Source organism: Ictidomys tridecemlineatus, unplaced genomic scaffold (genome assembly GCF_052094955.1).
Source record: "Ictidomys tridecemlineatus isolate mIctTri1 unplaced genomic scaffold, mIctTri1.hap1 Scaffold_82, whole genome shotgun sequence".
NCBI classification, from domain to species: domain Eukaryota; kingdom Metazoa; phylum Chordata; class Mammalia; order Rodentia; family Sciuridae; genus Ictidomys; species Ictidomys tridecemlineatus.
In genome coordinates, this window is record NW_027526077.1 from 703,081 (window position 1) to 991,438 (window position 288,358).

At 38.6% G+C, this 288,358-nt stretch overlaps 3 protein-coding genes, 1 non-coding gene and 1 pseudogene across 6 annotated transcripts; 3 read left to right on the plus strand and 2 right to left on the minus strand.

The window, feature by feature from the left end:
- The first annotated feature begins 3,857 nt into the window (after positions 1–3,857).
- Positions 3,858–237,793, plus strand: LOC144374684 (uncharacterized). 3 transcript variants are annotated; one of them, XM_078037442.1, is made up of 5 exons: positions 3,858–4,205; positions 6,258–6,380; positions 18,918–19,009; positions 53,719–53,833; positions 54,621–54,663. In XM_078037442.1, exons 1-2 carry the CDS (start codon positions 3,890–3,892, stop codon positions 6,290–6,292), a joined length of 351 nt encoding a protein of 116 aa, XP_077893568.1. In that variant the 5' UTR covers positions 3,858–3,889; the 3' UTR covers positions 6,293–6,380; positions 18,918–19,009; positions 53,719–53,833; positions 54,621–54,663. The 3 variants fall into 3 exon arrangements, with proteins under 3 accessions (XP_077893568.1, XP_077893569.1, XP_077893570.1); XM_078037443.1 differs by lacking the exons at positions 18,918–19,009; positions 53,719–53,833; positions 54,621–54,663 and adding an exon at positions 237,704–237,793; XM_078037444.1 differs by lacking the exons at positions 18,918–19,009; positions 53,719–53,833; positions 54,621–54,663 and adding an exon at positions 18,149–18,195.
- Positions 58,128–137,337, plus strand: LOC144374683 (transport and Golgi organization protein 1 homolog). The gene is made up of 26 exons (XM_078037441.1): positions 58,128–58,300; positions 89,058–89,191; positions 96,407–96,493; positions 98,230–98,944; positions 99,663–99,866; positions 102,017–102,162; positions 118,279–118,407; positions 120,736–120,757; positions 121,681–121,769; positions 122,010–122,087; positions 122,175–122,285; positions 123,350–123,421; positions 123,601–123,705; positions 124,349–124,471; positions 124,570–124,675; positions 125,686–125,741; positions 125,830–125,920; positions 126,092–126,230; positions 130,927–131,028; positions 131,889–131,949; positions 132,065–132,100; positions 132,177–132,244; positions 132,364–132,464; positions 133,716–133,792; positions 135,373–135,523; positions 136,532–137,337. Coding segments are annotated over exons 1-26 (3,282 nt in total). The 5' UTR covers positions 58,128–58,299; the 3' UTR covers positions 136,810–137,337.
- Positions 105,184–105,290, minus strand: LOC144374694 (U6 spliceosomal RNA). Its single transcript, XR_013434027.1, has one exon. It is a non-coding gene; the product is annotated as a U6 spliceosomal RNA (small nuclear RNA).
- On the minus strand, positions 141,362–159,704 carry LOC144374688 (axin interactor, dorsalization-associated protein-like). The gene is made up of 5 exons (XM_078037447.1): positions 159,616–159,704; positions 159,251–159,357; positions 144,054–144,176; positions 142,308–142,430; positions 141,362–141,498 (listed from the first exon to the last, which is right to left on the minus strand). Exons 1-5 carry the CDS (start codon positions 159,702–159,704, stop codon positions 141,377–141,379), a joined length of 564 nt encoding a protein of 187 aa, XP_077893573.1. The 3' UTR covers positions 141,362–141,376.
- On the plus strand, positions 209,283–220,132 carry LOC144374689 (serine/threonine/tyrosine-interacting-like protein 2; annotated as a pseudogene).
- Positions 237,794–288,358: the final 50,565 nt, after the last annotated feature.

The window sequence follows — 288,358 nt, forward strand, 5'->3', positions numbered from 1 at the left end:
TGCTGCTGCTCCTGGAGTTTGAACTGATAGTCTCTGCTCTGTGATGTTATCTTACTCCTGCATGTTTATGGATTATGCAATGGCTTCCTCAGGGCGTGGGCCTGGGACCTGCTGTAGGAGAGTCGGAAGGGGTGAGCAGGGCAAGGTGATACTTATGATTTTTACCTTTAGGCTGGATCCTTCTTTTTGTGTTTGGCTTGGGCTAACCTGCAGCTGGGCGGTTAGAAGCACAGGAGGCTCAACTATGCTCTCCTGAGATCTACTCAGGGGCCTCCCTTTCTTTAGGCCATTCCCCTGCTCCAGAACCTCCAAGGGCTCTGTACAGCTCACAGGAAACAGTGTAAGAACAGCAAGGCTCCCGTGGATTGAGCACTGTTACATGCCAGGAACTGGAGGGACTCTTTCCCGAATCCTCTTGGCAACTCTAAGGCAAGGAACTATAGGATCTCCATTTTATAGTTGTGCAAATGAAGGTCCAGGAGATGAAGCTGGTGTGAATGAAAGAGGAAGGCCAGGAGGAGGTAGGACCGGTTGATCACCAGATATGGCTGGCTCCAGGGGCCTGCTGAGCTCCAGGGTCAAGGTCTTCCAGTCTCAGTCCTCACCTTTTCCTGTTTCTTGCAGGAACCAGCTTCTGCAGCCAGCCAGGTGCCTCCGTCACTGCCCCTTGAGCAAATCTGTCTCATGTCCCTTCAAAGTCAGTCTAGAATTTCTCAGGTTGCCTTCCCTAAAGCCAGCTACAATGAGTCCTGCCTTCACCTCCTTGTCCCAGCTTGCTCACCTCCCTGTCATCCCACAGCAGGACTACAGGAACCTTCACTTAGTCATCTCTGCCCCTGTCAGGCCCAGCATGCGCTCAAAGCACATCTGGTGTCTTTCCAGCATTTGTTCAACAATTATTGAGCACCTACTGGCTTTGGACACTGTGTAACATGCAAGAATATGGCAGAAAATGAAACAAAATCCCTGTCCTTGGGGAATGTAGTTTCTGATCTGGGAGACAGAAAAACGAACAAGTGAATACATGCATGGACCATACGATGCCAGGGGATGAAAAATGCCACAGACGGGCCAGGGATGGACAGAGAGGCTGGGGACAGGGAAGCTCCCTTGGAGGAAAGTCTTGGGAGAGGTAACACTCGAGCAGGAAGCAGAATTCAAGTCTGTTTGACGGAGGGATTGAGCAGTCCAGGGAAGGAATGAATGAAAAACGAATACCCAGGTGAGCTGGAAACTTAACTTGGAGATGAAAAAGGAGCATGATGGGGGGAATTGAGACAGGGACCCCCAATATCTTTTTTCTCCCTTCTTCCATTAAAAAAAAAGTAACCTGTAATTCTAGCTACTCAGGAGATAGAGGCAGGAGGATTGCAAGTTTGAGGCCAGTCAGACCCTGGCTCAAAATAAAATAAAATAAGATAAAAAGAGCTAGGGATACAGTTCAGCTCCTGGATTAGTCCCCAGTACTGCCAAACAGGAAGAAAAAGAGGGAGAGATGTAACAGAGGTTGGTCATCAGTATTTAGTCTGGATGTAGCAAGGCCTCCTTGTCAAGGCCTCCAGAATAGACCAGAAATTATAAGGATATGATACGATTGCTAATTTACTTGTTCTTGCTGCCCCCCTTCCCCCACTGGAAATTGAACCCAGAGGCAGGCACTGTACCACCAAGCTTTATCCTTTTTATTTATTTATTTTTAAGTTTTGAGACAGGGTCTTGCTAAATTACCTAGGTTGGCCTCAAATTTGTGATCCTCCTGTCTCAGCCTCCAGACTTGCTGGGATTATAGGCATGTGCCATCGCAGCCAGCAAGGATAACAATTGTTGAATTCAGGTGGAGAGTGTCCAAATGTGTTGTATTGTTCTTTTTTTTTTCTTTTTTTTAAAGAGAGAGAGACACACACACACACACACAGAGAATTTTAATATTTATTTTTTAGTTTTCGGCGGACACATCTTTGTTTGTATGTGGTGCTGAGGATCGAACCCGGGCCGAACGCATGCCAGGCGAGCGCGCTACCGCTTGAGCCACATCCCCAGCCCTTGTATTCTTCTTAAAAGTTAAAACTTTTCTGTGCATCTAAAAATATTTCTTAGACATGGGTGTTAAAAAGGGTTATTATATTGGCTTAAGAAAAAGTATTCAAAATCAGATTAGTTTAGAAAGTTTGGTTCAGGGCCTTTCCACCCTAACCTCACCTAATCTACATCACATCCCTGTGGGGTAGGTGGCACGGGGTGGGGCGCATTTCACAAATGAACAGAAACTCAGAGAGATAAGAGGTTTGCTCAAGGTCACACAGTAAAGTTTAGGCCAAGCTGAGAGTTGAACCCACATCTATCCAAATCAAAATTCTCTGCTTCTCTTTTTAAAGCCTCTTCTCTCCCATCCCATTTCCCAGGGCTGTTGGATAAGGTGAGACCCATGTGCATTTACCATGTGTCAGGCATTGCATGTATCAGTCAAATCCTCACAACAATCTCATATGGTCATTACTAATGACATTCCCATTGTATTAAGGTACAGAGAGTTTAACTAACTTGCTTAAGGTCACAAGCTAAGAATGGAAGAGCTGGGAGTTAAAGAACCCCGGCAGTCTGGCTCTATAGCCTCCCCTTAAAAGGGTCAAGTTAACAGTGGAAAAAGTTCAAATTGCTTTAGAATTATAGAGTAGGATTAATTTTGGTTCTTACAGAATCCCTGAAAAGTTCCCCACTCCTGGCTTCTGACATATTCCAAGACAGGGCTCTAGTTTCAGATGTGCCCACATGGGGGACACTTGCCTCTTGGATTCATCTGGGAGCTTCTTGAAGATGGTGGGGTGCTACTGTCACTCCCCATGGGTCTCTAGCTATTGCTCACTGCCTTCTGAGGTGCTCTGGATCAAGGCTGGTCTTTAGTTATGGTCCCGTGCTAAAGTGATGGGATAGGGCACCAATTTGCCTACAGAATGAGCTGCAGGGTCCAGAGAGACCACTGAGGCAGTTTATGGCTCAGTAGTCAAGGGCCTGCCGTCAGAGTCAGGCCAGTTTTGCGTGGAAGGGCGTGACTTGCTTCTCCTTATAGCAATGTCAGTTTCCTCTTTGGTTCCCTGTTCCATGGGATGTGCACCTGTCTACAGGTCTCCTACTTCACTTGCTGGCTTTGGGTTCAACCTGGGGCCAGAGTGGGCTTTCTCCACCTCAGGGCCTTTGCCCTGCTGTTCCCCCTGGTGGCACTGTTCTGTCCTCACTTGTGGCTGGCTCTTTCTCACCCTTGGTCTCAGCTGATGTCAGCTGCTTAGGGAGGCCTTCCTTGTCTACTGTAGCCTGCTGCCAACACATCCTCCTGTTTTATTTTGCTCATATCTGTTATTAGTACCAGATAATTATTGATTGACTTGCGTTTATTCTCCTCCACATGAATATAAGTTCAAATAAGACAAGAGATTTAATCTGTTTTGTTCTCAGCACCAACAATTGCATCTGGCATCCAATAAATAAATAATGAATTGATTGAATGAATAAATAAACGAATGAATGAAAGCCGAGTCCCCCCAAGCATTACAATCCCAGTTCTTCTGCTGCAGTGGGCTATCAGACGGTCAGACTTTGCAGATGGCCCCTTGGCCCCCCTTCTTGAGGAGCCCAAGCTCGAAGCCGGCTGGCTCTTGAGAGACGCTCCCTGCAAGCCTGGGCGGTGGCCCTGCGGGGAGAGGGGCTGTCGTCATTTAGTGACGCTCCCTAAAGCCGCTGCCCGGCCTCGGGGGCAACTGGGGTCGGGTGGCGAGCGCGCGGGTCTTTTGCGACGGTGCCAGGCGGCGCTGGCCCCGCCCCTCCGCCCCTGTGCGACCGCCCGCCCCGCCCCCGTCGCTGCGCTTGCTCCAGGCCGCGCGGCCCTGCCCGCTTCATGTGGCCCGTCCCGCGGCGGCCGTTGGCTGGGATCCGCGAGGCGGCCGTAGGCTGGGATCCGCGAGGCGGCCGTTGGCTGGGATCCGCGAGGCGGCGGCGGCGGCGGCCTGCGAGGCTCCGGAGACGGCGGCTGAGGGCCGGGCAGCGGCGCATGGGAGCGGCAGGAGCAGGCCCGGCCCTCGAGCGGCCGCCCGGCTGCAGCATGTGTGCCCGCCGGGGGCTGCTGTGGCTGCCGCGCCGCTCGCTGCTCGCTGCGCTCTTCTTCTTGCTCTCGTCCTCGCTGCTCTACTCCGTCTACGTGGCGCCCGGCATAGGTAGGAGGGGGCCTCCCGGGACCCAACCCTGACCCGGGCCGGCGCGCCTGAGGCCGCTGCACCTTCCCGCCCGGCGCGCCCGGCCCCGGGGCCCCGCCCGCCGCCCCGCGGACCCCTCCCCCCCGCCCGCCGCCCCGCGGACCCCTCCCCCCCTCCCCCCCGCCCCGCGGACCCCTCCCCCCCTCCCCCCCGCCCCGCGGACCCCTCCCCCCCTCCCCCCCCCGCACCGCGGACCCCTCCCCCCCGCCGCCCCGCGGACCCCTCCCCCCCGCCGCCTCGCGGACCCCTCCCCCCCGCCCCGCCCCGCGGACCCCTCCCCCCCGCCCCGCCCCGCGGACCCCTCCCCCCCCGCCCCGCCCCGCGGACCCCTCCCCCCCCGCCCCGCGGACCCCTCCCCCCCCCGCCCCGCGGACCCCTCCCCCCCACCCCCCGCCGCCCCGTGAACCCCTTCCCCCCGCCCTGGCGCGGCTCCCAGCATTCCGCGCACCAACCTGGCGCGGGTGGCAGAGCCCCTCCGCCCGCGCATCCTCCCCCTGCGCTGGAGCCCCCTGCCCGCCCAAGCCGCGCTCCCGCGCCGGGTCTCCAGTCCCCGGGTCCCCGGGTCCCCGGGTCCCGCTGACCCCTGGCCCGCCCGCGCTGCCCACTCCCCTGCAGCATCCTGCAGCCTCTGGCCCCCCCGAGTCCGAACCATTTCATACAGAAAAGTAAAAACTGTAAAGGTCTCATAATACCAAGGTGCTGGTAAGCAACAGAAATTCTCATACCTGTGGGTAGGAATGCATATATTTTCCTCATAAAAGTCTTATGAATCTTTTATGAGATTTATTTCTATATATTTTTCTTATAAATGATATTTCAAAATCTTATATCATGTGTTCTCTGTGAGAATGAAATTGATTTTTTGGTGATTGTTGTACTTATGTTTAGCAACTTACCTGAACTGCTATAATACAACTAATGAATTATCTATAAATTCTTAGGATTTTCTTTATAGATAATTGTATCCCTAGTAGGTAATCCTAAGTTTGTTAGCTTTCTAATGCTTAGTCTTTTAAAAATTTTTATTTATCTTATTTTGCTGCTGGAACCTGTAGCACAATTTTGCTAGAAATAGAGAGAGCAGGCATCTTTATGTTGTTGTTATTTGTTGAAATTTTTAATCTGTCCTTTATCTGATTAAAAAAAAACAATTGTTGAGTGCTTTCCTGCATCATTTGAGATAAATACGTTTGGTTTTTCCCTAGAATTTTCAAATATCATGAATTACATGTTACTCTTTTTGTTGTAGTTTTCAATGCTGGGGATTGAAGGGCCTTGTACACGCTAGGCAATTGCTGTACCAGTGAACTACATTCCCAGCACTTATGCTGATTTTTAAATATAATATATTTGCATACTGAGAATGAACTCAACTTTGACATGTTTTTGTACATTATTAAATTTTCTTTAGAAAGGATATACATTTATGCTTCTCACTGGGTTCATAATTGAGATTGGCTTATGTTCTTCCTTTCTCATGCTGTCCCTGTCATATTTTATATGCATTTTTAGATTTAATTATAATATACAGTGTGCAAGTCATTACAGCTTCACAAAGTGATCACATTTGTGTAACAAGAAAGAAGCAGAACTTTTCTAGGACACCAAGGCCCCTTCATGTTCTCTTCTAATCAGCACTGTTTCCCTGACAGTAACCAAAATCCTAATTTCTAACACTTTAGTTTTACCTTTTACTTTAATGTTATAAAAATGAAATCCTATATTTGAGGCCATTTTAAAAAATAAATGTTCCTTGTTTGAGGCCGTTTTAAAGAATAAATGTTCCTTGAAAAGAATGTGTTTGTTAGATTCAGGATTCCTTATAGGTTCGTTGGATCAAATTTTTTTATTACATTGTTCTTACTAATGTCTAAAAATTATTTTTATCAATTATTATTTTATTAAATCTACTGTTTCATTTGCATATTATTACTTTCTTCTTGTAATTTTATATACAGATTTAGAATCACCATAGTTATTAACCCACAGCTAATTTTGAACTTCTTGTCCTAGGTTCATGCTTTGAATATCCTCAGAGCCTTGTTTAGAGATACACCTCTAGGAGAAAATATCATTCCGTATGTTGCCGATGGAGCTAAGGCTGCAATTCTGGGTTTTACCTCACCAGTCTGGGCAGTGAGTGCTTTTGCCATTTACTTTCATTGATTTAATTATACCTCTGATTAAGTTTTAATAAACCTTTCACTGGATGATAAAAAAATATATATTGCATTTTATCAAGGAATTTCTCTAGGGAATAAATTCTTGGATCAGACTATATTTTGATTCTTGATGTTTTATGGCTTCATTTTATCTCTTTTGTTGGTTTATTAGACTTAAGTCTTTTATTTTAGTGCAGTAAGCTATAAATTTAACTTATCACAGTCTACCCTTGAGTGATATTTTGCTGTGCCACTTATGATATAAGAACTTAATATTTTGCTTCCCTTTTCTTCTTCCTATCTTGATGCTGCTATTGTTATACATTTTACTTTTTTGTGTGTTGTAAGCCTACCCTAGGTTGTTATTACTTTTGTTTAAAGTCAGTTATCTTTTTTTTTTTAATTTGCCATTTTAACCATTTAACTTGGCATAAGTGTATACAATATTCATCACATTACACATTTTCAGAACCTTTTTGTCATCCCCAACAAAAGATCTATACTCATTAAGTTTTGACTTCCTGTATTTTCTTATCCCCGGTAACCTCTGTAATACCTTTGGATTCTATGAATTTACCTGACCTAATATCTCTTATAAGTGGAATCATAACAATATTTATTAATTTATATTTGGCTTATTTCGTTTAATATAATGTCTTTAAGTTTCAACCAAGTTGTAACGTGTCAGAATTTTATTCCTTTTTAAGTCTGCATAACATTTCATTGTATGTGTGTACTTTATTTTCTTTATCTACTCATCTGTTGATAGATTGTTTCCACATTTTACTTATTATGGTAATTCAGCAGTGAGCATTAGCATACAAGTTATCTGAGTCCCTGCTTTCAGTTAATTTGGGTGTATTATAGGGTAATTCTATGTTTAACTTTTTGAGGAACCATCAAACTCTTCCATAGAGACAGTATCATTTTACGTTCATATCAGCAATGCACAAGAGTTCCAATTTGTTTAAGTCTTCACTTAGGATTTTCATTTTTTAAAATGATAGTTCTTCCTGATGGGTGTGAAGTGGTATCCCTTTATGATTTTGCTTTGCATTTCCCTACTGATTAGTAATATTGATCTAGAAGCAGACCAACTCTTTCTTAGTATCTTAATGTATCTCTTTTTGGATGTTGTAGATTCTGTATATCATATGTTGAGTGAGTGGTACCAATATATTCTATCAAAAGTTGAAAAATCAAGCACAAAACATTAAATAGAAGTCTAAATATTGAATCACTTTTTTTTCAATATAACACTGTCCAGAAACCATTTGACTTAGAACTCTGTAAAGACTGTGAGCAGTACCTAGTGTACTTCTTATTAAGAAAGGAAACTTTCATGTGTCTTTTTTCATGATTCCTTGGAGAAACCCTTATTTTTTTCCTCCTATGTCATTGTGTCTTCTAGAGTAAAGGACAATAACCTATGATTCATAGGCGCTTGACATGTGGCTTTACAAAAATGCTTGGCAAAGGGGAGGGGAGGAGCAAAGAACCTAGGTCTTAAACCCACAGAGTGGTGGGGTGTGGTGGCGCATGCCTGTGATCCCAGCAGCTTCGGAGATCTGAGGCAGGAGGATTATGAGTTCAAAGCCAGCCTCAGCAACAGTGAGGCATAAGCATCTCAGTGAGACCCTGTCTCTAAATAAAATGCAAAGTAGGGCTGGGGATGTGGCTCAAGTGGTTAAGTCCCCCTGAGTTCAATCCTTTGTAACTCCCCACCCACAACTCCCACAAACAAAACAAAATCCACAGAGTGGAGTATTTACTAGACAGGCAGGCTTTCCAATTAGTAGGCTGCACAAACCATTCCGTACCAATATGATAAGCCTCTAATTGAGATTCAGTCTGTTGCAGTGGCTGCCAAAGGCACAGACTCCCAGTGTGAGGAACACTCCTCAAGGTTGCCAACATTTGCCTAGACAATTGGGCATCTTCTTGTAAGAGATGCAGACTTTTGGAATTCTGTCTAGGAGCATTGCATAACTGTCCTTGAAGGCACAGCGTTTACCTTTTACATTTATAGGAAGTAGAACAATACCCGTATACCATCAGTGTAATCAGAGATGTAGGAATGTGGCTTGATCATCAGGAAAATTAGAGATGGTAAAACTGATTGCCAACAATATTAATATTGTTTTCTTCAAGTCTAATCCAGATAATACAAGAAATATTTTCTGTGAAAGGGCTTTAGCCGTGTGAAATGTGGTGATTTTCCCAACTTTTTGCCAAAGCCAAAAGTGTCAGAAACAAATGATTCCTTTGTGGAAGTCCATTTGTGAGACCCAAAACAGTAATGCGTATGCCTGAAAAATTTTTTATTTTTTTTTATTTTTTTTTATTTTTTTTAAGAGAGAGTGAGAGAGAGAGGGGGACAGAGAGAGAGAGAGAGAATTTTAACATTTATTTATTTTTTCTTAGTTCTTGGCGGACACAACATCTTTGTTGGTATGTGGTGCTGCTGAGGATCGAACCCGGGCCGCACGCATGCTAGGGAGCGCGCTACCGCTTGAGCCACATCCCCAGCCCCCCCCCTGAAAAATTTTTTAAAATAAAGGAAAACATAAGAGAAACCTTTAAAATGAGTTACCTGTTAAGCCACCACAGAGTTATCATGATTCTGATGCATATTTTTTATCCTGTGAGTTTTATGCATGAATACTATCAATATCCATATATATATCCACAAAAGCTTGTAATAATATAAATGCTTATGATAATTTTATTAACTGGAATCTTCCTTTTTTTTTTAAAGAGAGAGTGAGAGAGGAGAGATAGAGAGAGAGAATTTTTTAATATTTATTTTTTTTTTAGTTCTCGGCGGACACAACATCTTTGTTGGTATGTGGTGCTGAGGATCGAACCCGGGCCACACGCATGCCAGGCGAGCGCGCTACCGCTTGAGCCACATCCCCAGCCCTGGAATCTTCCTTTTGAACACTGGTTTTATAGGAATATTTTGTTTCTATTTGCTGTTCTTGCTTTGTCAGACAAAGTAACATCATACCTGTGACAATCTATACTGTTGCCATAAATTTTTTTAACTTTATAACAACAGTTTCACAGACTCCAGGCATAGCATTGGCTGTGTTCAGTTCTGGTGATGATCTTCTTGCTTGTAGAGTCCTGAGCAAGCATGGGACTTCATGTGGGGTGGGAGGGAGCTCATGTTGCCATATGCTGATTGCTGTATTTCCTTTCTTATGAAAACCTAATGAAATTATAAGTCAACATAATCACCGGCTATGAAGAAACCTTCATTTTACAGTAACAGTTTACTATAGCATTATTTGTTGAAGTCATTTTAAAGGGTGTTTTTCCCCTAGTGCTTGTGAAATATGGTTTGATTTACAGATATTTGATTTGTGTGCATCCTCTCAGGAATATACTGTGCCTAAAGCTGGCGACATCTGTACTTTTGACTTAATTGTTTTTCGTGATAAGTTGGAGAGGCAAAAACCCAGGTAAAGTGAATTATTTGCAGTAAAGGGCCATTTTTCAGAGAGCATTCATGTATAGATTTAATGTGTTTTTACAGATTACTGGCTATTTGTATTGAGACCTTACAGGTCTTTCAATCTTTGCTACTTGGTTGGAATTTTTTAAATACAGAGAAAATGTACTATTGTAAACATTGTAGGCATTAGGCATACCTACAGTGTAGTAGATGACATATTAAGCACTGGAAATACTAATATAAATAATGTACCTGGCATCATTTATATTACATTGATTAATTTCAGTAAACTTTATTATACTTCATATTTTATATATAAATAAAATAAGGCTAAGAGACGTGAAATACCTTTGTCTAAGAATGTGCAAGTATTATCTGTCTGACTTCAGAATCTGAAGTGTGGTAAAGCAGTTTTGTGTGTGATAGGATTGCAGAAAAGGTCATTTTAGCTTTAGATTTGTAGGGCTTGGGCCCTGTGTCCTCAGAAAGCAACTGGAGGTAAGGTTTTATTGAGTGGTACAAACCCAGAGCAGCAAGAATGAAAGAAAACAATAAATAAGGCAAGAAAGGAGGAAAGATGCTACCAAGTAGGCCCTAACCTTGCAAGTAAACTGAGCTGGTTGTCTTGTCACATGGTACATCTTCTACTACGTGAAACTACCACCTCTTAGAAGAGTCCCATTGCTTGTTTCTTGTTGGTCAGAGTTTACCCCTTGGGGCATTAACCCAACTTGAACAAGTGTTGGCATAAACACTTGAAATGCAACTGTGATTCCTTCTGCTATTGAAAAGCCTATTGAAAAATCCTTCACAAGGGGGTTTTATAGCAGGGAATGATGGGTTTTTTATTAATCTAGATAAATGGAGACTTGATTCTAAGGTGGCAAGAAGGAAGGAGGAAGACCAATCAGGAAGCTATTATAATAGTTCTGCCAAAAGGTGATGATGGCCTAGAATAGAGAAATGTTAGTAAAGATGGTAAGAAATGATTATGTTTGACGTACATTTTGTAGATGAAGTTAGTTTAGTCAAAATTTAAGTTACATAAAATGACTTATAGATACATATGCATAGATCCTTAGAGTTTTCTGGGCAGTTGTTCTTTTAAAATAGCATCTGATTCTCTTTATTATGTTTAGTGACTGTTGGACACCTGATTGCCTTTCCCTAGGCAGCTCTCAGCCTTTCCAATAGAGCTTGCCAAGCAACCCAACTAGGGTCCTCCTATGACCCATCCTGAGGTTATATTTTCATCTAGAACAGTTTTATCTTGCTTCTCTCAAGTCAGTTCTGATTCACAGCATGCAGGGGATATCAGAGGAATATACAAAAAAGACACTTTCAGATCTTCCTGGCAGCACTGCCACGGTTACTTTGTGTCTTGTTGGCACCAATGACTCTGCCCTCTGGCAGTTGTGAAGTTGCCATGAAGGTTCCAGGCTTAGGGCTGTGTAGTCTTGAAATTCAGCTGTGCTCCACTCATCATGCTATGTGCCTTGGAATGGAGCTTCATTTACTCAGAGGAAGAGGTACATTTTTTCTAATTCACTTATAGATGCTGTATGGATTAGTGGAAACCCTTTCTTTACTTTTGACCTCTCATGGGAGAAGTATCTTACAGCTTTGGAAGACAGTTACCAAGAACTCAAGTATTGCTGGTCTTCTCCTTAGAAGCCCAGAAAATATGGCATGGTTTGTCTGGATTATAGGTGTAGGATTTCTTCAAAGTCACATGGCTTAGAACTCAAATCTCATTTAATTTTTTTCAAAAAATGTCTCTTTCTGCTCTAAACCTGTATCACATACCCTGGACAGAATATTAAAATGTTGTATCTTGACCCTATCCTTGACTGCCTACTAGGGGTGTATGGTGTGTCAGTGATCATGCTACATAGCAATTGCACAGGGTGGGCTCCCCTTTCATATTTTTTGAATATTTGTTAAGGGAGTTTATATGTTATGTAATTAAAAAATGAGTGTACATATGTGCTTGTACACACGCATACAACCTGGTGTAACCTAATTTTCTAATAAATTAGAGCTAATAAATTCTTCTATCTCTTATACAAGTCTATATATAGAAGCTTTCTTATGCCAAGAAAGAAAGAAAAAAATTATCTATTCAATGAATAGAAGAGAAATACTTTGGTAACAGTTGTCACTTTGCAGCTGACTACCAAGTCCCTGCCAACCATATGTTGGAGACTCAGTGAAGAAAGAGGTAGAGAGCAGGAAGTATTCTGGTTTTCCCTGATAAAAAGAATTGTTTATAGGTAGAATTACTTGACAGTTGTTCTAATCTCTGCATTTTCAACTTTACCACTAATTCTGTCTTTAATCTTTTTTTAACTTGCATACTCCTTCATTCATTTTTCCCCAAAGGAATTTGCTTTTATTGTATTATTGTTGCTATAGTTTGGATCTAAGAATTTCCCCAGAGGCCCATGTGTGAAAGGCTTGATCACCATCCTGTGGTACTATTGGGAAGTAATAGAACCTTTGGGAGGTGGGGCCTAGTGGGAGGAAGTTAGGTCATGGAGGCGTGCTCTCGAAAATCCTTTTGGGACCTACACCCCTCCTCTCTTTTCTTTTGCTTTCTGACTCCCATAAGGTAAACAGTTGTGCTCTACTACATGCTCCCTGCCATGATGTTTTGCCTTGCCACAGTCTCAAAAATAATGGGACCAACTGACCCTTTATAATAACTATTTAGTGGTCTGTTTTTTAACTTCTACAGTTTTAAAACAGTATACATATCAGCATAGGAAATCAGCTAATGTAACATGTAATGAATAAAGGGCAAAAATTAAATGATGTTTAAGCAGATGTAGAAAAAGCATTTGACAATAATCTAATTCCATTTCATGATTAAAAACACTCAATGAACTAGGAATGGAATTTTCTCAACCTGATCAAGAACAGCAGTGGAAAACATAGTATATACTTACTGGTGAAAAACTGAAAGCTCTCCCTTAAGATCAGTAAAAGGTCAAGGGTATACACTCTTGCCACTTATGTTCAGCATTACATTAGAACTCTAACTAGGGCAATCAGGCCAAAATAAGATGTAATAAAGGAAGGTGTAACTGTTTTTATTTTCTGATGCCATGATCTTTTATGTAGAAAATCCTAAGGAACACACTCACATAAATTAGAGCTAATAAACAAGTTCAATGAGGTGGCTGAATACAAGATAAAAGTATCAAAATCATTTTTACTTGAGCAATGAATAGTTCAAACATTAATTCAAAAAGAATTTTTAAAAAAGAATAAAAGAAGAGAAGAAAATGTATGGCATATGTACACTGCTGAGGGCCATTGCCAAGTAGGAATGATGATTCAAAATCCTTGCCAGCGTACCCCATGTTACATGGACTTCCTTTGAAATCCGCTGTGACCTTGCACGTGTGTTTGAGAAAGGTGACCCTGCTCAAGGTGAACGAGGGTGGATCCAGGTTTGAGGAAGTATCCTGCAGGTTTGAGGAAGTATCCGGGCTTAAGATAATTTGGGTTTAAGGCATTCCCACTTTAAGACAATAGGGGTTTTAGGGAAGTTGGAGGTTGAAGATTATTGCTGCTGGGATTAGGGTGTTCCTGCTGCATGTTCCCATTGAGATTCAAATTGGATTTGGAAAAAGCCTCTGTGGAGTAGGTGATTGGGGGCGGCCGGATATTGGAGATTGGAGATTGGAGCAGAACGTGTTAGCTGGAGGCTGGTGTGAGTTCTGGAATAAAGAATTGCTATTTGAATCTACAAAGCTGTGTAGTGGCTCATGATTCAGTGCCAGCCGAGACACTGGCAGTACACAATGGAGTTCTACTCAGCCATCAAGAAGAATGAAATTATATCATTTGCTGATAAATGGATAGAACTAGAGAACAACATGCTAAGTGAATAAGCCAGACTCAGGGAGACGAGGGTCAAATCTTTTCTCTCCTGTGTGGAAGTGAAGAGAAATAAGGAATAATAAAAGGGAATCTGATGAAAACAGAAGGGAGAATAGTATAATAGAAGAAAGTCATTGAGGGCAGGGTGGAGTGGAGGAAGACTAAATTATGCTATGTGCTGTATGCATATATCACAATGAGTCACAGTTTTATGTATAATTATAATGCACCTATTAAAAATTAAATAAATAAAGGTAATAAAATAAATAGAAGAAAGATCAGTAGAGAAAGGGGATTCAGGAAAGGAAGAAGGGAGGGAAAGGGGAAGTCTAGAGAATGAAATGGAGTAAATTACAATATATGCATGTAGGTACATGTCACAAAGAATACCACTATTATGTATAACTATAATGCACTAATAAAAATATAAAGAAGAATAAAATACTTTAGAAATAAATTTAACAGAAGATGAGGCTGGGGTTGTGGCTCAGTGGTAGAGTGCTTGCCCAGCATGTGTGAGAAACTGGTTCTATTCTCAGCACCACATATAAACAAATAAATAAAGGCCCATCAATAACTAATAAAAATATTTTTTAAAAGGAAATTAATTTAACAGAAAAAGTGCAACCTTTCACACTGAAAATCTGAAAACATTATTCAGAGAAATGCAAGAGGACCAGATATCCCATGTTCATTATTGGAAGATGTTCTATCATTAAGATGATAATATTCCCCAAATTGATCTACAGATTCAACATAATTTCTGTTAAAATTCCATCTGAATATTTTTTTGGCATAAATTAATATTTTGGTCCTAATATATGTTAAAAAAAATACAAGGGTCCCATACTAGACAAAACAATCTTGAAAAAAAGTCAAAGGGCTCATAGGCCCCAATTTCAAAAATTACTACTAAGCAGTAGTAAATTTTATTATGGATTTGACATCAGGATAGACATATAAATCATGGAATAGGATTGATTGTCCAGAAATAAATCTCCACAAAAAATTTAAAAAATAGTGCTCAAAGATCAATGGAGAAAGAATAGTTCTTTCAACCAATAGTACTAGTACCATTAGATAGCTGTAATGCAATGGAATGAATTTCATGTTTGAGGAACTAAAAATGGATCAAAAATCTAAATGTAAGAGCTATAAAAATTTTAGAAGAAAACTTGTGTAAGTTTTTGTACCTTGGAGTGGGTTAACGGTGTCTTAGATACAACACCTAAGGTACAAGCAACAGAAAATAACATAGGTAAATTAGACTTGATCAAAATTAAGAATATACAGAAAACTCTTAGAACTCAATAATAATAAAAAGACAACCCAATTAAAAAAATGGACAATTCATTTGAATATATTTCCCCCAAAAAGATATTCAGATGGTCAATAAGTACATAAAAAGATGTTTAGCATCATTAGGGAAATGGAAATCATAGCCACAATGAGATACCATTTTGTACTCACTAAGATTAAAAAGATGGACAATAAAAGTATTGAGGAAGATGTGCAGAATCACAGAATTGGTGAAATTGAAGCCCTAATATGTTGCTAATCAGAATATAAAATGGTACCACCATTTTGGCAGTTTCTACAAGCAGAGTTACTGTAATAATTTACCATACTACTTCTGGATGTATACCTAAGAGAAATGAAAACATGTTGTTACAAAAATTTGTGCACAGATGTTTTCAGTAGCATTATCCATAATAGCCAAAAAATGGGAAACAAGCCAAATGTCCCATCAAATGCTGAACAGATTTAAGAAATGTGATATATCTCTATTATGGGATATTACCATAAAAAGGAAGAACATATCAAAAAATGTTAGAATATGGGTGAATCTTGAGGATATTGTGCTGAGTGAAAGAAGGCTTACATAAAAAGCCATCTGTTTCATGATCCTATGTATATGAAATGTCTGGAATAGGCAAATATTTAGAGACAGAAATAGATCAGTGCTTTCCTACTATGGGTGGAGGGAAAATGATGACTAATGTGTGCAGGGTTTTATTTTGGGGCTGTGAAAATATTGTTGATTTAGTGGTGATAGTCTCCCACTTTAGAAATATAGTAAAAACCACTGACTTGTATACTTCAAAATGGTGAATTTTACAGTATGTGTATTGTATCTCAAAGAAGGGAAAGTCATTTTTAAAATATTAAAACCAAGTATTGGGGGCTGGGGATGTGGCTCAAGCGGTAGTGCGCTCACCTAGCGTGCGTGCGACCCGGGTTCGATCCTCAGCAGCACCCGGGTTCGATCCTTAGCAGCACCACATACCAACAAAGATGTTGTGTCCGCCGAGAACTAAGAAAAAATAAATAAATGTTAAAATTCTCTCTCTCTCTCTCTCTGTTCCTCCCCCCTCTCATTCTCTCTTAAAAAAATAAATAAAAACAAGTATCATCAATTGATTACTTTTGGAGGTTTGCTCTGCCCTGAATGGAAAATTGGTTAATACATGCAAATAATTCTGTATTGAGTGAACAGGGTAACCAAATAGATGATTAGGGAAAGTTTTTAAAATTTTTTCTGGGAATGTTAAGTAATTAATGCAGAAGTTCTGATAGAGTATCACCGTTTTGCTATATGTATCAGAATAGGTATTGATCATAATTGGCTACTAAATGGAGGAATTTTATAATGGATTTCTTGGTCTGTTTGAGCTGCTATAACAAAATGCCACAGAATGGGTGACTTATAAGCAGCAAAAATTTATTTCTCATAGTTCTGGAGGCTGGGAAATCCAAGATCGATGTGCCAGCAGATTCAGTGTCTCATGAGGGCCTGCTTTTTGGTTCATAGAAGGTGCCTTATCTTGTAAAAGGTTAAAAGGGGCAATGGATCTCTCTCTCTCTCTCTCTCTCTCTCTCTCTCTCTCTCTCTCTCTCTCTATCTCTCTCTCTCTCTCTCTGGTCTCTTTAATATGAGCATTTAATATCCCATTTATAAGGGTAAAGATTTCATAACCTAATCATATCCTAAGTACCCCACCTCCCAAAGCCATCACTTTGAAGGTTAGGATTTCTACATATGTATTTATGTATTTGGGGAAGGAGGCACAAACAATCAGCCTATGCAGGATGGATCAAGCTGATAGTATTGATACCCATTGGTTCATCTTTTTTTTTTTAATTTAGAGACAGGGTCTTACTAAGCTGTTCAGGCCTCAGTAAGTTGCTGAGGCTGGCTTTGAACTTGTGGTCCCCCTGCCTCAGCCTTTGAACTTGTGGTCCCCCTGCCTTTCTGGGATTACAGGCGTGTGTCACTGCACCCGGCTCCATTTGTCCATATTAATATTACTAAAATGCATTATCTGTCTCCTGCCCTCAGTCTATTGATTAAAAAAAAAAGAATTTTATTTCTGGGTTGTGCCTGTTTCACAAAGTGAAAAAAAAACCCTATGGTTTTGTTTAAAGTGTGTATTCTCAACATCTCCAGATGTTTAACTTTAGTGCATCTGGCAGCCTTTGTCAGAGAGTTTGGTTTAGGGCAAAATGGAATTTGTGTTTCTGTTGTGTTTTGTTTATTTTTTTGTTACTACTTGTGGTGCTGGGCAAGCACTCTATCACTGAGCCCTACTTTTAACCTTTCTTTTTGTGTTTTATCATTGTTATGATTTGAGGGAAGTAATGGTGTCCTAAATGTCCTTACCAAGCCTTCTGAGACTGGGTAAGGTAATCAAGACCTGTGCTAGGCAGAGGTGATACTGATATTGACAGGATGGATCTATTTGTTACAGTTTGGGCATATTAGGCAGGGCATGTAGTAGGGACTCCATTAATGTTTGCTGACTATTGAATGGACCTAAGTAGATCTGTCCAAGATTAGGGTTTCATTGCAATTTTGATATGAATTTTATTTGGACTCTATGGTCATTCTTCCACCACCCCTTTTCTTTAATTTGTTGCCAACATTTCAAAATAGTGAGATTTCACATAAAAATCATGTTTCTAGCTTCTGTTAAAAAAGCAGAAGATCTGGCAACATTAGGCTTGCATTCCTTCATGGCAGCTAGTCAGCTGAAGCTGAGCAGGGACTACATTAGACACAGTCCACTGCTGCCTCTGTTGCTCCCTGCTTCTACTGGGCGTTTGAGTTTGTGACCCTTATGCAATGGTTTCAGGAAGTGGTTTTCTAAATCTCAAGTTATTACTTTTTTAAAAAAATCTTTGTTTATTAATTTATTTTTGTGTGGTGCTGAGGATCAAACCCAGTGCCTCACATGTGCGAGGCAAGGGCTCTACCACTGAGCTATGGCTCCAGCCTGCATTATTACTTTTAATGACTTTTCTGATTATATTGCTACTTAACATACCATATGATCACTTACCTAATTAGAAAATAAGCTCTATGATGGCAGCAATTGTGTGTCTTCTATTTCTAGGTATTCTCTGTGGTGCTGGTATATTGCCTTGCACACCATAAGGAAGGCACTACATACTTAAACCTCTCTACTCTGATTTGGCAAGGTGATTGAGGAAGACCAATAATGCTAGAATATTCAAGACATTGTCGTGAAATTCCAAAGTATCTTGATGCATTGACTTGGAAAACATACTCTGTAGTGTCTTGGAGAAATGATCCAAGTTTATTAACATTATTCTTGCCTCTTGTTTTTATTAATCAGTTCTATCATATAATTTTAGGGTTAATATCCCTTGGCTATATTATTGGCATTGTGAAGTTAATGGCATTTGGAATATTAAGTATTTTCTTGACTATTTATTACATGGATTCTTTGAAATTAAGTCTTACAAGTATTTTCTCACAGGTAGGTAAGTACAGAAAAATAAGTGAAAAGAGTTGAGGTCTAGAATAATCATTGTCAGGAAGGATATGAAAAATAGTTTTTTTTTCTTAAAGTACTGTTTGATGATTCAATTCAAGGACAAAATGAAATCAATTGATAATATTAGAATAGGAAAAAACTATATTGTGTTTGGAGTTAGGGCTTAATTTAAGAGTTCATTGAGTCAATTACTATTAAGTTTTTTTTTTTAAAGTTGTCTCATTTTGTGAAAACAAACCATGTTTTCTTTAGTCCTACACTAGCCAATGGTATAATGATTGGAATACCTAGTTGACCATTATACATGTTGATTTCATGCCATAAATATTCCTTGACCCATATTGTGTGTTTATTTTTATAATAGGTGAGAAATTCATCCACTCTTCTCTTTAGTTCCTTGATCACAAGAATTTTTGGAGTTAAAAGGGGAAAGGACGAACTTTCCAAAACAAATAGGTAAGTAAGCTTCATCTAATGCTAACTTTTCTTTTTACACAAAATTGTCCTGGCCAAAAATAATTGTCGAAATTTTGCTTACTTTTACAGATTCATCTGTAGCATAAAACTATAAAAATGGTATAATGAATTAACCTGTGCTGCCAAATTCTAAATCCTTGGGCAAAAATATCAACTGATTACAAAGTTGACCTTTCAAATCAACAAATATAAAGCAAGGAAGCCAGGGCTGAAATATAGACTTGTTTCTCACTGCAGTAACTATTCTTTTTTCTTTGTGTCTTCTTCAAGTATTCCTGAAATGTCCTACATTCTTTTTTCCTGATGTGTTATCGAGTATTTACTATCTGTGCAGTATCATTAATCATATAGGCAAAAGTTTAAAAGATTGTGAAACTCTTATCAGAACACCTTCCAGACTACCTGTGCATTCATTACTCTCCTAAACGAAGGGAGAAAGTTGGAGATGTTGACTGTGTGAAATAAATAATGCATTTACTTTTTGGTCTTTAATTTACTCTGTTTTTTTCAGTAAGGCTTTTTAATGTCTGGAAGGAAATCTATGGAACCATTTTGGTTATTATTATTATTATTATTATTATTTAATATAATGCACAAGTTCTGTTTGTTCTTAAAGAGAAGCTTTGGATAGTTCTTCAGCATTTGAGGATTTAATAGTAGTGTAGTTGGCTTGCAGCTGTTAACACTAGATGTCACTGTCGCTGCATGTTTAATTACTCCCTTAAACTTTTAGAATCCAATTTGACATACAAGTCATTGTCTTAAGGACCTAAACATGAATTCAAGCCCAGCTTCTCTCTTCCCTAAACAAGTTACTATGCTTTTGCTTCAAATTTAGATTTTAAACTGGTATTTATTAAAATATGTCTTCTTGTGATGAAATTAAGTTTTAAGAACTAAAAGATATGATAAAATAATTTTTTGATATGCTTGTGGTAATTCTAGTGAAACCTGCTGTGGTGGTTCTGAAAATTGCTGCTTATCAGCCTGTAAAATTCACCAAATATTTCAAAGAAAGGTAACTGGCTCTAAGTTTGAATCCCCTGAGTAAATGCAGGAATACTAAGAGATTTTTTTTTCTCCCCTGAGTTGTATTTTTAAAATAAATATTACTACTTTAGTAGCATGATTATAATTTTTACTTTATAGCCTGTTATTTTTTTTAAATATTTTTAGTTGTAGATGGACACAATACCTTTATTTATTTATTTTTAGGTGGTGCTGAGGATTGAATTCAGTGTCTTACGCATGGTAGGCAACTGCTCTACCACCAAGCCATGACACCATCCCCTTTAGCTCATTCTTAAAGTAATTTTTCCTGTAATTAACTGAAAATTACTAGTATTTGTTTCTTTTTTAACTTTGTCTAATTTGTTAATAATTCTACAGTGTGCTTAAGTTTAAAATAGTTGTATCTTTTTATGAGACCATGATGATGTTTAGTAGTATGAATAAAATATGATATTAAGTAACAATTAAAGTTAATGTTAAAATTGCTCTTCTTGAATGTGTATATAAATTTTACTGTGCACCAGAGAAAAATGATCATTAATTTCATTTAGGTTGCAACTGAAAGAGGATAGAAGAATAAAAGGGCGATGAGATCACACAGTTTTACCCTTTTAGCTAAAGTCACACTGATGGAAATTCATTTCTTTTGAATAGAGAAGATTACAAAATTAATAACTTTCCTAGAAGAAGGGAAATGGAATATTTGTATAATTATTTTGACTAATGGTGGAAAGTGAAATGAAGGAATTAGGAAGTTGATATTTTACTTAAGTGTGGTGAACATTTTTTAGTAAGAGCCTGTATTTCAATAATCAGAAGACTGGCATGTGTCATCTCCTATACAGGCTTCTCTTTTCTATTTAACTCTTGAATTATCAGTTTCTTGGCAGGTCTTCTTAGAAGTTCTGCAAAACATTTAGTTTGTTAAATTTGCAATTGTTTGTGATTATTCTACTTTTGTAGTTTATTTAATTTTGTCACTTTTTGTTGAAATATTTATATACCCATTTTCTACATATTAATTCCCCGAAGGATAGGACCGTTTCCATCTATTCTTTGTATATATAAAGGGCACTTTAAGAATGCTACTTACAATGTCTTGTTGGGTGATTACTCAGTCATCAAATAACTAACCTCAGCTGATGACACCTCACAGCCAGTTAAATTTGCTTTCACAACCACAGGTTGTTCTGCATGCAGTCTTGCAAATGTGTGCTCTTGGTCAGAAAGGAACTGAACATAAAAAGAACATCTGCTTTTTTTCCATCTAGTGTGAAAAGAATGTCTACCTTGGAGTAAATAAACTTGGTTTCTAGGCATTTTGCTGCCACTGGAGATGACCTTAGTAGAGTCCCTTATTCACTCCATACTTCAGTTTCTCAATCTATATGACAGGAGTAGTAAGATCTAGATTTTATCTTCATGGGGTTATTAAGAGTCTACAACAAACTATTACAATTTTATTATTAATTTTTTTTAAAATTGAAGTCCTAAACAATTAGAGATATGGTTTGCTGTTTCTGTCTGTTGCCTTGCTGTTAGACTGTGCCTTTTGAGGACAGCACCAGGGTCAGAATCCTGTGTATCTGGTACCTTGTATACTGTCTGGTGTGTAGGAAGCATATAGAAATACTTGCTTAGTAGAAAAAGTAAATTTTATTACTGGGGAGGGGGGGATAAAAAGTTTGTTTTCTACTCCTGCCTTTGTTCTCATAAAGCCACAATAACCAATGAGGTTATCCTCTCTGTGCCTTGAGTTTCTTCTTGCTCAAATAAGAGGTTGGGCCAAGCCTGAGGTGTCTTCCCTCTAAAATATGAAGCTGAGACTTTATATAATGTTACTAGAATTGCATGTTTGATAAAGTGCCAATGCCTTAGACAGTACCTGACACATAGTAGGGACCAGAAGTTTTCATTTAATATGTGGAGAAAGGACCAGGGGTCTGCCTCTCTGTATGAGTGTGTGGAATGCACTTAAGATTGAGCTTTTGAGCCCATTGGTCTGATCTAGATGTGTTCTTTGGATTATGAACAGTGAGAAAATACAAGTTTTACAGTCATGTTATTACACTGTAATTTTCTAACACTCCTTTCCTTTCTGTTTGTTGTCATTTAACTGACTTAGTCTGACAGAATGAATAATGGATTCCATGTAAAATCGGAACATGCATAGCCCTGTTTTCTGGGGAAGGTGCTGTGCTTTCTGCTTTTCTATAGTAGCTGCCATCTGTATGTGAATGGACCGTCCTTGATAGCTGCTCATTCTTTATAGGGTAGCAGCTAAACCAATTGCATCTTTAACTCTGGGGCCCTTGTGTGTCTTAACCTTCAACTATGTTAGTTGCAGCTAAGTGGCAAGTGCCAATATATAGTAGTCTGAGAAGCTTTATTTTTGACTTTGTGGAGTGTCTGCTTTGCCAAAACTTCATACAGGTGCTCAGTGTGCAGAGTTAAATAGTATTGCTTTTACATTTTCCTTTTGCTTAAACTCAACCTGTGAGCCAATAAGAACTTAATGATGAATAAGTACTTACCTTGAATTCAGTTTAAACATGAGGGCTCCAAAACTTGGGCTTTTGAGCTTACAGTTCAGCTGGGGAGAAATAAACTGTTACTTGTGAATCAGATGAAAATAGAAGATATCATATACTAATCACCTGTGCAATGTGATTTGGGTAATGAATGCCTTGGACATCTGTAAATGGAAAAAATAGAGTGCTGTATTTTTGGGGAAATAGTATTTCTTATAAGGCTTTGGGGATGAGTAGATTTAAGGTCATGAAATAGACTGAAAAAGAGAAATGAATAAATAATTTTGTTTACTGTGTTAAGTGCAATTTCTATTCTGTATTATTAAGAAGAGCTCATATTCAAATTAAGAGCTTAGTACAGTTTACTATAATTTAAGAAGAAAATGGGTTTGTAAAAGCATCACTAGATCCAAATAAAATAATTTCCAATGACTGTATTGGGAGATGTTAGATTTATTTTATTTTCTTGGACATAAATGACAGAATTATTAGAATTATTTTCCTTAGTGGCGGAACCCTTCAAGGAGCATCTCTAACTCAGCCCAACTTCTTGCTTATCGGCAGATTTTGAAGCCATTTCCAGACTGACTGGCTTCTTTCCTGTTCTTTGTGTTTTCTAGGAAAAGAGATTCCACAAGTTTCTGTGGTTACCCACTCCATTGTTTAGGAAAGAATTGGTTTTTCAAAACTAAAATTGAGAGCTTTAGGGCAATTGAGTTTTTTATATTTTAGAGAATGTAATTATTAGAATTCAGAATAGCTTATTTGCTTTGAACCACATAGAAGCTTGTAGTAAACACTTACCTATTTGGCCAAACTGAAAATTGGAATTTTCTTTCACTGGGTCTGGGATAATATTAACATCCTCAGACCCAAAGAATTCTCATTTTCCCCACTGAATAACGTTCATTATGTTTTCAATCTGCTGGGTACTAGCATGCAGAGATGAATCAGAAATATTCTGTGCCTAAGGGGAACTGACAGCCCAGTGAAAAATATGGCAGCTATCTGTTGCATTGGATTCTGTTCAACTTACCTTGAGGGAAGGGAGAAGTTTTGTAAGGCAGATGGCATGTCTTTTAGTGTCTTTTGCCTATTCCATGGTTGGCTTGTGCCAGGCCATTTTTATGTGTCTAATTTAACTTTCACGAGATCCCTGCAAGGTGAACAATATCATCATCACCTTACAGTGGCGTAAAACCACAGGGAGTGAATTTTAGTTATTTGCCTGCTGTCGTATAGCCAGAAAGTGGCAGGACTGGAACACAAATTATTTTCATGTACAGGGCACTTATTTATCAATACATAGAGCCTGTCATGAGTAGTATATTACTTTTTTGGTGTATGTCTTTAGATTTTACATTGCCCTAACTGTGGGAGACAAGCCACTTCATTCGTTCATTCAAAGTCTGAATGTGGACCAATAATCACACATTTTTAATATGGTATGTTGATTTCAGTGGGGGTGGGGCGCAGGGGAGAAGTTTGCTTGAGTTGACTCTAAGACCCTTTCTGTGGGTGTTGGAAGACAATATGAATTATGTAGTTTTTTTCGTTCGTGGATTTTATGTTTTTGGTGGGGAAGTTATTAGAGCAGTTTATTGCAAGTAAGACAAAGGCAAGAGAAAATACAGTATACCCTATAGAGGAGCAGGCAGGTAGGCTATGGATGAGAATGCCCATAAGTATTCTTTTTTTGAGAGAGCCTCACTGTTTTCATGTATATAAGAGATGAGGCAAGAGTAGGCCTTAAAGTTTCTAACATTATGCTGTTAAACCAGAAAGGTAAAAATCATACTTTTCTGGTTGGCAAGTAGGGAATGAATTAAATTAGCCCAGGAGGTTATCAGTTTTACTAATAAGAAATTTACCTTTTTCATAGTTAACTCTGTAAAACTCAATTGTTTGGTGCTATCAAGAGGGGATTTGGGGTTTACAAAAATTCTTGGCTGTGGTTCAATTTCTTTTAGACTTAATGTTTTACGGAATCTTTGGTTACATTTTTCACATCTTTAATTAAAATGACATAAATGATAACAATTATTATTTGTCTTTATTTTCTAAAGGACCTAAAAAGTCACCCAATCCCATTTTCATTTAACAGATAAGAAAATTAAGGTGCAGAAAATTAAGTGATTTGCTCAAGATCACAAAGCTAGCATTAATATAATTTAATGGTTATTTTTAGCTTATAGCATGACTAGAACATTTGAAAAAATATTTAGAAATGAAGTTTCTATTAGCAACAATAATATTCATTTGAATTTAAATGATTCTAATGTGGAATATGAGGTTCATTCTCCCAAAGAGGCACTTTACTTGTCAGAGGATTTTAAATAATAATGATTTAAAGTTAAGAGCCCCATGATTTGATATAGTCTGGAGGTGTCATTCATGCATTTACCACAAATCTTTGTAGAACATTCAATCTGTTGCTTTAGCCAGGGTAGATAAATGAGTATTTTGGAGACTGAGAAGTACAGTACAAGTCTTGTGTAACCTTGTTGAGATGGTCTAGTCAGAATTAAGTCTGTACTGACATTTTTGTTTACTGGAGAGTTTCATGTTTCAACGTTTTGTTCATTCATAGGTTCATGGATTATAGGTAGGAAGACCACAAATGAAATTTGTAACCAAAAAGAAGTTCTTGAAAAGAAATATGTTCATGAACTTAAAGTGGGAATTACTCATTGTATGCTTAAATATTGACTTTTGCATGGACCAAGTAATCTTTGTTCCTTAGGACTGCTTCAGGCCATTGCCCTCTCTAATAACTGAGGCATTGTTGCTCTCGTTTGAGCTTGTTCTATGGAATCTTGGCAATGCATGCATCCTCTTTCTGCATGTAAAAGCATGAGTAAATATTTTTTCTTAGCTTTGATATTTTTGTAGCTTACATTTTATATGAGCCAGACTAATATAATGTAATACCAGGATTACATAATTTAAGACGTCAGGGTTGCTTCCAGGGCTATGCGATAAAGTATCCATTTATCAGGAAGTTTACAAGCTGTATTTGTTGCTCATTCACTACCTGTAGAGAAACACCACAGAGCTGTTTTCCAAATGAGAAAATGGAGTCAAAGAACTTAAGGCCAGAGGGAATGGTTTCCTTAGAACTTAAGATAACATTTATAATTTGTTCAGAATTCAGTCCTAGTAACTATTGATTTTAGTAACATATAGTTTTGAAATTCCAAAAATTTCCAACTATTGTTGTTACACAAAAAACTATTTTTGATAAAAATATGATCAATAAAATTTTTTATGTGTGTCTAATTTAACCTTCACGAGATCCTTGCAAGGTGAGTAATATCATCATCACCTCACAATGGAGTAAAACGACAGGGAGTGAATTTTAGTTATTTGCCTGCTGTCATATAGCTGGAAAGTGGCAGGACTGGAACACAAATTATTTTCATGTACAAAGCATATATTCACCAGTACACAGAGCCTGTCATGAGCAGTATATTACTTTTTTGGTGTTTGTCTTTACCGTTATTAGAAGAAGATACTTTCCATTTTCCTAAAGTCATGACATGGGGAAAGTAGCACCGCCAGTCTGGATGATGAACTGGTCAGCAGGCTGAGGACCTAATCTGTCAGACTGTGGTATGTGTACTTATATGTTTGCTTGTAAGTGGGGAAGGAGGGGAAGCAAGTAGTGAAGGGGGAATAGAGTAGTAAACACCTTTGAAATATAATAGACTTTAGGATTCACTAGAAGTACTGAGTTCTGTACCTTGGGCTAGATGTCCTAGTAAAAAATTAAGTAGCTATAGGTGGACACAATATCTTTATTTTATATTTGTGTGGTTAAAAAAATTAAGTAGCATACTCTTGTCATTGTCATTTTTCATCCCTCAAATAATAGCTCCATTTTTTAATATTTAAATGTAAGTTTGAAATAGTTCAACTTAATAGTAGTTAGAATGCTTTTGGATACAACTAATAAAAAACCCAAATCAGAATTTAAACAGGGAAAAGTTATTACATATGTAACCAGGATGTTTTAAGGGGGATTTATTTCTTTCAGGTTGAAGCATGTGTTTTCTCTGTGTTTCTACTGTGCCATCCTAAACGTGGAGGCATGGACCCAGAGGGCTTTCTGGATGGTTACAAGATGGCTGCTATTATGTAGATGTTGGAGCCATCCTCCAGATGTTAGAGTTGAAACACAATATTTAGAAGCCTTGTGTTTCTTATTTCTTTTTGAAAACAATGACACTTCCTCCTGTGTGTGTTTTTATGTCCCCACCTCCACATCCTACAGGTTTTTATTCACATATTATTGACCAATGTTAATTTTTAACATGTCCCAACTTAACCCGGGTGGGGGAAATAGATCTGCCATAATTAGCTTAGACAAATCAGGGTTCTTCAGTTGGGCCTGGAATATATGTTAGCTCTTCCTGAAGCACATGACTAGTCTGAGAATGGTAAATTCTAAAAGTCAAGTTCCATTAAAAGGAAGGACAAGGTTGGGGAAAGAGTGTGAATTAAGCAATGTGTGTTACTACATTGATGTCTGATGTTCAAGGTCATCTCAAAAGCAGTGAAAATGTTTTCATTAGGAACAGTGATTTAAATATAGGAAGATAATAAATATATTTTAGCCTAATATGAAAATTTATTTTCTTTACATATTTCCTACATGTAGTTGTAAAGAAATATGAAATAGTACAAGGGTCTAGATATACGGTTCTGTATAATTCATTCTTTTTAATTTTTTTAATTCTTTTTATATGACAGTAGAGTGTATTTTAACACTATACATACTTGGTGTATAGCTTATTCTAATTAGGATCCCATTCTTGTGGTTGTACATGATGTGGAATTATACTGGTCATGTATTCGCATATGAACATAGGAAAGTTATGTTCAGTTCATTGTACTGTCTTTCTTATTCTCCTCTCCACTCCCTTCTCTTCATTGTCCTTTATCTAATCCAATTGAACTTCTATTCTTCTCCTCTCCACTTTCCTTCACTGTGTGTTAGCATCCACGTATTAGAGATAACATTCAACCATTGGTTTTTTGGGGGACTGGCTTATTTCCCTTAGCACGACATTCTTCAGTTCCAACCATTTACCAGCCAATGCCATAATTTCACTCTTCTTTATGGCTTACTAACATTCCATTTTGTATATATACCACATTTTCTTTATCCATTCATCTGTGGAAAGGTACCTAGGTTGGTTCCATAGCTTAGCTATTTTGAATTGAGCGGATATAAACACTGATGTGGCTATAATTCATTCTTGTAAGTAGCTTGCATTTAAAAAAATTTTCATGTAATTCCTTAGTCCATTTCATGTTGCTATAACAGAACACGTGATGCTAGGTAGTGCATAAAGAAAAGAGATTTATTTGGCTCATGATTCTGGTGGTGGAAGGTGGTCCAAACAGCATGGTGCTAGTATTCTGGAAAAGTTCCCTCCCCCACACCCATGGCTATCACAACATGGTCAGGAAGTAGAAAGGAAACCAATGGACTGTGTAGAAGGGCCAATTGCATGGTGTGGCTTTGCTTTCCAGTAGCCCAGTTTATCAAGAACTAATTCAGTCCCATGAGGTTTGACCTATTCCAAGACATCATGAATCCATTCATGAGGGTATAAGTAACACTGTAACCTAGTTACCTTTCATGAGGCCCTACCCCTTAAAAGTTTGACTACTCCAACATCATTTTATTGGATACCAATCTTCCAGCATATGTCCTTTTGAGGGATAAACCATATCCAAAACCATAGCACCCAGGAACAAAGTATATGTATGTCTTCACACATGAACCAAGTTTTGTAAAACATTAAAATAGAGATTCTGAATCCAAGCTTGAAAATGCTCTTTGACATTATGAATTATCTTCCTGGTTCACAGCTAATCTCTAATAAGCTAACAGTGTTAACATGTTTGTTATCACAAACTCTGGTTTACTTTTGGAATTTGACCCATATATTGGTTTTCTTATCATAAGGCCAAATAGTGTGAAGTCAAATGATCTTTCTAAATTTATGGGAATTGGCATTTAATTATTTTTGTTTCTGTGTCAAAAATCCCTTTTCTATTTCAATTGAATGTGGTATTTTGATGTGACTTTTTTGGCCTCTGAACTCAAATTAGGCCAATTGTTCTGAATAATCTCTCTTTCTTTTTCTGCCAAGTTTCTTTCTTTTCTGTCCTCTGAACTCTAACTGCTTTGTTCTCTACAAACTGCCTCTATAGAATTGGAACATGAGGCTGTCTGGGTCAGGGCAAACCAGCTGGGCTTGACAGAAGTTAGGGTTAGATTAGCTTCATTTGACAAGGATCAGTACGTCTGATCCAGTTGCTAAATCTTGGAAGACTAGAATTTTCCATTCTATAAGCACAATTCCATGACATCTTGCCTTTCTTTTGCTCTTAAGACATCTTCATCTTAGTTGTATCTATTTCTACAACCTCTCAAATCTGAATAATTGTCTTAGATCCATCTAATGGTCAGCTACATACCCCTGTCCCGTAGTTCACTTGATCCCCTCTGTCACCCCTTTAATCAAAGCTTTCCTATGCCTGTGGTTCCATTTCTGTGTAACTGGTGTCCAGGTTAGGCATTCTGACATTTTTTTTCTTCATCATTCATTCAGCAAGTATATGAGGTAGGTTCAAGCACTGAGGGGATGAGGGGATGACACACATTTATAAAATAGGATGCAAATCTCTGAAGAACAATGGAAGAGGAGAGGCAAGACTTGGACTCAACTGTAAAGTTACCTATAAAGCAAGGTGGGAAGCTGAAGGTAACTGTGGACTTTGCTCTCCCTCATGGGAAGAGCCTCACTCCCGCTGCACTGTGCAGACGTGGCTGTAGCAGAGCTCTTGCTAATGTCTTCTATTTGTGATTGTAACACTGGAAACTCTCCTTCAAGATTGCACATCACATTTCTATCGGCCATATTCCCAGCATCCTTGTAGATAAATAAAGGACAAGGGTTTTTTTTTTTTTTTAACAGAGAAATAAAGAAGCAGAGTGGCTACAGCACTGCTGAGCTGGAAGTCAGAAAAGTCCTCATTTTCTGTCCATCTCAGCTCCGGATCACCTCCCCTCCTCTATAGCCTTTGTCATTAAACCTCTTTTCTTGCCATTCATCACAACTGTAATGTGCTATCATGCTCAGTCTCCCCAAGTAAATCTTAATCTCTTTGCACACAGAAATAGTTGTGGGGTTTCTGTGTTTTTTTGTGGGTTGTGGTACTTTTCTATAATTTGTTTGGATGCAGAGCTAGACAGAGTCACGTAAAAATGAATCAAATTTTGAAATTGTGACTTTTTGTCTGAGCAGTTGTGTATCTCTGAAGTACACAAGGGATTCCTAGTCCTACTATATTAGAGCCACATTTTGTATCCCACTGGTTACTAGTTATGTAGAAAAGAGGCCCTGATAAGTTTCATATTTTACCTAGCTTTTGAGGAGTATTATGTTCTAATATAAGCTCTGACATTTTGTTTATATTGTGACTTCCCCTCTTTGACCCTGTTTCCTTTTCTGTCAAATTAAGATATTGGCCTTGTTGTTACCTAGGTCTGCTCTGGCCTCATGAGCCTGTGACCTGAGACCTTCCTGAACTGTAAACTTCTCTCCCCTGATTGTTTTTTAGGGACTCCTGTGGAAGCCCATCTTTCTGTCCCCTGCTGCATGTTTTAGAGCCATATGAGAGAAGCCTGGATTGATAAGAGTAGGAGAGGGGGTATTTTTTCTGTTTAAAATCATAGAATTATAAGTAAGCCAAAACAGGTGGGAAAATCCTCTCAGATTAATGCAGCTTGAATGGAAGACTCATGCGGGAGAGCCCTGTGTGCTTCAGTGTGATGGGAATAAATAATTCTGCTTATGAAATAGTGCTCCTAAGTTTGCTTATTAAGAAAAATTTTAGAGAGAGGAAGGAGTTGGTAGTATAATGGAGAGAGAGGGCACTTCCTTAAATATATTTCTTCAATATTCAGTTGATAAATGTGTATATGTAATTTACGTAGGGCAACAATGTATCCTTTCAATACATGTATACATGTATACAGAGTTAATAATCAGATCAGGGTAAGTGGCGTATCCACCACCTTATGTTTCTTTGTGTTGGTAACATTCAAAATCTGAGAACAGACTTTTTCATCCTGCTTTGGCATGTCTCTGCTAATAAACTAGAAACTCCTGAGGCTAGAAAAGAGACATCGTGGCCTATGAGTGAGACCACATACCTGTACCCAGATAAATGATGTGCAAGTGAGCCCAGAATCATGTCAGTAATTTGAGGAAAGTGTAGGATGGGAATGTTATGCCTGGGGCCTACAGAAGGATTTTTCACTAGAAAGGAAAATATTTTATTAATGACCAAACCAGTTGTGTTGATATCAGACTGGATCATTAAATGTATCACTTGCTGAGAACTAGTAAGGATTCCCAAAGAGTAAGTCATGCCTGAGTCACCTCATTGTTAATGGGATTACTAGGATGGTGGATATAGACAGTGCAGCTTTATTTAATATTTGATTTACTTAAATGAAATCAGACTAGATTGCATGTTTATCAAATTTGTGTGTGAAGTAAACATTACAGGCAAGGGAATAGAAAAATCAAAATAGTTTTCAAGCATAGGCATGACAAACACAATTTCAGCCTTGTGGCCGTTACCTCTGTGTGGCTATTACTTCTGTGTGGCTGGAGGGGAAGGGTTCAGATGAAAGCCATATACTCTAGTTTCCATTTAATTTGTGATGTGTTGTTTTTGTTTGATTGTTTGTCTGATATAGTCCATAATTGAAAAGTAATATTCAAAATAGCTTTAGATTGATGGGCTGAGACTATCAAGATAACATTTAATAGAGATATGTATCATATTCTGATTTTTTCAATTAAAAATCATACACATGCAAAATGAGGGATATCTGGCTTCATGGAAGTTTTTATGAAAAGTAAACAACAAAAAAGTCTTGTGGAATGGGATTTCCTTGTGACCTGTGACAATTGTAGTGTGACAATTGCCACTTTTTGATAGCAGAGGCAATAATCCCCCTGAACTCTGTTGCTTAAACTAAACCCCACATTATTCTGTTTATTATTCTGCTCTGGGATCCCCATTTTAGAAGGGTCATTGATAAACTAATATTTATGCAGGGGAGGTGACCAACATAAGGAGGAAGCTAAACATCTGGAAATCATTAGAATGGAGAAGACTTAGAGGCAACGTGGTGATTGTCTTTACATACTTGATTGTCTTTACATACTTGAGGGCAGAAGGCACACAATTTCTTTCTTTCTTTCTCTTTTTCCTTCTCGATAAAATAGTTGGAGATTTCAGCTTTTAATATAAAAAAGAGTTCTGTGAAAGTCAGCCTTCTCCATCAAGGACATAAAAATTTTTCTAATGCTGAGCTGTCCATAGTGTTTGAGGAAAACTGATCATACGTTGAGAATATTTTGTGAAGGGTTTCTGCAGTGTGTCTGTATTTGGGTTAGATGACTATCCAAGGCATCTATTTGGGATGTCTTATTTCAAAACAGTGGAACCACTCGGAATTTAGTAGATTCTAAATGGGCAGTGAATTACATGATAGAATCTTCCTTTAATGGAAGTATATTTGATGCATATTTGCAGATTTTTAAATGGATCTTCAGTTTCCCAAAGAAAGGGGTGCAGTTTTTAACGTGGCCTGCAAGGTTATGGTGATCTGCTCCTAAATGGTGCCCTCCAGGAATTAATTCACCTAAATTTAGCTTCTAAATAACTTCTATAACTTCGTTCTGAAAACATTTTTTGGCCTATGTGATGTTATGTCTGAAAAGCATTCCTTATTAATTTAATTATCTTTTTTTGTGTGTGGTTGCTATATTTTTCTCTATTCCAGATGTTGGCTTAAGCCACATTTGTTTTCTGAGAAACATAAGAAACATCTGAGTCTTTGAGAAGTTAGAGATGCTTTTCTGAATTGATTGAAATAAATAACTCTTTGTGGTCCAAACTTACCAGAGGAACTTTTTGAACGGAGATCCCTGCAGAGAGAGTAGCAGAGTCCTCAAGCCTTGCCCATTACAAAAGTAGAAACACCCAAGAATAGGGCTTTCCCAGTACTGTTAATGTAGAATATCCTCTTCCCCCAGCATAGAATTCCCAGACTCCACCCTTCCTGTGGTTACCACTGATTTCCAGGAGGCTTAGGGAAACAGGGTACAGGAAATGAGTCTCCCTACACCATCCTCATTTGCTAAGAGTTGTTGGTGAAAGAAGGAACCTGCTACCTCATCAGTCTGGAAACCCTGACCTCTTGGTTTAAGTAGTGTGACTGTGTGACACCAGGCCAGGCTTTGGGCCAGATGTCAAGGTGAGATGTTCATTTCTGCTCAAGGGGTTTTCAGTTGCTCACTTTTCCTCTTTGCCTATAGACTAAATTGTGCCCACTCTTTTTTTTTTTTTTTCACAGACATGTCAATGACCCCAGTGTTAGTTTCTTTGAGGCTGATTGTATCACAGGGACATATATTTGAAATAAAGCCATGAGACTTTGGTGATGGCATTTTAGGATTTAAATAAAGAAGACATAGAAGCAGCGTTTGGAAGGTTCTTTCCCAGTGCTGGTGGAATCACACTGGGCAACTGCCTACTCTGCCTCCTTACTGTGGCTCTGCCTAGTTTTTATTTGGAGAGCTGTGCTTGTGGCCTTCCGAATTCTATGTAGCAGTAGCTGAGGTTCAGCATGTGAAATGAAATCATGTTTTTTGTATTCTATGGCTGTTTGCATAAAAATATACTCTGTTGTCTGACACCAATTTTTTTCCCCTCTCGGTTCCTAAAGAGGGCCCAGCCAATTTCATCTCTGATGACAGATCTCTTTAAGACCTTTTTCTAAGTATGTCTTTGAGCAAGAGGAATGAGGAGTTCACCTCTTATGGAATGCATTGACAAAGCAAGCTAGAAAAACAAAACTTGTAGGGAAGAGCTTTTCTTAAATGTTATCTGTTACTTTAACAGGCCAATTCAGGTCATGTTAGAACAACTTATTTGATCTGCAAACAATCTCATTCTTAGGTGAAATTTCTGACAATGATGATAATCTGTGGCCTATTGCTGCCATTCACTCTAAAACTTAGAATCCAATCAGTTGATTGTTGGCTAAACATTCCTTGTGTACTTAGTGGTGTTAGGTCTTGGGCAAAATGCTAAGTAAAGAAAAAGGTCTTCATCCTCAAAAAGAATATCCAGTCTAGCTGGTGAGATAGAAGAACAGCCTATAGGCCTGACCATGTATATTAACCACTTCCTTATAGGATATCTATCCTAAGGATAAGGCTTAGTGGGTTCCAGAAATTCCAGAAAGCTTCCTCAAGTAGCAGAGCAGGGGAAAAAAGGAAATTCAGCTTGCCATCTCGAGGACTTTTAGAAGTCACTCATGGTGATTTCATGTGAGAACAAAGTCAGGCCATGCACTCTGCAGACAGTGGGGCCCAACAAGGGGGAGATTGTGATAGAGCTTTATGATTCATAACTTGGAAGTCATCATAAAGAGCTTTGCTTCCACTTGAACCATGGGTGACCCAAGAAATTCACAAAAATAAATGACTTATTGTTTAACAGGAGAAACCATTGATATGGAATAAGAACAGTATTTGCCCCAAAGACGGCATTTTACTCTTGTGGGAATACTGAATAGTAATGGGGGAAAGTTTAAATTTAGTAATATTAAAATTTTTAAATGCTTTAGCAATATTTTTCCAAAAGGAACTGTCATTTTCTTGGCCATAAATATTTTCTCAAAAATAGTAGACAAGGTGCTCAGCAGGCATTTTAAATTCTAACTTAAGGATTTCACAGTACCAAGTTCCAAATGCTGACAATATGCAGTTTTTTTATCCTATGTAGTAGGGATCATTTTAAGTCCAGAAGTATATATGTATATTTTTCTTTTAAAACAGATATGAATTAGGGAATAAGTAGGCAGGCAAAGATTAATTATAGTAGGCTTCAAATGAAGACATGGAAAAATAACATTATAGTATGTTTTGGTTATCTTTCCCTGACTGGCATAGCTTTTTTCTACTCTGCTTCTGAGTCTTGACCCTTGCTAGACTATAGTACACCCTCCTGCCCAACCTCATTCTCAGGGGACAAGTTCAAAACCCCCACTGGTGCCTGAAACTATAAAGTACCAGATCCTACGTGTACTATGTTTGTTACTATAATACCACACACTATAGCTGTAACTTGAATTATGGCAGAAAAACTAGCATGAATTTCTTTTTTCTCTCTTTACAGTTTCACAGGGACTACTTCATTTGTTCTTATCATAAATCTTACCACCAACCTGATTATTCTCTTTCCTTATTAAGTTGAGAACTTCTACTTTTTAGGAATCATCTTATCTTGGGCATATCTGAATTTCAAGCATCACTGTTGTTATGACTTGAACACAAGCACTCATTACTGCCATGGTCAGTCTGATAAGTGAGGTGGCTGGCTGTTCACAGGTGGGTAGCATCTATATTGTGGATATGCTGCACAAAGGGCTGACTCACGTCTCTGGTGGAACAGAGCAGGGTCGCATGAGATTTGTTCATGCTATTCAAAATGGTACACAAACTAAAACGTATCAATTGTTTATTCCTGGAATTTTCCATGTGGTATTTTTGGGCCATGGGTAACTGAAATTGCAGAAAGCAAAACCTCAGCTAAGCAGGGACTCCTTCATTTATAATCTAGTTAAAACAAGCTTCATTAGTCACATTGGCTGGACTAGATGCATTGTGACCTGCATGTTTTGCTTGTTCCTCCTTAGCTTATTTTTCTCACTCACCTGGAACATTGAGACATTGCGCTGCTTGTCTCCCTCCAAGCCAGTTACAGACATCCTCTTTTTTATAATATATGTTCTCTTTTTTATGTTTATGATCAAGAAGTTTATTTGTTGGCATTGGAGAATGTTTGCACTATTGCATGACTACATGAATTGAAAATATGTAAAATATATATGAAATTGGATGGGCCCCTCTCATGAAAGAGAGAAAAGAGTAAATGGTCATAGGTCAGCATTAATAAGCATTTGTTTTACCATGTGTTCTCATATCACTTGAATTTGTGACCATTCTTCATCACCATTAAATATATTTACTGAGGGCCTGTTCTGTGCCCTTGTCTAACATCCTGGGTCTCATCTCTTGTTTGAAAGAGAAGAGAGGTCTGCAGTCCATCTTCTGTGGTCAGATGTTAGAAAAAGTTCTGTGTTCATAGGCTCCTACTTCCTCCCCTCCTAATCATTCCTCAGACTACTGCAGCCAACTCCTTCTACCACTGCGCTGAAACTGTATCTAGAAAGGTGAAATTGTAGTGACCTCCTAGTTAAAAAATCCATTGGATGCTTTGCAGTCATCTTTTTTGGTTTGTATCTGGAGTTGACACTATTGCAAACTTCCTTTCATATGATACTCTTTCCTCAGTGACCTTCTCTGGCCACTTCTTTCTGCTTCCTCCTGTTGCCTTTCAGACATTGATGCACCTCTTTGTCCTGCCCTCGGCCCACTTCTTTTTCGATCTTATGCACTCTGGAGTTGCCACACACCTACACTGATAAGTCAATTTTAGATCTGGAACTCATAGAATCAAATGAAGCTTGCCCACCCCCCTGCCCCCCACCAACTGGGAATTAAACCAGGGGTACTCTACCACTGAACCACATCCCCAGCCCTTTTATTTTATTTATTTATTTTTTTGAGACAGGATCTCACTGAGTTGCTTAGGATCTTACAAAGTTGCTGAGGCTGGCCTCAAACTTGAAATCCTATTACCTCAGTCTCCCAAATCACTGGGGTTATAGTGATGTACCACCTATTGGACAGCTTCTTCTGCCTGTGCCACAGGCACCCATAAGTTAGCAGTTTCAGTTACCTTGGCACACTGAGGGCTGAACATCCAGTCCTCTCCTCGTCACATGTAATGCCTGACATCACACTCCATCCACCTGGCAGAAGTTCCCTTCTCCAAAGAAAATGATGGAATCTGGACTCACAGAGGCTTCTCCACCGTAACTGACTGCTCATGCTTGCTTGGTTTTCTTTTTTTTTTATTCTCTTCCTTCTCTTCCTCCTCCTTCTTCTTTCTCTTCTTCATTTTTTGTCCCTCTAGTGCTGGGAATGGAACCCAGACCTGATGCCTGCTAGGCACTGTACCTCTCAGGGGAACTCCACCACTGAGCTACACGCCCAGCCCTCCTGCCTACTCAATAACAAAGGAACATTTGTCTTTAAAAATATATATATCACTTTCTTCCCAAAGCCCTTTAGGGAGTGTGAAATGATTTTTTTTTTCTTATATTGATTATCATCAGTTTGAGGTAGCAAGTGGCAGGCATTGGTAACTTTCTTTGGAGATAAAAAAAAAAAAGATGACACTCCAGAGTCCAGAAGGAATAAATCTAATGTGTCCACAGTGAAAAAATGACTGTGGAAGGAGTCAGGGACTATGAGTCACTCACTCAGCAGATATTTATTGGGAACATCAAAGTGTCAGGCACTAGAAAAATGCAGTGTTGAGTCAGACCCAGGGTTCTGTCATGATGTGCTGTGACACTTCTTGTCCCTATCTTTTGTACTCTGATTTTTTTTCATCCTAATTAGTGATTAATGATAACAATTAGCAAATGTTTACCATGGGCCAGGCACTGTTTTAGAACCTTACACATACTAACTCATTTAATCATCACAAAAGTCACTGTGAGCTTATTATCATTGTTATTATTACTGAGGGAGGGCAAAGGCTGGGCAGAAGAAAATTTAGAAATATGCCCTACCTCAGTCTGCTGGTAAGTGATAAGGCATGGATTTGAATCCAGGTGATCTGACTCCAGAACCCATCTGCCATTGTCTTGGCTATCCTAACTCCTCACCCCATAGCAAGTCCTTCCACTAGCTATCCATGATGCTCTGTGATGTAAGACAAGCTAGTTCTCCACGTGCCAGAGTTAACCTGTGGTTTTGAATAACAAATATTTAGACTTTTCTTTCTTGAAACGCTTGCCCCCTTGGGCATTGCATTGGCAGTGGTCTCTTTTTCTAATCTGAATTCCACAGAAAAAAAAGAAAAAGTTGCAGTTAGGTCCAAGTGGTTTTGACAGGTTGCTAAATAAAACTGGCTTAACTGAAGTTCTGAGAATTTCTTACAAAAGAAAATTTCCTTAGTATAGGAAATCATGGGTCATTGCAGTTATAAGTGTCTTAGTAAATAGAAAATGTGGCTTGAGGCTAAGAAGCATAAAATCTTAATGAGATTATTTGTGGGTTGCTATTTATGCATACCTTTTAAACCATTAAAAAATGTTTCCTATCTGTCTTCAGTGTGTCATGTTAAGTTTCCACTGTTGAAATCTTACATAATTTTTGAGAATCTCCAGAGTTGCTAAAAGGAAAGAAAAAAGCAATAGTAACAAAAATTTATGTAGAATTTGAAATTTACAAAGTACTTTCACATACAGTAACCTTTCTGATCATCCCTGTTTTTATTCTCTTAGAAAATAGAATCACAAGGCTTTCAATGAAAATTTATAAAATTACCTATGTTTTCTTATATGGTAATTCTGAACTGATTTGGAAAAACTCAAATCTGAATCAGTGATGTGTTTAAATTACTAATGTTACTCCAAATTGCAGGTAGTAACTTTGGGGAACTTCTCTGACAGATACATAACAGGAGCATTTGGCTGACCGTAAGGTCTATGAAGTGGTTAAAACCTCCTTTGGTTCCTTAGTTTTGAGTTTTCCTTGTGCTTAGTCCCACTTCCCTCCTTCACCAACTTGAGGTGAGGGCACACTGAGGGCGAGGTAGGCTCCTCTGAGGCTTTTGGCAGCAGGGAGAACACTTGGCTAGGCCATTTGTGCCCCGACTACCAGCTACAAGAAATCAAAGATTTCTCTCAGCTGTAGATGAAAACTCTTAGACACATAGGAAAACTTTATATTTCTATATAAATATCATGTGTGTGTGTGTGTGTGTGTGTGTGTGTGTGTGTGTATAGTTGTAGATGGAAACAATGCTTTTGTTTTTATGTGGTGCTGAGGATCAAACCCAGGGCCTCACACTAGGCAAGCACTCTACTACTGAGCCACTACCCCAGCCCCCATAGGGAAACTTTAGTTCAGTCTTAGAATGAAAATTAGGCATGACCCCAGTAGTGAGATTTTCCTGCTCAGTATATAAAGTGAGAGCATTAATAAAGTATATATTTGTATGAAAGGTGCTGCTCTACAAATAAATCTGCTCTTTTTTGATTATTAGAACTGTACAGGAAGAAGTCATCTGTTTTGGTATAAACTATGGAAATATATCTAGGTAGCCAAGGAAAAACTGAATTGTTACTGAAGGATGTGTCACACAGAAAAGAAATAATTTTCAAAGCAGTGGCTGGAAACTATTTTCAAACATGAATCTAGGGAGTCCCTTGAGCTGTCTGTGTGGGTGATGGGTGAGTAGTATTGGTTTGGTTCTTGCCGGGCTACTTGTTTATTTATTTTCCCACAAAGATTCCTTCTTTCCTGTGAAATGAGAGTTGAAGGTGCAGCTCCATTTCAGTGTAGATTAAACAAAAAGTAGAATTCATTTATACTTACTATAACTTGTATAAATCTAGTGAAGAGAAACAGGTTTTCTTGCTAAGCTTCAGTATTATATAATTAATATAATACAATTATTTTCTTTAACCTTTTTTTAAAAACTACATGATTTAAGATTTAAGAATTTAATTCATAAGAGATTGAAACTGGACATAGGAGAAAGACTAGAGAAGGATCAGCATTCTGCTACCTGGTTGAACACATCTCTAAAGTGGCTGCCTTAGAATACCATGTCCTGATAGAACTCCCTATTGAAAGCCAGCCAGCAGAGCCACTTCTTTATGCCCTACTCCTTACCTGAAGCACTGTGAATTGTCACCAGGGCCCTGAGTATGAACATAGGTGACTCCACAGGATTGCTACTCAGCCTGACAGAAGGGAACTAGTGTCACTGGGCAATCCACACTCTGATTTAGAAACCCCAGGCTGTGGGTTTGGAATTGGCCAGATACCCTGGCTCAACCTTGAATAAATATTCCCGAGGCCTAAATAGGATAGGGAATTCAAAGCCCTATTTTTCCCAAGTTCTTCCATAACCAATCCATGGCTGCTTCTTGTGAGATTTAAGTGGAGAGGCCATGTTTTGGAGGGGAAACAAGGCGTCATTCTTTACTATAAATTAATTCTCCCATAGCAGTTCCCTTTTCTCTTAGAAGTGAAACCATTAGAGGGGCCAGATCAAACCCACTCTAGTCATTGACCAGGGCCAGCTTTATCATACACCCTGCCCAATGTAGTAACAACCTGTGTGAAATGACTTGAGAAATCTTAGGCAGTGCCCTCTCCCCACCCAGATATCTCAAATGCAGCCTTCATCTTAAGCCAGGTCTTAAAGACTCAGGTAGACTTTTATTCTTTTAGTATTTGGATTTCATCCCTTCTAAGAAAATGGACATCACAGTGGGAGGTAAATGACTTTTATGTTATTATAGTCACTTATGCCATGATATAAATTAGTTTAAGTTTCTTTGGTTTTGAAAGAAAGATAATTAGATGACAATGGGGAGAAGGTGCAGAATTGGAACAAAGGTGGGAAGCACAGTCATCACTCTTGTGGCCTGGCTGAGGACTCTGTGACTTCTTTCCCATTAGAACTTGCTTCTATACTTTCAGGGAAACAGGGCATCCTATTTTCCATTTACTTCTCCCTTCTGTCAAACAAAGACTTAGAGGTCTTTTTACGGCTTTGACTCTTCCTTACCCCTTCTAGATGTAGTTCCATTTCCTTTCCAAGATGAAAGCATGTCTTTGTCCCCTCCCAGAATAGTTCCAGGCAGCAGAACATAGTGAATCCTTCCAGATAAAGAGGATGCTGATAAAATGCCAGATTGTTATCAGAGAAGCAAAGTGAGGGGAGTCAAGTCCCTACCATTAATTACCTCATTACAGCTTTGTTTATATCCTGTTCATTTGGGGCATGTTTTTCTTGGACAGTTTCTTATCTGTGTTCTGAACTGCAGTCTGAAGTTTGCAAAACTCCCAAAGGTCAGGAAATAGTGGGTTCCTTCTTTGCTTAATGGCAAGGAAGAGAAGATCAAAGTTTCTATCTTCATCTGGAAGGAAATAGACAAATGCTTGGTTTGGGCAGCCTATTCCTCACCTCAGTAGACAACTATACTGTGCTGATTGAGCTCTGGCTCTGAATATTGAGGAAGTTACCTGGAAATAGAATGGCATTTATCTCTGTGAAGCCATGAGCATCAAGCAGTGATTGTATATCCAGACATTGAGGCTGGAGTTCAGTTGAATCTAAAGTAATACTACTTGGTAGTTTTAGTAAATATACTTGATGCCACTGAACTGTATTCCTAAAAATGGCTAAAATGGTTGACAAAGTTATGTTTCTTTACTAAACAAGTTCATATCTGACCTCATGTTGTTTTATTCGGTTTGGTCTGCAGCCCAACCCATCTTTGCTAACAAGACTATGGACATAATTCAACCCACCCTCTCAGCTCACTGGTGATATGGGCTTCTGAAGACCAGAACATTGTGTTTTTCATAAGACAAAATCCTACAAGCATGTTATCTGGTAATATACCTGCAGTACGAATTTGAAGAATAAAAGAAAGAAAAAGCGAATAAGAGAATATACCTCATTCTAAATCATGAAACTTAGTTCTTATTAACTCCAAAAGCCCTCGCTCAGAGCTCCAATGTAAAGTGTCTTGTTTTTACCTTGTGTGCATGTCTCCTGGTTCATCGCTGTCATCACTTGAAGTTAGCTGATAAAGTCAATTTGATTTTTGCAGGCGCTTGCTCATATTTAAATTTAGTATTTCCTTAGAAGAGGCTAGAAAAATGAGGGACTTAGGGAAAAGTTAAGGTAAATCTTGAAATATATAAAAGCTCACTTTGAGTGAAAACTAATTAAAAACAAGCCCTGGCCTTTTCATAGGCAAGAAAAAATTGGAATGGCGACAGGGGATATATTCTTTAGGAAATAAAAACTTTGCCAGAAATAGCATGGGTGGTTAAAGGAGTCTGGTGTGAAAGTTGCATCGTTTAAAAAATAATATATCTTTACTTTCTTCTTGACTAATGGTTTTGTCAGAATAACTGTTTAGGTAATAAATGAAGTACTTTGAAGTGCATAGGGGAACAAACATTTCTGTGCCTTGTACTAACTGGTGATACAGATTATAAACTAAATGATGCCAAACTTCATCAGTTCATCCCAGATCTGCACACTAGCAAGCTTAGTCAAAGCCGTAGAAATCTACTGAGGAAATCATGAAAATGAATGGAATTGATCCAGAATGTGTTAATTTTCTTCTGAAATGTTATATTTATTAGACCTCAACACACAAAAGTTAAAACAGTATTGAATTTCACACATAGCACTTTATTTGTAATCTTAGGTTAAAGGTTATGGCTTTGGCATGACTGAAGAATAATGACTCATACATTTTACACTGACTTTATTTTATTTCTGATAGGCATAAAGGAGAGCTAGGGAGTAAAATGATAGTGCATTAAGGCTGAATTTATTAGTTGATTGGACACAAATGGAAATACAGAATGTCACTTAATGATTTTTTTGTTTCTGTTGATATTTGTATTTATACTTTGGGTGAAGACTGTGAAATGCTAACTTATACTTAAAATGCAATATAAAATATCTCTTGACTATTAAAATTAGGAGTGAGAATTAACAGTGATTTTTTTCTAATAAATGTCTCAAACTATACATAGCTAAAATCTTATCATGTGGACATTTTGGAGAATGTGACCAGTACTCTGCATTTAAATGTGCCCCATCTTAAAATGTAGTCATCATGAAATTAATACATTAAGGCATGGTCACAATCCAGGAAAAGACTTGAAGGTAATATGAGTCTCCCCATAATTAGTAACCTAATTAAATGCTAGATAGCTTCAGCTTTACAATAATGTACCATGCTTCTGAACAAAGATAACACCACCACTGAAACTGTATACTTGTAACACTAGTACATTTTTAATTAGTGGCAGGGTACGTGTGTGTGCTCATTTTTGTTTCATCTTTGGACTTTGCACAGCTGTTTCCATTGTGCATTCATTTGGACTATATCCAGTGAGGACAGTCACTGATTTGGCTTGGTTTTTTCAGAATTTGGGATGATTCAAACTGGTTTGAATCAAAGTTACCTTTTTGCTATGGAAAAGGCAACTTTGGGGGGTATTTAATATATAAAACTGGTTTAATCTACTCAAGAAGAAGAGAAAATCTGTTTTACCTTAATAGCTCACATGGAAAATTATACCACCAAATGCAGATGAGTTTATTGAAGACGGTCCATCAGATTTGGCATCTCTTGGTTGAATAATTTGAGTTGTATGTACACTTAAAAGTAATACAGCTGAATTTCTTTTAATATATATTATTGCTCAATTCTTTGATGGTAAAAATGCCTTAGAATTGGAGTGCATCAGTTTCAATATTAGTGTAGGCTTTTTTTCTTTCTTTCTTTCTTTAGTTGTACATAATACCTTTATTTTATTTATTTATTTTTGTGTGGTGCTAAGGATCGAAAACAGGGCCTCACATGTACTAGGCGGGAGCTCTACCGCTAAGCCACAACCCCAGCTCCTAGTGTAGGCTTTTGAGTTAGAGGCACCTGACTTTGAATCCAGCTTGTTCACTCACTTCCTTTATGAGCTTGGGCAAGTTACTTAATCTCTCTGAGATTGTCTAGAAGAGAGCATGTGGAAGCTTCAGAACATTGTCCTAAAAACATTTTTGGTTTTTAGTTCTTATGTGATTATTAGGACTTAAGTATTTATTGATTTGATTTTTTAAGAGAGCACAAGGAAAAGTTAATTCTGGTTGGAAAAGTTTAAAAGAAATAACTGGACTTGTTTAATCTGAGGGAGAGAAGACAGGATGTTCCAGAGATAGGGCTAGAGGAAGAGAAGAGAAAAGAAGACAGGATTATACCTCAACTTTTCTAGTGGATATGATAGGATTTTCTTTAAGAACAGTTTCAGTGAGGTCTGACATAAACTGCACATGTTTAAAATGTATAGTTTGATAAGTTTATATACAATCTAAAACCATCACCATCGTCAAGATAGTGAACATATCCTTCACCCTTTGTAGTCCTTACACAGCCACTCCATTGCTGGCATTGGCTGTTCCGGGTTCTGTCACTCTAAGTTAATTTGCACTTCTTTGTATTTCATGTAAATTAAATCATACAGTACGTGTTCTATTTTGTCTGACTTTTTCACTCAGCCTAATTATTTTGAGATTCAGCCATTTGTTACACGTACCCATGAATTTTTTTTCCTTTTTATCATCAAATAGAATTCCATCATATTGATCTACCATATATTTATTTATGTACGCAACTGTTTATTTATGTACTCAACCATTTTAGACATTTATCTTGTATCCAATTTGGGACCATTATAAATGAGTTGCTATGAAGATTTCATGTACAAGTCATATTCTAGACGTGCTTTCATTTCTCTAGAGTAAACATACAGAAGTGGAATGGGTGAACTATATGGTTGGTGTATGTTTAACTTTAAGAAATTGAACAATGTGTTTTCCAAGGTGATTGTATTATTTTACATTCCCACCAACAGAGTATGAGAGTTCCAGTTGTTCCATGTCCTAGCCAACACTTCGTGTGCTCGATGTTTTTCATTTTAGCCTTTCTAGTGAGAATGTAGTTATGTCTACTTGGGGTATTAATTTGAACTTCCCAAACAACTGGGGATCTTGAGCATCTTTTACATGTGTTTATGTGCCATCCATATATATTCTTTGTTGAAGTGTCTGTTCAGAGCTTTGACCCATTTTTTTTAAAGAGAGAGTGAGAGAGGAGAGAGAGAGAGAGAGAGAATTTTTACTATTTATTTTTCAGTTCTCGGTGGACACAACATCTTTGTTGGTATGTGGTGCTGAGGATTGAACCCGGGCCGCACGCATGCCAGGTGAGCATGCTACTGCTTGAACTACATCCCCAGCCCCTGACCCATTTTTTTTTAACTGGGTTGTTTGTTTTGTTATTTCGAGTGTATTCTGGGACCAAGTCTTTTAGGCATAGATTCATTTATTTCTCTGGCATGTAGAACCAGAAAAACAAAATTAAATTATAGCAAGAAGGAGTCTACTTACACAGAAGGAAGTACTTTTTGACTGTGGCAGTCTAAACATGGGCATGGGTCAACCAAAGGAGGATGTAAAACTTTCCCTGGACTTATTTTAAAAAGGGCTGGCTGTAGTCTATTTGGGATACTGTAGGCATGCAGAAGTATGACTCAGTTTACCTAACTGAAGTTTTCATTTGAGAGAAGATATCTTCCCTGGGATGGGTCTCTTGCTAACATCTTAGTATCCCTTGCTCTTTTGTGCTATTTTATCCAGGCAAAAAAAAAGTGCAATTTCTTGGGATTTTTCAAGGCTTTTCCTGTACTTTATAATTTTTAAAAAGTCATTCTTTCTGATTTTAGCTTGAAGTGTTGCTATGAAATATGAGGAAGGTCATTCGGGGCATTAATTAACTTCAGCAAAAACAGTTGCAATCTCTACAGAGCAATCATATTAAAAGAAATGCTCAAATTTCTCTCATCCAGCAGTAGCACCAATCATTGTTTTTGCTGATGGTATTGGACAGATTAATTCAACTCTCTGTAGAGGTAAAATAATTAACTAGATTCTAGAGAGGAGGTTTTCTGTGATTAAAGGACTTGGGTTGTTGTGGCCCTTGGATGGGAAGAGTCAGGGGTGCTTTAATGACAGGATTTCAGTAGAGCTAATGAAAGATTTTCCTGTATGTAGAAAACACTGGTCATTTGTTCTCCAACTCCACAGATTGCCCAAACTGGAGGATGTTGGCTCCAACTATAAGGAGATTGAGTATGGTTAGTGTTAGGCATAAAATTTTTATTATCAGCATCAATATTATTATGAGATTAAGCAATGGAAAAAGTCAAGAGAGACCATGAAGATATGTGAGAATAATAATAATAAAAAAGATAGCCATCTGCCTGGACTGTTTAAATGCCCATTGATTTATAGGATCTTGTTATTGAAGGAAACTGTAGAGATCACTTCTCCTAAAATAACCTTTTACAGAAGGGAATATGAGAGGACATTATGTAACTTGCCTCTGGCTACATTGTTAGATACTAATATTTTAATTTTAAGATGTTGCAAAAGTAATCTCACTTAAAAGAGACACAAAGGAAACCATGTGTTTCTGCTTCATGAGAAGGTTTCACATGACCAAAATAGTCCCTTAAAGCTGATGACTTATTATTTTTTCCTAAGCCCATGAAGATTCTGACCTATGTTTATCTTTGCTTGTCATTAAAAATATTAAAGATTTTTATTCAGGCATTTTGAACTTCTCTCTAAATAAATATGATACTTCAAGTGACTGAAGGGTAATTTGACCTGAAGTGATCAATGATGATAGAGGACAGCAGGGGACATTGCCAAATCCTTTGTGGAACCTAGCCCAGTATGATATGGGTTCTATATTTTGAAGAAAGATTACAATTTGATGGATGCCTTTGGCTCAAAGTCCTGTGACTGATTTGCCTTTTAAAAGGTAGTACTTTATAAAGCTGTAAGACTTTGTTTTGTTAAAGACTAATTGGATTGGTAGAAAACATATTTAGGCTGTCAATTCATTGTGAATGGGGTCTGCAAATACGAATTCTAACCATTGGAATTAGTGGGCTAAATTGCTTGTAAAGGATTCCACATCCACAGTCATGACAGAAAGAAATCAGTATAAGGCCTTTTATTTGGTTGTGGTTATGTTTTATTTGGACTCATCATTTTGTACATGTTCCCACTAAAGTGAAAAACCAACATATATTTATATAATGTTGTGTACTTGTTGTATAGGGTTTATCTGAGTATAAAAGTGGGATAAAATACTTAAAAGTATCACCCCATGATAACCAATGGATTTATTTTCAAAATTGCATTTGTTGTTGTCTAGGCAAAAAATGATGAAAAATTTAAATGAAACATAATTTTCATACTTCATCTCTGTTTTGATAAGAATAAGTAATAAGGGATTAATATACAGAAATTATGCATCCTTTCATTTATTTAAGAAATATTTGACACAGTGGGCATCATGCTAGGCACATGCCTATAATCTCAGGATCTCTGGAGGTTGAGGTGGGAAGTTCACAAGTACAAGGCCAACCTGGGCTATTTGGTGAGATCTTGTCTCAAAATATAAAGTAAAAAGGAGCAGGGGAGTAGCTCAGAGGTAAGACATACCTGGGTTCAATCTCCCTTACTGCAAAACAACAATAACAACACAACAAAAAGTGTTGGGGATGCAGCTCAGTGGTAGAGTGCCCCTGGGTTCAATTCCCAATTCTGCACAAAGAAAAAGGAAGAAGAAGGAGGAGAAGGAATGTTAGTAATTCCTATTTTCTGTGTGTGGGGTGGGTACTGGGGGTTGAAACCAGAGCCTTGGCATACTAGGCAAGTGCTCTTCCACTGAGCTTGAGACAGGTTTCTCTATGTTCCCTCAGCTGCTCTTGAATTTGCTAACCTCCTGCATAATTCTCCTGAATAGATAGGATTACAGGTATGTTTCACTATACCTGGTTGTAATTCTGTTTTGTGGCTTTTTATCCAGCCCCCATACTGGGGATTAAACCCATGGCCTTGCACATACTAGGCAAGTGCTCTACCTCCCGAGCTACACCCCCAGTCCCTGGCTGTAATTCTAAATAATTAAAACACATTCTTCCAAAAGCTTTTAAAAATAACTACCACACTGTAAACCTTTCCCTTTCTTTGGTGGAAAAATTCCCTTACTTTATTTTCTTGCACTAAAAGGAATGGCATGAATGCTAGCAGCCATTATCTCTGTGACCTTGTGTCCTTGCCACATTATGTGGCTGAGTGCTGTGCCCAGTTCTTGCTACATTATGTATAACCATTGAAATGTGAAGTTGTGTTGCAATTATGTACAATGAATCCAAATGCATTCTTCTGTCATATATATCCAATTAAAATAAATTAATTAATTTTTAAAAAAGAGAGAGATATCAAGGTGATGGAAACCACTCCCCAGCTCCTGGCAGCTCCCATTTTCATAGCCTAGAATTTATATTCTGTGGCAGATCAGCCTGGACAAAAGCCTTGGTAACTGAGAGCCAGAGTCAAGGTGGCCTCAAAATCATGCATCTGCTAAGGCCCAGGCTGCTGTTTAGCTTGTCCCGATTGGTCATGCACTGAAGTTTTAAAATATTCTATCATGGCTTATTATTGTCAGCATAAAATGTCACTGCCATAAAAGTATACTTTAGAAAGGTTTTAACATGATGAAGAGTCTTAATTTTTAAAGAGCAGTATTACTTTTGAGCTACTTGGTAGGTCCAGAGATTTACACTAAACATTCTACCTCAAAAGCATAATAGTTTTTTTTTTGTTTTGTTTTGTTTTTTAATATTTATTTTTTTAGGTGTAGATGGACACAACACAATGCCTTTATTTTTATGTGGTGCTGGGGATCGAACCCAGGTCCCGCCTGTGCTAGGCAAACGCTCTACCACTGAGACACAATCCCAGCCCCAAAAGCATAATAATTTTTGCTTTATTTTGTTTGTTAGATCTAGAAGGCTTTCCACCCAGGCTTCTGGAGATGTACAGTTTTTAGCTCAGTACTCTCTACTGTTCTTACTTTCCCCTTAATACCCAAATGAAGGACTTTAGAAAATCAAACTTGAAAAGTTCTGAACCCACTGCTTTTCTAAGAAATATATTTAAATAAAGAAATTCATGAGCTTTGCAGAGTGCACAATTACAGTAAATGCAACTTTTTTGAGTTACAGGAAAGGAGCAATTAGTTCAGGTGGTGGTAGATCTTTTGATGACTTGAAAATGGGTCTAGGAAGGACAAGTAGAGAATCTGGCAACCTTGACCATTGCTGTATTCTCCAAGAATGCAGAGAATGGTTTTAGGGATGCCTGGAATTGCAACATGGTTAATAGTACCAAAACACAGAGAATGACTGCCTTTTCACATTCACTAGATACAAACTTATTTTTTTTAGTATTTCTCTTTTTTATACATGTATATGTATATACACATGCTTTTAAAAGCACAGAGTTCTCTGAACCCAGAGAATAGTCAGTAGGTGCCAAAGAAACCCCAGCTTCCTGCCCCTTGTTGCAGCTCATTTGGTGAGGAGGGAGAAGGGTAGGTGTAGTAAGCATGAAGAGCCTCTTTGGTACAGGCAGGGCTGTTTCCTGGACAGTTGTTGATACAGAACACTGGAGAAAAATAGAGTGTATATATGTTAATGGAGGTTTTAAGTTTTCACATTATTCCACTTACTAGATTTGATAATAGCTACCACTTTTTGATCACTGTCTGATAGGCATTGTGTTTTACATGCTTTATCTCATTTAATTTTTACAAGGCCCTATGTGGTATATGAAGAATTTAGAAAGTTTACTCGCTTGTACAGGGTCACACAGTAGTAAGTGGTAGGACTTGGATTTAAACTTAGGTATGCTGGATTCCAGAACATGTTCTTGACTCCTGTCCTGTGTGCTCTATGAAGATCCTGTTTCTGCTCTCAAGATCATTTCATTCTAGTAGACATGATGGCCCGAGGGATACTGTGGGAAAGGTAGATGACTCCTCCCCTGCTCTGAAAGCCAACTGTTCAAGTGCAGTACCTGCACAGTGATTGACTCTGAGGTCATTCCTTAGCAGAGTTCAGATGAGATGTTTCCCAAGGATGCAAGGGTGAAAGGACATTCATTGCAAGTGTTCAGGGAATTACAGATTAAATGGTAGTTGGCTTGACAAAATAAATATAGGAAGAAAGTTTTTTTTTAAAAAACAAACAAAAACCAAAATGAGCAGTATGACCAGGAGGCTGCTTAGTCTTACCCTACCTTCAGCAAAAGGGTAATCCCAATTGTGGGTTGCCAGTGGGTGACCATTTTCCAAAACCAGGCAGCCATACCATATGAGAAATATTAATGGTCAGGCATTTGAATTCCCTCAGTAGGTATCGTGAGGATAGTCAGACACAGCTTATTTGAACTCAGCTCAGCTCCCAAAGTGCTAACTTTGATTAAGTCGGGGCTCCTGTCCATCATCATCTGAACTTTGGGGACCTCTACTATATAGAGAGTATAGCCTAAAAATCAAAGCTCAGCACTGGAGGTAGGGTCTTGGATTAAGGAGGAACCAGGGGAGCATTAATAATTATGTTAGTGAGGAAGAGTCGAAGAGGATATTGGCTAGAGCCTGAAACCAACTAAGACTTTCAAAGACTGAGGTTGCTGTGGGTACTTAGCGGATCTCCCTATAGGTTGGGTGGGCAGAAACACTTTTGGTGCTCTGCAGCCACTTAACCTTTGAATTCTTTAGGAAAGGAACAATTCAAAGGGTGAATGTACAAGGGGAAACACCTTATAAGTACTCCGCTGCGCCCTGTGAAAGGGGAAATTAGAATGGTATCGGCAGAATAGTTCTCCTGTGCTCAGAATACTGCATTCTAAACTTGCCTGGTATCTGAAGTGTTAGGTACAAAGGTTGGAAGGATGATATATACCTTGGTACTCTCTCCTCCAGAAAGCCATTCCAACTCTCTCTCCCACTTCCCTTTGTTATCCTTCTCCATAGCATGTGTGTCTCTGTGGGTACCACAGATTTGTGACCAGCATGTATTCCCTGAGCTAGTGGTTCCCCATGAGCAGTGTCCTAATTCCATTTTTATATCACATGAAATAGAGCACACACCTGACTGCCACACTGTGTGGCCATCCAGTGTGTGCCAAAGAATCTGGGGATTCTTGACCTGGATAAACTATATGGGAAAGTGTGTGTGTGTGTGTGTGTGTGTGTGTGTGTGTGTGTGTGTGTACATATACATGTTCATAAGTCTCTCTTTTGAGGAAGTCCATAGTTTATATTAGGCTCCAGTGTGTTTTCATAATCCTGAAAATGTTTATAAAAAAATGAACTTTTTTGGAGATTTTCCATATTCTTGTAAATGAATGTGTGTGTATGTGTTTGGGGAGGTGGATTGAACTCAGAGGCACTCGACCACTGAGTCACATCCCCAGCCCTATTTTGTATTTTATTTAGAGACAGGGTCTCACTGAGTTGCTTAGTCCCTTGCTGTTGATGAGGCTGGCTTTGAACTTGGATCCTCCTGCCTCAGCCTCCCAAGCTGCTGGGATTATAGATGAGTGCCACTGCCTCTGGCATGAGCGTGTGTTTTTATATCTGGTAGATACTTTTATGCTTCCTTAACTTCCTGTTGTGAACAACAGCTTAGGGTAGACAAGGAACTCTCCCTTGGAGCCATGGATCACAATTCTGTCCTGGGCACTGCTGCTTACACATCCTGGCAGGGGGTCTACCTAACCTTCCTGAGTTTTATTTTATTTTTCACCTGTTAATTCCCTCTTGTCCTACAGGAATGTTGCATAGTAAAGAGATTACAGGTATACAGGCATCTCATAAACTGCCAAGAACTATACAATTGCAGAATACAAGTATTGTAATTAAAAATACATCATTTTTCTTGTCACACAATGCCAGGATAACAAATATGTGATTAAAATGAACATTGGGCCAGGTGTGGTTGCACAGGCCTGTGTTCCCAGCTAGAGGCAAGAGGATCACTTGAGCCCAGAAGGTCAAGGCCAAACTGGGCAACATAGCAAAACCACATCTTAAATAAATACATAAAGTGAACATGGAATGAATTTATTGGAGTGAGAGACTAGAAGTTGAAAGGCATTAGTATCTGCATGTCTTGTAGGCTTTGTAGATGCCCAGAACAGTCTTAGAGTACACACAGGGCTATTGAGGAAATGATTTTCAGACAATGATAAAAGTTTATAAGACCTTCAAGACCTCAATTTGTTTGCTTTACTTTACAGAAGAAGTGGAGTCTGGGAGATGGAGGGTATTTTTTTCAGAAAGGCTGTAGATGGGCAGGAGATATAGTTCAGTGGTACTTGCCTGGCAGGTGTGAGGTCCTGAGTTCAACCCCCAGCAGTGCAGCACAAACAGAGGCTGGAAACTCTTCCTCATCATTGTTAATAGAGGACAAAGAAAGAACCTGTTTGTCTTCATGTCATCAGTTTATTATCATATCTTTTTAAAACAGTGTAGAATTACGCCATGATTTTAAATCTCTCTTTAGGGCTACCTAGAGGCCAGCAGTTCAGCAGTGTGAGCACTTGGCAAGCCATGGGCACAGTGCATCGAAACAATTTTGTGTTTCCAAAGCACCTTCTTGGAGCGCTTCCTGGAGAGCACATCAAAGGGCTGGATGTAGATTACTGCACGCCTCTCAACTGGACTGAGACTCAGAGGTTACTGGGACTTGCCAACTCAAAAAACTCAGTGTCCAAAGCAAGAGTGAAAACCCAGATGTTCCAATTTTTTATCCTGGTAGTCACTAGGTTCTAAATTTTCTCACTACTCCAGCTCCCTCCTCTCAATAGCTTGCAAAATGGTAACCTGGAAATGTGTTTTTGCTTAGTGTATATATATATGTAAATCCAACTATCATCTAACCTTCCATTTAAACAATTTGTACTAGAAGGAAATTTTAAATTACATTTAATCATTGCTTTATAATTAATGTCATTTAATTAAATATTACTTTAAAAATGGCTTCTTTCTTCTTTGGCAATTACATTACCTTTCGAGCAGTTCTGTTTTGCTTTTTAACCTGGTTATGGGGTTTAGAGAGTACCCTAGTATAGGGTATCTGAAAGCAGAAAGTTCTGGCACTTTTCCCACTTTCCATTCTTTCTCCTGTATGGATGCCAGATTCCTTTGGGAAATCATTTGCAAAAGGTCAGGAGCAAAAGGAGGGGCATTCTTGAGTGTAGGGTTACTGCTAATTGGAAACTAAACATCTGTAACCATGTCAGAGTTATTTGTATTTGAAAGGAAACATTTATATATAAGAGCCCTTTCGGTAACATAAAACACACTATAACACAGAGTGTGTGCATTGGAGGGGTGGCGATGGGGTGAGGAAGGACAGCCAGGGAAGCTTCTGACAAATGACTGTGCTGTGCTGAGTGAGGTCACTTGCTAATTAAATCTCAAAGCATTTTCAAAGTATTTTCTTTTCTTTGTCAAATGAAGTTTTCTTCCCTCATATGCCAAAGCAAACATTTTACTGTGTTTGCCATTTACAAATGAAACATTTCACCATTTTAATGGAAAAATAAGGAGAAAATGGGTGTGTGTTCAGAACCTAGTCAAAGACCAGTGGGAACTCTCTAGTTTCCTTCTAGAACCTTAGCTCTCAGCGTCTTCCCATGGTATGATGTGAGACTGGTTCTTCCCTTCCCTGAAACTGTGTGCCCATAGGCTTCCTGATACACCTACCCTTTCAGGAAAAAAAATCAAACTGTTTTCCACCTGTGCCTTTTTCTCCTTTCTTCCTAGTTTCTTCTTAGAATAAAATTTCTTGAGAATTCCTTTGAAGAAAGTCGAGAATCTACCCCTTTCCCCCGTAGAGTCTAACACCTTCTGTTTTTTCCCACCCTTGCCCTTGGCATCTAAGACATTTCTGTAATTTTTTTAAAATTGGATGAAAGATCACAAAGTCGAGAGAACTTACTTAAGCTAGGACCTATCATATTGTATGAGCTACAACTGCAGCCCCCAGACCTCTTATTTTTGGAGCTGTTTTCTGAAAGAACTTGTGTCCTTATTCACAGACTGTTTGAAGCAAAATCCAATCAAGGTTTTCAAACAAATATTAAATGTCTTCATGCAATTAACTTAAGCATCCTTTTCTTCTGCTTACCTCTCATTCTGTTATATTTGATAATTAAATTTTCCCAGTTCATGCAATGAAAGGTGAGGTAGCACTTTTGACCACTGTAGGGTGGTCAAAACCTGAAGTTTGGGGCAGAAATTTCAGTTTGAAGCATGAAACCAGTCAGTTGGACTGATTTCAGATTTTCAGTAGGACCCAGTCCTGCCTTGTGTGTTTTCTAGTTCCTTATTTGTGTGTTGCTGATCATGCTCCTTTTTTGTATGGTTTTCAGGTGGAGTTGGCATGAACTTAAAAGCAGCAGATACTGTTATTTTTTCTGACAGTGATTTTAATCCTCAAAATGACTTGCGGGCAGCTGCCAGAGCTCACTGAATTGGCCAGAACAAGTGAGTGAGTTAGTCATTGGCACCTTTCTGCTCTGTTGGCTTGCAGCTGTGGATTGGGGAGGAAGGTGGACCGTGTATTGCTGACAACATCGCCACGTTGGAGTTAGAGTCCACTAGGTTTGAACCCCGTTGTGCTGCTGGCTTGTAGAGCAATGTTGGGGGATCAGTGGTCCCATGATCAGTTCAGACTCACTTTGTTGAAAAGAACAGTTAAATTCTAAAATGATTAGAAGAAACTTAGAATTTATTTAGTTCATGTTTCTCACGTTAGATCCTAATTCAGTTTAAAAATGAAGTTAAAGCCAGTGGGTGCACATGCCTGTAATCATTATCAGCATGGGAGACTCAAGCAGGAAGATCAAGTTTAAAGCCAACCTTGCAACTTACCTAAACCCTGTCTCAAAACTTTTTTTTTAAGGCTAGGATTATAACTTCATGGTAAAGCTCTCCTGGGTTGGGTTCCCAGTATCACAAAGAGGAAACAAAGTTGTGTTCAGCTACCCTTTGACTTGAGGTAACATGCCTGCCACGGGTTATCCTGGCTACAGATGAAGGCCCAATAGTGGTCACTTCATCTTCCTTCCTCTTTCTATTTTGGGGAAAAGTTCAGGAAGAAGTTGAGGCCAGATTTCTCTAACAAATGCTCAGGTCCCAATGAGCAGTGTCCTTTTCATTGTTCCCTGAATGTGGCATTTGGTTTTGCTTCCTTTTGGGTGTATTTTCCTGGCATGCTTTTTTCCCCAGCTTTGCAGTCTTCTAACACTGCTCTCATTTGACTCCCGTACAGGGCTGTGAAAGTGATCCGGCTGATTGGCCGAGACACTGTGGAAGAAATAGTTTATAGGAAAGCAGCCTCCAAACTGCAGCTCACCAACACGATCATAGAAAGAGACCATTTTACTCTGGGAGCCCAGAAACCTTTGGCTGATCCTGACCTTCAGGTAAAATGTGTTCCTTTTAGAGTCTCATGATTTATAACCAGTACTATCTTTGGATGAGAATGCAAATAAAAAGGACCAGCATTAACCACCCATTGTTGCAAATTACACATTTTTTTCATTGGCCTAATTCTTACCCTCTCAGTACCTAACTACATGCAAGGTGCCATACAAGCTAAAAATGAGGGTGGCATTTAAAGGCAGAGAAAATAGAATAAAAAGAATGAGCTATGAACCATCTAACTTGGATTGAAATTCACATCTTATCCCTTACTGGATGTATGACTTTGAGCATGTAACTGAACATCAAGGATCTAATCTCTTTATGGCTTCTAAAGATGAGTGTGCCACGAGTTACCTCAGAGAGAATTTGTTTAAGTTCTTTTTTTTTCTTCCTTTTTTTTTAAATCAGTGATGATTAGTTCCATAGCTCCTCCTTAATCCCAGACGCTTTGAGTGGTGACTTACAGTACTCATTCCATACTCAGAGATGAGTGAACAAGATTAGGAATTCAAAATTATGCCATAGGATATAGGGATGAAAGCACTAGAGTTAATTTGTTGAAGAAGGAAAAATTAGATGGGAGTCAATTGCTGGCTTAGAATATCCTAGAGAGCTCTCTTTTGGTAGGAGGTTTAGAGTTATTCCTTAGCAGCAGCCTTTGAGATAAAATTGAACCTATATTATAATATACCCCAAGTCCTTCTGAGGGATTAGATGCAGAGAGATCAACCCCTAGTATCTAGTATGATTCAAGCATGAAGAGAGTAATAAATGTCTGAGAAAAGGTAGTAGCTGTGGGAAAGTCTGCTGTAGGAAACTGCAGAGAAATGACAGGAGTTGGCTATTGTTTTGAGGCAGGCAGTGAGAGAGAGCAAGTTCCAAGATGGCTTTAAGCCTTTAAGCCTGAAAGATGAGAGTAGAAAGTAGGAAGACAGGGATAGAAATTAGAAAGATGAAGATAATGTAGGCTTTAGTCAACAGAATTTGTAGTAAAAATCAATATACATTATTGTTAGAGGGAGACTCAGAAAAGAAAGGAATTAGAAAAATTTGCAAGAAAAACCAGGCTTTAAAAGGATCAGCTTATCAAACAAAAAATTCAAGAGGTATATGAAAGGGAAAAAATTACACAGTATTACAAGCAGAATCATCAAATTTACAACTAGCCCAAGCATGAGTTTAAAAATGGCAGTTTTCTCACATCTGTATCTTTACACATCAGCATTGCAGACAGGGAAGGTGCTGTTTTTGTTAGGGAGTCACTCACCTGCAGGAAAGGGTCACAGATTTGGGGGTACTAGAACCCGAAAGAAGAACCCTAGGTTTTGTTTGTTTGCTTCACTTTAGTTTATCTTAGAGAGTAACTGGAGTCTTTGGCCTTTTGTGTTTTGAGTCTTCTGCATGCTCATCTGTCATGGTGGCCGGGCAGGCTGTGCATTTTATTTTCACACTATTGAAGAGGCAATTTCAAATGGAAGGTGAAAGCTTGAGAGAGAGGTGCGTGTACACTGTAGGTTTCTAAATATACTTCTTCACAGGACCTTGGGAGAGGAGCTCATCATGGGCTGTTGTGAAGGCACAGGCATCAGGAGTTATAGGAGATGCTTCACCAGTGGAGGGAGCTCCAGGCATTCAGTCAGGGGTTTCCCTGTGGCATTGGCTGCTAGCACATCATTGTGAAATGCACAGGCAAAAGCTCTGCCATGGGACCAGATCCTGGGGCCAGTACAAACTATGGGCTGGTGGAGAGGACCTCGGTGGGACTTCCTGCCCAAGCCATGGCAAGAAATCACACTCTGGTTCTGTCTTGATTCTTTCCTCCCCACCAGACTGTGAGTTATTTATGGTTGCCAGGAACAAGGGTGATAACTCACTGCCTTGTCTCAAAATACAGCAGGACATTTTTTTAAGTTATTAAAAGAATCTAATAGTAAAAGACGTGGTTCTGGTTTGATAAATCTAAGCAGTATAGAGCAGTGAAGTCCTGAAAAAGGAAAGCAGGTTCCTTGTTTTAGAAGGAGAACACAACAGAAACAGAGAACAGATAAAGATGCGGTGAACACTTATTGAATGCGTACTGTGTGCTAAGCATTGTGTGACGTGCACTTTTTCCAGTTGTTTTAGAAGAAGAATAACAAAAAAATGAGATAGATGTTGTCTTTACCTCCATCTTAAGAAATTTTCCAAACATCAGATTCATGACTCTAATCCGAGCACTCTTTAACTTCCAACTACATGCTCTTAGTTACTATAATAAAGTGGTTTTCATTTAAAAAATGGGTAGTTCCTTAATGACATGTTGTGAGTGAGCAGTAGCGAGGGAAGCCAGGAGACATAGTCCAAGGAGTGGAAGAGGGAAGTGTCCCAGTATGGACTGAGCCTCATCATAAATACTTGGCTTTCTTCTGTTTTGGGTACTAAATGCCAAAGCCATTTGGCTTGGTTATATATATGTACACCAAAGTTAAATATAAATATAACAGGTATGGTTTTGCTTAGTTTTTGTCATAGTTTTCATCTCGGGTATTTTCAAGCTAAAGTTTCCAAGTTACAGAATAGGCAATCTAGAGATAATTAACCAAATCTAAAAGGGCAAAATGAAAATGAAGTCCCATGATGTGGATCCCAATTGGTTCAGAATTCCTAAGAGATAGTACTTAGGGAGGTGGAGAGTTGCAAGTAGCAAATGAAAGCCAGGTAACACTATCTAAGATTCTGGTTCCTGTAGCCATAGAAAGTAGGCTGAGTATATCCCCTAGGGGGAGCAAGAGGGCAGGATGGGGAGTGCCGCAGGACTATCCAGGGAGATTGAAATTGAGAAAGGGCTTTTGGGTCTGGTGATCAGGGTGGTTATGGTTTTGCCAAAGTGGATCCCATAAACCACTGTAGTAGCAAAGCGGCTTGGCAAGGACAGGTGGCAGCTCATGGTGAGATGAGGTATTCAGTGGCACCTTCTCTTTATAAGAGTTTGGCAGTGGGAGAGGTAAGAAGGTAGCCAACAGGTTCTCTGAGTTCTCTCAGGACTGCTGGAAGTGCCTGTAAAAAATGCTGGTGAGAAGTGCTATAGAAGATGCTGGAATCATTTTATCTGCCCCCACTCCTCAAAAAAATTGGAGGCCCCAATTTTTTTTGGTATTGTAAATAATTGTCAAAGTCAACATCTCTGATCATCATTTATCACCTCTCTGCTTATTCCTCATCCAACTTCAAAACAGCCTGGCAGGTGTCATTTGTGATGGAAGAGAAGAAAGTCCATCAGGGAAAGAATTACCTGGTATCATTTAGACACTTAGCAAGTCACACATCCTCATCTGTGTTTTCATGAGAACTAACTGGATCTCTCGTTTTCTTCATTCAAGTTGAGTGACATACTGAAATTTGGCTTGGATAAACTGCTGTCCTCTGAGGGGAGCACCCTGGAGGAGGTAGACCTGGAGTCCATCCTGGGAGAGACAGAGAATAGCCAGTGGGCCTCTGATGCCCTGCCTGCAGCTGGAGGAGGGATCAGAGAACAGGAGGAAGGAAGTGAGTTGGGGTTAGGTGAGCCAGTGACTTCATCACCTCAAGGTAGGGTGTGAGTGAGATGCGTCCCCACAGGAAGTCCTGTGTCCTGCTCTGGGACCTTTCTTTCCTACCCAGCCCTGTAGTCATCTGATGACATTCTTAAGGCTTCCTGGTCCAAGAACTACCAGAGTAATCCTTGTTCCCTTGAAGCTGGACTTTGAATCCAAGTGATGATATTAATGTTTATGGTCCTGTCAGTCTCAAGGATTAAATTTGAACCTTTTCTCCCTTGACGCAGACATCTTCTCTGGAGTTTATTTGGTAAACCTCCTATCTTTATGGTGGTGCTTTGCACAGTGATTCCTCTTCTCAATAGTAGAATGTTTTTTAAATTGCAACTGATATTTATGGACATTTATTGTGTTCATCAACAGTACTGACTATGTTATGTGCTTTAGGTCGTTTAAGACCCATCAGGTGGGGGGCTGGGGTGGTGGCTCAGCGGTAGAGCACTCACCTCGCACGTGCAAGGGCCTGGGTTCAATCCTCAGCACCACATAAAAACAAAAGTAAAAATAAAGGCATTGTGTCCAACTTCAACTAAAAAAATACATATTAAAAAAAAAGACCCATGAGGTGTAGGAGATCATTTTTTCTTCCTTTTTCTTTTTTCTCAAATTTGGTGGCCCCCCCTCTCTCTCTCTCTCTCTCTCTCTCTCTCTCTCTCTCTATATATATATATATATATATATATATATATATATATAGTTGTAGATAGACAGCATGCCCTTATTTTATTTTTTTTTAATGTGGTGGCTAAGGATCGAGCCCAGTGCCTCACACATGCTGAGTAAGCACTCTGCCACTGAACTACAACCCTAGCCCCAATATTTATCTTTTTGTCCATTTTCTGTTCTGAAATATTTGAATTTCAGACTTGAAAGGGTTTTTTGTTTTTCCTCATGATTATTTTTAAAATGACTGTTCTCCTGTATCAGCAAGAGGGAGTCAATATGGGCTGGTGTGAGAGGGTTTTACTGACCTTTTTTAAAAATTTTTATTCATATATGACAGCAGAAAGCATTATAATTCTTATACATATAGAGCACAATTTTTCATATCTCTGATTGTATACACAGTATATTCACACCCAGTTCCTGTATTCAAACCTGTACTTTGGATAATAATTATCACATTCCACCATCATTAATAACCTCATGCCTCCTCCCTTCCCCTCCAACCCCTCTGCCCTATCTAGAGCTTGTTGTTCCTCCCATCTCCCACTCTCTATCCCACTATGAATCAGCCTCCTTATATCAAATAAAACATTCAGCATTTGATTTTTTGGGATTGGCTAACTTATCATTATCTTTTCTAACTCCATCCATTTACCTGCAAATGCCATGATTTTATTTTCTTCTATTGCTGAGTAATATTCCATTGTATGTGTGTGTGTGTGTGTGTGTGTATGTGTGTATACATACACACACACATACACACACACACCCCACAGTTTTTAATCCATTCATCTATTGAAGGGCATCTAGGTTGGTCCCACAGTTTAGCTATTGTGAATTGTGCTGCTGTAAACATTGATGCATCTGTGTCCTGTAGTATACTGTTTTTAAGTCCTTTGGATATAGATTGAGGAGATGGACAGCTGGGTCAGATGGTGGTTCCATTCTCAATTTTCCAAGTTATCTCCATACTGCTTTCCATATTGGCTGCACCAATTTGCAGTCCTATTAGCAGTGTATGAGTGCCTTTTTCTCCCACATCCTCACCAACACTTATTGTGGTTTGTATCCATAATAGCTGCCATTCTGACGAGTGAGATGAAACCTTAGAGTGGTTTTGATTTGCATTTCTCCAATAGCTAGTAATGATGAACATTTTTTCATCTATTTGTTGACTGATTGTATATTATCTTCTGAGAAGTGTCTGTTCAGGTCCTTGGCCCATTTATTGATTGGGTTATTTTTTTTTTTTTTGGTGTTTAGCTTTTGAGGTTTTTTATATACCCTAGAGATTAGTGCTATATCTGATGTGTGAGGGGTAAAGATTTGCTCCCAAGATGTAGGCTTTCTATTCACCTCACAGATTGTTTCTTTTGCTGAGAAGAAAGAAACTTTTTAGTTTGAGTCCATCCCATTTATTGATTCTTGATTTTAATTCTGGCACCAAAAGAGTCTTATTAAGGAAGTTGGAGCCTAATCTCACATGATGGAGATTAGGGTCTACTTTTTCTTCTATTAAACGCAGAGTCTCTGGTTTTATTCCCAGGTCCTTGATCCATTTTGAGTTGAGTTTTGTGCATGGTGAGAGATAGGGGTTTAATTTCATTTTGTTGCATATGGATTTCCAGTTCTCCCAGCACCATTTGTTGAAGATGCTATCTTTTCTCTAGTGCATGTTTTTGGTACCTTTGTCTAATATAAGATAATTGTAGTTTTGTGGGTTAGTCTCTGTATCCTCTGTTGTGTACCATTGGTCTACCAGTCTGTTTTGGTGTCAATACCATGCTGTTTTTGTTACTGTTGCTCTGTAGTATAGTTTAAGGTCTGATATAGTGATGCCCCCTGCTTCACTTTTCTTGCTAAGGATTGCTTTAGCTATTCTGGGTCTCTTATTTTTCCAGATGAATTTCATGATTGCTTTTTCTATTTCTATGAGGAATGCCATTGAGATTTTGATTGGAATTGCATTAAATCTATATAGCGCTTTTGGTAGTATGGTCATTTTGATAATATTAATTCTGCCTATCCAAAAACAAGGTCGATCTTTCCAGAAATAGTAAATGAATTCAGCAAAGGAGCAGGATATAAATCAATACCCATAAATCAAAGGTATTTCTGTATATCAGTGACAAAGCCTCTGAGAAGGAAATGAGGAAAACTACTCCATTCACAATAACCTCAAAAAAAAAATGATACTTGAAAATCAATGAAAGAAGTCAAAGATCTATACAATGAAAACTACAGAACCCTAAAGAGAGAAATCAAAGAAGATCTTAGAAGATGGAAAGATCTACACATTCCCTTCTTAAAAGGAATTTATATTCTTCAAGAACTTTTTCTTGTTCTCAGCTTGTTGTTTTAATCGTATCCTATTCCCATTTCAAGGATATAATATCCTCCCCGAGGACATTTATTATAGCTTTTTAAAATATATCTCAGGGAGGATATTTATTATATCTTTTCAGAAAGTGTTACCCTGCCCACTGTATTATCTCTTTTTCCTCTATTTGCTTTTCCTTCTTCCTCCTCTTTTTAAAAGTTTTGTTTTTGGAGTCTCTCGTTCTTGTTAGCAGTTTATCTGAAACATCTGGTGTCCTCTGATCATCGTGCTGGTGAAATTCCCCAAAGCTGACAGGCAGCTCTGTTGTGAACTGGTGGGTGGCCTTTGGGCCTCATGCCAACAGCACTGGTTGGCAAGCCAGCTTTTGCACTGGGGGAGTCAGATTTGAAGATTTCACTGGACAACTCATTGTATCCTAAGACGAGTCCTATACCATTACAGTGAAATTGGTGGTTTAAATTGGAAAGACAGGGAGCTGAGGGCACATGATGCTCTTGGTGTTTGGTGTGCGGATCCTCTCAGTTCCTCCATACTGTGGTGCCTGTGCTTGTGCATCTGAGTTTTTGGAGAACTGAAAGGGTTTCAGTTCCTGCAGTCAGCCCCAGCTAGATACCAGTGTTTTGGTTCCACAGCTCTTTTGAATCTGTTGTCCTCTTTTTATCCACTTTTTATCTTCCAAAGAATTCGTGCACTGTTTCATCTACCATTGCCTCATATATCTTTTTAGAAATCTGTGTATTGTCCTTTAGCTGTTTTGGGTGAGAGAAAAAATAGATGTGTGTGGTCATATTTTTAAGTTGTATTTGATTACCTTAGTACCAAGTTTCCACCCTTTTCTGTACTCATCTAGATTGACTTTATTTACTAGAACAAAATAAAATTGCAGTGTTTTCAGAAAGATAATTATATATTTCAGTCTACCTACAAAAAAAATTACATTTTTGCAGACAGTTTAACTGTTGGATTCTCTACTTGGATAAAAATTTGGAATGTTGTCTTCGATGACTGTCTTGATTCTCTTTGTGGTAGATGGTTCCTCTGGCAGGACCCAGATGAGGGTCTAGACCTGTGGGCTCCAGCTGCCTCTTCGAAACAGAGTGAAGACATAAAGCATGGTTAAAAATAACAAATGAATATGAAAGAGGAGTAGTTAGAGCAGCCCATTCACAATTAAGTATAAAGTAAGGTTGCTTTATCTTTAATGCCAAGTTTTTTAAAAAGCACAGTTATATGGTAAGGTGAGCATGCCCAGAAACCTGCCTTGGGAGCATGCGCAAAACCTAGCCCCGCCCAACTCCTCCTTTGAAGGTGGAAATGGAGTTGCCCGCCCCTTGAGCCAGTACTGGTTAATGGAAGTGAAGCAGGAACTAACAATAGGCTGCTGCCTTTTCATTTGTTTGGCCAGCGATTTACATCATTCTGTCTCATCCAGAAGGTGTAAGATTTCCATTGCAAATAGAGATTGTGGAGAGGGGTCAGCAGCTGGACTAGGGGAGTAAGATGTTACTTTTCCTGGTGGTCCTTTGGATTTTGCTTCGCTTTCCAATGTCCTGTGCAAACAGAAGCATGGCTGATGGTTATTAGGAGAAAAATACATGAATAGTCTTTTAATTGGTTCCTTGATCATTCTTTTCTCTTTTATTACAATTTTAGCTTTTAAGTGACTCGGCTGCCTTCTCTACTATTTGGTCATGAATTTCTTTTTTTCCTTCTCAACAAGGATTGTTCTGGGGACCCAAGTGCTGTTAGCTTTTATAAGGAATGTTGATTACTTTATATGAAATAGGATGGAAGGAGGTTGATTAAACCCTGTGAAATGAGAGACAGTTGGGGAATTCTGGGAAAGATGGCCATGGACAAAGATTCGTGGGATCACAATGTACTTCTACAATATTTGTGAGAGGGATGTGTGAGATAAGGATCAGATTTTTTTTAAATAGCATCAGGTATCAACCAGCACTAATGAGTGAAAGCTAAAGGGAGGCAGCTTGAAAGTCTTTGCAAGAAAGGATTTTGTTCATAACTATGACTTCACAAATAATGACTCTCCCAGGATTCTCTGAATTTCCCCTCTGAGAGTGGACCATTTGAGTAGAACCAGAGTATCAAAGAAGAAATTTTAAAATCTAGTAAAAATTTATATGTGGATTTTTCAAAATGCTACAAATAGTTGATTCTTTGCTGTCTTTAAACAATATACAGTAATCACAAGAAAAGTTCCTTCTGTTCTTTGTGTCATTAGTTCTTGGCCTCACTCAAACCTAAGTGATGATGTGGAGGAAGAAAGCACACAAGATAACATGGCTATTAGCTTCCAGTTTAGAGGCTTGTCCTGGCAAACATTTCTTCTCTTTTCATGAGGTATAAAAATATAACCAAAACCCATCAGGACAGATTTTATATGGCTAAAAATTCATGATTTCATGAAAATAGGAAAGAGTATTTCTGATTTTTCTTAAAGTTCTCAAATACATCTAAATAGTAGATAGAAAAGACAGTGGAATGAGATTACCAACATTACCCTAAGTACACATATAAAGACACAACTAGGGGCTGGGGATGTGGCTCAAGCAGTAGCGCGCTTGCCTGGCATGCATGCAGCCCGGGTTCGATGCTCAACACCACATACAAAAAAAGATGTTGTGTCCACCGAGAACTAAAAAATAAATATTTAAAAATCTCTCTCTCCCCTCCCTCCTCTCTCTCTCTCTCTCTCTCTCTCTCTCTCTCTCTCTCTCTCTCTTAAAAAAGACACAACTGATGTGACTATGTATACAACCAGAGATATGAAAAATTGTGTACCATATGTGTAATATGAATTATAATGCATTCTGCTGTCATATATAACAAATTAGAATTAAAAATAAATAATTTTTTAAAAAAGATTTTAAAAAGTGGGAAAATCAGAAACTAATATCGTTCCATGCTGTACATATCACTTCCCTTTCTCAAGTACAATCTGGCACAAAATGTGTTGAGAAGAGATTCCCCTCCAAAAAAAAAATCCACTGGGGCTGGGGATATAGCTTAGTTGGAAGAGTACTTGCCTCACATGCACAAGGCTCTGGGTTCAATCCCCAGCACCACCAAAAAAACCCCAAAATCTGATATTACATCCAATGGCATGAACAAGATTTAAAAAGCCACATAACCATAATGAGAGCATAAAGCACACAAAAGGCTTTCTAGATTCCAATCTAGGAAAAAAAAAAAACATATCCCAAGGAAGGAGAACAATGTTCTTGCAATTACTTTTCTCTAAGGAGTGTCTTAGTATGGTGATGAATGACCTTTTTTAACCCCCAGCACTGAGGATTGAACTGAGGAGTGCTCTACCACTGAGCTACATCTGCAGTCATTAATGTTTGTTTTTTTTTTTTTTATTTTTCTTGAGACAGAGTCTCACCAAGTTGCCCAGGCTCTCCTCAAACTTACGATTCTCCTACTTGTCAACCTCCTGAGTAGCTAGGATTATAGGCATGCACTATTGTACTGGCTACAAATTATATGTTTTTAAATCAGGAAATTGTCATTTAGAGAATATTATTCCCATAAGTTCTTTCTATATAAATTATTATAGAGCAAGCTTCACATAACCAATTGAAGAGACATTATCGTTAATAGATTATCCTATATTGTAGTTAATTGTATGGAAAAGGAACAATGTAGCAAAAATGAAATCATAAAAACAAAGACATTTCACATAGTAATGTAGATTAAAATGTCATCCAACTATAAATTCCCCCAAAATGCATGGACCAAGATCCTACCCAAGATTGAGACTTGAGGAAGGACTGACTGTATCCTTTAAAGGCACAAACTCATTTTTTCTTCTCTGTGGTACCCTGTGCCACACTGTAAAGAAGCTCAGGCTATCTTACTGGAGGAAGAGTCCATTTGAAGAAAGCCCCTGACATATGAAAGACCACATGGAAAGGGAGACTATATAAAGCCAACAGTCAGCACCTTAGTTCCGGACATACAAAGCCATCTCAGACCTTGTAGTCTAAATCAGGCGTGTGCTGTATGGGTGAGCCTAGGTGACACTGGAGCAGAACCTTGGTTAAAGTCTTGACTTACAAAATTATGAGAAATAAAATGGTTGTTTGTTTGGTAGTGGGGATTGAACTCAGAGGCTCTCGACCACTGAGCCACATCCCTAGCCCTATTTTGTATTTTATTTAGAGACAGGGTATCACTGAGTTGCTTAGTGCCTCGCCATTACTGAGGCTGGCTTTGAACTCTCAATCCTCCTACCTCAGCCTCCTGAGCCACTGGAATTACAGGTGTGCACCACCACTCCCGGCAAATGGTTATTTTTTAAAGCCACTAAATTTTGGAATTTTTAAAAATATAACAATAGATAACTAAAACACTGTTTATTGATGATTTGTAGGGCTTTTATTTAATGACCAGTTTTATTAAAGAATACCCCATTTATTTCTACTGTGATCAGCAAACAAACTGAAATTCAATATTTAAAATTTTTTGCCAAGAATATAACCTATCTTGCAAGTTTCCATGAGGACTAGAAAAGAATATATATTCTGGAGTTGTTGGGCATTGTCAGTCAATGTCAATAAGATTAAGGTGGTTGATAGTTTTGTTCAGACTCTTGTGTATCATTAGTGATTTTTTTTATAGTGTTACTATCAGTTGTTAAAAGGGTGTTAAAAATTCAAAGTATAGATTTGTCTCTTCAGTTTTGTCAGCTTTCATATATTTGGGGCATATAAATGTTTGGTTGTATGGTGTCATGTTTCTGTGTTCTTAAAAACACATTATGGTATTATGAAATGTCTTTCTTATCTCTTATAAAACTCTTTATCTTGAATTAAATCATCTGATGTTAGTATAGCCTCTGCATTCTTCTTGGCTTACTATTCATGATGTATTTTTATCTATTTCTTGTTTTCGTTCTATTCATATTTTTATTTAATGTAATTAAATAAAATTACATTAAATAAAAATTAAATTTTATTTAATTTATCCATTAGCGTTTAGCTTTATTGCTTTACATTATTGTTTTAGCAATGTTTCCAGGAATTATGAAATGCATTCTTTAATTTATCACAGTTTTCATAATTTAAATTGTGATACTTTCTCACATCTCCCCAAGTCCTTTGTGCTTTGTCGTCATACATATTACAGCTGTATACCCTATGTTTTTTACCTTAGTCATGTTTCCAAGAAATTAAAAGAATAAATATGTATACATATTGCCTTTTATATTTACCTACATTTTAGTATTTCTAGTACTTTTCATTTCTGTTTATGGTGCATTGTCTTTAAAAATATCTACCCCAAATTCTCCACATTCCTGTATCATGTTGCTTCTCTCATTATGAAGTAATATCTATTTTCCCACCAGCTGAGTCTGGGCTGGTCTTTTGTCTTGTTTTAATGAACAAAATATATTTTTGGTGAAAGTGATGCCATGCCAATCCTAGACCTAACACCTTGGGAAGGTGTATACCTTCTACTTTTATCCTCTAGAAATCTAATCAACAAATAAAAAATTTTAGAATGACTGAATGACTAAAAGCATTTGAGGAGATAAGCCTGACCCAACCAGTTGAGCTAGCAGACATGTAAACAAAGCTATTTTGTCAGTTCTACCTTTGGTTAAACAATCCCTGCTAAAGGAAACCACATAAGCACTAATAAATACCTAGAGCAAAGGACCCATCAGGTTATGTAAAGTCAAATCATAGAATAAGGAGAAATAACAAAGAATTTTTATTTTAAACCATTAAATTTATTACACAGTGAACTAAAACACACAGTGCATCTGTTTCTACCTGATGGATCATCTCCTTTTATCCTGAAGAGGTTCTTTTAGCATTGTTAATAGTAGAGATCTATTGGTATTAAATTTTCTTACTTTTTATTTATTTGAAAATGTCTATTCTACTTTCAGTTTTGAAGAGTACTTATCCTAGATTAGCAGTTTTTGTCTTCTAGCACCTTAAACCTTTCCGTTAACTTTAATCTCTCATTTCTGATAAGAAGTCAGCTATCATTTTAGTCATTTTTACCTATGCGTAACACACCACTTTTTTCTAATTGCCTTCAAGACCTTTTTCCTCCTAATTGATTATTTACAGTTGACTTTGATGCATCTAGATGTGATTTGCTTTGTAACTAACTTTAGTATTCACTGAGTTTCCTAAATCTGTTAACATCTTTTTTGTTAATTTGAGATAATTTTAGCCATCATTGTCTTAAATATTTTTTCTGTACAATTTATGCCTCTATTCTTCTAGAAATCTAATTATATGTATATTAGGTCACTTTGTAATGATAGTAACCAAGTCTCTATTTTTTTCTTTCTGATTTTTAGACCAGATAATTTTTATTGGTCTATCTCCAAGTTAACTTTTTGATGTTTTTGCACTATATAATCTGTTGATAGATTTGTTTCATGAATTTTTCATTTCAAATACTATACTTTTTATTTCTTTTAAAAGAAATTTTTCATTTATATGTTGACACCCATATCTACTTATTCATTATGATTAAGCTTTTCTTTAATTCCTTGAAATTAGTTATAAAAACTTTTTAAATTTTTTTTCTGCTAATCCTAACATCTGGGTCAGCTCACGGAACTTTTTTTATATGTGACATTTTCTCTTGTGGTTCTCATTTTTCTATCTTCTTTGCATTCTGGCAAAATTTAATGATATTCTATATGCCTATAGTTTGTGAAGCATTTGTTTCTCAGATTCATGACACTGTTAGAACCTGAAGTATTAGCTGTTGGGTAACTGTGAATTCTTTTTTTTTTTTACTTGAAGTAGATTGTCTGAAATAGGCATATTCTCCTCTGTGTTTATCCAAACCTCCCTGTCATGTGTACTACAAGTTACAATTTGGAAGTTACTGTATTAAAATTCTGTCTGTTCATGGTTCTAGAAAAGTGATGTTCTCTCCAAAATACTGGTTACTACAGCAGCATTTTTAATGTTGTAAAATAAGAATAAAGGCTCTGAAGGCCAGAGATTTTAAAAAGTCATTTTACAAATGTTACGTTAAATTAAAACTGAGCTTTGCTGTAATACTCTTTTCTCTTCAAAATGTGATGGTACAGGAAAGGTGTTATATGCAGGGGTGGTATTGCAGGGGAGCATTTTAAATTGCAGAAGTAAAAAAGTTATAATATTTATAATTTTGATGAGTTTATTTTTATAGGGAAGATTTTTCTCCCCTGAAATTTTTTCTGGAATAGCAAAATGTTTCCATTATTAAAAATTGAAATTGTTAAAAAAAAAAAAGAGTTCAACGCTAGCCTCAGCAATTAAGGGATGCACTTAGCAACTCAATGAGACCCTGTATCTAAATAAAATGCAAAAAAAGGGCTGAGGTTGTGGCTCAATGGTTAAGCACCCCTGGGTTCAATCCCTGGTACCAAAAAAAAAATTTTAATTATATTCTGGTCATTTATAGATGATACATCATAGGAAGTCTGGATTATATTGTCTTCTTATAAAGGATATTCTGTTTTATGTGTCATGCAGGCTAATTACTGGTGAATTGTTTTGATCATATTAGATTTGGTATTATTATTATTATTATTATTATTATTATTATTATTATTATTATTATTTGGTACCAGAGATTGAACTCAGGGTACTCAATTACTGAGCCACATCCCCAGACCTGTTTTGTATTTTATTGAGAGACAGGGTCTTGCTGAGCTGCTTTAGCACCTTGATTTACTAAGGCTGGCTTTGAGCTCGTGATCCTCTTGCTTCATCCACCTGAGTCACTGGGATTATAAGCATATTCCACCTCGCCTCACTAGGTTTGGTATTTTTCTTTATTTCCATATTTCATGGTGTATTATACTTGTACATAATGGTGGGATTTGTTGTTATGTTTTCATACATATGTACAATACAGTGATAAAACTTAGCCAATATCATTCTCGAGTATTTCTCTTTTACCTGCTTTCCTCTCTCCCCTGATCCCTTTCCTCTGTTCTACTGACCTCCCTTTGATTGTCGTCAGATTCCTTTCACACACACACACCTTTCTTTTCCTTTTTCCTTTCTGGCTGCCACATACATTTTCAGCATGAATCAATTTTGATTTTAAATTTAGGTCTACCATTTTCCCATTGCTCTTTTGTGTGTGGTTCTTTTTGCTAAGGCTTATTCCTGAACTCTTAATTAAGTACCTGATATATTAGTGAAGCTGCTGCAACCTGACTCTGCTGGAAACCATTTCTTCCAACATTGCCATTTAGCATCATCTTCAGTCTCCTTTATAGCAGTCAAACTCTGCTAAGCCTTACAGAGTCTCATCTGGTACATTCATATCAAAAATGAATTTCCTCCAGGCTTTTAGTATTCTCTCTCTAACATACACATAATTACATTGCACCCACCATAAATAGCTCAGACATTCTTGTCCACAAAATTCCAACCACTATGATAATCTTGCACTTTGATAATTTTCTCCTTAACTCAGTATGACCACCATCTTACTTGAGCTTCATCTCCCTAATTGTGTTTTGTGCACCAGGCCTACAGTCATGTCTGAAATTAATACCTGAAAATGTTTAGTTTTTCTAGTTTTATACTCTTTTGTGTCAGGAAAACAAATCAAGTACATTAGATCTATTACAGTTTCAAGTAAAAATACTAACTTACTTTTATCTTTGCCCATCAATAGTGGTAGAGACACTTAGGTCAACTTACATAGAAACTGCAACATCTTATATACTCAACAACAATTTCATTGTCCATGGAACGAAAAATTAATTGAAAGAGTAAACCCCAAAATGGATATCTGAAAAATAAACTGGTCAAAATTAGTAAGGCAATCAGACTTAAATAATCATATATTTTACCAATAGCACTAACTTAAAAGTATGAGTCTACAATAACTAGAAAAATACATGTTAATGGCTAGAGGCATAAAAGTTTCTATTATGATAGGCAGTCTCTTATGATGCTTTAATATTATATGATAGTTGTGAAATGATTACAAACTAATAATGAACATAATCTATTTGCAGATTAAAATGTTCTTCCCTGTATTATCTACAAAGTTTAGATAAACCTCAAAATGCCCTGGAAAAGAAATTTCTTAAGTCTCATCAAAATGAACTGCCAGGTTTTTTCCTAATTTGACATGACACAGTGCCAAGATTTCTAGTCCTGAATACACACTTTCTATAGGGAAGAGACTTTTATCTTGGCAATTAATAGATCATTTATCTCATTTCATACAGCCAATTTTAGTCGTAAGAAAAGAAATGTTTATATATTTATTCTGCTGACTTTAATCTATAATCTAATCAGGGATCAACAAACTTTTCCTGAAAAGAGACTGATAATAAATATATTAGACTTTGTAGGCAAGTCTTCATTGCCACTCAAGTGCCAGTGTAGCACAAAACAGCCTAGACTGTGGGTAAATAATATAAGTTTCTGTGTTCTAATAAAACTTTGTTTACAAAAGCAAGTGTTATTGTTGGACATCGTGGTGTGCTCCAACAGTCACAACTACTCAGAAAGCTGAGGCAGGAAGATTACTTGAGCCTAGGAGTTTAGGCCAGCCTGGGAAATAAGAGAGGGGGGGGAGGGGAGAGAAGAGACAGGAGAGAGAGGGAGGGAGAGAGAGAGAGAGAGGGGAAAGAATGAAAGAAGGAAGGAAGGAAGGGAGGGAGGGAGGGAGGTAGGGAGGGAGGGAGGGAGGGAGGGAGGGGAAAAAAGGAATAAAGATAACAATTAAAAAAAAACAGTGTCAGGCTCATCACTTTTCCAGAGTATTAATGTTTATGCTCACAATAGATGTTTGGCTAGGCTGTATACATACATACATACATGCATACATGAAAGCAATTCTGTTCTTTTGTTTGCTTTCTTTTATTTTTTCCATTTTTTTTGTTGATACATTATAGTTGTAAATCATGGCAGTATTTGTCGTTACATATTTCCACATGCACAATATAACACTCCAGTTTGGCCTATATCATTCCCCAGTATTTTCCCTTCACTCCTCCATCTCCTGGTCCCTTTCCTACACTCTACTGATCTCCTTTTGATTTTCACTTTCTTTTCCTTTTTCCTCTCTTGCTTCCACATCCGAGAGAAAACATATGCTCCCTTGATCTTATGAGTTTAGCTTATTTTGTGTAATAGAATGTTCTCAAGTTTCATCCGTTTTCCAGCAAATGACATAATTCATCTTTATGGCTGAATAAAGCTCCATTGTGTGTATATGCCACATTTTCTTTATTTATTCATCCTTGATAAGCACCTAGTTTGGTTCCATAGTTTGGCAGCTGTGAATTGTGCTGCTATAAACATGGGTATGCATGTACTACTCTAGTATTATGACTTTAATTCTTTAGGATAAACATTGAGTAGTTGTATAGCTGGGTTATATGGTGGTTTCCTGCCTAGTCTTTTGAGGAACCTCCATACTGATTTCAATAGTGGTTATATTCATTTACAATCCTATCAACAGAGAAAAAAGTGTCCCTTCTTCTCCACATTCTCTCTAGCATTTATTATTGTTCATATTCTTTTTTTTTAAGTAGTTGGACACAATACCTTTATTTTTATTTATTTATTTTTAATGTGGTGCTGAGGATCGAACCCAGGGCCTCGCACGTGCTAGACAAGCAATCTGCTGGTTTTTTTTTTTTTTTAAGGGCGGGGGGAGAGAGAGAGAGAATTTTAACATTTTTTTTATTTCTTAGTTTTCGGCAGACACAACATCTTTGTTTGTATGTGGTGCTGAGGATCGAACCTGGGCTGCGCGCATGCCAGACAGGTTCGCTACCACCTGAGCCACATCTCCAGCCCCAGCAATCTGCTGTTGAGCCACAACCCCAGCCCCATATCGTTCATATTCTTGGTGGCTGCTATTCTGACTAGAGTGAGATGAAAGCTCACTGTAGTTTTGATTTGCATTTCCCTAATTGCTAATGATGTTGAACATTTTCATAGATTTGTTGTCCATTTTTATTTCTTTTTTTGAGAAGAATCTGTTTAAGTCATTTGCCCAATTAAGCTAGGTTATTTGAGGTTTTGGTATTAAGTTTTTTAAAGTTTCTTATATAGTCTGGATATTAATCCTGTGTCAAAGAGTAGTTAGCAGGGCTGGGGATGTGGCTCAAGCGGTAGCACGCTCGCCTGGCATGCATGCAGTGCAGGTTCAACCCTCAGCACCACATACAAAGATGTTGTGTCCGCCGAAAACTAAAAAATAAATATTAAAAAATTGTCTCTCTCTCTTTTTTTTTAAAAAAAGAATAGTTAGCAAATATATTTTCTCCCATTCCGTAGGTTCTTTCTTCATGTTACTAATAATTTCCTTTGCTGTGCAGAAGCTTTTTAATTTGATGCCATTCTGTTTATTAACTTTTGTCATTATTTTCTGAGCTTTAGGAGTTCTAATAAGAAAGCCTTTGCCTGTACCTATATGCTGGAGTCTCAAACCTATATTTTCTTCCAAGGATTTGCATAGTTTCTGGTCTAATTCCTGGGCTTTTGATCTCTTTCAAGTTTGTACAGGGTCTAGTCTTATTTGTCTACATATAGATAACCAATTTTCCTGGCACCATTTGTTTAAAGCCTGTCTTTTCTCCCAATATATTTTTGGCATATTTGTCAAGAATCAGATGACTGTTAACTGTGTTGGATCTTTTTCTGTGTCTTCTCTTCTTTCCCATTGGTCTATGTATCTGGTTTTATGACAGAGCCATGCAGTGGTTATTTCAATAGCTTTGTAGTACAATTTGAAGTCAGGTATTGTGATGATGCCTCCAGCTTGCTTATTGACTTAGAATTGTTTTGGCTATTCTGAATATTTTATTCTTCCAAATGGATTTCAGGACTGTTTTTTTCTAGGTCTGGAAAAATGACATTTATTATTATTATTATTATTTTAAATTTATATATGACAACAGAATGCATTACAATTTATATTACATATATAGAGCACAATTTTTCATATTTCTCTTTGTATACAAAGTATATTCACACCAATTTGTGGGCATTTTGATGGGAATTGCATCAAATCTGTATGTTGCTCATAAAACCAATTTCAAACATATACAATCATATTAGTAGTGATTTTAGTGTCCAAAAAGAGATCTACTAAACAATAATTACTGGGCTGGTTTGGTGACTTGTAGTCCTAACTACTCAGAAGGCCAAGCCAGGAGGATTGCTTGAGTCCAGGAGTTGGAGATCAGGTTACGCAAAATAGCAAGACCCCCATCTTAAAAATAATAATAATTACTGATATCAAAACACATCTCAATCATTATGATAGTCACTAACTCTTCATTGTTTTCCTTGAAACTCTAATATACAATTAGTGAATGTCAATTTAGGACTAATTGTGCTATGTTATAGAAGAGAAAGCTGATTATAATAGTAAATGAAATCAGCTATCATGAACTGATTTGTGTTTATTTAATTACAATTATCATGCTGATGACTCTACATATTAAGTCTCCACCTATAGTCCCCTAGGTGCTAATTTTAAAGATATGAGTTTTCATTAAAAATAATAAAAGAAACCCCTCTATGCATTTCAATAATTCAAATTGTATCATAATTTGACTATTAACACAAGGGAAAATCAATGCAACTAATTCAGATTTAAATTCAAGATTACACAGTGCAAAAGAGGGAATAGTCTTGGAAAGGGAAGTAGAAAAATGTAAGATCCCTCTTAGAGGTCAGAAAAAATAAATTAAAAAATGTGATTTTTTTTAAAGGTAGTGTTAACTTGAAGTGGAAAACAAAAAGCAAAAAACCTTTGAAGCAAAGTCAGTTGTGTTTACAAGGACCTTTGAGTTTCTTTGATGTTTTAGTGATTCTGGTTTTTAAAATGTTGATTTGTGGAGGATGGGCACAGGGGATTGAATCTAGGTGCTTAACCATTGATCCACATCACCAGCCCTTTTTTTACATTTTTTTTTATTTTGACATAGGAAATCCATAAATTACTTAAGGCCTTGCTAAATTGCTGAGGGTGACTTTGAACTCAATATCCTCCTGCCTCAGCCTCCAGAGCCACTGGGATTACAGTGTGCATCATGAAGCCCGGCCTTAAATGTTGATTTTATAATCCTTTCTTTTTAGCTGATAAGAGAAATTACAAAATACAGAATACTTGCAAACTACAAAATATAGGATACTTACAACTAAAGGTGCTTTGTTAAATGATCAGAGTTTAACTAACTCTGCAAGTGACTCTCAAGCAGTGACTCTCAAACTGGGAGAGTAATACTAGTCTTATCAAGAGAAGTTTAGAAATGCCTGGAGGCATTTTGTTGTTGTTTCACCATCACTGAGGAAACTACTAACATTTTTTGGCCAGGCCCATAGATAGTATATAACCTTCAGCTAGTAGGAATAGTCCAAACCAAAGTACCAATAGAGTTCTATCAAGAAACCCTGGTGCAAAGAAGTAATCTACCAAGGAAAACACAGTTGCAGTTAAGTAAGAGAACAGAGCAGGTGCCGGATGCAGTGCTGCATGCCTGTAATCCCAGTGGCTCTGGAGGCTGAGGCAGGAGGATCATGAGTTCAAAGCCAGCTTCAGCAAAAGTAAGGCCCTAAACAATTCAGTGAGACCTTATCTCTAAATAAAATACAAAATAGGGCTGGAGATGTGACTCAGTGGTCTAGAGCCCTTGAGTTCAATCCCTGTTACCAAAGAAAAATAGACCACCCAGGTGACTTGTTTGTACCAGTGGGTCTACCTAAAACGAAAAGGGATTTTATGCAGTCAAATTTTTTTATTATCCATTTAAATATAATTCTTTATTTCTTTATGTTTGTCAAGAAGTAAGTATATTTAAGATAACAATGAAAAATAATAAAAGAATGACAAGTGTAGGAACCTAATGATGACTTACACTTTTTGATTATAGACTTGAGATTCATCAAAAATGACAATGCAATCCCTAGCTATTGCAACAGAAATCTTAACCTCTGAGTGAAAAAAAAAGAGGGATGTTGAGATACCTTCAATCATCTTTTCTCACTTCTGCGTAAGTACCAAGAGAGGTTGGCCAAAAATATTTTAAAACCTAAAACATACTATTAAACTTGGCTTTTCTTTAAAATAAGTGCAAGTATATGATATGGCCTAGTGTTAATTTACAATCCCTACTTTCTTATGCTGCGACTGTCTTTAAATGTGCCCAGTTTGAGCTGAGATGTGCCATAAGTCAGATATCAAAGACTTATTATGAAGAATGTAAAATAACAGTTATATTTTAATTTTGATTACAAATTAAAAGGATGACATTTTGAATATATTGAATTATGTAAAATGTGTTATTAAATGAAGCTCATCTGTCTTATTTTTTAAAATATGACTTCTAGAAAATTTAATTTACATGTAGAGTTAATATTATATTTCTATTGGTGGTTCTAAGGGATCAGTGAGAAATAAGAGAAAGATCATGTTCAGATTCCCTATTTCATCATTTGGGTTTGATGTCATTCACTGATCTTCTTATGTATTCCAAACCATTTCAAATTTCATGTGGATTTGGGTAAGACTGAGATTTCATACGAATCACAGAGAACTTACTTTCCCATATATGTTTGTTCAGTGTCCCCCACTGAGTATAGTCTTCATAATAGTGTTTATGGTCCTGTTTCTAATTTTATACTGCATGCATCAGTTAAAATGCTGAAGATTCAGGAGGGTTTGCTTTGCTTCAGTGTATGCTCTGGTAGACTATATGTTATCCCGAAGAACATATTTTCTCCTCCACTCTCCCTGTCTCCTCCAAGAGGTGCTTGTGATCTTCCAAGCACACTTTGGGAGGATGTTATCAGCCTTACTTTGTTTCAGTGAGAAGAGAACAGTTTCCAGAGTAGGAACTATCTAAAAATGTCTCCTTAGTAATGAAAGCATTTATTGCCAAGACTTTTGTTGCTTTGTCAATTGTCTATATTGGCTGTAACCGCCAGGATTTTGCTGTTTAATTATTTAAACCACATAAATGGGCAATCTTTCATATATTATCTCTATTTCTTCTTTAAAAATGAATTATAAAATTTTAAATTTGACCCATATTTGTATAGATGAAATATCTGAGACTCAGAAAATTAATGATTTGCCTATAGTCACACAATTAGACTTCTGACTACAATCCTTTTGGCTGTATTCCTTACTTCTGCTGTTGTTCTCGTAAGGAAGTAATTTATATTTCTGAAAACTAAATGGATAAAGCCCAACAGTGCACTGTGGAAATTGAGATGTGCAGGCCACAAGTCCCCAATGTCTGTTCTGCATTTATTTCAACACACCAAATATTTGACCTCTGTGAAAAGAATGCCAAGGTAAATTAGGCAGAACCAGAAACAGGAACTCATATACATGCCATATATTAGTGGCAATTTCAGATGTTTGAGTTTCTTTCTTTGTACAGTTGAAAGTGGAATAATATTTGTCAGGGCTAGACAAACAGTAGATGCTGGCAGAAGACCTTGCCTTGTATATGACTCACTTCCATTAGTACAGTACACTTCAACATGACTTTTTAATTGTGGGGAGTGCCTCAGCTCTACTCATTATGCCCAGCCTAAACCTCCATCTTCCCTGGATTTAAGGACAAGATACTTGTTTAAATTCCACTTAAGTTATATGATCCCTTTACTTAAAGTCTAATATTTTATGCATTTTTATTCTATTAAGTCTAAATCCTTATGCTTGATTTTCAAGGAATTTCATAATCTGACCTAAGCACACAAATATGTCATCCTTTATAGAATCCTTTCCTCTCAGCAAAATGAGGTGTCCTTACTGTTTTTTAAACATACTTCTTTCTGCTGAGTCTTTTATGCTGTTTAATTCACTTGCCTTTTATTCTCTTTTTAGAATCTGAATCCTATGTATTTATCCAGGTCTAGCTCAAATCCCAAGACTCATCTCTTACTTTTAACTCTTTAGTGTTTACAATTTGTACCAAAATACATTTTAGCATTTATTTTGTGGCAGGGTAGGGCCCTTGCCACCCTCCCACTACACTAACTTTTACCAAGGAGGAAACTGGTGTTACCAAGAAAGACCTGTTTATAATTTAGGAGTTCCCATTCTCGAGATTATAATGAGGATCTAGAGTCACCTCCACCCTTGGAGATAGATCCAAGATTGGGGTCCTTCGGCACAGGTGTAAAGGTTGATCCATTGCCTGAATCTCTTACATTGGCACAGAAGATGATGTACACACACACACACATACACACACACGCCAAAACTCAGGAAGGAAGGGAGGAAGGAAGGGAGGGAGGGAGGGAGGGAAGGAAAGGTGGGCGGGCGGGGGGAAAGAAGGAAGGAGACCCTTTGAAATCCATTGAGAAATGATACTGTTCTGGTCAACCTCACAGAAAATGGATATTTCTTGTCATTTTCTGACTTACCATATTGTGACCAAGCATAGTGCTATTATTTTATTTTTTTACTAAGACCTTTACTAGGATTCACCTGGTTTATAACTTTCTACCTTTAAATATAACTGAATCTGCTGGAAGGTGGTGGCAGAGTCTGTAATCCCAGATATTCAGGAGGCTGAGGCTGGAGGATCACAAGTTTGAGGTAAACTTGGGGAACTGAGCCAGACTCTGTTTCAAAATAAAAACTAAACTGGGCATGGTGGCACACATCTGTAATCCCAGTGGCTCAGAATGGTGAAACAGGAGAATTGGGATTTCAAAACCAACCTTAGCAACTTAACGAGGCCCTGAGTAACTCATTGGGACCTATCTCTAAATAAAATACAAAAGAGGGCTGGGGATGTGGCTCAGTGGTTTAGTTCCCAAGAGTTTCATCTCTGATAGCAAAAAAAAAAAATTAATAATAAATGAATAAATAAAATAAAAAGGGCTGGGGATGTGGCTCAGCAGTAGAGCACCCCTGGATATTTGTACTAGGGAGTACAAAAAAAAAAAGAATTTTCAATACATATTACTTTTTGTCTAGTTTATTTCATTCAGAATCTCCCTGTTTTTGCTATTATCAATAGTTCTTTATTCTTACTAAGTATGTTTCCAAAATTTATTGTCTATTTTCCTATTGATATACATTGGGGATTTTTTTTAAGTAAACCAGGTTATATTTATACAATTATTATAAATTAAATATTAAAAATTATTAAGCAATGAAAATAAGAAGTACCTTCACATTCAACAACTTGGATAAATCTTATAAAAATACATATGGAGCTAAAAAAGCCACATACCAAAGAACACATGTGTATGATTACACTGTATAAAGTAACAAAATAGGCAAATCTAATCCTTGTTATTAGAAGTTAAAATAGTGCCTAAGTCTGGGGGAGTGGAGGGAATAATTAGGGGAGCAATGAGAAAGGGCTCATGAAAGTGCATTTGATGTCCAATTTCTTGACCTGGGTTAAGGTTCAGTGGATATGTTTACTTTGTGATAATTCATTGTACTATACGTGATTTTCTTTTGTCTGTTATATTTAATAAAAGAGAAGCTCTATTAACAGTAAAAAATCAATCTCTACATTCATGTAATAGTTAGTAATCAAATGTCTACTATATGGTTAATATGAGTATAAGGGTTCTGAGGCATGTAAGACAGATATGTTCCCACAGTCCAACATTGGGGATTTTTTGACTATTACAAATAAAACCACCATGAATAGTTGTGCACAAGTCTCAGTGTGGATGTATGCTTTTATTTCTCTGGAGTAAATATCTCGACAGATGTGATTTAATTTGTAAAGCAACTGCCAAACAGTTTTCTAACAGTTTGTGCCATTGTTTATACTACATGTTATAGTCTGCAGTTCTAAGAGAGATACCATAGTCTTCATCTTTGTCAACATTTGTTATGATGAGTCTTAAATTTTGTCCATCCTACTGTATGTGTAATAACATTGCAGTTTTGATTTACATTTCAACTTATGTTGGATATCCTTTCGTGTGCACATTCACCATATTTGTGTCTACTTTGGTGAAGAAAAAAAGTCTTCTGCCCATCTTTTCAAATTGGGTGATTTTTCTTATTAATAAGTTGTAAGAATCATTTGTATATCCTAGATATCATTCTCTTGAGAGAGATATGTTTTGCCAATACTTTTTCCTAGTCTGTCAGCTTACCTTTCCATTTCCATAACAATGAATATACAATAGACAAAGTTTGTTGTTGTTGTTGTTTTTGGTACTGGGGATTGAACTCAGGGTCATACCACCACTGAGCCACATCCCCAGTCCTATTTAGTATTTTATTTAGAGACAGGGTCTCACTGAGTTGCTTAGTGCCTCACTTTTGCTGAGGCTGGCTTTGAACTTGCAATCCCCCTGCCTCAGCCTTTTGAGCCACTGGTATTGCAGGTATGCACCACCACGCCCAGCATGAGACAAAGTTTTTGAGGAGAGGAAAAAAGAGAGCATGAGGCAGAGAGAGCTAGTTAGTTTTAAAAGCCTCTGCCAAGCAGCTTTTTATATTTTCTTCCAGAAGTTGTATAGGTTTAGCTGCTACATTTAGGTCTGTAGTCTATTCCTACCAGTAGTGTGTGAGGGCTCCCATTGATCCACATCCTTGCCAACTTATTATTATCTTTTTGATTATAACCATCTTGATAGATGTGAAGTAGTATCTCACTGAGGTTGTACATTTCCCTAATGGTGCTGGGTATCCTTTCATTTGCTTATTTGCTTTTGCATATTTTCTTTGGAGAAATGTCTATTCTAATTTCTTGCCATTTGTCTTTTCATATTGAACAATAAGAATTGCTTGTATATTCTAGGTAGTTATATATATTCTAACTATATGAATTGTAAATATTTTCTTCTATGATTGTATTTTCACTTTCTTCGATGGTAGCCTTTAAAAGTTTTAAATTTGATGAAGTTCATTACTTTATTATTTTTTCTTTTGGTGCTTGGGCCTTTGGTGTCTTAAATACAAAGTCATTGTCTACCCCAAGATTTACCTATGCTTTCTTACATTTAGTTTTGGTTCTTACATATATATGTGTTGTCCATTTTGAATTCTTACATTTATGTCTGTGGTCCATTTTGAGGTAATTTTTATGTGGGGTAGGGCTTAACTTAATTCTTTTGCATTAAAGACTATATCATTTTGAAATAATATTTTCATTTGGAATGCAATTCTAGGATATCAGTTTTTTTTTCTTTCAGAACTTGAAAATGTTGATGTACTGTTTTCTGGTTTGCATGGTTCTTGAATGAATTTTGACATTTTACTTTCACTCCTTTGTACATAATGGTATCTGTTTTCTGTAGATGCTTTTCAATTTTTTTCTTAGCACTGGTTTTAAGCATTTAGTGTAAATTTGTGTCATCTTTATCATTTTTCTTATTCATTGAGCTTTTTGAATCTGAGTGTTCATCAGATATAGAACATTTTTATTTATTATTTTTTCAAATGTGTTTTTCCCACCTTTTTAGGAACTACCATAACATATATATTGGACTGGTTGAAGCTGTGCATACTGATGCTTTGTTCAGTTCAGTCTCTTTCTCCGTGTTTGATTTTGGAGTCTTTATCACTGCATATTCAGTTTGCTGATATTGACTTCTTCAATGTTAAATCTGCTGTTAATCTCATTCAGTGTAATTTTCACCTTAGCCATTGTTTTATCTGATTTTATCTAATTTTATCTGTTTTATCTAATTCAGACATTTTTATATCTTCTTTTTCTCCTTTACATGCTTATGCTTTTCCATAGCATCTTGAACATATGGTATACAACTGTATTAATGTCCTTGTATAATAACTCTATCACAGTGTAATTAATGATCATTTTTATTAATTTTCTTTTCAACATGGGTTATATTTTCCTCGCTCTTTGCATGCCTCATACATTTTTATTGGATTCCAAACATTGTGAATTTACCTTGTTCAATACTGGAAATTTTGTATTCTTTTAAATATTCTTGAGCTGTGTACAGCTTTTTTTTCTGAACTATCTTGGAAACATTTTTATCTTTTTACGATTCTTCTAGACAGGAGTTACCTTCAATCTTGGGCTATTTTGTCCCTTTTACTGACTATGTTACTTGATGCCCTTTTATTATAGATTTTCCATTCTAGCTGGTGATTACAAAAATTGATCTGCATGCCAACAATCACCACCACCTTCCATTCTGTTCCTTTCTGAAGGTTCTTTCTCTGGCCTTACATGTGAGCCCATTGTTACATAGCCGCAGACTTCAGGGGAACCCTCCATAGATGTCTAGAGAGCTAGTGCATGTACACACTCTCCCTCCATCTGCAGTTCTCTACTCTCTCCTTTATTCTGCTCTGGGACTTCTAGCTGCGTCGGTCTCTTCAGACTTTAAAATCCATCTCTTCAACTCAGGAGATTTTCTATTTGAGTTTTCCTTCTCTGGATGTGGCCTGAAAAATTCTTTCCAGGGAGTAAATTGGGATAATCGTAGCACTCATCTCTCATGCCTAACTTTATCTTAGAGGTCACTCTTATGCTGCTTATTATCTAATATCTGAGAACTGTTGTTTGTATTTTGTCCACTTTTTTTCCAATGTTTCATATGCGAGGGTAAATCTGTTGCCCCTCTTGGAGAGATTTAGTCTTCCATAAATGTTTAACACTATTCTCTGGCACATCATTTACAATAGATGAGGTTCTTCCTGGTAACAGCAGCGGTAGGCCTACTGAATGCTCCTAGGCAAGTGCCTTCACAAATTTCCAATGGTATATGTTATTATGCTGCCAATTATTTGTTTCAGATATGTTTTTGTCTCATTTAGATTGTACTCTGACATTAGGAACCCTTCATATCTTAGAATTTTATGTCCCCTCCACCCAAACTGGTCACATTTACCTTTAACAATTACTCAACCCTTACCCCGTAAGAATTCCCTTTGAGGTATTAAAGAATAATTCACTTGAGATTATTTATCTCCATGCCAACAATCACCACCACATTCTATCCTGTTCCTTTTCTGAAGGTTTTTAATATAACCTTATATTAAACATGTTAAACATCAATGCCACATATTTAAATGCTATGAGTAAAAGTGAATGCTGATTCATCCACTAATTGTATGTATCCTGGTAGAAAGAACCACCACTACTTTATTGTGACCAGTTGAGAAATTTTCTTCTCATTATCCACCAGACTAGTTAATATGTCTTTAAGGCAATAAGTTTAAAAAATAATACTGATAAATCAAAATATTGAAAACTCTACAAACTAAGCAGCTAGTTCTTCAGTAACTGGAAGCACTGACTATGCATATAAAAGTATATCTGATTATGAGTCAAAGTAAATATCAAGAAGGTAATATGCAATTAGATCTTTTTGCTCTTCTGATTTTTCCACCAATGAATTATCATTAATTTCTATTCTACAATAAGAAAAAATCTACAACATACCATATTCTATAATAAGAAAAATAAGAAAAAATTAAAACTAGTTTTAAAAGATCTACTTAAATATTTCAGTATCATGTAACCAAACAACTACTCTCCACACAAGTATGTTTTTATTCAACAAACACATTCAGGGGTACATTCCTGGAGTTGAGGATGCATGCTGCTGAGAGGTGGACCTTAAATGCCTTGTTCTCATAGCTTATTTCCTCTCAGTACTATTTATATATGGGGGCTTAATAGTTAATATATGTGTTTAGGTTAATAGTGTAGTATATTTATAATATTATTGGAACCATGAGTTTATCCATCAAATCATTTGTTAACTCTCTCATACATTCTAGGCATTTCCCTAGTCACTGATGTAACAGTAGTGAACAAAATAACTAATTTCCTGCTCCTGTTGGAAATTGTGTTTGAGGTTGGGTCAGAGCAGTCAAGTAGATAAACAAATGTAAGGCAAGTGGTAAGAGAAGTCTAAAGTGGTAAGGCAAGTCTGAAGAGAAAGAAAGGCAGGGTAATGGGCTTGATAGTCATGACAAGAGGCTATATTTTGTGTAGGATGGCCAGGAAAAGTCTTTATCACATGAAATGCCACTGTTACAGAGACATGATAAAGTGAGGGGGTAGTTAGCTAGTTAGATGATTTGGGCAGTTAAGGTTGAGGCAAAGTTGCAAGTGTAAATGCTCTGAAGCAGGGGTGGGATTGGTGTATTTAAATGGAACTAACAGACAAGAGAAGAATGTTAGGAAATGGGGAGAAGAGGATGAGGGGAGTCACATTGAATAAGAACAGTCCATAATAAGGCAGGGCAATCCATAATAAAATCATGGCTTTTTTTTTCCTGATACCAGAGATTGAACCCCCAGGGGCACTTAAACACTGAGCAACACCCACAGTCCTTTTTAAAATATTTTATTTAGAGATAGGGTCTCACTGAGTTTCTTAGGGACTCACTACATTTCTGAGGCTGGCTTTGAACTCAGGATCCTCCTGACAGCCTCCTGAGCTGCTGGGATTACAGATGAGTATGACCAGGCCTGGCTAAAGTCATTGCCTTTTATTTGGAAATGGGAAGCTATAGGAAGATTTTGAGCAGAGAGACACAATCAAATTTATATTTAAGAATATCACTCTAGTTGCCATCAGGACAATAGATATTGGGGAAAATGAGGGCAGAAGCAAGGACAGAAGAAGGCTATGGGAATCATTCAGTTGACTTATGATGTGGGTTTGGCCTGTATATTGGCTTAGCAGATGCAGAGGAGTGGTCAGATTCTGGGCATGTTTCAAATGCTTATTTGGAAAGAAGGAAGTCAGAAAAATAAATAAATAAAATGCTTTATAATTTATATCAAATTCTAGAAAATGCAAAACAATCTATGATGACAGGAGATGTTTGGAGACAGCCCAGAAAAGGAGAGGGGAGGGATTACAAAGAAGGATGAAATACTTTTTTGATTTTGGTGATAGTCTCATGGGTATATTCATGTCAAAACTTATCAAATCCTACACCTTAAATGTGCAATTTATTGTAGGTCAACTATATCTCAATAAAATTATAAAAATAAAGACATAATATTGTCTAATGGACTGGAGTTGGAATGTGAGAGAAAAGAGATCAAAGGTGGTTTGTAAGTTTTGGGCTTTGAGCACCTGGATAATGGGAATTAAATTGTCATTCTTATTTCTGAGATAGGGAAGACTGAAAGCAGATTTTGAGAGAAAAATGAGTTCAGTTTTCAACATGTTGTTAGAGATGCCTACTAGATACATTTTATAACATAATAAATACATGGTAGAAAAGAAATGAAGAATGACTCAGATAGACAGTTTCTCTGTATGATCCACTGGTTCTCCAGAAAGCGCAGAAGTACACTGGACCAACGGGGACCTCTCATGGCCCCTGTAGACAAATATTTGTGCACACCTTTTTTTTCCCATCGTTTTCTTTATTTAACATTGTGAACATGGTGGACTACATTCTTTTTTCTAAGTTTTAAAGATTCAGTTAATTTGGAGAAACAACTGATGGGTTCATTGTTGGAGGTTGATGAATAACCTTAGCAGAGACTATAGTAACAAGCCCTTGGTCACAGACAAACGAGAATGGCTCCACCCAGGATGGGAGCATTGCAGACACTCTTCCTTGGGCTGGCTAGCTTGTGCCTTTCCCCCCTTAACTGTACATATCAGTAATTCAGCTATATTATGATTTAAATCAGATTTTGCTCCTCTTGTCAGAAAGTACAATTGCTTGTTAGTTGATAGGTTGTGATGAAAAGGAGTCTACTCCTTGGGCTTGATACTTAGCTCCATTAATCACTGGATGTGTGACTGCCTCAATTTACTCTAAAATAAGGATTGGAATAGGACCTACTACTACTGTAAGGTACTATTGTTATGAAGATTAAATGAATTGATATGTATAAAACCTTCAGAATAACAACTGGACATAAAGAAAGCATTCAAGAAATGTTAGCTACTAGCTTTCTTCTCTGACAATCGGTTTTGTCAGTTGGTTCCCACTAAGTTGTGGACTTTTTTGGACCAGGACCAGATATCTTGTCTTTTGATTTTCATTCACTCCCACACCATGCTAGGGCTTTGTCCAGCGTCTGGCATGAATGGTAGCACAAAGTGAGAGTTAAAAATATGCTTTTGAATTAAATAATTTCTTCCCTTACGGATAAAGATAAGAATCTCAAGATCTTAGCCTGAAGACTAATGTCCATCTCTCTGCCCCCACCTGTCCCCGCCTTAAAAAAAAGCAGGCCACTGTCTCCAGTTTACACCCTCACTCACAGTTCCATTCACCTTCCCCTTTCCTAATCAGAGGGATCTTGGGGTGGGGCTTCAAGGAACCTCTAGGAGTTTGAAGGGGAGGGAGCCTGGAACCATAGACTAGCTGTGACAAGTCAGGGGTGGGATTTGGTAGTTCAGAAAAGGAGGTACCAGACCAGGAATGGGGGATGGGAGTGATGGTGGAGTGGGCTAGTTCAGGATGAACCAGAAATGAGACGTTGAGGAAAGCCAGAAAGGACCAGTTGGCAGGGGGGGGGATGGGTGGGTGACTACTAGAATCATGTGGAGGGTCACTTGTGAGGGCACAGAAGCAAAAGCAGGTGATTGGACGAGAACGAGAGTCCTAGTTGCCAAGGCAGCGACTAGAGGAGAAGGTCTTCAGTTGAGGAGAAGGTCTGGACTAGAGAAGGACGGAGCTCCAGCTCCGTGTGTTCTCCAGTAGAGTCTGTGGACTGACCCCCAGATATCCCTGCTGAAGTGTCACCCAGGAAAGGCGTAAGCCTTTCCTGGCGCCACCCCTCTGTGCTTGGCTACCCACACGCCCCCTGAGCCCCACCTCCTACGCGCCCACAGACGCCCGCCGCAGCCTACTTCACCGGCTCACCCAGGTGACCACAACATGGCTGTGGCGCAGGTGCTGGTCTTCTGGCTGTTCATGGTGCTCTTCTGGCTGTTCGTGCTGTGGCCGAACTGGCGAGTGCCAGGCCAACCGGACCCGAGCACCGGCCAGCGCTGGTCGAAACACAAACTCTGTGCAGACGACAAATGCAGCAGTGAGTGCACAGGCGGGTGGGCAGCCCAGGGTCTCCACTGAGGCTCTTTGGGGCCACATGGGGCTCCGATCTCCCTCGTCCCCAGCCCCAAGGGCTGGGTGAGGGGGGTCGCAGGATGACGGGTGGGGAGCAGGAGTGACAGAGCCTCGGGACCCTGCGTGTGTCCCCTCTGGCTCTGCTGGCGCCCCAGCCAGCCCGCTCGGGTTGTGGGGGGCTTCGACTCCCACTTGTTGCCAGCGTTTTATTTTTCTCTACTGACTGAGGCAGGGGTTGGGAAACACGATTCCCCAGGGACAGCTCTCAGTTTATTCCCTTCCAGGATTCGCCTAGGATCTCAGTGGGTGATGGGGTTGTGTCCACGCTGTAGCAGAGCGCTTTTCTGCCCCCTCTACAGGGACCTGGGCCGGTGCAGTATCGGGGCAGATGCTCTCCAGGGCTCGGTGGCCCTAATTCCCGCGGAAGGTTGATGGTGGGGCTCCTTGGGAAAGGCTCACTGGCCCCTTTGTCCTTTTGCTGCACTGGGGATTGGGCTGGTTTTGCCTTTTAACAGGGACTAGAGTTTAGGCTTGGGAAGAGCACCGAGTCCAGGCACGCAATGTGTTCCGAGGTCTCGGCCCCGACTCTGCTTCAATCCTGTCATTTCTGTGCATAGAAGCCTCCCTTCATATTTGAGGTAGGGTAGCAGGTGGGCCAATAATCTTTTGCTTTTGAAAGAGGCCAAGGATCTGCACCAGCCACCTGGGAACTGCAGCCTCTTCTGTGCGCAGGAAGCGGACAGAATTCCTGGATTGGAGGTGGGCAGTGGGGAGGATGTAGCCATTCAGATTCAGATGAAGAGGTTTGTTGCAATAACAATAAAAAATACTCCAAGATTTTTATAAGCCAATTCAGTTTTAGACTCAGTCACTAGTGTTGTTGGAACCTCTTTCCTCTATATATTTACTGGCCCAGAATACTTCTTATGGACTCCCGCTTGGTTTCTAGTAACCTTGCAACTTGATGACTGTGTTGTCCATAAATTGTAAGCAGTACACATTTTAAAATATTCATGCTAAAAAGGCCAAGAAGTTTACCATTGAGCTCTTTATGTCTAAATTGGTGTTACCAAAACCAAATTTTGTAATTTGAATTGTTTGTTCCACTCCAATAAAGAAAAAAGATGTCTCCAATATATGTTAAGAAGTTCCTAGAGGTAACCCTAAGGCTGGAATAAATAAACACTCAGAGAAGCAAAGCAGCTGCCATGATATTTTCTTTCATTTTTGCTATTCTTTGCTATTGAGCGCTATCCTACGTGGGATACCTGGACAATCTCATCACTGATGCTTCGTCAGTACTAAGACATGGTGTTGGTTAGGTTCAGTGGGGTAACATAACTTGAGAAATGGCCTGTGTCCAAACAGATGTGACCAAAAACAACAGGTGGGTCTGTGTTGCGTTGTAGGAAGTAGTGAGGTGTGTATGTAAGGTGTCCTTGTGTGCCTTCCAAATAAGTGCTCCAAAAAAAAAAAAGAACTAAATAGGTGCTCCATAGTATGCATTATGTTGTCACCTAATATATTACTGATTTATAAATCCTCTATGACCTAAGGGGGAACAAGAGAAACATTGCCATTTCCACTTGTGATGAGAATTCCCCACCTTAAAGTGTCTCTCACCTTCAACTTGGCCTCTTAATTACATATGAATTAGGATGCTGACAGTTCTGAAAATAGTCCTATTTTAGCTTCAAAAAAACAAGTTACCCTCTCCAAATCTGTGTTTGTTCCTCAGACATATATTTTTATAAAACAAACATTCTCGTGTATTTTACTGCTAATTGGCTTTTAGAAAAAGTGTTATTTCCATTTCTTTGTGCTTTTTACATACATCTATTGTCCATTTCATCTTAAATCAGAAACTATTTGGTCAACCAAAAGAAAAATGTTGCTTCTACCAGTTTCTAGATCAATTGTGATCCTAGTCCTGCATTTTAAGCATGAAGGTATTGCCTGACCTTTTCTCGTGGTTAAACTTGTTCCTTGTCAGATAGGATACCCACTTTTGATTTTGTTTATTAAAAAAATACGAATGAGGATGTTTTGAAACAATCTTAATGTTGGATATAGTCAACAATATTTGCTCAGAGAAAATATATTTCCTGGTTATTTACCCAGATCCTGAACCCAGAGACAGCAACTCTGCTGCAAATGAAATTGACAGTGTTTATGGCTGCATGGTAGCACTTGCAGCCACTTAAAGGTAATGTCTTTTAGCAGTTAGTTCAAGTTAATTAACCCCTTGGGGGTTCCTGGATATTCTAACCTCTTTCCTATTACCTCTGCATGAAGCCATACTTAAGCCTGTCCATGTCTACGCTTGGATTTACATATTTGCAAAATGAAGCTTTCTATGATTATGAAACAGAAAAAAATTGAGGAGGCCTGCAAGAACCAAGAGTTTCACTGAAACCAGCTATGGTTGGTGGTAGCCACTTTGCTTTTTATTTCTCAGCACAGAGAAAAATAGAGAAGCTTCCTTTTCCCTCGTCTAATTGCAGGGAATATTGTATTTTATAGCAATAAAATCTCTAAGGATTTTAGATACTTTGAGCAGGTGAATTAAAAGTGATTCCAGAGAGTACTGGAAAAACTTGATTTTTGTTCATAGTGGGATTCATATTTCCTGATGAGTCAATATGGACTGTGAAAAATCAAATCCTAATGTTTGTTTTTTTCTTTTTTCAATGTTTATATACAGTGTTAATGTATCGAGGTGAAGCTGTTGAAGATTTCACAGGACCAGATTGTCGTTTTGTAAATTTTAAAAAAGGTGACCCTGTATTTGTCTACTATAAACTTGCAGAGGTATCACCAGAACTTTGGGCCGGAAGTGTAAGTAAAAGTTTGACAGGTGTTATATTCTTAATTTTGATGGGTAGCAGTGTAGATTTAAATGACTGATTTCTTGGGGTCTTTGTAGAGTTAACCTGACCTCTTTGCCAGGCCCTGTGCTCCTAACACACCTAAGGCCTGGCACAGCATAGAAAGTCAGGAGACTTTCTGAAACAGAACTGAACTGGTTGTGGTTGCTACTCCTCACATCAAGTTCCAGAAGGCTCTACACATCATAAAGGTCGTCATGGTGAAAACATGACAATTCTTAGCTTTGCTGTTTCAAAAGGGAAGGATTCATGGACATTAGAGTTAATCCTGTAAATTAAGTCAGAGATAGTAACTCAGGCATGCATATTTAAAGTTGATTTTTTGTGTATTTTACCTAATCAATTGTGCTGTTTTTACTCTAAAAAAGCAGAATATTATGTCCATTGTGTGCTTTCCCCCCCCCCTTTTTTCTTTTTTGCAACTTCTGGGTCATCCATTTCCTGCTTTTCCTATATTCTATGCCTGAAGGTTCCCCCAGGGGTTCTACTTCCAGCCAGTTGTATGGATCTTCTGATGAAAGACATGACATTGTTTATATCATGCTTTGATATTTTAAATGGGGAGATTCACTAGGAGTGTCCTCCTAGTGGCTTATGAGTATTGTCCTTTTCATTTAAAAAAATGTGATATGTGGATTGTTTACGTAAAATAGTAGCAAGGGTCTTTGATGACTGTAGGAATGTTCTAGTTTAGAGACATTCCGGGTTGCATCCTTGAAAGTTCTCACCCTAAATAAAACACCACACAGCAGAAAATAAGACAGAAAATAAGAGTAATCCCTATGGAAAGCTAGTTTCATTTTGTTGCCATTTCTGACTCTTAGGGAATGATCTTGAAACATGGTGCCTCTAGGTACAAACTTTATATTTAGACAGAGTCCCAGTTGCAGTACTCCATATAAAGAACCATCTATTGTTTCTTTCAAGTATACCAAATAGGATTGGTAACCTTTAAACTTGGAACTGTTTTTCCATGTACCTAAGTGGCATTTTTCATGTAGTAGTCGTCTTTCTTTCCTTCTTTGAGCTTTTGGATAAATGGGCTTGATTTGCATTTTCTCCTCTCACATTGTAGCCTGTTAACTCTGTTCATCCCTAGGACTCTTGCCATTCTGGGTGGCAGCACTCATCCTGTCTTCCTGAGGAGCCCTGCTTTCAGCACCTGACCAGAAAGGATCTTTGCCAACTGATGAGTGTTTGGGTGGCACCTTGTTTGCATTGTTCCTCTGGCATTCATTTGTCCTCTTTGCCTTCAGTCAGGTTGTGTTTTATCTTAGCTTCCTATAAAATGAAAAACTCAGTTAGGAAAGGACCCCTGTCTAATCCATCTTCCTTTTGAATATTTCCTTTCAGGGCAGTGGCACTTAAGTACATTTGTTCTGATAGTAGCTTATGCAGAATTTGTTCTCTTGTGGCAGTTCTTGGCTCCCCACCCACAAATCAAATCAGCAGCACCTTAGCAGGGATGATGTATGGAAGCAAAATTAGATATAAAAATTATTTCCATTCATGAGCCTCCATGATTCTGCATCATTTTTTTCATATCACAAGAAATGGGATACCACCAAGTGTGTAATTATGGAGCTTTATATAATCTATGGTCTCATTTGACACAGATTAAGAAGAGATAAATGTGTTCCCTTTCTCCATACATCTCTGGTTTCTTTCCCTTTTCCAAATTTAACCTTAATAGAATTTTCATCAGAAGGGAAAAGTGTATTTCCCCTCAGACTCGCCTCTCATATCATAAGTGTTATACTTAAGAAATTAAAAACTCTTTAGTTTTCAAAATGATTCTCCTTTTGAGTTTTCAGTTTTCATTCTGCAATGTTGTTGGTTTTCTAGAGTCTCTGACTTTATCTGCAGTGATGAAACTTTTAATTGCTCCGTCTTATCTAATCTTCATGGCAGTATTCTACCACTAATACTGGCTCTCAGATGGTTTCTAGATATAACAAGAACATTCATGAATGGGGATATTTTAGAGGTAGTGATAAGATGCCTTTTTAAATTTTCTTTTTTGTGCATTTGATTTGCCTATCAGTTTCCTTTAATTATTGGCAAGAATCTTCTGTTCCTTTTAGTCAGTAGTTAGTAATAGGAGTGTCTTTCTCAAGGGGAACTTTATATATCTTTTGTACACTTTATGTAACTTCATATAATTTAACTGTTGGTGCTGAAAATAAATGGGGTTCTTTTCTGCAGAGGATTTATTTTGGGTGAAACTGAAGCTTGATATGTGGTTTCATATGCATTATATTGTAATTTTATTTTCTCCCCTGCTGAGGGCCATTAGGAATGAAGCTTCAAAATTTCCTTGCCAGCGTACCCCATGTTAAATGGATTTCACTGTTGACATTGCATGTAAGGTGACCTTGCTCAAGGACCAAGGCGGATCCGGGTTTAGAGCTGATCAGGTTTGAGGAAGTATCCCACTCCTTAGGGTGTTCCCAGTTTAAGACAAAAGGAGTTTTAGGGAAGTTGGAGGTTGAAGATTATTGCTGCTGGGAGTAGGGCGTGCCTGCAGCCTGAGTTCCCGCTGAGTTCTCCTGGAGAAAAAGTTTTTAGGAGGTGAATTGTTCGGGAGATTGGATTGCCCCCGAACCTGTGTGGAGGCGGTGTGAGTCGGGAATAAAGAATTTCTGTTTGAATCTACAAGGCTGTGAGTGCCTCCTGATTCTGTGCCCAGCCAAGACTGCAGCATTAATTTTCTCCCCCCTTCTGATTAATTAAACAACAAGCAATGTGGCTAAAGGACCGTGCCTGGTAGGTTGTCCAATTCAACATATGGTTCTTACCCGTCATGGGAGAACTGACCTTTAGACGTCAGTTTCCTGTCTTGGGTTGAATCCACTGCAACCAGATCAACCCGTCACTGACTACCGGTCCAGCATTCAGCCATGCTTGTGGATAGGCCTAAGCACCAGTGTGGGTGGGTGAGGTTCTTGCCTCACCTCTGTTGGCCCCCAAATTTAACCTTGGTGCCAGTGGGGAGGTGAGGTTCTTGCCTCACCTCTGTTGGCCCCCAAATTTTAGACCATCACTAGTAGAAGGGAGGAGGATACAGAAATGCCACGACACAAAGCCAATTGACGGCTCCTTTGGAAAAATTGTGTCACTGGTGACACCATCAGCAAAGATGCCAGCATTACCACAATTAACATGGGGTGCGCTGGCAAGGAAATTGCATCACTAGTGACACCATCAGCAAGGATATGCCAGCAGTACCACAATTCGCTGCACCAGACGATAGTTCACAATGCATGCAACTCATATATAGTCCAAGCAAGTTCTGCAAGCAGTTCAAATCGGAGGAGTCTATCAATATGTTCATTTCCTCCCAAAGTAAATCAAGTCCTTGATTGAGCATTACTTGTTGAGTTATATTCATTGATGCATCAGTTTATACAGTTTACTGTGATAGCTATCATAGAAGCTGTAGTTTGGTTTTCTTAGTCTTCACTGGCACTGGGATGGAGATGGGAATTCTGGCAATGATGTTAAAGAGACATTATCCTGAACAGAATTATTAAATATAATGAAAAGGAAAAGTGAAAGTAAACAAACAGATCTGTTAATCACCTTTAAAAACAATAGTAAGCAAACAGATCTGTTAACCACCTTTGAAAACAATCATTAACAGCTGTTTACCTAATTTAGATTAAACCACTTAAATCACGTGAATAAAAAAAAAGAAAATTCGGATCCATTTTTTCATGAGCGCTCCTCATATAAAAATATGGACATACACACATACTGACATGCAACACAAAACAGTGCACTCATAACATACAACACGTAAGACAATAATAACAGCCTTGTAGCTTTACCTAGGTAAAATCTCCATTGCAATTTTTAGAAACTCCACAGTCAAAAAATAAAACACAGTCAAAAAACAAAGCTGATCAGAAAAACATTAACCTAGGTTTGTATGAGCTCAAAAAATAAAATAGAACTTTATGATGTGGGAAAAATGCAATAATAAAATAGATATTGAAAAAAGGCACCGTGGTTAATCACTGTTGCAGATGTAAGAATAGCCAAGCTGGAGCTCTGGATATCAGCTGTTATGGATTTGAGTCAAATTATCTTCTTTTTGGTCTGTAGAAATTGTTTTAGTTAGTGTCTCTCGAATCTAAATCGGCTGCTGTTCTCCCTGTGGAAACACAAAAACAGAACCCCGACTCCAGACAAACACTGGGTCAGGAGCTTTCCAATGTCCTGTTAGAATATTTTTCCAAAGTACCTTAGGCTTATGTACATTTTTTGGATACATATGTCTTTCCGCAGCATTAAGTCCTGATGAATCCAAATTTAAAAAGTTTAGAGTAAAAAAAGGGTTATTTTAAGTTTATCTTTGGGGGATATATACCCCTTTAAGATCCTTTTAAATTTAAGTCTTTCAAAAGCATTTTGCCTTAGTTTTTAGAATTACTTTAGTCCTTTTAATTTTTAGATGTGGTTTGAAACCATAGTTGTCTTAGCCCTTTGTATTTTCTATCTGAAATACCTTTACTTGACATTTTTAACCATTTTCCATCTTATTTCTATCTTCTAGTTTTCTTCTAAGGTTTTTATATTTACCCTTAGTTGCTTTCTTCTCTCCTAGTTTTCTTTCATTTCCTATTTTGTGGGTATAAAATTCTTGTCTTTCTACATCTTTTTATCTTCCTATATCTTTATCTTTCTACATCTTCTCTCTTTTTTTTACCTTTTTGTACTTCTGTTTTTGAAGTTTTCCACTTCAAATTTTTAATCTTCTTTATCTAAACCTTTTATCTTATTATCTTCCCATTTTCATGGGTTATATTTTTTTTCCTCCATCGTGAAGGCATCTTAACTACCTTCAATTTAACCTTTTAAAGCTTTTTGCAATGTACTTAGACATTTTACAACTTTTTACTTTACCAAACAAAGATTATCTCATCTCCTTCTTTTTAGTTTAATAAGTACATTTTAATAGTTTGATGAGTAAAACAATCTTCCTTCAATTTAACCATTTAAAGCATTTCATTTATCATCTATACTGTACTATTAAATGTACTTTTTCACCACCTACAGCTTCACTCTTTTAAACGAGGCTTAGATTTTGTTTAAATCGCTTAATATTAGTTTACATGGCTGCCCTTCAACCAAAGGCTCTTTTTTACTCCATTAAGAAGCTTTGTCTCAATCTGCCATGTACAAATACCTTTTTTTCTTTCTACCTTTCTCAAGCTTTTAAATTAAATCTAGTTTCCTCAAAATCTTTTTAAATGGCATTTTACAAATTTTCACTTTACCACACAGAGATTATCTCAACTAGAAACATTTCTTTTTCCTTTAACCTTTTATATTAAAATATATTTCCACATCTTGAATCTTTTTATACCTCTTTTTTAACCATTAACCCTTTTTATAAATTCACATTCTAAAACAACCCTTATAAGATTACTCCACTTTAATAAGATGAAATACTTTCATGTTTTTAAGGTACTGTTATACTGTAATTGAAACCCAGCTGAAACTTCTTATACTCTCTGTATATAAATTACACATGATAGAATCTTAACACTTAGTAACCTTGTTTCAGCAAAGACACAGACCAAAGCAATATTAAACATTTTTCCATTTGCCAATTTATGAAAACACACATAATTTTTAAATATATTACCTTATGGAACTTAATAAGTAAAGAGTACTTGATTTCATATTTAGTGGTTGATATTTTAACATTTTAGCTTTGTAAATGAATCAGCTGTCTGTAAAAACCAAGACAAGTATAGTGAACAGAACTAGTCATCTCTTTCTTGTTGAAGAAAAATCCTTCTACAGGATACCATAATGGTCCCATTGATATACTTAATAACTCATCTTTATAAAGCCATGGGCTACATTTTTGTATTGTATCAACATATGCCATAGTTTTTCTTGGCCTTACTGGGGTACCTCCTTCCTCTAACAATTTTTCTTCCTCAGAGGCGAACAACTTCAAACCTTGAGTCAACCATTTTCCTTAGTTTGCCTGAGAAAGTTCTAGGAACAGGCCACTTGAAATGAAAACAAAATAAATCAAAACAAGAACACATTGTTTTTTGAAATGGTCACCCATTTTTTTGCTCTCTTTCAGGAGCGAGCAAATTCACTTACCCCCAAGCTTCAGACATCCCACGTACGGGCCACCATAATGCCGCAGTCTTGGCTGGGCACAGAATCAGAAGGCACTCACAGCCTTGTAGATTCAAACAGAAATTCTTTATTCCCGACTCACACCGCCTCCACACAGGTTCGGGGGCAATCCAATCTCCCGAACAATTCACCTCCTAAAAACTTTTTCTCGAGGAGAACTCAGCGGGAACTCATCCTGCAGGCACGCCCTACTCCCAGCAGCAATAATCTTCAACCTCCAACTTCCCTAAAACTCCTTTTGTCTTAAACTGGGAACACCCTAAGAAGTGGGATACTTCCTCAAACCTGATCAGCTCTAAACCCGGATCTGCCTTGGTCCTTGAGCAAGGTCACCTTACATGCAATGTCAACAGTGAAATCCATTTAACATGGGGTACGCTGGCAAGGAAATTTTGAAGCTTCATTCCTACTTGACAGTGGCCCTCAGCACTCCCCAAGTACTTGTAAATGTAGATTTGGACAAAGCTAGGAAAGCATATACTATCAATACATCTGCTATAGTGGTAATACATTTTAGAGATTTTTGTATTGTTTTTACTTATTAATTTTTATGACTGTTGTGTATTGGTTAAGAAAGACATAAATATTGGTTTATGAGCAATGCTACAAAATGTACAGGTAAATTCTTGCTAGAGGTTATTTGGAATTGCATTTATAACCAGCTTTGATTTACATAGTTTTAACCATATAGTATCCAATAATCTTCTATGCAGATCTTTTATTTACTTCAGAAGTCTTAACTTTATATGCTCTGTGTTGAGAATTAAGCTAAATGTTAAAAAGAAAACTTCAGTGGTTGGAAATGTTGCTTTTTAATAGTTCTGTACTTAATTTTTATTTGGAATAATAATCTCAGTGTAATTGTTATAGCAACTTTCTTTCTTGGTTATACCATATACCTATCTATTATGTGTATATTTCCTGCCACTTCTGAGAAATCTCTTATTTATATTCCTTGTACAGAATTTATTTGATATTTGTCTCTTTTGCACTATAGGTTGGCCGTATGTTTGGATACTTTCCAAAAGATTTCATCAAGGTAGTTCGTGAATATACTAAAGAAGAGCTACAAATTCCAACAGATGTAAGTTATGGATTTCTTTTTTGTTCTCAATTGTAAACTGGCTTATAAATCCATCAGTTATATTCAGTTAACTGCTTCTGAATGTTTTATAATGTGTTTGGGGGGCAATCTAACATTTGTGTGTCAGATTTTCATTTGAAATCAGATTACCTGTAAAAAAAAAAGTTTGAAAGGCATTCAAGGGTGATTATATTATAATCTGAGAGTTGTCTAATGTATTGAAACAGATATTCTAAGAGGCAAATAATTTCATTTTACAGGCAAAACTCATTGGATAGTTATTAGACATTTTAAGTATATTTAGGTTAAATTAATAAACTCTAACTTTTATACTAGGCTAGAAATATGTACTTACAAAGGTTTCTTATTCTTAGTCATATACGGGATCATAGTCATGTTATAGATTTGGAAAAGGGGACCTGAGCGTTTCAGGTGATGTTCAGTCTCAGATCTTTTAAGGCCGGAACTGCTTCCTTTATACAACATTCCTGTATGGTGCTCTGACTTAAATTGATTTTGTGACTGAAAGGATTTCGTGTTCTATTCTCACTTCAGCTGATTATTTTCTAGAGTTTTAAATTGTATAGTAATTGATGCCCACCAACACTGAAACATCTTTGGGCAGCTCTTTGTAGTGGCTGTAGAATATGCAAACTGCTAGGCTAGGACAGTTCTTAGATTAGATGGACTGAATGGATAAAGTCATCCTGTTTGTTGTTGCTGTTCCTAAAATTTCTTTATAATCTCAGGGGCCATAAAATCACTTCTGTTGCTTGTTGGACTTCATTGTTGGTAAAGAGAGTTCTTGGGATTTAAGCTGTGACAGCAGTTCACTGATTACAGAGAACTCATTTGTTTTGAACTCTGCCTTCTCATTGTATTTCCCATTACATGCATCCCTCATGGCTTAGAAATGCATGTGATGAGGAGAGGAAATCACTCATCCCTACTACATTGAACTGACTCCCCCACCCCCAGAACCCCCGCAGAATATTATGAAGATTTAATTAGGAATGGAAATTTTTTAAAAACATGTCCATTCATACTATGGCTCCTTTTATATCAATTTGCTTACTAGTAGCAAGAAGGAAGACTAGATAATATACACATAATTCTGAGAGAGATCTTAGTGACTGTGAAACCCTGATGAAGAGAAAGGTGTATACCTTGTTGAATCTTGTTTTCAGTTTGTTCTTGTGGTAATAATAATGTGAGGAGCCTCCTTAATATCATTCTTTATTCCATCCAATGTACTTGTATCTCAGTAAGATACTTTAAAACTGATTCATTTTTCTCAATGCTGCAGGATCTTCCAGCTTCTCCTGAGCAAATGATTAAGAGTTAAATTTCTGAAACATAGGTGTAGATATTAAGAGCTGGAGGATCCTATAAGTGATACCTTGCCTTTCCCTACTTATGTTCAGAGCAAATTGAGAGAGACCCAAGAGTCAGGCAGTTGGAGACCAAATTGTCACCATTTTTACTCATTATGCTTTTTAAAGAATATGACCCATGTTAAAAAAAGAAAGAAAGAAAGAATAGACTTTCTAACACTGTAGTCTAGAAAAAGACAGATTTACTCAGCCATAGATGGAGTTAGGCAGTGGGGGTTGGAGGAGGGTAATGTGGTTGACCTCAAAGATTCTTTAGAACCAATCCTGAATTTGGGAGCGTGGATGAGTTTGCTTTTGTGATACTTTGTTATTGACACATTAATGGTTTTCTTTTCCTTACAGGAGAAAGATTTTGTTTGTTTTGATGTTGGAGGAGATGATTTTGATAATTATAACGTAGAAGAACTTCTAGGATTTTTGGAATTGTATGATTCTGCAAATGAAGATTCTGAGAAAGCTATAGAAAAAGTGGGACAATTTCCTGAAGTCTCCCAGGATGTTGAACCTGAACCTAAACCAGTAGTAGCAAACTCACAACAAATTGAAAGTGCATTCTCAGAAAACACTGTGGATGTTGAGGAACAATTTTTGGCTCAGAAGAACCATCCTCATGCAGATAGTCAAACAGTTAATGCTCAGGGTGAACAAACTTCACTTGAACTTTTTGAAGAAATACTACCAGATAAATTGAAAGTGCCAGAAAGTGAAAAAAACAAAACCAGCAACATTTCTCAGGTCTCAAACGAACAGGAGAAGACTGATGCTTATAAACTTTTGAAAAAAGAAATCAATCCTTATCTAGAAACCAAAGAAAACAAACAAGAAATGAGTATAATTTGGAAGATTTTAAAGAAAACTGAAACCACAGCCAAAAGGGTAGACATTTCTCAGGTCTCAAACGAACAGGAGAAGACTGATGCTTATAAACTTTTGAAAAAAGAAATCAATCCTTATCTAGAAACCAAAGAAAACAAACAAGAAATGAGTATAATTTGGAAGATTTTAAAGAAAACTGAAACCACAGCCAAAAGGGTAGACATGATGGACAAGGAACGAGGTGATATGGAAATGGGAAAGGAGGAAAGTTTTTGGGGGAAGAAAACAGTTGTACATTTAATCAAAGCAGATATATTTTGGATAAGAATGCAAAGTGCAAGTGAATGTTCAGGGTAGAATATGAACCTGTAAAGAGATAATCTTTGCTCTGGATCCTATTGGTCTATGTCCTGAGCTCAGGAAGGAGATAGGTTCACCATTTGGCTCCTAGGTTACTTTGAACATATTTGAAAGGCACATTAAGCAAGCTAGACTTATGGAATTCCCTTCTCTATACTGGCTCATTGAGACCAGCACACTTGTAGATGAAAGAGTTCCTGTTATTTCTGAGCAGAATAGACATTTTACACTTTTGTTCTGGACCAGAATTCTCTTCTGCACATTTATTCATGTGAGTGTATGTTGGTTTGCCAAGGGAAGGTAAGTTATTGAAGCCTCTATCATAAATGTATTTGTTTATGAAATACTTTGGATTAAATACTTTGGATTAAAGGCTTCTTTATAAATTTGACTGTATAGTTCAGTCATCCTTTAAATGGGATGAAAACAATTAACCCTCCCGTATCCTTGCCCAGTTGTTCTCATGGGCTCATGCCAGGACATGGAGGGCAGTGTTGAGGTATCTGGAACTGTGTGCTGAGGGGGAGTGCTGATCATTGGGCTTAAGTGGGGGTAGATAGTGTCATCCATCTGGCTCAATGCATTCTTCTCCCTTGTAGAGATGCAGCCACCCCATGAAGATGATTTTCCTAAAGAGAACACAAATCGTCCTAATAGAAATCTTCATGAAGAGCCAAACCTCCTGCGTCATCATTTTAATATGAACCATCCTGAAGAGCCCAGCCTCTTGAATCAACCTGTGACTGAGGACATGGGTGTTTCAGAAGTGTCTCAGATCCCAAATACTGAGAAAGTAGACCCAGGTAAAGCTTGCCAATTTTTCTCTACAAAGTAGAGGCATTACCATAATGAAGGCTTTCAAGGATATTTGTTGCCAAAGGTACGAAATAGAGCAGAGAGTGATATAGGTACATGTGAGTTCAAAAAAAAAATATCTTAAGTGAGAGAAAAGCAAGAATAAAGATGACTAGAAATCAAAAATAGGCCAGAGACTGTAACTCACCTAAAAGCAAATGTTTAGGTATGACTAGCTTGTGTAAACCATTTACAACTAAAATATTTTTCTTCAAAGGCCTTATGCTCTAAAACTGTAGTTTTCAACCAGACCAACAGCACCAGAAACTCTAGGGGTGGGACCCACAATCTGTGTTTAGCAGGCCTTCCAGGAAAGTCTGGCCTAGTACAAGTTAGCTTGAATAATCACTGTTCATAGTCTCATAAATTCTGTGTTTTTCTTCCCTTTTCTTCTAAATGGAATATAATATAGCTCAAGTCCTGTTTTTACTTGCTTCCTGGACATGGTAATTAAACTTTTTCAAATGCAGTCAATGGTCCAGATCTTTATACTATATACTTACAGCAAACAGTACAGAACTGCAATCGATTTTAGATTGACACTTACGAATACTTCATCATAGTGCACAGTATCCAGTGGGAGATGAGAAACAATTTTTCAAAAAAATCCCCAATAATGGCATCAACAGCATTCTACTTTTGTGTTGCTCACTCTCATTTTATCAGTAAATTAGATGATGACTAATTGTTTATTTTAATCCATCCAGTATGGTGCTATGAAGCCATAATTACTGTATTTTGTGTTTTTAAAGGTTCTGGTCTGTAAGCATAGCTATAAGCATTATCCTGCACCAGTGCAGGGCTTGGCAGCACTGATCTGAACCTCCCCCCCACCATCTGCACACACAGAGTGTAGGAGAACTCATAGCAAGGGGGGATTCAGTTAATTTGAGAAGGAATAACATATGAGTTCTCCCATTTTCCAGAAGACATTGCATCTATATATGAACACTACTGACTTCTGAACTGTCTTTAACTCTATAAGGTTATGCGCTTTGTTATTTTCATGCTCCAAAACTTTCAAGAATAGGGAAAACTTGACTTACAAAATTAAGAATGAATTATTTCCCTGGCCTTTTAAGTTCCACCACAAAATGATGTCAATGACCTTTAATAGGTAAAATCTTCCCAAATGTCATTTAATGTGTCTCAGGTGCTGAGATGCTGAGCCAATGGGGCAGACTTCAGCAGCAGTCAAATTCATAGACCAATAGTGAATGGAGGGCCTGGGGTTGTAGCTCAGTGGTAGAGTGCTTGTCTAACATATGAGGCACTTAGTTTGATTCTCAGCACTGCATACAAATAAATAAAATAAAGGTCCATCAAAAACTAAAAAAAAATTAGGCAAAAGCTTAAAAAATTAGTAGTGAATAGAATCTCATGGTTGAGAAAGACCTTAGAGGCAACTGGTCCAACTTCTTAATAACTGCATGCTGGACTCCTGCTGTTTAATCAAACATACCCCAGGCTCATGTAACTCATACTGAACTTCCACCCCTACAAGCTCTCAGGTCTAACTGGAATTCTACCTCATTCACAGAGCCTCAATGCAGGTCTGTACCCAATTCCCTTTAGTCTCTCTTGGTACTACTGTGTTCTTTTTAAATAGCTGTCATCTGTCCATTCAATAAATAATTGTTGAGTATCTCTGCCAGGTGCCAGATACTATGTTAAGCCTTGGCCCATTCCACCTGCAAATCTGCAAACCAAGACTCCCTCTCTTTCAGCTTTCCTAAAATTTTAAACACAAAGTTTCACCAGCACTAAATCCATGTTTTTTGAATGTGACCCTGTCTATATATCTCTGGTTTTAAAAATTTTCCTTGAGTAAATATTGTTTTGGTAGCAGTTGTATGGCCATGGAAGTAGTGAAGAGTAGACTGGAGATTGTTCATTTTATAATTGAAGGGTTTGACAGCTCTAATTAGGATTTTGAAGTTTTCTTCTCTGTTGTGTTAATTGTCTTTAAGAGAGCCACATATTCCAGGCACTGTGACTCATATATTTAGTGAAACACTCGATGAATATTGAAACTGAAGAGAGACAATTCTTATTCTATAGCATAAAATAAAATAGCAATTTCCCCTTTCAATTTTAGAGCTACTTATAACAGAAGGTACTCCTGTTGATGCTGCTGATACAGAAAACCAACTAGAGATAAAGGTCGAAGAGCCAGCAGATGCCACCCTTTTGGACAACATACTTTTCTTGTTATATTCATTCTTGCTTTATTTGTCTAAGATGGTAAGTTTGACATAGTTTCTTCAATTAGAATGTTGATTATTTATTAGTTTTTAAGTGGCTTCTGGTCATGAAGTGAAAAACTTAAAATATCTTTATGAAAATGACTCTTGACCCTTTGAGTACATAGCTCCTGAAACAAAAGCCATAGGGGTGTGGCTTTAATGGTTACTTGGTTTAGCACATGAGGAAGATTTGCTGTCTACCAAGGCTAGACATTTACACACCTGTAAAAACTTGGTTCTTCCCCTCAGAACCCTTCATTCTGGCAGGGAGATAACAGCATTCACTTGAAACACAGTAAGATAATGGCAGAAAGAGAGGTATTTATTCGATGGTAGAACATTATTGTCCATAAATGCATTTATTATGGTTGGAAGGGTGATAAGTAAGGTCAGAAAGTGGTTGAGATGTGTTTGAAGCACAGGCAAAGGGCAAACAGGAGTCTGACATGTGGTTTGTTGTTGATTAGACAGGCTGGGGTGGTGGGGGAAGCTGGCAGTCAGAAGAAATGTGTTCAGAGAAATGGAAACATGAAGAAAGGATATTTGGGGAGGGCAGGAGAATGTGAATAGTTGGTGTTGTAAAGTGTGAAGTTGGAGGGGGATGGGCCTGTTGGAGAGGCCAGCAAATCTTAAAGGAAGTCATGAGCCAAAGTAGCATTAGACCATTAATAGTGGGGATCCTTAGAAAGTTTTAAGAATGAAAGGAATTAGGTTAGATCTGTTTCTTAGAAAGAGTCACTTAAGGCTGATCTTTCTAAAGAAAATCATGATCCAAATAAGACATTTAATCTGTCTAGAAGCTTATCTAAGCATTTTAGGACTTACCTCCCCCCTATTGGTATTTGTTGATATTGGACGTATAGAGTTTAATTATAGGAATGAGAAAGCTTTTAGAGGTTGGAGGATAAGATGGTCCTAGGGCCATTGTGACAGTAATCCTCCTCAACTGAAGTTGTTTCCTGTAGGTTGTATTATTTCAAGGCTTGTGTAAGAAAGATGATGTTGTTTTCCTTGTAAAATGTATAGATTTTGAAGCCAGGTAGATCTGGTTTCAAATCCCAAGGTTATCATTTAGAAGTTTGGGCAAATAACTAAACTTTTGAAAAAAGTTTTCCTCATCTGAAAAATGTAGATAATGCTTACTCCAATCATAAGAATTAAATGATTTGACAAGGTAAAATGTCTGGTGAGGTGTCTGGCATTTTGAAGGGTTTTACCCCTACACATGCCCTAATTCTCATGTAGACAGTCAGAAGGTGGTATAAAGACAATGAATACCTGGGGAGGAAAGACCACCAGGGTGGAAAAGATGTGGTGGGGAGAAACCATTTTTCAGTTGGCTCCATGTTTGTTCATGATGGTGGCAGCCACCTGGGTAAGGGGTATATACGAGCCAGGCAGTTAGAATAATTATATTTCCAGTGATTAAAGCAGTCTTCCACAGTCATAATTTGATTATCAGAATGAATCAGCATCACTTGGAAAGTTAACAGCCTCATGATATGGGAAGGATTTCTTTATTCATATTTTTAGGTATGCACAGAGCCCTCCTCTAGGTCTAGGTCAGGGGACATGAATGTGGTGCAGGTATGGTCAGTGATTGTACGGTGATAGGTAAGACATAGACGTGAGTGGCAAAGAAGAGGCACAACGTTAGGAGACTGATTTGAGAGGAGATTTCAAAGAGGCATTTTGATGGCCCAGTATGTACAGGACATTGTGCGAGGACTAAAAGAGTCTAACAGGTGTAAGGCATGATTGTGATTTTTGAAAGCCTTAAGAAAAGGACTTAACAAATATATGCAAAAATTATGAACAAGTCAATGTAAAATCTTAAACAAGTAGTATGATATCTGATAGGACTGGAGAATAATAGGCTCTGATGTGTTTGGGAGATGTGCACCAATCAGATTCATTGATCAATGGAATCTTAGCAGAATCTTAGTGTTAGAAGAAACCTTGGAAGGCTGTTAGTCTAGTTTCTCACTCATTGCTGTTATTTTCTTTACTGTGGCCCTGACGAATAGTTATGAGGCCTGTACACCAGTATTTCCTAGCATGAGTCACTCTCTTACAAGGCTATATGTTCTTCTGTTGTCTAGTTCATCCTTGTATTGACTCCAAATTTTCCTCCACATGATTTCCTCTATAAAATTGAATACTTTTCTACATAGAAATCCTTTAAATATTTGAAGTTATATCTTAATTTAAAAATTATTTTTAGTATTTTTATCATGGAAACTTTCAAATAAGAGCAGAGAGAATAGTAGGGGACTATAGGTAACCATAACATACTGTATATTTTAGAATACTAGAAGAAACGATTGTGAAAGTTTTACCATAAAGAAATGATGTTTGAGGAGGTAGATATATTTAACTGATTTAAACTTTACATAGTGTATACATGCATCAAAATGTCATGTTACCTAATTCAATAATTATAATGTTTGTTTCTATGTACTAGTTAAAAAATAAATTTAATTAGAAAAGCTTTAAAGAAAAGCATAGAGAATAGTATAATGAACCCACGGGCCATCACACAACTTAACAGTAATTCCTTGATAGCCAATATCAGTGAGTTTTTTAAATTTGTTCTAATTGGTTATACATGATAGCAGAATGCATTTCAATTCATTGTATATAAATGGAACAAAACTTTTCCTAGTTGTACACAACACGTGTAGTCCTATATGTACCTCGGGTAATGAGGTTCATCTCATTCCACCATCTTTCCTATCCCTCTGCCCCCTCACCTGTCCTACCTCCCCTTTGCCCAAAGTTCCTCCATTCTTTCTATGCCCCTTACCACCCACCTCACCCCCATTATGGGTCAGCATCCACTTTCAGAGAGAACATACAGCTTTTGGTTTTGGGGATTGGCTTACTTCCCTTAACCTGATATTCCCATTCACCCGCAGATGCCATAATTTTTTTCTCTTTTAATGCTATAAGTAATATTCCATTTCATATATGTACCACAGTTTCTTTATCCATTCATCTGCTGAAGGGTTGGTTCCACAAAACTATGGAATGCTTCACAAATGTGGGTGTCATCCTTGCTCGGGGACTATGCTAATTTTTTCTGTATTGTTCCAATTTTAGTATATGTGCTGCCAAAGCAAGCACACTCTGACTTTTAACAAATGTAGATACCCAGGTAAAAACTACCATAATCAAGATATAGAACAGTTTTTTTTTCACTAGAAAAGGGGTTTCCTTGGGATCCTTCCCAGTGAGTGCCTTCACCACCTGTTCCAGGCAACCATTGATAACTTTTTTTTTAAACTATAGATTCATTTTTCCTACAGTACTGTTTCATATATATGCCACTATAAGTGGACTCATATCTAGGAGTGCAATTGCCTCCTACGTTTAATGTATGTTTTTGTCTTATGTGATACTGTCAAGCCATGCTAAAAAATGACCACAATCATTTTATACTTCCACCAGCAATTTAGGAGACTTCCACTTGACTTCATCTTCACTAGCACTTGGGCCATTCTAGTGGGTATGTCTTTGTGAGTTTATTTCCTGATAATTAATGATATTGAGTGAACTTTTTTTTTCTTTTGAGATAGGGTCTCACTAACTTCCTTAGGCCCTTGATAAGTTGCCAGCCTCACACTTGGGATCTTCCTGCCTCAACTTGGGATTGATTGCTGGGATTACAGATATGTGCCATGATGCCAGGATCAAATACTTCTTCATGAGCTTGTTGACCATACTGTTTTTGTACGTCAACTCTCTCTGGCTAGCTGGAATCCAGACTTCTCCCAGCTCAGTGCCAACTGTGGGATTGGTTAGCTTATAGTTGTTCTTGGCCCTCACAGGTACTGCTTAGAATGTAGCCCCAAACTGAAGACCACCTCCATGCAGATTTCTGGAACTCTTTTTCTTTGTGGCTCCCATGTTTCTGGTAGTTTTCTCTACATATTTTTGGCTGCTTAATCTCCTGGAACTCTGGTCTCTCTCTCCTCAGTGAGACTGTTGTGCCCCATTTGTGTTCCCATTTTCAAACTGAGGTCTAGAGGGTGCCTCCAGGTAGAATGCTCACCTATTTGTTCTCCTGCTCTTAGGGGTGACAGTTGCATGTTCCTTGTGGCTTTCTATCTGAAAAATAGCTCTTTAAAAATCTTTTTTGACTGGGCATGATGGCACATGCCTTAATCCTAGTGGCTCGGGAGGCTGAAACAGGAGGATCACAAGTTCAAAGCCAAAAGTGAGGTGCTAAGTAACTCAGTGAGACCCTGTCTCTAAATAAAATACAAAATGGGGCTGAGACTGGGGATGTGGCTCAGTGATCAAGTGCTCCTGAGTTCAATCCCTGGTACCAATATATATATTCCTACTTTCTGGTTGCGTTCAGTGGGAGAACAAGTCTCATATAAGTTACTCTCTATTGATTTCTCCTTTTGTTGTAACTTTTTGCAATAATTGAAAAAAATATGTTTGTGGGACTTCTAGGATATATTGTAGTTTGGGTGAATAAATGACATCCCCCTGGTACAACAATTTAACCTGTTTTCTCTATTGCCTTTTTTTTTTTGGTGGTGCTGGGGATTGAACCTCGGGCTCCATGCATTCTAGGCAAGTGCTGAGCTAACAACCTCAGCCTCTCTCTGTTGCTTTATATTTCTTGGAAATTGGTAGTCAGGTTTAGGTTCAATTCTGTTTCTTATGAAAATTTAATAGGAAATATTGCATTGACATCTGCATGTCCTCTCCTTTGATGTTGACTACTAGTCAACAGTGACCTTGGTGAGATTTGCTAATATATTACAGATTGCAAAATAGCAATGGTCTGAATTGCTGGGATTTTTCTTTCTTCATTTAAAGGCTGGGATGCCTATACAAATACAAATTTATGATTGATTATTCTTTCTTTTTTTTTGGTACTGGGGATTAAACTCAGGGGCACTTGGCTAGTGAGCCATATCCTCAGCCCTATTTTGTATTTTATTTATATACAGGGTCTCACTGAGTTGCTTTAGCAATTCACTTTTGCTGAGGCTGACTTTGAACTTGCTATCTTCCTCCTCAGCCTCCCAAGCTACTGGGATTGCAAGTGTGTGCCACAGCGCCTGGCTATGATTGATTATTCTTTACACAGATATTCAGTTTGTATAGTTAAGGCAGGAGATAAACATTTGATTCCTTTTCTTCATTTAAACACTTTTCAGAATAGTAAGGTATTATTCTAGCATTATCAAATGATACCCAAAGGGGCTTTTGAAATCTTTTTAACTTTTATTTAAGAGTCAATATGATGTCATGCATTTAAAAATATTTGGTGTGTTTAATCCAGTTAGGAATAGTAATTGTTCTTATCTGATGCTCAATTTCTCTCCCTTTTGCCTTGTAGAAGCCTATTTATCTTGGCTCCTGGGACCCTTTGCCACCACCTAGTGGTCATTGTTACCTGTTTCCCTTGCTTTTGAACTATGAGATGTTCCAAGTTCATCTTAAACATTCCCTGTCCAGACCTTGAAGGAACTATTTCTCTAAAAGAACTTTGGTTTCTTTCAATAGGAAATGATATCTAGAGGCTACATTCCAAGTACTAGGATTGCTTATTGCTCAAATTGACTGTCATTTGTAAGCCTTTTTAGTGAACAAAGCTCAGAAATATGTGGGGATTTTTGATCATGTCATTTAGATAATTCCCATGAAAATTCAGGATGTTAGAGAGATTTTACTTCACTTCATCTATCTTAGATTTGTGTTTTCTTTCTCTGATGTTGGAGTTCCAGTTTTCAATGACATAAATATAATTGTTTACAGTCTTGTGCCACTTAATGACATTTTGGTCATTAGTGCATAATAATGGAGCTAAAAAATTCTTGACACCTAGTATTTTTAATCTTTTTTGTGTTTTGATATGTTTAGATATATAAACATTTACAATGTTACAATTGTCTACAGAATTCAGTATAATAATATCTTATAGGTTTTTATCCCCAAAGCGATGATATATCATATATGAATACCTACGTGTGGAAATGGCTATATTTTCTAGGTTTGTATAAGTATACTCAATGATGTTTACACACTGAAATTGCCTAAGATGTGTTTCTCAGAATTTATTCCCATTATTAAGCAACACACGACTATATTTATGTTGTTTAAAATACTTTCAGGAATGTATTCCTGAAATGAGATGAAATTCTCTTGTCTTTAAGCTATATCCCACTAAGGTATGTTTGAAATAATTCATTTCTGTGGTTTGTCACCAACATGATATCACAGGTTGTTTCATTTTTGCTTTCAATATTTAGGTGTTAATTTTTAAAGATTTTTTTATTTATTTTACAATTATTTAAATATTTAGAAGAGCCAAAGTTAATTTGTGAAAATAAGTTGTTTCTGTTTTCTGGTACTGGTGATTGAACCCAGGGCTCCTATCCACTGAGCCACATACCTAGGCTCTTTATTTTTTATTTAGAGATAGTTCTCACTAAGTTGCGTAGGGACTTGCTAAGTTGCTGAGGCTAGCTTTGAACTTGTGATTCTCCTGCCTGATTTTGAAAGAACTCTAGCTTTTGTCCCAGTTCTGTCTACCCTGATATTACTCTCTTTTATAATTAACTTTTAAAATTTATTTCATTATGCATTCTGCTATTAAAAAATAAGCAAATGAGAAAAGGGATATGCAGCTCAGTGGTAGAACACTTGCCTACCACACATGAGGCCATGTGTTCAATCCCCAGCACCATAAAAAGAAAAAGAAAAGCAAATGATTTTTACATCTAGCTATGATAGCTTTATATAGGTACTGGCTTCACCTTCCCAACTGAAACAACTAAAATAAATATGAAAAAAACCCACAAACATATAAAATTTTAAGATCCAGTAACATTGAAGATCAAGCAACAAAGAATGATTCTGGAAACATAAAGAACAAATGCTATGAGCTCTTTAGTTGCCCCAGCTTTTACTATGTTAAGAGATTCCCAAGCCATGACAAAGAAGGGGAAGTCAGGCAGAACCAGAGGATACCATGAATTGAGAGATGGTGCTGAGATTCCAGGAAAACCGAAGTGACTAGAATTCACAGGGTGGAGTACCAAAAGAAGGTTGCTACATTGAGAGACAATTCTGGAAATCTGTGAAAGGCTCTCTGAGTGTTCAGCAGGGTATTGATCTGCACATAAGTGTGATGAAACTGCTTAGCAAGTCAGAGAAACCATCTTAAGTGATTAGAAGGAACAGGTCTTAACACAGGGACCAGAATAGCACCTGGAAAAAACTATCTAAGGAAGTTGGGTAGAATAATCAGAAGGGTGTTACCTCGGACTATTACAATTTATGTCATACCTAACAAATATTCAGACCCAAGAGAATCAAATTGTTTCCAGTAATTTAATTGTATACGAAATATTAAGAATAGTAATTCGTAATGTATGGCATCGAATCAAAGCTTACCAGGCATGCAAAGAAGCAAGAAAAATACAATCCACAATGATGAGGAGAAGAATCATCCAATCAAAGCCAACTGAGAACTATCGGAGATGTTAGAATGAGGTAATGGCATTTTTTAAAAAGTCATTACTACTATATTTCGTGTGTTAAAAAGGTAAAAAGAGATATAGAAGATATATTTTAAGAAAATCAGACTTCTAGAGTTGAAAATATATGATAAACACAGTGGATGGGATTAATGCCAGAATAAGCATTGTGATGAAATTGTTAGTGAACTTGAGGACATAGCAGGAGAAGTACCCCAAATGAAACAGGGAAAATTTCTTCTGTTAAAGAAAAGTGAACCAGAGCATCAGTGAGCTGTGGGACAGTTTCAAGTTGAGCTATGAGAGGTATTCAGAAAAATATTTTAAGAAATGATGGCCAAAAATTTGTGAAAACTGTACATCTGCAGATCCAAGATATTAAATGGGACTACAGTACAAAAAGCATGAATAAAGCTATATCAAGGTATATTATATCATAAATTGCTCAAAACCAGTGATAAAGAGCAATCTTAGCAGTTAGAGAAGACATTTATGTAGAGAAGAACTAAGGATGACATCAGATTTCTTGTCAGAAATTAGGCATAAGAGAATATAGTGGAGTGATACCTTTAATATATTTGAAGAGTAATAATGTTGGCCGATAATATCATGCCCAGTGAAATATCTTTCTAAAATGAAGACTTGTACTGACATACAAGCTGAAAGAATTCACCTACACTTGCACCAAGACAGCAGATGGAAATAATGGAATAAAGGAGTAAAGAACACTGAAAATGGTGACTGTGTGCATAAATATTTAAAATAATTTTTCTTATTTGAACATTTTAAAAAGCCATTGACTGTTTAAAGACAAATATCAGTGTAGTATGGGACTTAGAAAACATGTAAAGTAAAATACATGACAACAGTATAAATCTCAGAAGGGTAGTAACTATTGTAACGTTCTTATTGAATATGTGAAGTAATATAGTATCATCTGAAGGTAGATTGTGACAAATTAAAGATGTATATTCTAAACCCTGAAGCACTAAGATTAGAAAACAGAGTTATAGCTTAATAAGCCAATAGAGGAATCACTAAAAATACCGATAGTGGTATTTCTGCAAAAGAAGACAGAAAGAAAAGAAAAAGAACAAAGAACAGAAGGAACAAATAGAAGATTATATTAAGCTTACACCTATGCACGGCAGTAATCCTATTAAGTGGAAAGTATCTAAATACATCAGTTAAAAACAGAGATTGTCATATTGCCTAAAGAAGCAAGACCCAAATAGATGTCTAAGGGAATAACACTGTAAATAGAAAGACACAAAGAAGTCAAAATTAAAATGATTGAACAAGGTATCTCATGTTAAACACTAGTCAAAGGAAATCTGGAGTAGCTACATTAAACCAAAAGAGGTTGTGGGGCAAAATATATCATCAGGACTAAAGAAAGTTATTTCCTAATGATAAACGAATCAGTCAAGATTATATAATAAACCTAAATGCTTGTACTTTTAATATTAGAACTTCAAAATACATGAAGTATCAAAATTGATAGAATTATGAGGAAAATGATAAATCCTATAGATTACATTTAGAGATTTCAATATCCTCTCCTCAGCAATTGGCAGAAAATGAAAAATAAAAGTAAGGTTGTAGAAAGTGTGAATGACATAATCAATCCATCCATTTGAAATTAATTGACATTTATAGAAAACCCCCAAGGAGCTTACTGCACATGGAACATTTACCAAGATAAACTATATTCTGGATCTTAAAAAAATTATCAGTAAATATAAAAGTATTCAAAGTCAAGCAAAGCTTATTCTCTGAACACAATAAAATGAGAAATCAATAATGGAAAAATCTGGAAAATTCTCAAATATTTGAAAACTTAAGTGCCAGGCTGCTATCTGCTATCTATCTATATCTATATGTATATCTGTATCTATCTATCATATATATATATATTTGGTATAAATGGACAACACAGTACATTTATTTTTTATGTGGTGTTGGGGATCGAACCCAGTGCCTCACACATGTGAGGCAAGCACTTTACCACTGAGCTACAACCTTAGCCCCCACTGCTAAATAATTTTTGAGTCAAATAAATCAGAGAAGAAATTCATATTTTGAGTTGAATAAAACTGAAAACAACATATCCATTTGTGCAATGTCACTAAAGTGTTATTGGAAAATTTATAGCACTACCAGGCCCAAGATAGCTTTATTAAAAAATAAGTCTCCAGTCATTGACTTAGTTCCTACTATGAGAAACTAGAAAAGGAAAAATAAGTTAATCTCCAAGTAAGCAAGAAAAAAAGATATAATAAAGACCATAAGTCAGTAAAATTTTAAAAAAGGGAAAATAAGAGAAAATCAATGAAACCCAAAGCTAGTTCTTTAAGATGAATAAAATTGATCAACATCTAGTGAGGGAAATAAAAGAGGAGACACGGGTTACCAATATTCGCAATCAGAGAAGGGATATCACTACAGATTTCACAGATACTAGACTGATAATGGGGATATTATGAACAGTTTATGTTAATTAACTTGACAATTTAGATGAAATGAAGAAATTCTATTTAAGCCACAAATTGCAAAAGTTCACTCAAGAAAAACAGACAATTTCATAAACCTTGTTGACTATTAAAGAAATTGAAGGTATAGGTAAAAACCTTTCTACAAAGAAAAAAATATAAGACCAAGATAGCTTTATTGGTGATCCAATTAAACCTGTAAGGAAGAAATGATACTAATTCCTAATAGTAGTAGTAATACTAAACCCTTGTAGAATATTAAAGCAAGGAAATATTTCTCCTATGAATCCAGTGTTATCACTACACCAAACCAAGACAAAGATATAATAAGAAAAGAAAACCACATACCTCTCATGGGATCTCCAATGAATCTGTACAGAAATTCTAAACAAAAATTTAAGTCAAATACAACAATATGTAAAAGGAAAATACATCATAGACAAAAACTAGACGGATGATGGGGATTTATGTCAAGAATCCAAAATTTATTTAACATTTGAAAATCAATGAAATTTACCACATTGATGTACCTAAAAGCACAATCTTTGTGTTTAGCTCGAGAGATACAAAACAAGCATTTAAAAAATATAGCAGAGGGGGGAAATGTTGGGGAGTAATATTGGCCAAATTATATTGTTATTTTGTGTGCATGTACAAGTAGGTGACAATAAATCGCATCAACATGTAAAAAAATCAGCCCTGATTATTATTTAAAAAAATTTTTTAGATGTTGATTAACTTTTATTTTATTCACTTATTTATATGCGGTGCTGAGATTTGAACCCATTGCCTCACACATACTAGGCAAGTGCTCTACCACTGAGTATCAACCCCAGCCCCTCAGCATTGATTATTGATGTAGAAAAACAAACAACAAACTAGGAATAGAAGGGAGCTTAAAACATCCTCTGAAAAAATGCAGCTAACCTCATACTTAATGGTTGATAATTGAATACTTTTCCCCAAGATCAGAAACCAAACAGAGATGTCTACTCTCATTACATCTATTCAGCATTGTACTGGGGTGCAGTAAGGAAATAGCTAGTATACTAAGGCAAGAAAAAGAAATAAAATGCACTCAGATTGGAAAGGAAGAAATAAAATTCTCTTTCTTTTCAGATAACATGAATATATATAGATACAATCTGGTATGATCTAGAAAAAAGCTATTGTAAGGTTGACAGATAAAATTTACATCTAAAAGCAATTATATTTTCTATATATTAACAATGAATAATTAGAAATTGAAATTTTAAAGATTTCCATGTACAATAGAATAAAAATATGAAGTATTTAAACATAAACGTGGCAAAAACTAAAATGTATATATTAAAAACTATAAAATATTGCTGATAGAATTTAAAGAGAACCTAAATAGAGAGATATACCTAATTTATGAGTCAGAAGACTAAGGTGTCCATTCATCCCAGTTTAATCACCAGAGTCAACATTATTCCAATCAAAATCCCTGCAGAGTTTTGTAGAAAATGACAAGCTGATTGCAACGTGGCTTCAAGACTTAATCTAGGGCTGGGGATGTAGCTCAGTGGTAGAGGACTTGCCTAGCATATGCAAGGTCCTGTGTTCAATCCCTAGTACCATACGAAGAGGAAAAAAAATATTCTAAAGCTACAGTAATCAGGATTGCAGACAAAACATATTGAAACAGAGCCAAGAATTCAGAGATAGATACACAATATATATGGCAACAGTCATTGACAAAGATGGAAAGACAAGTAGAGAATGGAAAGTTTTTTCAGCAAATGGTACTGAAATTACTGCATATTTATATGCAAAATATTGATCCATGCCTTGCATTAGACACCTGAATTAACTCACAGACTTAAATATTAAACTCAAAACTACAAAACCTCTAGGAAAAAAAATAAGAGAAAAATTTTTGTTGAACTTAGGTTTGGCAAAGATTTCTTAAATTTGACAACAAAAGCATTAAAAAGGATTTGACAATGTGGGATTCATCAAACTAAAACCTCTGTAATTCAAAATACTCTTTGAAGTCAATGAAATAGACAAAACACAAGCTGGGAGGAAATTACTCTAAAGCATTTATCAAGACTTGCATCAAGGATATATGAAGAACTCTTAGAACGCATTAGAAAAAAATATAGTCCTGTAAAATAACACTTCATCAAAGAAGATAAACAGATAGTAAATACATTAAAAATGCTTGACATAATTATCAGGGAAATGCAATTTTGAAGCATAAGAGTTACCACTACACACTTATTAAATATCTAATATTAAAGACAATTGTGCTGAGTGGTTGGAGAAGAGATGGAGGAACTGGATGGGTACACATCTGGTGGGGATATAAAGTGGTAGAATCACCTTCTTAAAAAGGTAAACATACACCAGTCATATCCAACCATTCTTTTCCAAAGAAAAGATAAGTTATAAAGCAATAGGAGGAATTTTATATCAGTGTTCTTGGCTATTTTATTTGTAAAAGCCCCAAACTGGAAAAAAATCCAAATGTCTATCAATAGATGATAGACAAATTGTGGTATGTACATGTAATGAAATGCTACTCAGCAATAAAAATAGATGATAGATAAACTGATGTAGATGAATCTCAAATTATGCTGAATAAGAGAAGCCATAGAAAATACAATATATTATCCCATACACATAAAACTTGAGGAATACAAAGCAATCTATTAAGATAAGATATTTTGCTGGAGGAATGGGAAAGTGGGGGACAAGAAAGAAGGGTGACAAAGGGCAAAATTACCTAGAGAATGAGAATATTTTTGGAAGTAAAGGATGTGTATATTATCTTGATTATAATGGTGATTTCATAATTTCATGTTAAAATTCATCAAATTGCACACTTTAAATACATGTAATTTATTGCATGTCAGTTTTACCTCAAAGCTATAAGAAATAATATATTCATCTTTTTTCACTTTCTAAGATACAAATAGTATTCTATAAATATTTTTCTCTACTTTATTTTTAAAAAATGTATTCCGGAAACCAGCTCTTAGCAGTATTTAAAATTATTTTCTTTCTTCTTTGGTTTATTCAACAACTTTCATTGATGACGGTTGTTTCAGCCTTTTGTGACCATCTTGTATTGTTATAATTAATACTTGAATAACATAGTTTTGTAAATACAAGTTTTAAACATTTGTTGTTGTATTCCCAGTATCTTTAGAAATTAGGGCTGGTGGACTATAGCTCAGCAGTAGAGCACTTGCCCAAGATACCCTTCCCCAGCACTGAAAAAGTTAAAAAAAAAGTGGGATTGTTGAGTTAATAGGTAAATATATAAGCAGTTTTGGGAGATGTTGCCAAATCTCATTCATAAGGGTTGTATCATTTTGTATACTTATTAGCAGTGTCTGAGAATTTGTATTCCCCCACATTCTCTCACCTACTGATTATGTTGTCAAACGTTTGGATCTTGCCAATGCAAGTGAGAAATGGTGTCTTGGTGTGGTTTAATTTGTATTTTGTTCATTATGAGCTAAGCAGAGCATGTTTCCATATGTTATAGCTATTTGCATTTCTTTTCCTGAGATCTGTTTATTTCTTCAGCCCATTTTTGTATAGGTTTGCTGGCCATTTTATTTATAATGTTCTTTATATTTCAGGAACATGATTCTTTGGACAATAATATGTTGCAAATATTTTTTCTCAGTTTGTCATTGTCAAACTGCGTGTGTGTGTGTGTGTGTGTGTGTGTGTGTGTGTGTGTGTAGCAGGTTTAGATACAGCCAGGAAAGATTTTTTCAATGAGGCAGGTTTTGCCCACTCATAATACATAGAAAATTTCACTTAATATTTTCTAGTACTTGTTTATTTTCTATTTTTACATTCATGTTTCTTATCCATTTGTAGTTTATCTTTTGAATAAGTAGAGAAAAATCCAATTTTATAATTTTTCATGTGGTAACGCTACTTATTAGAAAGTCTATTTTCCCCAAACTAACTTTTATTGTACCCCAAATGTCCAGTTGGTTCTGTTTCTGGATTCTCTATTCTGTCCCACAGTCTCTATGTATTCCTGGGCTTGGACGAGGGTACATGAATTAATTATATAGTCTGCCCTCCCTGTACCCTTCATTGCTCTTCTTTTTCAGTGCTTTCCTGCTTATTCTTGTTCTTTTGAATTGACTATATTCAACTTGACGACAGATTTTTAAAGATCCACAGATGTTCATTTCCTCCCCAAGTTAAATGTCCCCAGTTTCTTCAATTTTTAGCACGTGCTTTTTGGGCTATTCATGATTCTGTTCTTTTCCACAAGTCATGCAACCCTAAAATGTGGCATCCAGAAATGAAGCCACCAGCGTGTGGTGATAATGACATGATTCCTTAGGGTTAGGCTTTTTTAAAAAGAGTGTCATCCACAATTGGAGAAAGTAACAGGACTAGAGTGAGCAGGGAAGGAAAGCCCAGTCCGAGCAGTAGTTCTTTAGAAGGGAGCAGGAGAAGCTTCTCCTCTTCTGTCTGCACTTTTGGGGGCAGGTAGGTACCTGGTGTCTCAACACGTTGACAAAAGGGTTTTGCTCTGGGAGGGGCTGGGAGGCCTGACTTTCTCCTTTTTCCTAGTCTCTGCCTATAATCCCCTTCTGCTAGTTTCCCTGGCTTCCTCCAGGGCCTTCTAAATCACCAATCCTCTCCAAGTTCCGGGGACAGGTGAGCCTCTTTCCTTCTGGAGTCCTTTCATTTGGACTCTTCCACTTGGCTCTACTGGCGCTGTCCCCCGCTGGGCTCCGCAGTTGGTTCTTCCCGCTCCCCGCCACGCCCCTCAGCATCCTCTGTCTGCTCACTGCAGTCCACCCAGGGGCTTCCTCTGATGACTGGTTTTACGTGCCTTGGGCGGAAAGCGCCTGTGGTGGAGGAAGGCAAAGTTCACTCCCAGTACCCGCCCCCTGCGCTGGGTCCTACTGAAGTAGGAAATGGTGAAAGAGAGGGTCCTGTGCTGTTCTGCAGGGAAGCGTCGCTTCCACTCAGCCGTCCCTACACCATGGACTCAGTACCTGCCACTGTGCCTTCTGTCACTGTTTCCCTGGGGGACCCAGAGCTCCTGGGACCCCCTGTCGGGTGGCTGAGTTCTGGCGGAGTGGGTGCACTGACTGTCGTGGCGACGGAGAAATGGAGTGTGTCAGGCCCAAGGCAGGCAGGACGTGACTGTATGGTTAAGCGAGGCCGGTGAGAGTGTACTTGAGCTTTCCCCACTTGCACTTTTTTTTTGACGGAATAGAGGTGACAACCTCATGGTATGTTCTGAAATGCAGCCAACAATCCAAACAGCTAATGTTACTACAGGTTTTTTCCCTAAGGAGACTGCTGGGGAATTGGGCCCAAGTGACAGTTATCTCGTATTACGTGTAGAGGGCGGTGAAAACAGGGAAGAGTTGGCAGGTGTTTACTGCACTGCCTTTGAGCAACCATTTAAAATTAGGCTCTGAATTTTATAGAAGGATGTTAAATTCAGAGAAGTTTATCCAAGCCAGTTTTCAAGAGTTGTCTAAAATTATATGTCACGTATCTGTATATAAGAGTGGAATGGAAGTAAGATTTAAAATCTTACACATATATCGTCATTGTTTTTATTTGTTGCCATAAAATTAATTAGTTCTTTCATGTATTTAAGTTTTGTCTTAAATGAATATTTTAAATTATAAAAACCAGGTTATCTAAGAGAAAAGAATGATCCAGAGGGATTCTAGCCAGGTGTTAGACTATGTGATGATATAGGGCCTGTTACAAACTGGAAATGTATGCTCAATTTGAAGTATTTAGATTCGGGCTGGGGTTGTGGCTCAGTAGAGCGCTTGCCTAGCATACATGAGGCACTGGGTTCGATCCTCAGCACCATATAAAAACAAAACAATGTGTCCACCCTAAAACTAAAGATACATAAATAAATATTTTTAAAAAGTATTTAGATTCATTATACTTGAAAACACTGGAAGCGAACAAAAAATATGAGACTGCCAGTATCCTCTCTCTTGAAGAAGCTATTGGAAAATATTGAGGAGGTGGATTTCTGATGAGGAAGTTGGTTTAGAATTGCCATGATTCTTTGTGACTGTTTTGTTATAAATTTAAGGTTTCCCATTTCTTCTAATTTGTCTGTTTAAGCTGTTTACTACATTGCCTGATGATACTCAACCTGGGCCTGATTTTTATGGACTACCATGGAAGCCTGTAGTATTCGCTGTTTTCTTTGGGATTGTATCCTTTGTCATTTTCTCTTGGAGAACTGCACTTGTGAGTAAATTAACTTACTTATACCTTAGCACATAAGCACAAGGATTATTTTATATAGTCACTGCCCCCCCTTTTTTTCTTTTTCAATTGCTAAAACACAAAATAGTGGTTTAAGTCAAACTAACATTATAAAATAATTTAGTGTGGGTGCAGTTGGTAGAACTGGTAATTCTTACAGCCATCCTGACCAGTAGTTTCATATGTATCAGAAGTCTTAAAAGTGGGATAAAAGATGGGATAGGTTAGATAAATATCCTTTTATGTAGCATATATGTCTAGTAATCTATCTTAAAGAAATAACTATGCTTTGAAGATTTTGGTAATGTTTTTCAATGGAACAGTGTATTAGATTGAAGACTTAGCACAACATAATTCATTTAGGGGTTATTGTATGTTCGATTAGTGGAATAGTAGGCAGATTTATTTATTTCAAAGCTTTGAGGTACAGAAAATGCTCACAATTAAATGTGAAGTGGGAAAAAAAAGCAGAAACTAAGATTTAAATGTTGATGAACTGTATGTTAATATAAACATACAAACAGGGGGAAATGCTGCAAAGAAATACAGTAAAGTGAGAAAAAGGAGATGATATAATTTTTCCAGTCTTTTATATAAATTTTTCCCAGATTTTATGATTTAATCATATGTACAGAAAATACCTTTTTATTTGGAAGTATAGATTATGTGTTGTCCAAAAATCCATTAAATGTTTTGTTCATTAAGGTTTTTTTTTTTCCTGAGCAGAATTAGTCTATCTCTGTGTATGTGTGTACATATATGTATAAGTGTGTGTGTGTGTGTGTGTATATGTGTATATATATATGTGTGTGTATATATATATATATATATATATATATATACACACACATATATATATGCGCTTATACATACTTATGTTTGTACTGTAGGTCATTCTGTTTCATAGTTATTTAACATAATTGGAAGAAAATTATTTTAGGTAAATGGACTTTGCATATGAAAAGCCTAACAGTTAAAGAGGCCAAAAGCATTGGATACAAATCTTTTCAAATCTGAGTGTTCTTTTTCTGATTTCTTAATTATTTCAGACATATCATTGTTAAGATAAGTTTCCTCTCCTTGTACAATTGAGTGTAAAATCTCTTAAAAAGTATTCCCTTCTTAAATAGAAGAATTGTTTGCCTGGATTCCTGTGAGGAATTTTCTAATCTCAATGAACTTTTTCTCAGCTAAAAGTAAAAAGGAAATAGAAGGATAAAGAGAAGGGAAAAACATGAAAACATTTTATATTTCTCTCTCTTGTTTCTTTCATTTCAAGAACCCTGGTACCTGTTTCTCTTTTCACTAGGTTATGTGGGATGTGGTTCCTAGCTTGTTGCTCCTCAGTTTCAGCATTTGACTTTAAAACTTTAGTCTCCCTACCTTAGATGACTGCTTTTATGCTACTTCCCATTTTCCTCTGTTGTCATTTTGAGTAAAAGGTTAGCAAGGCTATGACATTAAAGAAATGTTCATTTTTTTCTGTGTTGGAGTTTTCTGAATGCAATTTCCTGTTACGAAGATCCCCTGGATGATCCGTGGACACATCTGAATATCCCATCACCATTTATAACATTTGAAAGGACAAGTAATATGCTGTTACAAAGAAATTTAGTGATGTTTTAAAAAAATTTCTGCTTAGGTTTTATTATCAGGTAGTTTATTGCTGTTTTTTGGAAACGATTGTTTTTGTCCTTTCCAGAATATGTTAATTGTCATTTCTCTTATTGCTTGTGCATTTTCTTCAAGCAGTCTTTCCTTTCAGATTTCTTGCTATATATTTAGTGGTTTGCAGAAATAAGATGATGTAGCCTCTTAGTTTCTAAATTCAGCCAATAGCCAAATTTAAATTGGAGTTCTAAGATGTTTTCTGGTGAGTGAAAGTGGCATATCTTAGTACAAAGATTATGCATTTAATATTGTTTCCTCAGATTTCTTTTGAATAGTCATTGTTTCTAGACTTTATCCTGGTTATTTAGAATTGTCAAGTAAATGATTTTGAGTATACACACACACACACACACACACACACACACACACACACACACACATACACATACACACATCTTTGCTGTGAAATAAGGTACATATCTTAGTGTTTTTATGTCAGAGGCTATTTATGAAATATCACTACCAATTAAATTTAAAAGGCTTGTTAACCTTTACTTATTTTTAATCCTATAAATTATTATCCTGAACCAGAATGTTATTAAATTCTCACTTGGTTATGATTCTGACTGTTGTTTTAGGAATGCTGTTTCTATTGAGCAGATGTTTGACATCAAATTTAATCTTTTTTCTCTCTTCTAGGTAAAAGATAGAGTATATCAAGGTAAATTTTTAGGTTTCTTAAACTTGTAATAACCCTTTGTATTGGTGTTTGATGTGTGTTTTATGTATGTTAGAAGTAGATACAGTGACTTTTAATGTCTATTATCTTTTTTACCTCCTGAAAATTTTACTATTCCTAGGTTGCTAGCATGGATAATAGAGTAGATGATGATGGTTCCATCTCTGAGATAGGAGATAAAGAGGAGGAATAAATTGTGGATAGGGAGATGATGATAAGTTTTAATTTGGGGCAGATTAACTTTGAATATTGATGTAATGCAGATGTATTACATTTGAAGAGTATTTCTATGTTAATGATTTAATCATGAATTAAGTAATTGAGTAGATAATTTGAAGAATGGTAATGTGAATCAGTATGTTTTCATTTCTGTTTTTCTTTGCAAAGAATTAAATGATTCCATTTTCGGAAAAGAAAGTGTTTTGAGAAGGGGGGAATATAAAGCTACAACACTTTACTATATTTCCCATCTGTGAAATAAGCTTAAGTTGAAATATCATTTTGGATGGGAGGGGTTCCTGGGATTGAACTCTGGGGCACTCTACTGAGCCACATCGCCAACCCCTTATATTTAGAGACCAAGTCTCACTTAGTTGCTTAGTGTCTCGCTCTTGCTGAGGCTGGCTTTGAACTTGGAATCCTTCTAGTTCAGCCTCCTGAGCCACTGGGATTACAGGTGTGCACCACTGCACCCAGCAAAATATCATTGTTCTTATATTTTTCTTAAATTCTAATAATTTTTATACTCTTATTGCTAATAAGCATAGATTGCTTTTTAAAAGCATAATAGTTATGCTAAGAAGTATTTCCTCATAGTACCATATAACATGTCTTTGCTTTTAGTAGATTGAGTAATTGAATTTCATTTAGTGATTGTAATAATCTTGTGTATTTCCCCCTTTTAGTCAATGAACAGCAAATTTCCAAAAAGGTGAACAATTTCATGAAAGAAAATGAAGAACTAATGCAGAAATTGTCAAATTATGAACAGAAGGTATAATTATTTTTTTGTTTCTTTCTCCCTTGGTTCTAGCTTGAATCATTCCTACCTGTTTTAATTTAAAAATCATATTTTAAAATTTTTGTTTCATTATTTCCTACAAATCATCCAAATTCTAAACAGTCATATGTATTAAGTACTGCTTTCTTCTGGAAAGGGTCACTTGTCTGGAAGTAACTTGTATGGTAGCACTATAATTTGTGTATCTTAATTCTGAATACTTTATTTACATAGATGAAGGAATCAAAGAAACAGGTCCAAGAGACCATGAAACAAAATATGATTCTTTCTGATGAAGCAACTAATTATAAGGTAAAAATCCCTTCTTTGGGGGGAATTACATTCTAAACTCAAAAGTAAATGTAATGAGTGAGTAATCTTGACACCTTTTTTTTCCAGGATAAAATGAAGCTTCTTGAAAAAGCTAAAGAACTTCTGGATGAGGGAGCTAAAAGTCTTCATGTTATGTTAGAATCTGAGAGAGAACAGAAAGCTAAGAATCAGGACTTGGTAAGAGTTTTGCTGCTAAGTATTACTGCAATTTGGCTTTTGAAATATTTTGTAAAATTGGTTAAGTTGAACTTAGTCCAGCTGTTAACTAAAGTAAGATTAGGAGTCAAGGAAGTTGAACCCACTTCTGCCCATTTTGTGGAACTTTTAAGTACTGATACAACAACTTAAAAAATTTTTACTTACATATTTCATTTTCAATTTCTATAAGTTTCTGTAATTACATAAAAGTTGCAAAAGATGGTAGAGAGTGTGTTCTGAAATATCCTACCCCCAAGTAAGCTTGATCACCTAGCTGAGGTAGTATTTATCAGATTTCTCCACTGTAAAAATTCTTTCCAATCCTTTTCATATTGCATTCTTTGGAAGTTACCATGCACAGCCCACAGTTAAAGTATGAAGAGTTACAAGCTCAGGATGCAGCTCATGGTAGAGCACTTGCCTAGCATGCATGAGGCCCAGGATTCAATCCCAGGCATTGCAAACAAAGATTGCAGATTTATGTCCACTTCCTTAAGGAGCAAGTATCTTTATAATTTTTTTGGAATTCTTCTGTATGTGAGATTAGTCTATTCTTCCTTAAATTTTATCATTTTTTACTTCAGATAAGAAAATTTTAAAAATGATCTTGGGAAATTTTTTTCTCTATCACTAGAAAAAAAATTACTAATTTGAACTGGTTTACTTGAAACAGTAATTAATTAGTTAATTTTCTATGCTTTAAAACATTTTATTTACTTATTGCATTATGATTTTCTATACTTTGAACTTTTTTTCTGGTTATCTCATAAACAGTAAGGTTGTGGATGCCATGAAATATTTATGACTTCATTTTCCCTCATCTCTTTCAGTTCTTGATTTTTTGCTTAGTCCAAAGCTGGATCCCCTGCATTTACCTGAAATGTAATGGGATGGCTTGGCAAAAATTTTGTTGTGTTTATCTTTTTTAGTATATATATGTATGTGTACGTACACACACACACACACACACACACACACAGATATATATTCGTATTTCTACTGAAATCCTAATGCATATTTTGTGTTCTGTTTTCACCTGGCAGATAATGGAAAATAAGAAATCTATAGAGAAGCTTAAAGATGTCATTTCAGTAAATACTTCTGAACTTTCAGAGGTAAAGCTGCCAACTATTGCTAACGGATATTAGTACTACATCTTAGTTTTGTTGCGGACCAAAAATTTGAGGTGTGCTAAAATGTGCAAAAAATGAGAACTATATGATGTCTTGTTTGGGAAAGTATAACTTTGTTTCTTCTTTGGAATTAATTCACTAACTGTAGTGTTTTTCATTAGCTTCAAATTCTCCTTACTGAAGCTAAGCTTCGTGAAGAGAAGGTGAAGTTGAAATGCTGTCAGCTTCAGAAAGAAAATACCATGCTTAAGAAGGAGAAAGAGCAGGTAAAGAAAATTTGATGTCATACATAATGTAAACTAGAGAAGTGAATATCATTATCTTGTATCTTTCTTGGATCTGTTTCTGAGGTAAGGAATTTTCATGTAGGACCTTTTCTAGATATGCAAAGTTTAAACAATGCTCCCCAAATTGAGTGCATATATATGGTCTCCATCTGTTTTGGATTTTTGGATTATTGCTTTCCTTATCAAATGTCAATCAGTTATTAACTTGCATAGCCTCAAAGAAACTTTTTAAACCAGAAAATTAAGTATTTTATGATCCTCTTTTGAATAGTTACTGATTCACCGGCCAAGGGAAGATTACATGATAAGGAATCTAAATTTAGGAGACAGTCATATGTGCCCAGCCATTCCTGCTGGAGATAAATTATTTGAATTGGCAGCAATTTTCTGGGGAATGCAATAAACAGGGTCAACTTCCTGATAGCTCTGATGTTCTTACTGCAGCTGTGAGAGTTGGGGCCACTCTGCCCTCTTCCTTAACCAAGGTCTCAACCCCCTCGATTGAGGCAGGCCACCAAGGAGTATGGCTCTCTATTTCTTTGTCTAAGTCTTGTAGTCCTGATATATCCAGTGCAGAAACCCCTCCCTAACCCATAGGAATTCATGTGTTTTGACTTTTCAGTTGCAGCAGGAAGTAAAAGACTGGAGTACATCACACGCTGAGCTCAGTGAACAAATGAAATCATTTGAGAAGACCCAGAAAGATTTACAAGTAGCTCTTAGTCAAAAAGATGATACTATTCATGTAAGTTTATACTCCAAATACATGTTTCATCTCATGAATTCTCCTGAAATCTTCTGAATTAAAATCGAGAGTCTTCCAACCTTTTGCTTCTTTTCTAGGCTTTGACTAATCACATCAAACAGTTGAATCGGTTTCAATGTGAATCTGAATCTGAGGATCAAAGTCGAGATGAGTCAGATGAATTAACCAATGGAGAGTTAGCAGGTAAGATCAGTCTCAGGGAGGTTGAATCCTTTTTTGATTTCCTGTCTTTAATTAAGTATACAGATGCCACTTTTCAGCTGGCTTAATTTCTTCTTAAGCTTCAGGGTTGTAGACACATATCACTGGATCTATAGATATGTCTGTTGCATTGGCAGAGGTGGGTTGTTGGGGTATAATGTAGCAATAGGCATGTGAAGAACACTGACTTTTTCTATCCTATTGAAAACTAGTAAGTACACTGCAGCTACAATAGTCATATCCTATACCTCTAAGTATTGAACATTGTACAGTAAGAGAAATTTATTTCTTAACTTATGCAGATGATACTTGATTTTGATACTCATCATCTCTATGGCTCTGTGGTTTTAAGGTCCACAGTCAGTCCGGAGGCAGTTGGAACCATAAACTAAGGCTGTGAGAACAGAGGCTAGAGACTATCAGAAAGCTAGAGAGGGAGTGTAACAGTGTTTACTGATGAGGAAAATATTTCCAGATGTTTTCTCCCAAGTTGGATATTGCTTACATAGCAAGTATTTCAAACCACACCTGGTAGTAGATTCAGGGAGAAAATAGAGGATTGAATCTTTCTAAACAAGACACTTATTGCCCAGGTGAAGATAGATCTGAGAGAGAAGAAAAGCTTTTATCTTACAAGAATAGCATAGATAACATTTTAGTTGTGCAAACTAGAAATTCACCTTTTTTTTTTTAAGACAGACACAGTACTTTTATTTATTTTTATGCTGAGGATCAAACTCAGTGCCTCACACATGCTAGGTGAGCACTCTACCACTGAGCCACAACCCCAGTCTGAAATTCACCTCTCTCTTTTTTTTTTTTTAAATCTAAGCTTGCAATTCTCTTAAAAGTCATTAGTCTAATCAGTATAATTATTTAATTGATTTTTTTTCTTCCAGTGTTTGAACACAATCATTCTTTAGTTTAGGGAAGTTAGGAGAATATAGAGTTAAAAGTAAGGAAAGAAAAAGCTAAAGTCTTTTGTTTTTTAGGTGATCGGAACGAGAAGATCAAAGATCAAATTAAGCAGATGATGGATGTCTCTCAGGTATAGTTTTTTGTAAGAGTCCCATAGTACCTGTGAATTCTTCCTGTGCCTCACTTTTAAGAATACCTCTCTTTTCTGCAATTTTTAGACAAAAACTACAATATCAGTAGTTGAAGAGGATCTAAAACTTTTACAACTTAAGCTAAGAGCCTCGATGTCCACAAAATGTAATCTAGAAGGTGGGTTCTTCTTGAGAAGAAATTGCCATGTTGGAAAGACTTAAAAATTTATTGGAAAGATAAAGAATGGCTTCTTGCTTTCATGCTTCTTACTTTTCTTGGCACTACTCCCTCAAACAAGTTCTTAAGTCCTTGTACACATATAGAGATAAGCTGTTTTATCCTTTACAGACCAAATAAAGAAATTAGAAAGTGACTGCAATTCACTACGGTCTTCTAAAGTTGGACTGGAAGAGGAATGCAAAACTCTTAGGCAGAAAGTGGAGATTTTAAATGAACTCTACCAGCAAAATGAGATGGCACTAAAAAAGTAAGATTTCCATTGTTTGTTATTGTTATCATTGTGTGAACTAACAGATAATTTTATCTAGTAGAGATTTGTCTTTTTTTCTTTGTGTTTTGTTTCCTATAAGTTGCATTTTTCTTTCCATCATCAGTCTTAAGAGTCCTGAGGTAGTTGGAACCATAAACTAAGGCTGTGAGGACATCATAATCAATTGTCAAATTCATATGAAGGCAAGAAGTGGTAAACTGGTATTAACAGTCACTGATGTGGAAATACCTCTCAAAGATCTAGACCCTTTCTATGATCCCACTATTTATTTTAATTTCCTTTCATTGTGATCAGTTATGTAATTCTAATATTTTGAACTTGTATCTCTAACTCTGGACCTTTAAAAATACTGAGTGTTTTGGAATGACATGTTTTAGTAGAATAAAAACTTCAAAAAGGAATAATATTTACTTATTGATGGTACAAGTTTTGGACTTGAGTATCTCAGATGTTCACACTAAAAATTGAACTGTGGCAAGGATTTTAGGAGTTATGATTACAGAAGTACTTGTTTGTAGTATATATTTATATATTAATCTTCTCAGTGTGGAGCTAGTTATTTTTTGGAAGTTCATTTGAAGTTTTTAATCCACAAAAATACTTGAATTCTCTAAAAATAGTTTTTTTTGTGTCAGATTTTATTTGTTTGCACCTGATTTATTAACAAGATATATATATATATCTTGTTAAAGCAAAGACAGACCTTCTTATAGACCTAACTATTTTTAGGTATTTTGACTTCTGTTGCCTAATTAATGCATTAAATATTGAAACCTTTCCATTAACTTTTCTAAAATTCTGTGATCTCCAAGCGACCTTTTTAGAATCTCAAATTTTTGTTCAGGCCAGTTCTAAATGCCTGGCCTGTTTCAAAGAAACATTTCTCATTTTATCACTTTTTTTTTCAAAAGAACACTTGTTTTCTCTGTCCCTACAAGTAATATGAATGACCTAAATGGCAATTAATTTTCTTTGTAATGCAGTTAAATTGTAGCACTATTTTCCTCAACTCCTCCAAAATTCATTCAGTCATCATCTGTGGTTTGTACTCTTTTTTTCTCATCCCCATGTACTATGTTAGTTCATGCCTGTGTCATCTTTTCTGTTTCTAACCTAGGTCATCTGTCTTCATTCTCCATTATTTATATTTTTTATATAATTTATTTCAAATTCTTAGTAATTTTCTCTATAGCCGCTTGAGTGGACTTTCTAAAATATAAGTCTGTCCATGTCAATATGTGCCTGTGGTTTATGAAGAATTTGCTTTCTATTTGATGACCTGTTCTTTTTTTCTTCCTTGTATCTTTTTAATAGTTTAAATATTTTTAATTATTTTCCTCATCACCTGTATAAGCTTGATGTAATCATAAATTATAATGGAATTATAATTATATAATTATAATTTTATTCATCTTCTCATAATTTAAAGGCCTTGGTATATATTCTGGATTTAATAAAAACCTGACATAGATTAATAGGTTTATTACTTGTTTTTATGGGCTTTAAGTAGCTCCTGAATCAGATAACTGTTGTGGCATCTTATGTTAGTACTTCATATACTGTGAACTCCACAAGACATTCATTCAATTTATACACATATTTAAAGTTTCTGTAGTTCTGCATTCTACACTGTTGGTTTCTTAGTTGAAATTATTTTCATTCTATTTGAACATTGTCCTTTAATGATAGATTTGATTAGTGTATCAAAGTAGTACAAGGATAAACAGAGAATAGTATTTTATCCACTAAATATTGCTACCTTTATAATCTGTATTAGGTTGACATGAACTTCATGATTAGAGTTAAAACCAGTTTCCATTTTTAAAGGATCTTTCTTTTGGCTACTGAATTTTGACTGTTACTTAGTTTTAGCAATTTGAAAATATCCAATTAATTACCATCTGTTTTAATTTTTTTTCTTTAAGGAGTCCATTATCATTGTTGTTTGGTCTTATCTCCCTCCCCTAGTTCCTGTAGTCATTTCTCTCTTTTTTTAACAGTTGTATTGGGAAGTGCCTAGGTGTAGTTTTCCCCACCCCACCCACTTTTTCCTCTTGCAGTTATGTTGCTTGGGACCATTAAACATTTCTTGAATTTTCGAGTCTTTTTCTAAATGTTGATTTTACCTCATTCTCTCTTCTGATTATAATAATGCATATTAGAATTTGATTTCCCCTGCCTCCTACATTCTGGATTTACTTCTTCTGGATATTTTCTTCTGACCTGTCTTAAAAGCGGTAGGATTTATTTTACTTCCCAAATCTGTTGTTAAAATCATTCATTGAGTTTAGGATTTTAAAAAGTTCAGGGTTTAAAATATTATTTTAGTTGTAGATGGACATAATATTTTATTTTATTTTTTATAGGATTTTTTAAGAGAGAGAAAGATAATTTTAATATTTATTTTTTAGTTTTTGGCGGACACAACATCTTTGTTTGTATGTGGTGCTGAGGATTGAACCCGGGCTGCACACATGCCAGACGAGCGCCTTACTGCTTGAGCCACATCCCCAGCCCAACACAATATTTTATTTATTTTATGTGGTGTTGAGGACTGATCCCAGTGCCCCACACATGTGGGGCACGTGCTTCACCACTGAGCCACAACCCCAGTCCTATTTCAGTACTACAGCTCAAATGCAGGACCTTGAGCCATGTGTTCTACTATTGAGCTACCTCCCCAGACTCCTTGCTCTTTCTCATAAGGGACTAGTGTCTTACTGCTTTCCAAGCTATCTTTAATCTCATCATTCTGCCTCTGCCTCCAAGTATCTTCGACTGTATGTAGGTCACCACACCCAACTATTTCTCGGTTTTATAGTTTCTAATCCTTTGACAAAATTCATAATCTTTTTTTTCCTCTTTTGTGGTGCTGGGGTTTGAACTCAGAGCCTTGTGCATGCAAGGCAGCACTCTACCAACTAAACTATATTCCCAGACCTGAAATTCATAATCTTGACTTTACTTTTTTGACTATATAAAGCACAGTGATTTTAAAACATGTGTGGTTAACCCCATTAGGTGGTTTCCTTTTCTGTGGGATTTTTTCTCACAGAATTTTGTCTTATGGAGTGCCTGGTCAGTTTTGATTGGCTAACATTGTTGTGATAATTATACATGAAATTTGAGGAACTAAGATGAAGTTATCTTCTTATAGAAAAGTGTTGAGGTTACTTGAGTAAGATTGTCACTTCAAACTTAGTCAGCAATTAAGATAATTCAAAAATGACTTGTCTTTTCAATGTTTCAGTATTGTTCCTTTTGGATTTTTTGCCTGTTCATCACTTAAGTGTGCAGTACTTTCTAATCTAAACTCAAAGGCTAGGGCTTTTATTAAGGGTCCCTTTATTTGTAGCCCCAAACACTTCTTTTTTCCTCTAAGCCCAGGAATTTGATGAAGGCTTAGTTCAGACTCATTATATCTTTGTGTTATCTTCAATATGTGGGTAAACCTAGGAGAAAAGTACCTTAAAGTGCCAGCTTTACTTGTAATTCTGAGATTCCTTTTTCTAATGGATCTTGGCCACATACATATATCTTCACTGCCTTTTTAGCTTGTATCCTTTCAAACACAATTTTATATTCTTATAAAGATGTTTTGATTGTTCTTAGTGCTCTCAGACTAACTCTTTGGTAATTGGAAACAAAATTCTCTCTGTCCTTCAAGATTCAGTTTTCTCCATATTCCTTCTTAAGCCAGTGGGGAAAATTATTATTCCTTTAGGCGTCATTTATACCTGAAACAGTGAGCTCTTTTATTCTTTAGCATCTTACAAGGTAACTAGTATATTATAGCCACTCATAAAATACTTGCTGAAGAATTAAATGAGAAGCTATATAAGAATATATAATCCCCTTTTTCTATTTGGTATCAATAATCCTTTTTTACTATAGTTCTTCTGATTTATGGAAAATTAAGTTTCAAGTTAATTATCTTTTGAATTGGAACTATGGCTAAAGTAGTACAAGGATAGCAGAAAATAGTATTTTTAAAATCATTAAATGTGGCTACCTTTGTCTCAGTAGATGAACATCTTGAGTTTCATGATCAGAGTTAAAACTTGTCAGTAGATAATACTCTGATGGTGGGTCAGTTTGGCTTCTTTTTCTGGTTGACAGACATTATCAAAAAGCAGATTTGTCTTTTTGCTTAATTGCAATTCTTTTGAAATATATATCTAAAGTGTGAAAAATGTTCTGTGGCTAATTGCATAGCTAAAAGACATATTCTAGAAGATTTTTTCTTTGATTGACTATATCTTTATTATGGTACCAGTCTTGGATTGAGAAAAGAGTTCCTCCATGACAAAGATATACTTAGTGTCCTACCCATGGCAGAAACGAGAAAAGAATTATCCCTTGCTTTATCCTAATATGTTTAATTATGTTAGGTTTATCAGTCCTGATCTTCCACATTGAAGTAAAGTGAGTTTTTATTATCTTACACACAGGAGACTTGCCCTTGGGGCACATGTTGTTTTCACATTTATTTTATTTACTGGTAAATAGAGAATTAAGAGGAAAAATTAGAAAATGTAAGTGATTTGCCAGAGTTTGATTTACGAAATTGCAGGTTTGAATTCCTATTTTATGTGCCTAAGCATTTTATAGAATTGTGGGAAGTGATATTCACAGAAAGAAACTTTTGATTTGATAACTGGCTTTATATTAGGAAAGTGAGCCAAGAAGAATATGAGAGACTAGAAAAAGAGCAGCGGCTGTCAGCTGCAGATGAAAAGGTGGTTTCCGCTGTACAGGAAGTTAAAAATTACAAGTGAGTTCAGTTTCTAAAGGAGGGTGTCAATGTCTAATAAACTAGTGGTGGTTTTCTTTTTTAATCTTTTTTTACATTATGTAGATAGAAGAAAATAGCATGGAAGTATAAATAACGAGAGGATATGAATACATTCAATTCACACAGGAGAAAAAATAAATTTCAACTTTACAAATGAAAAATGTTAACAAAAATTTACTTATACCCAATGGGCAAGACCATAGGGAACTTGGTCAATGCAAACAGTTCTGGGGGTTTTGTATGTTGTAGTAATTCTTTAAGAAATCAGTTTTCTGTGTGATGTATCAAGACCCACAAAAGTGTGGCATTTGATAGACCTTGGAAATCTTTTATGGATATAATTTGAAAAAAAGAAAAAAAAAGTTTTAAGGAGGAAGATATTTCTAGCAGAATTACTTGAGAACACACTGATGAACAGTTAAGGAAATTATAATTTATCATTCAGAATCTCTAGCAATTAAATGATAAAGAAGTTATTAGTATTGGGTCTTTATTTTATTTTATTTATTTATTTATTTATTTTTGGTGCTTTACTACTAAGCTACATCCTTAGACCTTTTTTTTTACTTTGAGACAGGGTCTCAGTTGCATAGGTTCCCACTTAATTGCTGAGACTGACCTCGAACTTGTGATCCTCCTGCCTCAGCTTCCCAATCATTGGGATTACTGGCATGTGGCATTGCACCTGGCCTGTAGTATTAGTTTTGATCACACTGGATTCATATAACTATAGAAATGTTTTTCTTATGTATGATAAAATCTTTAAAAGTATAGCTGATGGAATAAAGGGAAAATGGTCAGAAATGTTTCAAATGTTATTCAATTGTTGTAATTCTTAGGCGGAGAATTGAAGAGATGGAAGAAGCATTACAGAAAACCAAGCACTCGTTTAAAAACCAGGTAGTAATTAATACTGTCCTGTAGTTGCAGAATTTCTTGATATCTAATACAGACAATTATAGGCTATTATAATGAGTCCCTAAAAACATATTTTTTAATGTATTGTCTTTTTCAGATTGCTATGCATGAGAAGAAAGCTCATGATAATTGGGTAAGATTTTTTCCCCCTTTTCTTTATTTTGAGCATAGCCTACTGCAACTGAATTTGAATATTTTCTCTTTAATAGCTCAAAGCTCGTTCTGCAGAAAGAGCTATAGCTGAAGAGAAAAGGGAAGTTGCTAATTTGAGACAGAAGTATGTGATTTTGGTATCTTCCTATATGTTTTATAGTGTTTTAAGGTTATGCTAGATATTATCTATGAAGGAATAGATTGCTGTTTCATAATTCAGTCCATTCTTTCTCAATATTCAAGACTATTGGAAATGACCCAAAAGATTGCAGTGCGTCAAGATGAACCCGGGATTGTAAAACCTATGCTGGGAAGACCAGATTTACAAAATCCTCCTCAGAGAGGTAGGGGGCACTTTGTAAAAGGAGCTATTTTATTTCTTGGTGCAAATGTATGTAAATTACTTTTTATTTCTGTGTGTAATGGTTATGAAATAATCTGAATGATTTGCTAAAGCAGGAGGTGAGGGTTGGTGTCAGGGAGAAGGCTGCCTTAAAGTAGTAACACGGCATTGTTGTCTTTAGGTCCACTGAGCCATAATGGCTCTTTTGGTCCATCCCCCATGAGTGGTGGAGAATGTTCCCCTTCTCCACCTTCTGCTACTCTTAATCAAAAAGATATGCCTAGAAACGGATTTAGTGAGCATTCACATGTTGCTTTATAGTAAACTGCTTCAAGGTTTTTTTTTCCCCCTTTTGAATATCTAATGAAAACATTGAATTTGGGCCTGTACAATATATAGAAGATAATTTCTTACTTTATCTTAGTGAATGTTTTCTGGAAAATCTGTTCTAGAATAGAAAGCATTTTTTTCCCTGGAGGTCCCTGTATTGTTTTTTTCTTTTAAATTTTACACTGCGAAGTGTAAACCTTTATCTTTAAATTAAATCTCTATGGTGTTCTTTTCCCAAATATTATAAAAGTAGCCTTAAACTTTATGTAGCATACATATTTCCAACATGAAATACTGAATCTTATTTCAAATTCTAAATAGGACTGTAGTCTTGGTAAGATTGGAAGTCAGGTTATACAGACTAAAGAAAAGCCAGCCTACACATACTTTAAGTCTATAGCTTAAAGTTTAGGACCAGTACTTATTAATCTCCTGTTCTATCAACCCAAGGCAGTTCTTTATTTTACTTAAGTCTCTTCATAAATTGTGATTTACGTATTGGGCAACCCATTTAAAAAAATATTTTTAATTGTAGGTGGACATGATATCTTTATTTATTTTTTAAATGTGTGCTGAGAATCAAACCCAGTGCCTCACACATGCTAGGCAAACACTCTACAACTGAGCTATGACACCAACCCCTGGGCAACCCATTTTTCATGTTGCTTTCTAGTTATTGTTGAACCCTGACCTGTCCACCAGTGGTTTATTTCTTCTGAAAAATACATACAAGGGCTCTGATCTTTCTTTCCCAAGGTCAATGGATGGACCTTTACCTCGTACTGGTCTTCTGAGGCATCTGGGAAACCCGTTGCCTCTGGTAAAGGGACCAAGTAATTTCAAAGAATCTGTAATTGTGGATGGAGGATTTTTATTCTTTTCATGTTAGAATAGTCTGAATCCATTCTTTGATCTCTAACAGATTCAGGATGTGGTCCAGCTCACATGAACAGCAGCTCCAGAAGTTCTTCTCCAGCTAAGGTGACGAATGAGGGCAAGGTAAGTTCTGTAGTTACTGTGAATCATGTGGTCATGCAGGAACATGTAGCTTTCCTACAGTACTTGCTCTTTGCTTTATCCTTCTTTGTGTTCTATTTGTACTATCCCATTTGTTTTTTAAAAAGCAAACTGTTCCCCAAGAACCTGAGACCCCCTCAGTCTCCACCCTTACTTCTTTGACTGAGCATCCAGTTGGAGTAAGTACTTAGAGGTTGAGAACTGAATTGGGTTTTATTCTGTGCATTTATGGGAAGGATATTCAGAGCATGACACTGATCTTGTTTGCTTTAAACTGCATGCAATATTGAGCTTACTTTTCTCTTTAACTTGGGAATGTTGCTTAAGTGTGTACAACTATAATGAACTACAGAATGTGAAAAGTTATCACTCTAACTTTATATGGTGTTTTGTGTTGAATGTTCTAAGGCAAAGTAAATTCATTATAAATTATATAATTCATCATTTTTATTTTTGTTTGGAAGAATGTTATTTAAGAATTCCTCCATTTGTGCAAACCCTATTTTGAGTGATTTGAATTAGATTGGTATCAGATTTTCTGTGAAACAATGATCATCTGAAATGACCTCTTGAGCCAGTCCCAAGAAATGGTCTCATTTGTTCACATAAGTGTATACTCTTGTAACTGTGTTGCTATTATATCTAGTAAGTATTCTGCAGCTCTATAATAAAATAAATTTTTAATTGTTTAGTTTCAAACCCACTACTCATAGGAAATGATAAATAAATATCTCAAATGGTGTACAGTAAATGAAAGTAAATATTAAAGGCTTGTCTTCCTAATTTGTGTATATAGCACTGTGATGGAAAATACTTCTCAAGTTCTAGTGTATATATATTCCAGGAATATACATCTCTGGAGAAATCTAAGGGCAGCTTAGATAAGACCCCAAACCCCTTTGTAGTAGAAAATTTAAAAGAGAGCAAAGACCCATTGTTAGAGAGGAATAGAGGTGGGAAAAAGCATGGCTTGGAGGCAAACCTGGGATTGAGTTCTTTAATATGCAGTGTGGCCTTCAACAAATTATGATATCCCATTTGCTTTTGTTCCCTCTTATTTAAAACAAGACAGTCTACTTAAAGATCTCAGAGGTTGAATAATATATGAAAGACTTACTGAAGATATAGTAGAATAGTAGCTATTATTACATGAGTAGAGAATGGATTTTTCATTTTATTCTGTTCATTCTTAATATGGAAGTAATGAGCTATTGTGATAAAAGGGAAGTGATGGGGATGGGGGGACTCCCTTTGAAATAGATTGTAGTGAATACAGCATGACATACTGGTCAGAAATCACCTCTGTTAATAACCCCTGCCAGTCCTCTTGCCTTTCCCTTTCCTGTGCAGATATAATCAGTAACAAACTGCTCCCTCTTGTGGCATCCTTCCAACTTCTGTAAGCTGTCAGTGGGAATACACAGGAGGGGTGGGTAGAGTTTTGTTGCACTGATGGTGTTCTCTGGACAGGTTTTGGGTTTTAGCTTTTATAGGTATTGGTACTTTGTCTTAATACATAGGAATTTTAAAACTTTTAACTGCTTTCAAATCTTAAATTGCAGGTTCATATGGCTATGAAAGGGCCCCCTCCTTTCTCAGGGGTACCCTTCATGGGACCCCCGATGGGACGGCCTCCACCACCTCCCATTTGGTATGGACCGCCACTTCAGCTCGGTGGGCCTTTTGGGCCTCGGCCAATTCCTCCACCATTTGGTATGATGATCTGAACAGTAGTGATTGACTTATAAATCACATTCATCTTCCACTTCTATTGCTTGCTAAAACAGTTGGTTGCTATCTCAGGTCTTAACAATGAAAGGATAAAGCTGAGTACATTTTAACTTTTCCTCCAGTTTTCTGGGACATATGGGACACTACATAATCTTATACTGAGATAGGCAATAGCTATCTCTCATAGACAAGGATAAGGGGCTATATACAGAAAAGCCAGAAATATTACTTCTGCAGATGTTTGTTGAAAATCTGTTGATATGCACTGCAATAGATGGAAAGGTGGATGAGACGCATGCCATAACTTAAAATTTTGTCACAGATATGAAAATCCTATAACATAAAGTTTGTAATCACCCATAATGGAAGCATAAGCAGTAGGTTATAGAATATAGAAAAGGAAAAGTCAAACCCTCCTTAACTTGAAAAAAGTCAGAGGGAAGTGTTAAAGAGGATTTAACAGTTACCTAATAAATGTTCCTGGTTTAATTAGGTGGCTGTGGAAGGCCTTTTCCAGGAGGGCATGCGTGCACCTTGATTCTGATGGCATGTGTAAAGTCCATGCTGAAATACTTCATGAATTTTTAATGGATACAGTAATAGATAGTGAGATTTCCTTTTATCAAAATTTCTTTGATGTAGTAAAGTTCTTATTTCATAATCTATCATCTTGTCATGGTAATACTTCCAAATATAAATGGAGCTCTTGTGAGATAGAAATAGTTCTGCAATTATATAGTAGGGAAAGAAAAAAGACAAGCCTGGAGCTAGGTAGAGCCATGTTAAATCCTTAATATGTTGCTTCATGGCTGGTTGGTCAAAGGCTATAACCTAAACTTGTTCCATCTCAGTTTGCCTCATCTGGCAAGTCAGGATGTTCACCAGCTGATGTTCTAGGCTTGGGAGAAATTAAAGACTATATTAACATACTTGAAATCACCCTAGTTCAGAAATTTCTGGTATTTACATAACTTCCTTTTTATTTTCCAGGTCCTGGTATGCGTCCACCAATAGGCTTAGGAGAATATGCACCAGGTGTTACACCTGGAAAATGGGATTTGCCTTTTGACCCTCGTGATTTTTTTCCAGGACCTGCACCAGCACCATTTAGACCTTTAGGCTCATTTGGCCCAAGAGAGTACTTCATTCCTGGTGCCCCATTACCACCTCCAACTCATGGTCCCCAAGACTATGGGCCACCACCTGCTGCAAAAGACTTAATGCCTTCAGGCTTTAAAGATGAAACTCCACCTAATTCTCAAGAGTAGTGAGGGCTGTTCACAGGCCTTAAAAACAGGGCCCATAAAATTAACCTCTGACACTTAGTCAGAATTAAAGGATTATTGGCTTCAAAATATAAAAGTTTATTTTAAATGGTTTATGTTTTCAGAATGAAGCTGCCTTGGTGCAGTATACATTTTGAGCCAAAATATTTTCCCCCTAAATATCCCCCACTTAAGCTAGAGTATCCTTCCAATTTAAAAATGTGCAATAAGGAATACCTTTGTTTTAGTTAATGTAGCATATACAATTGCTAAATGATTTAGAATGTCATAATTATGGACATTTCCTGTGGAAATGCTTTAAGAACATGTATTTCCATTATTTTATTATTAGTGTATTCCAGTTGATAACAGAGAAATGGTGTTTTATAAGCTTGATTTTTTTTTCTCTTTCAATATCTGGTCGCAGAGACTGTTGGGCTAAAAATGTTTACTCAAAGATCATAAACATCATTTTCCTTCTTGCTGAAGTTCTTTGTTGTAATAGTTCATAAAAATTGTTTATTAATATTTCCCAAGTGTCTGTTGATTCATTGGATCGTCATGAGATTTTGTGCCATTGGGGAAGCATGTAAACACACTCTCAGAACTGAAGATAGTGACTTGGCAGCATATTCCCTGTTGCTCACTGTTAAGGAGGCTGGACCTTGGTCAACTGTGGACTTCTACAGAGGATTTCTTTTACTTGTGAGAAGTCTTGTGGCTCTATTTTTGTAGCACATTCATGTACTTTTTTCTAACCACTGTCCATGTGAGAATGCTTTTCTGAGAATGAGTTTACATTAGTAGCAAGAGCTACTGCTTTTGCCATTATTGCATTGTAACAGTAAAATATAAGGTGGTATGTTGTGACTATAAAAAATAAGGAAATTTCTTTTTAAAAATGTACACAACACACTCTTCTCTTTCCCATACCTTCCCACTGATTTTCAAGGAATATGATAAAAAAAATTAGAAAAGTATAATCCTCTAAGAATGAATGAAACTCTAAGGCTTATAATGTCTTTACTCAGCAACTACGGGCTGAATTAAATTCTTTTTTTTTTGATAGATACTCAAACATATTTTATTTAAAAAACAATTAAAGCAAGTCCTGGATCTGTAACTACTGTCTTTAAAACAATGTTTCTAAGAACTAGCTCTCCAGAACTGTAATTTTAATTACGGCAATTTTAACAGTACATTTTAAGAGGTTTAAGATTTAAATAAAATTATAAAAGCCTGATACTTTTGTTTACTGCTAGACCATATTCTTCCATTCTTTTAAATTCTAGAAAGTAATAGGATTGTTGAAACCTAGAACATAACATATCATTGTTTTTTTATGTCCCCTAAGTATTCTCAAAATAGGGGCAAAAGCTTCAGTGTGAAACAAAATCTCTGTGAAACAAAATCTCTAAACTACTGAAGATAACTCAGAATAAAAATGAATTCTTCCTAAAGGACTCAAATTCTATCTACATAACCTCCATTTAATATTAGAAGCAGCAGCTGTGTGTAAGAGGAAAACCATATAATAGCTTATGCCATTTTTAACCATGTAAAATAAAATTTAAGTCACAAACACATTTTGAATGTATCTTTCAACCTCTACAGGACACAAGGCAATGCTGAAGTTACTTAACTTCTAATTTTAAAATAGCATTTAAATAAAGGTGATGTCAGCTAGGAAGATAGATTTTCAAGAAAAGGCAGATTTATTATTTTATTCAAAGCAACAGTAGTTTTCCCTCTAAAGCCTTTTTTGTATTTATTCTATTAGTAAGTTATAATGCATTCTACATAGTTTATCTGAGCAGTTCTGAACCCACCCATAGTTGCCTCTCCTTACATCCATCTGATTGATTGTACCACTTCTGTAGCAAAGCCCAAGGTAGCTGCCCATATACAGGTTGTGTAGAGAATACTGTCCCTTGATTCAAGTATACTTTTGTATCTCAAAAGTTTTAGAAGTTCTCTCCAGCAAGTTGTGTTTGAATTTAGTTACTAAAATCATTTCATTTGTGAAGCAGTAGTGTTTCAACCTGAAAGTATTATTGCTATAGTTGTAATTATTGTCCAGTAACTCATCTCCTCCCACACTAGAAAGTAAATTTAAACAACTAATTTGTGAGATACAGATTGCTTTGTGTTAACTGCTTCAAGATAAAATCACCTTTTTTTTGGGGGGGGGGAGGTTTGGTCATTCAGGTCTGAATTAAAGCTAAGCTGATGACAATGTTCAATTTAAGTTTGTTTAATGCTGATGAAAGACATTCATACAAAGCATCCTCTTTTTTTTTTCATATAACCCCATTCTTTGGTGGAAGCTGTGGTTGTGGCTCAGTGGTAGAGTACTTGCCTAGCACAGGCAAGGCCCTGGGTTTAATCCTCAGCACCACATAAATAAATAGAGGTTAAAAAAAGCATTCTTATGTGAAGGATGCTAAATGTTTCTTCATATAAATTATCACTTTGAGGGGCTGGGGTGGGGTTGCATGTGAGGCACTGGGTTTGATCCTCAGCACCACATATAAATATAAAGGTACTGTGTCCATCTACAACCAAAAAAAAAAAGGTTTGTTTTTTTTTAAATTATCACTTTGATATACATGTTTTATAGTATGAGAGAACAGAAAGAACAATGTATCCATTTTGCTACATTTTAATAGCATATTTTAAGGGAGCAACATCAAACATCAGTAACATCAAACAAAAAGGTACTGAGTACTCCACAGGGTACAGAGTGCTGCCAAGCACCTTGGAAAGTATACATGACATGGAGAAGATGAGGCCCTTCTCTTGAGAAGTTTACAGTCTGGAAATTTTGACTACTCAGAGTTTCAGTTGAGTGAACATTTTATTAAGGCAAATTCTTCATTTCCTAGAACTACTGTAGACTGAACTATTTTTGCACTTGTGAAATTAACCCAATCCAGATGAAAGAAAAGACTAAATTTGGTTGATAATTCTTTCAGGCTCATATAGTTTTATGAGTCTAGTAAACAAAACTGACCTAACAGACAACTGAAAAATTAAAGACTAGATCTCTTGAAGTGCAAGGGCTAAAACAACTGTTATTTGTTTTAAAAAGCAAACAGATGGTATGATTAGGGTTTACACTAGTTTAAAAATAGGCCAAGTATTGCATTCCCTTCATGCATTGTTCATTTAAAATAGTGAATATTAAAATACGTGGGTTCTACATGTAACCCACAAAAAAGCTCCTCACAAATCTTTATGTTCTGTGTATCAAATATGCACCTTGTGTACTATGAAAGTTTTATTTATGTCTCATCAAGTTAAAAGTAATGTAAATAGTAAAATTATAATAGGCTAATGACCTGCATATTTTTATATGAATGTCAATATATCTAAATAGGAAATAAATGGCAGTCATATCTACCTATATTAAAAAAATATATATCTTTTCAGATTTTTCATACTCATCACTTTATAAAGACAAGGTATGCAGGTTTTAAGGTTTCACAATCAGTTGTCAGAAAAACAGCAGTTGTTCCTAAAGTATCTCATTAGCATCTGACTCAATTTTTTAGATGACATGATTTAGAAGACGTAAACCCACCCCAAAATTTGTAATTATTCTGAGAGAGATGGTTTTAATGTTAACCCTAGAATCATTAATGTTAACCCTAGAAACAATAGCAATGTGATGTAGAACAACTAATCAACATGACTAAAAATGTGCTCACTTTCAGAAAAACAATCTGGTCATCTGGAAAAAAAAATCACAGCTACAATCTGGGGAACACTCCCATATAGGATATTGATCTGATCAAGGCACACTATTTCTAAGTAGAACTATCAGATGAGGGTGAATTTAGGTCAGCTCTAAGGAACAGCCTATAAGACAGACCATAACTGATCCAATTTCCTTTCAAAGCAATCTGGTACTATCCTACCCACTTCAATTCAAAAGTTTGAAGTTAATTCAAATCAAAAGACCATATTGGAGCAAAAGTGAGCAAATGTGTAAATCCTAGCACATTCTTATTGCTGTATTAAGTTTGAAGATGAGCATACCTACCACAGCAGTATTGTTCCAGGAAGCAGGGTAGGAACAGTGGTAAATTAGGAAACAGACTATTAATTGCACAATTAATAGGAAAGTAAAAACAAGTTTCAAAATCTACAATAAAACTGTATCCAAAGGAGTCATAACAATGAGGTGCTAGACTTTAGTTCTGTGGTACAGCTTTGCAATGGACTCACTGGCCTATAGGTACGGCTCACTTCCTGCCTCCTGAAGGATGAATATGCTACACAGAGCTATGATGGTTTCTACTGAGTGGTAAAATTCACAGAAATTAGACACTACTCATGTCAGAATCATTTCTTGTGCAAAGTTTGATGTAGATGAAGATAAAGTGGTTTCTTGGTCAATAACTGCAATTTCTTTTAAAGTCAGTGGGTTTCTTGTATCTGTCACCACAATAGATTTAAAATACTTTGATGATTGATCTACTCCAATGTTACATTCTCGATAAGAGGGACTAAGAAGAAACATGAACTAGTAACCATTAGAAAAGTATGAATCCTATATGTATATCACTTACAGTTCTATTACAGTTGGCCCAGGTTTAATCTCATCCATCTCCATGAAAGCAAAACATTTGGTGCTGGTAAACCTTTTTGTAAGCTTGTAGTGTTTGAATTCAAAGAAGATAGCTGCACCTAAGGAATTAAAACAAACAACATAAGCCAGAGACCACACATTTCTTATGTGTCACCAGAAGCCTATGATTTTACAAAGTAACGTGTCAAACAGTCTGATGACACAACTGTTGATAACTCACTGTGGCTGTCACTCCAAGCTCTGGTACTAGCATGTCTGAGTGACATTTCTCCATATCATTTAATTCTACAAAGTACAACAAAATTGTATAGCAAGAATGTAAGTTATGTGCACAGGTAGAATCATAAACTACCAAAGAATATAAAATATTAAATACCACAAGAAAAACAGAAGTTACTTAAGTATCAGCAGTACCTATAAAAATGGTTTCAATAAGCACCTATATTAGATAGAATAGAAATTTAAGAGTTCCTTTAAAAAAAATTCTACCTTATATCATTTCTCTCCCTCCTGAAACAACCACGCCCAGATTGTCCTTTCCATATTCTTATAAACTAACTGCCAGTTATAGTATCTTTTTACCCAATGCATCTTATTGAAAGAAAAAAAAATAATTTAACTGTTAGAAAGTAATCATTAGGTTCCTAAAAGGACTTAAGGTAATTATTAGGGAACCTGCTTCCTTAACTCTGTATTATGAGAAAAACTTCCCTATCAAATAATATTTAACCACATCATTACACAACTAGATAATGCAACTGCTAATTCTCATATTTTAAAAAAATTGATTTGACTTTAAGTCAATATTCATAACTATGTGACATAAGATCTTGTGTTAAGTACACTATGAACACAAACCCAGATAAGTACTGTGTCCTTAAGAAGTCAGTAACTGATAATTACAAACCTTTGGTTAATTTTTCAATATGCTTCTGGAGCTCAATGTCCACATTAAAATGAACATATGTATCTTCTTTTCTTGAAGCCACAGGAGTATCTTGCACAGGAGTTAAATCTATGCCATTCAGATCTGGAGAAAAGTTTCTGCTTATGAGCATTCACATATACAGACGGAAAATATAGAAACTGCAAAGGTTACAGTTCCTAAAGAGGCATGGAAAGAGCTGAGAGGAGATTCTCAGGTTAAGAGATTCCTATTTGGTGTGAGCAAGTATGTGACAGTTGTTGAAGTTCATGGGGTATGTGGAGAGAAATGAATATAGACTGGATAGGAGACCTCATGAAGGGGACAAGGAAGCCTTTACATGGCCAAGTAAACAAAACTTGATCTTCATAGTAAAGTGGTAAAAAGAACAAACATGTTTTTCTTAGGGAATAGCCCACTATATTTTTCTATGCAAAAAAAAAAAAATCTGGAGTATTTAATTTGCCACATGGAGCTCTGCCACCAATTTCTAACTTTGATCAAGTATGACTTATTTAGAAAAGCCTTTAAACCTAACCTTATCATAATTTCCCTGTTAAGAACCAAAAATGGATGAGAACAGCCAACAAAAAACCTTTTGTTAATGAATAATTTTTCATATATATAAATTCTGGTTATACTGTTTACAACATACCCTGAATTTACAACAACCAGATGGTACGTTATATATAGTTTTAATTTTCTGGTTTTTAAAATCTCAGTTTAGTCAAATGCAACATGGACTCATTTAATAACTCCTCAGTGTTTATGTGTTATTCATTTATGTGTCTCAAAAAGCTCAAAAACAATTTAGTACATTTAATAATTAAAAAATATTTACATAAAAATATTTCAGTTTAACATATGCAAAGGTAATTTAACATTTACAACATCATTAAATATTTTTGTGTTTTAAGTATACTTTCTGAATGAGTATGCAGTTTTACAAATGGCCTATGAAACAATGTAAATATTTTCCAGTATACTATATATTTGATAACTGGTAACATCGGAATTTAAAAGTGTACCAGTATTAGTGCTGTGGATTCTGTTCTTTAAATAAATGTTTTTCTTTGTGGTCAATTGATAAAAGTTCCTCCATTTAATTTCAGCACCAATCTGTTCCTTTGGTGCAAAACTATAGATTAAAATAAGCCATTTGTACTAACTATAGTTATTTCTGTAAAATGGTATTATTTATTCCTTAATCACATCATCATCCCACGGGATTGCTTTCAGGGCATGGATGTTATGGACGCACCCTACTTCCCTGTCCCCTGATTTTCATCTGCCTCTGTAGGACTCACCTAAGTAGATACCTCAGTAGCACAGGAAGAAGAAGGGGTTGAAGCAGGAGAGATGGGAAAAGAGGACATGGGGCTTTGTGGAGAGAAATGAATATAGACTGGGTAGGAGAAGGTGAGGGGTGCTATTGTTAATCTACATCCTGAAGGCTGTAGCTGCTTTTAAGGACAATGTGTATGTTTAGTCTGCACGTTAGATGGAATCTGAAGAGCAAAAATCTATACAAACTCAAAAGCAAAAGTGAGTGTATAAGTAGGAAATATTTTTTTAAGTCTTTCGAACTATGTTCTGTTATGATCTCTTCTAGGATTTTGCCTCATTATAGAATGCATTAAAGTAAGTTGTCACATATACAAGATCATCCCCTGTCAAAAACTTTGTCCCATATGAGAAAAAACATAATGCAATTTGCCAGTTATTTACCCTTTACACTAACTGTAATATAGGGATCGATGCACTGTCCAGCGTCTTTCAGACCAATTTTCTCAATCCTGATAGTGAGTAATGTCATTCCCGGTTCTGATGGCAACCTTGGTAATAAAGTACCTGGCAACAGAGAAACCTCAATAAAAGTTAGCTCCACCAATAATGCAGAGTAAATACTTTGACAAACAGAAGATATAGCCTACCTCTTAGGAACTAGCTAGGCATTATGTATTTTTATTTCCAAAATTCATGAACATCTGATGTTATACTTTTTTAGAAAAATATTTAAATTTACACATAATATATCTGCATTTCCCACCCATACAATCACCTTTAAGCAGAAATAATAATTTCTATAATAATAGTATATAGTATGTATAATAAAAGTATGTTAAAAACATCACTTGAGGAAGCCCAATGATACATAATAGTATAATATGCTCACATAATATTTATATTCAATATGTACTTCTATATTATATTCAGCATCTTAATATGAAGTGGTAGAACAAAGACAAGAAAAGCTTTTAAAATACTTGTTATTCTGTTCTATAGTCTGAGACATTTAATTAACAGTTGATCAATACATTCTTCTCTTTAGTTACTCCTAATAAAGAAAATAATTTACAATTTGATATTTATGTTTTAATTTAACTATATAGTCTAACTTCTATTCTTCATTCTATTTTGTATGATTTATTCCCTCAGAAATTAGTACTATACAGACTGACATATAAAATGGCCATTTGTATAACTGAACATTTTTTCCAAAACCAACTAAAATTTTTAAAACTAAAACCCACCAGAACAACATGACAACATTCACCCACCAAGAACATATGAAGGAAGAAATCAACTGTTCAGTATGTTCCCTTTTTTGAAACTACCAATAGAGAACAGATGCAAATAAGCTGATTTTAATCAAGTATGTATACAGAACCTCAAAATACACTTAACAAAAGATTTTGGTTGATGTTTTTCAAGTTTCTATTCAACAATGTGTTATGCTACTTTTAATGATGAGTTATTTGAAATACATGAAGTAATCAACACACTACATTTGAAAATACACATTTGATTGATGGCAAATGTGGCTTGAGGAAATTTTGGGAGGTGATGGGAATGTTCTGAACTTGTATAGTGATGGCAGATGCAAAACTCTATAGAGGTGTCAAAAATCGATGAATTTTATACTTACAGAAGGGAAATGTTATGAAATGCAAATTGTACCTCAACAGTGCTGTTAAAAATGTATTACTTTCTAATTTAAACAAATATGAAGACAATACAGACAAATGCAATAATAGGAAGGCCTGGAGGCTGCATTCCACTGTTGCATTAACAAACCTAAATGGGCTCAGGCTGATATCATTAAATATATACATAATACCTTTTATGCATGTTCTTTGATTGACAAGTGAAGGTACTTTTAGAAGAGGGGCTTGTACCTGGACATCTGGGATGAACTTCAGAAAGTTAAGAAACACTTCTGAAATTTTATGAAAAATGTGAATATGTATACATTTATATTTATATATATATACATACATATTCATATGTATGTATATCATATATGAATTTTTCTGCAGAAAAGTTCATTCTATTATGTAGTACATGGCTGTATAAATATGCTACAGTTTATGTACACATTCTTGTGTTGATAGACATTTGAATTACTTCAAGTGTTTGGATATAGTTAACAGGCTATTATAAATACTCTTCTAACATCTTCTAGTGCCCATAAGCACCCATTTCTGAAACAGGGGAATCACTAAGTCACCTGGCATGTTACCTCCATACCTACTATGTAATGACAATCCATTTCCCAAGGTGGTTGTGCCAACTTTTATTCCTAGCCCAATTGCAGTAGTGTTCCCATTGCTCCACATCCTCACTAGGTACTCTTTTCTCAGATTCTTCATGTTAGCCAATTTTGGTATAAAGAGATCAATCATTTTAATTTGCATTCCTCTGAAGATTAATAAGGTTGAGCACCTTTTAGAATAAATCAAATGTATGATTTCCTCTTTTCTGAAGTGTGTTCAATTATTTTGCTCGATTTTCTATTGAGATGTCTATCTTATTGAGCTGTAGGAGGTCTCTATTATTTTGCTGGACAAATGTTTTACAAATAGCTTCTTAGTAGTTTTCCTTTATAAAGACTTTTTGTTGAAGTAGAGCATATACATTTTAAAATGCACAAATTGTTAGTACAGTTTGCTGAACTTCCACAAAGTGAATACACCTGTATAACTAGTATCAGATCTAGGAAAGATATGATCAGCCACCTGGGAGTGTCCTTCCCCCCACCCTATCCAATTCACTCTTCCAAAAGATATTATTATATTACTGCTAGTAATATTCAAATTTCTTAATATCTTCCTTTACAATGAGTGCTTTTTATGTCATATTTAAGAAAACTTACCCCACTCCAAAATCATAAAGGTATTATCTTGAAAGCATAGTTTTGCCATTCACACTTAATTCTATATGTCACATAGAATTATTGACTACGGTGTATAGTAGGAGCTTTAATTTTATTCAATTTCACATAAATACTCAATTGTCTCAGCACTACTCATTAAAAAGACTGACATTTTCCACCACTGATCTGCAGTCCCACCTCAATCATAAATCATGTGGCAATCACTTTCTGAGTTTTCTATTCTGTCTTACCGGACTGTTTATCCTCTTACCACTAATACAGTATCTTAATTCTATAGGTGTATAAAAGGTCCAGGAACTGCAATAAAAATTCAGATGAGTTTCAGAAAGAGTCTATCTTTATAAACTGCTGCTTCTAATTTATGAACTAGTATATATCTTTACATTTTAAAAATCATAACAATTATTTAATAGAATTTTATTTGACCTAAAAGCCTTCAGAAAAAAAGACCTACAGATCCAGGGAAAACTCCTGTTTTTTTGTTTATGTTCCATGAAGAATGTATGGCCATGTAGAAATGACTGGAAAAGGGGGTGTGAGCTAATGGTAAAAGGCTGCCAGGGTCCCAGCAAGCCCTGTCTGGTCAGATTCTTCTTGGCCTCTCTGTATAGCTTTGTTTCCTTCTGGACCTAAGGCAGGTCCTGTCTGGAATGAGGGTTTGTAAGGGAGGGGTAAGGGAGGGTAGGGGGACAGTAAGGGAATAGCAGGGAGGGAAGGAAAGAGAAAGAGAAAGAGAGAAAGAGCGCTTTCTAGGTTTTATGAGAGAAGGGTGAATGGAAAGGAGGGCAGGAGGAGAGCAGAGGCTTTGCTGCTGAGGTTGCTTTTGGGATTCCAATCTCCTTCAGTTAGAAGTTCTCAGCAGGCAAAAACCTCACCCTTTGGGCTATCATATTCTGATCTGACCCTAACCACCTTCCCCCTCTCTCTCTCCCTCCTCCTCCCTTTCTCCTTTTAAGAAGGGAATGTGTAGATCTTTCCATCTTCTAAGATCTTCTTTGATTTCTCTCTTTAGGGTTCTGTAGTTTTCATTGTATAGATCTTTGACTTCTTTCATTGATTCTCAAGTATCATTTTTTTGAGGTTATTGTGAATGGAGTAGTTTTCCTCATTTCCTTCTCAGAGGCTTTGTCACTGATATACAGAAATGCCTTTGATTTATGGGTATTGATTTATATCCTGCTCCTTTGCTGAATTCATTTACTATTTCTGGAAAGATCGACCTTGCTCTTGGATAGGCAGAATTAATATTATCAAAATGACCATACTACCAAAAGTGCTATATAGATTTAATGCAATTCCAATCAAAATTTCAATGGCATTCCTCATAGAAATAGAAAAAGCAATCATGAAATTCATCTGGAAAAATAAGAGACCAAGAATAGCTAAAGAAATCCTTAGCAGGAAGAGTGAAGCAGGGAGTATTGCTATATGAGACCTTAAACTATACTACACAGAAATAGTAACAAAAACAGCATGGTTTCAGCACTAAAACAGACTGGTAGGACAATGGTACAGAATAGAGGACACAGAGACTAACCCACAAAATTACAATCATCTTATTTTAGACAAAGGTGCCAAAAACATGCACTGGAGAAAAGATAGCATTTTCAACAAATGGTGCTGGGAAAACTGGAAATCCATATGCAACAAAATGAAATTAAACTCATAACTCTCACCATGCACAAAAACTTAACTCAAAATGGATCAAGGACCTAGGAATTAAGCCAGAGACTCTTCGTCTAATAGAAGAAAAAAGTAGGCCCTAAACTTCATCATGTGGGTTAGACCACAACTTCCTTAATAAGACCCCTATGGCACAAGAATTAAAACCAGGAATCAATAAATGGGATGGATTCAAACTAAAAAGTTTTTTTGTCAACAAAAGAAAACAATCCGTGAGGTGAACAGAGAGCCTACATCCTGGGAGAAAATTTTTACCCCTCACACATCAGATAGAGCACTAATCTCTAGGGTATAGAAAGAACTCAAAAGCTAAGCACTGAAAAAACAAGTAACCCAATCAAAAAATGGGCCAAGGACTTGAACAAACACTTCTCAGAAGAGGATATACAATCAATCAACAAATATATGAAAAAATTTTCAACATCTCTAGCAATCAGAGAAATGCAAATCAAAACTAAGATACAACTCCAGTCAGAATGGCAGCTATTATGAAGACAAACAACAATAAGTATTGGAGAGGATGTGGGGAAAAAGGCACACTCATACATTGCTGGTGGGACTGCAAATTGGTGCAGCCAATCTGGAAAGCAGTATGGAGATTCTTTGAAAATCTGGGAATGGAACCACCATTTGACCAAGCTATTCCTCTCCTTGGACTATACCCAAAGGACTTAAAAACAACATACTACAGGGACACAGCCACATCAATGTTTATAGCAGCACAATTCACAATAGCTAAACTGTGGAGCCAACCTACATGCCCTTAAGTGGATGAATGGATTTTAAAAAATGTGGCATATATACACTATGAACGTTTTTAAAAGAGAATAAAATCATGGCATTTGCAGGTAAATGGATGGCATTGGAGAAGATAATGCTAAGTGAAGTTAGTCAATCCCCCAAAAACAAATGCCAAATGTTTTCTCTGATATAAGGAGGCTGACTCATAATAGGGTAGGGAGGAGGAGCATGGGATGAATAGATGGATTCTAGATAGGGAAGAGGGGAGTGAGGGAAAGAAAGGAGGCAGGGGATTAGCCTCCTAATGAATGTGATGGACATCATTATCCAAAGAACATGTCTGAAGACACAAATTGGGTGTCAACCTACTTTATATAGAGAGATACGAAAAATTGTGGTATATATGTGTAATAAGAATTGTAATGCAAAAAAAAACCAAGTACATGAATAACGTGAATTGGCGTGAACATACTTTATACAAAGATAAAAAAAATTGTGCTCTATATGTGTAATAAGAATTGTCCATTGTCGTGTATTAAAAAAAATAAAATCAATAAAAGAAAAAGAAGGGAATGGGGAGTGGGTAGGGAAAAACTGTGGAATGAACCCGAACTAACTTTCCAATGCACATATGTGAATATACAATAATGAAACTCATCATTTTGAATATCTATAAGATACAAATTTTAAAAAATGTAAATAAATAGATCAGTAAAGTGGATGAAAGGGAACAGTGGGAGGGAGGATGAGGAGGGTGAAGGGACTGAATTGGAGCAAATTATATTCCATGCATTTATAATTAGTCCAAATGAATCTAATGTCAAGAATAACTATTATGAACAAATGAAAAAAAGAATAATGACTTCACTGTTTTTATAAAATGCATTCTCATAAACAATTCAATTGAGAGAAATGAAAAAAAGTAAAAGAGAATGTATAATTCAACATCTCACAAACCATAACAATTATTAAGTCACTCTTCCATCTTTTTCTCTAATTTCAAGATGGCTCCAGTTTCATTTTCTTTTGATATTCTTTTATTTTTTCAACAAAGGTTTATTTTCTACATAAAATTCTTATATTTCTTTTGTTGAATTTATAATAAGGTCCTTGATATTATTTAATACTACTATAAATATTATAATAGTTCATTTTCTAAGCAACTATTACTTGTTTGAGATAGAATTGATTTGTCTGTACAGATTTTATATCCAGGAACTGCATTATCTTATTAATGAGTTATGAATAGGTTTTTGCATATATTCTCTATATATTCATAAATATGCAAATAAAGAACATCCCCCCTTTTATATTTCATTTTCTTGTCCTAGTGCAGTAGCTTCCAAAACAATGCTGATGAAAAGAAGTAATAGATAATCTTGTTTTGTTCAAATTCATCATTAAATGATTTTGGGCTGTAAATGTCATGTAGCCATGTTTTATCAAGTTAAGGATGTTTTTCTGTTCTTTGCCAAGAATTGTTTAAAATCAAGGCTGTATTTCAAATTTAACTGAAAACTTTTTCTGCATTGTTGACAACTTTATGAAATCTTTCCCCTTAATCTGCTAATGTGAACTACCTTGATAAATTCTGCTAACAATAATTTGAAAAATCACTCATTAGTTCAGGGAGATTTTCTGAATTATTTTCCACAGCATCCTATGTTTATTCAGTCACTCTTCATTTGGCAGTTACATTATTTCTAACTTTTTATCATTATAAAAAACACCTAAACAGAGAATCTTGTGTATATGCATATGTTTTCCCCTCTTTTTCCTGTATTTTGGGGGTGCATCTTCAGAATAAATTCTCAGGAATGGGATTGCTAAGGAAAAAATATGTACTTATATGTTGTTAGAGAATGCTCAATTCCCCTCCAAAGGAACTGCACCATTTTTCTATTCCCACCAGTGATTAATAAGTATCTATTTCCCCTAAGACTCTCCAACAGTAGCTTTAATTTATGTTTTTATTAAAAATAAAGTTGAGTATCTTTTTATATGTTTAACGGGTATTTTTAAAATGTGTGTGTGTGTGTGTGTGTGTGTGTGTGTGTGTGTGCATGCTCACATGCTTGCTCATATTGTCTGTTCCTCTCATGTATTCTGCTTTGGTTATTACAATTAACATTTTTCTTTATACATTAAGAATGTTGGGTTGGGATGTAGCTCAGTGGCAAAGTGTCTGCCTTGCATTTGCAAAATCCTGGAATCGAACCCCAGTTCTAAAAAAGACAAAAGAGAACCCACCCCACCCCACCCCCAAAAACACCCAAGAATGTTACCTCTTTTATGTATTACCTCTTTACTACCTGTTTTGACATTCAAAAGATGATTGCTTTACAACTTTCAAAGTCTTTTTGATGTTAAGATTATTTTTTGCCAAGTTGATATTAAACTTGTTGTTACTTTGGGGTGAGTCAATTTTATAAGCTGTCATTATCTAGATCTTTCAGTTGAAATGGTAGGGCTGATGCTATATTCCTTACCAACAATCTTTTTGCCTGAGACTACACAGTAAGGTTTAATGTAATTATTATGCTTCAGATAATTTAATATGGAGGCAGTGATTTCAAGTCTGAATTTCTTGTTTAATTCAAGGTAGAATGTCAAACATTGTGTTCCATAATTAAGGAAGCTGACTGTAATTAAGATCATAGATTACATAGAAAGGTGCCTATTTAAGGTGTTTCAGAATGCTCTATGATGTGCTCTCTCTACATGGTCAACTCTTACATACTCAGTGAGTCCTAAATCTGGCCAGATTTATTGAACTCCCTCAGCCCTTCTTTTTTGCCAACCTACGACATTGGTGCACATCTCTAATCATAATCATGTGCTTTTGGCTCTGTCTTGCTGACTACACAATAAGCATCCTGAAAGGTGTGGGAACTGTTCCTTTTGTGGTATGCACAAGGAATAAACAGATCTTTGTTGAAGAAATATTTTATTGAATGAATAACTGAATTTCCAGTTCTAGAGGTTATCATGCTCTAGTAAACAAATGGCTAGAGAATCTATATCAATGAGTGAAGAAATAATAAACATAAAAGAAGATCAAATACTAGAATAATACCATACCATCTATAGCTCCCAGGTAGATGAAAAAGGGTGCATGTTTTTGCATCAAAGATAGAACCATGATAGTTGTAAATTGAGCCAATGCATTAAAAGGAAGATTTCTAAGTGAAGAATTAACATATCCAATTACATAGTGTAATATGAGAACAAGTCAACTACATTCATAAAATTCGAAGACTAACAAGGATAAGAAAGAAATCACTACACACAATCCAGTGTAAACTGTGCTATTCCAGCTAAATCATCTGCTCTCAGATCTAGAGCAAAGATCAGAAGAAATGTTCTTCCAAATGGAACTGCTATGTAAATAAGAAATAGCTAACACTTGTGAGTATTTGTGTTGTGCTACATACTATCCTACTCCTCTCATCTAATTCTCACAACAATAGTTTAGTTCTATTTTTCAGAGGTGAAAAGTGAGGCATAGAAAAACAAATTATCCATAATCACACAGCAGTTTGGCTACAGAGTCCATGCTTTTAACCATCATGTCTCATTTTAATATTTTTATTTTAATTGTCCCTAAAGCCTTAAAAGGAACTGCAGGAGAACCTCCCCATCTCAAGCTTCTGCAAAGTTCCTTTTGCCATGTAAACATAACAGTCACAGGTTCCCAGGATTAGAATATAGACATTTTTTTGAGGCCACTATTTGTGCCTCATACTTTTAAATATGGAAAACTCTAAATGGCTACAGCTGTCCAAACCAAGTTTTCAATAACATCCCAGGGATGTTATTGAGCTGTCACTAAGAACTCCCAAGTAAGGGATTGATTAAAAAATAGTAACATTTGAACTTTGTACACTGAGCAGTGCACATTCACAGGAATGGACAGAGACTGAGTAGCCCAGATAGCAATATGATAGGTCTTTAACACTCATATAGCAGTGAGCAGCAGGACTGTGTTCATTTGGTTAATTCCACTTTCAGTTTTTACTGCAAGACAAAGGAAGCCATTGGTAGCTGGTGTGCCCCAAGTTGTACTGAACACAGAAAGCACGTCTTTTTCTGACTTATCTGCCCCCAACCACCTCTTATGCACCAACCAGAGTAAGCATGCTCTCACTGGTGTCAAAAAGAGTTGGAAGGAATTACTGAATTCAGTGTGATTTTCTGTGAGAGGAAGATTCTAAGCCTAAACCTAAAGACAACTCTGATAAAATAATGACAATGAATTGGAAGGTTTGGAACCATTTTACCACACTACTGTAATAGGGGATACCAAAAAGTCCATCTTGTTGATGGAAACTGTTTATTAACAGGTGGTACTTGGGTAAAAACTTAAGTTGCTCTATTTCATTGTGCTTCATCTGTGGAAAACAATTTATGAAGGTAGCTATGGATCCCCCAAATGGCTGTTTGTTAAACATAGACAAGTTTGCTTAAGAATGTTTTAAAAACTGTGTAAAAGCATCTGACCTAGCCAAGAATGTTACAGCCACTGCCACTGTGGAGAGGAAAGGGAATTGTGCAAGTAAGGCCTCTGCCTCTGCTGGGCACCCAACAGCACTGACACAGACCCAGCAATGAAACACCACTGTACCTGCAACAGGTACAGAAAAACAATGGGAGAACATCTGAAGCCCCTCACCCCCCCGCCCATAACTTCTTTGTTCCAAGAGGGTGCTGAGAAAAATGAAGGTCTAAGTATCAAGTAGGATGGCCTCACATTCAATAGTCTCTGTGTAGCCATAGAGATCATGGAGAATCAGACAATAAAAGGACCACCAACCCGAGGATGAGTCTGGAGTGACATGGATATGAAGGTCAGTGGGATCCTTAAGGCCCTGTCCTCACATGCAGAAGAGGAAGTCATTCTTTTCTTTCAACTTTTTATTTTTGCTTTTTAAAAATTTCTATTGTTTATATCTCATATCATACCATAAGGACAATTTCTAGTCCAAAATTGGAAATGGCATGACAGTCTTTGTTCCAAAATAGTACATTATTGTCTAGGTAAGAACATTAAAAGAGGAAAATTACCAAAGATTATATTTTTTTAAACACTGATTTGAATTTGCTTTTTACATGATATTGTACAAATGTTTGTCACAGGCATTTACTTCAATAAGAGGTGAGTCAGTCTTCATTTTGCCTTGGTGCTTGGTGAATTAAATGTCATGAATAAGGAGTATAAAATTTGTTGTCCATACTTTTAGGACAGAGATGGACCTGATATCTAAAATGTAAACTAAGCATTATCATATGTGTGTGATTATATATTTATGTCTTCTTTGTTTTAGATTTATCATACTTGCAATTAAATTCAGATGTTTGATACTACCAATTCAAAGTCTGTCACACACATTTTTTAAGTGCACATTTCTTTGTAATTTTAAAATCCAATAAAAAGGATATATATAAAATAATATTTTCTATTATTTTGGGATAATTTTAACATAATTTAAAATAATGGTATTGTCAAATCATTATTTGGTCATAACATTTTGTAAATGGCACAAAACATGAAATGGGTCTTAAAAATCTAGCAAGAGAAAAATTTTGCAATTTGTACTGCACATCTGCAATTTGTACACACATACAAATTGTGTGAAAATATGAAAACACATGCACAATTTCTTTTGGTTGGTAACTGATTAGTAGTTGAGGAACTGCTCCAACCTTTCAAGATAAAGAGTAAAATCATAAGAAGTTTATTCACTTTGAAATTATATTAAAATTTTGATAAAAATCTTAGGGGTCATTAGCATTCAAACAATAATATTTCTAGGTCTGTCAAAAATTATACTTTATTAAAGTTGTTTGTATATAGGTTATATGAGTATATTCTTGTTTTTATTTTCTTTATTGACTGGTACTAGAAATATGTATTTTTATGTGTTCAGAAATATGTGATTTGGATAATGGCTGAATTCTTAAGTGTCACCATCATATCTGGAAAAAAATAATAAATACTCTCACAAAACCTAAGATGAATCAGTGGGTATATGCTTCATACACAGATGCCATTTAGCATGCAAGGAAGAGTTACTACAGGTGTTGGGTTAAAATTTGAGTGGCCAGAGGACTTTCAAGAAAAAGCAGGCCTGGGGCTGGGGATGTGGCTCAAGCGGTAGCGTGCTCGCCTGGCATGCCTGCGGCCCGGGTTCGATCCTCAGCACCACATACAAACAAAGATGTTGTGTCCGCCAATAACTGAAAAATAAATATTAAAATTCTCTCTCTCTCCTCTCTCACTCTCTCTTTTAAAAAAAAGAAAGAAAAAGCAGGCCAGATGTTGCTTAGAGCCTTGATGAAGAGCCTACTCAATAGACATTTCCTATGAACCAATTTCTGCAAAGCTCTGGAGAAAACCTTTTGACTTCAAGTGACAAGATTCGTGGATTAAAAAACAAAACAAACAAAACAAAACAAACTGAGCCAGACATAGTGCTGCATGCCTGTAATCCCAACAACTTGGCAAGTTAAGGCAAGAGAGGCCAGCGTGGGCAACTTAGCAAAACCCTGTTTCAAAATAAAAAAATAAATCAAAGAGCTGGGGATGTAGCTAGGTGGTAGAGCATCCCTGACTTCAATCCCCAGTACTACAAACAAACATGTAGAAACAAATTATAAAAAAGAAATCTTTCAAAACTGCTTGAGAGTAATAGAATATTAACAAGCCTTAAAACTATTGAAAAACAGCTAGGAGAACTACCAGATAACATTGAATGGTATTTTCCTTTCCTTTCAATATAAGTACATGACTGGATGAGGGACTCTGGCTCTGACTGTTTGGCTCAGTCTGAGAATTTGAGACTTTGAGAGAAAGGATGTGCTCGGAGAGCCAGAGTCTATCTGCACACTTTGGTGGTATTTACTGTTTAACCCTAAATATATTCTGAAATTCTGTGAAATAAGGATGCCCTAATATTCATGGAACAGCAATGAATATTTTGTTGCAGTTTTCAACTTCCTATATGCATGGGTAAGAAAAAAACTGCACTTTAGCTGAAAATGAAATACATATTTGCTTAACTCTCAAGTTCAACTCAGAATTGAATATTTATGCAGGAAAGAAACAAGTACAGGTTTGATATTAAAGAAGTTAAATTCACTCTTCATTTTGAGTTTCAAAAAAACATTTTTTGTACATATCTAAGACTATATAAAAGATGAATAACCAATACAAATTTAGAATAATGTTGAGATTGCTAGGCTTATGTTTAGGTCACTCAGAAACGTTTTTTTAAATTTTGTCTAAAATTGTGACATGGCTATTTGTGCATGTGGTACTAGGAAATGAATGTAGGGCTTCACACATGTGAGGCAAGCACCCTACCACTGAGCTACATCCCTAGTTCTTTCTATTTTGAGACAAAGTTGCCCCCACTGGCCTCAAACTTGCAATCCTCCTGCCTCAATTTCTCAAGTAGCTAGGATTATAAGCATATAATCCTGGCCAGCTATTTTTTTTTAAATTTGTATTACTTTGGTTTATCATTTAGAAACTTTAATATTCAACATGATAAATAAATTTTCAGGTAATAAATAATAGGTTATAAATTTTTATCCTCTATTTAAATGAAATCTACTGAGATTACCTTAAGAAAATTAAACTACTATTTGGACTTAAGCCAGTTAGTGTTTAAAGCAGTACAAAAAAGTTACTGTCTTATGAGAATTGAAGGCTTTGAAAATGATAATAATGTCAAAGAAAGGTTCAACAATTTTTTATTCTTTTCAAGAAAGGTTGGATAAAAATCCATTTTTGATTTTAAATGGGAATAAACTACTCTTGATCATACCATATTCATATATTATACTTTATCTCATTAGCTTAACAGTAGTAGTGTTTAGCATGTGTGTTTGTCAAAACTTATAAAGCTATACATTAAAAAAGATGCCTTTTATATATGTAAGGGACACCTTAATAAATCTTTTTTTAAAAAGATCACAATAAGCTAGATGCTATAGCACAAGCCTGGAATCCAGGTGACTTGGGAGGCTGAGGCAGGAGGATCCCAAGTTTAAGACTAATCTCAGCAACTAAGTGAGGCCCTAAGCAACTAAGTGAAATCCTGTCTCAAAATAAAAAATAAAAAGGGCTGAGAATGTGGCTCACTGGTAAAGTACCCCTGTGTTAAATCCTCAGTACCAAAAAAAAAAAAGTACAACAAACTTACAATTATATAAATTACATAAAATAAAGGTAATAAAAATGTTATAATTCTTAGAAGCACCCTGCCATGATAATGTAGACACAACAGCCTTATCACGAATGAAATCTTGGATGTCCACAGTATAACAATTTTTTTCCCATTCTACAATTAAGTTAAAGGTCAAATTGTCCTTCAATGACATTTTCAATTTTATAATGACACAGGCCCTGGAAAATATGATCAAAAATCAAATATAGCCAATTGAACTATATGTACTCTTTCTTACTTTGAGGAAAATAATTCATGGAATAGAAAGGTTTAGTTAGCTTTCTGTATCTCTGAAATAAAATACCAAAATGCTATATCAGAATAAAAAATCTAATTACTTTGGGCTTAATCTTTCATAGCAAATAGACTTAATTTACAGAGTTTCTTTTCAACTCAGCAACCTGAACCCCACAAAGACCTGTCCATTTCATGACTTACATCATCTGCTTTAAGGATCTTGTTTGCTACAGAAGTATAACTAGTGAACAAATAACCAAACCCAGAAATTTATAGAACTGGAATCTATTTCAATTACAGCATGTGGTTTGAAAAGGAAATAAAAAATGCAGAAAAATTTTAGCAAATTTATTTACCACATCATCTCAGCAATCTTGAATTTCCTACAAATATAACAAGTAAAATATAGCTCTTTATTCATAAAGACAAGCAGATTGGAAATAATTACCTTGTACCAAAGAAACACTAACAATAACATTTTATAGTGATTGTAATTTTTCTAATAATCCTATGGTGTAGGACTGTTAGCATCATTTATAGGTGATAATGAAAATACAGTAGCCACCACTACCCCAGCAAATGAAAAGTATAATGCCAAATGATTTGTATGTGGTGCCTAATTTTCATTGTAACCCTATGAATTAGACATTGTCAACATCTCCTTTTATAAAGAATTAAGTACAGTCACTTAACTACTGATTGGCAGATGTTAGACTCAAAAGCGCAGGTATGTTATTGGTCTAAGCCTATACTGTTTATATTTCAAACGTCTTCTACCAAAGAGTATTTAAATTACTGATATATGACTTTAATTATGAAGTTTTCTGGATGATATGTATATTATATTTAATTATACCATAAAGCATAGAGTCTTTTAAAAAAATGCATCACAATAGTACAGTGCTATTTCTACACTTCCAAAAATGAACTAATTCATCAGAAGTAAAAACTGTGCACTGTATAAGAACAGAAGAAAGTATAGAAGTAGAAGAGGCAAATAATTTACTCAGGGTGCTTGACTAGGGTATTTTACAACCTTGTCAAGATCTTCCAAAAATAAAAAGGACTTGCTATGTATTCTTTATTTCCCTGTTAAGGGCAACTGTTTAGTATCTATTCCTCCAGGTCCAGGTTTCACAATCATATATGATTATTTAAAGAACAGCTAGATATATAAAGAAAAGAATTAACATAGCAAACAGTTACTCTAGAAAGCCTACTTACAATGTTGGTCTATGGCTAGCATCTGGGAACCTGGATTTCAGCAGGATTCCCATCATGCCCTGTTAAGAAGATCACTGTGCCTAAACCGTCCATGCAAACAATATGGTTTGTGCTGAACACTTGCTTTCTTCCTGGAGTCTGTAGTTTTGGTTCACGCTAACCCCAATAAGTTACTTGTGCACTGAATCTCTACAGTGCTTCCCCAATAGACAATATTTTTTCATTTCACAGGTGTGAAAGAATGTTGAGAGAATCAAATACATATTTGACTCTGCTGGGAGAGGACTCTTAGAAGTTTGGTTTCCTCTGGAATTTGTTTGTGTGCCTTTACCCTTTGCTGATTTTGTTCTTGTGTTTTCTTGTTGTAATGACTCAGAATACAACTGTGAGTACAGCTATATGCTGAGTCCTGTATACCTAGCCAATCACTAAACATGGGATGTTTTGAGGATCCCTGACACAAATAGTAAGATACTTTCACAATAAACCGATAGCTACCGCTAACAGAATGGCCATGATAATTTGCTTAAGATTGGCAAACCTGGAGATGTTTTACCCGCCACTAACAAGTACAAAAGTAAGTTCCAAACACCTGACCTTGAATTATATAATGTACATTTTTTTGTACCCACCAGGCACTCTAGCAGGAAAAGAATTAGGAGACCCTGCTCCAGCACCACCTTCTTCTTCATCTTCTTCAAATTCCAAATGCTCTTCCTCACCAGGGGCTAAAATTCTCCTATATAAAAAAGGACAGAAAAATTAGTGAGCTACTCCACTTAATACACCAGCTAACCCTCATAGCCACTAACTTCCCAGATAAGATGCTGATTATTAGGTTGATGTTGATATAAATGTCAATGTCAATCATCTCATTGCTACCAGTCATATCACCAATACCAAATTTGATAGGGAAAAAAATACATAAATATTTGAAAAACAGGCATAAAATAGATAATAAAATCAGAAGACAAAATATGGATGCTTATTTATTTACCTTAATGGGCTAGGCTGAACATCAAATGGAAATTCTTTATTATATTTGAGAATATTTTTTAGGACTAGAATAAAGACATAGACAAACATTAGTCTTATATCTTAGTCTTACATGTTATGTAAGTCTTATATATTAGTTAGTCTTATATGTTATATCTTAAATTGATACTTTTAATCTATTTCATAGTGTATTAAGCACACATTAATATATGTATTTTAAATTCCGAGCTTCACTATCATTTTAAGACTCTGCAATTGACTACTGAGTGTCTTAGCAAAATAAAAATGTCCATAGTGGACTGCAGGTACCAGTATTTTCAGAGTACTGTAAGATCTCCAAGGAAAGTCTCAGAGCCCTCATAGAAAATGAACCATAAAATAGTTCTCCAATGTACAAGGTCCTAGGTGATATGGGGTACCAGTGAAAGAGAATACCTCTTCTCCTGAAGTATTTTAATTAAAAGATTGATACTGAAGATGATTAATTAAAGAGAAATAGATAATCACATCTTATTCTTTATCCTAAATAGATTTCCCTCAATTCTTATCACACTGGTAAGGTTTGTAGCAGCAAGGTTATAATTCCAATATTCCTTTTATGATGAAATTTATTGTATATGTGTGCACACATATATACACGCATATATATATGTGTGTGTTTGTATATATATATATATATATATATATATATATATATATATTTACACGTGTGTACACACACACACACACAGCAGACTTTCTCCTCAGGGAAGTCATCAAACAACATAATGCTATCACCTCTTGTGTTCTGGTTGATTACTTTCTGGCATGTAAGCCTACAGACAGATGTTCTACAATTCTATCTGTATCTGGAAAAGTATTTTATGAAATTTATTGTTTCATTTCCCAATTTATGGGTTCCTAGTGACTACCTGCAATTATTTCAAGGTGAATATTTAGCATTATTAATTGGGCAACCCATGGTTTTTACTCTAATTACTCAGACTTTAATTTTGGAGTCTTGCAGATTTCAGTTAAAAGGAGTATGGCATATTGGGTTCCTAAATAAGGAAATTCAAAAAGAACAGGTTGTAATTACATAACTTATTCCAATAGGAGTCAATCATACAGTGAGAAAGAAGTTGGAAACTTGTACCCAGATTCTCATTACTCACTCTTATTCTCTCTCCCTTTAGCTCTTCTTCATCCTTTATCTCTTTCTTCTTCTCAACAAATGCATACCGAGTACTCACAATTTTCCAATCACTGTTTTAGGTGCTAAAGATACACAGTAATCAAGAACTCATATTTGGACCTTAGACCTTACTAAGGAAAAGTAGACAATAAATATGCCAACAAATAAACAAGATAATGTAAGATGTGATTAGTGGTATGAAGGATACAAGCAGGATGCTGTGTAAAAGCAGAGAGAACCTGGTAAAGTAGCTAAGGTAGACAGGGTGCCTTTCAAAACTAAACTGTAAGAAGACATTTGAGCCAAGACCTGAGATGAGAGGAATCATCCATAAGTGGCTCTAGCATAAGGCTTCCCAGGTATTAAAGAACAGGCTGGAGCAACAACAAAGGTTCCAAGTAGAAAACAGTTTGCCTTATTCAAGGCACAGAAAGGACTGTGGGAACTTAAGTCTGACAAGCAAAGGGGAAGCAGCAGGAGATCAAAGTAGAAGGTTTAAACCACAACCTAGCCCTACAATTACAACAATAACTTGAACATTTACATAAATACTCTAATCTCCCCAGTTCTTAAATGAGAATGCTACTTCCTTTACAGGCTATTGAGAGAATTACAGCCTAAATAAATGTATACAAAATGGCAAGGGAAAATCTAAAATGGACATTCCCTCTCTCCATGACCTTTTTGATCTAGTTGACTAGAATCCTAATATTTCTTATCTCACTAAGAAGTACTGTTTATTTTTAATACAAGAACATCTTTTCTATACTTCTGCATGATCATTATTACTAAACTATTAAATCAACTCAATATTAATAAGTAATATTAATAAATATTGATCACTTACACAACAATGGAATAGATACCAAGAATGGGGAGCAGGTAACAAAAAGATCATGTCTCACTCATACCAGAAACAAACACACAGAAATGATCATATTGTAATAAGAGTTTAATGAAATGAGCAAAAAAATCAACCATTAAAAATGTATATAACAATAATTTTTAAAAGCTGATCCTGTTATGGTGGCATGTGTCTGTAATCCCAGGTACCAAAAGCCTGAGTCAGGAGGACTAGAAGTTCATCTGCCTAAGCAACGTAGGGAGACCCTGTCTCAAATTAAAAATAAAACAATAAAAGGGCTGGGGTTGTAGTTCAGTGGTAGAGTGCTTGCCTTGCACATGTGGCAATGGGTTCAATCCTTAGCACTACATGAAATGAATAAATAAAATAAAGGTATTGTGTCCATCTACAACTAAAAATGTTTTAAAAAATAAAAATAAAAAGGACTGGAAATATAGCTCAGTGGTAGAGCACCCCTGGGTTCAATCCCCAGTACGTCAAAAACAAACAAAAAAGTTGAAAAATATCTTGGTTATTAAGAATATCTTGGCTGAGTGTGGTAGTGCACACCTGTAATCCCAGAGGCTTAGGAGGATTAAGAATTCAAAGCCAGCTTCAGCAAAAGTGAGGCATAAGCAACTCAGTGAGACCCTGTCTCTAAATAAAATACAAAATAGGGCTGGGGATGTGGCTCAGTGGTTATCTTGCATTTGTATTGTAACAGAATAATTAAATAGTATTTTCATTTCTTTGGTATCAAAGCTCTGAAGAGGAAGTATTTGCTTTAGAATAATAGCTTTGTTATATTATTTTTACAAGTTAAAGTACTATGAAACATTTAATTTATGTGAATAGCTTTAGAACAAATTTAAATAGCTTTAAAACAAATTCTGTTTTACTTTCTATAACTGTATTATAGGTTTACATTTTCAACAACTATGGAATAACAGATTCTATTGTTCTTTTAAAATAGCTTAAACTTTACATAGAGTTTTCTTTCTACCAATACTAGCAATGATGTCTTAGGAGGAATTGAAGAGGAGCTTGAATTTTACAAAAGACATTATCATAAGTATGAAGCATGTCATGGGTTGGAGATTCATTGGCTGATTTGGTAGGACTTACACACTTTGGATCACTACATGGCAGACATCTGATGCTACTCCACCATGGAAAATTCAGCACTCCCAGCTATTCTCTTGGAGCACAGACCTACCAACCTCCTGAAGCTAACCCTCAAAAGATGACACACAGGCAAATATCAAAATGCATTTTGCTTTTGGTGACTGACGTGTTTCATTTTTGTGGTAGGAAAATGGGCAGCTGCCTCAATTTTGAAAGGTTATTTTTTAAATTATAGGAAAAGATTCTTTCAAAACATTCAAATCTATTTAACTCAACACAATCTTGCCAAGTTCATACTACACTTAAAGCATTCAATAGGCTCTGGGGTGGGGGAAGAGTTCATTCAAATCTCTTTGAGGACTAAAACAAATACAAGTGAAAATAACACATGTGAGAATCTGACAATGGATAGTTAAAATGATTCTATACAGGAGAGGAGGCAGAGTTTAATTATGCCTCTATAGAGAAAGCAGAGAAAGCTTTCAGGGAGAGGTGGGATTTCTGTGAAGCCTTGAAGGGTGGCTTAACAGAAGGGAATTTTGCAGGGTGGTGGTGGGGAGATATGCTTGAGTAAGCAGCAGTACATTACTGCAATTAACATAAGAAAAAAATGTCTCAGACTTTCACAATCATAGTTTTAGTATTTTCAGCAGAATTTAAAAGATTTCAAAATGTTCAAGTAAAGAATACATCAGCCTAATAAACCAGCCAAGAGCTAGTGATGTAGCTCAGTGGTAGAGGATTTGCCTTATATGGGAAATGCCCTGGGTTCGATCCCCAGCACCACACACACACATTAAATTTAAAAAAAAAAACAACTTTTTTTAAAAGAAAGGAAACCAGTTAAGTTCAACATATTAAAAGTTAGAATTCACTATTTTCCTTAGAAGAGGCTTAACGTTTTAAAAAGAAAGCTTGAATAAGTATACTTAATCTGAAATATTACTAAATACCAATTTGTAGAAAATATTTAATTCCAACTCAATAATTAACTCACAACAAGTGCCCTGCTTGGATAAATTCCAAATTACAGAGTCTACCCTACTGAAATACAGAATACTCACTTATGTTTCTTTGAGAAGCAACAGCAAATTAAAATCATCTAAAAAGATAACTATCAAGAAGGGAAAAGTACAAATGAAAAACATTATATAAAGTATAATAAAGTGAATCTCCAAAATGCTCTTTCCATTTCTATTCCAAATCTTTTTTAAAAAGCCAAAAAAGTAATAGATTTTAACCTGATCTTCGACTAATACATGGGTCAATAATTTCTTAGGAATTTGAACTGGAGAGCTGTACTTAGGAATGATGTAGTACAGCACCACTACAGGTATTACTAACAGCATAGTGAAAGAACCAATCCAGGTGACCCTAAAACTCATTGCTGGGACTTACAAGCTAGTGTTGGTGTTGTCCTTAGCAGAATGTTACTGAGAGGATTCGAGTGCTTAGCATATAGATGCTATTCTAAAAAAAAAAAAGGCAATTAATGAAAGATCTTGTGAGGCAATAGAAGTACTTGAGTATGCTCAGAGGAAGAGAAGAGATAATAAATATATGAAATAAACATCCACAGTCTTTACGGCCACTCTGTGTATCTATAAGATTCTTAAATTTTGTTTGGAAACAAACAACTAATAGGAAATAGTGACTGAATAAGAAGCCAAAATCCTAATAATTTTTATCATAAAAAACTGAGGGCTGGTGACATAGTTTATGGTAAAGCACTTGTCTAACATGCCCAAAGCCCTTAGTTCAATCCCCTGCATCATCTCTCTCTCTCTCTCTCTCTCTCTCTCTCTCTCTCTCTCTCTCACACACACACACACACACACACACACACAAACATAATTTTCAGTAGAACCACCATATAAACAACTGTTGCGATCTTTTATTTAAAGCCATCAATGTGTTTTTCTCAAAATAATCTTATATGTAGTCAGTCATAAAAGATCATATATCATATGAGTCCATTTAAATAAAATGTCTACAATAGGACAATTTATAGACAGAAATCAAACTAATGGTTTTCTAGGGCTGGGAATTGGAAGGGATTTTAGGGGGATGGCAAGAAGTGAATGACTGCTCATGGGAATAGGGTTTCTTCTTGTGGTGATGAAAATGTCCTAAAATTGATTGTGGTGATGTCTGCATAACTCTTCCAATTTACTAAAAAAATTGAATGATACATTAAATTGGTGAATTGTGCTTTATATAAATTATATCTCAATCTTATACAAAGTATTTATTAATGCTTTTGAGAAATAAAGTTTTAGGTACAAAAAAACCCCAAAATTTGTGAGAAATATTACATTGATTAGTATCCTTATATACATTGGATATAGGCATAAGAACTATTTCTGAATATAAGTTGTGTCTCTTATAACATCTCCAACTCTTATCATCTAGGGCTGGAGATGTAGCTCAGTGGTGAAATACTTGCCTAGCATGTGTGAGGTCATGGGTTTGATCCCCAGAACCACAAATAAAACAAAACTTTATGATCTGGATTACATAAAGAAACCAAAACTATTAAAATGACAGAATTCTTGCCATATTCAGAAGAATGGTGTTCTGAAGAAATGAAATATGATCATCTAAAACTGTGGAAAAACCACCAGAATCACAACAAATCTGCTATGCATTCCTTTGTTGTTGTCTGTTGTTGTTGTTAACTTCTCTTTTCCAACCCAAACAACAGAAAATCAGATCCCCTTCAGTATACTCTGAGAATCCTTTTTCTATCCTGGATCTGCAATACAATCACATTTCAGCTATCTCAATAATATATGTCTTTGTTAGAATTGCTATAATGAATTAGATATTGGCAGTTTGTGGAATTTATTGGAACATTCTATTTAGTTTTTTTTTGGCAGGGGGTACTGGGATTAAACTCAGGGGCACTTGACCACTGAGCCACATCCCCAGCCCTATTTTGTATTTTATTTAGAGACAGGGTCTCACTAAGTTGCTTAGTGCCTTGCTTTGCTAGGGTTGGCTTTGAATTTGATATCCTTCTGCCTCAGCCTCCCGAGCGGCTGTGATTACAGGCATGCACCACTGTGCAAGGCTCTCTTTAGTTCTTAAATTAATATTTTATCTCTTACTCAAAGCATGTTTACATTAAAAGGATTGCACTAGTGTGAACTGAGATACACTGACAAATGTTCTGAGATTTAGGCCCTGCTCACTTACTGGAGATTGAAGTGAAACAGGACAAACAAATCATTTCATTTCTTTCCTCAATAGAGAATGTGATCACAAGTCTGAGACTCCTTTCTGTTTGAAAATGCTTTGATTTTATGATTCCCTACTTAAAAATCTTACTTAGTTGGATAAATAAAATCTACTATTCCCTAGTCACATAAATGCACTGAGATGTGCAATCTTATCTCAATAAAAAAAGAGTACAGGAGCTGGGTTATAGTTCAGTTGGCAGAGCATTTGCCTTGCATGTGTGAGGTACTGGATTCGATCCTCAACACCACATAAAAACAAATAAATAAAATAAAGGTATTGTATCTATCTACAACTAAAAAAGTTTTTTTAAAAAGGCTACATTAACTTACATTCATTCAGTTATTCACACTGTGCCTTTGCCCATACTGCAGACAGTTCTAAGAGAGCAATCATTTGAAATAGCAGAAAGGCTTTATTTGGGAATATCCTAACCAACAAGATAACTGAAGGAATTGTTTACTTTTTAAAATTTTGAAGAAGGGAAAAAAATGGAGACAACAAAAAAAAAACACTTTGTAATGCATTCCCAACATTCAGACTGTAGTTTTCAATAACATGTAATGTGAATGGGCATTAATGACTGTAACCTTATATTCTCTACTGGACTCTACTGAAAATGTTTATCAAAATAATTATAATCTTATTAAAGCCATTAAGACAAATTAAAGGTTAATTTGGATATTTAGATGAAGTACAACATATATATTCTATAATAAAGATTAAATCCAAATGGTAATTAAAAATACAAATATTGTAGGAATTTTAAAAGCACCAAAAAATAAGAGAAATAAATCCAATCACTTTCTGTGCTAAACAATCTTAATATTCACAACAGATAAAACTCTCTTCCTAAAGGAATATCACTAAAAAATATAAAACAAACCTTACTTGGTTCTAGCTTCTTCAGGTCCTCCAGTTTAAATTCTTCCTGGGACTGTGTGGACTAAATTTAAAATATGCATATTATATCTTTTCATTACAAAGATTTCACTGCACCCTATGTCTTTTAAATGGCAAGAATAAAATATTTAAAATAAATATATTTCTTGTTTTAAAGGTAGAAAATGAAAAGTTCCAAACTGATTTTTGGAATATTCAAGCTAATAGAAACAGAAAAAATTAGAATCATATCTTTTATTTCTACCGTTTACAAAGTATGAACTAAATCATTTAAGTGTGAGTTCAACTGATCAATTCCAATTGTTATAAAACCCTTCTGAGATAATATTGCTTTGGCCATGAATGTCTAATATCTTATCAGAACAATTTAGAATAATTCATTTAAAAAAATCCATTTATCTGTAAAGCTGCACTTCGCAATTCCAAGCATGTTGCAATTTTGCCTATGGTTTTCTGTAGGAAAAAAAATGCTATAAATCCCAAGATAATTTTAACTGTCAGTTACTAAAATCAAGAATTTTTATTTATAAGAGATCTATAGGGACTGGGATTTTAGCTCAGTGGTTGAACACTTGCCTCACATGTGTGAGGCACTGGGCTCGATCCTCAGTACCACATTAAAAAAAATAAATAAAACAAAGATATAGTGTCCATCTACAATTTAAAAAATTTACAAAAGAGATCTATACTTCTTTAAATAAATTATTATTCCTTTTCTAGCACCTTTCAGATTTTAGAGAAGAGAATCAGAAGACAAAGGGCTGAGAAGTGGGAGAGAGATGAGTATATATTCTCTTCTAAACTAATATGCCACAACCAATTCTAAATCAAGTTTGGTTTGGTGATAGGTCTAGATATGATTTAATTATATATAATTTAATTATATATTATTTTAATTATATATAATTTAATTATATATAATTTAATTAGATATGGTCTGCAGTTACACCTGGCAGCCAGAAATGCCTCCTGGGCAGGTATTATAAATAATATGTTCCTCAGAAATCAGGCTTCCAGGAAAGGAGGAGGTACAGACCACTTCACAGGTAGAGGTCACTGGAGTTTTAGGAAGGAAAGACCTGTTAAAGTCACTTAAGAGTTCTCTAATCTCTCATTTCTTATATAAGGAAAACCAGGCCCAGAGCCAAAGCCAGGATGCAAGACTTAAGTCTTCTGACTCTAGGTCTCAGCTCTCTCCCCTAGGTCCTGCAGCCTCCTGGATCTTTTGGAGTACAAGATCTGGGGGTCTTTATAACCAAAGACAAGCTGGACAGCTATAAATTAAAGAATCAATAGCATTATCAACAACAACTCTAGTCTCAGAATAATAAAGAAAATGAAGAAAATGTTAATTTTTTCCTCATCACTTAACAAGGTTCATTTTTTGATATTAACCTGTTTGTTTTGTAATTTTAAAATGTTTTAGGAGGTCAAAAGACTTTAATCTCAGGCCATGTGGCTCACAGGTTCTACTCCTGAGCAACAAATGCTGGAGAAATCTAACTAATTGAAGGCAAATAGGTGACTAAAATATGGGATCATTAAAACTTTTTTACATTTTTTATTGTCTTCATATTCATAACATACTTCATTAACTATTAATTTATGTACCTGGATATCTAAGATTCTATTCATCAAGATTTAGATATTTTAAGTCTTAATTCAATGATGCCAGCTGATCACTTCCTAATCAGTTCCTAGATAGATTTCACAAATCTTACAGAAGTGGGATAGTGTATAGTCTTTGTTCCTTTCCTTAAGCATATCAGCTATTTCCTTTGTGATAATTATTTTCCAGGACTAACATCCTAAGTCTCTTAAATCTATTGTGGATATTAGCACTTACTAAGGAAAAATGAAAAACACCCTTTCAAATTGTAGTAACATAATTTTTTTAAGTAGATTTTAAATATTTTAAAAATACAAATATATTTGGGCAAGAAATATGGCTAACCCTCTGGGGGCTTTTTCTCCCCAAACTCCTGTAACTAAGAATCAATAAACACAGGCCTATGGATTAAAAACTTGCTTAAGTTTAATTAAAAAGTTATGCAAAAAATTACTCCCATTTCCCCTTGTGCAAAAAAAGAAAAGTATTAATAAGACTGAATTAGGTCACCAGGGTTTTCACACTGCCTTTTCTTAAGAGATGAGGAAAAGGGGGATAGTAGAGGATAGAAAGGTAGCAGAATACAACAGTTACTAATAGGGCATTATGTAAAATTGTGGCTGTGTAACCAATGTGATTCTGCAATCTGTATTTGGGGTAAAAATGGGAGTTCATAACCCACTTGAATCTAACGTATGAAATATGAAATGTCAAGAGCTTTGTAATGTTTTGAACAACCAATAATAGATAAATAAATAAATAAAAATAAAATAAAATTTATTCAAAAAAAAAGAGATGAAGAAAAGACTAACACATATTTTTTACTATCTACAAGATTAAAAATTGACTTAACACTACTTACTCTGAGCCAGGAGAAAATGGGTGTTGTTTCCTCCCATTTCTTCTCTTCTTTTAGAATAAGTTACTTTAAAGTATCCCCTTTTACATAATCTCTATCAGGGAATCAACTTGACATACAAAAATTTTAATTCAAGGAAGAAAGAACAGTAGTGAAACATTTTGCAATCTTATATGTTTATTTAGCTGACAGGTCTGTATGCCAAGTTTTTGACTTGACCTAATTTTTTTTCCATTTGTTTTTTGGTTTGGGGGGTTTTGTGTGTGTTTTCTTTTTTGCTTTGAGAGGTGATAAATAAAGAGTTATGAAAATTCAGAGTTAAGCATTGAGGTGGAATGCACTTATTCCCAATCCTTCTGTTTTTCCAAGTGACTCGGAACAAACTCCAGTCTTTGGGTTACCCATGCTTTTCAACTAAAGTGTGGATGACTTCCGTTAGAGTTAAATAAGGCCTAAATAGTTAAGAAAAGAAATTCATTAAGTGATAAGTTATATATCTGTATAAATGTTCACTTAATGTTAGGCAAAGCATGATCAATCTGATTTTTTTTACTTAAATATAACAGTTTTTTGTTTATTTTTCTGCTTAATGGACTCAAGAGCAATTTCATTTGGAATTGAATATATCTAGATATTATTTGATGGTACCTTTTGCTCTTCTGTGAATTCAGAATTGTTGTGTTGAGCTTGGGCCTCTTTTTGTAGATGTCTTGCTAATCTGTAAGAAAACATTTTTTTTTAAGGACTGAAAGCAAACTATCTCAACTGCAACAAAGTAAAACAAATTACATCTCTTAAAAACAATAAAGTACATAATACTTCGTTCTGTTTTTGAAGTAATTCCACATTTTCAAGGCAAATCTACATTACCCTGAGAATCAAACTTTTTACAAAAAAAAAGTTTGTACAAAATAATGATGCAATAAGATACTTTTCATACCATTTCACTGGGACACATTTCAGAATCTTAAAGCTGAAAAGAATCTCAAAAAGCACATAATTTAACTTTCTTTATTATGCACTAATTTCTTCTATAAACAACCAATAAATAGTTTTCTAGATTCTACTTTAACACTTCCAGTGAGCACCAATAAGAGTATCAACCATAGATACGTTATCATTCTATCATAATTAATTTCCCAATAAGATTTGCCCAAATCCAAATTACAGCCATGACAATAACTCCATCAAAATATGCTTTTGAAACATTTTTAATGGAAAATAAAGAAAAGCCGTCCACCAATCAAAAACAGAAAATACTGCTTGCCCAGTTATCATCATATCTAAAAATGGCAGGTAGGCCTTGAGTGAGTTTTCCAGGATGAATTTATGATGCTAATCCAAGCTCAACAGTGAATATCCAAAGTTATTTCTGAGACAGTAAAAGGCAAAAATTTACTCTTATGAAGAAAGAGGGGAAAAAAAGACCAATTTTAGACACAGTATTTGATTAGACATGTTTCTAAACAAGATATAAAAATGGCCAATAAACACATGAAAAGATATTCAGTATCATTAGACATCAGGGAAATGCATATCAGAATCATAAAATAATTACTTAGCACCCATGCAGATGGATATAATTTAAAAAAAAAGAGATGAAGAAAATAATAGGAGTAGAGAGAGTACGGAAAAAACTGGAACCCTCATGCATTGCTGATGGGAATGTAAATTGGTGCCAGCCATTGTGGAAAAGTTTAATATAGTTAAATACAGAGGAACTGTATGCTCCATCAACTCCTAGATGGATATATCCAAAAAACTAAAAATAAATGTTCGCACAAAGCACATGTACACAAATGTTTATAGCAGCATTATTTGTAATGATCAAAAAGTCATACAACCAAATTGTCCATCAATTAATGGATAAACAAAACGTGGTACATATATTCAGTAGAATATTATTCAGTCATAAAGAGAAATGAAACTCAGATAATATGCTAGCTACAGTATGAATGAACTTCAAAAAGATTATGCTATATAAAAGAAGTCAGATGTAAATGGTCATGTTATATGATTCCATTTACATGAAATGTCCAGGAAAGGTAAATTCATAGAGAAAGAAAGCAGATGAGTGGTTGCCAGGATATGGAGAAATTTAGAATGATTGACACCAGGTATGAAGTTTCTTCTGGGAGTAGGAGAAATTTTTAGGAATTACAATAGTGATGGTTATAACACACTGTGAATACATTAAAGACCACTTCACTGTACACATTAAAATAGTGAGTTTTATGGTATATGCTAAAAAAATGCAAGAAAAAAGCTAGCAAAAGATTTTGAAAATAAGATTGCTATTTTGGTTGAGGTATAGGAGTAGGAATGGCAGCAAGTGCTAGCTAGAAAAAGGCAATTAAAAAAGAGAGTTCATCACAGTTCCAAAAAACAAGTACTAGATAAGAGTTCTACTCTATGCAATCATATCCTTAAAGATCAAGTAGTATTCTCAATGGTCTCTATCCTCTTTATGAAAAGTCTGCATCCTTTATCATTAAGCAATAAATTCTTACAAGAAATCTTAACATTTGCTAAGATAGCTCCACCATGTTACTTAGTCAAATTTTCATCCATTTACTTACTTGCTTCCAAAGCTGGAAACCACACAATATATTTTCCTAAAATGTCATTCACTTACTCACAGTCTCACAGTTTTATGAATTCTTATGCAGGAGAAGGTACAAATAAATATGGCCCATTGTCCTTTTTCTGGATTTGCTTTCTTTTTTTTAAACTCTTGCTGACCTATGTGGACTCTTAAAGGAATTCATGGTCTATACACCCTTAGCAATGTCAACTATACATCCCTGAGTTCAGGGAAGTTATAGTGTAATAGTTTCTTTATTTGAATATTTCTACATATAATTTGCTAAGTGTGGCTATCAACCTAAGCAGGATTCTTTTTTTAATTTAAATAGTTTTGTTTTGTTATTTTTTTAGTTGTAGTTGGAACCAATACCTTTTATTTTATGTATTTATTTTATGTGGTGCTGAGGATGGAACCCAGTGCCTTGCACATGCTAGGCAAGTACTCTACCAATAAGCCAAAGCTCCAGCCCCAGCCCCTAAGCAGGATTCTTGTCAGGAAAAAAAAAAGTATAGCTTTCAACTCCTGTTTAAATACTAATAATCAGGGCTGGGGTTGTGGCTCAGTGGTAGAGTTCTCGCCTAGCATGCACAAGGCACTGGGTTCGATCCTCAGCACCACATAAATGTAAAGAACACCTACAACTCAATAGGTAAGAGATAATTCAATTTAAAAAATAGGTAAAAGATTTGAACGGACATTTCACAAACAAGATTTACAGAGGGAAAAATAAGCATATGAAAAGACATTCAACATTATTAGACATTAGAAAAATGTAAATTAAACCTATAGTTAAGTATACTGATAATAGCTACAATCAAAAAAATAATAATAAATGCTGCTATACAGAGAAACAGAAAACCCCTTCATACTGCTGGTAGAGATATAAAATGGTACACCCAATTTGGAAAATTTGACAGCTACTGTAAAAAGTTACAAACTGAACATATGACTCAGCAATTCTACTTATAGGTATTTATTCAAGAGAAATGAAGAATGTGTCCACATAAAATATTGACATGAATGTTCAATGCAGTTTTATTGATAATAACCAAAATTCAAATGTCAACCAACTAATGAGTGAATAGGCACATAAAACATGAGACAGCCATACAATGTAATACTGTAAATTCACCAATAAAAAGGAATAAAATCATAATACATGCTAACCCTAACCCTAACCCTAACCCCCAACACTAACCCAAAACCCTAAACCCTAACCCTAACCCAACCCTAACCCTAACCCCAACCCCTAACCCTAAACTCTAAACCCTACACTCACCCTAATCCTAACCCTAAACCCCAAACCCTAACCCCAACCCCAACCCTAAACCTTAACCCCCTAACCCTAACCCCCTAACCCTAACCCCCTAACCCTAACCACCCCAACCCCAACCCCAACTCTAACCCTAACCCTAACAACCCTAACCCTAACAACCCTCACTCTAACAACCCTAACCCTAACCCTAACAACCCTAACCCTAACTACCCTAACCCTAACCCTAACCCTAACCCAACCTAACCCTAACCCTAAATGCCTATTCTGTCTCTAGAAGCAGGTTTCTGCTCTCAAGGTTCTTGAGACAAGATTTACTTATATAATTAACCAGAGAAGAAAATAAGGCTATGTATAATGAAATGCTGAATTAGCTAAATGAACACAAATGAAGTAAATTCAGAGTTAGGACAGGATCCAGGCTTGAAAAAAATTGGCTATTTGCAGAGATAGAATGTGGATAAATAGGTACCTTAAGATAAACAATAAAGCTGAGCCTGGTGGTATACACCTGTAATCCCAGTAGCTTGGGAGGCTGAATCAGGAGGATCATGAGTTCAAAGTCAGCCTCAGCAAAAGCAAGGTGCTAAGCAACTCAGTGAGACCCTATCTCTAAATAAAATATAAAAAAGGATGGGGATGTGGCTTAGTGGTTGAGTGCCCCTGAGTTCAATCCCTGGTACCATCTCCCCCACAAAAAAAAAAGATAAATAAGAAAGTTTTCAAACCCTGCTCTACAGGAATCCTCAGGATCTTGTGAAGGGCAGGGCTACTATGTAAAAGTGGAGAAAGGACACTGCCCCATCTCCTACCTTGGACTTCAATCAAAAAAGCTCTACTTTTTCTTGAAGTCTGATACTGGGGCTGAGGATGTGGTTCAGTGGCAGCAAGCAAGCCCTGGGTTCATCCCCTGCACCACCAAAAATAAAATAAACAAATAAATAAATAGCGTGACAAGCTCCTTAATTTACAAATGCATTTTTTTAAAATCCATAGAGAAATGTCTCAAAGCTATGCAACTAATTAATGATACAGAACCCAGGTCTGAGGAGGGGCTTGAGGGGTCCTCTGGGCAGGGGCATTGAAGTCACACTTCTGTCCCCCTCTGGACTGCCATAGCCTTAATAACTGGCTGTTTCAAAGGGTCTTTGATGACAAGAGCCCTCTGCTACCCACACCCCCACAGGAGTCTTTCTTTTCCCTTCACCAGATTGGAAACTACAATGGTAGGTGCGATGGCTGGAGAAGGTGCTCAGAACCCAGAATAAGATTAGCTCACAGTCACTGACATCTCAGGGGCCCTGCAGACAGAGAGGGGTGGTCCTGTGCATATGTATACACGTGGTCCTGTGCATATGTATACAGGTCCTGTGTTGTTGACCGGTGACTGTTGGCCGGTGATGAGTCCTTGCTTCCCTGATGTTGAAGAATAACACCAAAGAAGCACGCCGAGGCAAGGTCAGAGTAGAAATTAGAAGTTTATTAAAGGACAGCAGAAAAGACTTCTCCCGGAGGAAGAAGGGGACCGAAGAGGTGGAATCTGTGGAAGTGCGGTTGTCTCCCCTTTTTATAGTTTTGGTGATGGAATGTAGGTTGGAGGGCCCAAGGGGTGGGACACAGGTGGGCCAAAGAAGTAATCTGATCAGGAAGGACTTCATTATCACTTCTTTGGGATGGACTTTGGCATAGGGCCTTTTTGGGACTTCATTAACATTCCATGAATTGTCCTGTGTTTTCCCTGAGTCATTCCCAGCCTCCATTTTGGATTTCACTCGATATTAGACCCAATTTACCTAACTACACTGACTACCTAACTTTAAATCTGGCTTCAGCATCACGCTATGATCCACTGAGTGACTGCAGCAGGCGGGAACACAGGCCATGCCCCTGGGGATCTAGCTGGAGGCCATGCAACCGCAGCTGCTTAATGGACCAGTGTTCTTGTCCCCATCTTCCTTCGGCTGCCCCCACTGGTCAACTGCTCTTAGTGCCTGCCTGGGACATTCTAGTCCCCATCCCCTGGCAGATGGGCTTGAAGTGGCTGTCACAGCTGAACTGATGAGCTTCTCCCCTTTTCAAGGTGATGTCCCCTCTAGGCCCTCTATCTACCTGCACCTGGGGGGACATGGGGCTCTAGTAGCTCAGAGTTTTTCAGAGACATGCTCCTCCCAGCTGTGGCCATGCAGGCCAGTGTGTGTGATGCACAATGACAGACGCAGGGGTACATGAGCTCAGGCTTCATTCCTCCCCACTACCTCGGTGTCTTTAGGAGACACGTTCTGGATCCCTCAGAAAGACAAATGTGTGGCTGCTCAAGTTCCTTATGTAAAGTGGCCATGTATTTGCACAGGACCTGTGTAAATCCTCCCATGGGCTTCAAAGCATCAGATTAGTTATAATACTCACTACGATGCATGTGCTACATAAATCGTTGTTTAGGGAAAGTCAAAAAGTCAAAAAAAGTCAAAAAAGAAAGTCAAAAGTGCATTTTGGTTTTGTTTTGTCTCTGCCAAGGATTGAGTGTGAGGAGGCAGAACCTGCCAGCAGGCGGACCAGCTGTGGCAGTGGCTATGCACAACCTGTGCTCCAGGTGGGTGAGCAGTGTTACTATGGTTCCTAGTACTTACCGGAGTCGGATGAAATAATTTGTGGAAGGAGAAGGGGCAGAGATGACTTGGTGATGGAAGGTGTTCCCAGAGGGCTGTCACAGTATTTCCAGAGCCAAGGGTACTGGGGTATTTCTTTCCAAAATGAGAAAAGTTTTCTCAAATAAAAGCTGGAGTAGATGAGAGATTTTAGAGGGCATGACCAACTTTCCTCCCTTGGTGACAGCTGCTTGGCCAGCATCCCACCTGCTGAGAAAACATGGTGCCCCGTGGGCCTGCCCCCATGCATTTGGAATGAAGGCAAAGGTGTCCTCAGTCCCACGTGGTTTAATGAAATTCAGGTGTCACTAGTTTGTTATAAATTAAAGATTAGTTTATGTTTTTCATTTGGCTCAAAAAACAAGGTGACAGCCAGTGGATTAATGTGATAGATGTTCAGGAAATCACATTAGCCCGACTCCTGTAGCCCAAGGGAGGGTGGTTAATAAGGAAATGGGTGTGAGTAGACAGGAGAGGTCTCAGCAGGCATCATCTGCTGGCTCCCTTATGCCAAGGCAGGTGTGGGGCAGGCTCGTGAAACTCAAGGAGAGCCTGGTGGCACAGGGCTGGGTCAGCAGCCCAGGCTGGGACTGGAGGGCCCAAAGAGCAGGGATCAGCAATGCACTTCCCACATTTCCCTCTCGAGGGGGCCTCAGAGCCGGGGAAGCAGGGGCTGGTGGAGAACAGGCCAGACAGGTGGCCCTGGGGTGGTTCTGCTACTATCCGGGGATGGCAGCTGGGGGGCATGGCCACAGGGCACAGTTCTGCCTGAATTAGGAGGATCTGAAAATTTGGTCTAGAGGATTCCTGAATTTTAGATTTTTAATTTTTTTTAAGTAGTAGACAGAAACAATATCTTTATTTTATTTATTTAATTTTATGTGGTGCTGAGGATCCAACCCAGTGCCTCCCATTTGCCAGGCGAGTGCTCTACCACTGAGCCTCAGCCCCAGCCCCCAACTTTAGATTTTGATAGCTAATCCTGAAAGGGTAAAGTTTCTAAACTGCAAAGCATGGGTTAATTCCTGAGGCAGTTAGGACAAGGCTCCACTGGCCATTTAGTTGAATTATGGCCTGGAGTCCTGTGCAATTCCTCACGTAGATATTCAGGGTCCAAACCAATCAGTTTAAATGTAACCCTCTCCTTAGGAAAGACCTATCACTCCAGCCAGCCCTGTTCCCGCCAATAAATGTACTAATCAAGTCTAAGAATTATTGTTTGATTTTCCCGAGGTGTAAGGTGATTTGTTAAAGGAGACTGTGATGTATGCAAAGCCCCCCCCCCAGTCCTCCCCAAAAGGTGTACTTAAGCATTGTTCAACTCCTGCTCTGGGCTTTGGGCTGCTCTTGCTTCTTGAGTGGGCCTAGAGTCTCAGCGCGCTGAATTGGATCCTAAATTAAAAAATCCCCTTGTGTGTTTTTCATGAATCCAGTCACTTGTGGTCTCTTTCTCCGACACTCCGCCAGACCCTTACAATCCAAAACATTCCCTGGCCTAGAACCTTCCAAATGATTGACACACTTGATCAAGGAGATCTTAAATTACAGTCATCTCTTAATGGCCCCCTTACAGGACCCCCCTGTCTCCAGTCCAGTGGTGCCATCTGAGAATGGAGGTGGGTGTTGTCAGACCTTCCTGGCAGGAATCCCATAATTAAGGAGGAGAGTGCTGCCCAGGGCAAGGCAGGCTGGGGTTGCTGCCCTCAGCCTCGGGGGCAAGGTGTACCCACTGAGTGTCCCTGGCCTGCTGTGAGGTGTGGCTTCCTCCTTGGAGGAGGCTGGAGGGGGAGAAGAGCTGAGAGGAGCGATGGTCAGCCCTGAATCAAAGGGTCCTGAGCTGTTCACACACCAGGACCATAGCAGACTGCCATGGGGGCCCAGCAGGGCTGCCCAGCAGGTGCTGGGGTTGCTGCCCTTGTTGTCCTGGCCCCGCAGTAGAACCGCTGGCTCACTACAGCACATGTCTTCCCCATGAACCACCCAGCCTCACAATGCTCCCCACCCCAGGGTGACTTTGAGGCCTGCTGTGGCTCCACTCCCAGGACACCTTGTCCTTGAGGTTTCTCTGGACCTGATGGCTCACTTACCCATGCTGGATCCTGTGCAGGAGTTAATAGAGCAGGCCTGGGGCTGCCACTCTCAGAAAGAGGCTTCCATGACACGTGGGACTTGGTTCTCTAGAGTGTGGCACCCCTTCTGTGCAGGATGGTGTAGTACACCCTACTGCTGTCACTGACAATGTGGTTCATGCTGAGCACCTGCTTCCAGAGGTGCCCGAGTGACCCACGTCCAGGACAGCCCTGGACCTTGAGCCTCTGAAGCGCAGCCTGACACGCAACTTGAACACGAGTGGTCACAGCTCCTTGCTGGAGGAACGAGGCTCATCCTGTGGGACCCTGCTGGGAGGGGACTCTGGAAAGGTCCTTCAGGTTTGCTCTGGACCTTGCTGATGTGGGCTGAGTTTTCTGTGCGTGCTTCTATGGTCACTCAGGCGGTTGGAAGCACCCAGATTCTTGCCCCTGTAGGCACAGGTGGAGGCTGCAGAGCCTCTGACAGCCCATGCCTGTCTCAGGGTGTCACTGTGGGGCCTTGGGAACAAATTGCAGGTCATCCTGAGCTGCAGCACGGCCAGCTTCTTCAAGGACCAGGCTTGTTCCACCCACGCTCTAGATCCCTTGTTAGCAAGGGAACAGGCACCCAAATCTCTGGCCCCAGGGGACTCAAGGACACAGGTGGCAAGGACACAGAGTCTGCTTGAGCCCTGCCTCTAGGGTAGAGCAACATAAATTTCCTGCTGCTGACATTCACTTGCTCAGGTGAGTATGACAGAGAACAGGCAGGGGAGAAGAGGCAGAGACCAGGACCAGTGCAGAGCTGCCTAGTGATGACAGCAGGCCACCCTCACATCCTGACCCCGGAGCAGAACAGCTGGCTCATTACATCGTATGTTGTTCCTTTGGAAGGAATGATTTTCATGTTTTATAAAATACACTGTAGGGCTGGGCACCTCGGACCACAGTTTCCCACAGACTTTGGAGAACACCCACAGCAAGAGCTAAAGCCTTTGGCCTATGGCCCTAGTGACCCCAGGTGTCCTGCAGATTCAGTCAGGATGCCTTGGTGGCTGCCACAGTCTGGCTGGGCACAAATCACGAGCCACTCAAGAAGGAACAAACTTTATTTCTGTTCTCCCTCAAATGCCACCCACATGGCCTTCTCCCGGGACACACCACATACCAACTGGAAATCCCTCCTCCGGCACTTCTCCAACCAATGAGAACTCCCCAGGAATCCCCACGAGAACTCCCAAGTAGCCAGCACCTGAGGCGGACAGCAGGGGTCTAATATACAATTGTATACACAGCTTAACATAACCATCCCTGGCTTCACCTCTCAACCACTCCATTCTGGCAAAAATGCCATGCGTCATTCCAACTCAGCTATGGCTCTCAGCAGGTGGCCCTGGGCTCCTTGGTACGCAGCCATCTGCAGTTTCATACATTTAATTTAGTTGACTTGTTTTCTTGACTTAAATATTTACTCATGGTTTGTCCCATGAAAGGATGCATTTGATGTGCTAATTATACTTCCCCCTCAACCTACAATTAGAAAATGGCGAGCAATTAAAAAGGAGGCTTGGAAGCGAATACAACAAGGTGTTCTCAGTTGTAGAAACTCCTCGGCGAGGGCCATAAGCACATTCACCCTGCTGTTACTTAAGTTCTGATTTCATGTTCACAAGAAAACGATGTGAATTGAGAAGCAAAGCACATGCCCACACCTCCCCAGGAATTCTCTCTGCTCTCCAGCGCACTCGCACACTGGAGTAGCAATGACTGGCCTGCCTCCCTGTTCTTCTCCATCTCCACGGAAGCCAAGCAGTGTTCTGGGGCTGCATTCCCAAGCTCCCTGAGGGCTCTGATGGTCCCCAGCATGTTCACCTGCCTGATTGCAGCTGAGTGGCTCCCCGCCTGCTGCCTGCCCCCCAGAGCCCCAGTTTCCTCATCTGTCAGAGGGAAGGGAGGCCTGCACGGGCCCTGGGCTCCTTTCCCAGGACAGCAAAACAAAGGGAGGCAAACAGGCTTGTCAGACCTTGAAGCGTGGTGAAAGTTGGGGTGTTCTGAGACCTACTGATTCCCCTGTCCCAGTTCTTCCAGGACTGTGCAGCGATGGTCCATCAGTTGCCATGGCAACCAACTCCAGGGAGCAGAGGAAATCTCCACCTTCTCCTGTACTACTGGCCCTGAAGTTGAACAGACATCGAGCCTCGCCCATGAGTGGACCCTGCTCGTGCTAAATGACTAGGTCATCACTGTGGTCAGAAAGGCTCATACTGTGCTCATACCTAGCACAGCCACATGATGACCAGTGACCAACACCATCTGGAGATGTAAGATGCTGCCCTCAGCCACACACATGCTGCCCTTGTTCAGAGGGCGGCTTAGGTGTTTTTCCAAAGGACTCAGCAATGGGAGCAGCTCATCCTGCAGGTGCCTGAGGCCTCAGAAAAGAAAAATCAGCCCAATGAAACCAAATCAGGATTCAAGTCCAAATGATGGACCCATCATCATTCAGCAGGAAGCCAGTACCTCTGCACCCTTCCCTCTTTCCCAGCTCCTGACCCTCACTGGTCTGTTTTCTTTCCCTCTGGATTCACATATGCTAGACATTTCACACAGGCAGAGTCAGAAATAGGGGCTCACAAGGCAGTGCTGGTCACCATGGACTAAACCTTCCCAAGATCCCTCAGCCAAAGAATGGCTAAGGAAAGGGTAGTCGTCCACATTCCGGGGTGTCCTCCAGCCCTGGAAAGGAAGGAAATTCAGACCCGTGCTATGGAATGGGCAAACCTGGGAACACCCAGCTAGCTTAAGAAGCCAGATCCGAAGGGTAGATATTTCCATGATTTTTTTCACAGTTAGTTTTCTACAGAACATTCTATTAATTGAAAAAAAAATCAAAAAAGTTAAAAAGTAGGTGTCTTAAAAGTCGTAATAATATTTTTAAATTCAAATACTTCACTTATACCCCACACAGATGTTATTATAACTGCTTTCTTGACCTCTTGAATCATCAAAATCAATTTTGTTAAAGCTTTGGTCACTGAGACATCCATGGAGCACACATGCAGAGGCATATACAGTGCCTTCGGTCTCGGGCTTCAGTACGATCCACAGGGAACCTCACCTTGTCCTTATTTGACATTTTGACATTTTGTCCATCATGGATTTTTTTCCTGCATTTATTATAATGACCTGGATCTTGATTGCTAGTGTCTGTGACACCCCTTCACTACTGTGTCTCAAGGAAAGCCCAAGTTTTCTTGCCAATCCCAGCATCTGCTGTTCCCCAGCTGCTGCTGATGAGATGCACTGATCATGAGGCTCAGGGAGAAGCTGCCCAGGGCTGATGCTGGGCCAGGCCTATTCAAGGTCCATTTACTCCTCACCATGGTACCTAGCAGGAAGAGCGCAGGCATATCATGTTGAAGATGCAGCAGTTTTAGTCTTAGAGAAGCAAAGTCACTTGCTAAGCGGTAGGAAAACTGGACTTTAAACACAGCCTTTAGGTTCACGCAGAATCCACCCTCCTCTACCCCACTGTCCTGCTGTCCCCACAGCTTTGAATGCAGAAGGACGGTCACCTGGTCCCAGATTGTCTGGGACATTTCTGGCTTTACCACTCAAACATTTTTATCCCAGGGAAGCCCTGAGTCCTGTAATAGGGGACTGTAGGTCACCTTGTCAACAGGGCACAGGGACAGGGGTTTGCAGACCCAATTCAAGTCCTTGTCTCTGTGGCGAAGTCCCTTCGTGATGGGGCTTTCCTGTCCTCCTGCAAGGATTCTTCCTAGGATAGTCGTCCTTTCAACCCCTGTTTGGCCCTGATGCGGATTCATAAAAGAACAAAACAGGCAGGTTAATGTAACTGGAAAAAATAATCCAGCTTAGAGGAGAGCGACGCGGGGGTAACAAGTTTAGGATTTTTAGTACGAGGCATGTTACTGCTAAATATGAAAACCGATGTCTGAGAAGGATGGGTTCTCCCCAGAGGTTCCCAGTCCCAGGGGCTGGAAGGGGGAGCAGGGCGAGGAGGCGCTGGGGAGGTAGATGCTGGGCTGGAGCTCAGGCATCCTCTCCCCTGTAGCCAGAAGCCATGCACAGAGGCACGTGCAGAGGCCAGGGCCGTTTAGGAGGAAGATAGGTTTGGTGGCCTTTGAAGACACACAAGATTTACAGGGGAACAGAAAGCACTGGGAATGGAGACAAAGCCTGTAAGGCCCAAGCCCTCGAGAGGAGCAGCACGTAATGGAGAGAGTGGGGCCTGAGCCTTCTGTGAGAATGTTCTGGAAGGTCTCTTGTTCCCATGACCCAAGCCTGACAGACCATCAGATGTCCCATGTTCCCAATATCCCTGCCACTGGCTGATCCCTCCAGTGGTTGTGCTGCTGTTGCCCCTGGGTGGGCCCTTGAGTGCCCACGCTTGTGGGGTCTGATCTTCAGAGCTGGCGAGTCTCGCCCCTCCCCCTTCCTGAGGTCCAGCCCCACCTTCAGGAATCCCTCAGGAGAGCCCATTGATCTACTATGACACAACTCGTTTTGTTCTTTAAAGCCTAAGTATCAGGCTGCCCCCCCCCCCAGCCCCATACTCTCTGGTTCCTAAGCAAGACCTGCTTCAGAATTCCCTGGAAGGCTGTAAAAACAGGGATTGATGTGTTACCTGTTTACCATCCGAGTAGCACGTGCAGTGCCCTCCTCTCCTGGAGGTTGTCAATTGCACTTTGCAGCATGGGGTGGCTTTGACAAGATGGCCTTTTGTCAGGTGTGGCCACACCTGGCAGGTGGAACCTGAGATGATGGTCAATTGGTACCTTGGGGAACATTCACTATATTGAATGAAGATATTTTTCTTCTCTGTGTTTTTCTCTGGGGAAAAAAATGGATTCAGACAGCAGCTCCTCCCCTCATTGAACCTGCCGCCAGCTCCCCTGGTTGCCTGGTGGAAGGGGCTCCTTCTTGGCACCTGTTATTTGGGAGCCCCTGAGACCAGGAGCGGTAAGTGGAAGAACAGAACAGACCAAGGGAGGACTGTCAGAAAGCGACAGCCCAAGTCCCTGGCTGATGAGAGCTAAGCCTGCCTTCTTAAAAGGCAGAGAATCTGAACAAAAGAGCTCTTTACAAAAAAAATTTAAATGACTTCACAAATTTGGCAAGAAATTCCAAACTCTGTTCGAATGCCTAAGAAGCCATAGCTGCCCAAGGCCGTCCCTAATTACACTTCTGAAGTGGGCTTGAAACAATCCATTTCCATTATCTTTCTTTCTCAGTGGGTTCTGGGAGGGCCTGGGGAATCAATTGCAAAATTCAACTTCAAGTTTTCTTTGCAAGAAACCTGGTGACACGCGATTTAACTGAATTTCACTTGTTAGATACTAATGGCAGATCCGAGCAGGGGCTTGATAGACTGGGGGTTTTCTTTTTGCAGCTAACAAAAGCCAATTCCTGGGAGGTCACGAGTGTGAAGCATGGTTGGCATTCATCATTAGAGCCCTTTCAGTTAATCTTCGGTAAAACCTGGGTAAAATTACAAAGACTTAGAGTCAGCCTTGCAGTCATCATTGCTGGACACAGGAAAGGGGGAAGTGGAGTCTCCTTGGTGTCCAGGGACAAGAAGCCTCTAAGTCAATTATGAAATTGAGAATCCTGAACTTGGATTTACACAGGCAAGTCAGAGCAAGCCTGCTCCAGGCCTGGAGAATTGCCAAGGTGCGGAAGCTCCTGGAAATCACCTTGGAACCATGACCTGGTCCTAAAAGGTCAAGCTCCAAGGTGCCTCACTGGTTGGAAGTTTGTTAGCATGCTCATAATGCAAACCACTCAAGTCAGTATGGTTCAAGCTTATGGGTCTTAAGTCTTTTATTATAAATATATGTTTCATAGTAAATATATGAAATAAAAATTACTCAAGGACCAACTCTCTAAAGTCCACTGCCAAGGGCAACCAATATCATCACTTAGAAAGTATTCTACAGATTTTATCTTGATCAGTCAAAAACATTTGGTCCTTAGAGCATATACATTTTAAATTACATAAGCATTTTGTTAATATTTATTATTAAATATGTACCACTTGACTCATTATTTCCAGCTCCATTACTATTCCAAATGATACACTGAATTATAAATTAGAAAAATCTGCCTCTTTGGTAAGATACTTAGCAGTAATCTGCAAGAAAATCACATGATACATGTTGAATGTTGCATGGACTATCAATATGAATGATCATCCCCCAGAGTTGTAAAGTGGGAAACCTGCCCAACTGGACTGTGGTCATCTGCCAGTGTGGAACCTGTGTCATGGCCCCCGGTGAAAGTCTCAGGCTTAAAGACCTGGGTGGGCTTCCCTGGGTGAAAATGTTTCTTATGGATTGCTGAAGGTCACGGCTAGATGAGAAAACCACTTCCCATGTGACTCCCTGAGGAAGGGCTCTGGAGGTCTTAGCTCGCTCCTCCATGCTTGGTACACCTCTTGCTGTCCCTCCTGTCCACCTGCAGGCATGAACCTTAGCCAGGACAGTGACTTTGAGTCCTTCTAGCAAATCATGGTGAATTGGTCTTGTGAGTCCTTCTAATAAATCCCAAGACTTGAAGGTGGTCATGAGACACACTTCATTTGGAAAATGGAATAAATATCCCCCAAGGTAAGACATTTCTCCCAGAATTATCCATTATCACACAGCCACCAGCTGAGCACACTGCAGACTTGCTTAACGTGGTGCTCTGTTGTAACACCACAGGAACCAAAGGGAACAAAGCCTGGTGGTGTTACAGCACGGTCCATCCTGACCACACAGGCAAGTGTTGAAACCAGAGGTGACAGACAGCTGCAGCTTAGGTCCTCGGTGGGCATGACGAGCTGGCCCTTACCTCCTCATTTTACAGATGAAGTGATGCAGGCGAGGGAGGAGTCCATGTCCCCATGCAGCCTGATCAGACGCAGCTGGAGGGCCCATGGTACACCAGGCTCCGAGCATCACCTGGAGATAGAAGTACCCATCACCAGGACATCCATGCTGTGTCCAATCCATCAGCAGAAGGACCCCAACCTCCCTTCCCTTGAGTGACCACTGACACCTCTTCATAGATGGGTAGCCATGTGCCTTCCTGTCATGTCCTGTAGTCCTATGGACCCAGTCACCTCTTGGGGGACCTCACTGCTGCCCTGTAGTGGCGCCCCCTTCTCCGCCAATGCATCTTAATTAAGCTTCTACAAAGACCCTCACCATAATTGTTCTTTTTTTTTTTTAAGAGAGACTGAGAGAGACAGAGAGAGAATTTTTTAAATATTTATGTTTTAGTTTTCGACAGACACAACATCTTTGTTTGTATGCGGTGTTGAGGATCGAACTTGGGCCGCATCCATGCCAGGCCAGCATGATACCGCTTGAGCCACATCCCCAGCTCACCATAATTGTTCTTGTTAACAAGATGCCAGAAAAGATATCTGTAAAAGAGTTCCGTGTGTTTAGAACGATCTATTTCCTGTTTCTCTGTCTTACAAAAAGCTCAGTTTAACCATGGACTTGATGGTGTTGCTCCCGCTTTTGTGGTAAAACATGTAAAACCTCTGACTGTTCCAAAAAAAAAAAAAATGAGACAAAACTTACTTTCTGAGAATTCAAAGAAAAAAAATTACTCTTATGTAGACTCTGGCAAAAATGTAGACGCATGGTCCAGAGAGTTTTAGGCAAGAGCCCCTCTGACCCGACAGCCTTGGCCATGTCCTTCCTCTCCCGACCTTGGTTTTCTCTGGCTTCCTGATCCTGCGTGATTGCACATCCACGGACCACTTTAAGAACCTGCCACCAGCCGGACACAGCGGGTATGGACATCGATGCTGGGGTAACCACCACGATGGCCTTCTCTCTCCTTCTTTTAATGTGGAAGCACGTCTTTCAGATGCCAACTCAACTTGGGAAAGAGAGCGGAAGGGAACGTCCCCTCCCACCAAGCCTCACCTGCCTCCTAAACAAATTCTCTGCAGAGCTGGCCCTGCGTAGCTCTGCGCCTGGTGAGGCCCTAAGCTTGCTGTGCAGGAAGGAGGCAAACTTAACACTCATTGGTCTGTGCAAGACATTCGGCCAGTCCTCCAGCTAGGTGGTCACTGAATGAACAAGGAAGGAGACCAGGTTCCAGGCTTCCAGCTTTCTGTTCTGCTGAGATGGGAGGGTAAACTCTGGGGACAGTGCCTGAGGACAGAACCTCACCCACCACCAGGGCAGCACCAGAGGACGAGGTCTGGATCCCCGCTCTGTTGACAGCCCCAGGAAAACAAGTCCGGGAGCCTGGGCACCCTGTTTCCTGCTCAGCTCCCACCCCATGGTCTGTAGGACATGATGAGGGCTCTGGGCTCTGTTCTGGGTGGATAGAAGGTATTGGAGAGTCTGGAGCAAAGGAGTGAGGCTGTTTGTATGGCATTTAGGAAGCAGCCCTGTGGCTGCTGTAGGGAATAAAGGGGAGATGCAAAAGCAACAGCCAGGGACTGCCAAACCCAACCATGAATTTTTACAAAAGAAAGATCATATGTTAAGATACACTTAATGAATCTAAAAAAAATTGTATAATCAGTATAAGAATTTAGGGTTCTTTTGTAATTTTAGTACTTATGGCATTAGGAATTTTGAAATATAGTCTGTAGTACTTCACTTTCACAGTAATGAAAAAAAGTAAATGTTGTATATAAAATTTAGTATTTGGATGTTTAATTTTTTCTTTTGAAAGTCTGGAAATTTAACCCATAATTTCATGTATTCTAATAACCGTGTGCTTTACCACTGGATTACACCCTCACTCCAACTTAATATTTTTGTCACTTGATTTGAGATAGTTCTCACTTGAAGAAATTAGGAATTAGAACTGTGTAATCATTGAATAATCTTATATTCATTTTTTTATTAGGGATCCTGTTTGCACTTTTTATAATCATCAATTAAGAAGCAAGCACCTGGCCATCAAAAAAACGAAAGAAATTCAGAAAAACATAGATGGATGGGAAGGCAAAGATATTGGACAGTGCTGCAATGAATTTATAATGGAAGGACCATTGACAAGAACTGGTGCTAAACATGAACGACATATTTTTCTCTTTGATGGCTTAATGATCAGCTGTAAACCTAATCATGGCCAGACCCCGCTTCCAGGTTATAGTAGTGCAGAATATATATTAAAAGAAAAGTTTGTCATAAGGAAAGTACAAATCTGTGATAAGGAAGATACTTGTGAGTGCAGACATGCTTTTGAATTAGTATCCAAAGACAGCATAATATTTGCTGCTAATTCTGCAGAAGAGAAAAATAATTGGATGTCAACCATTATTTCTCTTCATTATCGTAGTACTCTAGATAGAATGCTAGATTCTGTTTTATTGAAAGAAGAAAATGATCAGCCACTGAGATTACCAAGTCCAGATGTGTATCGTTTTGTGGTAAAAGACTCTGAGGAAAACATTGTTTTTGAAGACAACTTGCAAAGTAGAAGTGGAATCCCCATTATTAAAGGAGGAACTGTGGTGAAATTAATTGAAAGGTTAACATATCATATGTATGCAGGTATGTGAAACTCATTGTGAGTACTTACCTAGGGCCTAATTCCCAAAAGCTTTTAAATGGTGTTCAAAGATAATGTATAAACCCATTTATCCATCATCCAACTTTAATAATTGTCAACTCATGTTTCATCTGTTTCATTACAGATTTAAATACCTACTCCCAGAATTATTTATAAGATCTCAGGAAAAAAAAATGAATTGCCTCCAGAATATTAAAATACTGCAGAATCAAAAGGGATAAATAGCTAATTAAATATTGTTAACTTGATTAGTTATTAAATAAGTGCTCATAAAATTTGCATATTAATGCAAATTTTAAAAATTTGAAAACAATCCTTATTTATCAAGAAAATACCACAGTTGGCAGGAAGAACCAAACTAAAAAGGAAGGGAAATATGGTATTTTGAATTAATTAAACTGAAAAATTGAACATGAAATATGTTTATGCTCTACTTTTTCAGATCCCAATTTTGTTCATACTTTTCTTACTACATATCGTTCGTTTTGTAAACCAGGAATTGCTAAGCTTACTGATTGAACGGTGAGAAAAATGTATATTTTACTTGCATTAATATTTTATGAAAAAAATTAACTGTTCTGTACCTTGCAAAGTGCCTAGTAGCTGGTACCTACTCAGGTAGGTTTTGACATAATTTATTTGGCATTACATTAGATGTATTACCATACTTTTTAAGTAGTGTTTGCTGTTTGTAACATAGTTCTTTTCGGCTATTAGCAATATTCCAAGAGGTAATCTTAAATACCCAATTTAATACAGTTTTTGAAAATATTTTTTAGTTGTAGTTGGACACAATACTATTTTTAAAATATTTTATGTATTTATTTTTACGTGGTGTTGAGGATGGAACCTAGCACCTCACATGTGCTAGGCGAGCGCTCTACTGCTGAGCCACAATCCCAGCCCCTTAAAGACCCAATTTAGAGAGGAAAAAAACAACATTATAGTAAAATTTGTTCTGTTATTTAAGGAAATTTTCCACTTTTTGATTTTAAAACAAATTTGTTATGGAAAATTTCAAACATGTGCAAGAGTAGACAGAAAATATAATGAACCCATTTATCCATTATCTAACTTCAATAATTATCAACACATGTTTTATCTGCTTCCCTACAGATTTAAATATTCTACCCCCAGGATTATTTTGAAGTAGATCTCAGAAAACATATTTCGTCTGTAAATACTTCTATGTGTATCTCTGAAAGTTAAAAATTTTTATTTTAAATAAATCATGTATTATTATTAAGCCTAAAAACAATTCCTTTATTAATATTTAAACATTTTTTGAATTGAAAAATTTTTTTTTAACTGAATGTTTTTACTTAGTGATACTTTAAATGCTTTGTAGTTTAAAAAGAAGAACCTGGCTGGATGTCATGGAATGGGTCTATAATTCTGGTACTTGGGATACTGAGGCAGAAGGATCATTTCAGACTGCCTGTGCAACATAATGAGATCCAATTTCGAAAAACAAAATGTACTAAAATACATATATACATACACAAATATGTATATGCATATGATTATACACACATGTATATGAATATGTACATATATAATCTGAACTACAAAATGATTTTTGTTTTACGTTTATAAACTTAACTAAAATTTTGTCTTGACCCCTATTTCCATTTTGTTCTATGAAATTAAACTTACAAGACTTAGTATAATATGTTCTGAAAATCTATTGTTCTATTTCTGTGTCCAAAATAAGGAAAGTATATTTGCTAGACTTACATTATAGCTATATTTCCTAACTTACATTATAGCTATATTTCCTCTGGTTAGGCAAGGTTTTTGGTTTTTTAATTTTGATTTTTTACCTTACCCACTTAGGTTATGTTCTTAATTTAAAAGTTCATCTTGGGCTTCCTTTTTGAATTTCATACTCACGTATTTAAGGAAATTGATTAGTCCGCTTTCATTTTATGATATAAATATTAAGGATAGATGGTTAGATAAGTCCTTTCTTTCACATTATGGTACTGGGGATTGAATACAGGGACTCGCAGAAGCTAGCTAGAGCTCTACCACTGAGCTACATGCTCAGTCTCTTTTATTTTATTTGAGACAGTCTCACTGAATTGTTGAGTTTGACTTTGAACTTGCAGTCCTCCTGCCTCAACTCCCTAGTAGTTGAGATTACAGGCATACACTAAATCTCCCAGCTCTTTATGATCTTTAGAGAAGTTATATTCCTGTGGATTCTTTTCTTGGATCTTTTCTTGGATCTTTTCCATGAACCCTTTTTTGGTTGATTAATGCTAATCATAAAAAACTTTTTATAAAGATTTGATATAAAATCTTAGGATCATATAGCTGAAGGCAATTTTTGTACTTGTGTAGTATGGAGTATTGCAGGGAAGGCTTAACAGTAATTGCACTTTCTACAAAGTGATAGGAAAGGGGATTCTTTGGTCAATTTTTTTGTTGTTGTATTTAAAATATCTTTCATTTATTTATGAACAAATTCCTGTCCTTTTGGTTTTCTTCTTAGATTTGAAATTCCAGAGCCAGAACTTACTGAAGCAGACAAATTGGCAATAGAGAAAGGTGAGCAGCCAATCAGTGCAGACCTTAAAAGATTCCGAAAGGAATATGTCCAACCAGTACAACTTAGGTTTGACCTGAATATTACATTTCTTTTGTGCCATTTTCAGTATATAGTTAACACAAAATTCTTAGCTCTTAATTAAATATAAATATTATTGTTAATTTTATGACAGTTAAATTTCCAAATTTCTTTCACTGTGAAGCTATTTTAAATAAATATCCTGAAGAAATTTATATAAGTATACCATGTTATTTACATCATCTCTCTCTCTGACATGTGATATATTTACAGATCAAAATAAATGTGTGTTATTATAAGTAAAACTTACATATATAAGCTTGCTTACTGTCAGCTTTCCACTTTATTTCACTTATGTCCCTTTGTAATGGTACTTGGTCCTTGTTTGTTTTTTTATAATTTTTAATATTTATGGAAGTTCTACTGCTTTTTCTACTCTTTATCTTATGTAAAGTTACCTAAGGAATCATTGCAGTAATTTCTATAAAAGATTTAATTATAGAGTTGCCAGTTAGGTACTTTCTGTGCTAGATATTACCCTAAGTGCTTTATCTTTTTTTAATCTCATCCTCAAAACACAATTTTTTTTATGGTGCAACACAATGATTATTCTAACTTTGTATATGAAGAAATGGAAAGCTTAGTATGATTAAGTAATTTGAACTTGGGTCATGTAAAGGGAGTGACAGGATGGGACCATATATGACCTCTTGAGCCATTGTGTTTTTGTTTCACTAAGCATTAAAATTTGGAAGCTCCTTTAACCTTCTTATAATCCAAATGAAAACTAAAGTATTATCTACCCCTTATCATTGGATATTGAGTTATCATATTAACTATATATGATCTAAATATTTTTTCTAAATATTGTTTCCTTGATTACTGTTAACTAATAAATTATAGCTTTGAGCTGGATTTATTATTTTCCAGGATAATTACCATAAATAAATTCAATTTTAGAGGAATATTGGTGTTCCTAGCTATATGTCTTTTAGCCAAAACTTTTAACATGTCATTCTTTGTATAAGAAAATGAGATTTTTTACCCATTACATTAGCAAGAAAGAAGAATAATTTTTCTCAAGTAACTGTAATGCATTTGCACTAATCTACTCAAATGAGGCATACATTTATGAGGTCCCTATTATAGGGCAGACAGGAAATAAGATCTTAGATCTCAGTCATGTGAATTCTTTAAATGTTTATATCTAAGCATGTTCTCAGTTGTATACTTGTCGACTTATGGTGAATACAAAAATAATAGACTGTCATGATATGGTTCCATAATATTATGATTTTATTGGGGTAAAAATATACATGAAATAGTTATACATTATACTACTTTGAATAGTTCAATGGCTCACAAAAATATACTCCTATAAAACTTCAGGAATAGCTAAGATTAGACTCCAGTAGTTAGGGAAGACATCTTAGAAGAGGTAAAATCTGAGATTGTCCCGAAGGGATGTGTAGAATTTAGATATGCAGAAAGGTGATTGAAGGTATGGAGGGTACCTAGAAGTAGTATGAACAAAGGTTAAAAGACAGGATTGAGAATGGTGTGCAGAGGAAATAGGTAAGGAAATTGAACTTAGAGGAATGAAGACATTGTATTGTAAGTTGTAATAGAGGAGATTAACTATATTGGGGTAGAGTTGAAGATGGCTTTGAAATTCAAGCCAGTTTGTTAAACTTTTTCTGTGAGCATTGAAGGAATTTTAGTAAAATGTAAGCTAAAATATTTTATTTAGCAATTTATTCTGACATTTTAAAAAAGAGAAAAATTGAGAGAATTTCATAGTGAACAATGATAAACAAACCAGATCAACTGTTAACATTTTATTTTACTTACTTTTATCACATATATTTATTTTTCATTTTTCCCTCAGTTCATTAATCACCTAATCTTTTGAATGTGTTTCAAAATACACTATTTCTTAAATGCTTCAACTTATATATCAATAACATTTCAGTATTTATTATTCATTTGTTCTAAAATGTTCATAACATGAAATACACACATTTTAAGTGTACTTTGGTTAAATTTTAATGTCTTTGTAATTCAAACTCCTTTCAAGATACAGAATGATAGACCACAACCCAGAAAGTTCCCTTGTGCTCCTTCTAGTCAATTTTTGTTGCTACTGCCCAAAGGCAGTATTCTGATTTATCCTGCTATTGACTCTTTTACTTGTCTTAGAATTTTGTATAAATTGATTTTTACACTTTTTTGTTTTTGTTTTGAGGAAAAGGAGAGAGAAGTTTTATTGCTTTGCTAGCAAAAAAGAAACACAGGGGACTCCAGTCCCAGAGGCTTTGATTCTGCTGATCAGGGGGAACAAGAGTTTTTAAAGAAGCATTCAAAGGCTACATTCCTTGTTCTCTGTTCAGGAGTTGTAATTCACTTGTTAATTTAGAAGATAATAATTTCTGAGATCTTTTGGTGCCATCCCCAAGTCTGAATTACTTCATTCCTGTTGTGGGTGTGACTCTGACTAGTATGGGAAAGAAAGGTATGGATTCTATAACTTTCATGCCTGACTCAACATGCTTTTGAGGTTCATCCATGTTGCTTGAATCAATGTTTTTTAAAATTTTATTACTAAGATAGTTATTTCCTTATAAGAATACACCACAGTTCATGTATTTTTTCCCATTGAAGAATACCTGGGCATTTTTTCCAGTGTTTGATTATGAGTAAATTTGCTATGAACTTTATCTTAGAAGTCTTATTGTGAATGTGGGTGTGTGTGTGTGTGTGTATTTCTTTTTTTCCCACTTGGGTAAATAACTCAGAGTAGAATAGCTAGGACATAATGTAGATGTGTGTTTTCTTTTAAAAAGAAACTGTCAAAACTTCTTCTGAACATTCTCACCAGCAATATATGAGTATTCCATTGCTGCATATCTTCACCATTGTTTAGTGATGTTATTCTTCATACCTTAGCCATACTGTTGGGTGTATAGTGGTATCTCACTGTGGTTTTAATTTGTTCTTCCCTATTAACTAATGATGTTGAGAACATTTTACTGTCTCTTATTGGCTAGTCATTCTTCATCTTTGAAGAATAGGTTTGACTCATGTCTATCATTTGTTGAGTTATCTTTTTATTACTAAGTTGTATAAGTATATCGAGTAGGACTGGATATAGTCCTTTGTCAGAAAAAGGTTTTGTAAATATTTTCTCCCAGATTGTGGTTTGCCTGTTAGTTTTCTTAATGATACTTTGATGAGATGAAGTTTTTAAGTTTGATGAAGTCTGATTAGACTTTTTTCTTTTATCTGATCGTAATTTTAAAATTACATCAATACTATAGAAACTAGAAAGAAAATATAAGCAGAACTGTTTGAACTGATATAAGTGGAAATTAGAAGCTAACAATTTATGATCTTTGATATATTTTCTAAGCTCCTGAACTTACCAGACCATAATGACTTAATGTTGTTTTAATATAAATAGCATGATGAAGACTGGTAATTAAATGTACTTGCATAGTCTGAGAGAAATATAGTTGTCTGTGGTAGGGAAATAAAAATCTAACCTGCAAATGGCCATTTGTTGAAGTAATGAAGAAAAGTAATATTATTAGGATGTCTCTGGTAGAGAGCATTTTATATTTGTATAGATAATTAAATACTTGCAAGATCAGGAGTAATCATTTTAGTGATATGCAAAACAAAATCACTCTCTTGACAAAAATATTTTTGTCTTTTAAAATGAAATAAGGTTATAGGCATATTTGTAGGTTACAGGGAAATTTGATGATAGCATTTGAATTTATTTATTTATTTATTTATTTATTTATTTATTTGGGGGGCGGTACTGGGAATTGAACAGAGGGGTGCTTTACCAATGAGCTACATACCCAGCCCTATTTATTTATTTATTTATTTATTTATTTATTTATTTATTTATTATTTTGAGACAGGGTCTCACTCAGTTGCTTAGGGCCTTGCTAAATTGCTTAGTCTAGCCTTGAAGTTCAGTCTTCTTCCTGTAGTCTCCCAAGTCACTAGGATTATAGACATGTGCAACGACACTAGGCTAGCACTTGAATTTAGAACCAAATACAATAAATCTTAGTTAATTTTCCATTTTATATGAAAAATACATTAAAAATTTACAGCTTAAAATACTTTTTCAATTTAAAAACTTAAAATAGCTTTTCTATTATAGAGCATGTATTTTCTATATATGAATAAATAAAAGACACTTTTCCTTAACATTAATTGGTGATTAAGCACAGAAACCATAATCTTTATACAAATACATATTTTAAAGTATAACTTTTATGTTTATTTTTATTTTTTTGCAGTACTGGGGATTGAACCCAGGGGCACTTTGCCACTGAGCTACATCCTCAGCCCTTTATTTTTTATTTTGAGATAGGGTCTCACTAAGTTGCCCAGTCTGGCTTTGAACTTGCAATCCTCCTGCCTCGGTCTCCCAAGTAGCTGGGATTACAGGTGTTAGCCACCACTCCTGGCTAAAGTATAATTTAAAAATAATGTACAGTTTGGAGATTGATTTTCTTCTTCTTATTGAAGCACTTAAGGTATTCATTAAAAATGGAGACTCTAAGTATTATATTGATTGTTGCATATAAAACTATCGCCATGGCATTAGAAAAATGAAAGAAGTATAATGAAGAAGTATAGAAGTAAAAACTGTATAATTGAAGATTTCACTAAAATGTGATTCTTTTATTTTACCAGGATTTAAATGTATTTCACCATTGGGTTGAACACCATTTTTATGACTTTGAAAGAGATGTGGAATTGCTTAAAAGACTGGAATCCTTCATTTCAAGTGTAAGAGGTATATTATTTAAAGTTTTGATTGGCTCTTATGTTGCATTTGAGCTTATTTTCAAAATTGTATGACTAAGAATGTAAATTGCTTTCCATTTTTAAGAAGCTGAAATAACATTTGGAATGATCTTTATAGACTCCAGTAAGCTCACATATATTTAGAACCATATAAAGTCTTAGAACCTTGTCTTCTCATATTTTTATTTGTCTGCGATGCTGAGGATAAAATCAAGGCCCTTGCACGTGCTAGGCAAGTGCTATACCATTGAGTTATACTCTTAACCCCCTTTTAAGTTTTTTTTTAAATTTATTTTTTATGTGCAAATGAACACAACACAATGCCTTTATTTCTATGTGGTGCTGAGGATTGAACCTGGGTCCCGCCCGTGCTAGGAGAGCGCTCTACCACTGAGCCACAATCCTAGCCCCCCCTTTTAAGTTTTTAAGGAGAATATTGCTTTTAAAAATGTCAAAAGTCCTTTTTAATAAATTAAAGCTATTTAATTTTATGTCCCCTCAAGTTTGCCATTTGTTTCCATTAAATAAATAATATATATATAATTTTATGCTTTTTGTTGTTGTTGTTTTGGTACTGGGGATTAAACTCAGGGGCAGGGCACTTGACTACTGAGCCTAATTCCCAGCCCTTTGTTTATATTTTATTTAGAAACAGGGTCTTGCTGAGTTGCTTAGGGTCTGGCTAAGTTGCTGAGGCTTGACTTTGAACTCATGATCCTCCTGCCTCAGCCTCCCCAGCCACTGGGATTATAGGTGTGCATCACCACACCCAGCAATTTTATGCTTTTTTATTCTCCTTAATCTGGTACTTTAATTTTAGATGATTATCAGCTTTTTAAAATAATATTTCCTCTCTTAGAAACATATTCCAGAGGAATACATTTTTTAAAAATATTGGTTTTTTAGTTTTAGGTGGACATATATCTTTATTTTACATTTATGTGGTGCTAAGATCAAATCCAGGACCTGCGATGCTGAGGATCAAACCAAGGCCCTTGCACGTGCTACCTCTGAGCCACAACCCCAGCCCCCAGAGGAATACATTTTTGTGTCTAAAAGATAGGAATTTCCAACTTGAAGTTTCAAACATAGCCTATGTGATAAAATTCCAGGCTATAATATGTGTCATCAAACATATGTTATATTAAGAACATTTGTGTTTTATCTAACAGTATAAGATATTGGTTAAGAATCCTATTAAAGTATTCTTGGCAAGTATTCATGTAAAAACATTGATCTTGCTGGGCACAGTGGCACAAGCCTATAATTCCAGCACCTTGGGAGGTTGAGGCAGGAGGATCAAAAATCAGCCTCAGTAACTTGGCAAGTCTCCAAGTAACTTAAGAAGACCCTGTCTCAAAATAAAATATAAAAAGAGAAGAGCCGGGGATGAAGTTCAGTGGTTAAGTGCTCCTGGGTTCAGTCCCCAATACTAAAACAAACAAAAACATCAATCTCTATGTCTCTGGTTTTCAGAAAATAGGGGGGATAGAGAAACATGGCAGATGATACCACAGGGGTACAGTTGGCAAGACAGACTTGAGAATCACCACAATACAAGCAATTCCATTTCTTCAACAAATAAATTGCAAGCAAAAATGAGACATAAAGGGAGAACCTGTAGTCCTAAGGAAACTTAGGACATATGGACTAAATATAATTAAGTAAATGTTATTTATGTCCTTTTAAAACAAATTAACTATAAGAAAAATATTTAAGAGATAGAAATTTGAATATTAACCAAGTATTTGAAGATTTTAAAATCTCACTTTTTGACAAAGAAATTTAGCAGCTCAATTCAAAATAGCTAAGCTATGGAACCGACCTAGGTGCCCTTCAAAAGATGAATGGATAAAGAAAATGTGGTGTATATACACAATGGAGTATTACTCAGCCATAAAGAAGAATGAAAGTATGGCATTTGCCAGTAAATGGATGGAACTGGAGATCATTATGCTAAGTGAAATAAGCCAAAAAATCAAAGGCCAAATGTTCTCTCTTATATGTGGATGCCAACACACAATAACAGGGATGGAGAATCAAAGTTCATTTGATTAGATAAAGGGGAATGAAGGAGAGGGAGTGGAGATGGGAATAGGAAACAAAGTTGAATGAATCAGACATAACTTTCTTATGTTCATATATGAATGAATACATGATCAGTGTAACTCCACCTCATGTACAACCACAAGAATGGGAAGTTATATTCCATCTAGTATGTCAAAATATATTCTGTTATGTATAACTAAAAACAAATTTTAAAAAAGAAAAAAATGATTCATTTTTTATATGTCATAATGACCTAATGATTATTTTAAAAAGACTTAAATATAGACAAAATGATATGATTTTTGAATTTGTTTAAAGAATAACTAGAGCTGGGTATAATGGTGTATGCCTATAATACCAGCAACTCAGGAGACTGAGACAGGAGAATCACAAGTTCAAGACTAGCCTTAACAATTTAGTGAGATCCTCAACAACTTAGCAAGACCTTGTCTGAAAATGAAAAACAAAAAAGGACTGGAGATGTAGTGCAGTGAGAAAACATCCATGGGTTCAGTTCTTAGTACCAAAAAAACAAACAACAGAGTGAAGAAATGGCATGATTTGGGTTAGATGAAGCAAAAATTTGCCATGAGTTGATAATTGTTGAGGTTGAGTGAACGTTAAAAATTATATGAAGATCTACAGTTATGTCTGTCAAGTAAAAGACATTCTAATTATGTGTTTTTTCTAGGGAAAGCTATGAAGAAATGGGTAGAGTCAATTGCTAAGATCATCAAGAGGAAGAAGCAAGCTCAGGCAAATGGAATAAGCCATAATATTACCTTTGAAAGTCCACCTCCACCAATTGAATGGCATATCAGTAAACCAGGGCAGTTTGAAACATTTGATCTTATGACACTTCACCCAATAGAAATTGCTCGTCAGCTAACACTTTTGGAATCTTATCTCTACAGGTAGGTAATTGTTATTACTTGGTCTATTTTCAAAAACCTTGAGCATACCTCTTACCTATTTTTTAAACATTTTGCTACATATCATGACAGCTTAAAAATATCTCATCTATTTTCCTGGGTTTGGAGGGAAGCTCATAGCAGTTTTAATCACAGTATGTCCTGTACGTAAGTCTTCTAACATGTTGCTATATAGACCTAGATTAAGGATGAGCAATCCTTCACAAGAGGAATGGTAGGAAGACTAATGCAGTACAATAGTAACAACTATTCAACAGTAAGCCCCTTCCATAATTCCTCAAGGGCAGTGGGGAAGGAGGTTGTGAAAAGCTCTGAAAGCTGGTGAGGTCTAGATTCTTAAACTGCCCCACATAGCTCCTGTCACATCTTATAAAAGTCAAGGCAGTTGACCAGGAAAGCTCAGCATCAGAGGTGGGGGCAAATCCCACTGCTATTGGCATAAGGTTCACAAAATTACATCTATGTTTTTTTAAAGAACACAAATGGAAACCTTTGAAAACTTGATATTTCATATTAATTTCCCACCAGAGAAAAACAAAAAGCACACATATACCAGTTCTCTGTCTATTTTAAAGAAAGCTGATCTTCTGTGTTACCTTAGAATCAGGATGGTCTGATTCAAACAGCTTCCATTTTTATGGAATTAATTCTACATACTGTTTAACATGAATAAACAGGAAAACCACAAGATAAAAACATTTGTCCATCTGTACCTTTTTCAGTGTGAGATACTGTATTTATTAAAAATTGCCTTTTTATTCAATATAACATGATTTTTACAGAAGTTAAGGCTGAGAAACTTGAAATATAGTAGTTCAACAGAAACTTATAACTTTTGGAAAATATTTTGTTTGACCTCAAATGGAACATTACTCATATGAATGAATACATAACAAGATGATAGTACTTTTCAAGTTTTATAAAAAGCTTTTTATTTTAATCAATTTGTCATTCTGTCTCTGATTACATTCTTTTAATCTGAGGAGGTTAAAAGCAAATAGTTTTTAATCTTCTGCAATCATGGGTAGAAGGAGCTTCTCTCAAAGAAGAAAGCAGATATTATTTTTGCTTAATTAATGTGCTTTAAAAATATGTTAAAGCATATGAGCATTTTGCAAAAATAATTTAATAATTACTGTAAATTAATAATTGGCATCAGTTAAATCTTCTCAAGATACATTTCTTATTTGATAGAATTTTTGTAGTGAACTGATTTTATAATCCCTGTTGTTAATTTAATTGGGCTAACTTTAAAGTGAAATCAATGAAGAATATTTTATTACTTTTATTTTTATGTGCATTCATTATTTGCTTCTGGAAGAATTTAGAAATTCCAATTACATAAGTGCCTAGCACTTCAGTCTGTAATTTGTCATGGATAAGAAAAAAGCAGGACTTTTAGATATGTACACAAGTTACATAAAAGAAACCTGGCCCAGTTCCTGAAGTACAGGAGAACCAAGGTGCTGCCATTGGATGCCACACGGGAACCTGTAGAGAGAAATAGCATAATCAAAGTATGCTCAGATGGGAGCAGGGACCATCATGGTAAAGTTCATGGTAGGGGGTTATATCAGGAGCTCATTTATCACACACGAAAGTAAATGAAATAAAGTCCCAGTTGAAGCAAGATTATAGAACTAAACCCAACTTGGGGGTGACTGTCTGGGAAAATCTTTGTTCAACTGTATTTTGCCCCACTGTTGCTGGCCTTTGAAGATGGAGAGGACCATAAGTAGGGATTGGAGAATGGCTGCAAGGAGCCAATAGTGACTGCTGCCCAAATACCCAGAAGGACACGGGAACCTTAGTCTGCAACTGCAAGGAACTGTATTCTGCCAGTCCCAAGAATGGGCCTGGAAGAGGACCTGATGTTCCTGAGGAAAACAGGCCAGTGGGACCTCAGTTGTTCCTGCTGTAACTCCTTGAGCTGGGAACCCAGTTGAGTCCTGCTAGACGTCTGGTGCACAGAAACTGGGAGGTAAGGAGTGGGTCCTTTTTTAGTTTCTAAGTTTGTGATAATAGGTATGAAAGCAACAGAACACTGAAATAAATTCTGATACCAGCCATGCTACCATAACAAAACATCAAATATGTGCAAAGTGTTTTGGAATCTGCTGGTAAACTAAGCCTGCTGGAATTTTGAGGAGAATAATAATAATTTTAAAAGCCTTGATTGCTTTAAAGACTGCTATAACTATGGACCCTAAAAGGACTGCAAGGGAGTGCTCAGAAGAAAGAAAGCCTCATGTTATTGAAACAGCAGGAAGGGAGACCCTTGTTCCACCGTGGCCGGAAGCTTAGGAAAATGGTTCCCTGCAGTCCTTTAGGAGGTAGGACCTGTCATTGGTGAGTTTACAAGTTGGGTTTACTAAGCAAAGTGTTGAAGTGAAAACTGTTTTCTTCTTTATATTTATAGTAAAATTTCAGGGCGGGGAGAGAGAGGGAGAAACTGAGGAAAGAGCTGTCAATGTGGGAAATCCTCATCCTGTACAGATGGCAAAAGGTGCTAAAAATAAGAGATAGCTGCTCTGGAGGTTAGCACAAAGAGCTGAAGGGGTGCAGCAGTACAGGCCTTTACTGCAATCTCAGGAAGATGGAAAGGTCCCAGCACTCAACACCAGGGGTTCAAGTTATGCCTGTAGGTCTTCTCAGTCCTTTCAGAGAGCCACCAGGGAGCTTCTTGGAATGATCCTTCAGCCACCACAGAAGAAGCTGAAAATGGAAAAGGAATGACCTCAGCAAGATGTGAGCACATGTTCTGTCTCATGAAGCATCCACAGGGGCCCACAAGGAACTGGGCTGTCTCATCAGCAGGACAGCGGCCCATGGGAATGGACAGGGACAGACCTCAGGACAGGGAGAGATGCTCAGAACTATCAAGATCTCTGGCAGGAGGGGGCTGGGCAAGCCACGCGGCTACTAACACAAGCTCCCTTCCATGCAGAAGCAAGAAGACACAGTGAAGCTCCCAGAGGGCAGAGATAATCCAGGTGGGATCTTCCCGGGCCTGGGGACTTAACGTAGAGGAATTCCCCCATTGGATTCAATTTTCCCCACGTTTAAAGAAGAATGCCAGTAACTGTCAGTTTTCAATCCCCATGTAACAAATTAGCACAAAGGTAGTGACTTAAAACAGCACAAATTTTTTGGAACCTATTGAGAGCCACAGCCAAAGTCAGAATGATGCCTGGCATATTGCCAGAGGGAATGGTTGAAAGGTGCTGCCAGCGAACCATTGAGATGATGATTTGAGTTAAGCTGTATATAATAGTTGTGGTGCTGGATTGATTGAGTTGTATATGGACTCTGTTGGGGGGGGGGAATAGGGCGGCTCCGGGAATCTGCCTCAGGCACCCAACACTTTGTAGTCACGTTGCAAGGCCCTGCTTTTGGAATTCTTTTCAGAGTTTATTGGAAATTTTTGAATGGTGACATGTCTTGTTCTCTAAAGATTAATTAATTTTCAGCAGTAACTAAATTTCCAAAAAGCAAAGTATGGTATATAAATTTGGGCTCAAAATTAGACAAAGGTTATGAAAGGACTAGAAATCAAGTAGACATAATTTCCCATATGGCTTTTAACTGACTGTAAAGAAAACTCAAGAAGAACATTTAGAATAGTTGAAATCAGTTGTAACTTCCCATATTAACTTTGCTTTTATAATTAGTTTGACATTATCTTAAAATCTAAGTATTTTCATATCATATCATTTTAGCAGATAACACTAACTTGAATCAGTTACTCTTAGTTTATTTACCTACATTCATTGTATTCATATAACAATAATAATAATAATAATAATAATAATAATAAATGTGTTAGGCACCATTCTGCTGCAAAGGTGTTTCTATCAAAATTTTTGTGAAATTACAAAAGGAAAGTAAGCTTTTACCTTGTAGGTTGAGTTCTGTTGCCTACTATAATAAGTAATTGCCTTTTATAATAAGGTGATTCTGTGCAGAGTTCTGTATTTGCTGTAATTCTAAATTTTTATTTACATTGTCAGAGAAGCTGACAGGTAAGAGGTAAATTTCATGAGTTACACTTAGACCTAAGACCTTGAACTTTACTGAAATTGTTTAGTAGCAATGAATCACAGCCCTTCATCACCTGAGTCCTTTTCATATAACCAGGACATGACTACAGCAGCAGCTGACTGTGTAGATTTCCATATAGGCTACAACCAAGAGCAATTATTAATCTCCTTACTACAAACAGCAACTCTAGAGTTAAAATGTTGACTTTCAAGAGAATGTACGTGAGGCCAGAGACCTACCAGGTGACCCTATGATAGTGTACCACTCCAAACCAAAAATTTCACAGTAGGAAAACTGTGGCAGATACCTAGAGTAGAGTTGGAAGACATCAAATCCAGCATGGTTTTTTCTTCTGTTGATAAACTTACAGATTTCTTCTGTAAGAAAAATTCTGAAGAAAGGAATTACCTTATTTTCATAGTCAATGTATAACTGATTATGTTTTTCTGCCTCTTCTGTTAGTTTTGGAATGCCCTTCAACCCTGACTTCTATTTATCCTTCTCTTTACAATGAATGCTATCAGAGCAGTCAGTTACATTTATGTTCATGGTGCATGGCACAGAGAAGGTCATGAAGAAATCTTTTTGTTGGAACAAAGAAAAGAAATAAATTATCTTACTGGATTTTGCAAGCTTAAAATTAGTTTTGGAGTCAAACTTTCTGTATTAAGATTTTATTTATTGTTATAATGTTGGTGAATAAAAAAAAGCATTTCCTCCCACTGAACATTAATTCCCTTAACTGTAATACTGGTGTATAATTTGACCAATCTAAAAACACTGTTGTAAAGATTAAATGAGATAATACAAATAAAGTTGATAATATAATAAGTAGGTATTATATAGTGTTCTGACTGTAAATAGCTTTATACCATTTAACTTTTATTATTTCAAAGGGATGTTATCAATCTATTAAAGAATCTAATGGAATCCCCTCATCATCCCCTCATCATTCCATAGCTTTAGCAAGCTCTTCAAACTATCTAAGCACAATTCACAATAGCTAAATTGTGGAGCCAACCCAGATGACCTTCAGTAGTTGAATGTGTAGGGAAATTTTGGTATATATGCACAATGGAATATGACTCAGCAATAAAAGGGAATAAAATCATGGCAAATAAATGGAGTTGGAAAATATAATGTTAAGTGAAGTAAGCCAATCCCTAAAAACCAAAGGCCAAGTATTTTCTTTGATATAGGATACTGAATCATAATGGTGATGGGTGGGGAGCATGGGAGGAATGGAGGAACTTTAGATGGGGCAAAGGGGAAGAAGAGGATGGAAGCGGGTATGGGGGTAGGAAAGACTGTGGAATGAGTTAGACATCATTACCCTAAGTTCATTTGTGAAGATACGAATGGTGTGAAAATAATTTGTGTACAATCAGAGACTTGAAAAATTGTGCTCTATATGTGTAATATAAAATGAATTGCATTCTGCCATCATATATAACAAATTAGAAAAAAATAAATTAAAAGAAAAACTACCTGTGTGCTCCATATCAAAAGTCACTCACTGACACTAGTCACATTTTCCCCCACTTACATATCATGATCCATTAGTGAAATGAAGTCTACTTATTTCATAGAGACTGATTTTATTTGTGGGGGGAATGACTTGCCAAGGATTGAATTCAGAGGCACTTGAACACTGAGCCACATCCTCAGCCCATTTTTTTATTTTATTTAGAGACAGGGTCTCGCTGAGTTGCTTAGCACCTTGCTGTTGCTGAGGCTGTGTTTGAACTCAAGATTCTCCTGTCTCAGCCTCTGGAGCTGCTGGGATTACAGGTCTGTGCCAAGGTGCCCAGCCCCATTATGTTTTTAACTAATATGAACAAATGGAATGGAGTGGAGTAGAGTGCAGTGGAGTGGAATAATAGAATAGAAGAATAGAGTCTATGTTTTGCATTTAGTGGGATAAATAAAGGTAAACATTTTGTGAAACTTCCTTAAAATGCATGTGCATAGTATGCTTATGCGCCTATATATGTATGTTAGGTTCAAATATATCTTGCTTGATCAAGATGGCTCACACAGAGCATCCTGCAGATTTCTATGCCTTATCATTTTCATCACCCTTGCTGTTCTTAGTTTCACCTTTTTTGCTTTATTTCCCAACATCTAAGCACAACAGCTACATTTACAATACAACTGATTACAGAGATCACACTTATTTAAAAAACAGATTAAACCAACCAAGTGATCACATTATCAAGTGATCACAATAATTGTATGCTAGCTTCACTGATAACACAAAAGGTCATGTTCAGAAGGCAAGATGCATCAAATTTTGAGTGTTCCACATAGATGACCTGTATTCGAAAGTTTCTTAGGATATGACCCGGGAGCATGTTATACACAAAGCAGGAAAATGAAGGTGCACTCTTCTAGATGATGTCAGAAATTGTTCTAAGTCAAACTTTATATCAGAGCATGATGCCTTACAGTAAAATTAAAATAAATAAATATTCCATATTTTTGTAATTAAGATGCTTTAAGCCAATTTATCCACTTTCTTAACTTGAAACTAGAATCAGAACATGAATCAAATATGTCAAGTGGTTTTCTTACAACACAGAATTCCACAACTATATATAAAATGTTTTTGTTCGAATGATATATAGTAAAGACTGTTCAAACACACACACAGACACACACACAAAAAAACTAAAATGCCTGCAGATGATGGAGACTCCTTTGAAATTCTCCATTCCAACGACCATTAATCTAATTTTCTTCTTCTTCTTCTTGAATTCATATCTCTTCAAAAAGGATAGTTTCTCATTGAGTCTCTGAAATGCAGTGTAGCTGTTCTCCCTCATTGTTAATTTCTTGCTTATTAAACTTTTCCAAGAATTAATCTAATTAACATTGAGTTTACTTTTTAAGACTTGTATTGTTTCACAAGAAAAAGACATAAAATTATTTGAGGAAAAAATGCAGGCATTTCTTGTTTTTTACCTGGTGCATTTTTACTTTGTTTGCCACAATAGTGATTTAATTTACACTGAACAAACACAACTCTCTCCAATACAGTTTCATTTAATGCAGCTAAATTTGTATTTGGCAACAATGTACTATATTTAAGATAGACACATTAGTTAAAAAAGCACATAAACAAAGAATTTCTTTTTGATATTCTATGAACTCAACATTAGAGATTTTAGGAAGATTTGCCAGAGGAATTCCAGAAGTTATAAGTCATTATTTATTTAATTGCTCTTCCAGGGAATGTTTGGAACTTTTCGTGAATCTATATCTCATGTAGATGTTTGCCTTAAATGTTGATTGAATGAAGAATTAAATAGTCAATGTGTTAGAAATTAAAAACATAACTAAACTTTTAACTTTAGCAATTCCTGGTCTGTTGACTAAAGATATGTGGATGTTCTTTGATGCACAACATCTTTAATAAGCTTTAGAATATATATGTTTTTGAAGATTGTAACTTCATATATATTATGTGAAGAGTTGAAATAAAGCAACTAACTATTCAAGCCAGATTAAGAGTACCAGGAAACATATTATTGGTGTAATAAATGGTGCTTTGTGCATGCAAATTTAGGAAATAGAATTTACAGGCATAAAATAGAATTTGTCACAATGGCAACAGAAGCCAAACAACCAGGATATAGTCACATGATGTGGTTCCTTAAAGAGCACTAGCTCAGCAGTCAGGAAGTCTTCATTTTATTTTTCTTATTGTCATGACTATTCTTAGTTTGTTATCTTTCGTAAACTGAATGTCTAATTATAAATGTGTGAAACAAATATAAAAGCAACATTTTTGTTTTGGAAATAAGATACTAAAGTGGTTGCTTTAGTCACAAAGTTCATATACAGGCAATTATGACTACCCATTTAATGCCTGTAATAATTATTTTTTTCCAATAGCATGATTTTTTTGTTCCCTCAAATGGTGACATTCTTGAGTAATTTTATAAGTACAAAAATTATTTAAAAAAGTAAATGTTCTCCAGGAATGCCATTCATTCTCTCATAAAAACTGGACAGAATTCTAACTGCAAGTTAAAAGAAAGAAGGATGGACAGACTCAGTCATTTTCATTATAATCCTTTATATCCAGTCCCAGAATATAATTTGGAGTCCAAAATAAACAGTGAGGGCAGGGACCACATTTATCTTTCACTGATCAAGTTACCAACCCCCAATAAGATTTCAGTTAATAGAGTTTGAGTAAGTGAAAGTACAAAACTAAATCCAAGAAAATGAAACATGATAAAAACCATTTGTGCCTTTAACATTGAAGAGCAAAGGCTTCCTACCAAGCATTTTTCTCTTGAAATTTCCTATTACAAAATAGTATAAATTTCTTCAGAAATCTAAGCAATTTTTTATTAATGTGTTGTCCATGAATTTAGAAAAGCTTGTGATATTCAGAATTAGGATGATTTTCTCCACCAATAAGAAAAGGAGGAATTGATACAGTAAGTTATAATGTCTTGATCCAAAAATATTGGATGACACCAGGCAAGTAACGGTCCTAACATGCAAAAGAGTGCAGGTCCTGAGCAAACTCACACTCAATCAGAACAGTTATTTTTCATGTACTCAGAAGATGTCTTATCACTCATGGCCTATCTTCTGTTTAGCTGTGGTTTTTAATTAATAGAAGGACAAATGAAAGGCTATGGGGTGGGATGGCCAAGTTTTGCAGAACACTCTGGAGATGATGCACCTGCCTGTACTATTTAGCCCAGGGATGCCCAAATTTGGGTTGACACATTTTGAAGTCTGTGATAAATGTTTGCAAAATTAAACAATATTGACAGTGAAATGAGCTTTTTATTAAAGTATTTTTCAACTTTAAAATCTCATTTTAAACAGAAGTTTTTAAATAGAATATTATTGAATAGTAAATTTTGCTGTTTCCAAGCTCAAATAATTTTAAACTTTAGATAATTGGTAACAGAAACACATTCTGAGATTTCATTAAAAAGAAGAAAATAGAAAACATTGCAAGTGCAAGAAGAAAACATTAGATTAAAGGAACAAATTTCAGTGTTTCTATTTACAACTTCCATTCATTGATGAAGACAGAGAGTCTAGGAGTACTATGAACAGCGTTCCTTCCTCTTTTATTCATCCTTTGAAAGAATCCAGCTACCTTTGATACTTCTGTGAAAAATGGCATTCAAATATACCAAAAGAAAAAGAAAAGAAAAAAATGAAAGGATGCCTTTTGTATTAAAGAATGAAAATGGCCTTGGTTCTCAAAGGCTCTTTCTTTTTCATTAATTTATTCGGACCTGACCAAGTTATGATGGAATGTCTTACAATTTATTGTATAAGTTGTGCACAAATGCAAGAAAAAAAAAGCAAAACAACACTTACTCCAAAATAAACTCACTCTACTTAGGCAAATTGTTATTACCAAGTTATGTTGAATTTTAAAAAATAACTGATGTGCCTGAATTCATTTTTAAAAGAGCTAAACATATGTTAAACTTCTCTACAAGTATGATTTAATTATTAAGAGATCTACTTCAAAGTTCAAATATACATGAAAACTAATATATTTACTTTCATAGAAGTCTTTTTAAGAGAGGGAGCTTGATACTTCTTCAAAATAGTTAAGCCAGGTTTCCTATGAAAGTGGTGAATTGAAGTTTTTACCCCAAGATTATTTACTGTAGGATTATTATGTAATTAAATTAATTTATCATGTAAAAGTATTAAGTATAAATTCACATAATTTCTCTTGGTAAGTAAATAAGCAAATAAAAATACATAAAACATACCCCAAATCACCAGTGTATTGGGGGACTATAGCAGAATCATGATACCTTTGAGCTAATGTCATTACCATATTCTCTCAGGCTTTAAAATAACAATTTTCCTTACACATTTACCATACATTCACACACATATACACACACAATAGGTGCATACACTCACATAAATACACACACATGCATAGACTTTAACCCTTTTGCTTTACATTTAGACATTTATAGCTAAAACAAACCACTATGTTCCCCATTTGACTAAATAAAACTTTAAAAACTCTCCTTTGGGGAATTGTTAATTTTTTATATCATTGAAAAATTTATTTACTGCCTCCAATCAATTCTGTAGGAGAATCAAATGAGTATAGAGTAGTCTTGAAGATTTAAAAGACTGCAAACAAGTTTGTAAGAAACACTATATCCTGAATAGGAAAGATAAATATATGTAATAATGAAAATGATACACTTAGGCAAGGGAATTTGGAAAAAGTTGTAACAACAGAGAAAATAGACATTTAAACTCTGAACTGGACCCTAGTATTTAGATTTTTCTTTTCAAAGTTACTCATATGTTAAATAAGGATAGTAGTAACTACCTTCTTGGTCTTTGTGGAGATGATCAGGCATGTTAAATGACTAGCTCTGGAACAAGTATATTTATTAGAATTAGCAAATAAATGTTCATTATTATTAATGGTACTTGATGACATTAATAGTTATAATCATACTTGGTTGTGATCTTCTTCCCCAGCATTCCCCTCACACTGAAGCTTACTTTACACTTCTCTCATGATCCTTTTCATCTGTCTGATTATTAATATTCTGCTACTAGTTGTTGAACTGTGTGGGGTCAAGTATTATGATGAGCTGATGTGTGCATCCTACAAAGCAAGGTCTCTCCAACTACACTTTGGTTACCATGATTTTATTGTTTTATTTTTATTAATTTATTTTAACTGATACATAAAAATATGAAAATGATGTCTAAGATCAAGTGATTTAGTGTACTGCATCGCTTAGAACCAATGAAGTAAAGTAAGTAATTGGCAGAAAAAGTTTTTAAAAAATAGTGAAATGGCAAAGCAAGGCAGCTACCATTAACAACAACAACAACAGAAAGTAATGACCTTATTATAGACATTGTATGCCATCTCCACTCTAATTTTCACAACTCTGGATTCATTTGCCAGATTTGTAATAATGTTTTCTTCTACCACATAAATTTTATCTTTAATTCAAGTGTTAAATAAGAACACTGTTGAATACTGTTTAGATCTTTATTACAGGTTTTACACTTAAGTTACAGTGTTTCATATGCCCATGTGCAGTATCGATTAATACAGTTGCTTTCCTGCCCCTTCTTTTCTAATCTGAGATATAGTAATTCATTTACATATAAAAGTCTGAAGGTAAGCATCCATTAATTCATACTATGTATGTGGTAGAAAAGATTATTTTACATGTGGAAAACTCAATAGAAATAACAGAGAATTCAAACGATCATTGTTATAATGCCTTTTAGAAATAGATCTCAGTTTTTTGAACTGTGAGATCTGATTTAAAAATTCATGAGAATAACTTTCCTGTGAGAAGGCTCAGGGAATTATGAGTATGACAGATAAAATCAAAATAAAAATAAGAAACTCAAAAAATCTGGAATTCATTCATTATGTTGGTTTTATAGTTTATTATCACTGATTCAGATAAATCTTGGACATTTTTCTTCAGTTCACAAACTGAAAAGAGGAAGTGTTAAACTACCTGTGTAAAATTGTTTTGGAACCACGTAATTGTAATTAGATAGGTCAGGATATATGAAAATACAATCATATGCAGTAAATTTAGAGTGGGACCTGCTGGAACTGCAAGGGGCGGTACTCCTCACTTCAGACAGACAGAAGCCTCCGCCAGGGCCCAGGCACAGGCGGACTCCCTGGACTCCAATCCTCGAACAGCCGCCCACTTCAGAAACCTGCCGGATACTTCCCTGAAGGGCTGTCCCTCTTCCACAGCCACCACTGCAGGAGGCCGCCCCTCAGGGAGGAGGAGGTGCAGGCCAGAGGCCGTGTCCCTCTCGGAGGCCGTACCTCTCCTCTCTCTTCTTCTCTCCGTCAGTGCGTTTGGCTACCCAGAGAGGCTTTTCTCTCTCCTGTTCCTTCCCGCTTTCTTAGGGAAGGAAAGCATCTTGCTCCCTGGCCCTCTCCCTTTGGCTAACTTGTGAGCTGGTATACTATCAGGAGATAAGGTCGGCTCAGAGGGATGAGTCAGACTCTGAGCTGGTCTGGAATTTGAGCTTTTCTGACTTGGTGTCAGAGAGACACTGAACCTGGTTTGAGATTGGTAAACTCACCTGTCTGAGGTCAGCACGGCTGCTCAGGCAGTAGCGCTGTATCCGTGAGTCCTGAAAGCTTTACTTTCCCAGGGTAATTTGCATTCCACAGGTAAGGGAGTCCAACCAGCAGAGCGAACCAGGTTAGGGAAGAACATGGTCCATTCATTTGGAAAATAACTCAGAGCAACCACTTCATGCTGAGCACCATAGGACTCCTAAGTGTGACTCAGACAGACCCTAGTTCTCAAGGACCATGTCTAAGCTGTGAGCAGCCAGCGTTAGAGAAACCAAGGAGAGAGTAAGGGAACCCAGTTTCTTCCCATCACCCTTGCCCACCTGCAGCTGACCCTGACCCCAGTGTCTAGCTGGTGCAGAGGGCCTTTGGGGCCTTGCTAAGTCCGTCCTGCAGATCGCCTGGCATTCAGCTCATGCCCACAGTCCCAAGAGAGCTGGCCAGTACAAGTTCTCCAAGGAACAGGGAAGGCTACGGTGTCCCCACTCCCTAATGCAAATGCCACCTGCTGCCCATAGAACTCAAGCCTCAGGGGCTCAGAGCAGATGCAGAGTGTCCGGGCATGCTGGAGTCCGCTGAGCAGCTGCTGGTGGAGGACCTGTACAACCGTGTCAGGGAGAAGATGGATGACACCAGCCTCTACAACACCCACTGTGTGCTGGACCTGCAGCGGGCCCTGGTCCAGGACCACCAGGAGGCCCCTCGGAATGACGTGGATGAGGTCTGGCCCCATGTCTTCATAGCTGAGAAGTGAGTGTGACCATGGTGGTGGTGGTGACCTTTGTCTCCCCTCTGTTAGTGCCTGGGAGAGGTGACATTCCTTCAGCTTCTGCCCACAGCCCTCGCAGCTCCAGCCCCCAAGGCTGGCTGACCATTTGCCCTGCCCTGGCCTGGCCTGGGGAGAGACTCCCCAAACCCTCAAACAGATGCCCAGGCTCCCTGATCTAGCCTTGCCTCGTGGATGCCTCCTCTGGGCCTCCTTTCCTGACACAGACTCCTGACATCATGTCCACCATCCCTGGACATCCATAACAGCCATTGGACAGAACGGCAGGAGCTGTCCACAGTGCTTGTCTGCACGCGTGCTCACCAACACACGAAAGTGTGTGCCACACAGTGGGCGGGAAACCGGGTTACAAAAGAATACTGAATGCTCACAGATAGGTAGAGGGTGTGTGTGTGTGTGTGTGTGTGTGTGTGTGTGTGTGTGTGTTCGCACGTGCGCTTTTCCATCAACAAGTTAGCAGTAGGAGTCTCTGGGAAGTGGTTTTACAAGTGGCTTTAGTTTCCTGTCTAGGTTTGTTATGAATTTTACAAGTTCCCAAGACATTTATTGTCTTTGTGATCTGAAAAAATGTTATTTTTTAATAGTTTATGAATGGTTTCCAGAACAAAAACAAAGACAACTTCCACATTCCACATATTATCCCTCCAAGCCTTACCAGTACATAATTGGTACCAGCAGGTTAATATAAGAAACTAATTTTGGCTGATCCACTGCCTGCTGAATGGATGTACTCCCAATGTAATTACCCAGGTGTCCACAAGCACAGAGGGACCCGGGCCCAGGTGGGCAGTAGGAGATAGCTGGGGACATGAGGTCTGAAACTCCTTCCTGTTGTGACGGGTGCCTGGGGACTGTTCCCTTGGGCAGGGACCAAATCCTGTGTTTTCACCACCAGAAGCACTTGACCTGTGGCCCCAGGCATCTCCAGCCGCCCCAGCTCACTGTCCTGTTCCTTCCTAGGCAGGCCTGTGCTCAGGGCTCTCAAATTGAGCCCTTCAAACTCAGTTGCAGCAAAAAGAGCTCAGAAACACCGGTTCTTGTTCCATCTTTTTCTTCTTTCATGGTCTTGGGCAGTTATTCATTTTTAGAATCTTTGAATGCAGTTAAAATTGTTGCCTTTGAGTTTATTGTAAGGGGAAAACGAGATGATGCATATGAGGGGATTTGGGCAATACAGTGTGTGTCATCCGTGCACAACACACCTAATGTCTTGTCTGCCAGCTTTGTGCTTGGGTGAGTGTGCATTCCCAAGGTATGGGATTTGCAACTAGAGAACCCTGGACCACCCTAAAGAGTCCTTGCACCCCAATCTCATTCCCCCCACCCTGCCCATCTAGCTCCGTCTCTTCTCTCTCTCATGCAGCAGCCAAGTCAGGCCCCTTTAAACACAGGTGTCCACAGTGCGCCCCAGTGCCTAATGCCAATGTCTCGGCTTGGCACAAGATCATGAGCCACCACACAGCTTTGTAGGTTCAAACAGCAATTCTTTATTCCCGATCTCACACCAGCCTCCACACACGCTCAGGGGAAATTCTCTTTTTCTCCCCCACAATGCACGTCCTAAATACTTTTTCTCCACGAGAACTCAGCGGGAACTCAGGCAGCAGGCACGCCCTACTCCCAGCAGCAATAATCTTTAACTAAAACTTCCCTAAAACTCCTTTTTTCTTAAACCAGGAACACCCTAAGGAGCGGGATACTTCCTCAAACCTGATCAGCTCTAAACCCGGATCCGCCTTGGTCCTTGAGCAAGATCACCTTACATGCAATGTCAACAGCGAAATCCATTTAACATAGGGTACGCTGGCAAGGAAATTTTGAAGCGTCATTCCTACTTGACAATATCCCTCAGCACCCCAGACCTCCTGGGGAGAGGAGGAGGCACCCTGCTAGGTCTTCAGGCCCAGAGGCAGGCTCCCATCATGGTGGTCAACCTGCCCGGCTCTCCCTGCAGGAGTGCGGCTGTGAACAAGGGACGACTGAAGAGGCTGGGCATCATCCACATCCTGAATGCTGCCCACGGCACCGGTGTCTAAACTGGCCCTGAATTCTACACTGGGCTGGAGATCCAGTACCTGGGCGTGGAGGTGGACGACTTCCCCGAGGTGGACATCACCCAGCACTTCTGGAAGGCTGCGGAGTTCCTCGATGAGGCCCTGCTGACCTACAGAGGTGAGGGGCTCTGCTGCTCGGGCTGTGGACTCTCCCTGGGTAGAAACAAAGGGGGTGTCACGGTTATCTGAGGGGATCTGACAACACGGTTGTTCTCTAGGAAATGGAGAAAGAACAGGATGATCACTGACCCCACAAGCAATCCTGGGGGCCTCTCGTGTGTGGGTGCTTGGTGGCACCCAGGCAACAGATGGACACACTTAAGCTGGCCAAGGAGAGATGACAGGGAGGGCGGGAGGTGTGGGGTGGTGACAAGCACAAGGCAGGGACTGTCCTGTGATGGCTCCCAGGGCTGACTGGCTCCTTGGAGAGGCCATCTGGGAGGTCCTTCTGAGTCCCTGGTCCCCAGGGGAAGTGATCTGAGAGTAGCCACAGTAGAGCCTGGAGGACAGGCTGGAGCCAGGACAGTCGCCACAGAACGGCAGCCAGAGGACAGGGTCTCAGTCCAGGATTCGTTCGGCTTTTTCCACCTGGACTGGGCTGTTTCCCTGTCCCGGGGAGCTCCAGTTTTCTTCAACACAGAACAAAGATCAAAACATCTGATTCTAAAGTTGTCATGAGGGGCTGGGCTGGGCCTCAGAGGGAGAGCACTCGCCTAGCATGTTCGAGGCCCTAAAATAAAGACGCTGTGTCCAGATAAAAAATAAGTACTAAAAAAAAAATTTAAAAAAATAAAGTTGCCATGAGGGATAAAAATCTTTAATGCATATCAGGGTTTATTTAGCACAACACCCAGCTCTTGGTGAATGCCTGAACGTCATGCCATTATTGTAATAAACCATGTGGCATTCCTGGGAAGGGCATTTCCTGTCATCACCAACATCAGAGATAGGTCACATCTAATGGGACATGCACACACGTCACGTGTGTGTCATAAATACACACACGCACACACACGTAATGCTTAAAATTCTCCTACTTTAAAAAACATGAGCCTTTGGACAGATTGGGGTTGCTGGCATCTGTCCAGGGTCTGTGGGAGGGGACCTGTTCCTTCCACTAGACCTGAGAGCAAGGCCAACCTCCCTGTGGAGAGGGAGCCAAGAGTGTCAGACACAGGGTGGGTGGAAGGTCCCCACAGCATCCAGAGCAAAAGAGGCTTCAACTCATTTTGGGGGCCACCGAGGCACCACGAGAGCCTGTGGGGAGGCGGAGGGAGGATGTTGCATTGGGTGCAGGAGCTGCGGCTCCAGGAGGAAGCTCCTTGCTGTGTCTATGAGGGGCCAGCCCACATTGAACACCCACGTTGGTGTCAGCAGGCGTGCACCCAGTCTGCTGGTGAGGTGACCTCTCCTGCCAGGTTTCTGTTCTTACGACTAAAAGGCTCAGGTGTCACTCCAGTTGCACTGGGCTGACTGGGCTGTGCAAGAGACAAGAGACCCAAATACCTTTTTCTTTGGGGTCGCGGTGACAGCTCCTCTGAACTTAAGGGTCCACAGGAAGAGAGAGAGCGAGAGCATGCGCTGACCCCTTTTATTGAGGAGAAGCTACTCAAATGAGGCAAGGGGTCAGGTTTCAGGGGGCTGAAATGATGTCCACTATTCATGATGTCCACTATCATCAGGTTGACTGACACCTGGGTAGGCCACACACCAAGGGCACAGTAAGAGAAGGGGACACACACAAGGCACTTCCATGGAATATTCTATCCTAAACAGGGCAAGGGGTTATATTACAAAGGAACAGGTGAGCATAGCTCCACCCATAGGGCTGTAGGAAGTCACACCCGTTCATGACACATTTCTGTGACTGAGCGCCTCAGCACTCAGCAGGGAGTGTGACTCAGTCACGTGCAAAGTTGGCCTCCCACAGTCTCCTGTCCCTCAAGCCTTGCTCTTGAGTGGGAGCAGAGGGCCATACCCTGACTCTGGCTGCTGCCTGTAGGGTAGGTCTCATATGCATACGCCCCTACCCTAGAGCCTTCTTCCTGTGGCTTCCTCTGCTCTTAGATGCTTGGACATTAGCTGCTAACAAGGAGGAGGGTGGAAAGGGACACCCCCGACCCCTCAGGACAGTGCTGTTATCCACATCTAACTGTCCTGGAAGCTGAGACCCACTGGCAGTCTGGTGACTTTGCCAGATGTAACAATCAAGATGCCCTTGGTTGCTGGTAACAGAAAACCACCCCAAAGCCTTCACAGCAGCAGAGGCCTTCAATAGGAGGCCACAGGAGGATCCAGAGACCACAGGAGTGTGGCACGGAGTGGCTAGGAGCAAGGACAGGCAGGGCACTTTTGGTCCCACCCTTCCTCGCTTCCCTGGGTGGCAAACAAAGGCTTGGCATTAGCCGATCACCTGACTCTGCCCATCGCCATGGGCTTCTACCCACCAGCAGTCCCTCAGGCCACCCTGGCTCCTCAGACAGACCCCAGGGTACAGTAGGCCCAGAGACACACAGAACCTGCAGCCTCGTCTGAGTGGGATCTGATGCCCTTATAGGAGGACTGGGTGGTCACGTGCAGGAATGCGTTGGCAAGTCCTTGGTCCTGCCAGATGGCCCAGGGAGGGACCGTGGAGCCCTGGGCTGGAGTAGGAGGGGCAGTGGCCTGAACCCCTGAACTCTGCTGTCCTGTGTCCCTCAGTGGGTACCAGATATTGGCAACAGACCCTGCAGCATCGCTGAGCCTCAGGGCCCATCTCATCTCTGACCCCTTGTGTGACAAAGGCATGGCCTTGGCTGGCAGGGAGACAGAATAAGGAGACTCGCCTCCCATCTCATCTAATCAGGGCTCTCAGCCGACGCTAAAGGTCCCCCAAGACTGTGGGCAGACAGACGGTGATGGCCAGGAAGTAGGTCTCCAGGAGTCTGGTCTGCACTATAAGCCAGCACTAGAGCGGTGGTGTAGACCCCAAGGCCATCCCGTTCAGGGCAGAGGGGAAGCACAAGGGAGGGGCAGATGACTGACGTGCTGAATGGCAGGGTCACGACTGGACTAGCCCCGCAGACTTACGAGCAGGTCACAGCTGCCGCAGTACTGGAAGGAATCTGTGAGATGCCATGAGATAAGGAAGACAGACTTGGAATTTTTTTTTGTTTTATAGATTTCAGTTGATATAGAAGACGACTTGAGCATATTGTGTGACATGCCCACCCACACAGACCACAGGCCCCGGCACGTGGTGCTGTGGTTCAGGTTGGTCTGAGTGTTGCCCAGCACTTCCCATATTGGAATTTAATCATCCCATTGTGAGGTGTTAAGAGGGTGGGAACTTAATCAGAGTATGGTGTTCAGAGACCTTTGTGAAGGATGAGGTTTGGATGTAGGCATTAGGGTGGAGCCTCATGATTGAATCCTGGAAACGTTTGAAGAAGGGGGTAAGATGAAGGCAGACATATATGCATGCTCCCTGCCTCTTATTCTGTAAGGCTCTGCACTGCCTTGGGACTCTGCCAGCAGGAAGGCAATCACCAGATGAGGCTCCTGGATGTCGCACTTACAGAACCATAAGCCCAAATAAACTATTTTTCTTTGTAAAGTAGCCTGCCTCAGGTATTTCATTATAGTAATGGACAGCTGACTGGTACAGAATGCATGAACGAAGGCTATGTTCTTAGCGTCAGAGTGGTGAGAGTTCCACCTACTGTATGCCATTCAGTCAAACATGACATGTTTGGCTCCATCCTAGACCCAAACTCCTCAGTGACCAACTGATAAGTTTAACTCTTAACCTGGAGGAGAGTGTCTAGAATAGCATGGAAATATGAAAAAGAAAGTTTGAATATTGATTGAAAGACACATAATAGCCAGGAAAAAAAATCCTTAGTGAAGAATATGATAGTGATCCTCTCGAGGAATTTTGCACATAGGTCGTGATCATATGGACGTATTCATTCTTGAATGCAGAATGTCAGAATAGGAGCGCTGACTGCTGTTGCATTGTTATGCTTTGCCCTAGATAGGAAAGAACTGCCAAGACTCGAGTGATCCCACATGAAGGGGGCCATGTCCACCTGATTCTGTGAGCCAGTGAGCTCCAAATCGCAGGAAGTATCCTGCAGAGGCTGGTGGTGGCCAGCCAGCATGAGGACACTGTACAGGGCAATCCCAAGCTCTGACTGACTGGAGGTGCTCTTCCACCCTGGGATCTGCTGTGATTCGGGGACTCAGGCGATGATGAACACCAGCTCCAAGCACTGGGTCCAGCACCCCGAACAGCACTTCAGAGAAGCAGGACCGGGCAGCCGCCATGGTGGCATCACGTCTCTGTGTGTTCTATTTGCAGGGAAAGTCCTGGTCAGCAACGATATGGGCATCAGCCAGTAGGCAGTGCTGGTGGCGCCTACCTGATGATCTTCCACAACATGGCCATCCTGGAGGCTGTGATGACCGTGAGCAGGAAGCGGGCCATCTATCCCAACGACGGCTTCCTGAAGCAGCTGCGGGAGCTCAACGAGCAGCTGATGGAGGAGAGAGAGGAGGACTGCAGCCCAGAGGGAGCCAGCGAGAGCCAGGAGGCCCGGGGCACCCTTGGGGCGCGAGCGCAGCTGACTGTGGAGGAGGACGAGGCCACCAGCCACCTCAGTGGCTGCTCCCTGGGGAAGGCCAGCTAGGCCTCCGAGCCCCTCATCCTCATTGACGAGGAGGAGGAGGAGAAGCTGTACGAGGAGTGGAAGAAGGGCCAGGGCCTCTTGGCGGGCAGCGAGGCCGGGGGTGGACAGTGTCCAGGGCCGGCCTCTTCGCGCCAGGCCAGCCAGGAGCAGGAGCAGGAGCTCGAGGACCAGGGCGTGGAGAGGATCATCCAGGAGTGGCAGAGCCGGAAAGAGAGGTACCACACCCAGGGCCACCGGTGGTGGGCCCTGGAGGAGGAGGACAAGGAGGTCGAAGAGGAGGAGGGCAAGTTCGCGCGGAGGCTCAGGAGGACGCGGAGCCAGAGCAGCGTCTCCGAGAGCGAGAGCATGCTCAGCCGGGAGGCGTGCTCCTGCGGCAGCTGGAGCTCGGTGGCCCCAGCCCAGGCACCTGGCGCCGCTCGGACTTGATGTCCACCGAGTGCACGTGGGACCTGTGGAACGAGAGGCTGCAGGACATCGAGAGGGAGGCCGTGCGGGAGTTCCGCTCCAGGAGCAGGAGGGAGGAGGAGGACGCGCGCTCAGAGGCCGGGAGCACGGTGCCCGAGGATGACCAGCAGAGCGTGTGCTCCGAGGCCAGCTCCTTTTACAACTTCTGCAGCAGGAACAAGGACAAGCTTACTGCCCTGGAGAGGTGGACGATCAAGAGAATCCAGTTTGGATTTCACAAGAAAGACCTAGGGGCAGGAGAGGACAGTGGTGAGGCGCAGGGCCCGGAGGATACCCCCGGGTAGAGGAACCCCCCCGGATGTCAACCTGATGGCCTACCAGACCTGGAAGCTGAAGCACCAGAAGAAGGTGGGCAGCGAGAACAAGGAGGAGGTGATGGAGCTGGGCAAGGCGGAGGATGCCGTCCTGGCCAAAAAAAGACAGCGGAGGCTGGAGCTGCTGGAGAGGAGTCGGTGGACGCTGGAGGAGAGCCAGTCCATGGCCAGCTGGGAGGTGGATGGCTCCGTGGCTAGCGGGAGCATCCCCTGTCCGCCTTCTGCTCTGCAGCCTGCTCTGTCAGTGCTAATGGGGACACAGGTCAGTACTGAGTGCCCAGAGCCACCACTCCCACCTGTCCCAGGCCGCCAGCAGCATTGGGGGATGCTCAGCCACCAACCCCAGCACTCCCCTGCCCAGCCTGCCAGTGAGGCCTGGAGACACCATTTCCATTGCCAGCATCCATACTGGATTGCCAGCGTGGTCAGTGAGACCCTGGCTCAGAAGCAGGGTGAAATGCTGCTGCTGTCTCGCTCACCGACGGTGGCAAGCATGAGGGTAGGGCCAGACACCAGCTGCCTGGGGGATGGCCAAGTCTCCATGCTCAGTGGACAGAGCAGCTCCCTTCTGGGTGACTGCCTGCTGTGTCAGAGCCAGGCAAGGCCCAGCTCCAACTCTCAGTCCGTGCTGTCCTCCAGTACTTCACTGATCTCCAGGGCCAAAGGGGCTGGGAGCAGGGTGAGGGAGACCAGCAAGCCCATCTACAGCCTCTTTGCTGACAATGTGGACCTAAAGGAGCTCTGCCACAAGGAGAGGGAGATGCAGATGGAGCTGAGGGAGAAGATGTCCAAGTACAAAATGGAGAAGCTGGCCTCCGACAACAAATGCAGCTCCCTGTTCAAGAAGAAGAAGGTCAAGGAAGAGGATGATGGTGCCAGTGATAGGGATGGGGACACAGACAGTGCCATCAGGAGCTTCCGACTCTCTTCCCGCAGTAACTCCCAAAAGCCTGAAACAGACACCTCCTCCTCCCTGGTGGTCTCTGACCACTGTAGGAGAGGCAGCAGAGGAGATGGACAGCAGCATCAATAAGTGGCTCAGTGGCCTCAGGACCGAGGAAGACTCTCCTCCCCAGAGTGACTGGTCTGGCAGCTCCAGGGATAGGTACATCAGATCTTCCCTGCACCGGGAAACCGAGTCCAAATCCTGCAGTTACAAGTTCTCCAAATCCCGGTCAGAGGAGCAGGACACCTCCTCCTACCACGACGCGGACGGCAGCTCTGTGAGGAGTACTTCCTGTTTCTCCTCGTCCTCCACCAGGGAGGGCAGAGAGACCCACAAGTTCTCCAGGTCCACATTCAGTGAGACCTCCAGCTCCAGAGAGGAGATCCCGGAGCCCTACTCCTTCTGCCGGACCCCTGAGCCCTCCGAAGGGGAAGAGTCCCCAGAGCCATGGCGCCGGGACTGGGTTAGGCCCAGGGACTGGGAGGACATAGAAGAGTCATCCAAGTCGGACTTCTCTGAGTTTGGAGCCAAGAGGAAATTCACCCAGAGCTTCATGAGGTCTGAAGAGGAAGGCGAGAAAGAGAGGACAGAAACAGAGAGGAGGGAAGGTTTGCCTCTGGGCAGAGGAGCCAGTATCGGAGAAGCACAGACAGAGAGGAAGAGGAGGAGATGGACGATGAAGCCATCATCGCTGCTTGGAGACACTGGCAAGAGGAGACCAGGACTAAGCTGCAGAGGAGGAGGGAGGACTGAACAGGGCCTGGGCCACCTGCCACTCAGCGGAGCACAGGGCTCAGGCACACCCTGCCACCACCCCTCAGGGGCTGAGGATGCAGAGAGGATCTCTCCAACAGGCAGAGTGGCAGTGCCCAAGTGGAACGACACCGGGGTGCAGGGTGGGAGGAGAGGAGCCATGCTGGGCCAGCTCGGGCCGTTTTCTGTCATCCAGGGCCCTCTGTGCTTTGGTGCTTATGTGATTGATAGTGTGTGTCCTGGACTGGAGAGGAGAGCGTGAAAGGAATTGCAGTTTGTTGGAGACTCCAGTGTACATCCAGAAGGCCATAAGGCAGGACTTGCTTCTGTTCAAGTGGTTTCATAACAAGTCCCAGGAAATCTGTCAGCAATGCCCAGCTCTGTTTAATATCTTGGATCTCCATTAAATTGGTTTGTTGTGAAATCTTCCTTCTGCACTCTGGTCACTTTAGCTCTTTAGATGTTAGGGGAAACTCACTTCAGAAGTCATGGTGGGTTTTTATGGGCCAGCCTCACCTTGCTTCACAAAATCTGTGCCTCCAGGCAATGCCACCACCGTCTCATTGTTATATAATAAAGGAAGATGTGGTGCAGGATGGAGGGCAGCTGAGAGGCCATTTCAGGACCCACCCCCACCTCGCCCGGGAGCAACAGAAGGAACTAAAGAAAGAGTGAGGTTAGTGTGTGAGCGGCAAGGTCTGGGGTACAGAGAGGGTCCCTTGGAATGACAGGAACACAAAACCAGCCGGAGGGAGACCAGAAAAGCCCAACAGTACCAGGTGGAGGTGAGTTTTTATAAAACCTCGCGGCCATCCTTGCTTTCATTTCTTGAAGGCTGATTGGATAATGAGAGTGTACTTGGTCCTTCCTTACCCTGTGGGTGGGCTGAGCTGGCGAGAAGTCTTTACCCTTGTCACCAAGACATTTCTGCCTCCAAGACACAGGTTGGCTTGCTGGAGCAAGCAGAGGACTTTGAACACCTTACAACCTCCACTGGTGGGCTGCTCTCCAGAGCTGCTGTGGGGCCGCAGACCCTGGCCAGATTTGAACAGGCCTGTGCCATGCAGGGGTCTGAGATGTCTTGAGTAACCATGAATCCCAGCCCAGGGACGCAGCTGGCCATGACTTGATTATCGAGAGGGCAAGAGTAAGGAGGAATACACCAGTGGGTAAACAGTAACTGGTGATCCTGGGATCCCTTTCTCTAACCTGAGCTGCCCGGGACATGGAGATGAGGCAGCCTTTATGCATGGATTGGCTCAGCATCACATGCCTCATGGCTTCAAAGATGAAAATGCTAAGGCGAAGGGTGCCAGCATGATGCCTGATCCCTGAATGACACACAGCTGCTGTCGGAGCGGCTGAGTTCATTTTCTGCCTCCCCCTCCCTGTCCCTGCAGCTCAGTTGCTGCGGCCCCATCTCCCCTCATGATGGACAGGAGCTTGGCAGGGCGGGCCAGGGGGCTCAGTCTTTATCCCATTCCCCCCATTCCCCCCTTTCCTTCTCCCTGTTCACCGTGGCTTCAGTGGGCTCCCCTGGGCTTGTGTACTCCCACTGTGTACAAAGGTGCCCTTCTGGAACCATCTGCACCAAGAGGCTGCTCCCACGGGCCCTGGGCCTCCAGGAGCTCCGGGCTTCCTCTCCTTCGTGCTGTGGGGAGGCTTCTGACCCAGGCATGAGCAGCTGGGCACCCACAGAAGGAGCATCTTCTGAAGGGAGGACTGAGGATCTCACTGGATGGGCCCTGTGCCGTCTCCACGGAGCCAGTTAACCCAGGTGTCTGCCCAGGCCTCATTTTTAACATCACTCACACAACAAACAGATGAGTCCCCGTCATGTCAAGGTAGAGCAGAATTCTCACAACTCACTCCTGGTCCATTCCAACTTCCTTCTCTGAATGTGGACCAAGCAGTTGAGGTGTGTGGAGCTGAAGAGTCGCCAGCCTTCCTCCATCCGGGATGTGCACTGCCCACTTGGGTAGAGATTTCAGGCTATAAGGGCACCTGTAGACCATCTTGGCTTACTAGCAGAGGAAGCCAGAGAGGTCCTTTGCTGGCCTTGCTGGGGACCCTGCCGCCCAGGGTATCTGTCTGAGAATTCAAGACTCTGGATTCGGCTTATTCCTGGAGTCGAGTTTATTTTTGGAAACCACAACAATAACAATTGTATCTGATTTATGATGAACTTGAGGAAATATCTGGGATTGAACTGTTAGACTCCCAAGTGTGACTTCTGTATCATACCTAACCGAGGGTGACAGTGGCAGTCCCGCGTGCTGTCTGCCTGTTGGTAAAAGCCCCACAGGAAGAAGCGGGCACATCCACAGTGGTGACTGAGGAGAGCTCCAGGGTGGACGTTTGCAGAGCACCAGAGGAAAGGGGTCAGAGGGAGAGAGTGGCCCCACCCTCGTGCTGAGGGACAAAGTGAGGAAGTTGTTTCCAGAGCCCCACAAGAGCCATGACCAAGGGAGAGGGGCCCCTGACCACCTGGAGGTCAGGGAAATAAATGTCCCAACCCCTGTCCCCCCATTGTGGTCTCATGTAGTAGCACCCACCACCAAACCTGACTAAAGGCAGTAAGTGGAGGAGTCTGAGGGACAAAATGTGGGTCTGGAGAGGCCGCGCCACTGAACTGAGAGGAAAGAACATCACGCAGCCCTTTCCAAGGACGTGTCTTGGATGAGGGAGACGCTCTGCACTGAACACAAAACCCACCCGCCCTAAGATCAGCACTTGGCACCGAGTTTCAGCTACATGGAATCAACTTTTGGAGACGCTGAGTTTGTTTTACAAGAAAACAAATAAGGAGAACAAATCTGAAGTTTGGCCTCTGCCCTCTCCTAAGGTACTAGAGCTCACTAGGAGAAAACTCCCCACTTCCTGGCTGTGAAAGGGTTTGGGAGACCCGAAGGCATCTTGTGCACCCAGGGCTGGGCTCCACCTCTTGGCCAGGAGGGGCAGCTCCCTCAGGAACCCCAGAGACACAGAGGGCTGGGGACGGAGTCACAGAACTCCAGCCTTTCCTACCCTGGCGACTGCCTGCCTCCCACCCGCAAATCCCTGCGTCAGTCAGCCTGTGACAGTGTTGATAACAGGGTGGGGAGAACCTGCTTTTAGTGTTTGGAATGTCACCAGAATAGAGAGTGAGGGTTTCTCTGGGCTCCCTGAGGCGGACCCCTGGAGAGTCATTAACCAATGACAACTGAAGAACAAATTCGTGCTACCATCTGTCTTAAAGCATGTGTAGAGCTGCCTTGTGAGAAGCACCCTGAGTGCCACACCTGTCCCTTAGGGTTGTCTGCTCTGCTGCTACCAAGAGAACACCATATGAAGCCATGGAGAGTGGACAGTCTCAAGTCCGGGAAAGGCTCAAGTCCCTCACAAGAAGTAGCTAGGTGCCGTGGTGGTGGTGCAGGCCTGTGTCCCAGCTACTTTGGAGCCACAGCAGGAGGATGGCAAGTTCCAAGCCAGTCCCAGCAACCTAGTGAGACCCTGTCTCAAAATACAAATTCAAAAGGGCTGGAGGTAGTTCAGCCCTAGAGCGGCTCCCAGAATCAGCAACAGCAACAACAAAAGAGTTGTCAAGCGAATCAGAAGAGCCTGGCCAGGTCTCCCACCTCCTCACTCCTACCTGCACCTGGGCCAGCCGGATGGCTCCTCCACGCATCCACTCCCTTTATTCTGCCACCACCCCCCAAAACCAGGCCTCTTCCCCACCCCTGGCGTTTGCAGTGGACTTATAAACTAGTTCCACCTCACCACCCCTTCCTTATCTCAGGACCCAATTAATCTCCCCACAGCTCACAATTCTGTTTCTGTTTACTACTGTTTGTATGGACTCTGAGGGCTCCCGACCCGGGAGTCTTAAGTTCCTGTGCATGGCCGTCATCCGTCCCCCTCTGGCTGCATGTGGGCCCCATCTGGAGCACTTTCAGCTGTCCCTCTGTGTGGCACTGCCCTGTTTACCTGCTTGGGTGCTGCCCTCCAAGTCCTTCTAGCAGCAGCCCACACTTAAATCCCTCCCAGCCACTGGGCCACACAGTCTCCTCCTCCTCCAACGTCACACAGCACTCTGTGCCTGACTCTGGGCTCACCCCAGTCTGCTTTTCTTCATAGGCATCTGGTACTTCAACTTTCCTAACTTTCACCATGTCTGTGGTGCTACAATTAAGTAAGATTATTTTAATGTGCCGAGGCCGTCCATAGCATGCAGGAGAATTTAGTGGTTCCACGTTGCTACATATAATTCTATAACAATGATCAGTTATAATTATTATTGTAGACATGGTGTGGTAAGTAGTTAAGAATACAGCTTTGTGATCTAATTGAAAAACTGCCAACACTTATACAAAGTGTTTACCGAGTTCCAGGCACTACACTGAGAGCTTTAGCATGGATTATCCACTTTGTGTCTACTGTTATCAACTTGATCTCTCCCCAATCCTACCCTTGGTTATTATTAATTTTTGAAGCACATGATGTACAAACACCGTGCCAGCCACTGGAAATTCAGCAGAAATCAAGGCAGGTCAAAAATGGCCTCAGCGAGCTGGCTGTCCTGTTACAGGAAACAGTGGACAAACAGGCCTTTCGAGATCTAGAACACTGTTCACGTCTGTGGGCCTTTGCATCTTGTCTGCCCCCACTAGCAGGGAAGCTCCCAGGGAAAGGGTTATTCTGGGCTGCATCTCCCACAACTTGATACCAAGTCTTCTCTGGATGAAGACAGAAAATGCTCTGAAGGAAGTGACGGGGACAGGCATGGGGTGGCGTGGCTTTAGGCAGGTGACATGAAACCTGGACCGGTCAGGCCAGGGCTCAGGGGAAAGATTGCTCCCCTTGGGCAACCCCTGGGGACCATGGGGCTCTGGAAGGAGGGATGATGAACTACCTGGGCCACAGGGCTACTCCACGCCCAGCCTGAGGGAGTCCCCTGGAGTCTGACTTCAGGCCACGCACCTCAAAGGGCAGGCAGCCTCTGAGGGTGCTTGGGAGGGTGCCTGTGCATCTAACCGAAAACATGGGTAAGGGTCCGCTGGCTGATTCAGCAAGGATCCTGGGGCCCGAAGGAGGCAGCTTGTCTCTGCTGAGGCTCAGAGTGCCTGTCCATCCGTCCTTCCTTCCTTCTCTCTCTGACTTGCTCGTTCTCTTTCTTCCCTATGGGTGAGCAAGACGGTTAAGTGTAATGGGAAGAGAATGTCACAGGATTCACAGTTGGAGGGGACTCCAGGAGGGACTCAAGTCCAGGGTGGAGTGGTTCAGCCACCTGCTCGGGAGAATAGCTGCTTCTGCTCACTGTGCTGGCCATGGAGCCAGCACTCCTGGAAGCCTCACTGTCCGGGCCCGGGGATGCTGCGAGCTCTCCAGCACAGCCTGTCTTGACCCATGTCCTGCTCTCCAAGGCAGAGCAGAGACAGGGAGGAGGAGGAGACAGGGGAAGGAGCGTGGCTCCAGAGGCCATTGGTAACAACTGTCCTGCCCTGCTCTGGGTCTTTCACCCAGAGCACTGCCAAGGGCCTCTGGAGGAACCAAGCCTTCCTCACAGGAACCCAGAGGGACTAAAAGCCCATTCACAGGCAGAAGGCCAGATAGCAGGCAGGACTCTCTGCCTTTTGTGGGACATTGAGACCAGGTAGATCATTTCAAAGACAATGCCAGTAATGTCCTGTACCCAGCCCCAGGGGCCCCAGAGAAGGGGCACAGCAAGAGAGACCCTCCTGGCACTTCCTTTGGGGATGCCATCTGAAAAGCCCAGTGACGACCACGTGGTAAGATTCACTCAGCTCCACTGCCCAGCATGGCAAGGCTGTGACACGGGTTACTATCCCACCTTACAGATGGAAGACTCCGATTGAGAGGGGTGCTGTGCACTGTGTCCCCCAGATTCATATATTGAGAGCAAATCCCCAGTGCAGTAGTCAGTAGCACCCAGAGGCAGGTCCTCCACAGGAGAGCAGGCCCTGAGGACCTGTCCTTGTGGATGGGATCATTACCCGTGGAATGGTGCTTGCTCCCCATCCAGCCTCGCCCTGCTGCATCCTCCGTGAAAGGGAGAGTCCTCCCCAGACGCAGAATCTGCTGGCTCCTGGGTCACAGCCCCGGGAGCTGTGATCAGCACAGGCTACTGTTTATAAATTACCCAGTCTACATGGTTTTGTTACAGCAGCACGAAGGGACTGGCAAGGGCTGAAGTCATGTCCCCAGGATCACACAGGAGGGGGACGGCAAGAATCTGAGCCTAGATGTATCTGACTTTAAAACCACTTTTCTACCACACCATTTTGCCCAGGGAGAGGTTAACACTGTGATTGTAGAGAAATCTGGATGTGGAGGCAGGGCTGGGGCCGGTTGGCCACTCAGGAGACTCGGTTCCCGAACAAAGCACGACTGGCCTTCCTCCCAGCAGCATGCAGCCAACTCACTAATAAACAGCGCAGCACGGGAAGATGACAAGCCCGCAGCCCCAGGGACTGCTCCAAACAGGAGCTGTACTTAGAGACGGGATGTTCAAAGAGGTTAAGATTTCCATCTGCACATCTGCACTCTCTTCCCCGCTCCCGGGAGAGAAGCTCTCATCGCGGGGAGTCACCATATTTGCGCTTCTTTCAGACAGCTCTCTCTCTTTTAAAGCTGCCAGCACAGGTGCAAGGTAGCTCTCCATCCATTACAAAGGCTGCCGTGGGCAGCAGGGAGTAGGAGGGGCTTCGGCAGGGCTGACACAGGACACAGATGTTCTCTCTGTGTGTGTGTGTGTGTGTGTGTGTGTGTGTGTGTGTGCGCGCGCACATGTGTATGTGCATGTGTGCGTGTGTGTATAGACAAAGAGAATTTCTATACATAGCTATTTAAGAGGATGAATAAACCTGAGTATTTTGCAAACTATGTATAAACATAATTTTCAAATGTAATCTCTTTTCAGATTAAAATTGCATATTTTCTAAGCTTTTATATTGAAATTTTAAAAAGATTATGGAGATAATTAAATATTATTACTTGTGTGTCTGAGAAGCATATCTTGCTCAATAATAGGTTTTTTTGTGAGTTGCTGTCCTAGCTGTTTGTTGAAGATACAGTAATTGAAGAGTGTCCACTAGCCTAAGCACCAGGGGCCAGGACAATACTGTTACTTCCCTTTACTCCTCTTTTACCTTTCAAAGAACATTAACTAAACACAAAATCACCAAATCCCCATTTTACTAAACTTTTTGTAAGTCATACAGAAAATACATTCAGAAAAACATGTCAATTTTTTTCCAAAATATGTCATTTTGTAAGCATTGTAAATGTTGCACACAGTTCTTTGCTTTTATCATCTAGACTTATTCCTCAACACATTTCAGAAATATTTTTTTGGAAGGACCTAAAAGTCTCAGTGGCATTGTTCAGCTGCCTGCCCTGATGATTTCTTTTATTATTCTCATGAATCTCCCCTTTTAATTTCCACCTTAGCTATTCATATTCTTATTCTGAATATTGTTTAGACAGTTTGAAATAACTTAAATGATTTTTCCTTCAGTTTTTCCCCTTTCCTTTAAATTATGTATGCATTGCATACCTGTATCACAACACTCAAGGGTTTTTTTTTTTGTTTTTTAGAAAGAGTCTCACTGTATTGCCCACACTGGCCTTAAACTCTTAGGCTCCTGCCTTAGCCTTCCCAGTAGGTGGTACACATAACTATGCCCAGCTCACAACAGTGTTCTTAAGGGCATGTCAGTTAAAAAAAAAAAAGAACAATAAAAACACACTTTTGTGTAACTTATTGTTAAAGAAATCCTAGATTCCTCAGCAAGGAGTTTGTGAAAGGTCCATTTCAGAATGACTATGCCCTACTTCACTTTACTTTTCACACCCATCCCTCTGCTTTCAGTTGGGGATTTTAAGTAATTGAACCATGACAATTTTCCAAACTCTTTGATTTGGAAATCCTCCCTAGTCTTTGGGACTGGATTCCTAATATAGATCTTGTTCTTTTCCTTTAGGACATAAAAGGAACTTATTTTGCTGAAGCTTATAGATTGAATGTCTCTCTTTTTAATATAGTGATTTGGTATATGTTTTATCACACATAATAGAACATGAGCATATTAAAAGCAAGGACTGTGCCCTATCACATCTGCTTTATAGCTTATTTTATAAAACAGATTGACTGTAAAATTTGCACCATTCATCAGAAATACTAATTTTGTTAATATTACCTACATTTTTATACAAGTCAGAATTGAGCTTAAATCAGAATTAAATTAGACCATTGTGCTATCTTTCAGATATCTTTTAGTAAATTTCAGGCTTTATGAGAAGATGGTTGGAAGGGAAGATGTCAAAACTCCCTTTTCATTGCCCTCCCCCTTTTTAATTTTCTGTTTTCTTTTTTTAAAGTTAGTATTTTGTGGCTAGAGTTGTAGCTCAGTGGTAGAGTGCTTGCTTGCCCAGCATGTGTGAGGCACTGGGTTCAATCCTCAGCACCACATAAAAACAAATTAATAAAATAAAGGTATTATGTCCATCTACAGCTAAAAAAAGCTATTTTTAAAAATAAATAGTCAATATTTTAACATACAGATAACAAAGATAGTACATATAAATGGGGTAACATGTTTTGATACATGTATATATTGTGTTATATTTAAATCCAGTTAACATTTTCTACTCACGTATCATTTCTTATGTTTAAAAACTTACAATTTTTTTTCTTTTTTCTTTTGAAATGTAGGATGCATTTATTTATCCCCCCACCCACCCCTACTGGCTCCAACCCCTGGTAACTACCATTATACTTTTAACTTCTATGAAATCAGCTTTTTTGTATTCCACATGAATAAGATTTTGTGGGTCTTGTCTCTGTGCCTGGCTTGCTTCATTAATATAATGATCTTGTTCCATCGTGTTGTTGCAAAGGATAGGATTTCTTTATTTTTATGACTGAATAGTATTCCATTGTGTATATATAACACTTTTTTTTTATCCACTTATCAGTTGATGGACTCTTAGGTTTCCATTTCTTGGCTAATAAGAATAGTGCTGCTATGAATATGGGAGTGCAGGTGTCTCTGCAGCTTACTGATTTCCTTTCCTTTGGCCATATATCCTGGAGTGGAATTGTTGGATCATATCATAGTTCAATTTTTAATCTTTTGAGGAACCTCTACACTGCTTTCCATAATGGCTATCTTTGTTGCCCTTTAAATCATATCTAGACCTATCACCAAACCAAACTTGATTTAGAATTGGTTGTGGCATATTAGTTTAGAAGAGAATATATACTCATCTCTCTCCCACTTCTCAGCCCTTTGTCTTCTGATTCTCTTCTCTAAAATCTGCAAGGTGCTAGAAAAGGAATAATAATTTATTTAAAGAAGTATAGATTTCTTTTGTAAATTTTTTAAATTGTAGATGGACACTATATCTTTGTTTTATTTTTTTTTATGTGGTACTGAGGATCGAGCCCAGTGCCTCACACATGTGAGGCAAGTGTTCAACCACTGAGCTAAAATCCCAGTCCCTATAGATCTCTTATAAATAAAAATTCTTGATTTTAGTAACCGACAGTTAAAATTATCTTGGGATTTATAGCATTTTTTTTCCTACAGAAAACCATAGGCAAAATTGCAACATGCTTGGAATTGCGAAGCGCAGTTTTACAGGTAAATTGATTTTTTAAAATGAATTATTCTAAATTGTTCTGATAAGATATTAGATATTCATGCCCAAAGAAATATTATCTCAGAAGGGTTTTATAACAATTGGAATTGATCAGTTGAACTCACACTTAAATGATTTAGTTCATACTTTGTACACGGTAGAAATAAAAGATATGATTCTAATTTTTTCTGTTTCTATTAGCTTGAATATTCCAAAAATCAGTTTGGAACTTTTCATTTTCTACCTTTAAAACAAGAAATATATTTATTTTAAATATTTTATTCTTGCCATTTAAAAGACATAGGGTGCATTGAAATCTTTGTAATGAAAAGATATAATATGCATATTTTAAATTTAGTCCACACAGTCCCAGGAAGAATTTAAACTGGAGGACCTGAAGAAGCTAGAACCAAGTAAGTTTTGTTTTGTATTTTTTAGTGATATTCCTTTAGGAAGAGAGTTTTATCTGTTGTGAATATTAAGATTGTTTAGCACAGAAAGTGATTGGATTTATTTCTCTTATTTTTTGGTGCTTTTAAAATTCCTACAATATTTGTATTTTTAATTACCATTTGGATTTAATCTTTATTATAGAATATATATGTTGTACTTCATCTAAATATCCAAATTAACCTTTAATTTGTCTTAATGGCTTTAATAAGATTATAATTATTTTGATAAACATTTTCAGTAGAGTCCAATAGAGAAGATAAGGTTACAGTCATTAATGCCCATTCACATTACATGTTATTGAAAACTACAGTCTGAATGTTGGGAATGCATTACAAAGTGTTTTTTTGTTGTCTCCATTTTTTTCCCTTCTTCAAAAATTTAAAAAGTAAACAATTCCTTTAGTTATCTTGTTGGTTAGGATATTCCCAAATAAAGCCTTTCTGCTGTTTCAAGTGATTGCTCTCTTAGAACTGTCTGCAGTATGAGCAAAGGCACAGTGTGAATAACTGAATGAATGTAAGTTAATGTAGCCTCTTTAAAAAACTTTTTTAGTTGTAGACAGATACAATACCTTTATTTTATTTATTTGTTTTTATGTGGTGTTGAGGATCGAATCTAGTGCCTCACACATGCAAGGCAAATTCTCTACCAACTGAACTATAACCCAGCTCCTGTACTCTTTTTTTATTGAGATAAGATTGCACATCTCAGTGCATTTATGTGACTAGGGAATAGTAGATTTTATTTATCCAACTAAGTAAGATTTTTAAGTAGGGAATCATAAAATCAAAGCATTTTCAAACAGAAAAGAGTCTCAGACTTGTGATCACATTCTCTATTGAGGAAAGAAATGAAATGATTTGTTTGTCCTGTTTCACTTCAATCTCTCAGTAACTGAGCAGGGCCTAAATCTCAGAACATTTGTCAGTGTATCTCAGTTCACACTAGTGCAATCCTTTTAATGTAAACATGCTTTGAGTAAGAGATAAAATATTAATTTAAGAACTAAAGAGAGTCTTGCACAGTGGCGCATGCCTGTAATCACAGCCGCTCGGGAGGCTGAGGCAGAAGGATATCAAATTCAAAGCCAACCCTAGCAAAGCAAGGCACTAAGCAACTTAGTGAGACCCTGACTCTAAATAAAATACCAAATAGGGCTGGGGATGTGGCTCAGTGGTCAAGTGCCCCTGAGTTTAATCCCAGTACCCCTTGCCAAAAAAGAACTAAATAGAATGTTCCTATAAATTCCACAAACTGCCAATATCTAATTCATTATAGCAATTTTAACAAAGACATATATTATTGAGATAGCTGAAATGTGATTGTATTGCAGATCCAGGATAGAAAAAGGATTCTCAGAGTATACTGAAGGGGATCTGATTTTCTGTTGTTTGGGTTGGAAAAGAGAAGTTAACAACAACAACAGACAACAACAAAGGAATGCATAGCAGATTTGTTGTGATTCTGGTGGCTTTTCCACAGTTTTAGATGATCATATTTCATTTCTTCTGGACACCATCCTTCTGAATATGGCAAGAATTCTGATGAACTCTGTAATTTTAATAGTTTTGGTTTCTTTATGTAATCCAGATCATAAAGTTTTGTTTTCTTTGTGGTTCTGAGGATCAAACCCATGACCTCACACATGCTAGGCAAGCGTTTTACCACTGAGCTACATCTCCAGCCCTAGATCATAAGAGTTGGAGATGTTATAAGAGACACAACTTATATTCAGAAATAGTTCTTATGCCTATATCCAATGTATATAAGGATACTAATCAATGTGATATTTCTCACAAATTTTGGGGGTTTTTTGTACCTAAAACTTTATTTTTCAAAAGCATTAATAAATACTTTGTATAAGATTGAGATATAATTTATATAAAGCACAATTCACCAATTTAACGTATCATTCAATTTTTTTAGTAAATTGGAAGAATTATGCAGACATCACCACAATCAATTTTAGGACATTTTCATCACCACAAGAAGAAACCCTATTCCCATGAGCAGTCATTCACTTCTTGCCATCCCCCTAAAATCCCTTCCAATTCCCAGCCCTAGAAAACCATTAGTTTGATTTCTGTCTATAAATTGTCCTATTGTAGACATTTTATTTAAATGGACTCATATGATATATGATCTTTTATGACTGACTACATATAAGATTATTTTGAGAAAAACACATTGATGGCTTTAAATAAAAGATTGCAACAGTTGTTTATACGGTGGTTCTACTGAAAATTATGTTTGTGTGTGAGTGTGTGTGTTTGTGTGTGTGTGTGTGTGTGTGTGTGTGTGTGTGTGTGAGAGGGAGAGAGAGAGAGAGAGAGAGAGAGAGAGAGAGAGAGAGAGAGAGAGAGAGAGAGAAGAGAGAGAGACAGAGAGAGATGATGCTGGGGATTGAACCAAGGGCTTTGGGCATGTTAGACAAGTGCTTTACCATAAACTATGTCACCAGCCCTCAGTTTTTTATGATAAAATTATTAGGATTTTGGCTTCTTATTCAGTCACTATTTCCTATTAGTTGTTTTTTTCCAAACAAAATTTAAGAATCTTATAGATACACAGAGTGGCCGTAAAGACTGTGGATGTTTATTTCATATATTTATTATCTCTTCTCTTCCTCTGAGCATGCTCAAGTACTTCTATTGCCTCACAAGATCTTTCATTAATTGCCTTTTTTTTTTTTTAGAATAGCATCTATATGCTAAGCACTCGAATCCTCTCAGTAACATTCTGCTAAGGACAACACTGACACTAGCTTGTAAATCCCAGCAATGAGTTTTAGGGTCACCTGGATTGGTTCTTTCACTATGCTGTTAGTAATACCTGTAGTGGTGCTGTACTACATCATTCCTAAGTACAGCTCTCCAGTTCAAATTCCTAAGAAATTATTGACCCATGTATTAGTCAAAGATCAGGTTAAAATCTATTACTTTTTTGGCTTTTTAAAAAAGATTTGGAATAGAAATAGAAAGAGTATTTTGGAGATTCACTTTATTATACTTTATATAATGTTTTTCATTTGTACTTTTCCCTTCTTGATAGTTATCTTTTTAGATGATTTTAATTTGCTGTTGCTTCTCAAAGAAACATAAGTGAGTATTCTGTATTTCAGTAGGGTAGACTCTGTAATTTGGAATTTATCCAAGCAGGGCACTTGTTGTGAGTTAATTATTGAGTTGGAATTAAATATTTTCTACAAATTGGTATTTAGTAATATTTCAATTAAGTATACTTATTCAAGCTTTCTTTTTAAAACGTTAAGCCTCTTCTAAGGAAAATAATGAATTCTAACTTTTAATATGTTAAACTTAACTGGTTTCCTTTCTTTTAAAAAAAGTTTTTTTTAAATTTAATGCATGTGTGTGGTGCTGGGGATCGAACCCAGGGCATTTTCCATATAAGGCAAATGCTCTACCACTGAGCTACATTGCTAGCTCTTGGCTGGTTTATTAGGCTGATGTATTCTTTACTTGAACATTTTGAAATCTTTTAAATTCTGTCTGAAAATACTAAAACTATGATTGTGAAAGTCTAAGCCATTTTTTCTTATGTTAATTGCAGTAATGTACTGCTGCTTACTCAAGCATATCTCCCCACCACCACCCTGCAAAATTCCCTTCTGTTAAGCCACCCTTCAAGGCTTCACAGAAATTCCACCTTTCCCTGAAAGCTTTCTCTGCTGTCTCTATAGAGGCATAATTAAACTCTGCCTCCTCTCCTGTATAGAATCATTTTAACTATCCATTGTCAGATTCTCACATGTGTTATTTTCACTTGTATTTGTTTTAGTCCTCAAAGAGATTATGAATGGACTCTTCCCCCACCCCAGAGCCTATTGAATGCTTTAAGTGTAGTATGAACTTGGCAAGATTGTGTTGAGTTAAATAGATTTGAATGTTTTGAAGGAATCTTTTCCTATAATTTAAAAAATAACCTTTCAAAATTGAGACAGCTGCCCATTTTCTTACCACAAAAATGAAACACGTCAGTCACCAAAAGCAAAATGCATTTTGATATTTGCCTGTGTGTCATCTTTTGAGGGTTAGCTTCAGGAGGTTGGTAGGTCTGTGCTCCAAGAGAAAGGCTGGGAGTGCTGAATTTTCCATGGTGGAGTAGCATCAGATGTCTACCATGTAGTGATCCAAAGTGTGTAAGTCCTACCAAATTAGCCAATGAATCTCCAACCCATGACATGCTTCATACTTATGATAATGTCTTTTGTAAAATTCAAGCTCCTCTTGAGATCCTCCTAAGACATCATTGCTAGTATTGGTAGAAAGAAAACTCTATGTAAAGTTTAAGCTATTTTAAAAGAACAATAGAATATGTTATTCCATAGTTGTTGAAAATGTAAACCTATAATACAGTTATAGAAAGTAAAACAAAATTTGTTTTAAAGCTATTTAAATTTGTTCTAAAGCTATTCACATAAATTAAATGTTTCATAGTACTTTAACTTGTAAAAATAATATAACAAAGCTATTATTCTAAAGCAAATACGTCCTCTTCAGAGCTTTGATACCAAAGAAATGAAAATACTATTTAATTATTCTATTACAATACAAATGCAAGATAACCACTGAGCCACATCCCCAGCCCTATTTTGTATTTTATTTAGAGACAGGGTCTCACTGAGTTGCTTATGCCTCACTTTTGCTGAGGCTGGCTTTGAATTCTTAATCCTCCTAAGCCTCTGGGATTACAGGTGTGCACTACCACACTCAGCCAAGATATTCTTAATAACCAAGATATTTTTCAACTTTTTTGTTTGTTTGTTTTTGACGTACTGGGGATTGAACCCAGGGGTGCTCTACCACTGAGCTATATTTCCAGTCTTTTTTATTTTTATCTTTTAAAACATTTTTAGTTGTAGATGGACACAATACCTTTATTTTATTTATTCATTTCATGTAGTGCTAAGGATTGAACCCATTGCCACATGTGCAAGGCAAGCACTCTACCACTGAACTACAACCCCAGCCCTTTTATTGTTTTATTTTTATTTTGAGACAGGGTCTCCCTACGTTGCTTAGGCAGATGAACTTCTAGTCCTCCTGACTCAGGCTTTTGGTACCTGGGATTACAGACACATGCCACCATAACAGGATCAGCTTTTAAAAATTATTGTTATATACATTTTTAATGGTTGATTTTTTTGCTCATTTTATTAAACTCTTATTACAATATGATCATTTCTGTGTGTTTGTTTCTGATATGAGTGAGACATGATCTTTTTGTTACCTGCTCCCCATTCTTGGTATCTATTTTATTATTGTGTAAGTGATCAATATTTATTAATATTACTTATTAATATTAAGTTGATTTAATAGTTTAGTAACAATGATCATGCAGAAGTATAGAAAAGATGTTCTTGTATTAAAAAATAAACAGTACTTCTTAGTGAGATAAGAAATATTAGGATTCTAGTCAACTAGATCAAAAAGGTCATGGAGAGAGTGAATGTCCATTTTAGATTTTTCCTTGCCATTTTGTATACATTTATTTAGGCTGTAATTCTCTCAATAGCCTGTAAAGGAAGTAGCATTCTCATTTTAGAACTGGGGAGATTAGAGTATTTATGTAAATGTTCAAGTTATTGTTGTAATTGTAGGGCTAGGTTTTGATTTAAACCTTCTACTTTGATCTCCTGCTGCTTCCCCTTTGCTTGTCAGACTTAAGTTCCCACAGTCCTTTCTGTGCCTTGAATAAGGCAAACTGTTTCCTACTTGGAACCTTTGTTGTTGCTCCAGCCTGTTCTTTAATACCTGGGAAGCCTTATGCTAGAGCTACTTATAGATTATTCCTCTCATCTCAGGTCTTGGTTCAAATGTCTTCTTACAGTTTAGTTTTGAAAGGTACCCTGTCTACCTTAGCTACTCTACCAAGTTCTCTCTGCTTTTACACAGCATCCTGTTTGTATCCTTCATACCACTAATCACATCTTACATTATCTTGTTTATTTGTTGGCATATTTATTGTCTACTTTTCCTTTGTAAGGTCTAAAGTCCAAATATGAGTTCTTGATTACTGTGTATCTTTAGCACCTAAAACAGTGATTGGAACATTGTGAGTACTCGGTATGCATTTGTTGAGAAGAAGAAAGAGATAAAGGATGAAGAAGAGCTAAAGGGAGAGAGAATAAGAGTGAGTAATGAGAATCTAGGTACAAGTTTCCAACTTCTTTCTCACTGGATGATTGACTCCTATTGGAATAAGTTATGTAATTACAACCTGTTCTTTTTGAATTTCCTTATTTAGGAACCCAATATGCCATACTCCTTTTAACTGAAATCTGCAAGACTCCAAAATTAAAGTCTGAGTAATTAGAGTAAAAACCATGGGTTTCCCAATTAATAATGCTAAATATTCATCTTGAAATAATTGCAGGTAGTAACAGGGAACCCATAAATTGGGAAATGAAACAATAAATTTCATAAAATACTTTTCCAGATACAGATAGAATTGTAGAACATCTGTCTGTAGGCTTACATGCCAGAAAGTAATCAACCAGGACACAAGAGGTGATAGCATTATGTTGTTTGATGACTTCCCTGCGGAGAAAGTCTGCTGTGTGTGCGTGTGTGTATGTGTATGTGTGTGTACACACGTGTAATATATATATATATATATATATATATATATATATATATATATATACACACAAACACATATATACATATGCATGTATATATGTGTGCACATATATACAATAAATTTCATCATAAAAGGAATATTAGAATTATAACCTTGCTGCTACAAACCTTACCAGTGTGATAAGTATTGAGGGAAATCTATTTAGGATAAAGAATAAGATGTGATTATCTATCTCTCTTTAATTAGTCATCTTCAGTATCAATCTTTTAATTAAAATACTTCAGGAGAAGAGGTATTCTCTTTCACTGGTACCCCATATCACCTAGGACCTTGTACATTGGAGAACTATTTTATGGTTCATTTTCTATGAGGGCTCTGAGACTTTCCTTGGAGATCTTACAGTACTCTGAAAATACTGGTACCTGCAGTCCACTATGGACATTTTTATTTTGCTAAGACACTCAGTAGTCAATTGCAGAGTCTTAAAATGATAGTGAAGCTCGGAATTTAAAATACATATATTAATGTGTGCTTAATACACTATAAAATACGATTAAAAGTATCAATTTAAGATATAACATATAAGACTAACTAATATATAAGACTTACATAACATGTAAGACTAAGATATAAGACTAATGTTTGTCTATGTCTTTATTCTAGTCCTAAAAAATATTCTCACATATAATAAAGAATTTCCATTTGATGTTCAGCCTAGCCCATTAAGGTAAATAAATAAGCATCCATATTTTGTCTTCTGATTTTATTATCTATTTTATGCCTGTTTTTCAAATATTTCTGTATTTTTTTCCCTATCAAATATGGTATTGGTGATATGACTGTTACCATTGGTAGCAATGAGATGATTGACATTGACATTTATATCAACATCAACCTAATAATCAGCATCTTATCTGGGAAGTTAGTGGCTATGAGGGTTAGCTGTTGTATTAAGTGGAGTAGCTCACTAATTTTTCTGTCCTTTTTTATATAGGAGAATTTTAGCCCCTGGTGAGGAAGAGCATTTGGAATTTGAAGAAGATGAAGAAGAAGGTGGTGCTGGAGTAGGGTCTCCTAATTCTTTTCCTGCTAGAGTGCCCGGTGGGTACAAAAAATGTACATTATATAATTCAAGGTCAGGTGTTTGGAAGTTACTTTTGTACTTGTTAGTGGCGGGTAAACATCTCCAGGTTTGCCAATCTTAAGCAAATTATCATGGCCATTCTGTTAGCGGTAACTATCGGTTTATTGTGAAAGTATCTTACTATTTGTGTCAGGGATCCTCAAAACATCCCATGTTTAGTGATTGGCTAGGAAGACCCACAGGACTCAGCATATAGCTGTACTCACAGTTGTATTCTGAGTCATTACAATAAGAAAACACAAGAACAAAGTCAGCAAAGGGTAAAGGCACACAGGCAAATTCCAGAGGAAACCAAACTTCTAAGAGTCCTCTCCCAGCAGAGTCAAATATGTACTTGATTCTCTCAACATTCTTTCACACCTGTGAAATGAAAAAATATTGTCTATTGTGGAAGCACTGCAGAGATTCAGTGCACAAGACACTTATTGGGGTTAGCGTGAACCAAAACTACAGACTCCAGGAAGAAAGCAAGTGTTCAGCACAAACCATATTGTTTGCATGGACGGTTTAGGCACAGTGATATTCTTAACAGGGCATGATGGGAATCCTGCTGAAATCCAGGTTCTCAGATGCTAGCCATAGACCAACATTGTAAGTAGGCTTTCTAGAGTAACTGTTTGCTATGTTAATTCTTTTCTTTATATATCTAACTGTTCTTTAAATAATCATATATGATTGTGAAACCTGGACCTGGAGGAATAGATACTAAAGAGTTGCCCTTAACAGGGAAATAAAGAATACATAGCAAGTCCTTTTTATTTGTGGAAGATCTTGACAAGGTTGTAAAATACCCTAGTCAAGCACCCTGAGTAAATTATTTGCCTCTTCTACTTCTATACTTTCTTCTGTTCTTATACAGTGCACAGTTTTTACTTCTGATGAATTAGTTCATTTTTGGAAGTGTAGAAATAGCGCTGTACTATTGTGATGCATTTTTTTAAAAGACTCTATGCTTTATGGTATAATTAAATATAATATACATATCATCCAGAAAACTTCATAATTAAAGTCATATTCCAGTAATTTAAATACTCTTTGGTAGAAGACGTTTGAAACATAAACAGTATAGGCTTAGACCAATAAGATACCTGCGCTTTTGAGTCTAACATCTGCCAATCAGTAGTTAAGTGACTGTACTTAATTCTTTATAAAAGCAGATGTTGACAATGTCTAATTCATAGGGTTACAATGAAAATTAGGCACCACATACAAATCATTTGGCATTATACTTTTCATTTGCTGGGGTAGTGGTGGCTACTGTATTTTCATTATCACCTATAAATGATGCTAACAGTCTTACACCATAGGATTATTAGAAAAATTACAATCACTATAAAATGTTATTGTTAGTGTTTCTTTGGTACAAGGTAATTATTTCCAATCTGCTTGTCCTTATGAAGAAAGAGCTATATTTTACTTGTTATATTTGTAGGAAATTTCAAGATTGCTGATATGATGAGGTAAATAAATTTGCTAAAATTTTTCTGCATTTTTTATTTCCTTTTCAAACACATGCTGTAATTGAAATAGATTACAGTTCTATAACTTTCTGGGTTTGGTTATTTGTTCACTAGTTATACTTCTGTAGCAAACAAGATCCTTAAAGCAGATGATGTAAGTCATGAAATGGACAGGTCTTTATGGGGTTCAGGTTGCTGAGTTGAAAAGAAACTCTGTAAATTAAGTCTATTTGCTATGAAAGATTAAGCCCAAAGTAATTAGATTTTTTTATTCTGATATAGCATTTTGGTATTTTATTTCAGAGATACAGAAAGCTCACTAAACCTTTCTATTCCCTGAATTATTTTCCTCAAAGTAAGAAAGAGTACATATAGTTCAATTGGCTATATTTGATTTTTGATCATATTTTCCAGGGCCTGTGTCATTATAAAATTGAAAATATCATTGAAGGACAATTTGACCTTTAACTTAATTGTAGAATGGGAAAAAAATTGTTATACTGTGGACATCCAAGATTTCATTCGTGCTAAGGCTGTTGTGTCTACATTATCATGGCAGGGTGCTTCTAAGAATTATAACATTTTTATTACCTTTATTTTATGTAATTTATATAATTGTAAGTTTGTTGTACTTTTTTTTTTTGGTACTGAGGATTTAACACAGGGGTACTTTACCAGTGAGCCACATCCTCAGCCCTTTTTATTTTTTATTTTGAGACAGGATTTCACTTAGTTGCTTAGGGCCTCACTTAGTTGCTGAGATTAGTCTTAAACTTGGGATCCTCCTGCCTCAGCCTCCCAAGTCACCTGGATTCCAGGCTTGTGCTATAGCATCTAGCTTATTGTGATCTTTTTAAAAAAGATTTATTAAGGTGTCCCTTACATATATAAAAGGCATCTTTTTTAATGTACAGCTTTATAAGTTTTGACAAACACACATGCTAAACACTACTACTGTTAAGCTAATGAGATGAAGTATAATATATGAATATGGTATGATCAAGAGTTGTTTATTCCCATTTAAAATAAAAAATGGATTTTTATCCAACCTTTCTTGAAAAGAATAAAAAATTGTTAAACCTTTCTTTGACATTATTATCATTTTCAAAGCCTTCAATTCTCATAAGACTGTAACTTTTTTGTACTGCTTTAAACACTAACTGGCTTAAGTCCAAATAGTAGTTTAATTTTCTTAAGGTAATCTCAGTAGATTTCATTTAAATAGAGGATAAAAATTTATAACCTATTATTTATTACCTGAAAATTTATTTATCATGTTGAATATTAAAGCTTCTAAATGATAAACCAAAGTAATACAAATTTTAAAAAAATAGCTAGCCAGGATTATATGCTTATAATCCTAGCTACTTGAGAAATTGAGGCAGGAGGATTGCAAGTTTGAGGCCAGTGGGGGCAACTTAGAGAGACTTTGTCTCAAAATAGAAAGAACTAGGGATGTAGCTCAGTGGTAGGGTGCTTGCCTCACCTGTGTGAAGCCCTACATTCATTTCCTAGTACCACATGCACAAATAGCCATGTCACAATTTTAGACAAAATTTAAAAAAATGTTTCTGAGTGACCTAAACATAATCCTAGCAATCTCAACATTATTCTAGATTTGTATTGGTTATTCATCTTTTATATAGTCTTAGATATGTACAAAAAATGTTTTTTTGAAACTCAAAATGAAGAGTGAATCTTACTTCTTTAATATCAAACCTGTACTTGTTTCTTTCCTACATAAATATTCAATTCTGAGTTGAACTTGAGAGTTAACAAATATGAATTTCATTTTCAGCTAAAGTGCAGTTTTTTTCTTACCCATGCATATAGGAAGTTGAAAACTGCAACAAAATATTCATTGCTGTTCCATGAATATTAGGGCATCCTTATTTCACAGAATTTCAGAATATATTTAGGGTTAAACAGTAAATACCACCAAAGTGTGCAGATAGACTCTGGCTCTCCGAGTACATCCTTTCTATCAAAGTCTCAAATTCTCAGACTGAGCCGAACAGTCAGAGCCAGAGTCCCTCATCCAGTCATGTACTTATATTGAAAGGAAAGGAAAATACCATTCAATGTTATCTGGTAGTTCTCCTAGCTGTTTTTCAATAGTTTTAAGGCTTGTTAATATTCTATTACTCTCAAGCAGTTTTGAAAACATTTTAAGATTTCTTTTTTATAATTTGTTTCTACATGTTTGTTTGTAGTACTGGGGATTGAAGTCAGGGATGCTCTACCACCTAGCTACATCCCCAGCTCTTTGATTTATTTATTTTTATTTTGAAACAGGGTTTTGCTAAGTTGCCCACACTGGCCTCTCTTGCCTTAACTTGCCAAGTTGTTGGGATTAAAGGCATGCAGCACTATGTCTGGCTCAGTTTGTTTTGTTTTTTAATCCATGAATCTTGTCACTTGAAGTCAAAAGGTTTTCTCCAGAGCTTTGCAGAAATTGGTTCATAGGAAATGTCTATTGAGTAGGCTCTTCAACAAGGCTCTAAGCAACATCTGGCCTGCTTTTTCTTTTTTTTTTAAAGAGAGAGTGAGAGAGGGAGAGAGAGAGGAGAGAGAGAGAATTTTAATATTTATTTTTCAGTTATTGGTGGACACAACATCTTTGTATGTGGTGCTGAGGATCGAACCCGGGCTGCAGGCATGCCAGGCGAGTGCGCTACTGCTTGAGCCACATCCCCAGCCCCAGGCCTTCTTTTTCTTAAAAGTCCCCTGGCCACTCAAATTTTTAACCCAACACCTGTAGTAACTCTTCCTTGCATGCTAAATGGCATCTGTGTATGAAGCATATACCCACTGATTCATCTTAGGTTTTGTGAGAGTATTTATTATTTTTTTCCAGATATGATGGTGACACTTAAGAATTCAGCCATTATCCAAATCACATATTTCTGAACACATAAAAATACATATTTCTAGTACCAGTCAATAAAGAAAATAAAAACAAGAATATACTCATATAACCTATATACAAACAACTTTAATAAAGTATAATTTTTGACAGACCTAGAAATATTATTGTTTGAATGCTAATGACCCCTAAGATTTTTATCAAAATTTTAATATAATTTCAAAGTGAATAAACTTCTTATGATTTTACTCTTTATCTTGAAAGGTTGGAGCAGTTCCTCAACTACTAATCAATTACCAACCAAAAGAAATTGTCCATGTGTTTTCATATTTTCACACAATTTGTATGTGTGTACAAATTGCAGATGTGCAGTACAAATTGCAAAATTTTTCTCTTGCTAGATTTTTAAGACCCATTTCATGTTTTGTGCCATCTACAAAATGTTATGACCAAATAATGATTTGACAATACCATTATTTTAAATTATGTTAAAATTATCCCAAAATAATAGAAAATATTATTTTATATATATCCTTTTTATTGGATTTTAAAATTACAAAGAAATGTGCACTTAAAAAATGTGTGTGACAGACTTTGAATTGGTAGTATCAAACATCTGAATTTAATTGCAAGTATGATAAATCTAAAACAAAGAAGACATAAATTTATAATCACACACATATGATAATGCTTAGTTTACATTTTAGATATCAGGTCCATCTCTGTCCTAAAAGTATGGACAACAAATTTTGTACTCCTTATTCATGACATTTAATTCACCAAGCACCAATGCAAAATGAAGACTGACTCACCTCTTATTGAAGTAAATGCCTGTGACAAACATTTGTACAATATCATGTAAAAAGCAAATTCAAATCAGTGTTTTAAAAAAATATAATTTTTGGTAATTTTCCTCTTTTAATGTTCTGACCTAGACAATAATGTACTATTTTGGAACAAAGACTGTCATGCCATTTCCAATTTTGGACTAGAAATTGTCCTTATGGTATGATATGAGATATAAACAATTGAAATTTTTAAAAAGCAAAAATAAAAAGTTGAAAGAAAGGAATGACTTCCTCTTCTGCATGTGAGGACAGGATCTTAAGGATCCCACTGACCTTCATATCCATGTCACTCCAGACTCATCCTCAGGTTGGTGGTCCTTTCATTGTCTGATTCTCCATGATCGCTATGGCTACCCAGAGACTATTGAATGTGAGGCCATCCTACTTGATACTTAGACCTTCATTTTTTTCAGCACACTCTTGGAACAAAGAAGTTATGGGCGGGGGTGGTGGTGAGGGGCTTCAGATGTTCTCCCATTGTTTTTCTGTACCTGTTGCAGGTACAGTGGTGCTTCATTGCTCGGTCTGTGTCAGTGCTGTTGGGTGCCCAGCAGAGGCAGAGGCCTTACTTGCACAATTCCCTTTCCTCTCCACAGTGGCAGTGGCTGTAACATTCTTGGCTAGGTCAGATGCTTTTACACAGTTTTTAAAACATTCTTAAGCAAACTTGTCTATGTTTAACAAACAGCCATTTGGGGGATCCATAGCTACCTTCATAAATTGTTTTCCACAGATGAAGCACAATGAAATAGAGCAACTTGAGTTTTTACCCAAGTACCACCTGTTAATAAACAGTTTCCATCAACAAGATGGATTTTTGGTATCCCCTATTACAGTAGTGTGGTAAAATGGTTCCAAACCTTCCAATTCATTGTCATTATTTTATCAGAGTTGTCTTTAGGTTTAGGCTTAGAATCTTCCTCTCACAGAAAATCACACTGAATTCAGTAATTCCTTCCAACTCTTTTTGACACCAGTGAGAGCATGCTTGCTCTGGTTGGTGCGTAAGAGGTGGTTGGGGGCAGATAAGTCAGAAAAAGACGTGCTTTCTGTGTTCAGTACAACTTGGGGCTCACCAGCTACCAATGGCTTCCTTTGTCTTGCAGTAAAAACTGAAAGTGGAATTAACCAAATGAACACAGTCCTGCTGCTCACTGCTATATGAGTGTTAAAGACCTATCATATTGCTATCTGGGCTACTCAGTCTCTGTCCATTCCTGTGAATGTGCATTGCTCAGTGTACAAAGTTCAAATGTTACTCTTTTTTAATCAATCCCTTACTTAGGAGTTCTTAGTGACAGCTCAATAACATCCCTGAGATGTTATTGAAAACTTGGTTTGGACAGCTTTAGCCATTTAGAGTTTTCCATATTTAAAAGTATGAGGCACAAATAGTGGCCTCACAAAAATGTCTATATTCTAATCCTGGGAACTTGTGACTGTTATGTTTACATGGCAAAAGGAACTTTGCAGAAGCTTGAGATGGGGAGGTTCTCCTGCAGTTCCTTTTAAGGCTTTAGGGACAATTAAAATAAAAATGTTAAAATGAGACATGATGGTTAAAAGCATGGACTCTGTAGCCAAACTTCTGTGTGATTATGGATAATTTGTTTTTCTATGCCTCACGTTTCACCTCTGAAAAATAGAACTAAACTATTGTTGTGAGGATTAGATGAGAGGAGTAGGATAGTATGTGGCAAACACAAATACTCACAAGTGTTAGCTCTTTCTTATTTACATAGCAGTTCCATGTGGAAGAACATTTCTTCTGATCTTTGCTCTAGATCTGAGAGCAGATGATCTAGCTGGAATAGCACAGTTTACACTGGATTGTGTGTAGTGATTTCTTTCTTATCCTTGTTAGTCTTCGAATTTTATGAATGTAGTTGACTTGTTCTCATATTACACTATGTAATTGGATATGTTAATTCTTCACTTAGAAATCTTCCTTTTAATGCATTGGCTCAATTTACAACTATCATGGTTTTATCTTTGATGCAAAAACATGCACCCTTTTTTATCTACCTGGGAGCTATAGATGATATGGTATTATTTTAGTATTTGATCTTCTTTTATGTTTATTATTTCTTCACTCATTGATATAGATTCTCTAGCCATTTGTTTACTAGAGCATGATAACCTCTAGAACTGGGAATTTAGTCATTCATTCAATAAAATATTTCTTCAACAAAGATCTGTTTATTCCTTGTGCATACTACAAAAGGAACAGTTCCCACACCTTTCAGGATGCTTATTGTGTAGTCAGCAAGACAGAACCAAAAGCACATGATTATGATTAGAGATGTGCACCAATGTCATAGGTTGGCAAAAAAGAAGGGCTGAAGGAGTTCAATAAATCTGGCCAGATTTAGGACTCACTGAGTATGTAGGAGTTGACCATGCAGAGAGAGCACATCATAGAGCATTCTGAAACACCTTAAATAGACACCTTTCTATGTAATCTATGATCTTAATTACAGTCAGCTTCCTTCATCATGGAACATAATGTTTGACATTTTACCTTAAATTAAACAAGAAATTCAGACTTGAAATCACTGCCTCCATATTAAATTATCTGAAGCATAATGATTACATTAAACCTTACTGTGTAGTCTCAGGCAAAAAGATTGTTGGTAAGGAATGTAGCATCAGCCCTACCATTTCAACTGAAAGATCTAGATAATGACAGCTTATAAAATTGACTCACCCCAAAGTAACAACAAGTTTAATATCAACTTGGCAAAAAATAATCTTAACATCAAAAAGACTTTTTGAAAGTTGTAAAGCAATCATCTTTTGAATGTCAAAACAGGTAGTAAAGAGGTAATACATAAAAGAGGTAACATTCTTGGGTGTTTTTGGGGGTGGGGTGGGGTGGGTTCTTTTTTTGTCTTTTTTAGAACTGGGGTTCGATTCCAGGATTTTGCAAATGCAAGGCAGACACTTTGCCACTGAGCTACATCCCAACCCAACATTCTTAATATATAAAGAAAAATTTTAATTGTAATAACCAAAGCAGAATACATGAGAGGAACAGACAATATGAGCAAGCGCGTGAGCATGCACATACACACACACACACACACACACACACACACACATACATTTAAAAAATACCCGTTAAACATATAAAAAGATACTCAACTTTATTTTTAATAAAAACATAAATTAAAGCTACTGTTGGAGAGTCTTAGGGGAAATAGATACTTATTAATCACTGGTGGGAATAGAAAAATGGTACAGTTCCTTTGGAGGGGAATTGAGCATTCTCTAACAACATATAAGTATATATTTTTTCCTTAGCAATCCCATTCCTGAGAATTTACTCTGAAAATGCACCCCCAAAATACAGGAAAAAGAGGGAAAAACATTTGCATATACACAAGATTCTCTGTTTAGGTGATTTTTATAATGATAAAAATTTAGAAATAATGTAACTGCCATATGAAGATTGACTGAATAAACATAGGATGCTGTAGAAAATAATTCAGAAAATCTCCCTGAACTAATGAGTTATTTTTCAAATTATTGTTAGCAGAATTCATCAAGGTAGTTTACATTAGCAGATTAAGGGGAAAGATTTCATAAAGTTGTCAACAATGCAGAAAAAGTTTTCAGTTAAATTTGAAATACAGCCTTGATTTTAAACACTTCTTGGCAAAGAGCAGAAAAACATCCTTAACTTGATAAAACATGGCTACATGACATTTACAGCCCAAAATCGTTTAATGATGAATTTGAACAAAACAAGAGTGTCTATTACTTCTTTTCATCAGCATTGTTTTGGAAGCCCTAGCTACTGCACTAGGACAAGAAAATGAAATATAAAAGGGGGGATGTTCTTTATTTGCATATTTATGAATATATAGAGAATATATGCAAAAACCTATTCATAACTCATTAATAAGATAATGCGGTTCTTGTATATAAAATCTGTACAGACAAATCAATTCTATCTCAAACAAGTAATAGTTGCTTAGAAAATGAACTATTATAATATTTATAGTAGTATTAAATAATATCAAGGACCTTATTATAAATTCAACAAAAGAAATATAAAAATTTTATGTAGAAAATAAACCTTTGTTGAAAAAATAAAAGAATATCAAAAGGAAAATGAAACTGGAGCCATCTTGAAATTAGAGAAAAAGATGGAAGAGTGACTTAATAATTGTTATGGTTGGTGAGATGTTGAATTGTACATTCTCTTTTACTTTTTTCATTTCTCTCAATTGAATTGTTTATGAGAATGCATTTTATAAAAACAGTGAAGTCATTATTCTTTTTTTCATTTGTTCATAGTAGTTATTCTTGACATTAGATTCATTTGGACTAATTATACATGCACGGAATATAATTTGCTCCAATTCAGTCACTTCACCCTCCCCATCCTCCCTCCCACTGTTCCCTTTCATCCACTTTACTGATCTATTTACTTACATTTTTTAAAATTAGTATCTTATAGATATTCAAAATGATGAGTTTCATTATAGTATATTCACATATGTGCATTGGAAAGTTAGTTTGGGTTCATTCCACAGTTTTTCCCTACCCACTCCCCATTCCCTTCTTTTTCTTTTATTGATTTTATTTTTTTTAATACACGACAATGGACAATTCTTATTACACATATAGAGCACAATTTTTTATGTTTGTATAAAGTATGTTCACGCCAATTCACGTTATTCATGTACTTGTTTTTTTTTTGCATTACAATTCTTATTACACATATATACCATAATTTTTCGTATCTCTATATATAAAGTAGGTTGACACCCATTTTGTGTCTTCAGACATGTTCTTTGGATAATGATGTCCATCACATTCATTAGAAGGCTAATCCCCTGCCTCCTTCCTTTCCCTCACTCCCCTCTTCCCTATCTAGAATCCATCTATTCATCCCATGTTCCTCCTCCCTACCCTATTATGAGTCAGCCTCCTTATATCAGAGAAAACATTTGGCATTTGTTTTGGGGGAATGACTAACTTCACTTAGCATTATCTTCTCCAGTGCCATCCATTTACCTACAAATGCCATGATTTTATTCTCTTTTAAAAATGTTCATAGTGTATATATGCCACATTTTTAAAAATCAATTCATCCACTGAAGGGCATGTAGGTTGGCTCCACAGTTTAGCTGTTGTGAATTGTGCTGCTATAAACATTGATGTGGCTGTGTCCCTGTAGTATATTGTTTTTAAGTCCTTTGGGTATAGTCCAAGAAGAGGAATAGCTCGGTCAAATGGTGGTTCCATTCCCAGATTTTCAAAGAATCTCCATACTGCTTTCCAGATTGGCTTCACCAATTTGCAGTCCCACCAGCAATGTATGAGTGTGCCTTTTTCCCCACATCCTCTCCAATACTTATTGTTGTTTGTCTTCATAATAGCTGCCATTCTGACTGGAGTTGTATCTTAGTTTTGATTTGCATTTCTCTGATTGCTAGAGATGTTGAAAATTTTTTCATATATTTGTTGATTGATTGTATATCCTCTTCTGAGAAGTGTTTGTTCAAGTCCTTGGCCCATTTTTTGATTGGGTTACTTGTTTTTTCAGTGCTTAGCTTTTTGAGTTCTTTCTATACCCTAGAGATTAGTGCTCTATCTGATGTGTGAGGGGTAAAAATTTTCTCCCAGTATGTAGGCTCTCTGTTCACCTCACGGATTGTTTTCTTTTGCTGACAAAAAAACTTTTTAGTTTGAATCCATCCCATTTATTGATTCCTGGTTTTAATTCTTGTGCCATAGGGGTCTTATTAAGGAAGTTGGGGCCTAACCCACATGATAAAGTTTAGGGCCTACTTTTTTCTTCTATTAGACGAAGAGTCTCTGGCTTAATTCCTAGGTCCTTGATCCATTTTGAGTTAAGTTTTGTGCATGGTGAGAGTTATGAGTTTAATTTCATTTTGTTGCATATGGATTTCCAGTTTTCCCAGCACCATTTGTTGAAAATGCTATCTTTTCTCCAGTGCATGTTTTTGGCATTTTTGTCTAAAATAAGATGATTGTAATTTTGTGGGTTAGTCTCTGTGTCCTCTATTCTGTACCATTGGTCTACCAGTCTGTTTTAGTGCTGAAACCATGCTGTTTTTGTTACTGTTTCGTGTAGTATAGTTTAAGGTCTCATAGAGCGATACTCCCTGCTTCACTCTTCCTGCTAAGGATTTCTTTAGCTATTCTTGGTCTCTTATTTTTCCAGATGAATTTCATGATTGCTTTTTCTATTTCTATGAGGAATGCCATTGAGATTTTGATTGGAATTGCATTAAATCTATATAGCGCTTTTGGTAGTATGGTCATTTTGATAATATTAATTCTGCCTATCCAAGAACAAGGTCGATCTTTCCAGAAATAGTAAATGAATTCAGCAAAGGAGCAGGATATAAATCAATATCCATAAATGAAAGGTATTTCTGTATATCAGTGACAAAGCCTCTGAGAAGGAAATGAGAAAAACTACTCCATTCACAATAACCTCAAAAAAAAATGATACTTGAGAATCAATGAAAGAAGTCAAAGATGTATACAATGAAAACTACAGAACCCTAAAGAGAGAAATCAAAGAAGATCTTAGACGATGGAAAGATCTACACATTCCCTTCTTAAAAGGAGAAAGGGAGGAGGAGGGAGGGAAAGGGGGAAGGTGGGCAGGGTCAGATCAGAATATGATAGCCCAAAGGGTGAGGTTTTGGTCTGCTGAGAACTTCTAACTGAAGGAGATTGGAATCCCAAAAGCAACCTCAGCAGCAAAGCCTCTGCTCTCCTCATGCCCTCCTGTCCGTTCACCCTTCTCTCCCAAAGCCAGTCATAAAACCTAGAAAGCGCTCTCTCTCTCTCTCTCTCTTTTCCTTTCTCTTTCCCTCCCTCCCTGCTATTCCCTTACTGTCCCCCTACCCTCCCTTACCCCTCCCTTAAAAACCCTCATTCCAGACAGGACCTGCCTTAGGTCCAGAAGGAACGAAAGCTATACAGAGAGGCCAAGAAGAATCTGACCAGACAGGGCTTGCTGGGACCCTGGCAGCCTTTTACCATTAGCTCACACCCCCTTTTCCAGTCATTTCTACATGGCCATCCATTCTTCATGGAACATAAACAAAAAAACAGGAGTTTTCCCTGGATCTGTAGGTCTTTATTTCTGAAGGCTTTTAGGTCAAATAAAATTCTATTAAATAATTGTTATGATTTTTAAAATGTAAAGATATATACTAGTTCATAAATTAGAAGAAGCAGTTTATAAAGATAGACTCTTTCTGAAACTCATCTGAATTTTTATTGCAGTTCCTGGACCTTTTATACAGCTATAGAATTAAGATACTGTATTAGTGGTAAGAGGATAAACAGTCCGGTAAGACAGAATAGAAAACTCAGAAAGTGATTGCCACATGATTTATGATTGAGGTGGGACTGCAGATCAGTGGTGGAAAATGTCAGTCTTTTTAATGAGTAGTGCTGAGACAATTGAGTATTTATGTGAAATTGAATGAAATTAAAGCTCCTACTATACACCGTAGTCAATAATTCTGTGTGACATATAGAATTAAGTGTGAATGGCAAAACTATAAAATGCTTTCAAGATAATACCTTTATGATTTTGGAGTGGGGTAAGTTTTCTTAAATATGACATAAAAAGCACTGATTGTAAAGGAAGATATTAAGAAATTTGAATATTACTAGCAGTAAGTATTTATCATAATCAGAAGACACCATGGCAGAGAAAAGTCATTCTTAACATTCAAAACTAACACTTGGTGTTAGAAGTTAGCAATGGTTGCTATCTTTTGGAAGAGTGAATTGCATAGGGTGGGGGGAAGGACACTCCCAGGAGGCTGATCATATCTTTCCTAGATCTGATACTAGTTATACAGGTGTATTCACTTTGTGGAAGTTCAGCAAACTGTACTAACAATTTGTGCATTTTAAAATGTATATGCTCTACTTCAACAAAAAGTCTTTATAAAGGAAAACTACTAAGAAGCTATTTGTAAAACATTTGTCCAGCAAAATAATAGAGACCTCCTACAGCTCAATAAGATAGACATCTCAATAGAAAATCTAGCAAAATAATTGAACACACTTCAGTAAAGAGGAAATCATATATTTGATTTATTCTAAAAGGTGCTCAACCTTATTAATCTTCAGAGGAATGCAAATTAAAATGATTGATCTCTTTATACCAAAATTGGCTAACATGAAGAATCTGAGAAAACAGTACCTAGTGAGGATGTGGAGCAATGGGAACACTACTGCACTTGGGCTAGGAATAAAATTTGGCACGACCACCTTGGGAAATGGATTGTCATTACATAGTAGGTATGGAGGTAACATGCCAGGTGACTTAGTGATTCCTCTCTTTCAGAAATGGGTGCTTATGGGCACTAGAAGATGTTCAGAAGAGCCTGTTAACTATATCCAAACACTTGAAGTAATTAAAATGTCTATCAACACAAGAATGTGTACATAAACTGTAGCATATTTATACAGCCATGTACTACATAATAGAATGAACTTTTCTGCAGAAAAATTCATATATGAATATGTATGTATATATATAAATATAAATGTATACATATTCACATTTTTCATAAAATTTCAGAAGTGTTTCTTTTTTTTTAATATTTTTTATTTTTTAATTTTCGGCGGACACAACATCTTTGTTGGTATGTGGTGCTGAGGATCGAACCCGGGCCGCACGCTCGCCAGGCGAGCACGCTACCGCTTGAGCCACATCCCCAGCCCCAGAAGTGTTTCTTAACTTTCTGAAGTTCATCCAAGATGTCCAGGTACAAGCCCCTCTTCTAAAAGTACCCTCATTTGTCAATCAAAGAAGATGCATAAAAGGTATTATGTGTATATTTAATGATATCAGCCTGAGCCCATTTAGGTTTGTTAATGCAACAGTGGAATGCAGCCTCCAGGCCTTCCCATTATTGCATTTGTCTGTATTGTCTTCATATTTGTTTAAATTAGAAAGTAATACATTTTTAACAGCACTGTTGAGGTATAATTTGCATTTCATAACATTTCCCTTCTGTAAGTATAAAATTCATCAATTTTTGACACCTCTATAGAGTTTTGCATCTGCCATCACTATACAAGTTCAGAACATTCCCATCAGGGCTGAGGACATCATTCCTCCCTGTGATTCTGAGTGTGTTAATTATCTGACCAAGATGCCCCAGGACTCCCTCACCTCTGTGCCTCTGGAGAGGAGACTGTCCTCATGACCATGCCAGCAGTCACCTCCTTTCTAGCCCTCATTACCCTTGGCTTTGATCCTCCCTCTTCTCCATCTCTGAGTGGAAGTCCCCCAGGACCTAGGCCCCCCAGACCCAGGCTCCCACCTTCTCTTTGGGGCTTTCTTTCCACTTGTTTCTCCAGCACATTCTAAGATGAAGCACTCAGTTAAAACAGAGGCCAAAACTGTTCTGGTCAAGGCCAGGTCATCCCTGGCGGTGGCAAATGAGGCAGTGCCGAAGGTCTTCTGGGTGTGCTTGTGGGCCTTTCTGGCCAGGTGTCTGTGAGATTCCAAGTCTGGTGGCAGTCATCCAGGTTATCACCCTCCTGCCTCTTCAAAACCCAGATTCCCCATTGGCAATCGTCCTGTGACTGCGTCTGCTGGAAAGGTCAGATCTGATGTCCATGCCGGAAGCTTTTGCGAGAACCCCTCACGGTGGACACATCTGCTCCCTAATCGAAACACAAGCAGGTTTCTCATGCTGGGCTCTAATTTGCAGAACACATGCATAATCGACACAGATTATCTCTGTTTTCCAGCTAGAGTTGTTCCTTGCTGTTTCTGGATCGATGCTGGGCTCTCCGTTGCGGCCATTAGGGGCCCACACCCACTTCCAGTGGAGGAGGGCCGGTGGCCTCGGCACCTGTCTCCCTCTAGGGTTTAATCCTGAGGAACATAGATGAATGCCTTGCTCGGGGGAGATGGAAGACTCCTGCTCTTCATCCAACATATGTACCAGGAAGAGGGTGATGAATGGTGGGTGGGCTCTCTCCAGGGGGCAGATCTGAAGAGAGAGTTTCTGACTTGTGTCTTTGAGGATGATCAGAATCAGGAACCTGAAGCCATCTAAGGACCACAGAACAGCTAAAGCCTTTAAGCTTAGGCTCACCAAGAGGTAGAGGTTAAAGTGAACCCAGGCCTTGCTGTCCATGCATGAGTGTGTGTGTGTGTGTGTGTGTGTGTGTGTGTGAGTTTTCCCTCCACAATCCTGCAGGATAAGGAAGCTAGGCAGTCAATGAGCCTCACTGTACCATTCTTAGTCGGGACAAAGAGGGAGGGCCACCACCTGGGCCCCTTATGGGAAAAGGGAGGTCCATCTACTTAATTACCACCCCACTGGAACCCTGGAATCCTCCCTCCAGCCAGAGTGTCAGCAACCCTGATAGCATCTGAGTTGCTCCAACACAAATCTTTAAGCAATTCATTTTCTACATTTATAAATAAGTCAATAAAAAAAGATGTTCAACATAATTTCCCCAGAGAATGAAAGGAGGGAAAAAAAAGCATGAATTGGAAACTCCTATTATCTTCTGTTGTTTTGTCTCTGATGACAGATAATGGCGAGTGGTGAGGAGGATTGGCTGGGGAGAATAATGCTTGGGTAGTGACAGACTTTAGAATGTGTCATTATGCATCTGATTCAAAGAAGAAGGGGAAGAAAAGGAAAGAAAAAAAAAGAAAGGTATGATAAGATTAGCTAGGCTGCTCTACCCAGGCCTGGCTTCCCTGCACATCCGGACAAGGAGCAGCCCCTTGTACTATCGGGAGCCATTGCATGAATCTCCCACTTCAAGCTCTCCCCTGGGTTTTCAGAGAGCTGATTAATGGGTCCAATACTCAAGGCTCGGCATGAAGATCTTAATTAAGAAAGAAATCGCTACATTGTGAGTTCCCTGGGAATCGATAGCCCTGGGGAAGTCTTTTCCTCCTGATACTCAAGGGATAGCGAGGACAAGAAGACAGAGGCAGGCACCAAATAAATGGGATTAAAATATTGGAGGTGGTGAGAATGAAAGGGCAGGGAAACTCAGCAACTTGGGGCCAGCCAGGAGGGAGGGATTATCAAGGAGGATCTGGCCAGGCTGGGGATGGAGCTCAGTTTAGAGTGCTTGCCTAGCCTGCTCAGGGATCTGGGTTCAATCCCCAGTGCCAGGGTCTGGAGATAATCTGGCCAAAGGATTCAGGCATTCAAGGCTGAGTGGAACTGGCTGGAGGCTCCCCCCAAGGGAGTGAACATGGGGGGCATCTTGGAATTAGGGTCAGCCTTTGAGATTCCATTTAAAGAAGATGCACAAACAATCACAGTTGTTTTCAACCCTGACTGCCCATGAGAATCACCTGGGGAGTTTTAAATGCAGGGATACCCAATGCTCCAACCCAGACCAACCAAATCAGAATTGCTAAGGAATAAGAACCACACGCTGAAGCATTTTAAAAGCTCGCTGGGGGGGTTCTTTGGGGGCACCTAGGGCTGAGAGCCACTCGTCACAAACCTGGGGTATAGATCCCATTTCCTCTTCAAGTGTGCTCCATGGACCACCAGCATTAACATCACCACGGAAATGGTGAGAAATGCAGAATCTCAGACCCTGCACAGATCTACTGAAGTAGAATTGTGAAGATTCCTAGCCTGGTCACACGTATACCAAAGTTTGAGAAGCCAAGATGTAGATGGCAGGTTTTCTGATTTCTATTCTGACTCTAGCAGAGAGGCAAAGGGGAGCTGGCTCTGGGTATGCATGGGTCCTCCTCTGTGGGATTCAATCAGCTTCAACCCTGGATGGAAAGTATTTGAAAAAAAAATTGCCTTTCTACTGAACATGTAAACTTTCCCCCGTTGTTATTACTTCTTAAACAATACAGAGTAACGACTCTTCACATTTGCATTGTATTAGGTATCATTAGTAATGCAGAGAGGATTCCATGTGGATAGGATGTGCACAGGTTATATGCAAATACTATATCATTTTATAAAAGGGACTTGAGCATCCTCAGATTTTGGTCCTGAAACAAATTCCCCAGAGATACCGGGGTTCACTGTACCTAACTTCCCTGAGACTGAGTTTCACTCTGTGTAAAGGCCTCTACCTAGCAGGCCATCAGAGAAAGAGATCCATGCATTATGCAGATCACAGACCCTGGCACACACAGCAGCTTCTCTATAGATGCTACCTCCTTTCCCCTCTAAATGAGGACTGAACCAGACACTGCATGAAAGGCATTTGGTCGAGCACTTGCCTATACTAAGTGCTAACAAGTGTAAGCTATTATGATTTACTCAAGCATTCCTTAGGCAGACAGAGGGATGTCTGCCTTTGTGCTCCTTGGTTTTAGCAACCCTTGCAGCCCTCAGTGTCACACTTGAATCAGCTATTTTTATGTCTGTCTGCCTCAGGATCATCTGCATCTACTGAGGCTCTAGGTAGCATATCTCTTTGAACCTCTTATGAAGTTAGACCAGGAAATATATATATATATATATATATATATATATATATATATATATATATATATATATATAAAGTAAATTTGAAGGACATCAAGGGTTCTTAGGAACAGAGAGGCTGGAAGGTCCCGTCCCTGGGGTTTCTGGGTCCCTAGACAGTTTCTTAACCCTTGGGGAAGATTCTTAGCCTCTGAAGGAGAAAAGAACCAGCCCCTTCTAGAGTCTGCAAGTGGAAAGTAACTCACTAAATATATCATGGTATAGTCTGTGTGTTGGATTAATTTTCAACCCATAAAACTAAGTGCTTTGTAGACCTAATTAGACAGTGAACTTCTAGAAAAATAAGCCAACTCTGGGATCATTCCTGGACTCCTTTTATTCCCATCATGCTCTGGCTGGAGGGGGAATAAAAGAGGGTCAGTGCCCTTCTGTTGTCAGGCCCTGTGGTGGAGAGGTGGAAGCTTGGCAGATGGCAGCAAGGCCCCTTTAATTTGTGGGTCACTGAGGAGCTTCCCACGGACAGTGCCAACCCTTTTAATGAATCCACTTAATTGGTGCGAACATAGGTGAGTGTACAGGTCACCTTCGCTTGGGGCAGGGGACTCACATGGGAGCACAAGGCTAACTGTGCTCTCAGGAAGACCATGTTGCCATCAGGGCCAGGAGACAGAGAGAGAGTTGTAATTAAAATACTGAGAAAACAGTCACAGTTCTCACTAGGAAACCAGATAAGGGTCAGCCTCCCCAGGACACCAGGACCCACAAGCAGTGAGCCAGGAATGGGAGAAGGTCCGTCAGGACTTTGCTAAAGGTCAATTGTTTGTATTGAATGTCGCATTTACTCACCCAGCAGAAGTCTTCTGAGTCCCTACTCTGTGTTAAGTACACAAAATATTTTTCTGTACATTGTTCCATTCAATTTTGTTTAATTAGACAAGAGTTTTCTGAGTTCCCTCTTCCTATTTTTACCTGTGAAAAGGGCTTAGAGAAGTAAAATAACTTAGTCCAAAATCACACACCAAAAACTGTGATTTGAACTGTGAACTGTTCAAATCTGTCTGCAGCTATCCCTGAAGGATAGGAGGAGTTTGTAGCCAAGGCTTTTGGGTCCTTTGAGGCAAGAATTCCAGAACAGCTTAGGAAATGGGTGATAGAACATCCTAGAAAGACCAAGGGCCATTGAAAGAGCAGATGCTATATACTTCAGTTGGCCCTGGGGTATCTGGATGGAGGATGCCAAATCTGAGCCGCCTTGATCTATGCAGATCCAACATCTAGAGCAGACCAAGTCCCTGAAAAAAGTTCTGGGGAGTCAAGACATGTGGTTCCTGATCCTCTATCTACATTTCAAGAGACATTTGACCTTGTGGAGCCCCTGAGCTCTTGCCATCTGGGAGTCAGGGTTAGATGGCTTCCCGGGTCTTTGAGAATTAGGTTGGTCTGATTCCCTGAGCTATGGGGCTGCTGTGTTCCTGGAATCACTACTCAAAGTTCTGCAAATTGTATGGAAGCTGGTGCTTAGATACTTCCTTTTGCACTGTGACAACTGGCACACACATCTATGCACCTCTAGCCTGGCTGAGGTGGCCTAGGGCTGTCCCACTGCACTGAGAAAACTGCATGTTTTTTCATCCATGAATGCAGGGCTATCCAGTCCTTTTTCCTCCTACCAGGGTCCTCAGTTTTCCAGACGACTACAAGAGCCACATGGAGGGGAAAGATGTCACAATGAAAAGGACTGCCAGGAGAAGTGTGTGTAGAAAGGGTGGAGAGATCAGACAGGACACTCCCAAGTCCTTTTGTATCAGTCCTCTGTCTGCTGCACGTCTACTCCCTTCTTGCTTCTGAGGAGCAGGTCTGTTGTTGCTGGGTGCTGTGAAGGGGGCCAGAGCCAGCGCTCAGCCTGTCCTTCAGCCTAGGGGATGAGGTTGAGTCCACCAAGCAGGGACACCGACACCAAGTGCATGATGCCCAACCAGCCTCACACCCATAAAACCTGGGACACCCACTTATTCATCCAGCATATTTGTTTCAAGGATCTACTTACTATATGTCAATCATGGAGCTGGGCTTCGAGAATTACGGTGAAGAATATCATCCACATGAGCACTGCTCACGGACTGACAATCTTGCACTAGAAATATTAAACCAATGATGACACAAATAATTATCAAACCAAATTGTGGGAGTTACGGCATGTGCCAGCTTCTAATCTTCCCTCCCCTTCCAAGTTGGAGCCTGGTGAAAAGTGAATCAGTTATGGATGGGTCAGGGGAGGACCTTAAAGGGGAAATATAGTCCCAGGTCTCTCACCCTCTGGCTCTTAGGGACAGCTGAGCAAATGATAGGAAAGATAAAAGAAAAAGATGCTAAAAAAATGCTTGAAATTGTAAGGTGTTAGGGCAAAGGATGGGAAGAACAGCCTGTCAATTCCATCTCTTCCACCTCACTGACATTGGTCCTCTTGACTCTGTCTTAGCTCAGAGCTTCATCACCTTTTCCCTGGATGATTGCAGGGCAGCCCCTGCCTCGAATCTTGCCCTCCCTCCACCACAAGCAGCCTTCATCGAGGTCAGCAGAGAACTCTCTGTCTATAGCAGGGCTTTTGGCTTTGGTGCCAGGGACGGTTTGGTCCAGACAACTCTTTGCTGCCTGGAGCTGTTTGGTGCATTGTAGGATATTTTGTAGCCTCTGCACCAGTAATGACAATTAAAAATGTGTCCAGAGATTGCCAAATGCTCCTTGAGAGTCAAAGATCACCCCTGGATGAACGTATGGCTTAGAGATATCATGCCCTGAACTTGACATTCAAGGCTCTCCGTGATCTGACTCCAAGTTGCTGTTCAGTACGTTCCTCCTCTGCCCTTTCCCTTGCATCCTATCTGTAGCCACCAACAAATACGTAAGACTTCCTCAGGGTGCCCTGCTCGTCTCTCCTTGCCTTTGGCTAGGCTGCTGTCTCTGCTTGGAGTGCCCTTTCCTTTCTATGTATAATAATAAAAAAAATATATCTACTGTGATTCAAGATCCAGAAGCCCCCCTCTGAGAAACTCCTCCAGATCTCTGGATTTCAGTGTTCTCAACTTCTAAATAAGGATGAAAGCCTTTCCCACGAATTGCACAGAATCAAAAATAAAAAGTGTCAGGGATATGGGATTCGGGGACTCATCTGGAGGCAGATGGAGGGGCAGAGAAGTGGAGTGGCTTGTTGAAATCACCCAACCAGATGTAGAAGGAGCTGGGCTTCAAACCTGAGGCACTAAATTCCTAGGTCAGTTTTCGAACTCAGCTTTTTCACAAGGAAGGCTTTTTCTAATCAACTGGAAAGTTTGTTTTGTGACCACGAATGGGTCACAAACCTATCTGTACCCCAAGGCTTCTCTCTGTCAACTGAGGGGTTCATCCAATGCCCTGTAAAAGGTCATTCCATGTTGCTCTGTGCCACAAAGAGTCTTTCTTTTTCTTTTGGAGAAAAAAAAATCATCATCCAAATATGAAGTCTTCTTATTATTAATGCTTCCTCAATTCATCCCCCTGTGGGAGCCTGAAATTTCTGCTTTGGGTACATGCAGTCAAAACCGAACCCCAGCACACAGCTCCCCAGAAGGTTAACATAACGGTTTTGCTACTCATCATGGCAACGCTCCACATGGTGCCTCTGGATCACTCCCCAGCATCATTCTTCAAATTCAAATGTGAACCAGAAATGACAAATGATTCTTGTAATGTGCTCTCTGACACAAATCATTTCTGATTTCTGGGGACCCTGGACAACCTTGAGCATGCAGAATCAAGACGAGAGGGAGAAGTCTTGGAAAATGAACAGCTTCAACTTCTTGTTGATGAGAACCCCCAGCTGGCGAGGCAGCAGCAGTGTGTACTGATTGACAGATTGCTTCTTTAGAATGAGGCGAATCTGTTGGGGATTGGTCTGACTGGGCTGTGTCTCATTCTCACGACACTCTAGGCAACCTTCAAAGAGCTTCAGATGCCAGCAAAAAGACATACATTCACATGTGCAGGGCTCATGGTTTGTGAGGTACTTCTGCATGTGATGTCCTGCCAAAGACGTGGGTACTTGTGGTTATCTTCCCCTTGGAAAGGAGGAAAGGGAGCCTCAGAGAATTCCAACAGCTTTGCCATAGGACCCAACACGTGCTGTTAGATCGAAAACTGGAATTGTGCAGAGCACTCCAAAGCTATCACCCTACTTTGAGGGGCACCTCTAAGGTGTAAAGTTTTTTTCCAAGTGTCATTGGGCCTCATTCTCTGTGGACTGTGGGTAAAAGCTTAGATTTGAGCGAGGGAGTATGCATTGATGTGAGATAGGCAGATCTGGAAAATGAGGGGTTGGATGGGTGATCACAAATATTCCTCCTGATTCAAATGTGTGGAGCATGGCAGACACCAAGCCAAGGGCTTCAGAAACTCTCTTTCCTTTTATTTCCTTAGCAGTACAAGAACCCTACAAGGTAAGGATTCTACTGAGAGGGAACTAAGACTCAGTAGTTAAATGATGTGTTCAAGGCACAGCCTGGGTCATGAACTGAGGCAGAGATCAATGAATATTCACTAAGAATTCATTTTTTTTTTCAGAGAGTGAAGCTGAAGTTGGGAAATGGTTCCTTGGCCAAGAAATGCCTAGTCTCAGGTCCCCTGGCTTAGTGACCAGTTCTTAGCAATGGATATGATGGCCATAGAAACGTCACTTCTTGGTACAAGTGCTTCTGAGCTATTGGTTCTATCTGTGTTTCCCCTCTTGACAGTAGATAACAATCCCTAGTCTGACTTCAGAAGATGACAGTGTGTGGGTCAGTCCCAATCCCCGAATAGCTACGTGGGTCAGGGTTGCCACCTTTACTCCAGCCTTCCTGTTGGCAATTGCATAAGACAGACAGAAACTTAATTTCTATTAAGTCATTGAGAGTTTGGGGATTGTTTGTTTTAGCATCTAGCATTACCCTGTGTGACTAATAGAGAGACAAAAGAGTCTTGTTTCAGATGTGTGTGCTTTTAACCATTACACCATTGAGTGGCTCTGCAATTGTTTAGATTTCTGAGGGGTGCAGAAAAATTTCTCCTTATTCCCAAAATCAAGAGAAAAAGCACAGTGATATTCTTTCCCTCTTCTCAATCTAGTAAGTATATTGGACTAACCTTCATAATTCTGATCTGCTTGCAGAGCTGGCTAATTTTGTTTACCCATCATGGTGAAGGACATCATCATGGACTCGATGGAGTGACAGTCATTCTGGATTTCTGTCTTGCCTTTTCCTCCACCTTCTGATTTTCAACAAGTGCTGCAGGGTTTGCCTTAAAAACAAATCCAGTGATATGCAGGAAGGGATTCTACATAGGTGAGCCCTTCACATATTTTCTGACACTTTGCAATCCAGGTGACTCATGGGAAGGAGAGGCAGCGACTTACATCATGGAGACTGGCAAATGCTTCAATCAGGGAAGCCTTATCCCCCCAGAGCTGACTGTTAAAGGTCCAACTCTCTACTAAATAGATTTCAAATGTCACCTTTTCTCCTCACTTCTGCTGTTATCCAGGTCACAGCCACTCACACCTCACCCTGTAGTGTGAACACTGTGGCTGCAGCCTCCCGACTGGTCTTCTTCTTTATTTTCTGCTCTTATCCAGTTAATTTCCCACAGAACAGCCAAAGTGATCTTTTATGACAATGTAAGGGAACCCTACACCAGTTCCCTGCCCAAACTTCTCTAGGTCTCCTCTTTGCCTTTAGAGTCAAATTAGAACTTCCTTCTACAATTTACAAGGTCATCTGTCTACCACTCTCCATCATCCACTTCTACCATCGGAGGGCATCTGTCTACCACTCTCCCCTCGCTCCTCGGCAGCCATGGTGGTCTTGTTTCTGCTCTTCGAACCTGGTGAGCTTGTTCTCGGCTCAAGGCTTTGTATTTGCTGATGGCTCTGCCCAATATCTTCTCCCCCTTGGTTGCCACACAGTTTACTCTTTGAGCACCACTTCCACCTCGGCTTTAGTATCTCATCCTGGTAGAGGCCTTCCTTGAGCTACCTCCCACTTTCCCCTCCCATGCCATCCTGCTCCAGCCCACATTCCTCCCTGGTATTGAATTAGGCATTTGTTTACATGTTTACAGGTGGAATCCTCTGCTTTCACTGGAATGAACTTGAGAGAAGAAGCCTTGCTTGGTTCACTGAAGGGCGTCTGGCCCCAGCAGATACTCAATGTACATTTTTCTAAACAGACAAACACATGCCCGATCCTCAGTGTGACATGATTCAACATAACTGAATCAGGTCGCAGCCACTGGATCATAATGTAGGCTGAGGTTCCAGGAGACAGGGCCTGGCAGGACAGTTGGACAGTAAGATAGACTGACTGTGTCCAAGGAGCAAAGAACAAAGTGGGAAACCAAGGAAAAAATATAAACAGAGCAGAGAGTTCTAAAGGGAACTTGCAAGAAAAGTGAGAACTATGTTTTGGGTCAACATTAGCAATGAAGGTCCTAAACTAATGGGTGTAGGAGGTGTAATAGGAACATAATCTGATTTATCTAAGGCCCTTTTATTAGGGCATCAGCTAGAGAATCAGTCCTTGTCTATGTCTTGCTAGCTCTATGACTTTGGGGAAGTGACTTACGCTCTCTGAACTTCATGGATGAGGATAAATGACATCTTCCCATGGCTCAAGGAAGAGATATACAAAAACCTCCAGCACAATGCTTGCCTGTGGCCAGTAAATGCTGAGTAGCTGCCAACTTCCACACCATTTCCAACCCTGCTGCCTGCACACCTACATTCCTTATTTTTTGACCTTTGAACTGGGAACTGTAGGGTGTTGAATATAAAAGGGACTTAGAGATGAAAACCGTAGTTGTATCCCATTGCATAATAAGAGGCAGAGCTGGGATGGCTATTGAGAAGAGGTCAGGAGCTACTAAAATCTCCATGTAGACATGGCCAGTGGAAGGACCTAAGAATTGTCCTCCTGAAACATGGTGCCCCAAATGGGATCCCACATTAGGTCTTTGATGTAGAATCTTCACATCAAAAATGGAGGCCATTTTTACTGAGGCTTAGAGAATGAAGGAGAAAAACAGGACAGAGAAAATTGGGTGACTCACTAAGGTCATGCAACCTGTCCTTTGCAACAACAGGATAAGAACCCATTTCCTCTGACTCACCATCCACCACTGTCTCTACCCACCCCAGATCCTGTCTCATTGCATATATAGGAGCCACTTTCCCTGAGGGGCTGATCAGCTGTTCCACAGCATAGTCTCTCTCCTGGCTCTTGGTATATTCACAAAGTAGTCATTCAACTAATGCCTATGAAATGGTGTTAAACCCTAGGGTAGAATTTTGCTACAAGATCAGCCCATGCCCTCTTTTGAAGAGGTGTGCTCATTGGGTGGAGATATTTGGAGGTTTGGTTAGATGTAGAAATAGAATTGCAGAATTCATGTCTAGTAATGAATACTTGTTAGTGAAATGAATGGCAACCTCATGTCTAAGTGATTTTGGGCTTGCAAAGCCTATTCAAACCCTTGTCACTCACTGTCCCCAGCAGATTATCTGGGGAAGGACACAGAAGGGAAAACTGCCCCCATTTGCAGATGGGGAGACCGGGGCACAGAGAGAGCAAATGATTGCCTCTCATAAGCCCTAAGGCCTTGAGCTAGTCTGAGAGGAGGTGACTGACTATTAGTCACTGTTTTACACACTTCTGTCACCTGGAGATGCAGTCTGTGATGCCACCGAAGAGCTTAATTTCTAACTGGCAGATTTCTGCTCAGACACTCAGCAGGTGTCTTGCATTTTAATGGGTTCTGGATGCTCCCTGCTTGCAAAGAGGTCAAGCTTCTAAATGGACAGCCAGATGGAGAGGCCTTCTGAATGTTCCCCAGGGGCCAGGAAAGGCTGGTTCTGCCACTGGCTCCTGATCTTCTCACCCTAGAATGGTTCCAGTGTCTTCTACGCTAAGAGCCTCCTGCTCCTGAGCCCTCATCAGGGCTGTCCGGCTGGGTTCCAAAGTGGAGGGCAGGGAAGCCGGAAGCACAAGTAGGGCAGTGCCAAATGCTAACATCTTAAGGTCCCAATGCAAATCTTCTCGGTTTGCCAAGAAAACATGCAAAGAACCTTAATATGTAGCGCCTTGCAGGAGTGGAGCTCTGCACGTACCACATGTATTGCATGGACCCAAGTAATAGAGATCCAGCCAATGTGCCTGAGGCTCTACATTCACAATTGCCCTCCTTCTTGATTTTCATAGGAAGCCCACTTACCTAGCATGGCTATTTCATGAGTGCTTACCATGCCAGGCACATGCCAGTCAGGGGGACAGGCAGATAGCAGGGAATTATGCAAGAGGGGATACTTGTGTAGCCTGGGACCCATGGAGATGAGAAACCAGGGACTTCTCTTGAGAAAAGGACATCCAGGCTCAGGAGGAGTTAGCCAAGTGAAGGGGTGGTCAGAGAAAAAGGTCAGGACCTAGGCTTAAAAGAGCTCAGCCCTTGTCTTAGTTTCCTGAGATTTCTGTGACAATATAACACAGACTGAGTGCCTCCAACAACAGAAACGTGTTGTCTCACAGTTCTGAAGTCTGGAGTCCAAAACTGAAGTGTTGGCCCAGTTGATTCCTTCGGCAGTTCCAATGGAAACTCCATTCTGGGTCTCCCTCCCAGCTGCTGGTGGTTTCAGGGGTTTCTGGACTTGCCAATGGCTTTCTTCTTGGGTTGTCACATCCTCTTCCTTCTGTATTTGTCTCTCTCTGATCATATCTCTCCTTTCTCCATAATGGCATCAGTCATATTCGATGAAGTCCCACTCTGATGATCTCATTTAATTTGATCATCTGCTAAGATCCTATTCCAAACAAGGTCACCTCCATAGGCAGTGGGGGGTACATCATAAGGAACAATTCAATATAGTCTTGCTCAGAGAATTAGAGATGGTGGCATAGAGATTGAAGGGTGGGGGACAACTAGGGGAGATGAGGCCATCTGGTATACCAGGATCTTCTCAGAGAGGGCTCATAAACCACAGAAAACTTTAAAATTTATATAAGGGAAAAGGAGAAACAATATTCACAGAGTTGGTAATTCCTTCAAGGTCTTGGGGCCCCATGAAATTTCCCAAGAGCATTTTCCTGGGTGGGTGGGTATAAGTTTTCCTCATATAATGGTATGTTCTCTGAGGCTGGGGACCAAGTCTTATTATTCCCAGACACCCCCAGCACAGAGATCAGCACATAGGACATGCTTAATAAATGTCTATTAATTGAAAACCTTGAGTTTGACTATTAAATTAGCTGAGCCCAGTGTCGCCTCTTCATTTTCATGTGCTTTTTTGTACATTTCGTATGATTGTTGCGATATGCGCGATCATCTTTTGCACATCTTTATGCATAATTTTATTTCTTAGATTGAAATGTTTATTCCATCTTCTTAAAACCAGAATCCTTCATTATATTCTTCCAGACTCCTGTGTCTTATAATATATGGTTTGCAGAACTAATCTGACTGGGTGTTTTGATATTTTTCTTAGGGGAAAAAATATCAATAAATTATTGATGTGTCTTTAATGTAAAGGGAAGGACTAGAATTGGTTTTGCCATCTTAAGGTTGACAGGTTTAACACTTAAAATGAACTTTATTCAACCACAACATTATTAGAAGTTGTAAAAGTTTAATGATCTACTTCTAGACTTCAAGATTTGCCTGAGTCTCTTTCTCTCATCTCCTCTCTTATCAATTTTACTCCTACAGGTTTGCTTTAAGAGAAGCACAATTTTGTTGCCCTGGCCCCAATCTTTGGATTTCTGAAAGATGGAGAGCCAGAGCTCAGATCTCACCAATCTGAGCCATTGAGGGGCTGACCGTAGAGAACACATGAAAGAAGATGCGTTTGTTATGTTACAGCATCAAAGTGGGAAGGGAGCCAAAGATCCTCTAGATCTGCCATTAGTTTTACAGGTGGGGCAAAAGACAAGGGCTCACCTGAGGTCCAGAAGGGAGAAGCCTATGGGAAACCCAGGCCATGGCTTTAGAGCTCATCAGCATCTACAGTAAGGTGAGGACCATGGGACCAAGACTTCCTCTGTTTCAGGGCTTCATGGAAATTATCAACGTTTATAACTCATGGGGTTCTTACAAAGACTAGCTGCATCCAATGCATGAGAAACACTCAGTACATTTCTCTGTTCTATACTGAAGTACTTGATTCCTTTTGGGGTGTGTTTAGATCCCAACATAAGTGGGAAGTGAAAGTCAAATCAATCCTCCATCTGTGTGCCAGGGATGGTGCCCAGCCTTCCAGACATCTCTTGGGACTCCTGCACAAAATAACTTTCACCCAGGACTCTCTCCCTTTCCATAAAATTTCACAGAGTGAGATGGATCGTGTGAGCAGTGGGGTTGAAGGCTTGAATGCACAGACTGTAAATAGCTGCGTCTCCCTGGAGTCTCTATTCAACATTGTTTTGATCAGAATGATGGTTTTGGCTACAAACAATTGATTGGCCTGTACAATTCTGTCATCCCAACAACTGATTAATCCCTCCATAATGAAACTGCCTGTGGTCCCTGGTAGCATGCTGACTACCACGATGGAGCCTTTATTTTTTTCTTCTGTTCTCTGAGTACTTTATGTATATTGCCTCACTTCGTTTTCTCAGTAAAGCCTTATTCGCCGGGACTTGTTAGCTTTGTTGAATGCATGGAAAGCCCAGGTCAGTTTAGAGAGGTTAAGGAAGCTTCCCAGGGCAAACAACTAGTAGGAGGAAAAGTCTGGATTTGAATCCAGGTCTGTTTCAATCTTTCAGTCATACCAGGTATGAATTACAAACAAGAAAGTTTGCATTTTTTAAAGGAAATTGTTTGATGAGCTGTGACAAATGTATACAGTTGTACCATCAAATAATAGAACCTTTCCTCAATCCCCAAAATTCCTTCTTGGCCCTTTTTCAGTCAACCTGTTCTTCCAACCCCAAACCCAATCCTGGGAACCACTGATTTATTTTATTGGCCTCTAGTTCTGCCTTTTCTAGAATGCTATATATATGGAACCGTGTGGTTTGTCGTCTTGTGGCTCTGATTTCTCCCATTTATCAGAATGCTTCTGACACTCACCCATGATGTCAACCAGTGGTCTGTCTTTTCACCCCTGAGCAGTAGGACTGTCTTAGTTAGCTTTTGTTGCTGCGACTAAAGGATCCAACCAGGACAACGATAGAGGAGGAAAAGTGTATTGGAGGGCTCATGGAGGTTCCAGTCCATGGACAGCCGGCTCCATTCCTCAGGGCTCAAGGTGAGTCAGAACATCATGGTGGTGTGTGGCAGAGGGAAGCCGCTCACATGGTGATCATTGAAAAGCAGAGAGAGAGGAGAGAGAAGGAGATCTCCACTTGCCAAATACAAATATACCTCAAAGCCACACCCCCAATGTCCCACCTCCTCCAGCCACACCCTACCTACCTCAGTCACTACTCAATTAATCCCATCAGGGGATTAATTCACTGACTGGGTTAAGGCTCTCACAACCCAGTCATTTCTCCTCTAAACCTTCTTGCATAGTCTCACACATGAGCTTTTGAGGGGCACCTTACATTTAATCCTTAACAGGTACATCGTGCAATGGACCCAAAATTCCTTTACCCACTCACAGCTGATGAGCAGGTAGGCTATTTCCAGTTTGTGGCTATGAGAAATAAAGCTGCTATCAACAGTTTTATTGTGTGCCAGTGCTTTTGTTTCTTTGGGGTAAATAACCATGAGTAGACATTCTTGAGTCTCTGGTGAAAGGTGTGTTTCATTTTATAAGAACGTACCAAATCCGTTTCCCAAACTTTCTATGTCTTTTTCAGTTCTCACCAGCACTGCCAGGAAAGACTTTTCAGGTACATTTAATAATTTGGGGCTTAACATTGACTTCATCCTGAACTTCTCCCAGCCAGGAGGTGGAGGAAAATGAATGCCAGTTTTCACTGACTCTTAAGATGACATCAATTTTAAGATGCACCATTATTTTACATATCATTAAGAAGCAAAGCAGTCTGGTAAACAATGACACAATGCTCTCTCTCTCTCTCTCTCTCTCTCTCTCTCTCTCTCTCTCTCTCTCTGTCTCTGTCTCTCTCTCTCTCTCTCTCTCTCTCTCTCTCTCTCTCTCTCTCTCATCAGGGATTTAACCCAGCAACACTTAACCACTGAGTTACAGTCCCAGCCATTTTTAATATTTTATTTTAAGTCAGAGTTTTGCTGAGTTGCTTAAAACCTCACTAAGTTGCTGAGGCTGGTTTTGAACTCGTCATCCTCCTGCCTCAGCCTCCAGAGCCACTGGGCTAACAGACATGTGCCACAGCTCCCAGCTTGACACAATGCTTTCTTACTTAAAAAGTTAAGAAAGTTAAAAAAGTTTCATTCTTATTCAAATAGACTATGTATCATTCTTGTACACATACAAATGGAAGATAAAAACAAAGCAAAACAAAACAAAAGGTCAAGGAATGCCTAGAACATATACCTCTTGACAGTCTTCTGCATTTCTCGTTGACTCTGAGTCTGCTGTTTGCATGGTTTTATTTCCATATGGAATTTTCGTCATCAGTCTGTTGATGAAACAGCATTTTATTATCTGTTTATTTATTTATTACCAGGAATTGAACCCAAGGGCACTTTACCACTAAGTTAAATCATAGCTCTTTTTTACTTTTTGAGACAGGATCTCTCTAAGTTGCTTTGGTCCTTGCTATGTAGCTGAGGCTGGCCTCTAACTTGCAATCCTCTTGCCTCAGCCTTCCCAGCTGCTGGGGTTATCTGCATGATGATGTAGTACCTGGAAAAGTGTGTTCTGTTCTTGCCTCTAAGATTTTCTTTCAATGCTGAGAACATTTTTCTTTGACTCTACTCCTATTTTACACCTTCTCCCCACCCAAATGCGTAATGTCAGCAGCTTCTGTTCAAACTCAGTAAACAAGGTTTGTTTGGCTAATTGATATCTGCTGCCTCAAAGAGAGTCCTGATCAATAGATAAGTCACTCACATAAGCCTCTATAAGCCTCTATAGCTTTAACATTTCTTTCTTTCTTTTTTTTTTTTTTTTTTTTTAGAAACGTGGGCATCCTGCTTGCCTTCTGTGCTTGTTGGTTCTGTGTGGCAAGCAGTGTGCACAACCACCCCATGAATGGCTCAGCACCAAGCACAGGTTGTAACAAGTTTCCTGTAACTTTCTGACGGATTGAAAGACATCTTTACTTGTGGGAGACAGCCTGGTCCTAGGGATTTTAAAATTAAAAACAAAATGTGCATCCTATAATTAATAAAATGTACCAAATATGGGTTTCCATATGGGTTTCCGTGGTGCTTTATTTTTTAACAGCCCCTGATTCACTGACACGAACAATCGTCTCCTCCCCGGCCTCATCCACTCACAGAGCCTCTCCCCGTCTTACCCATTCCTATCACTTTTGTTCCAGGCCCCATTCTCTCTCCTGAAAGCTATGGTACCTATCGCCTCCCTTATCTACTTGCCTTCTGGAAAGTTCTTCTCCTTCAGTGGGTCCTATTCATCACCCCCAGGGTAATCTTTCTACTACACACATGTCATTCTCCTTCTCAAAACTCTTTCCTGGATTCCCCTTTATTTGAAGAATAGAGTACCATCTCCTTAGCTCGACATTCAATTTCTCCTGTATTCTGGGTCCTCCCTCTCACCCGGGCAGTATTGTTCACCACTTCCCACTCCAGGGACATCCAGTTATTTGATGTTCTCCAAACCATCCATGGATTTACCCCCCCTCTGGTATTTTTTCATTCTGGGATCTTGCTCATGCTTTGTCTGGAAACACTTCTTTTCCCTACACCTGTTGAAGACCGTCCCTACACGTGAAACCTATTAGCGTGGTGAATTCATGGGCACAGTTTTCTCTTCTTTCCAAATAGCCTGGTAATACTTTCATATGCCTGTGTATCTATAGATGCACGTGCACATCCATGTACAAATACATACATATATATTATGCATGTATGTAAATAGATACATACATACACTCCCCCTATTTGTCTTTAATTGCATGTCCTCTCTGGAATTTTCTTTGTGCTTATGGATCCTATTCCTCCCTCCATGTTTTCTCAACACCTTCTTGTACCTTCAGTTACTGGGTCTTTTGCTGTTAAAAGGAGACAGCAGGGCTACCCAGGCCTGTTTCAAGAATTAAGTTAAGCTACACAGTCTGAGCAGGCTAGCATTGAGGGGGGGCATCTGGGTGAGACAAAACAGACCTAAAGCTTGGTGTTGGGCAATCCTGAGTCCAGCTTCAGCCCTGCCACTTTCTACATCTGTGACCTTGAGCTTCCCAAGTCTTCAATTGCTCTGTACCTCCAGGCTTCTGGCCAAACCCCCGTCTCCAGTTAGAGAAGAATCTCAAGAAAACAGCCAAGGTAGGACATCCTCATGGTAGGACAGTTGTGTCCTGTTCCTTCCTCCCAGGCCTCTGGTGTGTGCTCTTTGACAAAGCCACACCTTGGCTAGTTCTCTCCCTGTCTGTATCATGTACCATAACTGGAAAGCAGCTGGCCAGCACTGGACTCTCTCCTTGCTGCTAGTGGCCAGTGGCCAGTTCCCAGTAAAGCACTATGTGTGGAGAGGAGATGTGCCACCCTGGGGTTCAGGCTCTCAGTCTGCAATGCATCCTCATCTGCATGCATCTTCCTTCTTTGGCTGACTGGGTGCAGATGGCAGGGCCACAGGCCCCTGCTTCAGAGGAACCTGGAGGGTTTGTTAAAACACAGATTTCTGGGCCCCATACCTACCCCCAGCATTTCCGATTCAGTGACCCAGGACAGGTGCTTGAGTGTGTGTTTTTCTAACTAGGATGATACCAGTGATGTCAGTGTGGGGGCCATACTTTGAGAAGCTTTGTCTTAGGAGATGGCAGAGGCACAACATGGGAAGGACCTGAGCACCTTATGACCATCCATGAGGGGACAGAGCAGCCCTGTCAATCAAGTATACCCATTTGCCACCATTAAATATTCACAAATAAACTTGAGAATTGGTAGATTTTGAGGAGTCTATATATACTGCAGCAGGTTAATCAGTCCTTCAAAGCACTATTCCAGTTCCTCATGGGGCTGGGGCCTAGACTCCTTGTCTGGGTGCTGGCTCTTTCCCTCCTGGCCTGAGCTCTACTGTGGAATTCCTCACACTCTCCCAGGTATTTGACAGCACCTGGACTGTCACCCACAGACAGAGAGCACCCATCTCCAACAAGCTCTCCTGCTCCCTACCATGAACCCACCAAGAGTCACTCCACCTTGTAGCAGCCAAGAGTTCCCTCCACCCACTGCACTTGGTAATGAGGGTTCAAGGTCAAGGCCTCTGCCCGGCTGGACAGCTCACCCCCTCTGTTCAATTTCATTACCCTTTGTTGCCCCTCTTGTCTGAGGACCTCAGTCTCCTTGCAGTAGGAAGCAGAATTCTACCCCAGAGCCTCACCTGCCTTGTACCAAATTCCTTGGTCCTCAACGCTGCCTTTTTTTTTTTTTAACAGAGAAGATACTTGGGTCCTAAAACCAAAGCCACTATGTTGGAACCTGAGGTAGAGATTGGAATAATTTGCAGTGTGTAGGCTGACAGATGGCGGGGGGATGCATCCATGTCGCTGAGATGCATCAGTGATCACAGCTAGGCACACGATACAGGTCAAATATTTCCCAGGCAAAGTTCCTGGAGCCCTGTCTTGTCAGAATGCAGTGTCTCAGACATAACAGGGCCATTGTGTGATAATTTTATATATATATATATATAAAAGCAAGCAAGGCCCAAGCCCTTCACTGTGCAATGCTAGAAAACTGGGATGGAAGTCAGAGGGAGCTCGTGGACATGCAGTGGTGGGAGAGGGCACTGGGCTGGGAGTCTGTAGGCCTAGGTGCTCCTCTCCTGCTCTTTTCTTCTTTTGCTCTATTTCTTCTGTTTAAAATTGCTCATGGGTGGCCTTGTTGTTTCATAAATTCCAAAGCCCTCTTATCTGGTAACGTATGGCCAGATCCTTAGCTATGTTTCCAAGATCCTCCCACCTTGCTCATTCAGATCCAGCCATATGACCCTCTTGATGTACCTTGGGCAAAATCAGCTTTTTAGCCACCACAGTACCTTTGCATTCACCATTTCTTCTGCCTGGAGTCTCTACTGAATTTCTATGCAGGGCTTCTCCCCATCATTCACACCCCAGTTCAAATGAGTTCTTCTCAAGGGGCCTTCCCTGACCACCAAATCCAGCATTGCACCCTTTATTCTCTATTGCATGGCAGTATTTTTATTCTATTCACATATGTAATGCTGTGGAATCATCTTTGACATTTGTTTGCTCACCTATTTATTATCTGTTTCCCTCACTAAGTGGAACCATATCTGTTTTCTTGCTATTGTACCCTAGTACCTAGAACACTGCCTGGCAAATAGGCGGTATCAAAACATTGTTGATTAATGAATGAAAATGAGAGCACAACAAGACTTCTGTAGCTCCTTCCAGCTACAGCACTTAAGGATTGTTTGAACTTGCAGAGAACCAAGAGAGACCTAAATGCTCCAGGAGACTGCATGTCTTGCCCCTCTTTGATATCTCCCTTTTGGTCCTTAGCAAAGCCTTGCCCATGGCGGTTCTTCAAGAAATATTTGTTTGTAGATTGAGATCCATTCATCTCTGTGGTTCTAACGTTCTCAAGGATCAGGGCTAGGGCTGCAGCCCAGTGGGGTTAAGTACTTGCTTAGTATGCACAAGGCCCTGGGTTCCAACCCCAGCACCACAAATTAAATGAATAAATAAATAGAGTTCCCAAGGATTAGTGGGACTCCTGTTCACATCTCCTTATCTAACTTATAATTGAAGGGTCACCTCTTTAAGAAATGACCTCCTTCCTTAATATTTTATTACCTCTTATGGTTTGGATATATGGTGTCCCTCAAAAGCTCATGTGTAAAACAATGCAGGAAGTTTCACAGGAGAGATGATTGGATTATGAGAGCCTCAACACAATCAGTGAATTAATCTCTGCTGGGATTAACTGGGTGGTAACTATTGGCAGGTGGGGTGTGGCTAGAAAAAGTGGTTAATTGGGGGTGTGCCTATGGGGTGTATATTTTGTATCTCAAGCCAGAGTCTCTCTCTCTTTGCTTCCTGATGTGAGCTGCTTGCCTTGGCCACACTCTCCTGCCATGATGTTCAGCCTCACCTCAAGCTCCAAGGAATGGAGCCAGCCTTCTAGGGGTTAAGACCTCTTGAAACTGTGAGCCTTCAAATAAACTTTTCCTGTTTAGAGTTGTTCAAATCCTTTAATCACAGCAGTGAAAAAGCTAAGACATTACCTGTTTCATCAACCTGCTTTCTGGGATTCTAGGGAGACCAGGACTCTCCCTTTATGATGCTAAGTAGCCTAGACCACCTCTGACCAATGCTGCCTTGGGGGCCACTGTTGGGGGACACTTCTGTTTTTGAAGAATGCGAATCTTTACGATAGCACTTTCTTGGACTCTGAATCCAGGAGTCTGTCCCCACTTCCTTTAGGGACCATTGTGAATGTGATGGATGGTAGAGAAGTTCCCAATCTTTTCCCCCAAAGGAAGCAGGGATCTTCCCCCCAACTCTGGCTGCCTCTTCCCCCCATGGTGTTTGGTCACTCCTTTTCCTCCACCTCACTGACTTGGATGACAATGGGATTCATCCCATCCCAGCCCTAAGTGAACTCTCCCTCCCATGGGACAGCTAAACCTCAGGTTACCAAGACAGCCCTTACCCAGAGGCCTGGACTGGCTTCCTTCTCGGCATCCAGGAAGGTGGCTTCTTGTGCCCTCCATGTCCAGCTTTTTATCTCAATGCCATGCCTCACCCCAGCAGAGTAGAAATCCAAATTCAGAGACGCAAGTGAGTGCTGAGATAAATCAGGCCCTCCGTGGGCTCCGGCCCTGCTCCTCAGAGTTCTGCCAGGTCTCTTGGGGTCAGAGCTCCAGCTAATAATAAAATATTGCCTTGCCTGCTTTGTGCATATGTTACAGAAATAATTTACTCAGGATCCCAAATCCTGGAAGGATGGAGCAGCATTGTTCTAAAATAAACTTTGGATTCAGTCTCTCATTTTCAGGTTTGCATTTACAGTGATTGCTATGTTCTGCCCTGTGGGTGCTTCTGGGATCTTCTGGGCTACAGATGATTGACAAGAGACATCATGGGGAGCAAGAGCCAATGCATGTGACCCTGATTGTGTCAGACACCTTGCTGATGTCAAAGGACCCCTCTTAACTAATATACCTATCGGGGCAGTGCTGACTTACATTTGAGACAGGTGGCAACTGCTTGGAAGCTCTCCTGTGTGTTGGTTGAAAAGCAGAGTGTCTAGAGCCACGTGGCCTGGGTTTGGTGCAGGATCTATCACATCCTGGCTACTACTGGGCTTTAGTTTCCTCATCTGGAGAAGGGGTAATCACACCGCTCATACTGTGGGGGACTGAGGTATAGGAAATGAGCAAGTGCTAAGAGAAGGAAGTAATCCCTGCTGAGGAAGGAGATGAAGGTTTCTAGAGGAGGTGCATTTGAAGTGGGCTTCAGTGGATGACTAGGAGTTCTATAAGCTAAGAAAAACAAAAAAAGAAAAAGCTATGTTAAGGATAAGGACAGTCATCAGAGAAAGTGGTAAGTAACAGCATGGTAGGGGAAGGGGTGATATTTTAGGCAGAAAATAGCCCCCGTGAAGCCTTTGTAGGTCTCGCCTATGAATTGTAGCCAAACAAGAGAACTGAAAGATAGATGAAAGCCCTGCATGAGCTCAACACAACACTGAGGAATTTGGTCGGTCTTCTGTGCATGAGGATTTTCTCGAGTTGTTTTTTTTTTTCTTTTCCCTATATGATATCTTTATGTCCAGAAAAAGAAACCACAACTGTATTTATTGTAAGTTCAGTGCAGAAAACTCAAATTCCAAGAAAATGCACAGGAAAAATAATCACATGAAAAAAACCACTGCAAAAAAAAAAAAAACAATAATGAATGAATAAATAAATAAATAAATAAATTTGTTATTAACATATGGTCAAAATGTGAACATTTTTTTTCACTTTTTCTAGGAAAGTGTATGATGGTCTAACTTTACAAAATGTTACCTAAGGGACATTTGAGCAAGCGGGCAGCAAGATTGGGTTTTGCATTCCAGAAAGATCCCAGTGGCAGCCATGAGGAGGAGGCCCATTGGAGGCTGCAGGCGGAGGTCATGAGGCTCTCAGGAAAGACTCTAGTGCAGGGGAGAGATGAAGAGGGCCAGGGCCAGGCAGTGCCCGTGGTATCATGAAGGAGGAGTCGCCATCACATGCAGAAACACCCCGAGAGAAAAACCGCTTCAAACCTGGAATCAGTGGTTCCCTTGATGACCAATCCATGGTGGCCAAGGTTCCCTTCTCTAGGCCCCCATCACCACTTTCTAATATAGGCACTCAGCTCGGCTGTCCATCTTGGAAAATGCTCTTTGGGATTATAGACCTCCTCCTCCTGGCACCCAAAATACTCAGCTGTGCCTCTTTCAGAAGCTGGTGTCTGTGGGGGGGATTTTCAGACTGTTGGTCTGAGATGTCACAGCCATCGGTACCTCTTTGAGGAAAGTGGCTGTCCCGACTTGGAGGATATGATGCCGCTCACCTCTCCAGCCTCAGCCACGTGGATGACAGCCCTTGCTTTCCTCCCTCCCACCACCAGCCACATCATGCTGCCACCCAGCTGTGCCCAGAAAATGAAGGTTATCACCAAGGAGCCCTGGGCAGGTCTGAGAAATGAGATGTGCTCCACGGATGGAGGAAGATTGAGAGAGCGGATAATTGAGGGCCTGTGAACAAGGCTCTGCAGACAGCCAGGATGGGCTCACAGCGTGGACCACATTAAAATCCCATCACCCACCACTTCTTGGCTGCCTCGCTTCAAGTTTTGTTTTATAAGCAGTGTTTTCAGAGAGTTAACAAACCTGGAGAGGCCCTGAAAGAGAAAGGGTCTCTATTGAATAGCTTTTCACTTACTAGAGGAAATGGAAGATGGTTTTTCCTTGTAACCCAATTTCTAAGACCTGTTATTACAGAGCATTGGGAAGATTTGCCTCCTGCCAGGCTGAGCCGGGTTGGCCAGCTGGGAAGAGGAGCTTAGCGATCAACTGGATGGTTGCTAGGGCAAGGGAGGATGGTCAAAGAGATAAGCACCTTCTCCCTTCCGTCGTGCAATGGGCCTCTTGCTAACTCTCTGTGTTTTGCACTGATTTTCTTTCCTAATGGGAAGCAGCACAATGTAAGAGTGAAAGCCTAGGCTTGGTGGTCAATGAACTTGGGACCCAGTCCTAGACCACACTTTCTTATATACCTGACCTGCCCTTTCTCCTTTTGTAAAAAGGGACTCGTAGGCTGCTGTAAGTGGGAGTGAGACCACATGTGTGAGGTGTTGGGTGTGTTTAGGCTACCCACATCCTTTCCCTCTTGTCTATCACAGATCTCTCGAAAATTATTCAGCTGAAGATCAACCAGTGTGATTTGTTGTTTTATATTTTTCAGATAAAGATGTTAGGACCATGGCTTTGCAAAAGCTACTTAGTGTTTTCTTGGCAAAGGGAGAAGCTTTGTGATCCGTAGTCTGACTGATGCCAACATCAGGTGTTCTATGAGAGGTACAGCTATTGACTGCAGTGGGAAGAACAGAGGCAAAGATGCAAAACAGCCTGGGGTTATTTGTTCAAAGATCAGAGTGCACCAAATCCTTCCAGTGTCTGTGCACCAAATCCTTCCAGGGTCTTCTTCAGGAAGCACTGCTGGCTCCCAAGACTGTCCCAGAGCTGGGGGGACATGCATTTGCTGTGTCTTTTTGCCTCCTCAGCCTTAGGTCTTGGGCACTTGGTCACTGTCTACAGAAGACAGTTTCTGAATGGTGGGGAACATTCAAATCACTTGTTTGGGGGACTTGCAAGTGACCGAGAGAAGGAGACTCTTAGAGCTCTGGTAATCCCATCCCCTACCCTGGAGTAGCAAGGGCCAAGGTGGAATTGGTCTCTTCTGGGAGGGGGGAACGACATTGCATATGACCCAAAGGGAAAGGGTCTTCTTTGGAGGCAGCAGATGGGTTAAAGCAGTGCTAAACTGGCATTGGAGCAGGTGACAACTGAATATGCTGTTTGCTTTGGGCTCTAAAATAATATTTTAATAGAGTTTCATTGATTATTTAAAACCCATAAAAGTTCCATTGGTTATTATAACAATTATCATAATATCAATGAACCTTTTCCTGTTTCAGAGCCTCCAGAGGCCCAAAGACAACAGATACCACAATTCAAAGTGAAGGGTCACACTCCCATGTGAGAGTAACAAGGAGAGGTAGGAACATGTTTCACAGCTCTTCGCCTCTGCAGCCTGATAATGGGGATTGACTGGGAGAGAATGCTCCTTCATCACCCACTAACTTTCACTGAGTTCCTTACACATGCCAAGCTTTCCATTTCCCACGCCATTCTTTCCCGCGATAACATGATGAGCAGTAGACTTCATTGCTAGTTGTATCATACTAACTACAGGGATGAAGAAGCTCAGGCTAGGAAAAATAAATCATTCTAAAGGAAACATATTCTTACATCTCAAATCTACTTGAGGCTTAAATGGGTAGAAGAAGCATTTTGTAGAGTAGAAGGACTCAGTATAAGAACTCACTGATCAGCAGGAGACAGGAGGATGTGTCCCTGGATCCTCCTTTCCTTTTTCCTGTAGTTGGGGTCCCTTTCCAGGGGCTTTTTGAGCACTCAGAAGCACTGGAATGGCCCAGTAATAGACGATTAGGACAGCAGTGCTGACTGGCAGTAAGGAGGCCGGGGATTTCCAACTGCTTGGAGAGGCTGTGAGAGGTCATAGCCTTTAATTGGAGGCAGTGTGATTTAGTTTGTTGAATTCAGTTTGATTCTACACAAAGCTGTCAGAAGCTCCACCCTAGGGGAGTTTGAAGCTCAGTGCAGGAGGGAATAGTAATGGAATCTATTTTAGCATGACTCAGGGCATCACCTGAAGGGACTGACTATAGATGCCAGGGCTTTTTACCTTAGAGATAAGACAGGTGTAGAGGAAAGGACAGTCCAGGAAGTGGGAACAACAGAGGCAAAGATGCAAAACAGCCTGGGGTTATTTGTTCAAAGACCATCCAAGGAGTGCACCAAACCCTTCCAGTAACTGTGACTAGGTCACTCCTACATGGGTCCTCTGTCTTCTGCACTTCACGTGGACTGAGTTGATGGGCAGAGGAGGTGGGATCTGAGAGGGAGGAATAGGCCACCTGGCTAATGCAGGATGCAGGATGCAGCATCAGAAGGGACATATCCCCCTCCAACAGGGAGGGTCCTATCCCCAAGGCTGGTCAGGGATGGAGCCCGGGGAAGTAAAGCTGAGTGATCTTTGATACTAGCATCTCACTGGGAAGGGACTCCCAGTGGAAAAAGTGGAGATTGAAACCCATCTGAAATGCAGTAACAGCCACATGAGAACATGAATAAAAGTAAGGAAACTCACACCATCCAAATAGAGGCTGGAGGTTTTAATTAAATTCTTATCCTGATACTGTTAATGACTCCATGAGATACATATTATTATCCCTATTTCTCAGAAAATTGATAAGAGGTGGATGTGAAGATCCAATCCATATTTGCCTGAGTCCGATAACTATGCCTCAAATGTTTATTCTCATGTTTTAAAAATTAATACTAGAGATTGAACCCATATGTATGAGACTGGTGAAATTCCTGGTCCAAATGTCCCTGTTGTACACCTGTGGAAACACTGAGCTTATGCTTAGGTTAGTATGGGCAGAAATTAGGCCTCAGGTGTGAACAGCAGAGACAAGACTGTGCAGGAGGGTGTCAGCTGCTTGGAATTCAGAGATTGTGGAAGAGGATTGGACTTCCACAGGCCTTAGCTTAGGAAGTTTGGCTAGGTTTACCTAGATCTCCAAGGGGTAGAGAGGCTCTAGCTGAGCTCTACCAAATTTCCTCTCCTGAGCAAGACACACTCAGACAAAAGCATTTTGCTTTCAGAGACTTTAGGACTCAGGCATGTTGTGAAGATTAGCAGGAAGGGGGTCTTTGGTCATAGAACCAAGGTACCTTCTGGAGAAGACACCTGTTTAACTATTTGAAGGGTAGCAACTGCCCATTTCTGTGATAGGTTATTTGGCAATGTGGGACACTGTCTTCTCAGGCTTTCCATCATATGGTAGACAAGCTTAATGACTGAGGGTAAAGGTCATAACTAGAGTTAAATGTCCAAGGGTGCATCATGGTAGCCCCTCAGACTGTCAACTCACTTTGCACTTACACCAGAGACCCAGAGAGTGGATACAACACTAAAAATCAAGTCTCACAAGGAGCTGAATAACTAAAGTTCCTGGATGGAACAGAGAATGAAGCAGGGATGCTTTTGTGTCTAAGAGCACTGGTAGGGAGTGGCAGCCTGTAGGAAGAAATGAAGTTTGGAAGCAAATGTAAAATTTCTTTCCTGTCTCATGACCTTGTAATACATAGGGGCAAATGGAAACATGATTATTTATTTAAAGTGTATTGAAATACAGCTTATAACAGAAAATTAAGCAGAGCCCTCTTTTGCCTGCTTCAATAAAATTGCAAAATTTGGGAAGCACAACTGAAGACAGTGAATGCACACCAAACACCCGAATTTCATAGGCTGTTGGGTCTGTGGAGCCAGAAAGTTGCTCATGATCATCTGTGAGGTAAGACCTTTGCTGAACTTATAAGTGTATGAACTAGGACTTACAAGTTAGGTAGCAAAAAATTACCATTTTTTTCTTTCCATCTTCTTTAATGACCTGTAGGAAACAGAAGCTATTCCCCTAAGCATAGTTCCAATTCCCATATTTCTCCAGTAAGCATGCCTGAGCAAATGCTGCTAGGTAACAGAACATGTTTTCATCTGTGAGAGGTGTCCTTACACCAGTGTAAGCACAGGAAGGGGCCTGGAAGCCCTTCCTGCAATGAGCACTTCCTGCTGTTTTGTGCAAAAATCATTTCTGGGCAGCTGCTTTTGCAACATTAATCTATTTATCATCATCACCACTACATTGGCTAACAAAATATAGAGAATTTTTTTGGAAGGAGTTTCTCTGTTGACCACTTTCCAAGAATAAACTCATTTACTCTAAGGTGGTAATTTTTTATCTTCGTCTTACAAACATGAAGTTGCTTACACAGTTACCAGGAAGTAAGTGAGAAGTCAAGACTGATCTCAGATTTGTCTAACTCTAAAATCTCTCCCTTTCCCTTTAAAAAATGGTACCCAGTCACAAACCTCCAAGAATGAAATTAAGAATTATTTTCATTCATTCATTCATTCATTCTGCCTCAATGCCCACCATGTCCTTAATGTACACTAGAGTCATGACTACAAAGATGAACATGGGATGGTCCCTGCATTCACAGAGTTCATGGTCTAGGCATGTAAGTAGATGATTAGAAAAGAGAATAGGGCTATAACAAGGGTCTTAGTGGAGTGTTATAGGAATACTGAAGAGTGAACAATTTTGACTGGGTGAAGGAGAAATTGAGAAAGAAGCAGGATGTTTGAGCACAACTTTTTAATGTTTGACAATTATTGAGATCAAAAACTATAGATATTCAAGACCTAACTCAATTTAATCAAATATACCTCTGCAGACTTTCCCAACTCAGTAAACTGCATTATCAAAAACACTTTAAGCCTCAAATCAAAAAGTTTTCTTTTTTATATCCTACTACATTTTCCTCCACATCCAGCTCATGACCGAATTCTATTTTTCTTCCTAAGAGTCTTTTAAATATTTTTACTTACTCCAGAGTCATAGCTAATATCCCAGTGTAACCTATCAATAGTCTCTATCCCACCTGTGACTTAGTGATAGCTTTCTTACAGTGATCTTCCCACATTCACTGCTTTTTAAACTTAATTTTGTTCCATTAAAGAGTAATTTGTTTAGTCATTGGCACTATATTTTTTCCTAGTAGATAATTTATATTTATAATATAGACTTTAAAGTATCACCAAATCCAACATACAGACCTTCATGGAGCCTATTTCTATTAAAGATGTTTCCTTGCCTAATATTTAGTTTCCCCATTTCTATGCATGTCTAGTAATTTTTGCTTTATTCTGGGCATTATTAATGATATGTCATAGAGATTCTAGATTCTGTTATCTTCCTCTGAAGAGCTTCAGTTTTGTTCCAAGGAATCATTCCATTTTAGGCTAAATATGTTGAACTTTTAGAGGTTATGATTTTTTGTTTTGTTGGGGGGCAGGGAGAATTCTGTGATGCTCTCTCAAAGCTCCTTTAACTTCATAGGACTAAAATTGCAAAATTCCCTGTGGATCTTGGCAAGACGTGCTTTTAGGTTTTGTTAGAACAAGTCTAGAATAGTCTTAACTTTAAGATCAGTCCTTACCCTAACACATCCTCTTCAGGACTAGATTGTAAATATTTTAGGCTTTCGGGCCATATGGTCTCAGTAGCAAATAATCAACTCTACTACAATAGCTTAAATATAAATGAATGGGTAGGGTGTGTGCTAAGAAAATTTTATTTATGAACATTGGTGGCTGAATCAAGAGCCATAATTTGTTGACACTTTCTCTTGGACACGGTCCTTATTCTTAAGGCACAGCCTTTCTGAAGTTTTAAACTGCATGCCCTGGGATTAAAAAGTCACAATACTCTGGCTGAGATAGAACTGCAACATCTCCTAGTTCTGCTTGACCTCTGCTATGTCTACCGTCCACCTCTTAACATCCCCTCCTGGTTAGCTTTGCATACTCTCTTCCTATGCACACACAGCCCATCCTCCCTACTACCTAGATTTCTTCACAGATCCCTCTTCTTTGATGGCCTGTCTCACAGATTCGACTTTCTTCAGTAGTCCTAAAATCTGATCTCTACTCCTTCAAGATCAACAGAAATGTCATGCTCCATTTGCTCTGAGTTCTACCTCCCTACGTTAAACAGTTAGGAAATTGTCCTTATAAGGATAACTGGAAAAAGAATAAGACCTTGCCTCATGATTTTCTCCTTTCTTTGGAGGTCATGGGTCTTGTGTTGGCTGTTGTCCATGCCAGAAAGCAGTTTCCCTATATATTCAGCCTTGTTTTTAGTTGCTTATTGATAGCAGAAGGCTAGTGCAAGAGCCACTTTCTCCATTATGGTCCAAAGAAGAAATCTCATTCATACCTGTCTCCTTCAATCTGTGCTCTGCAGCCAAAATGATCTTTTCTGTCTAATCATAACCGGTGTCCTACCTAATTCCCTTTGCTCTTCAGACAACTCAAAGGGATAGTATCTGTTTTTGCCCATTAGCGAAGGCCTCGCAGATGGCATGGTGCCTGTCCTATGACCGATACGGAATAAATATTTTTGGGTAAGTGAATAAATGAGAAATGACAAGTTTTTGGCAGTGTGAACAACATAAGGAAGTCAGGGTAGCATAAGATGGTATGGGAAATAGTGAATTATTCAGGAAAATTTCAACCCAGGATGCTGACTACCAATGACTCAAAGCCTCCTTGTGTAGAAAATATGACAATGGGAGATCATAGCAGTACGTTGCCGTTTTTTTCAATTACCAGGGATCTTAGACCGTTTGCTCAGCATGAAGCTCTTAAGATGGATGGAGTTGTCTAGGCAAAGCAGGAAAGGCTTTCTTAGACCTGGGCTGCCTATGCTCACAGACAGATAGACAGATAGACATGGGTGCAGATAGAAGGAATCATTGATTTGCTAAAAAGAATGCTTTGACCAGTTTTTCACAGAAACCCTAAAAGTAAACAGATCGAACACAAGCATACCATTTGCGAGATGTTGACACCCTCCCCAGATCAGAGAGAGTGAAATCACCTTGGAGACCAGAGCTTTTTTTTTCCTCCCAAGGCAGCAGAGGAAATGATTAAGGGAACAGCTACTTTGGAACCAAGGAAGGCTCCCCAAAGGTCTTCATGAGTTGATTAAATAACTTTGATAGGAAATTTTAGATAAAAATAATTAACATCTGCTCTATTCAGGGGAGGGAAAAATAGAATTGGGGTAGAAATTTATCAAAGACCTTTTTTTGAAGGTCAATTTTAAAAATGTTCAGAGGAAAGAGTGGTAGGAGACTTTGGGAAGAAGAACTCAAATGAGGTCAGGAGTTCTCCGATGTGTAGTTCCAATGGTGCACTGGCAAATACTCCTAAGGGGAAAGGAGCAATAATGTGAGAAGGAGGTCAGAAGATGGCAATTTGTATTATTGGATACTCTCTGAGTTAGGGCACACTGCTTGGGGCTTTAGCTTATGTTACCTTTATAGTGATTCTGTGAATTAGGTTCTATTATTCTCACTTTAGAAGTGAAAAACAACTGAGGTTTAGATAAGTTAAAATATCTGTCTGGCATCCCATAACTAATACTTAGCAGGATTTCAATTTGGACCCATATTTATCTAATTATAAAGCCCACAGCCCTTCCCAAACTCCATCTTCCTGCCCTGGTGTGTTGATTTTGTAGGCAGTAGGTGCACATTTCTGAGCAGTCTTAAATTTTCAGAGATTGAGCCTTTAGGTTTCTTGGGTCACAGGGTAGACGAGAGAAGATTCATGATGATTGCTATGATAGTCATTTCAGAAATGGGAATGTCCGGCCTGCCAATCATTTCTCCACTCATGCCCGCCCACGCTAGAATTTATGTATGCATGAGTGTCATGGCCAAAGACTAGATTCTGGGTTTTACCCTGGAGTCTGGGAGGTACGACGATAACATGCACATATATGTGCTTGGCTTGATATGTTTGGGTTTAAAGATCAATTAAAGAGATGCTTTGATCTGATAACTGCTAGCTCCTAAGGGTGCTCTCAAGCTTAGTTCCTTTCTGTGCCATGTGGCATTTATAAATTTCATTCCCCCCAGTAGCAAGGCAAGCCCACTTTCCATTTGCTAAGGGTCTTCAGCAAAGCAAACAATGTAAGGGTCAGCCATAAAAATGTAAGACTAAAACAGAAACAAAACTCAGAAACCCAAGGGCTCTGCTTCCACTGTTTACAGTGTATTTGCACTGCCACAATTTGCAGAACGTCATCCATTTTCTTGTATGCCTCGGTGTAGTTATTTAGGAAGATGAGGGAGGCATGAGCTGTAACATATGCTGGTGTGAGTTTGGATGTGTGTGTTGAGAAGAAAGCAGGCAGAAACCTGGGGAAAACATGTGCAAACGTGGCAGGGAGCAGAGAGCCCAGCAGGGACGGTTGGTTTCCCAGCAATCAGTGGCCAATGTCCCTTCTGGGGCTATTCCCAGAAGTGCAGGTTGTTTTAAGAAAAAAAAAATAGATGCATGCCCTGGCTCAGTTATTGACATTGCTTTAACCAGGGCTGTGTGCACAAGCATCTCCAAAGCCAGCTCTTACCATCTTGAATTGTGTTTGGATATTCACATTCCTGGGACTCCTCTTGGAAGTTTGCTCCTGGCTTAGCAGATTCCTCAGGTTTTATCTCAGGGTAGTGTTTCAATCCATGGTGATGAAAGGATTTTTTCTGGGGAATCAGAACAGCTGCTGACAATCTTAGGATAGTCAGTACCATCCCCGCAAGTCTTAGCTTGAAGGTCACTTCCTTGAAGAAAACTTCTCCTACCTGCCCGGGCTAAATGTCCTTCCACTTTCCTCTGAATTCTCCAACTTGACCTACTCTTATAGCACCTCCTCTTCCTCCTCCTCCTCCACCTCCTCCTCCTCCTCCTCCTCCTCCTCCTCCTCCTCTTTCTTCTTCTTCTTCTTCTTCTTCTTCTTCTTGTTTATAATTAGTTCTTTTGTGCTGCAGCTCCTCCTCCTCCTCCTCCTCCTCCTCCTCCTCCTCCTCCTCCTCCTCCTCCTTCTTCTTCTTCTTCTTGTTTATAATTAGTTCTTTTGTGCTGCAGCCCACAGACTGGCGCTTCTTGATTGCATCTGATTTATCTCTGAGAATCACCAGAATCCTAGAGATTTCCTAGGTTCCTTCAAGTTGCCTTTCCTATCCCTGGTCATCAGTCTTGTCTTTTCCAGCCTGGAAAGAAGCAGACAGAAGATTTGTTGGGATTCTTTGCTGCATTAGGGTAATAACAAAAAATGTGTTGTCCTGGGGGGCCACCACCAGGAGATGACAATCCATGCTCTTATGTGTAAAAGTGGGTCTTGCCTTAAAGGGGAAGTGATTTCTGCCTGGCACCCATGTCTAAAGAATTAGAACTTCTCATCAGACCAGAGTTGGCATCTGTGAGGCTTGACAGCTCCTTATGGGAATGGCACTCTCCAAGGCTTGGTCTCAGGGGAGGGGACTGAAATATCATGAGGTAGCTCCTGGGTAAGTTGGTGCCATCCTCTCCAAGTGGATGCAGAACCTAGGAGGAGCGAGGGGCTGGATGGGTGGCTTCCTCCAAGGGCACGTACATTCTCCACTGAGACAAGAGGTGAAAATGAGACTGGGTGATGTCCTCTTTGTTTCTTCTCTGTATTCCCTTTATAATTAATCAACTCTCCTGTTGTGATCAGTCTCAGCTGTTTCACAAGAAAATCCCAGGAAGAGCTGCTGTAGGTAGGTTGCTCAAAGGGATGGTCACTCTTGATCCCAGTGGCCCAGCCAGCTGCCCTGCACACCTGGAAAGCTTCCTGCCAAAGCTCAAGTCTCTGTGTGTTTGCTGTTAAGATAATAAGATTTCTCTGCTTCCCAGAACTCAGGCCTTCTGAGGAGCTGGAAGACAGTGGTACCTCAGTTAGCACAGGAAAAATAGGGAAATGGCACTGCCTCAGTACCTGTTCTGTACCAGCCACTTATAATCCTTCAAATCCAATCTGCCCAGTAGCCTGGGGAGAGAGAGATGTTTCCTTCTGATGGTGGAAGGAACCGAAGCTTGAGTGACCACTTCCAGGCAGAGTGTACAGCAGGACTGGGACTAAATCCAGGCTTCCTCATTCCCAGACTTGGCTCCTTCTGATACCTGCATTTTGGGTATCTTTAAAGGGAGATTTGTTGTTCAGCTCTCCCTGTCTCCTCTGCACCCAGCCTATCACCGGGATATTTTCCACTGAGTGCTGACGGCACCGGGGCCTTTCCCTGCTCTTTACCTTTGTGGCTGTATGACCCCAGCTCTTCTCCTTGGTGAGTCTGCCCATCCTTCTAAAGTGCAATGGGCTCAGTGAGACAAAAAGCTCTTGGGTGCACCCAACCCTGTAGCCTTGGCTCGAAGTCAAGAACCAGATAGGGGTTCCCCTGGAAATGATGTCAGAGAACCCCAACCCCATCACCTTTAATATGGGGAACAAGGCCTGGAGGACAATGACTTGTCTGTCGGAGACACATCTGCCATAAAAGGATGGGCAGGGTGCTGGGCCCAGAGTACTGATCTCTAGGCATCTGTCTCAGTTCTTGGGTGCTTTGACCTTCAGGAATCCTGGCTTCCTCCTACTGTCACCATTTGGAGAGTCAAGTCCTATACATGACTTTAGATGGGGAGCCCCAACCTGGTACTGTAATTTCCTTGAAGAGATTAGATGGCTCAAGTCCCGATCAGAGATAGAGGCCAGCCACTGAGACACCCCCAGATCCCTGCAGGGCTTACCCAGTCCAGCCTCCCTGAAGAGGCCAGGCTGAGCTGAGAATCAGCAGAACCCACTGCTCCGGGACATGCAGACCCCACTGTCTTGTCTTTTTCTCTCATGTGAAAGCCTGAATCCCTGTCTCTAAAGTGGTGATCCAATTAACTGAGATTGTCAAAAAAAAAAAAGCCTTAAAATTGCAAAACAAAAATCTCCGTCAGGGAGGCCCACCTTGCCTCATTAGTACCCTGGGCAGTTTGCAAAGGATGGGTTGAGCTGATGTTGACTTCCCCACCATCTCCAGGAGGGCTGATTTAAGGGGATCTAGCCCTCAATCCTAGAGATAAGGATCTTTGCTAGCAAAGAACCAGCCCAGTCCCAGGGTCAGTACAAAGTCACATAAATTATAAAGCTCTGCTTGGATCTTCTGAGTTAATTGCTCTTGTTATTCGGTGACTTTCTACAAATAGGAATATTCAAGAGATGCAGAGGGCGTTTGTTCCCCTGAGGAGCAGAGTGGAATGGCACTGCCTGCCATTTGCACCTTAAGGGGCCAGCCAGTCACACCTAGCCTTTGTCCTTGACCTGCCCTTGACTTCAACTCTCCTGCAGGATTTCTCTCTTTCCTATTAATAGTAACCAGCTTCTCCATATGAACCATCATCCTGCAGGTTGGGAAACTCCTGTGTCCCCATCGCTGCTTAGGTTTTGAGTCAGAGCAGATATTCATATTCTCCCTTTTGCAGGTGAGCAGACTGAGGCTCTGGGGGGTACATAACAGTGAGCAGATGTCAGAGCTGGGACTTGAAAGAAGACTGTCCCCCTCCACGTCTACACAATTCTCGCACACAGTGCCACCTCTGTCCTTCCTGACCACAGCTTTCTCTGTGCCTCAGTCTCTGTTGTCTCGGGAAGGTCCTTGAAGTGCAGGGACCCTCTTTGTTGCCTTCCAAGGATCCACACACCCCCTCATCTTTCTCACCCAAAGAATCCAGACTGATTCAGAAACCCATGTCTCCCTGCTCAGGGGAAAATGGCCCCACTCCCCAGACTGACCTAAGGATAATCCCATTCTCCTCAACAATGGAATGGGCCATGTGACCGCATTCTGGCTAATGAGAAGGGAGCCAGTCAGCTGATAAGTTTCTGAAAAACCTCTCCTTTCTCTTAAAGGACTGAGGAAGAGACCTTGTCTTCCTCCGCTGGCCAGGACCTCTGCAGACATCTTGGTACCAGCCCAAACATGGAGCCAGCACTGAGGTCCCCTACCTCCTGAGCAGGGAGAGGACATGAGCCTGGGCTCACGCAGGGGTGTCCTTCCGATGTGTGGCAGTCAGAAGGGGCTTTCTCCTCGGGTCGTGGGAGCACCCTTCCTGACTGGAATCAGGCTCTCAGCACACTGAGGCCTTCCTTGCTCACTCTAAGGCTCTGCCTCCCTCCCTTGATCCAAAGACATAAACAAAGAGAGGAGCCTGAAGTAGAGAATAGATGGGGGCTCTGCCTAGCTCTGGACACATTCTTGTTAGAGTTGAGACAACTGACCGTTGTGTTTTAATTTGGAAATTACTTGTGTTAGCCCTAGAGACAGGCTGTGCTTAACAGCCAGAGGCGTGGGAGATGCTTTCACTTCTCCTATATGAGAATCACCCTGCCCACAGTCCATGCTGGGAACCTCTTTCTAACCAGGCCTCAGCTGACAGATCCATACAGTAACATGACACTTGTGGGGCCAGTGGACTGTAAAGTGCAGCCACTCTTGACAGAAGAAAGATAAGCCAGTCAGACGTTTTTTTCCATCTGAGGAATTTGAACTAAGGACAAAGAAAAAGGGTTACCAGCCAGTGGAGGGACAGACCTAGACAGACCTGAGAGGAGGCGTGTGCAGTGGGGTCACGCTGTGTCACAGGCTACAGTTGCAGCCGTGCAGAATTAAGAAGCTTTGCAAACCCTTCCTAGACCACTGGGAAGCTCTTTCAACTCTAAGTTTAGTAACCCCAAGCTCTCAGATGCCCTTTATCACCCCTTGCAATAACATCCTGTTATCTGAGAGGTTTCTCCTTGCAACTAGATACTGGCTTCCTGGCCAGACACATGTCCTCTTCCACATTCCTCCTAACTGAATCACCCCACTCTCCTCTGTGTGCCTCATTTTTGTTTGTTCTTTGTTTTTTTTGTTTTGTTTTGTTTGCATCAACCTTGTTTCACACTATTCTCTCTGCTTGAGATGCCCTTGCCTTTTGTCTGCCT

Excerpts from the sequence above, each read along its gene's own strand:
- LOC144374683 (XM_078037441.1), top strand. Across the intron at positions 99,867-102,016 it reads TACTGAGAAAGTAGACCCAG|AGCTACTTATAACAGAAGGT; the intron begins GTAAAGCTTGCC and ends TTTCAATTTTAG. Across the intron at positions 123,706-124,348 it reads TTAAGAAGGAGAAAGAGCAG|TTGCAGCAGGAAGTAAAAGA; the intron begins GTAAAGAAAATT and ends TTGACTTTTCAG.
- LOC144374684 (XM_078037443.1), top strand. The coding sequence starts at position 3,890 with ATGTGGCCCGTCCCGCGGCGGCCGTTGGCTGGGATCCGCGAGGCGGCC. Across the intron at positions 4,206-6,257 it reads CTACGTGGCGCCCGGCATAG|GTTCATGCTTTGAATATCCT; the intron begins GTAGGAGGGGGC and ends TTCTTGTCCTAG.
- LOC144374688 (XM_078037447.1), bottom strand. The coding sequence starts at position 159,704 with ATGTTTGTCTATGTCTTTATTCTAGTCCTAAAAAATATTCTCAAATAT. Across the intron at positions 144,177-159,250 it reads TTTTCCTGCTAGAGTGCCTG|GTACTTTATTACCAAGGTTG; the intron begins GTGGGTACAAAA and ends CTCTGTTGCCAG. Across the intron at positions 141,499-142,307 it reads TATTGAAAAATTAACCAAAG|GTGCAGCTATCTTCTTTGAA; the intron begins GTTTGTAATTAT and ends TTAATTCCTTAG.